This window comes from Rutilus rutilus, assembly GCF_951802725.1.
Source record: "Rutilus rutilus genome assembly, chromosome: 11".
In the NCBI taxonomy this organism is placed as follows: Eukaryota; Metazoa; Chordata; class Actinopteri; order Cypriniformes; family Leuciscidae; genus Rutilus; species Rutilus rutilus.
In genome coordinates, this window is record NC_140216.1 from 40,681,168 (window position 1) to 40,903,530 (window position 222,363).

At 38.9% G+C, this 222,363-nt stretch overlaps 6 protein-coding genes and 3 long non-coding RNA genes across 19 annotated transcripts in view; 2 read left to right on the top strand and 7 right to left on the bottom strand.

Annotated features, from left to right (window-relative positions):
* Window positions 1-2,011: 2,011 nt before the first annotated feature.
* Window positions 2,012-173,040, bottom strand: LOC311300339 (uncharacterized protein). Of its 5 annotated transcripts, none has more exons than XM_084424585.1 (4): window positions 4,786-4,884; window positions 4,335-4,676; window positions 2,702-2,746; window positions 2,012-2,586 (listed from the first exon to the last, which is right to left on the bottom strand). In XM_084424585.1, exons 1-4 carry the CDS (start codon window positions 4,844-4,846, stop codon window positions 2,429-2,431), a joined length of 606 nt encoding a protein of 201 aa, XP_084280711.1. In that variant the 5' UTR covers window positions 4,847-4,884; the 3' UTR covers window positions 2,012-2,428. The 5 variants fall into 5 exon arrangements, with proteins under 5 accessions (XP_084280711.1, XP_084280713.1, XP_084280709.1 ...); XM_084424587.1 differs by lacking the exons at window positions 2,702-2,746; window positions 4,335-4,676; window positions 4,786-4,884 and adding exons at window positions 40,504-40,539; window positions 40,891-41,235; window positions 41,342-41,427 and having other exon boundaries at window positions 2,155-2,586; XM_084424583.1 differs by lacking the exons at window positions 2,012-2,586; window positions 2,702-2,746; window positions 4,335-4,676; window positions 4,786-4,884 and adding exons at window positions 40,084-40,378; window positions 172,116-172,187; window positions 172,472-172,822; window positions 172,929-173,026.
* On the top strand, window positions 10,992-13,471 carry LOC311300303 (uncharacterized protein). The gene is made up of 2 exons (XM_084424532.1): window positions 10,992-13,212; window positions 13,396-13,471. The coding sequence occupies exon 1, from the start codon at window positions 11,186-11,188 to the stop codon at window positions 12,782-12,784; it is 1,599 nt and encodes a 532-aa protein (XP_084280658.1). The 5' UTR covers window positions 10,992-11,185; the 3' UTR covers window positions 12,785-13,212; window positions 13,396-13,471.
* On the bottom strand, window positions 17,454-18,717 carry LOC311300379. The gene is made up of 3 exons (XR_014629282.1): window positions 18,554-18,717; window positions 17,881-18,280; window positions 17,454-17,765 (listed from the first exon to the last, which is right to left on the bottom strand). It is a non-coding gene; the product is annotated as an uncharacterized lncRNA (long non-coding RNA).
* LOC311300316 (uncharacterized protein) lies at window positions 51,019-62,936 on the bottom strand. Its single transcript, XM_084424552.1, has 9 exons — window positions 62,881-62,936; window positions 56,399-56,471; window positions 55,616-55,665; window positions 54,226-54,525; window positions 53,827-54,081; window positions 53,657-53,710; window positions 53,423-53,461; window positions 53,020-53,272; window positions 51,019-52,083 (listed from the first exon to the last, which is right to left on the bottom strand). Coding segments are annotated over exons 2-8 (891 nt in total). The 5' UTR covers window positions 56,401-56,471; window positions 62,881-62,936; the 3' UTR covers window positions 51,019-52,083; window positions 53,020-53,081.
* LOC311300374 lies at window positions 75,601-79,576 on the bottom strand. The gene is made up of 4 exons (XR_014629277.1): window positions 79,547-79,576; window positions 77,247-77,309; window positions 77,049-77,129; window positions 75,601-75,723 (listed from the first exon to the last, which is right to left on the bottom strand). It is a non-coding gene; the product is annotated as an uncharacterized lncRNA (long non-coding RNA).
* LOC311300285 (NLR family CARD domain-containing protein 3-like) lies at window positions 111,490-137,857 on the bottom strand. Of its 6 annotated transcripts, none has more exons than XM_084424488.1 (14): window positions 137,645-137,857; window positions 136,360-136,431; window positions 135,897-136,013; window positions 134,029-134,145; window positions 132,387-132,503; window positions 131,375-131,491; window positions 129,151-129,267; window positions 125,138-125,197; window positions 123,257-125,053; window positions 116,557-116,730; window positions 115,715-115,888; window positions 113,496-113,669; window positions 112,663-112,836; window positions 111,490-112,205 (listed from the first exon to the last, which is right to left on the bottom strand). In XM_084424488.1, the coding sequence occupies exons 2-14, from the start codon at window positions 136,425-136,427 to the stop codon at window positions 112,199-112,201; spliced, it is 3,213 nt and encodes a 1,070-aa protein (XP_084280614.1). In that variant the 5' UTR covers window positions 136,428-136,431; window positions 137,645-137,857; the 3' UTR covers window positions 111,490-112,198. The 6 variants fall into 6 exon arrangements, with proteins under 6 accessions (XP_084280614.1, XP_084280613.1, XP_084280615.1 ...); XM_084424487.1 differs by having other exon boundaries at window positions 136,360-136,434; XM_084424489.1 differs by lacking the exon at window positions 113,496-113,669 and having other exon boundaries at window positions 136,360-136,434.
* Window positions 173,041-184,759: 11,719 nt separating the features above from the next.
* Window positions 184,760-188,724, bottom strand: LOC311300358 (uncharacterized protein). Its single transcript, XM_084424616.1, has 5 exons — window positions 188,639-188,724; window positions 187,344-187,387; window positions 186,999-187,259; window positions 186,755-186,787; window positions 184,760-185,634 (listed from the first exon to the last, which is right to left on the bottom strand). The coding sequence occupies exons 1-5, from the start codon at window positions 188,674-188,676 to the stop codon at window positions 185,558-185,560; spliced, it is 453 nt and encodes a 150-aa protein (XP_084280742.1). The 5' UTR covers window positions 188,677-188,724; the 3' UTR covers window positions 184,760-185,557.
* Window positions 188,689-202,905, top strand: LOC311300366. 2 transcript variants are annotated; one of them, XR_014629267.1, is made up of 7 exons: window positions 188,689-188,728; window positions 188,834-188,878; window positions 190,563-190,760; window positions 198,393-198,458; window positions 199,313-199,346; window positions 199,458-199,554; window positions 202,211-202,905. It is a non-coding gene; the product is annotated as an uncharacterized lncRNA (long non-coding RNA). The 2 variants fall into 2 exon arrangements; XR_014629268.1 differs by having other exon boundaries at window positions 188,693-188,878; window positions 202,211-202,904.
* Window positions 202,906-209,708: 6,803 nt separating this feature from the next.
* The window catches only part of LOC311300364 (NLR family CARD domain-containing protein 3-like), a 14,245-nt gene continuing 1,590 nt past the window's right edge, over window positions 209,709-222,363 (bottom strand). The window contains exons 2-9 of the mRNA XM_084424624.1: window positions 220,990-221,103; window positions 216,300-218,066; window positions 215,205-215,378; window positions 213,454-213,627; window positions 211,885-212,058; window positions 211,092-211,265; window positions 210,308-210,481; window positions 209,709-209,848 (exon numbers count right to left, since the gene is read on the bottom strand). Coding sequence (XP_084280750.1) covers window positions 209,842-209,848; window positions 210,308-210,481; window positions 211,092-211,265; window positions 211,885-212,058; window positions 213,454-213,627; window positions 215,205-215,378; window positions 216,300-218,066; window positions 220,990-221,103 — 2,758 coding nt within the window. The 3' untranslated portion in view covers window positions 209,709-209,841. The remainder of the gene's footprint in view (window positions 209,849-210,307; window positions 210,482-211,091; window positions 211,266-211,884; window positions 212,059-213,453; window positions 213,628-215,204; window positions 215,379-216,299; window positions 218,067-220,989; window positions 221,104-222,363) is intronic.

Sequence of the window (222,363 nt, forward strand, 5' to 3'; positions counted from 1 at the left end):
ATGGACACAAGCAGAAAGTGTTTGAAATTCAATGATCTGCAACCAAACAATTCTCTCGTCAGAGTAATTAGTGTAGAACAATCTAATAATTATATTAATAATCCCACTAAAAACCATCATCATTATCATAGCAATTGACACATTACAAGAAACACAACTATATACTATAATAATAACACAAAAACACAGGCTGAATTTATATTTAAAAATATGAAAACTTACATGGTAAAACTTACATGAGTCTTATGTTCAGTTGGCAAAAATAAACCAAATAATAAACACAGCATGTTAAGCATGTCCCACACAGGTGAACAGAGACACAGGTGGTGCTCACTGCAGAGTCAAATCAAACTGGAAGATCTTGGCCCAGTTTAGATCCACCTCTGCACTGTAAAAAATAATTGTTGGTTCAACTTAAAGTAAGTTACCTGGTTGCCTTAAAATATTTAGTTCATTGAAATAAAAAAATGTGAGTTAATACAAAGGAGATTGGTTTAATCAACAGAATCTCAAAATATTATTTTATCTGAACCACATTAAGTATCTAAGTTGATTTGACAATAAGAAAAAAAGTTGTGATAACAAATAATGAAAATGTTTTTGTTTTGTTTTTTTACAGTGTGTGGATCTAAGGGGTCATACAAAATGGCCTAGTATGCAAACTGGGATGCATGTCATTATTTTTCTTTACTGGTTATTCTTTTAAAGCAGATTGAGCTGTCAGAAGAATAATATAATACTGAATGATGTTCAGTGACTAACATGTACACTGTAAAAAAAATCCCGTAGTTTTTACGGAAAAAAAACTGGCAGCTGGGGTTACCAGAACAATTCCGTAAAATATACAACAAAACAGTAATTGCTTTTACCGAATAACATGTACATTTTACAGTTTAAACCAGCATATAACACACTGGAGTTCTGTTATATTTACTGGTTTAAACTGTAATATGTACGTGCTATTCTGAACAACATGTCAATTTTACAGTATAAACCAGTAAATATAACAGTAAATTTCAGTAATATGATATAATGTTAATTTACCGTCCTATTGAAGTATTAATATCTGTTTTGTACACTGATAACCACCAATCACAGCAGTGATGAGAGTCACATGATCAATCAAAGCTCAACAAAAGCAGTTCTTCCACAAGAAAGTTAATACTAATATATATAGAAGCTGCTCAGTGTCATTCACACAAACATTAAACACCATCATGGTAACACATGAAATTTTAAAAATGCAATAAACATTAATTTAACAACATTAAATGTAACATTAACCCCTAATGTACATAACTGATTAGAAAAAACGAAGAAAACTATGAAGAAACAAACATAGTTATTTCAACAAAAATACATCAAATGTGAAGTGTCACAGGGAATTGTGGGAATGTCAATGTACGGTTTTTCACTGTAAATTATACAATGAGTTGTTTTTTTCACTTTCAAAAACTGTAAATTTAACGGTATGTTACAGTAAAATTACATTAAATGTACCGTTAGATCTATCACATTTATTTACCATATATAGTACGGAAACTTTCTGTTAACTAATTAACAGTTTTTCACTGTAGCATTTTTACAGTCTTTTACCGTTAAAATTACGATCATTTTTTACAGTGTATGGAAAGCAGTGCGGGGCCGAGAGCCGTGGGAACGGAGCGAGGCCGGTGGCGTAAGTGTTCATGAGTGTTAATAACTTGTCTTGAGTCCCACGGAGGAGATCCGGAAGGATAAAGGGAAGAGTGACAACAGTGTAGTATGAGAGAGGACCAGGCCTGGGACATTTATGTTGTGTTTTATTGTGTTTATATGAGGCATTCATTTAGTTTTGTATAGTGTTTATTTATTACGATATTAATATTTTATGTGGATCGTTCGCCGGTTCCCGCCTCCCTCTTCCCTGAACTTTGAATATTGCTACATTGGTGCTGAAAGCAGGAAGGAGGAATGTGAAGCATCATGTGATTTAACAAAGCAGTGAATATTATGTAAATTTCTTGGTTTTACTGCTGTTTATTTGATCAGACAATATATTTAACATAGAAGACCTGATTACATTTTTATTAAATCAAGCTTTATGTGCCACAGAAGAGATTTACATTTATATTTTCTCTTGAAAACAGCTTATACATACATTTTAATGCTCCTCAATTGAATATATAACATCTAAAGATTTAGCCATACACAATGTTCATCTTTAACACGGGTCACCTCAATCATTTAAGACTGTTCAAGTTTCTCTGGTGCTAAGGACACCATTTACCACAACATCTCAGTTTCTCTGAAATGAAAGTAGATCAGACCAACAGGAAAAGCATCTGAGACACATTTGTGTATTTTTAATTTGTGGTAAACTTACAGCAATGCAATGCGCTGGGTTATATTGAGTTAGATTGTAAAATAAAGCACACAAATGTGTAATTTAGCTGATCAGAGCTTCTTGTTTTGCTGCTCTCCATCCTTTCTGCTGTCCACGATGGTAAATGATTCCTCCTGCGATGAATGTAGTCAGAAAAAACACAAACACAGCCAGTCCAACACCACCGAACATCAACACACGCTCCGTCACCGTCACCTCGTCTACAGAGACAGAAGAGTTACTCACATTCAAACAACCAGACAGTTTTAACTCATAGACAGATTTAGTGGTGGGTTTCCATTAATTAAACAATCAAGATAACAACCAATGTGTTACCTGGGATTTCAACTTCTGCTTTTGGCTCTTCTGTTAAAAAAAGACCTGTAAATATATGAACTGTTTAACAAACTGAAAAAACATTGTTTTAGTTCTTAGTTGTATATGGGAGAGTGGATTAAAATGAGTTTTTACTGTTTTTAAAGGGATGGTTCGGAGTAAAATCAACCTAGGGCCCTTTGCACCATGACCTCGAGCCAAACATCCCCCAGAAGCCTTTTCTCCCTCGGTCGAACATTATTAAAGTGAGAGCTTATTTAGAGACATCAGCCGGATGGCTTAGTGCAGGTGCTAATGGATCCAAGGCTGTATCTGGTAAATTACCCCACTAATAATGCCCAGAATGGACCAAACTTCTACAGTAGTACAAATAGGTTCTGTACTCATAAAACGAGGCATTAGAAAGTTTGTAAGTACATCAGAAGTTTTATTTAAATAACACTTTCCTGACGGCTCATGCTAACGCTAACCCAGACATCGACGTCACTACAGTGATTTGGGAAAAGCCTGTAAAAGTCTTGCGCGATCACCTGAAAAAGTTGCTGAAAAAGTTTTTTGGTATATCCACATTTTTTTATTCTTTTTCCCGAAGTGTTGACAACTTAGTGTTAACTAATAATTGTTACTGGTACTACCAAAAAAATATTAGTGCATTCCTGGACCTGGCCGTCGTTACACTACATCCTTATGCATCGCTTTCTGCCAGGACTTTTACGGGCTTTTCCCAAATCACAGAAGTAACGTCGATGTCCGGGTTAGCGGTAGCATGAGCCGTCAGGCAAGTGTTATTTAAATAAACTTCTGATGTACTTACAAACTTTCCAATGCCTTGTTTTATGAGTACAGAACCTATTTGTACTACTGTAGAAGTTTGGTACCATTCTGGGCATTATTAGTGCGGTAATTTACCAGATGGATCCATTAGCGCCTGCACTAAGCCATCCGGCTGATATCTCTAAATGAGCTCTAACTTTAATAACGTTCAATCAAGGGAGAAAAGGCTTCTGGGGGGTGTTTGGCTCGAGGTCATGGTGCAAAGGACCCTAGGTTGAAATTACTCCAAACCATCACTTTAAGTTGTGCTTTATGCAATATAAACAATGCATAATGACATTTTGTGTATCCAAACTTTTCGTCTACAGAGACAGAAGAGTTATTCATATTCATACAACCAGACAGTTTTAACTCATAACCAGATTTAGTGGTGGGTTTCCATTAATTAACAATAAAGATAACAACCAATATGTGTCCTGGGATTTCAACTTCTGCTTTTGGCTCTTCTGTTAAAAAAAGTCCTGTAAATATATGAACAGTTTAACACACACATAAAAAAAACATTGTTTAGTTGTTAGTTTTAAATGGGAGAGTGGATTAAAAATGAGCTTTTACTGTTTTTCAGTTGTGCTTTATGCAATATAAACAATGCATAATGACAGTTTGTGTGTCCAAACTTTTAATTGATAGTGTATGTTTGTGATCCGTAAATATAATCTGATATGCAAAAAAAAAAAAGACAAGTGTATAAAATCTATTTAGCAAACATCTACACTTTTCCCACCCATGCATTTCTCTCAAACAGCCAATACACTGATAAGTTTGTGAAGATATAATGAGAAAAACTGAAATCTGTTACCTTCAATCTCCAGTCTGATGGGTTTGTCGAAGTGCATCTCTGGAGCGTCAGACTTTATTCCACAGAAATAAAGTCCTGAATCTGATTCTGTTACTCCAGAAATAGTTAAAGAGACTCTGGTGACCCAACCGTCTGCTGTTATTTCCATGCGATTGCTGTTTGGATTGTAGTTGGTCAGGAGATTTCTCCCGGTTTTGTCCTTCTCAGCAGAAATCAGCAGAACGAGCTCATCAGATCTGAGATGATACCAGGCGACTTCATATCTGTTTCTCATAATGCAGTTCAGAGTGATGTTTTCTCCCATCCGAACTCTCACATCAGAAGATCCTCCTGCCGACAAATCTGGAGAGACATTGATAAACACACAGATCCTTTTAGACTATGTTAATAGCTATTGTATTTGAGATTGATATGTTAAATTTCTTGAATGCTTGAAATATAATATATTTACCACTGGATGTGATTTGCATAATCCAACAAGAAAATACACAGAAGAAAATGACTTTCTCCATTGTATCTGTTGCTCATAAAAGGTGTTGATCAAACTAAGGTTTCAGATCAATGCAGAGACACTTAAACCACAAAGTGTTTCCACTTCCTTTCAAGAGCAAACTAAAGCTTTGAATAATAGTCTCTATATCAGATCAAGTGTTGCATCCTCACATCAAACCTAGACTGAAAAATCTTTGATTTCTCAATGGAATTTTTATTACTGAATGTGGTTTATTAGCTTGCATAGACGCTTAGCTTACAAAATCATACATTTTCCAGGTGTCATTCAGTGAAGCTTTATGAACAGCTTACATACTTTTTATTACTTAAAGCTACACTAAAGATAATTTTTTCCCTTAAAATATGTTTCCAAAATCGTTTCAGTGATTCATGAAGTTCGAATGAGACATAAGAAACTACAAATTCGACTTGCTTTACAATAGTCATTATTTAGATTTTCTTCGTTTCTGATGTCGCAATGTACACAATACTTTCATAAAATCATACTACTCTACCTTGTCTGTGGACATCGTTCATTCCAAAGCCGGTGCTGGATAAACAACGAGTGTGTGTGTGACGGTAGGCTGCGGGCGGCGAAATCATTTACGACAGCGGTAATGGACAATTCCGATTCCAACCTGTAGGGGGACCGAAGAGGAAAAATTCTTTAGTGTTGCTTTAATAATTTTGATCATATTACATTAAAATCTATTAAAAAAAAACAAAACAAAAAAACAAATACAAATCATGTCTCTTCCTGATTTATATAATGTAACATGAGTGTATAACTTTATACAGGCACCAGTGTCATGTTAACATGTAATGTGTAAGCGTTATGGTTAAAGAAACACTCCACCGTTTTTTGAAATGGCTTATTCACCGTCTTTCCTACATTTAGATAGGTTGTAACTGCCTGTCGCCAGTTTATTTCTGTATTAGCACTTTTACTATTTTGTTTCTTCTGAATTTAATGTTAAGAGTAAGACGGAACTAATTATTGGTTCCGCCCAGAGGTTTCCGGCCGGGCGCTTTTGAGCGACGCACGGAGAAAAACTTTACGGCGAAAGAGACTGATTATTCCGCTGTTGTCGTGTTTAAGTGCATACATTTACAAGAAAATAGACAGAAGAAGATACGGGAGATCTGAAAGGATGTTTAGCACCTCTTTGTGATAAGCAGCAATGAGGTTTGTTAACTGTTTATTTTGCTATAAGGGTGTTTGTGTTGACATATGTTTTTCATGTGCCATTTTTTCTGATGTATAACATATAAAGTGTCTAGCTGTATATGGGCTGGATTATAACACAATATGTTGAGACATGCATTAGTATTTATTTATTTTCTTTAAACCAGTTCTCACGGGTTGACCAACATTAAAGCCCTGTAAACCAAGACCTCTTGCCTCATGCCTGTCACTGGGGGAGCTACAGTGAGAACTCATCTGCTCTGCATGAGTAGACGAGGAAGACAGTACCAAAGAGCCGTGATCCATGGGCAAGAAGGGACATCTCTACATCCAAGAGTGTGCATCTGCCCCTGACATTTACACATCTGCAGCATCCACAGAATAATCCAGGTGCCTTACCACAAATCCAGCTGAAGCCAAGAAGCTTAAATATTTTCCACAAGAGACTGTGACATATTTTTGCCTTTATATTCATACGGTATAGTTGCTTGCATGTTTAAGTGTTAACTAAGCTGCAACTAAAAGACTTGAAATGAAAATGTTCTGCATAATAGACTGAATTTTGCATTTCACAGATATTGATTTGTGTGAAGTAGATGTGAATATTTTCTAAAAACTAATACTAGTAGTTGAAAGTTTATAAATGTGAATAGCTATTGAGAAGTGAATCACTTAGCTTCTTGCCAAATTACATTTAACCCAAAATTAAGTACACCAAGTAACAATGTCAGAGCCTAGTCATACATCTAGCAGAAAGCAGGTTAGTGCAGGGAAAAATATAGAGCAGCAGTGCATAGACATGCAACCACAGGCCACTAAAGGCACAAGAGCTGATGACCACACTTCCTCACAAGAACCACGAAGGAGCCAAAGAGTCCGAAAATTAACGGAAAAGGGCCAAGAACTGTACAGTGAGCAAATAAGAAGATTTGCTCACCGTTTCACTGTGAGCTATGAGGAGTGGAAGGCTATCGCTAAGGACGCCAAGCAAGCCCTAAGTGGACAATGCTCTAACAACCTGCTACATGAATACATCAGCAAAGTAAGCGTAGCCTCAAAAAATCTGAACATTGCTTATGAAGAGTTGAGGCACATAGACAACCCTGATCAGGACACACGTCGCAGAATTGACACCTGTGATGCAGTAACCAGGAAGATCATCCAAAGTGCAAAAGATCGTTTGGAGACAGCAGATAACGGTGGAGGAAATGAAGAACAAGGCCACAGGGCGACATCGTCTATATTCAGGTCTGTAGCCTCAGACAAGAAAAGTGTCAAATCCCAATTCACTAAGTCCTCTCATGCTCAAGGCAGCTCCAGACATTCAAGTCGGATTTCTGCTAGCAGACATGATGCCGCTGCTGAAGTTGCTGCCAATGAAGCTACTCTAGAAGTACTACTAGAACAAGAGTGTTGCATTGAGGAATTGGAAAAGCTTGAAGCTGAAGCTGCAGAGAGACAAAAGGTGCTAGATGCAAAGCGCAGACAACTGGAGCGACTAGAGACAGTTAAAAGGTTAAAAGCTGCTAAGGCACGTCAGCGAGTGTATGATCAGAGTGAGTGCTCAGATGAAGAAATAAGCAGTCTACTCCATCAAAGTGTCTGTATTAAGGAAAGGGAAGAAGCGAAACATGAAAATAATCTGTTGCAGCACCATTCCTCACCACAAGACTGGGCACACTCAAAGCAAGATGACAGCACAGCAGCTCTTGTTAGAGCACTTGCAGAGTCCATAAGTGCAGGTCGTCTTCCGATACCTGAACCAACAATATTCAGTGGCGACCCACTCAGATTCAATGACTGGAAGGTTTCGTTTCAGACACTCATTGATCGGAAAAACATTCCAACTGAAGAAAAGATATATTACTTGCGAAAGTATGTGGGTGGACCTGCTAAAAAGGCTATAGAGAGCTACTTCCTGCTTGGTTCAGAGTCAGCCTATCATGCAGCATGGAGGATCCTCGAGGAAAGATATGGGAATCCATTCCTCATAGCCAAAGCCTTCAGAGACAAGCTCGAGGGATGGCCCAAGATAAGCTCCAAAAGCAGTATCGAACTTCAAGAATTTGCTGATTTCCTTCGGAGCTGTGAGGCTGCTATGACTCAGATCAGAGGCCTCAATGTACTTAATGACTGCAATGAGAACCAGAAGTTACTTGCAAAACTTCCAGACTGGCTGACCTCGAGATGGAACAGAAAGGTAATAGAAGTCGAGGAAGAAAGTCACACATTCCCAAGCTTCCAGCAGTTTGTAGAGTTTCTCTCACGTGAAGCTAAGATTGCAAATAACCCAATAACATCTTTCCATGCTCTGAAACCTGTTGAAGATAAGCAGATCAAGGTTTTAAAGAACAGAGCTGTAGGAGCTAAAGTACTAGCAACTAACTCAGATGAAAAGGCTTCCTCCACAAGCTGTTTCTTTTGTGAGAAGTCAGGTCACAGTCTACACAAGTGTTGGAAATTTATGGATAAGACCATCTCTGAGCGAATCAAGTTTGTTCAAGGGATGAAGTTGTGCTTTGGCTGTCTGAAGCCTGGCCATCGCTCAAAAGAGTGTGAAAATAGGAAGATCTGCGATACTTGTGAGAAAGGACATCCAACCTGCCTACACGATAATCGCAGCAAAGAAAGAGGAATGTCAACAAGGACTGGTAGGGAAATGGAGCGTGACAAGTCAAGAGAAGGAACAACAGATCGTTCACAAGAAAAGATGACAAGAACACCACGCGAGGTAACATCTAACAGAGTTATCCAGAACGTTAAAAGCACCCATACATCCTCAGTCATTCCTGTGTGGTTGTCAACTGCAAGTAAGCCAAATCATGAAGTTCTTGTGTACGCTCTCCTCGATACACAGAGTGACACGACCTTCATCCTTGAAGAGACAGCAAAGGTGCTTCACACTAAAGATGAACCAGTCCAGTTAAAGCTCTCCACGATGACTTCAAGAAATACAGTGGTGCCTAGCAGAAAGCTGACTGATCTACAAATAAGAGGATTCTACTCGGATAAGATAATCTCTCTGCCAGTAACTTACTCAAGAGAATTCATCCCTGCAAACAGAGATCATATTCCCACACCAGAGACTGCCAAGTCATGGTCTCACCTTGAGCACATTGCAGATGAAATTGCTCCTCTACAGAGCTGTGATGTCGGTCTACTAATTGGCTACAACTGTCCTCAAGCTCTTGTACCAAGACAAGTGGTTGCTGGAGAAGAAAGTGAGCCCTTTGCTCAGAGAACAGACCTGGGTTGGAGTATAGTTGGTTATGGCAACCCATGTCTTGACTTTGGAGATGCTTTTGGAACAAGTCACCATGTCATTGTGAAGCAAGTGATATCAGTTCTTCCAAATCTCCCAAGCGAAGTGCACTATGTCTGTAGAGCGCAGATCAAGGAACTAATCCTTCCAACAGACGTCATCAAGGTGTTGGAATCTGATTTTGTAGAAAGGGCTTCGGAAGATGAACACCTTTCTCAAGAGGATCTTCAGTTCATGTCAATTATGGAAAGTGGCATCAGACTCAAGGAAGACGGTCACTATGAAATGCCACTTCCCTTCAAGAAAGGAAGACCAAACTTACCAGATAACAAGATATGTGGCATCCACCGTCTCAGATGTCTGGAGAAAAAGTTAAAGGGAAATGAGCAGTACTACAAAGACTATAAGGCCTTCATGGATGAGACAATAGCTCGTGGAGATGCCGAGCTTGTCCCTGAAGAGGATGTCAGCAAGACTCCAGCGTGGTACATTCCCCACCATGGGGTGTATCATCCCCAAAAGCCTGGTAAGATCCGTGTCGTTTTCGACTGCTCCGTAAGGTTTCAAGGGACATCCCTGAATGACCATCTCCTGACTGGCCCAGAGTTAACGAACACCTTGGTGGGAGTTTTGTGTCGGTTCAGAAAGGGTCGTGTGGCAATTATGTGTGACATAGAACGTATGTTCCACCAGTTCCATGTTAAGAAAGAGGACCAAGATTATCTCAGATTCTTGTGGTGGAAGGATGGAGATCTTAAAGCCCAGCCCTCCATTTATCGAATGAAAGTCCACTTGTTCGGTGCAGCTTCATCACCTGGATGTGCTAACTATGGCCTGAAGCATCTTGCTGCTCAAGGACAAGAACGCTTTAGAGAAGAGACCATCAGGTTCATCCAGAAGAACTTCTACGTCGATGATGGATTGACAAGCGTAGAATCTGAAGACCAAGCAATCCAATTAGTGAAGGAAGCAAGAGAGCTTTGTCGCACAGGCAAACTTCGATTGCACAAGTTTATCTCCAACAGCAAAGAAGTCTTAGCCACAATTCCTGAGGAAGAGTGTGCTAAAGCTGTCAAGGATTTGACCATGATGTTGGGAGAACCACTGATAGAAAGAGCACTGGGGGTACAGTGGTGTGTGACTTCTGATGAGCTGCAGTTCAGAGTGGTTGTCAAAGAAAATCCACTTACACGCAGAGGGGTCCTGTCCACAGTTGCCTCTGTGTATGACCCACTTGGATTTGTGGCACCCTTCATCCTGGTAGGAAAGCAGATCCTGCAGCAGATGTGTCGTGATAAGCTCAGTTGGGATGATCCTTTGTCTGATGACCTTCGACCCCTGTGGGAGTCTTGGGTGCAAGATCTAAAAAACTTGGCTGAGGTGAGAGTCCAAAGATGCTATCTGCCATCAGGCTTCAAGGTCCAGCATTATGAGCTCCACCACTTCTCTGATGCTAGCGTGTCAGGCTATGGAGAGTGCTCGTATCTAAGAGCAGTCAGTACATCAGGCGAGGTCCACTGCTCCTTAGTCATGGGAAAGTCCAGAGTTGCTCCTACTAAAGTCATGACTATACCAAGACTCGAGCTGTCAGCAGCAGTGGTAGCAGTCCGGACCAGTGACATGCTTAAGAAAGAACTAGAAATAGACTGCCAACAAGAATGTTTCTGGACTGATTAAAAGGTTGTACTTGGGTACATCAGTAATGAAGCCAGAAGATTTCATGTTTTTGTAGCAAATAGAGTTGAGCGCATCAAACTAAGTACAGAGGCCGGACAATGGAGATATGTAGCTTCAGAAGACAACCCAGCTGACCACGCCTCAAGGGGTGTCACGGCAAAACAACTCACAGCTTCTAACTGGTTCACAGGTCCAGACTTTCTTTGGCAGAAAGAGTTACCAACTGGAGTTGTCATGGTGGGAGAGATCGAGAGCAGTGACCCAGAGGTCAAGAAAGCTCAGGTTCATGACACTCAGGCAAAAGAAGCAAAAACACTTCTAGAGCGTCTGCACAAGTTCTCAGACTGGGCAAGATTGGTGAAAGCTGTTGCCAGACTCAAGCGCCGTGCTAAGGAAATCAAAGGTCTCAAGCCAAAGTCCTGTGAGGCCTCGAGCTTGGAGGAAAGGAAAGAGGCGGAGCTGACCATAATCAAGATGGTGCAGGAAGCAACTTTCTCTCAAGAAATTCAACGCCTTAGACATCATAAGGAGACAAAGCTCAAAGACAAAGCCAACCAGCTGCACAAACTATGTCCGTTCCTAGATGATCAAGGTGTAATCAGAGTAGGAGGCCGCTTAGCTCATGCTGCCCTACATCCACACGTGAGGCATCCAGCAATCCTTCCTAGAGACAGTCATGTTTCTGCATTGCTCGTCAAGCACTATCATGAAAGAGTGTACCATCAAGGTCGAGGAATGACTATTAATGAACTCCGAGCCAATGGCATATGGATCTTGGGTTGCAGCAAGCTTGTTTCATCCCATATTCACAAGTGCACAAGTTGCAGAAAGTTTAGAAGATGCACAGAGCAACAAAGGATGGCAGACCTTCCAGAAGAGCGGATGGAAACAACTGCTCCATTCACTTACTGTGGAATGGACTGCTTCGGACCGTTTCACATTAAGGAAGGAAGAAAGGAGCTAAAGCGTTATGGGCTGTTGCTCACCTGCATGTGTTCCAGAGGAGTTCACATTGAAGCACTTGATGACTTGACCTCAGATGCCTTTATCAATGCTCTGCGTTCATTCATCGCCATTCGTGGATCAGTAAGGCAGATAAGGTGTGATCAAGGGACAAACTTTGTTGGAGCAAGGCGTGAGTTCATTGAAGCATTGAAACAGATGGATCAAGAGGAGCTCAAAGATTTGGGGTGCGAGTTCGTCATGAACACCCCGGCCTCAAGTCATATGGGTGGGGTCTGGGAAAGACAGATCCGCACTATCAGAAGTGTCCTGGCGTCCATTCTACAACAGTCATCCAGACAACTTGACTCCTCTTCCCTAAGAACATTTCTTTATGAGGCCATGGCGGTTGTGAATAGCAGACCTCTAACCACTGATAATCTGAACGATTCTACTAGTCCAGAGCCCTTGACACCAAACCACATCTTGACCATGAAATCCACAATCATTCTCCCTCCTCCTGGAAAGTTTGTCAAGGAGGATCTCTACCTCCGCAGAAGATGGCGCAGAGTTCAACTCTTAACCAACAACTTTTGGGTACGATGGAGAAAGGAGTACCTCTTAAATCTCCAACACAGACAGAAGTGGACCAAAAATCGCAGAAATGCAAAGGTCGGTGACATTGTTCTGTTACAAGATGCTGCTACACCACGAAACCAATGGAAGCTAGCAAGAGTCATCGAGGTGTATCCTGGAAGCGATGAAAGAGTGAGGAGACTCAAGTTACTCATCAGTGACTCCTCCCTGGATGGAAGAGGAAAGCGTACATCCAAACCTGTTTACCTGGAGAGACCCATTCAGAAAACAGTTACATTGGTAGAAGCAGACTGATGGTTCTATCATACACTCAAACACAGTTTATTAGTTGTTTATTAGGATAGAGCTTAGTTTAGTTTATTAGGATAGAATTCATTTTAATTTATTCATGCAATATGTTTGTCTCCAAGTTTAAGAAATCACTTGTGATTTGGTGGGAGTGTAACTGCCTGTCGCCAGTTTATTTCTGTATTAGCACTTTTACTATTTTGTTTCTTCTGAATTTAATGTTAAGAGTAAGACGGAACTAATTATTGGTTCCGCCCAGAGGTTTCCGGCCGGGCGCTTTTGAGCGACGCACGGAGAAAAACTTTACGGCGAAAGAGACTGATTATTCCGCTGTTGTCGTGTTTAAGTGCATACATTTACAAGAAAATAGACAGAAGAAGATACGGGAGATCTGAAAGGATGTTTAGCACCTCTTTGTGATAAGCAGCAATGAGGTTTGTTAACTGTTTATTTTGCTATAAGGGTGTTTGTGTTGACATATGTTTTTCATGTGCCATTTTTTCTGATGTATAACATATAAAGTGTCTAGCTGTATATGGGCTGGATTATAACACAATATGTTGAGACATGCATTAGCATTATTTTGTTAATTTATTTATTTATTTTCTTTAAACCAGTTCTCACGGGTTGACCAACATTAAAGCCCTGTAAACCAAGACCTCTTGCCTCATGCCTGTCACTGGGGGAGCTACATAGGTGGCCAAACGCATTTTTGTCACAGTGCATGCATTGTTTTAGTTTGGAAGCGCCACCGCTAGCTTAGCTTAGCATAATGAATGGAATCCTTTGTTGCCAGCTAGCATGTCATGAGTAAAAGTGATCAAAAAAAAAAGATATATCACACTCACCACCAGTTCATGTTGGCTCTCATCTAGTGGTGTAGTCTATTTTTTTTTTTTTTTTTTAGTGAGTATACTGTAATTAGATAGATTTTATTATTATTATTATTATTATTATTATTTTAAAATACATTTTACTGTGCAATAAGTAAAATGCAGGTCCGGATTGGCTAATCGGGAGCACCGGGAGAATTCCTGGGGGAATTCCGGTCTGTTTTATTGGCCAGGGGGGCCGGTGCTGCAGTCACAGCTCAGTCCCACTATTTTTTTATTATTATTTTCTCAGCTAAAGTAAACAGCTGTTTTACGATAGAAGTTTTAAACGACCGACAGAAATTATCCGTTTGCAAAGACTGTATCAATCAAAGCTCAGCTTTGTGAAGGGGAGATTTACAGGTCAAGATAGAGAGACTGAGAGAAGAAGAAAGATAGAAGGTGATAGAGATGAGAGGGGAGAGCAGGTATAGCCTATTGCATACTGTGCCCAGATTAAAATAACTTTATTACAATGGATTCCTATTTAACACAGATATATTGTTCTTTGCCAATGCCAGTGGAAACTATAAGCTCAATTTAATGTTTAATTAATATGCCCCCAAACCCCCCTAGCAAGATCACTTTTTGGACCTCGGTATTTATAAAACCCTGCGTATAGCTATTGCACTGAATATAAAAAGATATTTTTGAAAAATACAATGAATTACAAGCCTGTAGAGAACAGTGCACTATTGCAGACTCATATACTGAGGTTTTAATTACACTATTTTAAAATAGTCAGTCGTGAACTAAAGTGGGCCGGTCTAAGGCATGAAACTCCAGGGCTGAAAATGAGTCCCACTCCGGTAGCCTGGGAAAACCCTGACGAACTTCTGGCAAATTTGATATTTGTTCTGGAAATCTGGCCAAGAGCCCATTCAAGCCCATTTCCAATTTTTCCTAATCGAGGCACCAATCACAAACATTGAGGCGGGCTTTACACAATGACGATCGCTCTGATTGGTTTTTGGTCTATCCAATTGTGCCCAGAGGCATTTGGTGACGCCCCTTTGGAAATGGACTGTGAATGAAGCTTCCCCAAACCCACTCTCAGTTACGATAAAGAAGAGTCTGGTGTCAACCAGGCTACCACTCCGGCCATGATTCAGACATATACTAAGTGCACTCACGCCGTGCGCTTTGGATCATGCTCTTAGATCCTTAACAATATGGCCCCTTAAGCTTCTCCCATCTTAAATCTTTCAAACCAGATATATTGTTTTTTTTAAAGAAATACATTTAAGACTTGGATAATCACAATAGCCGTCAGTCTGACGCATGCATTTTTGGCTTGCTCCTCTCAATACTGGGCATTGGTTTTTAAAACTCTCAGTGAAGCCCTTGAGGTGACACTGAAATCATGTTCTTCAAAAGCTGTTTTCAGACCTCCCGGTGACACTATAACCATTACGCAACCCAGAGGGACATTCCTTTAGTTGAGTTGGAAATCCCCTACCCCTGGAAGATGTGCTGTTCTTTTTAAATTAGAAAAGATCAAATGTACACCAAGGGGATCTGTGGACAGATTTGACTTAAAGTGGGAACCCATTTTATCATTTGTCAACAATCAATTAGAATAATTCTACCTGACATGAAAATTACAAACAAATATTCTACAACCCATTATAATTGACTGGGAAAACAGAAGAGTTATCATGACAGATAATCACACTTCACATTAACAGGGATAATATGTTTTGCTGAGTGTCAAAATAATAACTGGCCACAATACAGGCGTCTCCCAAACTTTCAATTTCAATTCTATTTATAGATTCAAGACACGGATCTATCATGATAAGAATTTAAATAAGAAACATCAAACTCTAAACTGAATCTTTGATGATTTATATGGAATAAATTATTCTATTGTAATCCTCAGAAAGTGTTTAGCTGCTACAAACCAATCCTCTCATCAAAGTAACCTTTGTGTTGGAAAAATCAGATAATTAGTCTAATAAGTCCAATGAATTGTTTTTTGAACCAGTTCATTGAAACGAACTGTCCGAAAGAACAGGTTCGTGGAAATAAATTTGACTTTACGTCACTATTACAAACTGTGGCTGTGTTAGTAAAGCGCACTACGAAGAACTCAAACAAGGATAGTCTTTAATCCAATAATCCACAACAGCATGCACAGGAGATCACAGCGAACAACGCAACTACATAAATCAAAAACCCACACAGAACAATGAATGGACAGGTAAATACACAGGTAATCAAAGTAAGAACAGATGAACTGAATCAGTAACTACAGAAACTAATAAGGGCATAAAAACACAGGCAGACCAGAACAAAAAAACAGTGGAATGAAACCAAAACAGAACCCGTTACATTAACATTTTGAAATTAATGCAGTACAAATCGACTGTCCTGTACACACACTTATAAAGCTGATGCACGTGTCTGAGCTCTCTGATGTTGTAGATATACTGTGTATGCTTTGTGACTTTGTATTCTTATGTTACTCAGTCACTCACTGAGCGGCTTTGTCCCGGAGCACGCACTGTTTTCTTTCTAGTCACGTGATTGCTTCAAGTCCGTGTCCATTTAGTCTACTAACATTTGTCCGTTTACTAAAAATTTTTGTTTGTTTTTTTGTTTCAAGTAAGCCTATAGCCTTTACATTATCATATATTCTGCCATATAAACTATATAAAAACATAAAATAATTAGGCCATCATTTGGCTCCAATTCTGTTGGTATTAATTAGAAGAATTATTAACATTATTGTTTTTGTTACATTTAATTTATTGCCACACTTTAATATGAACATTTTTATCATCAGAAAACGAAATACATTCAGCGCTGTCAGGCTTTTATTTGTGCTTAATGGATAAAACAACAGAGTTTATGGCTGCTGTAAATTGGACCTGCCACAAGATGGCGCTGTTTTAGACTCTCTTGATGCTTCAAGTCTTAGTTTCCTCCAAACAATCAGAGAAAAGCTTTAAAGATTTAAGAGGCTTCATTTCTCCATCCCTTGTGTAAAGTAAAGTGAGCAAAACCCAAACTGAACGTAACCCGCAAATGAAGCACTTCCTGAAATTGACATTTATATCAAAGATCAATCATTCATCTAATATATCAAGTATCATTTTCAACAGCCATAAACCAGTTAATTCATTTCAGTGTCAAGTTTTTTTTTTTTTAATAACACATTTGTATAGTAAAAACAAAGCTTTTGAATTGCATATATGAGCCATAAAAGCCTGATGTATAAATACTCAAAAAATACAAGTTTGCATGTTTTTTGTAAACACACACACACACACACACACACACACACACACACAGGATACTGGAAGCATTGTCATACACTGGAATGATGGTCTCATGGTTAATTCTCATATATAAATATATTGATAGGGATTTCTGTTGTGCTGTTCACAGCGATGGAACTGAACTTTTTCATTAAGTGCGATATTTGCCAACTACATTTAAAGGGACAGACACAATTATTATTTTATTTTTTTGCTCACTCTCAAAAAGTGACAACTTTAACATGCTATATAAAAATATCTGTGAGGTATTTTGAGCTAAAACTTCACACACACACTCTGGGGACATCAGAGACTTATTTTACATCTTGTGAAAAGGGCATTATACCACCGCTTTACTTCTTGTTCATTGAACTACTTTATAAAATCAGATTCACATTTACAATCATGCTGATATTCAGGAAGAACATGTGATGTTGCTTAACTATCATATTTGATATAAATATATGAGACGAAAATTCACAGAGGAGCATTTGTGCCTCATATATTGAATTCAGGGTCAATCTTTTGCAAAGTGAGTGTCATACTTTTGCATATCATTAAAACAACAATTACTATATTATCTTAGATTATATACTATATCACAGACCTCTAGCTGCAAAAGTATGTTGACAGAATCCTCTGTAGATCTGTTGATCTGAAGGCAGATTACAACTAACCAGTGTTGTCACCAGATGTTCTGGATTACTGTACAATATTGGGACATCCTGGTAGTCATCATCATGATCAGTGTTTCTGTGCTGATGTTGGTATTTCTTGTAGACAGCAAATATAATCCCAGCCAGAGCCAGCAGAGCTCCACACACTGACACAATAGTCCAATAGTCAAAGGCTCTACAGGTGAAAGGAGGAAGGAGGGAAGAGAACACAGTTTATTTTTTACATTCTTTTTTAAACTTTCTGCTTAAAGATTTTGTAAAGCTCTCAATGTCTCTCCTGTTTTACTTACTATTTTGTTCAGTATTATTCATTTTGTGATCAACATCTGTCATCTTTGAGTCTGATCTTGTACCAGATTCTGTAGATGATTTCAAAGGTTACTCACACTGTTCAAATCATGATGAATAAACTCAGCTGTAAAATCAGCTCAAATATTTCTCCTCCTCCACTGATGTTCTCTCGCCTGTGACTGAGACTGTGATCAAGGTTTCATTATTAGAGTCCAGAACTATGTATGTTCCAGTGTCACTGACTGTAAAATTACTAATGGTCAGGTTCATCTCTCCACAATCACTCGATCATCCAGCACCTTATCGTCTATCGTCCACTGGAGTTTCTCTCCACTCGCTCAGCATTGATCAACAGAGAATCAAAATGTAGCTCCTCGCCTGTTTTCACAGAGATCTCATCTGAGGGGAAACAGAACGACATTAATCATTATAATAATGGAGTCAATCAATCAAGACACATTAAGGATTAAGATGGGAAAGAAGCTTAAATCATAAAAGAAATTATATATATATATATATATACGGTGTATATATATATATATATATATATATATATATATATATATATATATACATATATATATATATATATATATATATATATATATATATATATACATATATATATATATATATATATCACATTCCTTTTTTAATCAGTTTGGACTTTACCATGAACGTGAAGATGGAACTTCAGCTCTTCTGAAAAATGGAGCATTTCAAATCTTAATAAGTATTTTCCAGGGTCACTGAAGTTAAGATCCTTCAGGATGATGTCACATGCTCCTGTTTTACATACTCGGACACTTTCATGCTTATATTCCTCATTCACACAAGCAGGGATGTCAGAAAAGTGTGTCGATTTTCCCCGTCTGACATAACGTCTTCGGCCTGATATTTACAATGCAGGGTGTTGCTTCCTCCCTTTATTCCTTCCACATGTTTAAGGGGGGTTTCTATAGGGGGGTTTCTATATGTCTGCAAACATAGATTAATTCAATATAAATCCCCAATATGAAAATTAAATGTGGTGTTTCTGAGTATTATAATTTATGTTAATAAAATAAATTAATTAATTATGTAAATAAAAAATGATGATTTATAAATAAAAATGATACTGACCGCTATAACTGATAAAGAAAAAACAGAAGCAGCAGCTTCAACCTGTCGAGAGAGAACAGAAGGGCTGTTGTGTGACAGATTCTTAGAAATTTATCTTGAGAAAAATATGAACACAGATAACTCAAAATTTTCCATTTCATTTTTTATTTAAAGATTTTGCATGAATATTTAACACATGTAGATCGTACATGATAAAAAAATATAAATAGTCTACATAATTATACATACATGTCACAACAACTACATTAAAAGCTTTGAACGTTCTAAAATCCTGACTAATGTAAAACATCATCTTAATCACCGTCGCTATAAATCACACGGATAACAATAGTCATAAAGACGTTGATTTATTTCCTTAGCATTGCTAGCGGGTTTAGTTTTCCACATTCAGAAAATAAAACTATTAGTATAATTAAGAATACAAAAACACACATTTTAAAACGTGAAAACTTACATGGTAAAAGTTCTGCACAGTTCTGAGTCAAAGCTTCATTAATCACTGAAGGTTTAGCGATAGTTAAAGGTAGTTAAAGGTAAATGTGAAAGTTTACAGTTGCGTGCTTTATTTTAAATATAGCCAAAATAGCTCCTTGTCGCAAAACATAAAAAAAAGTTGCAGTAACAATAAGAAAGTCGCTAAATTTAGCGACAAAATCCCATTGGCAACACTGCGCAACACACAGGCTGCAGTAACGCGTAATGACCACCAGGTGGACGTCATGTTATTGTATTTTTTCCTGAAGAAAATCAGGAAATTATTTAATTTAGCCTAATTCTCTTAATAATTAGTTGCATCATCATAATACAGTCAATCAGTAAACATGATTGTTCATTGCACGACATTTATGTGAAACCATTTTTGTTGTTCTTAAAACATTAAGGACATCATTGAAAATAGTTGTGATAAAGGTTTAGCATTGGTAATGATCAGGTTTCTTGCCAGAAAATGCACAAACATGTAATATTTCTTAGTTTTAATGCTGTCTATTTGATCAGAACTGTCAACAACACATTTAACATAGAAGACATTTAATTTAATTAAGGTTTATTTGTGACATTTAAAGTTTATCCTAAACTCCGCTTATATTATGTACATCATGTACAGTTCAAAATGATGTTTTAACCCATCTGAACTCTTAACAGATCGTAACAGATCCTCCTACACTGAAAAAAAAAGATTAATTGAATTTACTAAAAAAAAATTATCGTAAATGGTTCCACACAATTGATTTTAGCTACATTTAAACAAATGCATTAAGTTGAACTTAATAAATGTTAGTTCAACTTAATGCATTTGTTTAAATGTAGCTAAAATCAATTGTGTGGAACCACTTATGATAAAAAATTTTTGTAAATTCAATGAATAATTTTTTTGAGATTGATATGTTCATTTCATTAATGCTTGAAATAGAATATATTTACCACTGGGTGTGATTTGCATAATCCAACAAGAAAATACACAGTAGAAGAAGATGACTTTCTCCATTGTGTCTGTTGTTCATAAAGGTGTCGATGCAGAGACACTTAAACCACAGTTTCACTTCCGTCAGAGGAATATAAAGCATTGAAACAAAGTCTCCTTATTAGATCAAGTGTTTTATTCTCACATCAAACAGCCATGTGCTGAAACTCTTGTGATTTTTTATGTAGTTTTTACTCTGTGTCTACATTTGCTTAGACACTATACAAAACTTGCCTTTAAGTGTGTGTAGATTTGTGAGTTCATGATCAAAAATATTACGTTGCTACAAAGCTTGTAAATAATTACGTTGCTACAAAACAAGGTTTTGTTAAATATCCAAAATATACTAAAGCATGATATCGCTTTCAAAAGATACTAGGCATTACACTGCAATGAAGACGTTTCATTCACATATACTATTTAAAGGGTTTACTGTACTATCAGTCATATTCAACAACTAAGCACAATAATAACAATATTACTGTAACATTTCACAACTTGAGTCACAATAATCAACATTTCACAGCTTGATCTGCAAAAACACAATATCTGTCCCCAGAAGACAAGGCTGCTTACATTTGGACATATTACATGATCAGAAACAATGAGGTAATGAAGACACCAGAAAAAACACGATATTAATCAGTTTGGTTTAGACAATAAGAGTTTAAAGGTCATCCAACATTGTGATTCTCCTGGCTTTTACATACGGCTCTACATAACGTGAGGCAAATTCAAAGAGTGAAACAGGAGGTTTGACAGGAATGACAAATGACAGGAAAATCAGAGATCCGGTTGCTCTGTTAGTAGGAATCATTTTGCTGCCATGGTTTGAGTCCCAATAATATCATAATTGTTTTATCGATGTGGAATCTGACATTATTGAGTCACTTTGCAAAAACAGGCCTTGATAGTGCACACTTTCACTGTGTTTCACAGGTTTTAAGCCTGGGAATCACTGCACGATTTTCGACTGTCCCAGACAAAATATTGCCATTGTGAAACAACTGTGGTGATTTCTGTGGTTGTGGCTCCGAATCATCGTATAGTGAGAGAGGTTCACCAAAGATAGCCTGTGATAATCTTCTGACAGTGTCATAAATACAGCATGATCATCTCGTGTGTTTGCTGCTACGACCTACGTCTACCGACCAGCCAATAAAAGTGCGACATGAAATCAGCGTGACATGGCGCCAAAACTTAATCTAGCTCTATTCACTTCCTCTTTTGCCACTTTTTTTTTCAGCAAACATAAAATCTACAACTGCCAAAGTGTGCTTCATGCTGGGCTTTTTGTTTACCACTCGCGCATGCTGATTTCTTCTAGAAACTTGCATCGTAGCCTACAAGTCAATAGGTGTCATCATCGTACAGTCTGCATGTCCTACCCAAATTTATAAGATCCATGTCGCACAGTGTGATTTGTAATGATCTTATAGACAAGTTTCCCAGCACTTCCGGTTTACTTCCTGTTTCTGCCAAGAACTTCCGGCGCAGGCTGAGTAGTGGTGTAAAAATGGCTTTGGAATGGCAACATTCAACCGAAAATCTTGTTAAAAATGGTGTTTTGACCATTCAGCATCCAAGTAAGGTAACATCATGGGCGGACAACATGTCGATATGGCCCAGCATCACAACATCCAAGATCTTTTCTTATTTTATTGATTCCATGGCGGTGGATGGGAATGCAATTAATAACCTGAAAAGCTCAGAGGCGTTTCAGTACCTCCATTCCGACAAAGTGGGCTGTGTACTTTTACACGATATGGGCAGTTTAATTTACCTAAAGGCCGTTGTTCAACCAAGCCAGTCCGTTAACAATTCAGCGCATAACGCCTGGGTTTTGGTTACCAAGACGGGAGATGTGGAGACTGCAGGCTGTACCTGTATCGCCGGACCCGGACGTTCCTGTAGCCATGCAGCCGCCGTGCTTTGGAAGGTACGTTAGCCCATCTTATGCTTGTATTAAGATGTTTGTATGTATCCGTGTGTTAATCTATAACAGAACACGAAGAGTAATACAAATAAAAAGTAATCCCCTCTAGCCTGCCTGCCTAGCATTTTAAATGCTCGTTGATCGGGACTGATAGGAAGAGAGACACTTTGCATACATTGCGAGTTACTTTTACTTTTAGAATTACTTTTAAGACAACAGCAAGGTGTTTACAGTGAGCGCAGAATGTGGGGGTGTTTGACAGTGCTTTAATTAATTCGGTGCTAGGTGACAAAAGAGTTTATTGATAGCAATGTTAATGGTATCAAGGAGGATGGCTGATAAACCAGATTGCTGTACAAGTGATCAGTCGCAGGATGATGAAAACCCTGGTTCATTTAGCGACAAAAAACAAACTTGGATGCAGTTTATTGTACAAACGTGTAACCATATACTCTCATTTACTTGATCTGACGTTTGGCATGAGGCTGTGGTTTGTTGTTAATATTTAGCATGTAAACAAGCACAGGCATCACTAGACTTTTTTTTACTGATGCATGTTCCCCAGTATAAATAGTGTGATCTCTCTCTGTTTTATTGGTTGTTTTGTTTATTGTCTAAGGGGGCTTTCCTTTTAACCATATCCTTGCCATAAGCAGCTCTTCGCCCATCCACACCTTTATTAAACATTGATGTTGATGGCTGCAGGCCCAGCTCATTAATTGTTTTGAAAAGTAACAAAAATGCTCTACCTTCATCATACCCTTGTTATTTTGATTTACAAAATGTTGTCTCTAAAAGAAGTCAATTGTGCTGTGATGCTCAAACCATTATTTAAAAAGTGTGTGATTTTGTTTCTATCTGTCTGCAGGTAGAAAATGCTGTGAGGCAAGGGAAGACAGGGCTTGCCTGCACTGATGTGCAGAATTGCTGGAATGCCGGGACAAAAAGCAATACTGGGCAGCAAAAAATCAGAGATGTGTCTTTCCGAAGACAACCGGAACAACTGTGGCATGGCATGCGACGGGTACGGATAACAGCAAGCACAGCCAAGAATGTGCCAGTTCGGGCTACCACAGCACCAGACAAATTCTTGTCTGAACACCTCCATCCTACCTTTCACGGTAACGCGGCAACCCGGCAAGGAGCAGAGGGTGAAGAGCACGCCAATACCTGCAAGACCAAGGTCATGACATCGATGTGAAAGGTTTGGTGGTTTGCCCGAGTGAGCCATGGCTTCCTGCGAGTCCGGATGATGTCATGAACAGAGACACACTACTGGAGATCAAGTGCCCTGTCTTAGTCAAAAACCAGTCCCTTACTGAAGCACTTGCTGCTAAAAGCAGTGAGATCAAACGCATGCCCACAGGGGACTTCCATCTGTCCTTCAATGGGCCAAAGGGATATTACATGCAGGTGCAACTGGGCATGCACTGCACAGGGCTACGGCAAGCCTTGTTGGTGATTTGGAGTAACACTGAATGTCTGCAGCTCAACGTGCTCTACGACCAAACCTTTGTTGAGGGACATATCTCAAGGCTACACTCCTTCTATTTCACCCACATGTTGCCAAAAGTTGTCGATGACTTCGATGATGGAAGGCTGGAGTTGTGCTCCAGATACATGAATGTTGTAAAATCAGCATGACCTGCTTATGTGTACTGGGGTGATTAGTCATTCCTTTTTTAACCCCTTGTCCCCTGTTGTCACAAATTTGTGACAAATCCTTTCTAGCTTTTATTTATTTTTATCAAACTGATTTATTTGATTTATTTTCTTTTACTTACTCTTATTTATTTTTATATCAGTCACTTATCATTTATCTTTATTTATTTATTTTATTTATTTAATATTTTATTTTATTCCAGTCTTTTTCTTTTTGTAATATTTTGAGATTTTTTCCTGTATTTACTTTGTTTTTATTTAATTATAAAAAAAATTCAGCCATTAAGGAGTTAATGAAATTGACCCTTTGTTATGGAATAGGATCAATAAAAATTCATTCATTTCTTCTCAAAAATCAAATTGTTTATTGTCATGTGTCAATATTTACAATACAAGAAAAAGAATAGCACTCACACAAGTTTTTCTTAGTTAAAACTCTGTTTTATCAATAATCACAACACCAGAAAGGGAACAATAACAATAAATTAACACACACATATATATATATATATATATATATATATATATATATATATATATATATATATATATATATATATATATATATATATATATATATATATATAAAGGAATATGTACAATTTAAAAAAACAAAAAACAACTGCAGGTAACCCAGGTTTTACTTTTCATAGGGACTTACACCTCATGTGGCAGTCGGATGAGTCTGGACCTCATGTTTGCTAAAGCAGCACATATGATAAGAATCTTGTCCAACCTCGGGGTCATGGAGATGGGGACAGTTTGGGACAGAATTTTGAAGACTTTAAGTCTTCGGATTGCCCTCTCCACATGTATACGGACATTGACCACTCGTCTAGTGCGCATTACCTCCTCATTGGTCAATTGACCACGCTTGTGGGTAAAGGCAGGAATATTCAATTTCACCGTCCTTTCATGTAGTGCATCTCGAATCGTGAAACCCCTGTCAGCCATTACCTCATCACCAGGCCTTAGGGCCTCCAGAAACCCACTGTTTATAGTGATGAACTTATCACTGCTTTTACCAGCATAGGCCTCTGATATAAACATTATCAGCCCATGAAGTGACACAGCAACAAGATATTTGGCAGTATTGGTTCCCTTGTAATGACTGAAAGTGGCACTCCTACAGTTAAGGTTTGTAGCTCTCTGAATAGCCGTTTCAGCACAATCGATGATGCAAGTAGTCTGGGGGTGGTTCTTTTTAAAGGATGGTGGCATGTTAGCACGAATAATGTATCAATCCAGTGAGCAATCACCTTACTTACTTCACCTTCAGACACTTTAAAGCGCTTTGCCACATCCCCTAACACAAGGTTCAGTTTCAGTTTCATGAGGGTCATCAGTATTTGGTCAACAACAGGAATACTACATGATGGTTTACTAAATGGCAACATCGTTTTCACCAAAGTAAAAAAATATACCAGACGCAGTCCTGTGTACAGCAGCGAGGTATCATCATCCAGGAGCATATCATCAGCCACAGTCTGACCCCCAGTCTGCGTCGATTTGTTCACGTGGTCCAACTTTGCCGCGTAGCTGTGGTCAGTTTTTGTTAGGTCCTCCCATTGTGTTGCAGCATCTTTAAACTTCGGCTCGATGCACACTTCTAAAAGACAAACAGCATCAACTATAAATGTATATACCCTACTAACACAGGACAGAGACACATATATCAACAGTCGAACTTATGCTGCAAACTTTAGCTAACCAGAAAAATATCAAGATACACTTACCATCCGATTGCGTGTCACTTGTGTTTCTGTCGGGTTTAGGTCTCTTTTGCTGGGGAGGTCGCTCGTATCCCAACCAAAGTTCCGGGAAAGGGTTTTCCTCTGTGGGCTTTTTATCAATTAAGTGATAAGAACAAACAAACAGTCTTTTGGGCGGATTCTTCAACTTCAAAGCCGCTAGCCACTTCCGAGATTCAACATCTGTTTTTGGTTTCTCATACAATCTCCTTCCGACCAAACATTCAGCAATCGCCACGAGTTGTTGCAACCGCGAACAGCACAATATGTCTCGGAGCCGTGTCGGCGTGTAACACCATCCATAGTTTACTTTTTCTGTCGTTGGCAGAGTGAAAGGCTAATGGCGGCCCGCCTATTACACTTAGGAAACTTGTCTATGGACCTTATGTAGCCCCCGCTGCGCTCCTTGTCTTTACTTCCGGTCTGTATTTTCACAGCGATTTCCCCTGCATACTGACCTGGCGGCTGCAAGAAACACTGGTATTTCCTGATAATAAAAAACAGTCTACAGCTTAAAGGAGGAAAGTGGGAAGAAAACACAGTTTTAAAAATGTTTTTTCTTAATTAACTCACTGTTTAAAGATTTTGTAAGTCTCTCAATAACTCCTCTTCTACTTACTATGTTGTTCAGTGTCATCCTTGCTTTCCACTGGTGAGTCTGTACTAGATTCTGTAGAGGAGATTAAAAAGTTACTGTTAATTTACTGTTCAAATCCTGATTAAAAATCAGCTCAAATAGTTCTCCTCATCCACTGATCTTCTCTCACCTGTGACTGAGACTGTGATCAAAGTTTCATTATTAGAGTCCAGAACTCTGTATGCTCCAGTGTCAGTGACTGTAAACTCATTAATGGTCAGAGTCTCGTCACTGACGGTCAGTCGATCACTGTTGACCCCGTGACCTCTCATCCACACCTCTATCCAGCCTTCACTAAAGTTTCCCTCCACTTTATCAGCGTTGATCAACAGAACATCCAACTTCAGATCCTCTCCTTTCTTCACAGAGATCTCATCTGAGGAGAAACACAGACAATATTCATTATTATAATGGTGTCAATCATTATTGTCAATCAATCAAGGCCATAATAACATATTTAGGATTAAAGGAACCAAATTTAATCATTAAAATCAGCCACTAAAAAGCCTATATTCTGGCGCGGATTAATGCACAGGCTTGCGTAGGCTGCAGCCACGTGTGCAGGGGGCCTCGGATTGGCCAGACATTATTTATTTTTTTTACATATATATTTACTTAAGCGCGAACCAGGCACGGCACGGCGACAGGATTCTAGTTTGGATGGGTCAGACCAATTGTGAACGTTAAATTAAAAACGTTATCCAATCACTGTTTAACCTAATAAAAATTACTGACTAATATACTGTTCATTTATCTGTGAGTATACATAATATAGATTTTAATAGCTTGATGCTCTTTAAATATTTTGTTGCATTGTAAAAAAAGTTTCGGTGCATAGGACGGACCTATCCGCGATCGCTCTCCATGGTTCTGACCAAAGAAGAGCGCTTTGGAATCTCCATTACGCATCATACCTGGGCTGCGTTTCCTGATAATGTTGTCTCTTAGCGCGCTACGAAGACTCTTAAGGTATAACTTAACTAAAGGTATACTACCACTAAAGGTATACCAATGCTAGGCGTCTTCAGGGCTATCATCCACTCGCGAGGCTGAGGCGCTGAGAGGCAGAGGCGCTGGCGCCCTCCTAGCAACGGCGCTGGTCGAAGATGTCCTAGGTGATGTGGATCTCAGCTCTCTTCATCTCCTGGTTGCAGCGATGACTCCGAGACTGTACGTGCGCGTTTAAGGTACCTAAACAACGACTGTTGGAACAGGGCCGAGGGCTGGGTTGGAAAATATGTGACGTCATTATGTTTTTTAATTTAATCAATGTTGATTATGAAAGTGAGAATGCAGCATGAGAAAGATATGATACATCATGAGATGCGCAATATGTCTGGAGACATGTAAAACATTTTGACCACTTCATTAAGTTTTGTTTTGTAGTCTCTTTTTTAAAAGATTTTCGTATAAATTGTATCTTGATTTTGATCAATGTTTTATCAACCAATTGCCCGTATGTAATAAATAAGAAGCAAATATATAGCAGATAATGTAATAAAAGGCGCCGACACGATCACTTGCAGTGCACGTGAACTGTCTACTTTTAAACGAAAATATTCAAAACCAAAAGAAATAGGCTACTCTCTGAATATGTAATCCATATGAAATGTGCATTTATCTCTGGCGTTCATGGCGAGACCGCATCGTCAACTTCATCTTTGCAGCAACACAGAAAACACCAGTTTATTAATAAATAATTAAATGTCTCCTTGCTAATTTAGACACATTCATAATCATTACTTTTACCGGTTCTTTGTGGCAAGCTTTATGCGTGCGGTCGTGCAGCTATAAACGCTCATTATTCTGTATATAGCCTAAGTAATTAAATGAATATAAAGGGGCGATTTGTCCACGAATGGCTTAAATGAACAACTACTAGTCGACTAGAATTTTTCACACAAAGAGCAGCCTAGGGGCCCCTGACCACCTTAATCCGCCCCTGCCTATATTGGTTTGTTTTGCTGATCACAGGCCTTGCATGCAATAGTAATATTATTACATTGTTAACATTATCAGGAAATCCAGAAAGCACATGATGATGGTTTGATCAGTTTTGACTTTACCATGAATATGAAGATGATACTCCAGGGTCTCTCGCTTCACTTCTGCCTGATCATTACTGTAATAAACATGTATAAAGTATTTCCCAGCGTCACTGTAGATCAGATCCTTGATGACAACGTCACATGATCCTTCTTTAAACACTCGTCTACTGCAGTTTTTCTTCTCACATGTGTGTGTGTGTGTGTGTGTGTGTGTGTGTGTTAACCTGCTTGTGAACTCCGAACCTCTGTTCATTTAATTTAAGACTTCTGAGCAACGTTGATGAACTGTACTTTTACCAGCTTTTGGTCGTGGTTGTCCCAGGTCTGTCTGTTACTCAGATTTGTCATGTTCTGTGTTAAAAAATAATAGTATTAGCATTAGCACATGTGAACTGTGTAACCGCACCATTTTAGCTCTGCGTTCTTCACTTTCTGTATTTCATGTATGTAAAAAATGTAAAATGATGGTTACTTAAGTTCATAGTTTCTCTGTATTAGTGTGAATTGATGAGAAATGAGAACAGAGTCAGTGTTTATATTTGATTTCTTTAATGAATGCTTTATTTTGAGTTGTATTCCACTGTTCACGATCACCTTGTAAAAATGTATATTCAGCAGTCTCAGATCTCTCGCTGCTGACTCCTGAGCAACGTTGATGAACTGTTCTCTAACCAGCGTTTGCTCGTGTTCATCCCAGTACAGTGCAATCTTGAGTGACTGTCCACTTGCTCTGAGATTACATCCACACAAACACAGTCACAAATGTTCCCCAAAAGCCTGCTGTCATATTTGACATTCACATGAACATGAACAAATGTAAAAAATAATTTAAAAAATTTAACATTAAAAATGGTGTATGAATAATTACAGTAAGTGAACCCGAGTTGCTTCAGTTCAGTAAATGCTATCTTACACATTTACTTTATAAAAATCTTTAAAGATTTCAGAGCTAAGAAAAAAGACTTTTCTTGATAAAGTATGAACTATCAGTCAGAGGACAGAAGGCATGGAGTAGATTGTGTACAGCAGGTTTTTCAGCAAAGTTTTGGTCGTATTGATTATTTATAGCCGAGCTACATTATAGGAGCGACAGATACTGGGAGATACAAACATTTACTGGCAGATTATGAAAAATATAAAAATGAAATTCATAAAATATGAACATAAACATAATAAGCTAACAACTATTTAAACATGTAAGTCCCCTCCAAATATAGTAAATATGTGAGATATATAAACTTTTATTCTAATCAATCTTGTTTTCTTGAGATATTCTGATAAAGCTGTGGTCACTGTTGAATTATTGTTCAGTAATATTCCTTTATTCCTACAGCCTTAACCTCTTCTATGAGCTGAGAAGTTTCTTCATTAAAACACATTTAAGAAGAACATGTTTGACTGTCTCTGGTAATAAATACACATTTGATGCACAATTATGTATTATAAACCTCTCTCAAATGTCCTACTTTATTTATTTCATAAAAATGTTTTCCCTTTCCTTCCTTTGTCCACAAATCTTTCCATCTATTCTTAATTATCTTTTTAATGAACCCCTATTCTCGTCTATAAAATGGCAATTGTGTGTGTGATATGTGCATACATGTGTGTGTGTGTGTGTGTGTGTGTGTGTAAAGGAAAGAGGCCGTCGATTTGTACTGCATTAGATCCTTAAAGACACAATGGATCGCAAGTATGGTATCAAATCAATCATTTATTTAATTTGCGGACGTGTGTGTGCGTGTGTGCGTGCGCGTGCGTGCGTGCGTGCGTGTGTGTGTGTGTGTGTGTGTGTGAAAGCTGGAAATAGTCATGTGGCTTTACTGCTTGCGTAATATAGCCTACACAATATAACAATATTTATTAGTGCAACGGAGAGCTGTGTGTGTACATGGCAGGATTTCAGCTGGAAAATAGCTGTGTCATCGTGAGAGGTAGGGTATCACCAAAGTGTGTGTTGCTTCACAAATCCAGTCCAGGCAGAGATCAAGTCACTGGTTTCTTTTTAATAATCAACTCAAAACTCCAAAACATTTTAACCAAAACACTCTTCCAGCTTCTCTGAATGCTCTCTAACAAAAAACAGTCTCTCGATCTGTTCTCACATCATTATCAGCTTTTCTCCTTCACTCGTGACCGCTGTGTGTCCCCACCCTCACCGCATATTTTGTGGTTTTCTGTGTATCATCATTAAGTCAGTCAGGAAATCATTATTGTGCTTTGCACGACTCTGATGTGAAACCTTTTCTCTTCTCTAGATTGTCATGACAGATCTGACATGACTGAATATATACAGTTGTGTTTGAACAGGTTTAGCTTTGGTAGGCTAATGATCAGGTTTTTCTGCCAGAAAATGCACACAAAAACAAATAATTATTATTATGCTGTTTATTTGATCAGATCTCAATCATGAATTATGTGCCATAAAATAGTTTGCATTTATATTTTCTCTTGAAAACAGATTTAAAGCTCACAGATAAATATGTAATGTCTAAAGATATACAACATAATGATATTTAAGTATGTTTGCTGTTCTTTTTGAGCTCACTCTTTACATGTAAAAACGTACTCGGTTACTTAACGTAACCTCGGTTCTCTCTAGAAGAGGGAACGAGTATTGCATAAGTTGCTTACGCTATGGGTAAAGTCATCTTTTCTCGAGATCTGAAGCCAAAAAATTATCCTTAATTTTCTATTCATTGTCAGCGCAGTGCGGCAGACAGCAGACTATGGCAGGCTGTATAAGCGTGCTCATTGGCTGACTTGCGGCAACTGCTGCAGCCTATCGGTGAGCCCTGCGTGACGTCACGCCCAATGAAGGCGCTTTGGGCCCTCTAGGCGTCACAGCTCACCAGAATGGGTGTGGCTTAGCGTATATAAGGAAGGGCTCAGCAGGCTGTACTCTGGTTTTTCATTGAATATAGCGAATAAACTCGTGGCGCGAGCACGGCAGGTTACGCAATACTCGTTCCCTCTTCTAGAGAGAACCGAGGTTATGTTAGGTAACCGAGTACGTTCTCTTACGAGAGGTTCTCTCGTATTGCGTAAGTTGCTTACGCTGCGGGAACACCCTTGTCAACGCCGTACGTGCCGAGCATCACAGCATGAGTCCCAGGGAAGCCCGGGGGACACAGCATGCGGAAACAGGCGGCCAGCAACGTGGGCCAGCACATGTCATAAGCACTTCATAGGGATACAGAGCGGCTCTGCCGGTCTATGTATAAACGTGTGTGAAACAAAGGCGGCCAGCAAAGCGGGCCAGCGCAAGTACATAAGCACATCACAGGGCAAAAATAAAGCGGCTCCACCGGTCTATTGTATAGAGAACATTACCCTTCTGTGCGTCAGTGTGGAGAATAGGCGGCCAGCAGCGCGGGCCAGCACAAATACACAAGCACACCATAGGGGAACACAGAGCGGCTCTGCTGGTCTATGTATATATAGAGTCTCACCCATTTGTGCGGCTCAACCAGAAGAGCTCATAGTGACACGAGAGTGGCCTGCACACGAATGTCTGGGCAGAACAACACATCTCTTAGACTGATAAAATTTTAGCCTGCAGGGCGGGAACTTCCAAGTTATAAAAACTCACGAATGTAGACGGGGAGGCCCAGCCTGCCGCCATACAAATGTCGTGAATAGATATCCCGCTGGACCAAGCCCACGACGAAGCCATGCCTCTAGTTGAGTGGGCCCTGATGCCCATAGGGCACTGCAGGTGTTTGGACGCATAAGCTGCCACGATAGCGTCCACTATCCATCTGGACAGGCTATGTTTCGAGGCGGCGAGACCCTTGGTGCGCCCACCAGATGAAACAAAGAGCTGCTCAGAACGCCTGAAGGCGGTGGAGCGGGTGATGTAAGCTCTCAGCGCCCTGACGGGGCATAGGAGGTTATCACTGACCTCGCTATCGGATGCTGGCAGAGCTGATAGGGAGATGATTTGCGCTCTAAAGGGAGTGCCAATCGCCTTGGGGATGTAGCCATGTCTCAGTTTAAGGATGACTTTTGAGTCATTTGGTCCGAACTCGAGACATGTGGGGCTAACAGATAGCACGTGTAGATCCCCCACTCGTTTTACTGAAGACAAAGCTATCAGAAAAATGGTTTTGAGCGAGAGGTATTTTAGATCCACAGAATCTAACGGTTCAAAGGGAAAAGCTTTCAGGGCCTCCAGGACCAAAGAAAGATTCCAAATAGGAACCGAAGGGGGCCGCGGGGGGTTCATCCTCCTGGCTCCCCCAAGGAAGCGGATGATGAGCTCATTTCTTCCTATCGCCCGGCTGCACATCGGCTCAGCGAACGCCGCAATAGCCGCAACGTAAACTTTGAGCGTGGAAGGGGACCTGCCCTTGTCCAACAGCTCTTTAAGGAAGGAAAGCACCTACGGGACCCCACACGTGCGTGGGTCCAGGCTCTTAGTAGCGCACCATTTGGAAAACACTGACCATTTAGATGCGTAGAGCCTTCTCGTAGAAGGAGCTCTGGCCTGCGTGATCGTGTTCACGACCCCTTCTGGCAAAGCAACGGGTATCTGTTGATTATCCACGCATGCAGAGACCAGCGCTCTGGATGAGGATGCCAAATCGATCCACCGGCCTGGGAGAGAAGGTCTCTCCTCACCGGGATCAGCCACGGGGCTATGTGCGACAGCCTCACCAGCTCTGGGTACCAGGTTTGGTTCTCCCACCGCGGGGCTATGAGGAGCACTGAATGGCGCTTTTCCCTGATTCTCTTGATTACCTGTGGCAATAGTGAGATCGGAGGGAAGGCGTATAGCGGGCGGCTGGGCCAGGTTCTCTCTTGAGAAACGGTGCCTTAACGCGGGTAGAGAGTTTGTGTACGTCTGAGAAGCTGATTGCTATACCGTCGAGAGCCTAGTGCTCTCAGAAGGGTCACCCAAGGCGGGAAGACTTCAGTGGAGACGTCAGACAAAACCCGTTTCGAAAGGTCCCCACATGACCTTTTCAAATAAATTGTGTTCCAAGAAAGCAACGGGAAACTACATGGATTATTCCTCCCTTGAAAACTTCAATGATGACAAGCAAAATCAACAAAGGCCCTGAGTATCGGCGTCCCTTAAATTGGACAGGGGTGCTAAGAATCTCTGAGCTTGCGTCAATGAACCCTTTCAAAGTAGCAACTTGGAATGTTAGAAGCTTACTTCAAGCAAGAAAACTAGCCAATGTCATACAAGAAATGGATCGACTTAAAATCAACATAATCGGTCTAAGTGAAACTAAATGGCCTGGAACAAAAAAGATTATATCGAGCGAACACCACATCTTCTGCTCCGGAGGAGAAGAAAACATCAAACAAACATATGGGGCCCTATTTTTAACGATCTGAGTGTCAAAGCGCAAAGCGCAAGTAACTTTGTGGGCGGGTCTTGGCGCTGTTGCTATTTTCCCGGCGGGATAAATGACTCTTGCGCCTGGCGCAAATCTAAAAGGGGTTGGTCTGAAGTAGCTTCATTATTCATAGGTGTGGTTTGGGCGTAACGTGAAATAAACCAATCAGAGCGACATCTCACATTCCCTTTAAGAGCAGGCGCGCTTGTTCAAAGCGGATTCCTATTATAACGGCGGATTTGCCAGGCGCACGCGAGGAGCGCTTCACAGCCGAGGAGACCGATGTTCCCGTCAGGGACGTTGGGGATGGAGAAACACACCCAAATTAACTTCGGTTAAACAGGCGTATGATAATTTGGGTAAATGTGTAAGCTAGATGTATGCTTTTATAATAAAGTGTCTATCTATCTATCTATCTATCTATCTATCTATCATCTATCTATCTATCTATCTATCTATCTATCTTTCGTAATAATGTATGATTTGCAAAAATGATAACTGCTGCATCTGTGTGTAGATGAGAGAATCAAAGTGTATGCGCGTTGTGCACACGCTCCATTGATTAAGGCCAAGCATGCGCCCTTAAAATAGCATATGAATAACATGCGCAACGCGCCACTGACTTTAAACTGTTTTTTTTTTCGGTTAGTGGCGCAATTGTATTCTAAACCTGTAAAATAGCATGAGGGAACGTTTGCGCCGGAACACGCTTCCTCTTTGCGCTGAACCGCCCCGGGGAGCGCAAGTGTATTTCTTAGTTAACCGACGTGCTTCTGTGGAGGGAAAAGTCTGCTTTGCGCGGGTGCAAAATAGGAATGATACATGCGTCCGTGTACAAAGTCAATTGCGCTGGGTGCAAGATAGGGCCCATGGTGTCGCCTTTATAGTACACAAGAAATTAGCAAATAAAGTCACCAACTTTACCCCAGTATCAGAACGAATAGCACTACTACAATTAGCAGGCAACACAGTCAACGTGAACATTCTACAGGTTTATGCTCCAACAGCAGACAAACAAGATCATGAAATCGAATCGTTCTATGAGCAACTAACCAACACGCTGAAGCCGCTGAAGAAACAAGACATCACCATAATCCTCGCCGACTTCAACGCCAAGGTCGGCCACGGTTGAATGCAGAACATTGTCGGAGAACACGGACTATAGCGCTTTTCACAGATTGCATCAAAGCAGCTTCACAGTATTAAATTAAAATAATACATCAATGTTTGTTTCTAGTGGAAAACGTCCATGTTTGTTAATGCTGATCAATAGTATTGTTGATTGATTAATTAAATTAAATATCCCCAAATATCCCCAACTGAGCAAGCAACAGTGGCAAGGAACCGAAAAACTCCATCAAGTGACCTAATGGAGAAAAAAAAACCTTGGGAGAAACCAGGCTCAGTTGGGGGCCAGTTCTCCTCTGGCGTTTATGAACTAGAGGTTGGATTTAACTGTAAGATTAAAAGTATTATATGAATGCCTGGCTGAATAGATGCGTCTTTAATCTAGTTTTAAACTGGGAGAGCGAGTCTGAGCAATGAACAGTATCAGGAAGACTATTCCAGAGTTTCAGTATTGCTAACACGTGGTTCCAATTACCACCTCGACGACTGTACACGTGGACCTCGCCGCAAGACTCCGACAACAACATCGTCAGGAACCAAATCGATTATATCCTAATTAACATCAGGTTTAAGTCCAGTGTGCTTACAGCAAAAACCTACCCTGGAGCCGATATATCGTCAGATCACAACCCAGTAACAGCTACAATAAGACTCAAATTGCGATCAATACAATGTACAAAGACGAGACGAGCAGACCTGGAGAAACTGAAGAACAGCTCCGATAAAAGACAAGTACAGCAACATCTCAACGATAGCATCCGCTCAATAACAACAGAAACAGCAGATGTTCAGGAGTACTGGTGCTCGTTCAAACAATGCATCACAGAAACAACAGAAGTCATGCTGGGACACCAGTCACGGAAAAAGAAACAATGATGGATGACACAATACATTCTCGATCTAATGAGCAAACGAAGAATGTACAAAAATAACAACTTGGAGATGTACAAACAAATCAGAAACAGCAACAGAAGATCATAGAAGCAATCCGACAGGCAAAAGAAAAGTGGATGGAAGCACAATGTGCCGAGATTGAAGAACTAATTAAAAAACATGACAATTTTAATCTGCACAAGAAGCTCAAAGAAGCTGGTAACATATACAGACCAGCCCCAACAACAACCTTGTATGCGGACAACAACCAACCAATCCTAAACAAACAAGAAAAAATGGACACCTGGACAAACTATATACACAAGCTCTTTGGCGGCGCGAGAACACCTGCAGAAAAAGACCAACAGACGTCGAAAAACGCTCTACACATTCTAACATCAGAAGTAGAACATGCAATCGTGCAACATGCAAAAGTCAGGCAAAGCGTGCGGGCCCGACACAATCCATATTGAATTGCTCAAACAATTAGACAGCAACAACATGCGACAACTGACTAATTGGTACAATCAAATATACAACGGCAACAAAATTCCATCCGACTGGCTACAATCCATTATTGTGGCCATTCCAAAGAAAGCAACAAGCCGGAAATGCGAAGACTACAGACTGAGAAGCTTGATGAGCCACGTGCTGAAAGTCTTTCTGAAGGTGATCCAACAGCGCATATGCTCCACATGCGAAAATGCATTGAAGAACACACAGTTTGGCTTCTGCAAAGGACTAGGCACAAGAGAAGCAATCTTCTGTCTACAGATACTACTACAGCGATGCTACGAACATCAGAAAGAAGTGTACATCTGCTTCATAGATTACGAGAAAGCCTTTGACTCAGTAGACCACGACCGACTAGCAGCTCTATTAAAACAACTGGGATTAGATAAAAACGACACCAACTTCATCATTGCTCTTTACTGGAAGCAAACAGCCCAACTCCGATATGACAACGAACTGACAGACCCAATACCAATACAAAAATGTGTACGACAAGGCTGCCCACTGTCACCGATCCTTTTCAACATCTACTCAGAGCAGATTTTTGATTAAACACTAGCAGACAAAAAAACTGGTATTAAAGTCAATGGACAATACATCAACAACATCAGATATGCTGACGACACTGCACTGCTGGCCGATTCGGAACAAGACCTACAACAAATCTTGGACGAAGTTGCCGCAGAGAGTCAAATATGGGGCTTACGAATTAACAAAAAGAAAACAAAGGTTATGAAGGTCAGCCGAACTACAAGCGAAAACAACAATCAAGCTGGGTAGCGAAAAATTGGAACAAGTACACCAATTTAAATACCTTGGTATAATCATTGACGATCAGCTGAACCATGAAGTCGAAATCAAGAGCAGAATTGAACAAGCAAGGCAAGCATTTATTAAATGGAAAACACTCCTCGCAGACCGCAACTTGAGTACATCACTGAAACTGCGCACACTGAAATGCTACATCTGGTCAATTTTGCTGTACGGAGTAGAGACGTGGACACTGACAACAACAGCAACAAAAATGCTCGAAGCTTTCGAAATGTGGCTGTATCGAAGAATGCTGAAAATCCCATGGACAGCCAAAACCACCAACACACAAGTTCGGCAAGACATGGGCACTGACAGGCAACTGCTGAAGACCATCATTAGCAGGAAGTGTCACTACTTAGGCCACATTGCCCGAAACAACCACAAATACCAGCTACTAAAGCAAATCCTGCAAGGAAAAATCAAAGGGAAAAAACGACCAGGACGGCCAAAAACGACATGGCTCAGTAACATCAAAACATGGCTTAACAGCACAGCAACAATTAACAACAGCACAAACTCTACACGCCGTGCTAGACCGAGACCAATATCATCATGAAGTCGCACACGCCGTTAGGCAGCACTAAAGAAGAAGAAGAAGGGCCAGGTTTGGGCCAGCGCGTCCTCGCTTTTCGAGAGAAATCTCGAGCAGTGAGCGTTGTCTTTCGACGCAAAGAGGTCGACTTCCGCTTTGCCGAAGAGGCGCCACAGTAACTGGACTGTTTGAGGGTGCAGGGACCATTCTCCCGGGGGAATGTTGTCCCTGGACAACCTGTCTGGGCCGACATTCCTGAGGCCCGGTACATGCGAGGCTCTCAGCGAGCGCAGTGAGTGATGGGCCCACACGAGAAGGCGTTCTGTCAGTTTGCAGAGGTTCCTGGATCTGACACCGCCCTGGCGATTCACATAGGACACCACAGACATATTGTCCGAGCGGACTAGAACATGGTGGCCCCGTATGTGAGGGAGGAAGCGCTTCAGCGCGTTCTCGACCGCTATCATCTCCAGACAGTTTATATGAAGGCTTTTCTCCTGGTCTGACCACAGGCCAAAAACCGGTCTGCCTTCGAAAAGAGCGCCCCAACCCAAGTTGGAGGCGTCTGTCGAGATAACTTTTCAGTGCGAGGCGGCTCCCATTGTCACTCCCCGCTGGTACCAGTCGGCCGCTAACCAGAGTCTCAGTGCTGAAACACAGCTGTGAGTCACTCTGATCCATATGCAGCCGGACGCCCATAGCAACGGGGACTGACAGAGCGGAAAGCTTTGACGGTGGTCCGGCCGCGGCGGGACTTAACCGTCTTTTCCTCCTTTGAGTTGCTAGGAGGACTTCGCGGGCTCGGGTTTCAGCGTGATCTTAGGCCGGGGTCCCCGCGGGGGAGGCGGCCTGTTGCGGCTGGCCGAGCGCGATCTAGGGCGGCCGCCCTGTCGTCGCTGCGAAGACGGAGGCTGAGCTGGACACTGGGTGGAGCTTCAAACAGGCTGGTCCCGAGGGCGGCGTGCGGCTGAGCTCGAGCGTCGAGGCAGGAACAGATTCATAGCCTGCGTGGTCTTTTGTACCTCCGAGAAGCGGTCTATGATCCCGTTAACCGCTGGGCCGAAGAGGCCGGTAGGGGAGAGCGGGGCGTTGAGAAAAACGGCCCGCTCAGACTCCCTCATGTCAGCGAGCATCAACCAGAGGTGCCTTTCTGTGACGGTCAGCGAGGACATGCACCTTCCAAGAGCCTGGGCAGCGGATTTAGTAGCGCGAAGGGAGAGATCCGTCACGCTGCGCAAATCTGTGATGGAGGCAGGATCCAGGCCTTTCTCATCTGCGCGTCCGGGAGGGGGGGCGGAGAAGGAGAGAAAGAGGCTCGAGGGAAGGGTTCTGGCGAGCTCTTAAGTGCCACATCAGACTCCGGTGGCCTCTGGGAGCGACGCTTCTTTCTGCGTGGCCCAGCAAAGACAGGCAGAGTGACAGCTTCGTCAGGAAAAGCTTCAAGTCGAGCCCGCAGGGTCGACATTGAAAGCTCCTCGCACTCAGGGCAGCCGCCCGTAGAGAGCGCGATAGCAGCTTGCTCGCGGCCCAGGCAGAGAGCGCAGATGAGATGGCGGTCTCCGGTGCTGAGCGGGGCGCGGCACGAGCCACAGGAAGAGCGAGGCATTTTTACTAAAACGCCTCGCGCTCTTTTAGATTGAAAATGTGTGTCGCAGCGGCGAACACACACAGCAAATTAAGGATACTGTCGCCGGATAGCTCAGCAGGCACGGATGGCTGAAGGCGGCCGGCTTCCTCAGACACTTCGTAAGCTTGCTGGTCACTCGATTCAACAGCTGCGGCTTCTCAAGATCCAGCGATGCAAAGAGCTTTGTTGAAGAGATGAAAAATCAGAGTACAGCCTGCTGAGCCCTTCCTTATATACGCTAAGCCACACCCATTCTGGTGAGCTGTGACGCGTAGAGGGCGCGACGTCACGCAGGGCTCACCGATAGGCTGCAGCAGTTGCCGCAAGTCAGCCAATGAGCACGCTTATACAGCCTGCCATAGTCTGCTGGCTGCCACACTGCGTTGACAATGAATACAAAATTAAGGATAATTTTTTGGCTTCAGATCTCGAGAAAAGATGACTTTACCCGTAGCGTAAGCAACTTGTGCAATACGAGAGAACCTCTCGTAAGAGAACTGCAGTTATGTAAATCATACCACTTGAACTCTAAACTTTGAATATTGTTTAAATATGCTGTACTAATAAACATTGGCATTAAAGAAGTAATTTGATATTTAACTGAATATTATTGTCAAGCACAAATAAACCGCAGAAACCTGAATTATCACCACACCATTAATGACTGGTTTGCTGTTTATAAAACTAGGTTTACCACATCATCTCAGTTTCTCTGAAGTGGAAGTGAAATCAGGCCAACAGGAAAAGACATCTGAGGCACAATTTGATATTTTAATATGTGACAACTATAGCAGTGCTGATATAACTGGCAATGCGAAGCTCAGGGACAGGCCTATATTGAGTTAGATTGTAAAATAAAGCAGAAATAGATGTCATTCAGCTGATTTGTGGCTCATCATAGATGCACGTTTCGCTGCTTTCCATCCTTTCTGCTGTCCACGATGGTAAATTATTCCTCCTGCGACGATTGTAGTCAGAAAAAACACAAACACAGCCAGTCCAACACCACCGAACATCAACACACGCTCTGTCGGGGTCACCTCGTCTACAGAGACACAAGAGTTACTCACATTCATACAACCAGACAGTTTTAACTCATAACTTAGATTTAGTGCTGGATCTCCAGTCACTATGAAAAATGAACATCCAAGATAATGATCAACATGTTACCTGTGATGTCTTTTGGCTCTTCTGTTACAAAAAGACCTGTAAAAATGATCAGTTTATCAAAACTTTTTTAGTTGTTAGTTGGTTGGTATGGTTATAGCTTAGGTTATAACCATATGACTATAACCTATGACTATAGGTTATAGTCCCATAGTGTCGGCCCAGATCCGGCCCACATCCGGTACGTGTGGAATCCATGTGTACCAGATCTGGGACGACACTATGATGCTGTCTGGAGTAGTTTTTAACTTTAAGTTGTCCTTTGTGTAATATAAATGGTGCATAATGACATATCAGGGCCTTAAGATATACATACTTAAAAAATGTAACCTAAAAAGGTAAGATCTTAATTACCCATAAATATGATGAGGAAAAACTGAAATCTGTTACCTTCGATCTCCAGTCTGATGGGTTTGTCGAAGAACATCTCTGGAGCGTCAGACTTTGTTCCACAGAAATAAAGTCCTGAATCTGATTCTGTTACTCCAGAAATAGTTAAAGAGACTCTGGTGATCGAACTTTCTGCTGTTATTTTCATACGAGTTCGGTTCTGATTGTAGCTGATCTGGAGTTTTCTCCCGGTTTTGTCCTTCTCTGCAGAAATCAGCATATTGACTTGTTGAGAATTGAGGTGAAACCAGGCAATTTCATATCGGTCTATCATGCTGCAGTTCAGAATGATGTTTTCTCCCATCTGAACCCTTAACACATCAGAAGATCCTCCAGCTGACAAATCTGGAGAGACATTGATAAACACACATCTTTTTAGACTATGTTAATGGGTATTGTATTTGAGGTTGATATGTTAATTTCATGAATGTTTGAAAAAGAATATATTTACCACTGGATGTGATTTGCATAATCCAACAAGAAAATACACAGAAGAAGAAAATTACTTGCTCCATTGTGTCTGTCGTTCGTAAACTGGGTGGATCAAACTAAGTTCAGCTCAATGCAGAGTCACTGAAACCACAGTTTCCTCTTCCTTTACAGAGAAATATAATGCATTGAATAATATAGTCTCAACTCAGAGAGTGTTTTTTCCTTACTTTTATTTATTTATTGCATTAAACCTCTATATAATGTAAATCCCCATGATAACCTGATGTAGTTTATACTCTATTAGCTTAGATACACAGCCAACAAAACTTGGCTAAGTGTGTGTGTGTGTTGATTTGTAAGTCCAAACATAAATGTTCCAGGTTCCTTACAATGCTAGCTCTATGAACAGCTTTAAAGACATGCTTTTGTTTTTGAAATAATCAATTTCAACCATATTAAAAGAGAATTTTAAAAATATTTACAAATACAAATCATTTCTCTTCCTGTTTTTCATGTCATAACATGAGTTTGAATGTACTGTAACTTTACACAGATCACTTTATCATACCAGTCTTGTGTTAACATGTATTTTGTTAAGTGTTCTATAGTTAAACTTTCAGAACATTGCGCATATTTTTGATTGTTTTTTTCTGTAAACTGAGAGAGAAAGTCCATCTCTTTCAAGGTAATGACAATCAGGAAGCTTATGTGGTGGGACGTACAGAATTTCATTTTTAATTAATTTAATGCTTGTCGGTAATGTAGTGTCCAATTATATTCCACGAGGGAGTGTATAAAAAGGGATTCGAATGCACCGTTTGTGTGTGTGGTCACCGCCTGTGCGTCATTGCCGGGGACCACACCCATTCCGGTTAGTTTCAACAAACAAACGAAGGACAGTGAGGTGAACATACACCCAGCTTTGGTGCCAATCCTGAACCTCATCATTGTAGTATTGTTTCACGATTTTCTGGTTTATTAATTTAAATGTTTATTATTTGTTTTTTTGTAATTGTTAAGTGTCAACAATTGTTAATTGTTATTCGCTATAACAACCGCCTCGCTCTACATTATCACGCTTATTACATGGCTACCTACAAAATAAATAAATAATTTGACACAAATTATTGATTTAAAAACGATTGTATTGCTTCCGCTAAAGAAAATAGTCCGTTCCGCGTCCATAGCAACGCTCTGTTTTTCATGGCAACGGTGTGTTATACTTCGCAGCGGTCTGTTATCAAGAAATAACACACCGCAACATTGGAATTCAACCAAGCCATGTAATAAATTTATTTAATATGTCAAATGTTTGTAAAGTCATTTAGCCTATAGCCCAGGCGCGTAGCCAGTAATGGGCCAGGGCGGCACTGGCCCACCCACATAACTCACTGGCCCGCCCAGGCAAGTTTGATCAAAATACATTTTTAGTTTATTTTTATTATTCAAATGTATTTAAGAAAATATATTAATATAAACCTGATTTATTGTTGACTGGTGTGTGTGTTTAATTCTGTTTCCGAATAAAATGCGTGAAAGCCTCCCTCTGGAACGTAATTGGTTGCTATGGTTGCTAGGGGTTCCGAGTCCGACAGGCAGACTCTCTAGGCGGCGGGCTCTGGCGGCCTTTAGTTCTTTGAAAAATAACTCTGTGACTCTTTGGACTATGATGAGATCATTTCTGTTTTTAATACTAAACCCAGGCACTTGCATCTTGTTTTGTAGAATGAAAACAACAAAGGTAGGCCAGTTGTTTAACTAATTTCCTTAATTTTTGCCCGTGAAGTGATTTAAGGCGAGACACGGCAAAAACATCGGGTTTTTTTTTCACTGGTCAATTTTAAGATTTTGGGCTATTTGTCTTCTTCAATGCCTTATTTCAGACTTGTGGTGGAAAAAAAATCCAAAATACACATTTAGGTCTTTATTTTACTACATTTTGTCTATTTGCGTCTGTATATTACTCCTAAATTCAACAAAAGTTGGCGTTGTTAATCAATATGCTGCACCGCGATCGCTGTCTGCACCTGTCATAACACAAACACCGTTGAAAAGCTCTCTACTTTCTCCTGTACACAATGCTGTCGGATCCAAATATGGTAATTTGCTTTAATCAGCAACCAATCGTGAAAGTACAATGGGGCATTTAACTCTAAAAGCGAAATCTCATTGGCTGATGTCAATTTCTGACAATGTGATTCGTTCAGATGCATCACGTGACGTGCTCTGACATTTTGATGTGTGTTTTTGACTGTTTTTGACTGGGGTTCTGTTCAGTTGTTGGCCATAAATGCTGTGTTATAAGTTTTGATGTGTTTTAGGTGGTTTGTATTGTTGTTGCTGATGATTTGATAAGATATTGTGTCTGTAAATAGTTGTTTCTGCTAAAAAGTATGATTTTTTACATTACAAATCTTTAAATGCTGTTTTCTCAAAATTAGTTGTTTGTCATTCTCCAGAATAACTGAGGAAGTTTTATGGTAATATCTATTATTTTAAAATGTTACCCTATTCACCTGTCTCGCCTTAAGTTACTGGTGTGTTGTGTACTGTACTGTATAGCTGAATGCCTTATAGGCTAGCCTACTGTAAATTGTTTAGTTTAAATTAGTTGCATTTTTTTTGGCACAAAAGCTTAAATTCCACCAGGCTGCATTGTATATGGTTGATTTAACAGAAATTGGGGAGTGTGTTGTTATTCATTTCAAACCGTGCTTATTAATATATTATTATTATTTACTTATTAATTATTATTTAAGTAATTTTTTTTCTAGGAAAAACTATTGGCCCACTCACTTTTTCACTGGCCCGCCCAAAATACAATTTCTGCCTACGCCACTGCTATAGCCATGAACCTTTTGGGGTGGTTTCCCGAACAGAGATTAAGCCTAATCCTAGACTAAAATTGCCCTTTAAACAGAATTAACAGAAATCTGCTTTCTCGGTCAAGGCTTTAAATAGTCCTAGATTTAGTTTAGTCCAGAGTTTAATAAATTAATTTCCTGGAGGAAGACTAGAGTTACTCCAGGACTAAATCAAGGCTTAAATTAAACCTACCAGGAGGCAGGTTTAACTTCAGATTAACATTGTGTTTCAAAGTGGACACGTGTATTACTTGGACACACACACACACATATATATATATACAAACAGACTTTCAGCATTTCTTTTCTTTTATTCCATAGCTGGTATGTGCAGATTATTTAGCTTGCTTAAAAATAATTTGCTCTTGTTTAGTAAAAATTTTTTGATTGCAGTCTTTTTCTGATTCCATTGTTTTCCTTTGATTTGCTTCTCAGTCCCATGCAATTTTAAGCTTTTCTTGGTGCATTCCATGTTTTATAGGCAACCTCTATCATGCTAATTCAGATTAGCACAGTTGGTTTTAAATTAATCTGGTTTATTTTAGTTCAGGACTCCATAGTCCAGGTGTAACTAATCCGTACTTAATCTGTGTTTCAGAAAGACATTTTTTAAGACACGACTAACTATTCTAGATTAAGGCCTACTCCTGTCTTAATTTAAAGGAGTCATAACCTAGTATTACATTGGATACCTACTGCTGTATTATAGTCTTTCAGGCCCTTCTAAAAAAGAAAAGTGGAAAAAAAATAAACACAGACCTACTTTTACCCTTATTTCTGAAGGCATTATTGTCTTGCGAGATCAATGCGATGTTTTGGCTGTCGTGGACGCTCTATATGGCTCTGCACGCCAGTTGAAAGGGTTGTTGGGACAGCGTCATTAAAAATGAATTTCATCCACTGGTCCCTGATAGTTTCGTCCGATTTTGGGAGATAAAACACATTTACATGTTTTTTATGGCAATCAACCACAGAGCAAGTCCGGTGTGCACTCGGTTTCTCCATCTTTCTCGACTGAACTGAATATGAGGGGGAGAGGGGAAGGGGGGCTTCCTGCTGCGGTGTCCATATATGGTATATCCTACTACCTCATGACGTCAAGAGGGAGCTGAAATCAAAATCTCGTATTTGAGTGGGCGTGTACGCGCGCTGGTTTATTTACCCTGAGGTAAACAAACGCTTTACTTTTAAATATCGGCTTCCCGGCCAGTGTATAATCGTTAGTCGATCATAACATACATTGATTCTCGTGGAAAAGTGAAAATTGCAGGTTATGACTCCTTTAAACCCTGTCCGGGAAACCGCCCCTTAATGTTTAACAATTTAACTGATTGAATGATGGTTTTATTGTTCAATTTTAGTTGCTGCCACGGTCTTTTTTTTTTTTTTTTGCCTGTGGGATACCATGAAAAGGAGTTGCCGTTCTGCCAGTTTTCACCTCTGATAATATAACAGTGATTGAGAATTATACTTGCGTTTAGACTCAGAAGTATGAGGCCGTCTTTTTGTCGAGTTCTGTTGCCATGGTGAATCATAATTTCGGAGCATATTGTGCACAAGTTTTATTAACTAACTCACATACATAACTAACACTAAACAAACATACATAAACATACATTCATACATACATACAGTACATACTGTACATGCATAGGTAAAGGGGGTGAGTGATATGGAACCGGAAGCAGGAAATAGAACTATGGAAAAGATCTATTTAACATTGAAAAAGAACCATCAGATTATTTTCAGAGCACCTCATTAAATTATACTTGCATGGCATGTGCAGGGAATATTTCTTGAAGTGGTTGAAAAATTGAGTTCGTCGATGGGTCTGTGGGATTGAAGAAGAGCATGGTGGCTTCGAGCACATGGCTGTTGTGAGTCGAAGCCTGCTGCCCTGGCCTGCTGAGTCCCAAAGTGCTGAGAAGACCAGGAGTTGATCGTGGCGTCAGTGATGGTAAAGTTGCAGTTTTTCTGGATTGAAGGAGAGCATGGCAGGCAGTGTTCAGGCCTGCTGGGCCCAGGGCCCCAGTGAGGGGGAAGGGGTTTTTCAGTATCAGCAGAAGCAGTGTGGTAGCTGGATGAGACTAGCTAAGAGAGGGAAGGGTGAGCGAAGAGGCCTTTTAAAGCCTGGCAAAGGTATAGGTCTGGCACAACCAATGAGAAGGGTGGAATTTCTGGCGGGAGTTTCCTCTGTGGGAAAGATTTATGACGCTATCTCAAGTGTGGTTAGACATCTGCCTTACCTCTTTTCTGTTCATTAATACTCAGATAGATATAACAAATCCACACTGCATTCTAAGAGAAGGTGATTTACTTCAAAGTGTGAGCCATCAAATGAGGATTAATTAGATAGGAGATACAGGTAAGGTTACATTTACCGTTGGTTGTATAATAAAATACATACACTCTAAAAACTCATGGGTCAAAAATAACCCATAATGGGTTATTTTTGACCCAACTCCTGGGTTAAAAAGGGACCAACTAATTTATGGGTTATTTCAACTCAGAAAATTGGGTTATGCTTTTTGACCCAAATTCTGGGTTAAATACCTGACCCAAATGTTGGGTTTAAAAAACCAACATCTGGGTAGAAATAACCCAAAAATGAGTTGATCCTTTTTTAACCCAGGAGTTGGGTCAAAAATAACCTAACTTAACCTCACTATCCCAGTATGCCTTATTTCAGAAAATAAAACTTTGTTTTACATTATATTACACACTTCAAGCACTTTTACATTTTTATTGCATTAAATTAAAATCTATATGAAAAAACACACACTTGGACATGTTTATTTTCCTATTTATTTTAGGTCACACTGTAATAACAATATTAGAAATAAAAAATAGAAAAATAAACAACAATTCTCAGAAGAGCCTCAGGAATTTAAGCCTTGGGCCAACTTTGGGGACAAGATATTTGATAGTGTCCTCATCAAAGAGAAGAAATGCCTCCTCATCTATGTCTTCATCTGAAAGACAGAAAACAAGACAACATGAGTATTGTTAATAAGTTGAGACAATTGTGAACCACTCACCAGACACTCTTTCATTATCAAGCTAACAAATAATCACTTTTAAGGGAATGCAGTGGCTTTTTTTTTTTTTTTTACGTGGCCCAAATTGCTAGTTAACTAATGTGGTTCTTTTGCAGCATTAACGTTACCCATTTTGTGTGAATGACATCTTTTCTTTCATTAAAAAGTGTAATGACATTAATGCAAAGGTGAATATCTTGCCCATTCTTATGCATAACAGCTTAAAGACAAGGCACAATAATCTTTTAGCGTTGTGTATACCCCACTGGCGAAGAATTTGTGACTTTCACAAAATCTTGCACTGACTCATTTAAGTCTTATTAAAAAAAAAATGTAGGTATAGAGAGATGATATAAGGGCAATAAGAGTAAAATGCTCACCTCTAAAATTATCTGTCAGCTCAGACATCTGCCACTCAGTTAGCTTATCAGCGACAAAACTGTCCATTCAAGATCATGACCTGGAGAAAACATAGCAATATAGAGGTTAGCAACAATTTGAAGACTTGACCCGCTTCTTTAACTCTCACTACTTCAGCCAGTAGAGCACTGTATAATATGATAAGCACGGCGCAGCTGGAAAACATAACTCAACTATTGTGTTGCCTCGTCGCTCTGTAGCCGCGGCTATGGGGTTTGCACACCGGACGAGAAGTGCCGCGTCGCGTCTAGGACAACTCGAGGTATCGCTCAACGGACGTGCAGTCTAAGGGGCTCACACACCGGACTCGAAGCGCAGTGTAGCCGCGGTTAAAGCCGTCTTTAAAATTCGAACACATTATTCTCTATGAGTGTGTACACACACCGGCGGCGCCATCCGGCATCTGTCCGCGACACCCATATATATATAGTGTATATATCTATGCGCGACACCCAGCAACGGCTCAGGACCGTGTTCAAAATCGCGTCCGGTGTGTGATAACGTTACCTCGAGTTGTCCTACAGTAGATGTTGTCGTGATAGCCGCGGCTACATGCCAACCACAGAATTACCACGGCTAACGCTAGTCTCAACGTATTTTTTTTAGCAAATGGTGATAAACTAGGAACAGGGACATGGACACAGAAAAGTTTACATTACATCAACACTGAAAATACTCTCTTACCTTGAATATAGATGAAGTTGCACCGATGAAGCACAGGCCAAAACGGATCGAGCGCGAAAGCGACGGTTATTTCAAACGACTGTTGTGAGAAAATTCCAGAACAACTGCGGGCGAGAGAGAGAGAGAAAGCCAACCCTATAACCCAGAACATGGGTTACTCTTTGAAAAATAACCCAGAAACCCAAACAACCCATGAATTGGGTCAAAATATTAGCCCTATAACCCAGAAAATAGTTACTCTCTGAAAAAATAACCCATAATTTTAACCCAACACAAATAACCCAGAAAATGGGTTGAAGAAATAACCCAGGAGTTTTTAGAGTGTACCATAGTGTATACATACACTCTAAAAAATGCTGGGTTGTTTCTGTAAACAAATTGTTGGGTTGATTGTGCTGGGTCAAAAAGTTGGGTTGTTTGGGGTACTGTAAACACATTATTGGGTTGCTCATGCTGGGTCAAATGAGTTGTAAGGGGGTCAATTCACAAATAAACGCTGGTTGGGTTATTTTGACCCAGCAACTGGTTACTTTTTTCATTCTTTGCGGAACTTTCTGGATTCTTCACTTCTGACTTGAGGAGCACGCCACTCTGAGCAGGCAGTGTTTTATGGTAAGTTATTAATGTTTACCTATATTTTTAATAAGTTGTGGTGGTAGCAGCAAGCTAATTTCACTGTTCAACATACAGTCCTTGATATGGAAGTGTGAGGGGTAACGTATTTATTCCGTGAAACATTAATTAGCCACAGCTAGCCGGTTAGAATTTTTGACAAAATGCCGCATGTTAAATCCTTTGTTGAAATTAAACCAGATATATCAGCAGCCTTTTTGAAAATTTTAATTCTAAATTCATCATGTAATTATCGTAGGCCTATTCATTGTGGACGTTGCGTATTTAAAAGTGAGAAAAGCTTTTGTATGAAATCCATACGCGCAGTTTCCCTCACAGGGCTCGCACGTAAAATCAGCGGGAAATGAGTCTCTAATGTACGTTAGGCTAGCTAGTGAGTTGTGAGTGAAAAGTCTGCTGGTGTCGTTTTAGAAATACTCGTCTGAAGAAGTGACTGAGGTAAGTTCCAGCACAGTCTGCGTGTGTCTTGTCTGTAAAGTCTCGAACCATCGTTTCTGCCAAAAAAAAAAAAAAAAAAAAAGGCTTTCAAGAGCCTTGATATAGCCTTTTTTAGTAAATGTATGACTTGCAATCTTTATAAACATCGACCGAGGAAAGGAGAAATAGCGCCAGTTTTGAGAATAAAAGTATACCCGTTTAGTTGAACGAATGATCGTCAATATTTAAAACTTAAAAAATTTAAACTTACATGATAGCCTACCCTGTCATCTTTCATTTTATTGTGTGCAAGTTAACATCTAAACGGGCGATCATCAGCGCTGCCAGTCAGGAGATTAACGAGCAGCTTTGTGGGTTTGTGAATTTTAATGTTAAAGACACTTTATCAACATTACAGTAATATTTTACTTTTAATAAAATAATGTTTTATTTTAATGCCTTAATGTTGATAATATTTGTCAAAATTACTCTTTTATTACTATAATTCAGTTTGCAATACTGAATGCACATTTTGTTTGTTTTTCACATTTGGTCATTTGGTAATGTTTGCAATAATTTGAATTGCATATTCAGTAATAAATTGATACTTCCACAAAAAAAGCTTAACTTGCATGTCAGTTTTATTGCAACACTCTAAGTGATTGTCCGGGAAGCAGACACACTCTGTCAGTTTAAATTTAAACTTAAACGCATCTCTTTTACCTGGAATTCATATAGAACATTATACATTTCTATTATTCAAATCAGTTAAATGATTATTAGGCTGCATAGGTCAGCCGGAACCGGGGACACTTTCCTATAACACCTGATGTACTCATTATTTAATAAGAAGAATGGCATCTATGCTAATGTATGTCTTTCTGTTCATTCTTAAGTTTACTGAAGTCAGCCGGATCCGGGCCGTATCCAGATCAGAAGGTGGACCTGCGCCTGGACCCATCCATGACGCATCCCTTAAGTGCCAGCCTCATCAGCCCTGTGAAGGCCTCATAGACACGACTGATCCTCAACAAACTCGTCTCCATACTGGTGTGATGACTCCGACTTCCAACCAGATGGAACTGGATAAATATTCTGAATGTTCTTATTCAATCTGACCTCTGACCTGTAATGCTGCCTGGATCATAATCATACACTGTTCGCTCGATGACCAGAGGAGAACTGAATGCCTGAGCCTTCTCTCAAGGTTTTTTTCTCCATTCTGTCACTGATGAGTTTTGGTTCCTTGCCACTGTTGCCTTGGCTTTTGGCTTGCTTAGTTGGGGACATTTAATATTCAACAATATTATTGATTTGCCTTAAGGTGGACGATGACGCAATTTTCTTCTAGAAACAAACTTTGTTGTATTATATTCATGTTACAGTATCACTGAAGCTGCTTTGATACAATCTGTATTGTAAAAAGCGCTATATAAATAAAGATGACTTGACTAACAGGTGAGGACCAACATGGTTGAATATTTACAAAATGAGATGACTGGTGAATTGCTGCACATTCTGTCCCTCAGGGATGAAATGAGGGGGACATGTCAGACCTTTGACATTGATTAACATTTGTATTTGATAAAGTAAAGTATTAAAGAAATGTATAAAATAAAATAAAAAATGAGATTGAAATCATACAGTGGCCTCTCTTGTTTATTGTATTACAGAGATAATAATTATTTTACATTCATAATATAACAAACATTTGTTTCTAATTTTATTAAGGCAATGAGACAAGAAATAACCCAGCACATGAGTAAGACTTAACCCAGCAAAAGGGTTAATTTCACCCACTGGTTGGGTCAAATGAATGACCCAGAAATATGGTCAAATGGCAAAAACCCAGCACTTGGGTCAAACCAACCCAGCGCGTGTTCTGTCCAATAGTGACCCAGCAGTGTGGTTAAGGTTGGGTTATTTTTTAACCCAGCAGTTTTTAGAGTGTAATATGACACTGAAGAATATCAAATTTAAGAATATGTTTTAGATCTGCTGATCTTACTTCCTTACATAACATCACATGAAAAACTAAGGTGAACTACACTGTATTGGGCCTTCAAGGTGAACATGATGGCATCAATTTACTGATTAGAAGTCAGCTGTAAGTCAGCTGTCTGAACATTGTAATAGTCAGGGGTTTTGTTCTTTGATCTTCCTACTGAGAGTTGAACTATGTGTTAATGTTCTTAGTTCTCGTGACCATGTGTTGTTTAAACAATTTGGGGGGTACCATTATCTCAGTTGGGGGTAACTGCCTCTATTGTCTTTAGATGATTAGATTTAGTGGTTACCTCTAAGGCTGTGTGTAAGGTCAGCACCTTTAAGGACAGCCCACTGATATGCCTATAAGATAACTTGTAAAGTTACATTAGTTAGACTGTTTTGGAAGAACTGCAGCAACGTCAACGCGAAATCCTTAATAAAGAATAACTTCTTGAACGTGATCCCAAAGTCTCCTGGTCTCTGCTTCGAAAGAGAAATAAAAGTTTCCAACAACACAAAACATCACAATCATTCACACAGTTTCTGGGATTCACGTTCATTTCTAGCTCAGTTCATCTCTGATTAATGCAGCAAAGTCTGTATTAAGGATATATCCTGCCATTGTCTTTCTCTCTTCCGAGCACTTGGTCACATTCCTTCACACCCATGAAACCACCCCATCTGATCGTTGCCGTGATGACTAAGATCTTCTTGACCTGTTTTGGGGGAAGATGGGATTCCAGAGAGGAGTGTGAAGATTTTTATAGTACATATGCCAAATAAATATGTCTGATTTGGTCTCAGTTGTTACAATACACACACACACACACACACACACACACACACACACACACACACACATATATATTCAAATTTACATACATGTGTATGCATACTGTATATATACTCATATACATACATATATAAATACATACATACACACATATACACATTTTTTTCTTTTTTTTTTCTTTCTGTTAAGTAATTACAAATGTTTGTTTGTTGCTTGTGTTGTTTCAATTTATGCACAACAATTATACATAAACTTATCTTAGACAATTTTTCTTAAGCATCCATATATTTGTCAGAAATTAGACTGTTTTTTAAAATAATGAATGGAATTGCTCCTCTTAAGATCATCGGTGAGACCATTCCACAAGTCGACCCCTTTTACTGAAATGGTGTTCATTTTAAAGTTTGTTCTGACCATTTGTTTTTTAAACATGTTCTCTCCTCTTAGGTTATATTTCTGTTCCCTGTTTTCAAACAAACAAATACTGCTGTATCAAAAGTTGTTTCTTTTTAAAAAAAAATATAAATAATTTGTTATAGTGTTTTTCTCAATACAATTAAACAATATTATTTTAATGCAGCTTTACAAAGAATAGAAACATACAAAAATCCCCTATTAAGTCGTCAAAAGCAAAAAAAAAAAAAAAAAAAAAAACAAACTCTTATGTTGTTTAATATGGGAATGCACGACAGACTCAGTGTAAAGTTAAATCATCATAAAAACTATTATTTGAACTATAAATTCAAATAACTAGTGTAAAGTGTAAAAGACATCTGAATTGATAAAATCACGTACTTCCCTCTCACATCTTGTTAAAACAACAATTAAAATATGATGGTAGATGATACGTGTCACACACCTATAGCTGCAGAAATATGCTGAACGAATCCTCTGCAGATCTGATGGATCTAACCAGTGTCGCTAGTTGTCCTCCTGGGCCTGGTGTCCAGTTTGACTCATTTCATGTGTTCCAGTTCCTTCGTCTGTATTGTCTCCCGTCTGCCTCCGTCGACATGTCTTGATATCAAATTTAGATAAAACTAGAGCCACCAGAGCCACCAGAGCCACCAGAGCCCCCACCCCGAAACACAATCCAACTATCAAAGGTGTCTCTACAGGTGGAAGGAGGACAAGTGGGAAGAGAACACAGTTATTATTTTTAAAGTGTTTTTTTTCATTTTTAAACTCACTGTTTAAATATTTTGTAAGCCTCTCAATGCCCCCTGTTGTACTTTGTTGTTCAGTGTCACTAGTTGTGTTACCTGTCCTGTTCAGATCTCCCTGTGGTTCTGTGGATGGTTCTGTAAAGATATTGAAAGGTCAGTGCTTGGTTTGAGCAGTAACAGAATCCACACCACCAGAAGAACACAAACAGTCCCACTGCACCAGTCAAACCTCAAAGCTCTACTGCAGGACGACAGCACTTTTTATTTTCTAAATGTTTAAAAATCACTTAAAGTTTCTGTAAAGCTCTTAATGCCTCATGGTTTACTTACTCGGTTGTTCGATGTCCCTCAGTCTTCCCTCTGAGTCTGAGTCTGGACTAGATTCTGTAGAGAATATTAAAAGGTTAATCATACAGTTTAGCATTTTTGCTGTTCAAATCATGATTAATAAACCTCAGCTGTTCAAATGCAGTAAAATATTTCTAAACATCTTCTCTGACCTGTGACTGAGACTGTGACTGTGATCCAGATTTCTCCTTTAGAGTCCAGAACTCTGTAGGTTCCAGCGTCATTGGCTATAAATGCTTTAATGATCAGAGTCGCATCACTGTCATTCAATCGATCACTGCTGTTGACCCCGTGACCTCTCGTCCACACCTCCTTCCACTCTCCACTAGAGTTTCTCTCCACTTTATCAGCACTGATCAACAGAACATCCAACTTCAGATCCTCTCCTTTCTGCACAGAGATCTCATCTGAGGAGGAACAGAAATACTTTATGTGTTATTTTATTTGTTGGTATCATGCAATCAAGGCTATAAAAGCACAATTTAGGATCGGGGAACTAAATGTCACAATCTACAAAAGCACTTCTGATGCTCTGATCAGTTTTACTTTACCTTGAATATGAAGATGGTATTCACTAGATTTTGAGTCCTGCACGTAGTGATCAACATCGTAATAGACTGTCAGAAAGTATGTCCCAGCATCACTGAAGCTCAGATTCCTGATGATCACGTCACATGCTCCTTTTATAAATACTCGGCTAGTGCAGTTTTCAGTCTTACAAACATCAATTGGATTCCTTTTATTAAATTTAATGTCCGAAATCGTATTGCCCTTAAATTCACATGTTAGAGTGGCGTTGCCTCCCTTTTTTTCTGTCACATGTATAGGGGTGTTTCCCACAGGGAGGATTCCTGCAAATACATACAGTATAATATTCATTCATACAAACTATTAATACTGGAAAATACATTTGGGGTTTCTGTCTATTCTCTGTAACTGAGGTCATTATAAAATATTCTAGTAGAGTTATTTTAGTATTTCTTTTGCTATTTCATCACACAATATCTGTGAACTGATGATGGAGTTTCTCCAATATTCATATGCCTGCACTGTAAAAAGTGGTAATGTGCAATTATTCCCTTTAAGAGCTACATTTCCACCTGATGTAGGGCCAGATTTACTAACAGCTTGCACCAGCACAAACCCTCTCTTGGTGTTAAAAACTACTGTCAGGATTTACTAAAGACACGCAGTGAAAAAAATGTGCTGAAAAGAACTTATTGTAAATGCATTTGTAGGAGTTTTTATGGGAGAAGAGTATTTAAATGGATTGAAGGTGATTTATTAAGGTTTCCGCTCGTCAATTTACTGGGATTTGCGTCATTATTTACAGCCCCAAAAAAGGCAGTAAATAATGGTCTTAAACCGGTTGCTAATTTGCGCTGCTCATGGTAGATTGCTTTGGTCATTATGGAAATGAAGATCACGAGCTGAACTTTACACTTTTTACACGCTTTTATGGGATTGCGCTCTCACATTAATTTGCCCTGTTTAGTTAATCTGGCTCATCTGAAGTAAATCTGGCTCATTGTCATGGCTGTAGCATTGTTTTTCAAGAATATGAACTTAGCATGTTTGCTAAATGCCTACAAACATAATATGGTATTTTATGCTTTAGTACAGACAAAAGAATTACAAACGGCACCTTTAATATTTCACATTCTTATGACAATAATGTAAATCTGTAGCTGATGTGTCAGTGCACTTACAGTGAATTCCTGAACAGTGTTTATTAAAAAATTAAACTAGAATGAACTGCAGAGATGAGTCAGTGATGTCATGGTGTGTGTGATGATGTAATATGGAGAGAAATGTACATGATCAATCCACAAATGTCCACTAAAGTCTCTTGGCTGAGTGACACAACAGAGAAACGGTAAGAATAACTCCACATGGAACTGAAAATCGAACAGTTAAATTTTTTTAAAATAATTTACTGACCGATATGATAGACGAAGCAAAACACCAGCAGCAGAAAACTCCATCTGAACCTGAAGAGAAAACAACAGAAGAGTTGGCTATACATCACAAACACATTTATTAGTGGTAAAACAATATAACTGACCGTCATACAGCCAACTCTACATTTTCACTGTTATTGTTATACTTAAAGATTTACCATGTGAATATTGAACTTGATAAAACTGTCCATGTAAGATCAGCATGAAAGAAACATCAAACTAAAGCAAAATTAGCTCAAAATCAAGCAAATTAGCTCTAAAGAAATATTAATAATCATAACTTGTTATAATTGGATCAGTTAATAGAATTAACTTAATGTAGTCAAATTAATATTACAATCAATTAACCTGTTTGTGCCAGTTTTAATTGTTTATTAACTCTAAGAAATGTACATTTCCGGGGAAGGGAAATGTCTTTCTTACTTTACAGTACTACTGAGAGCAAGTAATCAAGATCTGTGATTAGAGACTCCAGTTATGAGCTCGAGACACAGACAACTTTACGTGTGACATGAACAAGACCTTATTAACTACTAAACACTTAAACTACTCTCACATACATACACACACATACATGCATACAGTTTACCAAGGAAAAGAGAGAGCTGAAGCAGAATACAGGAGAGCAAGAAGTTACAGCATTGTCTGAAATTCAGCAGATCAAGAGCCTTGAGCAAACCATCAGTTTAGTTCTAACACGCCCTTCTTTAAAGGGGTAAGGATACTTAATCTATCAAATAATGAGACTAAGTTTGATACTTGCATGTCTCGCCCATTTGAATTAAACTGTCCTGATGTAATTTGTTGAGGCTCCAGTTGATCTTTGCTGATGTGGTCTTGATGAGAGAGAACCAGTGGGAGAAAACTTAGAAAGTCCTTAGAAAACTTCTAGTTCAGCATCATCTGCACATCAGGATTTCTCAGAAAAGGACTAAGAGACTAAGAGGCGTAATCTTGTGATCAGTGTTTTTTAAAGATGTGGTGTGTGAGGTGGAGGTGGATGTGTGTGAGTGTTTTCCTTAGGAGGGAAATTTTTACGACCCTCTAGCGGGGCATTTGAATATGTAATTTAGGTGTTTAAGGAAAGAATCTTCAAGATTCTTATATTATTATTAATACTTATACTTAATACTTATATTATGCCTCAAAATGTTAGCAAAATGTAATGTGAATTAACAAATGGGGATTGGAGTTTATAGAGACTAAACCTGCTACACTTATGATTTTGGTTAACCATAATATGCAAGTCTGAAACATTAATCCAAAAGAGTTTAAAATAGAAAATTAATACATAGGCCAAAGAAATAATAGTATCAAAGACACTACACAAGACAGTAAATCATTCACACTCTCCTGGTGTCACATGTCTGTCTTGTCTTGTTCTGCACTTGGGTGTTTGTTATGTTGTGCCATGTGCTGGTGTCATTGTTAGCCCCGCCCTACTTGTTATCTGATTATTGTTTGAGTTCTCCCACCTGTTCCCCCTGATTAGTTTCCCTTTATTAGTTCCCTCTTGTTTGCAGTCTGTGTGGATCGTTGTCTCTGTTTTCCCCTGTGTTATGTTTTGAGTATTTGCCTGCCTTGTTTTTCCCCCATGAGGGAGTTTTGGTTTTTGGTCTGTTTTGTTGTTTATTCATTAAAATTCCTTTCTGCACTTGAATCCTCGCCTCACCTTTTGACTTCCCGTGACAGAACGATCCACCTAGAATGAGGATTCAGCAAAGGGATTCCTGCCCTCACCTGGAGCGAATCATGAAACTCAGCGGGTTGGTTTCCCTCCGACAGCAGGGGACCAGGGTGAAGGATTTCGCCCGGAAATTCAGCGCGGCTGCAGAGGGACTCGGGCTTGGGGATATAGTCCTCAAAGATGTATTTAATATTTGTTTGGATGTTCCCTTGCCTCAGTGGGAGATGAAGGGGCTGGAAATTTTAGACTTCCCGGGTTTCGCTAAGTATCTCCACCATCGTGCTCGGTGGGATACATCGGACCCGCCTGCATCCCCGCTGCCCAGCCCAGAGAACGCATCGCCGCTGCCCAGCCCAGAGAACGCATCGCCGCTGCCCAGCCCAGAGAACGCATCGCCGCTGCCCAGCCCAGAGAACGCATCGCCGCTGCCCAGCCCAGAGAACGCATCGCCGCTGCCCAGCCCAGAGAACGCATCGCCGCTGCCCAGCCCAGAGAACGCATCGCCGCTGCCCAGCCCAGAGAACGCATCGCCGCTGCCCAGCCCAGAGAACGCATCGCCGCTGCCCAGCCCAGAGAACGCATCGCCGCTGCCCAGCCCAGAGAACGCATCGCCGCTGCCCAGCCCAGAGAACGCATCGCCGCTGCCCAGCCCAGAGAACGCATCGCCGCTGCCCAGCCCAGAGAACGCATCGCCGCTGCCCAGCCCAGAGAACGCATCGCCGCTGCCCAGCCCAGAGAACGCATCGCCGCTGCCCAGCCCAGAGAACGCATCGCCGCTGCCCAGCCCAGAGAACGCATCGCCGCTGCCCAGCCCAGAGAACGCATCGCCGCTGCCCAGCCCAGAGAACGCATCGCCGCTGCCCAGCCCAGAGAACGCATCGCCGCTGCCCAGCCCAGAGAACGCATCGCCGCTGCCCAGCCCAGAGAACGCATCGCCGCTGCCCAGCCCAGAGAACGCATCGCCGCTGCCCAGCCCAGAGAACGCATCGCCGCTGCCCAGCCCAGAGAACGCATCGCCGCTGCCCAGCCCAGAGAACGCATCGCCGCTGCCCAGCCCAGAGAACGCATCGCCGCTGCCCAGCCCAGAGAACGCATCGCCGCTGCCCAGCCCAGAGAACGCATCGCCGCTGCCCAGCCCAGAGAACGCATCGCCGCTGCCCAGCCCAGAGAACGCATCGCCGCTGCCCAGCCCAGAGAACGCATCGCCGCTGCCCAGCCCAGAGAACGCATCGCCGCTGCCCAGCCCAGAGAACGCATCGCCGCTGCCCAGCCCAGAGAACGCATCGCCGCTGCCCAGCCCAGAGAACGCATCGCCGCTGCCCAGCCCAGAGAACGCATCGCCGCTGCCCAGCCCAGAGAACGCATCGCCGCTGCCCAGCCCAGAGAACGCATCGCCGCTGCCCAGCCCAGAGAACGCATCGCCGCTGCCCAGCCCAGAGAACGCATCGCCGCTGCCCAGCCCAGAGAACGCATCGCCGCTGCCCAGCCCAGAGAACGCATCGCCGCTGCCCAGCCCAGAGAACGCATCGCCGCTGCCCAGCCCAGAGAACGCATCGCCGCTGCCCAGCCCAGAGAACGCATCGCCGCTGCCCAGCCCAGAGAACGCATCGCCGCTGCCCAGCCCAGAGAACGCATCGCCGCTGCCCAGCCCAGAGAACGCATCGCCGCTGCCCAGCCCAGAGAACGCATCGCCGCTGCCCAGCCCAGAGAACGCATCGCCGCTGCCCAGCCCAGAGAACGCATCGCCGCTGCCCAGCCCAGAGAACGCATCGCCGCTGCCCAGCCCAGAGAACGCATCGCCGCTGCCCAGCCCAGAGCTCCATCCACCATTAACTCCGTCCAGACCTGAACCTGCACCTCACCATCGAAGACGGCGGAGGAAGAGGAAGACCTCCGGCCTCCCCAATATCCCGGAGGATTCCGTTGCGGAGGAGCCAGAGACGGTTCACGTCACGTCTGCCCAGCCAGAGACTGTTCATGTCAAGTCTGCCGAGCCGGTGTCTTCGGACAGGATGGCCGCCGCCGAGGGTGTTCCCGTCACATCTGCTGAGCCTGTGTCTTCGGACAAGATGGCCACCGCTGAACCTGTTCACGTTTCGCCTGTCGAGCCTGTGTCTTCGGACAAGATGGTCGCCGCCGAGAGTGTTCCCGTCACGTCTGCTGAGCCTGTGTCTTCGGACAAGATGGCCACCACTGAACCTGTTCACGTTACGCCTGTAGAGCCTGTGTCTTCGGACAAGAAGGTCACTACCAAGACTGGGTCTTCGGACAAGATGGCCGCCGTCGAGCCTGTGTCTGGGCCGGTGGTGTCTGTTCCTGAGCCTGAGCCCTCAGTGACCGCGACACTGGCCATTATGGCCACAGCCATGTGGTGTGTGTGGGCTACACACACACTTGAGCCGGTGGTGTCTGTTCCTGAGCCGGTGGTGTCTGTTCCTGAGCCGGTGGTGTCTGTTCCTGAGCCGGTGGTGTCTGTTCCTGAGCCGGTGATGTCTGTTCCTGTTCCTGAGCCGGAGCCAGTGTCCGTCCCTGAGCCGGAGCACGCGTCCGTCCCTGAGCCGGAGCACGCGTCCGTCCCTGAGCCGGAGCCCGCGTCCGTCCCTGAGCCGGAGCCCGCGTCCGTCCCTGAGCCGGAGCCCGCGTCCGTCCCTGAGCCGGAGCCCGCGTCCGTCCCTGAGCCGGAGCCCGCGTCCGTCCCTGAGCCGGAGCCCGCGTCCGTCCCTGAGCCGGAGCCCGCGTCCGTCCCTGAGCCGGAGCCCGCGTCCGTCCCTGAGCCGGAGCCCGCGTCCGTCCCTGAGCCGGAGCCCGCGTCCGTCCCTGAGCCGGAGCCCGCGTCCGTCCCTGAGCCGGAGCCCGCGTCCGTCCCTGAGCCGGAGCCCGCGTCCGTCCCTGAGCCGGAGCCCGCGTCTGTCCCTGAGCCGGAGCCCGCGTCTGTCCCTGAGCCGGAGCCCGCGTCTGTCCCTGAGCCGGAGCCCGCGTCTGTCCCTGAGCCGGAGCCCGCGTCTGTCCCTGAGCCGGAGCCCGCGTCTGTCCCTGAGCCGGAGCCCGCGTCTGTCCCTGAGCCGGAGCCCGCGTCTGTCCCTGAGCCGGAGCCCGCGTCTGTCCCTGAGCCGGAGCCCGCGTCTGTCCCTGAGCCGGAGCCAGTGTCTGTCCCTGAGCCGGAGCCAGTGTCTGTTCCTGAGCCGGAGCCAGTGTCTGTTCCTGAGCCGGAGCCAGTGTCTGTTCCTGAGCCGGAGCCAGTGTCTGTTCCTGAGCCGGAGCCAGTGTCTGTTCCTGAGCCGGAGCCAGTGTCTGTTCCTGAGCCGGAGCCAGTGTCTGTTCCTGAGCCGGAGCCAGTGTCTGTTCCTGAGCCGGAGCCAGTGTCTGTTCCTGAGCCGGAGCCAGTGTCTGTTCCTGAGCCGGAGCCAGTGTCTGTTCCTGAGCCGGAGCCAGTGTCTGTTCCTGAGCCGGAGCCAGTGTCTGTTCCTGAGCCGGAGCCAGTGTCTGTTCCTGAGCCGGAGCCAGTGTCTGTTCCTGAGCCGGAGCCAGTGTCTGTTCCTGAGCCGGAGCCAGTGTCTGTTCCTGAGCCGGAGCCAGTGTCTGTTCCTGAGCCGGAGCCAGTGTCTGTTCCTGAGCCGGAGCCAGTGTCTGTTCCTGAGCCGGAGCCAGTGTCTGTTCCTGAGCCGGAGCCAGTGTCTGTTCCTGAGCCGGAGCCAGTGTCTGTTCCTGAGCCGGAGCCCGTGTCTGTTCCTGAGCCGGAGCCCGTGTCTGTTCCTGAGCCGGAGCCCGTGTCTGTTCCTGAGCCGGAGCCCGTGTCTGTTCCTGAGCCGGAGCCCGTGTCTGTTCCTGTGCCTGTTCTGGTGCCTGTTCTTGTGTCTATGTCCGTTCCTGGGCCGGTGGTGTCTGAGTCGGAGCCGGTGGGACTAGTTCCAGTGCCTGAGCCGGTGATGCCAATTCCAGGGCCTGAGTCGGTGGTGCCAGTTCCAGGGCCTGAGCCGGTGGTGCCAGTCCCAGTGCCTGAGCCGGTGGGGTTTGTTCCAGTTCCACCGCCGTGGTCGCCCGAGGGGTCTTCTCCGCCCTGGCCGCCCGAGGGGTCTTCTCCGCCCTGGCCGCCCGAGGGGTCTTCACCGCCCTGGCCGCCCGAGGGGTCTTCACCGCCGTGGCCGCCCGAGGGGTCTTCACCACCGTGGCCGCCCGAGGGGTCTTCTCCGCCCTGGCCGCCCGAGGGAAAGTCTCCGCACTGGCCACCCGAAGGAGAGTCTCCGATCTGGCCGTCCGAGGGAAAGTCTCCGCCCTGGCCGCCCGAGGGAAAGTCTCCGCCCTGGCCGCCCGAGGGAAAGTCTCCGCCCTGGCCACCCGAGGGAAAGTCTCCGCCCTGGCCGCCCGATGGACAATCTGCTCCACCCTGGCCGCCTGATGGACTGTTTGTCTCTTCCGTCCCGCCCTGTTCTGTCCCTCCCGTCCCGCCCTGGTCTGTTCCTCCCGTCCCGCCCTGGTTGGTTCCTCCAGTCCCGCCCTGTTCTGTCCCTCCCGTCCCGCCCTGGCCTGTCCCTCCGTCCCGCCCTGGTCTGTCCCCCCCGTTCTAGTGGAGTGTCTGGAAGCCACTCCTTATGGAGGGGGTTATGTCACATGTCTGTCTTGTCTTGTTCTGCACTTGGGTGTTTGTTATGTTGTGCCATGTGCTGGTGTCATTGTTAGCCCCGCCCTACTTGTTATCTGATTATTGTTTGAGTTCTCCCACCTGTTCCCCCTGATTAGTTTCCCTTTATTAGTTCCCTCTTGTTTGCAGTCTGTGTGGATCGTTGTCTCTGTTTTCCCCTGTGTTATGTTTTGAGTATTTGCCTGCCTTGTTTTTCCCCCACGAGGGAGTTTTGGTTTTTGGTCTGTTTTGTTGTTTATTCATTAAAATTCCTTTCTGCACTTGAATCCTCGCCTCACCTTTTGACTTCCCGTGACACCTGGGATGCATGTTCATTTATAGATCAGTTCGTCTAAAAAATGAATGCAGGAAAGTCTGTTTTAAGGTCTGTTTCTGTCTTTCCTATGACCTTGACCTCATGAATACATCTTTCACAGCAATACAGCATCTTATCTGATCGCCGCCCGACGACTGAAACCTTTCCTGCTCTCTTGTGTCTTTTAGAAGGATGTTTCATTTTTAGAGTGGGCTTTAAAGCTTATTTGTTAAATGTAACATATTAATGTGTCTGATAGTCTCAGTCATTACACTATCATCTGAATCTTCGGTTTTATAAATGACTCCACTGTAATCCTTGAAACTCAAAATGATCCGTCAAACCCAAAGTCAATGGACAAACAGAAAGTTTATAAAATAATTTTTCCTGCTATCCTCTCATCGGATTAATCAATTCAGAATAATCTAATAATTATATTAATAACCCTACAAATAAGAAAACAGTTGTAATCATCATAATCACACAACTGGAAACATTCACTACACGGCGATGATTCATTTACTTGTTATAGCAGGTTTAGTTTTCCACAAACAGACAAAACTATTGGTTTAATAACACAAACTTGCACAGGCTGGGTTTATATTTAAAAACATGAAAACTTACATGGTAAAAGTTTTGATTGAGGCTTTTGTTCTGGTGTCCAAATGTGTAAAACCACAGCAAAATGAAAACTGAAAGTTTATTCCACACATGAGAGTGTTTTAGGAGTACATGTCACTTCCCACTAAAGGTGGAGTCTAACGGGTTATTACTGTCCTCTACTGGTTATTCTTTCAGAGCAGATTGAGCTGTTGGAAGATTTACATTATATTGCATGGTGTTCAGTGACTGAAAAGATTTTATGATTTTTTTAATTTAATCTATTGCATATGTATGGAAGCTGGTTTCCGCCACAGAATAAAACATTTTAAAAGATAATTGCAACAGTTTATCTCACAATTGCGAGTTTACATCTCACAATTCTGAATTTTTATCTCAGAATTACGTGATATAAAGTCGCAATTGCAGGTTATAAAGTCAGAATTTCACAATTGCGACTATATAACCTGCAATTGCGACTTTATATCACGTAATTCTGAGATAAAAATTCAGAATTGTGAGATGTAAACTCGCAATTGTGAGATAAAATGTCGCAATTATCTTTTATAAATAAATAATGGACAAATGGAGTCTTTAAACGCCTCAGATGTAAAGTTATTGGCTGTCAAAGTGACGCCAAAATGAATGGGAGTCAATGGAATGCTAACAGCAGGTGGGGGTCCGCTAGCCAATGGCGGCGCCTGGGGAAGCTTCAATATTTTATGAGACCCTGCCCCCTTGTTTAAACTGTATCATTACACCAGAGACACTTTAAACCGTCCACCTTCCCAGAGCAAATTAAAGCATTGAATGATAGTCTCTATATCAGTTCAGTTGTTCATCTCCACTCAGATTTATTGAATCAAACCACTCTGTGCGATGATGTTGTTATGTGGGAAGTGTTAGCTGTGTTGTGTTGCCTGTCGCTCACCTGTCACCTGAGGAAGCCATTTTAACACTGTCATCTCTACAGTCCCCTTTCCTTTTATAATTTAATAAACTTTACTTTTGATTGGCAGACATTGGTCTTTGTATCCTTCATGTTGCTTCCCTATAGAGCCAGAGTTGTAAAAAAATAGTCATGGGTCTTGTAATTTTCATTTAAATTTAAAATATTGTGAGTATTTTATTAAGAAAATTGTGGTTCAGTGTTGTATAGAAAATAATGAGAACATTTCACTAATAAAACCAAGAGATATATTTTCCTAAAAAAAATTCAGGACAAATACACCGTTTTGAGGCTTGAATTGAGGAACTGATAAACCTGTTAAAATTAGGGGAAAAGGGCTACCTATTTATTTTAAGAGAATTAGCTCTCATGTGGTTTTATTTAGAGACACCATTGTTTGTTCCCAGCATTATTGAAGTTTCACATGCTTTTTTATTATATGCAACAAAGAAGAAAACAATGAAGAAGAATGAATAACAGAACTGTAGTGATACACTAGATGGCAATACAACATTGACACCTATTGGCAAATTACTATATAACAACACTCCCACTTAAAGAGATCATATAATGCCATTTTTGTACAAGCTAATATGATTCTTTAGGGTATAAAATAAAAGTTTGTAATATACTTTAATTAAAAATTCTCATTAGTATTGTAAGAAAACACTCATTTTATCTGGTCAAAAACAGCTCTGTTTTCAGCACGCCGTTTCAGTGCATGTGTCTTTAAATGATAATGAGCTTTGCTCACCCCGCCCCTCTGTTCTGTGCGTACACCGTTTCTAACACAATAACCATAACGCGGTGTTCATTATAAACGTGGGATTATGAATTATATTGAGAACGTTGTACATAGAAAACATGCCGTAATGCACCCTGAGTGTAAACCGCATTCATCGTGACGTGTGCAGCAAGCGATTTGCAAAGATTAATATAAATATTAATATAAAGGTTAATAAAACGTTAGGCCTACACTCACTTCAGTTCTTCTGGAGGTGCAGCAGGAACACGAATAGTTGGTACCGATCCTTTTTTCAGGAGCAGCTTCTTAGCAAAACCAGCTTTACTGACCCTCCTTTGTAGAACTGTCTGGTGTGAAATGATTAGCAAACATGAAAGCATTGACATTGATCGTGGGAAATCCCCGCGAGGGAATCCCCGCGTCATTGCTTTGGGAATATTCCATCAAAACATCAAAATGACTGCTGTGTTCCTTATTACACCCAAGAACAGAACACCACAATCGCTTAGACGCCATTCTTCTCCAGTATATCAATGCACTATGATGACAGACAGCTCGCTCACGAGCGAGGGCGGGTCTGTGTTGAAACGCTGCTGTCAATCACAATCGTGGGAGGGGCGTCCGACTGTGTGACGTCACAAAATCGAACGGCTTGATTTCAGAGAGGGTCAAACATACATACAACCGGCACATCCGGGAACTTAACTGTCAATTTCGTAACCGCCCCTTTTTAGGGGAAAACAAACCAGACTTCCCATAGACTTAAATACAAAATAGCGGCACAAAACAACGTCCATACACAGCCGGCAGACGTGTATAACTTTAGAAATCACTTAGATAAAATATGTCGAGTAATTATGTCCACCCTGCCTTCCATAGAGTGTGAACGATACATTTATAAACCTAATTTGGGCAACTTAAAAACATGTCCCTTCATTCTACCAGCGTCAAATTGGTCTAACAACCCCACCCAGTGGCCAGAGGTGTCTTACCCGGACATTTACTCGTTCCTCATCGAGTCACCAGGTAGCCAGTGAATGATTTTCTTAAAATGTATATATTATGTATTTATATTTAGAACTGAGTGCACTTTTCTGTCCAGCCATACAACTAGCCTGATTTAGCTTTCGATAGCATCATCCGTAATTCATGATATTTCCATAACAGCAAGATATGGATGATGATGGCAGGCAGAGATGGGCATAAATACATGGAAATGTATTTAAAATAAAAATACAAAATGCTGTGTGGGAAAATGTATTTAAATACAAATACATAATAGGGGTAGCCTACTGTGTGAAAAATGTTTAAATACAAATTACATTTGTTTTTTCCAAAGGGTTTAAAATACAAAATACAAAGTAGTATTTTGTATTTAAATACATATTTTACATACATGTTTCTGAAATACTGCCCATCCTTGACAGGTAGCCTGGGCTAGATGATAACAGACATACACTAAAGACAGCCCAGCAGTTATCTAATATAACACGATGATCAAGATATATTGTAAAATATTGGAATTGTGGGAAGCTTACATAATTTAAACTGTATGCTTAAGGCTGCTATTGTCCTGCTTTCTTTCTAATCAAGCTTATGTCAATACATTTTTATTGAGATAATATTGTTCAATAATGTTTAGCCTGTCTGTGCAGTGAAGAGTATCAAACTTTTTTTAATGATGGTGTTGTTTCTTTTATAGGAATTTACACGGCAAGCAAAATGAAAAACTTCAAATCATTAGAAGCGCACAAATTTTTTACAGATGGATGGGTGCAGACAATCCATCATTTTAAACCTGAAGAATCTGACAATACCATTTTTAAGACCCAAGTTAAGCCATCCTATAGGGTCACAGAGAAGCCTCACAACACATGGGTTGCTGTCAAAAGTGATGGAAATATCCTGGCAGCCCATTGTGACTGCATGGCAGGGTAAGACCGAACTTATAGAAACAAAACAAATGTATGCTCCTTGTAACACTGCCATTCTTCTGCTCTGTCTCATTTGTGTGAACAAGCACCAAACTAAATATGTGTGAATCATGTACTTGGCCAGTAAACTGCAATTATGTTGTTGTTTTTTCAGACTTGGTGAAAGCTGTTCACATGTTGGGGCAGTACTGTTTAAGCTGGAAGTCTGTGTCTGCCTGGGTTACAACAAAGTCGCATGCAGAGAGACAGTGGGTATTGTGGGTATCTAATCAGAGAGACAGTGGGTATTGTGCATATATATATTTAATATAATAAATAATACATTACAAATAACGTTTTATAATAATATTACCAATATCGCCTGTGCCTGGAATGGTGTTTCAACCAAAACCATTGAGCCAGCAATGATTAAAGACATTGAGTTCTATAGTAAGCATGCCAAAAAAAGAAGTGTCAGGAACCAGAGACCCGTTCCAAAAGCTTCGGTCTCACAGCAAAATCAGCTACTGCAAATGCTCTCTAACACTAAGGAGCTTCCCATTAAGAGCCATGCTAATGTTTTCACCCCCAAACCCTGGTACAAGAACTTAGAAGGCTTTACAGAAGAGCAGTGCTTCCAAGTGGAAGAGGAAACTAAAGGCCAAGCTGCCTGCAAGGCTTGGCATCAACATCGGGTGCGGCGGATCACAGGCTCTACTGCACACAGAGTCCTGCACACATCTCTGGAAACACCATCACAAACATTAATTAACGAAATCTGTAGTCACTCATCGGTCACACTGAGAGTGCCGCCTTTGCAGTGGGGCAAGGACCACGAGGTGGATGCCATAGACACCTATAATTATGCTCTCTGCCTGTGCAGCGCTACATCCAACACCTCAGCTTCCGTAATGGTGACCGAGGACATTTTCAAGACACACATCAACCTAAAAGTGGCTATAGCAGGCTTTAGAATTTCTAAAGAGAGGCCATACATTGGAGTGTCTTGTGATGGGTATGTTTCATGCACATGCTGTGGTAAAGGAGTACTTGAAGCCAAGTGTCCCTTTAAATGGGCACACGATCCCACCATCAACTGGACAGAAGATGGTACAGGACATCTGGACACTTTATTCTTCTTGAAGAAGAACCAGTCATACTACACACAGGTACATTATGATTACATATATATATATATATATATATATATATATATATATATATATATATATATATATATATATATATATTAGGGGTGTAACGATTCGTTTTAACAACGATTTTATTCGTATCGCGATTCGTGGTTGTCGATACGATTCAAGGACGATATTGGTTCATTTAGAACGATACGATCCGATACGATTCAGTGACTTTTTAGCCAAAAATTCTTGAAAGAGAATCAGGTATCAATTAATTATGCGCGTATAATTAAAGAGTGCACGCTACGAGCACAGTATAACGATGACAGGACATGAGATTTGTGTGTGTGTGGGGGCCCACATTACCTGTTGTTTAATTTGCTCATTGATTTACACAGAGTGTATTTTGCATTTTGATTTTGAGATTGTATTACTGATTTCTTGCTGATACAAAATTGAATATTGATATTTGAGTATTATATTGGAGTTTTGATTTAAGAGGAGCCAAAGGTGACTTTGTGTGAAAGACAATACACAAAAGACATTTAAGAATTTCATTTAATTCTTTTATTTTTTTAATTACAATATTTCATTCTTTCATCTGTTTTTACTTTAAATAAAATCACTTGTTAATTGATAAGAACTTACCTTTTTGTGATTCTATATAACAGTTTCTCAGAAGTATAATCAACTAACATCTTCATAGAGTGATTGGGGGGACAGAAGAGGGCAGGGGCGCTACATTAGCACTTATTTCAATAGTGGCTAACTAATCTATTGTTACTAGCAAGCAAGTTTATTTATAGCCTATAGCACATTTCATACACAATGGTAATTCAAAGTGCTTTACATAAAAAAATATGTAACAATCACAACAGATGCATAACAATAACAATAAAAGCACAGAGAAATAAATGATTAAACATGTATATAGAATGTATTAAGAAATAAAAGAGAAGGAAAGGGGGACTCACCGTGCCCTCGGTATTTCTGTGATCCTGTGTGTCTGTGTCCCGCTGATGATACGTGACTAACTTTGTGTGTCAATGATGTCAGGCTTTTTATAAGGTGCTTGGCAAACGATCCACACATGCTGCCAGTCACATGCCCCTGACTCCTCCCACTTTCATTCTCATTTGTGTGTGGGGGAATACCATAATACACTATCACAGACATTCCTCTAACCAGTTACACCCTTGATGACACATAATAAACCAACACACTTTCACCCACACAGACACATCCGTCCACCTGCCTTCGGTCACGTGACACGCCATTTATGGCAACAGGAAGTTAGAATGCAGGAAACGGAGAAAGGAAAGGACAGCTCAGACTGAAAACCCAGAGCCGTTAAATATGATTGTTCCTTTTTTGTGCTTGGCCCTGATAATTGCTGCTTGTAGCTATTAAAAAATTATATATGAAAAAATCATAAACCTTGGCATATCACCAGACAATGAGTGATTTTTTCCCTCAACACTACATTTTCTGTCTTGTCAGTTCATAGTTTTCAGAGTGGGGGTTCAGTCTTCAGGCTGCTGGCAGGAGCCGCCACTAGCATGTCACGTGACCTGTCAGTGGCTGGCTAGTTGTCTGGAAGTCTGCCTTTGGCAAGTTTCAGAAAACATTGATTTTTGGCAGTTTTTGTGTTGTGTGTTCCTCCCTCTATAGCTCATTAATTATGCATCTGTTGATATGATTATGTTCTTATATATGATTGGCGTTTTAGAGAATTTTATCCCAATTAAACCAGTCAGATGGCCGTGATCAGACTGGCAGCTTACTGACGCTTTGCTGGACGTGGCTGACTGGATTGAGCGTCATTACATGCTGGAGTTTTCACGTGATGTCACGTCATTATAGGAACGCCCACCTGGAGGGCAAACAAGGCTTTCCTCCACTGCCCATCAGTCATTTTTACCAGGTTTGTAGTGAGTACTTATGTAGTTAGACAGTGATATCAAAAGACCAAATTCAATACAGGCTATGTACACCTTATTGATGATGCACACTTTGTACAGGCAAGCAGATGAACAGAATCGCAACACAAGGTTTCCGTTAAGCATTTTTTTTTTTTTTTTTCGAAAACCATTAAGGTGTAAACTGAATTTAATCTTTGAATATTAGTGTTTTAGTACATTAAAGCGCTTTAAGTGTGGGTTGAACTTGCACCAATAATGACTATTGTCAGAGAGAGGGTTTCTGGTGGTCAATAAAAAAAGGAAATGGAATATTTAGATTACATGCTGATTAATTAGCCAATTAAAGAAAATCATAGGTTTTAAACTATATGGAAGTAAAATAATGCCAAATGTTTTTGAAATAAAAAAGCCTGTTGAATTGCACTACTTGAAACAAATAGGCATTGCATTAACCATGCTTGCATTTTTAGGGCTTGCATTTTTATGGGCTGAAATTCAACATGGTTGAATATTTAACCCTCTGATGGTCTTCGTTTAGCAGTCACACTGGGGGCCTTCCCGGTCATAAATGACCGGACACCTAAAAATGAAACTTCCTCCATCCCAGTAAAAACCAATGCAATTTATTTTTGTTCTATAATATTTATTCTTTTTAATTTAGAATTTTGAGACAATTTGATTGAACTTATTAATATTTATGCAATATTTATAGTCCATTTTTTGCCATTGAAAATAATGATTTTTTTTTTTTTTTTTTTTTTAATTCTATGCAGTATTTTCGGGTAAAATAGAGACTAGGCTTTCAGAAAAAAAAAAAAAAAAAAAAAATTAATCAATTTATTAAACATAAAATTAAATAAAACATGTTATTGCATGGGTTTACCACTAGATGCCTGTATAGCTCTAAATGGAGATGAATTCTAGTTGTTTTTAGACCAAATTACTTACTTTTAAGATGTGGATTGAATGTATTTTTTTAGAAATTCTCAAATAATACTTTTTGCCAAGGTTTATAACACTTTATTAATTATTATTTTAATAATTTTAATAATTATTATATTAATTATATATACATATATTAATTATAATTATTAATTATGTTATGTTTTTCACTCTTGATGTTTTAGAGCTTCACCCCTTCATTGCTGAGCACTTTTTTTCTGCATCGTGGCTGATTTGTAGAGAATTTTTGTGTTTTTGTCAATTTCCCATTCATTTCCTATGGGGGTAATTTTGACCGAAGACCAAAATCATGACTAATTTTTTTACGACCACTTAGCATGCTCGGATCATGAACTCAATTTTTTTGTATGTTCACATACCTAATGCCAGAAAAGTCACCAAGTTTCGTAATATTCCGATGAAGCCGTGATTTTTAAAAATTCAAAACAGATTTTTGTAGTCTGAATTTATTGGTGTGTATGTGTATAAAAGTGTGTTTGTATGTGTGTGTGTGTGGGTGGGTGTGAATTTTTTGCACTCTTGATGTTGTAGAGTGTCACCCCTTTACTGCGGTGTACTTTTTTTTAGAATCGTGGCCGATTTGTAGATTGTACAGTCAAAAGTTCAGAGAATTTTTGCGTTTTTGTAAATTTCCCATTCATTTCCTATGGGTCGGTCATTTTTGACCGAAGACCACAAAAGGGACTATTTTTTTTACGGCCACTTAGCATGCTCGGATCATGACCTCAATTTTTTTTTGTATTCACATACCTAATCCCAGAAAAGTCACCAAGTATCATAACCTTCCGATGAAGCTGTGATTTTTAAAAATTCAAAACAGAAAATTATTCGGTCAGAAGTGACCGAAGACCATCAGAGGGTTAAGCTGTGAATATTTCAATTCAAAACATTTCAAACACATTTTCATTAATACAAATTCAATAATCCATATTCACCTTTCATATTTCACTTCCAAAATATTCAAACTGTTTAAAAATACAACCTATAATATTCAACAGGCAATTTTCGGTCCATTTTATTTCGCTTCGCAAATTCTCTTCCACAAATTCAGTGGCTCAAATTCGACAGTAAATTCAACATTGACGTCCAGGAACTGCAGGAAAAGCAGTAGATTACCGAGCAAACTCTTCATCTGCTGTTAGTCAACCTCACCAGCAGGGGGTGCAAGCATGTGTTTCATAAAACTGATTTATAGAAATGTAAGTGTATTTGTGATTATTATGAGGGCGGTTTTTATGTTTAATTCAGTGTCTTCATGGTCCCTGTGTAGCCTACAAATCAGTTTTATGAATGAATGGCTTGTTCTTAACTGTTGCTGGTCTTCAACAACACGCGCTTTTGCACCCCCTGCTGGTGAGGAGACTAACAGCAGATGGAGAGTATGCTCGGCAATCTACTGCTTTTCCTGCAGTTCCTGGACGTCAATGTTGAATTTATTGTCGAATTTGAGCCACTGAATTTGCGAAGCGAAATAAAATGGACCGAAAATTGCCTGTTGAATATTATAGGTTGTATTTTTAAACAGTTTGAATATTTTGGAAGTGAAATATGAAAGGTGAATATGGATTATTGAATTTGTAATAATGAAAATGTTTTGAATTGAAATATTCACAGCTTAAATATACAACCATGTTGAATTTCAGCCCATAAAAATGCAAGCATGGTTAATGCAATGCATGTTTTTTTCAAGTAGTGCAATTCAACAGGCTTTTTTATTTCAAAAACATTTGGCATTATTTTACTTCCATATTAATCACAGGTTAGAATTGTAATACCCAATGTGTTATTCTGTGTTTAAAATTAAGTGGTGCAACACAACTTGATTTAAAATAAAACCCCGGTCAACAAATTATCGTTAAACTGCTTAATTGAGTCCTTATTGGTGCAACCCACCCTAAGGGCCCTATCTTGCACCCAGCGCCCATTGGGCTCTATGCACACGTACTTCCGCGTTTGATGCAAGGCTGCTCTCCCGTTTCCGACTGGAGAGGTTTAAAGCAGAGGAAAATGCGATTACAGCAGAGTCGTCGAATTTTACTCGGTGTTTGCTAGCCTGGCTAACGTCAGACCACTTTCTCTTTGAGACATGGTCTGGATACTACATGTTCATTTTCTCGTATTTGAGGCGTGGTTTACGAATGCCCAGAGCCGTTTATTGGGCGCTACAAATGTCTATCAAATGCGCCTTTTACGTAGCTTATAGCCAATCGTTTCAAATTATACCAGATGACGTAAGTAGAGCGACAGATATTCAACGAAGAAGACGACGATGGGTCAGAGATTTATGTGTACACCAGAGAGTCCTGCACGGGTCCGATTTTGTAAATCCGCACCCGAGCCGTTTTCCAACAGCAGCACTAATAAAAATCTGCACCGACCCGCTTAAAATAGAACCGACACCCAACCCGCACCCGAAATAAAATCAGTTTAGACTATCACATTATAGACACTTACAAAAATGTTTATTGCTAGGTCATACAGAAGTTATTACACGACAATTAACACAAGGACAACTTCAGCCGAAGCTGTCAAAAGGCCGATACATGAAGAATATTTTTTTACGTCTGTCATGTTGGATCCATAGATAAACAAACTGCTTCGGTGTGTCGCATATACTTCGTCATCGTCTTGCTGCTCCCTCCCCGTTCTGTGATTGGTTCCCTATTTCAGGGGAAAAATTAGCCCATGGTAGCCAGACTACCTTGCAGCGTGAATAAAATCGCGCTGCTCAAGGCAGTATGGGGAAACCCAGGCTAGGTGTTTGCTGGAGTTGCCCAAATTTACAATAAATGATGTGCGAAGAATTGTAAGGATGTGCAGTACAACGCCACAGAGCAAACCTGAGAAAGGTTTCAAGTTTTATGTGTCTTCTTATCTCTGCAATTATGAAGGTAAATTCAGCTGAACCGCCTGAACTGAACTGCTATTATTTTTTACGATCCGTCCAGCAGCAAGCTAATCACGTTAGTATAAATGTTTGACATTCAATGTGTTTGTAATTTTGTCTGAAAGTGTCAGGTAAAAGCAGGGCCACAAATGAGATCTCAGTGAAAGCTCACTGCTACCGCTCTACGAGGAAAGCAGAGACTCCACACCAACTGAGAGTCGGAGTAGTAGTTCTGTTGGACATGTTCAGTCCAGTTCAGTTTTTACTTTTCTAACGTTACCACTGTTCAGCTTGGATAACCACAGCTGTTATCTTAGCTAGTATGGATGATCATTGTACAAAATTAATAAGAATAAAAAAAATTATGCAGTTCTATCAACGACTGCATTATCACTGTAGCCTGGTTAAAACCAGACTATAACTCAGTTACTACTGAGAATGGTCTGGTTTTAACCAGGCTACAGTGATAATAAAGCTTCTTTAATAACTCATTTCCAAAGGGGCGTCACCAACGGACGTCGCTCAAATGCCTCTGGGCGCAATTGGATAGACCTAAAACCCTAAAACCAATCAGAGCGATCGTCATCTTGTAAAGCCCGCCTCAACGATTCAGATTGGTGCCGTGCATAATCTAATTACAGATGTGCTAATTTGCATAAATACTACAACAGATCTAAACATTGGGTATAGCCAGGTGAAAATGTCTTGTTGAATCTTGTTGACATATAACAGTAAAAGACTAAATGTTAAGGTCTGAATGGAACCCATTTAGGCTACCCATGAGCATTAATACATAGAGGCAGGAAGTACTTTAGAAACCAGCCTTTATTCATTTTTAAGAGATTGGGTTTGGGGCTGGGTCCGTGGGACTGTTTTTTTAAAGTGAAAAACAGTGATTTTGTACTTCCAGAATCAGCATCTCCTCATATGGTGTCAACAGGGTGAACTGGTGTCTGAAAACATCTAACCTGTTGACTTCAGCCGCTGGTGGAAATTACTATTTAGTCGGATCTCTAATACTTCAATCAGTGTGCTCCTTTGCTCCGCCTGAATTTCAGTCCGTTTACTATCCTGGGCTGCGTTTCCCGAAACCTTCTTAACGCTATGTCGTTCTTAAGTTATAGCCTACCTTAAGCTGTACCTTATCGTTAATACGTGTTTACTGAAGTACACCTTCTTGGTCTGGACCACTCTTATCTTATCACTGTTGACCGTCTATACGAATATAATTCTGAAGTTAATTCACCCAGTGCAACAGGCTAATTCAAGTGTTTTCATGCAAAGAATAACATTGTCATTACACTGATTGTTGTTTCCTTTTTAAATATATTATCCAAATGTACATCAGCTGGCAAACAAGAAGACATTCAAAATCCACAGTTTTGAAATCCTTTTTGATCACTGCTGAGCACCGTACGTACAATGTACACTTTTATTACTGAACGCTGGAAAGTATTTACAAGAACAATATTTCATCACAGCTCCACCTCAGCGAACAAAAATGGGAAAGAGAAGAAAGCAAGGCTGTTATTGTGGCAGCAATATATCATACAATTTTAAAATATGTAGGGTAGGCTTATTACTAGGCTAATACTCAGAGCGAGACAGAAACCTCTTTCAAATGGAAACATGCTAACAATGGGTATTTGCATTTATCACGGCCTCCAGAGTTTAGACCTCTTGAGGACAGGGTGACGTTTGCCTGGAAGACCCATCCTCTGTTAGCAAGATATCAAAAACTTCATTACCTTTTGGTTTTACTTCTTTGAGGATGAGTCTCAGTCACTGTACAAATGTTGGCTAGTAGAAGCTGATTTAGCCGGTTGATTACAGACCCACTACAGAGCGTCCAGTGAGAGACTTTTACCAGATATGATCAGGTATTGGGGAATAACCCATTTATTGTCACCATAACTCAGTACACTGAATACATTTGACTTTGCAAGTGTGTGTGGTTTTCTATAAATAAAGATATAAGAAAAATAGATAAGTACAAATAACAATAACAAATAACAGTAGTCACAATAAACATAGTAACAGTAATCTCCACAATGAATATTAAATTACAATGATTAATACAGTACAATAGGAACAAATTTGCCATTATATGGAAAACTGCACTAGTGCGCATGCGCCCAAAGAGTGCTTTAGCTCTAGAAGTGAGCGATATATATATTAAATAGACCATATAATGACTAAAAGGCACATAGATTATGTCTTCTAAATATAACAATGAAATACGTGAGGAAAGTGTAAATATACATATGTATATATGTTTTCATGCAGTCATGGTGTTTTCCTTGTGTTTTCCTCTCAGGGTTGTGTTTGCAGTGGGAAATCAGGATGTGACTGTCAAGGACAAAAGGTAACAGAACCTGTAAACATACATACAATCATATCCACACAACAGATGACAATGTAATATTATGTCACAAAACATATTGCTAAGTGATTGCCATTATTTTTATAGTGTGTTCAAAACATCAGCAGAGCTAGTGAGAAATTATCTGGAGTTCATAAATCAGAAGTGTTCAGAAAATTCAACTGAAAATAAATACTGGTTTAGAAAATATTACGATTTCCAAAATGTTGTGCAATGCCACGTGCTCTAATATAGATGTTATTACATTTTTGTATTTTGCATGGATTAGACAACATAGTTCTGTTCCAATAAATAAAAAAATCACAGAGAGAGAGAGAGAGAGAGAGAGCACTTCTGTTGAATGCTCTTGATTGCTGATCGTTCACTCAGCACGTGTTATTTGGATTAAACCTAAATCGTATATGTAAGTATACATGAACTGTTACCTTATTTATGTTTAACGAGTGGTTGCCTACATTATTACAGGACATTTGCAGGTCAAGAAGTTACATGAACTTCAAACATCCAAAGCGCGCGCCCCGAAAACCATCGCCTCAGACAGCGCGCGACCCTGAAGTCTCTCACGTCTTGCGCGTGTACGGATGAATTCACTTTCCACTCTTGGCGAGTATCCCAGTAAACAAAGTCTGTTATATCTCAAGTGAACGTAGACAGAATAATTCAAATGCGGTCCGTGCGTTCGGTCTTAAAGGTGCAGCAGTTTAATTAATCTCCTGCTGTGTTTTAATGTTAATCAATCAAACAAAGGACAAATAAATTACTCACTGCTCTTGACTAAATAGGCTACCTTTTTCAACTTTACAAAAATATCCATCTATATTTAATTTATACAGTAATGAATATGCAGTGCATTAAATATATATTTGATGAACAAATTATGTTTAAAATTAATAAACAACTAATATGATTTATATTCTTTTGGTTTCTCTACCAATACATTTAAAAATTACAAATGCATGAATTAAAAAATTAATTGAAAATTAAAAATACAGGTATCGGTTACGGTATCGGCAAGTACCAAAAATGAAAGTATCGGATTCGGATTCAGTCTGGAAAAAGTGGTATCGGTGCATCCCTATTATTTAGTAATTTAACATTATTTTATTTACTTTACTTTTTACATTACTTTATTTTCAACACAAAAATGAAGTGTTCTGCTCTGCCTCAGCTGTATTCTGTGGTTTTTGTGCTGGCTGCCGAATAGTCTGATAAACTCATCCATGTCCAGGGACTTGGCTCTCCGTGACTCTACACTGAGCTCTCCCAGGCCGCTCATCAGACATGTACATACCGTAAACACCGACGACCGTAATCCCAGCCACCAGAACCAGCAGAGCTCCACACACACACACAATAACCCAGATCTCTACAGCTGAAGGAGGAAGGAGGGAAGAGAACAGTTTTTCTTCTTAAATGTATTTATTTTTATTCTATTAAACTCACTGCTTAAAGATTGTGTAAATCTCTCAATGCCTCCTGTTTTACTTACTATGTTGTTCATCAGTTTTGTCATCATCTGTATCCAGTGTTTCCGTTGTGTCAGTACCAGATTCTGTAGAGGAAAATCAGCATCAATTTTCTGTTCAAATCCTGATTTAAAAAAATAAGCTCAAAGGGGCGAAAAATTTTCGGTAAATTTCCATGGGAAGTTAAGCTGGGGAATTTTGGAAATATTCATAACCACGGCAACCGCTTGCACGTCCACTCTAAAAGTAACTGTACACATAAGAGATGGATAGATACATTATTTAAGGTTATTTTCTATTCGTTAGAATATTGATATATGAACTTGTTGTCAAGTTAGCCCCGTTGCGAGCAAGAGCAAAGGCTTTCTAAGCTTTCAGTGTGCTGCACTGCTCTAGTTGACTTCTGCGCCTTCCCCCCGAAAATATCACGTTCATTTTGAAAACGCAATTCCTTTTGTGGATCCTCTTGGTCTTTCTTCATGTTTCTTTGACAAATATCAGTGTCTCAGTATCACGCACGCTGCACGTGAGTTAACCACGCCTACTTATTTACATGTTGCGGTATACACGGAATAAAAAAATCTGTTACGGTTGACATTTTCTTCCGCAGTAAAGATATATACCGTCATAGCGCCCAGCCCTACTTATGTGGTAAATAAAGTTATGCTAGCTTATTTAGCATCTAACTTATCAGCTTGCTATCTACTAGATGAATACATTTGTATGTGATATTTGCAATTTAAACATTTAATAAATATATTTCCCCATAATATCATCAAAACTTACTTCACTTTGTTTAGTCCACAGGCTCAAATGTGTGCCTTCAATAGTCTTGTGCTTTGGGCTTCTGTACGTGTGATGGAGGCATGCACAGTGCCAGTAGGGGGTGTGGTCTCAGTAGTGCACACACAGTGCCAGTAGGGGGTGTGGTCTCAGTAGTGCACAGTGCCAGTAGGGGGTGTGGTCTCAATAGTGCACAGTGCCAGTAGGGGGTGTGGTCTCAGTAGTGCACAGTGCCAGTAGGGGGTGTGGTCTCAGTAGTGCACAGTGCCAGTAGGGGGTGTGGTCTCAATAGTGCACAGTGCCAGTAGGGGGTGTGGTCTCAGTAGTGCACAGTGCCAGTAGGGGGTGTGGTCTCAGTAGTGCACAGTGCCAGTAGGGGGTGTGGTCTCAGTAGTGCACAGTGCCAGTAGGGGGTGTGGTCTCAGTAGTGCACAGTGCCAGTAGGGGGTGTGGTCTCAGTAGTGCACAGTGCCAGTAGGGGGTGTGGTCTCAATAGTGCACAGTGCCAGTAGGGGGTGTGGTCTCAGTAGTGCACAGTGCCAGTAGGGGGTGTGGTCTCAGTAGTGCACAGTGCCAGTAGGGGGTGTGGTCTCAGTAGTGCACAGTGCCAGTAGGGGGTGTGGTCTCAATAGCCATGCAGTAAGCAGTGTGCTATGTGCATGTGATTGAGGAATGGCATGGATATTCAAGTGTATTTTAATGGCATCTGTTTGTTTTAGTCAAGATTATGCTAAAATATACTTTCCTCAACTATATTTAAAGGAGAACTCCGGTCAATTTTAACATTGAGCTCATTTTTTTGTTCATTTGTAGTGCTGTCAATACAGAGAACAACGACAAAAATCGGTGTTGTGTCATTACAAGTGCACAGGTCATGTGAGTGATTCCTTCAGAGTGAACACGAGTGAATCTGACTGCAGTAGATGTGAAAGATATGAATAAAATGATGTTATTTAAGCCAGCGCAAATACCTGTGTTTACATCCTGTTTTCGGTTGAAGTCCAAAGTAGTCGATTGCCGAGTTCACGCGCGTGATCATAGGTACTAAACCTATGCGCGTGAACTCGGCAATCTATAACATCACTTTTATTCATATCTTTCACATCGACTGCAGTCAGATTCACTCGTGTTCACTCTGAAGGAATCACTCACATGACCTGTGCACTTGTAATGACACATCAAGGATGTTAAGAGGCTAAAAGCAGGTTTAAACATTGCCCCATTGAAGTCGACAGGGTGCAAATTTTAAAAAGAGGATAACACGGTGTTGGCAACACCGATTTTTGTCGTTGTTCTCTGTACTGACAGCACTCCAAATGTACAAAAAAATTAGCTCAATGTTAAAATTGACCGGAGTTCTCCTTTAAGTTCCCTATGAAGAGCCAACCTTCAAATTAAAAAATTCCCAGTTTTTTCCCTTTTATTCCCATAAATTCCTGTTAATTCCCTTAAATTCACATTAATTCCCATGGAAAGTTTCCATCTTTGAAAATTCCCAGAATTTTGCAACCCTACTCCTCATCCACTGATCTTCTCTCACCTGGGACTGAGACTGAGACTGTGATCAAGGTTTCTCCTTCATGATCCAGAACGCTGTATGTTCCCGTGTAAGTGGCTTTAAACTCTTTAATGATAAGAGTCATGTCTCTGTCGATCAGTGGATCAGCCAAGCGAGCTTTCCTCCACACCTCTGTCCAGCCTGAGCTTCTTCTGTTCTGATACTCCACTTTACCAGCGATGGTCAACTGAACACCCAACTTCACATCCTCTCCTTCCTCCACAGAGATCTCATCTGAGGAGGAACACAGACATTATTGATTATTATAATGTGTCAATCAGTCAAGGCCATAATAACACATTTAGGATTAAAGGAACCAAATGTAATAATTTAAAAACCAGCCACTGAAAATCCTACAATGGAATCATCTAATCTGAATATTGGATAATTGTTCATTTGTTACATTTAATGGTTTTGCTGATCACAGGGCAAACACAACAGTAATTTTACTAAACTGTTAACATTATCAGGAAATCATGAAAGCACACGCTGATGGTTTGATCAGTTTTGACTTTACCATGAATATGAAGATAATATTCCCTGGTCTGTGGCTCCAGCTCTGTCTGATTATCACTGTAATAGACTATTAAAGTGTATTTCCCAGCGTCCCTGAATCTCAGATCCTCGATGACGATGTCACATGATCCTTCTTTAAACACTCGTTTATCTACACTCACACATTCTTCATTCTCACAAGCAAAGATGTTTTCTGACCATTTGTTGAATAAAACAAGAGAAATGTCTCTGTCCTCAGATTCACACGACAGGGTGACGTTTCCTCCTTTTTTCTCCGTCACAGATATATGATTGTTTCCTTCAGCTGGGGATTCTGCAAACACAGATAGAATAAAATTAATTCAGTACAAAGAATCAATACTGAAAAACACATTTACTCTTTCTCTATATTCTCCGCAATCAATTGTATAGAGAAGTAGTCATGGTGTGTGATGATGTAATATAGCCTACTGAATTTATGAACAAAAATGATACTGACCACTATATATGATAAAGCAAAACAGCAGGAGATTCAACCATCTGAACCTGAAGAGAAACAGAAGAGCTGGTTTATGGCACAGATTCAGGCTAATAAATCACAAAAACATACAGGGATAAGAATAAGAAACATCAAACTATAATCTGAATCTTTATGTAATAGTTCTCAAAGAAACAACCGGCTTTAGAAATTTGGTGATAATCTAATAATGGTATTAATAACCCCAATAATAAAAACCATCATCATAATTGTTATGTCTGCATCAATATGCTATAATAACATATGCTACATAAACATAAACGGGTGGAACCGGAGACATGACTGCACTGTTTTTGACTGCTTTATTCGGCACAACAGCAACAGCAACACCGCGGGCTGCCCTCTAGTGGCGTGTCTGGAGATCACGGGTGTGGCCAATCAGTGCCAGAGTTTAATTGCCAAAAATAAAAAAAAAATCATAGCCAAAATCATGGCCAAAATAGCTCCTTGTCGCAAAAATCGCAAAAATTTACGACAAAATCCCATTGGCAACACTGCGTGACACACAGGCTGCAGTAACGCGCCATAATGGACATGTCATGATTTCTATTCTTTGCTGAAGAAAATCAGGAACTGATTTAATTCAGCTTAATTCTCGCTATAACTAGGCATATCATCATGATGCAGTCAATCAGGAAACATGTGAAACCATGTTTTGTTGTTCTAAACGCATGAAGGACATCACTGAACATAGTTATGAAAGAGTTTTAGCATTGGTAATGATCAGGTTTCCTGCCAGAAAATGCACAAACATGTATTATTATTATTATTTCTTAGTTTTAATGCTGTTTATTTGATCAGAACTCTCAACAATACATTTAACTTTGAAGACATGTTATTTAATCAAGGTGTATGTGCTATTATGACATTTAAATTGTATCCTAAACTCAGCTTATATTATGCACTGCAGTTCAGAATGATGTTCTCTCCAATCTGAACTCTTAACCGATCAGAAGATCCTCGTACTGACAAATCTGGAGAGACATTGATAAAAAACCCATCCTTTTTAACTTGATAGCTATTTGAGGTTGATATGTTAATTTCATGAATGTTTGAAATATAATTGATATACCTGTGATTTGCATAATCCAAAAAGAAAACACACAGAAGAAGAAAATGACTTTCTCCATTGTGTCTGTCGTTCGTAAAGGTGTCCATCAAACTAAGGTTTTAGTCCCCATAGATCTGAACACACTTAATTAAGGTATATTATATCTAACCAGAGGTCACGACCATTACAATAGAAATTAAATGACAAACTTAACTTCTTCTAATGGTAACTTTGCATAATCATGATGTGGTTTCCCACATACACTTAGTTAGAATAAAACAATAATTAGAGGTTGATGCTCATTGATCTAACAACACTCTGTTAAGACGGAAAACCCATTATTATCCTCTACAGCCTCACACTGTTGAACAAGTCCTGTTCCTTAATAAAAATCTTTAATTTCTTAAATTACCAACAAAATAAAATCTCAACTCCCCAGTTCACAAGCACTTCACCATTCCACAATCATTTTATTTTATTTTGATTATATATGCCTACATGAGCCTTGCCTATGAACTCATAGAATTTGGACTGAGGCTAAAGTTTATGTGAATGAGGCTGCATTTGTTGATCAAAGCAGATTAAATTAATAAATTCATTCATACAGTTGTTTGTTCATACATTGTATAAGAACTAAGATACATCAACACTAGCACGTGAATTATAAGGATTAATTTGATTGCTTTGTGGTTTACAGAGCACAAAGTGATTTATTACTTGAAGAAAAATGGATGGGGTCTTCTGGGACAGAAAGGCAGCTTTTCCACCTTTTGACCACAAGATGTCCTTATAGTGTGAAACGTGTTGACAAGCTTCGAGTAATGAACCATTGTGCGATACAGTCGAGCGGGAAAGCCCATTTCACCATCACTACACACATCAGCTCCGACTGTCTGTCTCTATATATGCTCTCAGGGCCCGAACGTGTGAACAGCAGAAAGTTAAATTACTTGTGTTTGCATTTTTTGTATATTTTGGTATTAAATTTGTACCCAGAAGTGACTAAACCCTGACAAAATCTCCAAAAACCTCCCTTTAGGGACGTCCTCATTTGTAAACCTATTAAAAGAGTTATTAAAGGTGTTTTTGTGTGTGTGTGTGAGTGGCTGAATTGTTGCCAATGGTACAGATGGACTATGTTTAATTGAATGTTTAACTATTTCCAAATCTGTCGCTGCTTGTTCAACTGTCCATCCAGAGCTTTTCTCCAGCCGGTCTTCCAGTGTTTTCTGTGTTGATGATCCTGATCCTGATTCTGGTCCTGTAAATGAACTCAATATCTCAGCGATCGCTGTGTGTTCTTCTCAATGCTAGTGCATTTCTCACACTTTTACAGATCTCTCTATGACAGAAATAGTAGGAGTAACATCATGCTAGTGTGCGCTTCTGTAGAACTGAGCTGGGCGATTTAGAGGCTATATTTATTAATTAACTAAATTAATAACTTTTTTTTACAACAGAAATCAATCAACACTGAACTTACTTAAGATGGACTAGACATTCTTTTCTTCTAGAAACAAACTTTGTTGCATTATTTTCCTGTTATCTCTGTAAATCTGCTTTAAAGGGTAACTATGCAGTTTTTTTAGCTTAACTCAACAGCTTCGGAGTCACTGGAATAGTTATATGACTTATTTCGGGTTGAATGGTGGCCGTCTCGAGAATCTGAACCGGACAAGAGTCCCACTCGGTCAGACTTTCACTGTTAAAGTTGATTCCAGCGATTATCATGAGAAAAGTTGTCAATATCTCACATAATTATCAGGACATAAATAAACCTACACGTTGTAAATGGTGTAAACGAACACAATTTCCAAACTATTCTGATAAATTGCAATAATCATGTCTAACGACTTCATAACGGACAATGTTATGAAATAATGTGACGTACATGTAACTTTATTGATGTTATCTGGCATTTTGTAATGTTTACATTACACTCAAAAACACAAATGAAATCATACAGTATGCTAGGCTATAGGCTATTTGTGATTTAGCTGCAATCATGTACAAACGTTATAAGCCATCAAACGCTGTAGGCTACTGTATTATTATAAAGTAATAAAGTGGTATTTGGGTTAGGGTTAGTGGTATTTACGACAGTAACGTTAAAGGGGAACTCTGCAACTTTTTCAACTTAATAAATCCGTTTAGTAATCATATAATCTGTTCTGGTGAGAATGGTGACTTTCCCCGCTCCCCCCAGCGTTCCCAAGCGTTCCCAAGCGGAAGACCAACCTTGCAACATAACGTCCCGGTAAGTTGGAAATAGGAAGTCTTGTGAGAAGCGAGAAAGAGCGAGAAACATGAACTGATTTACGGCAATTCGACATAAACACACACGCCCCCCTCAATACTAAAAATACAAGCGACGATGGATCATTCTTCACATGTTCCCAAGACAAAAGAGACGGTTCTCGCGGAGGAGGTGAGGGAGAAGAGGAAAGCTGTTGGCCGAGCGAGGGACCGCTCAAGAATAAACACTGGTCGTGTGTTCACGCAATGGCGAGAGCTAAAGGAAGGTGAATCATGCAAAACAGATGCTGACCTGGCGTTTCTGCTAATGCAATTGTAAGTACGTCTTTGTTTTATGTTTATTTCTTATTCTTGTTAGTGTTAATAAATGTGTTCAAACCATGACTGTCGGCGGTAACGTTAGCTGCCTGGCTAGCGATCAAACGCGTTTGTTTTGAGTAACGTTACGGTACATTGCTATCTGTTGCATTGGGTTGCTGCTAGCGCCATCTATGTGGCAAACTTGCCAGGCAACTATAGTCATATTTGCATTTTACGTTGGGCTACATAATAACCTAGGCTAATAACTCTGATCCTAGATGTGTCTCTGCATTCGTGTTTTATAGGTCAAAACAAAGTGTCTGCTAACTAAAGATTTTGTGGCTGCGATAATGTCCAATTGTGGTTTATTTCTTTGCTCTTGGCTGACATGTGACATTGCTACAGTATGCAGAGGAGTAAAGTCCAGGTTCAGAAAGTAAAAGTCCTCCTCAGTATTTTGTTCCAATCACCTGGATTAGCTCATTCTGACAGGAGAGAGAACTAATTAGTGAAATCAGCTGACTGAGTTTATGGGTGGAATAAACATATGGCAGGACTTTTACTCTTTGACCCCTGGATTACCCACCTCTGCTAATACTCTTTAGGTACAAAAGTGTACCTTTTGAAAAGGTACCGCCACAGCGACAGCTTTTGTACCTTTTTTTCTGAGAGTGATATTGTTTCTTCAACTTATTAAAATATCTGACTTTACTGCCACTGTCTGTCTCTGCTTCTCTATCATATTTATAGTGTGTGATTTGCAAAATACCGATCATAGCCTACATCACATATCATAGGGTGACCAGACGCCCCGGTTTCAGGGAACAGTCCCCGTTTTTGGTTGCCTGTGCCTGGCTAAATACAGGAGAAAACTTCCTCTGTCCCCGTTTTGTTTTTGAAGACACAACATTAGGTTTTTCAATCAGATTGATAGTCAAACTGGAATTTTTTTTCCCCCTTTTCGGGGATTATGTTCCCAGTTTTTATCTCGGACGTCTGGTCACATTATAATATATATCAGAATATTGTATTACTGTTAAGCCCACTATGAATATTAAAATACACGAACAATGTGTAACCCAGGTCACTAAACAATCCTGTTGATGTAAGAAAAGAAAAAAAAAAGACTAACACTCATGAATATATAAAACAGTTATTTTATTAATATCTGCGAAGAGAAAATAAGAAAATGCATAAATTAAAACCATAAAACTAATTTAGAAAAGTTATTCAATTGAATAAGATGAAGATTGGTCCAATTAGACGAGTGGGGGAGGAGCCAGTACACAGATGACGCAACACCCCTCGCGAGTCGCGAGAGAGAGAAGCTGTGCGATCCTAAACAGAGGAGAAGAAATAACAGGATTAGACCGAACAAACTAACAGTTTTATAAGAGAAACAACAGAAAGACTTTTAAATAAAAGTGTAGATTGAATTTCATCAGTCAATGATTACGGGTGATTGTGTGCTTGATTACACGAATACTAGTACAGAGAAAACACAGGCCAAAAGTTGGGAGTTTTGCCTTTCTGAAAACTTCATAATTGAAAAACTGAGTTCTCTTGGTAAGTGGAATTATTAAATTCTCTATTACTGAGGTTTTTTGTTGTTGTTGTATAAATGTTTGATAAATGGTGTTCAAATATTAAATGCTGATGTTATGCAGTGGTATGTAAAAGACGCGTAAGAGTTAATCTTCTGTTTTATAATGGTAAGAATATTGCGTGAATGTGTTGAATAACTAATGTTTCAGAGTTAAAAGTTACTTCGAGCAGTTAACAGTTGTTATTTTAATAGTTGTCGTCGTGTATTCGAGCTGAGAGTTAATGGCGGATCATGACGCAGATGACGAGGCCTAAAGCGCGCCATTTGAGAAACGGCTCTTCGGACATCTGTGTAAACTCACTGTGCTAAAGTTAGACGAACATGAAGTCAAAAATGTTGAATGTTGTTTATATGCAGACTAACTGCTGTAATGATGTATATTTTTGAAAGAATGTCTAATTGTATTTTTGGCCTTGTCTTTTGCAAGGTTGGGTCTTTTCTTTCTTTTCTTTTCCCCCCTTTTTTTCCTTCTCTATTTTTCATCATTTTCTGGTCAGATGCTGCATATTTCCTGGACACTGGACGATTCCTGAACACTGGAGGATTCCTGAAGAAGATTTTGTACCTGTATTGTACCTGCTTCACATCGGGAAAAAAACTATTGCGAGCAGGAACTGGCGAGACATCCCCATATAAGGACCGAGCTTTGTGACTCAAGGAATGAACGTAGGTAGGTAGGATTGTGCACATGTTTTTTTTTTTTTTGATAATTTAATTTGGTTTAATTTTCATTTTCTATTTATTTATTTCTAGAGAATGTAAAAAGGGTATTTTTAAAGGGTTATCATTTGGAAGAATTGTAGGCCTATTCGAATTTAAAATTTATTCTTTACATTAAATAAGCCAATTAGAAACAATTTGAATAAAGGCTCTTTCACACTGGACGCGATTTTGACGCACGAATAATTCACGTGATGGTTTTATTTTTTGATCAGCTGTTTGTGTAATGAGCGCTTCCACACCGAACGCGAATGTGCTGCGGCGGAAAACGACTTTAATTTTTTTCGCTTCGATGTCGATTTTATTTTATTTTTTTACTTTTGCGGCGACAGAAAAGGCTTCAGCCAATCACAAACTACAAGGACAACGATTTGAAAGACAATGTGTGGTGTAGCATTGCCAATCAACTCTGTTATCACGACTGTGAGTATGTTGTGTGATAGTTTTAGTTGTTGTATAGTCCTGTGCTGTGTAGGCTAGCAGGCTAAACTACATTTGGGATAGAAAGCTAGCACTATTATCGTAAAAGATAGAGACAGAGACCGTGTTTACTTTGAACATGTAACAAAATGTATTGAGACTATTTAGGGCTGCTTTTAGTACACTATACATTCTTTGTGTGATATCTACAGTTTCTAGTCGAATGATTTTAACTTGTTACTTCGTGTGTTACATGTAATGTGTAGTGACATTACAAAACACACTGTGTTTAGTTGAAGACGCAATTTTTTTTTTGCACATTAGCATATTCTCCTTCAGACTCTCTGTTCTGTAAGATCGGGTGCACCCAAAACCTTCTTTTCTGTCTTTTAAAGAATGAAAAGCTCGTCTTCACTGTATGATGATGATGATGATGATGATGAAGATGAAATGTCCATGTTTTCTCAGCTGTCGGCGCGAAAGTTTTGGAATATTGAAGCTCTGAACGTCACAGACGTCGCAAATTCGCGTTGCGGCTGATGTGAATGGTTTTGACGCGAACTATTCGCTTTTTCGCATCCGGTGTGAAAGGGCCTTAAAAAGGTAAAAATAAATTGTATACATATATTAATAGAGTAAGGGTCAATTTAATGTATTAGCTTGAATCTAAACGGATCACAAAAAAGAGAGAAACAATTAATAATAGTGATAAACTAAATAGGAAATATAAATCTATATAAATAAGGGTTATAAGAAGGTTACATTTAATTTGTTTGGAGCAAACCTTTAGTGTCATCCTGGTCATATCTATATATGTTTTCTTGTGTTATGTGGTGATGTTTTGAATTTCACTGCTTTATCTTTTTATTTATTTATCATTTCCCTTAAATGCATCATACCTGTTTCTAACGCAGCCACCATTTTCTTTTCCCCTTGTTGTTGACAGTCTCTTGAGCGAGTCTAATCTTCTGGTCACTGGTCCAAATCTTGAAGCGGTGCTCTCCCTTCACTGCCATCTGCATATTCCACTGTTTGAGAGTGAGGGTTTCATACAGTTTCAGACGTCTCGTGAGTTCAGCGTTTTAACCATTCATTAAAATGGTTCAAAGGAGTCATTAGTTGGCTAATTGGACGTGTCATACGCGTGTGTGATTATCCCAGCAGTCAGGACATGGACATCCCACATGGTCCGACAAGGTTTGTGTCAACACAGAAAACATTACAGCACTGGAAAGGTTTTTTTGTTTATTTAAAGTGTTGTTTTATGTCAGCTGAATGTGCGGAACGTTTTTTTTTTTTTTCACTTACATTAACCGATCGCATTTTACTGATGCAAAAGACGCGCGCGTGCACACGCACTGAGAGGGAGCGCGGTGGTCGGTGTTCACCGAGCTATGTAAAATAATGACGCAGTTACAGTGGGTCTCATTCATGAAACACGAGCAGAACGAATTTTTGTGTAAATCGTGTGTAAAGTGGTTCTGGCGTAAATTTTCGGATTCATTAAAATGTTCGTATTTTCCAAATGTTAGTTGGTACGAAAGAAATCTACACCTGCTCCCAGCCACGCGTAAATAGTGCGTTTAACATCCAAACGTTTTGCTCATTAATAAGGCTGCATTTTAATTCACCTTAATCGGGTACATATTTACACAGCATTTTGAAAAAAATATTATATATAGTTATTACATACTTTTTTTTTTTTTTACTTTTATTATGAGAGCCAGTAATAGCATCTGCCAACGGAACACAAGTCCGCAAGTCACAAGTGTTGCAGTCAAGCTTCATGTCGAACCATTTTCTTTTCACTTCTGGGACTGTTTGATTAACAGATGAAACTCTAAAGGTGCAGTGTGTGATTTTTAGCGGCATCTAGTGGTGAGATTTGCGAATTGCAAACAGTCAGTCACTCAAGGCCAATCCTTCAAATTGCAAACTCGAATGAGAAGCTACGGTGGCCGACGTAGGATCGGAAGATGTCGTTGTCTGAGTCAGCAGAGAGTAGCAAGTCAAGCAATGAGGTTTCTTAATATTATATTTTATAATTAAATTATATTTACTTAATTATTCAGTAAAACCACACGTTATTGCGATTTATTTTTACTTGTTCATCATTGTGTTAGTCTTTTATTCACTGACTTTACCATAGCCGGTTTCCATGCTAGTTAGTATAAGATAAGAGCTATGGATAAGAGCATCAAAGCAGCTAGGTAAGGGGAAATAGCTAACGTTACGATGTCGAGGTGTCGTTCAGACAGCATGTTTTTCTCCACGTTTGCAGAGTCAGGGACAACCTGAGTATTCTGCTGCGTCTTTTTCTGCTGCTTCTCATTCAAGTTAGTGACAATGCGCTCTGTAGCGCTGCATTTCTGCATCTGAGAAATTTCTCATTTTCATTCGCTTTTGAGAAGACCTGTTGAAATCCTTCGTTTGGTGTCATAATATGATGCCCATATATAGTTGTCAGTCGGATTTAATGGGCGGGATTTATGGTAATTGAGAGTGAGCGTGCACGCGCGTCCCATTTACGACTGATTGGAATTCATTAACACACACATTTCACTATCAAATCTGACGTTTACGAAGTATTTGTGAATCAGGAGAAGAATTTTCGGGAATGTCTCTTTACGCGCAAATCACTCACATATTTACTCGTATATTTACAAATGTTTCATGAATGAGACCCATTGTGTGTATTAATTACTCTACTTAGTCAACACTAACAGTAGCTGCTGTTCGGTTTTCATACTGCTGTTCTCCTAGTCACTTATGAACTTGACGCTTCTGAACCTCTTGATTAAAGCTTTAGGTGACGGGTTGCCAGATATCACAAAAAGAGCAAAACCCGTCCTGTCCAGCTATGATCCGCTTGCGGCATGCTGAAAAGTTTAGATGTTTTCATCTCACCACGGCATAGGAGCGCCTGGACAAACTAGCGCGCTGCATCGCATGCGTGTCGCAACCGCGGCGCTTCTTTTATGAGCACACGTCCAAACCTCAGCCGGATGGTCGCTGAATAAAACTCCCACAATATCACGGAACATGTCGGCATTAATTAATCCTATGACCAGTGTTTGTAACAGCTGCCGTATGCATATGGATAGCCTCAAACTTAGCTATTTGCAGCTCCCTAAATACAATGACAAGCAGTTTTATAGATGAGGCATTCGCGTTTTCCATTTGGACCCACAAACTTGCTTAGCTATAGTTGCACGCACATTGCAGAGCAACGTGTTTCCACTTTCAAAGTGTATTGCAGCTAAGTCAAACAGTTAAAAAGATGCTTTGAAATGTTAAAAATAACGGTTGTCTTGAAGAGGCTTCCAGCACTGCTAGCGTGGGAGAGGCAGTGCATGGGCTGCATGTGAGTCTCCAGCAACACAGAGCTGCCTGCGGACGCCTGTCTGGAATTAATGACGGGGAAAAAAAACTATCGGCGAACGCAGCAGCCGTGTATCGCATCGGTCAAACCCGCAAATATCGGCCCGATTTATCGGTCGATCACTAAACATGAGATTGAAAAAATATTAAGCAACTCTTTATTTAAAGTTTAATTGCACCTATGAGTTGTATTTAATATCAATCAGTTGGGGGCAGTTCATCTAAAAGTTGATGAGTGTTTTGTTTGCTATATTTAACTATTAAAAATAATTTACCAGAGAAATAATTTACCAAATAAAAGAAAATTCAAACGTGAAGTAAAACAAGAGCCTACTTTTCATTTCTAAAGTATTTGGGATTATTTATTATAAGCCCTTTTTGTCAATTTTTTGAGAATAACTACATATATAAATAACTGTATCGTGAAATACATCGTTGCCGTGAAATAAAATTAGTCATACCGTGAAACAGAATATTGGTCATACCGCCCACCCCTACAATGCAGGAAAAACCCTGTTATTGCAAACGGCATAATTTGTCTCGTTTAGTAAAATAAAGCCAAGCTTTAGATCGTCTCTCCCTCTCCATATTTTTTTTTTTTTTTTGCATAGGCACTTTGCACTAGTAATATTTAATAATAAAATAATGCAATTATATTAAAAGATGAAATTTTAGTCTTCACACGGGTGCGAGGGCCCTTTCATCACTGCTTGCGTTTGCCTCAGTAGCGAAGCTGGAATGGGTCGTGTTCTTTTTTTTACTGCGGCTTTATCCAAACAGAGAAACCCGAGCACTGTTCTGATGTGGATGCAGCTGTCTGAGCCGGAGTTTTCAAGATTAAACCACTGATCTGAAGTCCGATCTGGACTCTTGAGACGATGGGACGCAGGAATGGACAGACTTCCCAAAACCTGAACATGGTCATTATCCTTCACCTGTACACTAATGTTCTGTTTGCTTGGGGCACTGATTAAGAAAGTGAACGCGTCCTGCCACTTAGGCTTCACGGTATTCCAGCAAATCTGGCTGTCACGAGTAACATCCTGCACTGAGATTTGACCAGTCGGGTTGGGAATCCCCATTACCTTCTCTTATAGGAAGTGCCTCAGCCTGGTCCAAATACACTGCCAAGATGGCTTTGCTGTTTTACTCCCCACACTTGTATTTCTCTTCCCTTTGTTGGCTTCTAGTCTCAGCCACTCCAGTCTGAGGTGAACCCGTCCTGTAGGGTTGTCCTTCAAAGTGAACCACTCATCAACTATTTTAGATTCCTTCACAATCCCCAAGTTTAGTACGGTCCTGCCCAGGGAATGATCTCGATCAGAATCTGTATCACACACTTCCACCTCTAGGTTCTGATCAGCCGCCTCATGAATGATGGCCTCATACATTTCATGCCATTTGGGATTGAGTGCATTGTCCAGATGCTGGGATTTGAAGGTTTGTTCCTGGACTCTGAGCTGTGCGTATGTTGCAGACACACCAGACACAATGGTGTCCTTCGCAGCCAGATTGTCGGCCTCCACTAAGTGAATACGCACAACTCCCTTGGGTAAGGGTTTCCGCAACTCTCCCACATTCAGGTCTGGTACTAGAGGAAAACTTTGACGATTAGGATAAACCAGGAGCTGGGCAATCTTATCCATGATCTTTTTTTTTGGTGTAACTAGTGAACAGTTTGGTCCAAAAGGGCCCGGATAAGGTCAGTTCTGGTCTTTTGAGGAATATGGTCACATTACCCACGAATGGGAAATCCTCCATCAGTGATGTGCATCATTCCTTTAAACTGTACATCAAATTTAGTAATTATATGGACATGCTCCACGCAGCTGATGTAAACACCAAGCCGAATTTGATCTTTTTCAGCCTTTGCTCCAACCACCTTAACCGACTTGATACCGAAGTCTATCTTAGACAAGCAGGAGGTAAAGTTTTCCGTAAGCAGCCTCTTAAAATACGAAGAAATATGTAGCCAGACCTGCTGGATAACCTTCACACGGGTGCGAGGGCCCTTTCATCGCTGCTTGCATTTGCCTCAGTAGTGAAGCTGGAATGGGTCGTGATCTTCTGTGGATGCGAGGCAGAGCTCTTTGAGAGAGGGCCACTTTTTTTCATTCTTTTTTTACTGCGGCTTTATCCAAACAGAGAAACCTGAGCACTGTTCTGATGTGGATGCAGCTGTTTGAGCCGGAGTTTTCAAGATTAAACCACTGATCTGAAGTCCGATCTGGACTCTTGAGACGATGGGACGCAGGAATGGACCGACTTCCCAAAACCTGAACATGGTCATTATCCTTCACCTGTACACTAATGTTCTGTTTGCTTGGGGCACTGATGAAGAAAGTGAACGTGTTCTGCCACTTGGGCTTCACGGTATTCCAGCAAATCTGGCTGTCATGAGTAACATCCTGCACTGAGATTTGACCAGTCGGGTCGGGAATGCCCATTACCTTCTCTTATAGGAAGTGCCTCAGCCTGGTCCAAATACACTGCCAAGATGGCTTTGCTGTTTTACTCCCCACACTTGTATTTCTCTTCTCTTTGTTGGCTTCTAGTGTCAGCCACTCCAGTCTGAGGTGAACCCGTCCTGTAGGGTTGTCCTTCAAAGTGAACCACTCATCAGCTATTTTAGATTCCTTCACAATCCCCAAGTTTAGTACGGTCCTGCCCAGGGAATGATCTCGATCAGAATCTGTATCACACACTTCCACCTCTAGGGTTCTGACCAGCCGCCTCATGAATGATGGCCTCATACATTTCATGCCATTTGGGATTGAGTGCATTGTCCAGATGCTGGGATTTGAAGGTTTGTTCCTGGACTCTGAGCTGTGCGTATGTTGCAGACACACCAGACACAATGGTGTCCTTCGCAGCCAGACTGTCGGCCTCCACTAAGTGAATACGCACAACTCCCTTGGGTAAGGGTTTCCGCAACTCTCCCACATTCAGGTCTGGTACTAGAGGAAAACTTCGACGATTAGGATAAACCAGGAGCTGGGCAATCTTTTCCATGATCCTTTTTTGTTGGTGTAACTAGTGAACAGTTTGGTCCAAAAGGGCCCGGATAAGGTCAGTTCTGGTCTTTTGAGGAATATGGTCACATTACCCACGAATGGGAAATCCTCCATCAGTGGCTCCAAAATTATGTGCATCATTCCTTTAAACTGTACATCAAATTTAGTCATTTTATGGACATGCTCCACGCAGCTGATGTAAACACCAAGCCGAATTTGATCTTTTTCAGCCTTTGCTCCAACCACCTTAACCGACTTGATACCGAAGTCTATCTTAGACAAGCAGGAGGTAAGGTTTTCCGTAAGCAGTCTCTTAAAATACGAAGAAATATGTAGCCAGACCTGCTGGATAACCTTCACACGGGTGCGAGGGCCCTTTCATCGCTGTTTGCGTTTGCCTCAGTAGTGAAGCTGGAATGGGTCGTGATCTTCTGTGGACGTGAGGCAGAGCTCTTTGAAAGAGGGCCACTTTTTTTCATTCTTTTTTTACTGCAGCTTAATCCAAACAGAGAAACCTGAGCACTGTTCTGATGTGGATGCAGCTGTTTGAGCCGGAGTTTTCAAGATTAAACCACTGATCTGAAGTCCGATCTGGACTCTTGAGAAGATGGGACACAGGAATGGACAGACTTCCCAAAACCTGAACATGGTCATTATCCTTCACCTGTACACTAATGTTCTGTTTGCTTGGGGCACTGATGAAGAAAGTGAACGTGTTCTGCCACTTGGGCTTCACGGTATTCCAGCAAATCTGGCTGTCATGAATAACATCCTGCACTGAGATTTGACCAGTCGGGTTGGGAATCCCCATTACCTTCTCTTATAGGAAGTGCCTCAGCCTGGTCCAAATACACTGCCAAGATGTCTTTGCTGTTTTACTCCCCACACTTGTATTTCTCTTCCCTTTGTTGGCTTCTAGTGTCAGCCACTCCAGTCTGAGGTGAACCCGTCCTGTAGGGTTGTCCTTCAAAGTGAACCACTCATCAACTATTTTAGATTCCTTCACAATCCCCAAGTTTAGTACGGTCCTGCCCAGGGAATGATCTCGATCAGAATCTGTATCACACACTTCAACCTCTAGGTTCTGATCAGCCGCCTCATGAACGATGGCCTCATACATTTCATGCCATTTGGGATTGAGTGCATTGTCCAGATGCTGGGATTTGAAGGTTTGTTCCCCGACTCTGAGCTGTGCGTATGTTGCAGACACACCAGACACAATGGTGTCCTTCGCAGCCAGACTGTCGGCCTCCACTAAGTGAATACGCACAACTCCCTTGGGTAAGGGTTTCCGCAACTCTCCCACATTCAGGTCTGGTACTAGTGGAAAACTTTGATTAGGATAAACCAGGAGCTGGGCAATCTTGTCCATGATCTTTTTTTTTTTTTTTGGTGTAACTAGTGAACAGTTTAGTCCAAAAGGGCCCGGATAAGGTCAGTTCTGGTCTTTTGAGGAATATAGTCACATTACCCACGAATGGGAAATCATCCATCAGTGGCTCCAAAATGATGTGCATCATTCCTTTAAACTGTACATCAAATTTAGTAATTATATGGACATGCTCCACGCAGCTGATGTAAACACCAAGCCGAATTTGATCTTTTTCAGCCTTTGCTCCAACCACCTTAATTGACTTGATACTGAAGTCTATCTTAGACAAGCAGGAGGTCAAGTTTTCCGTAAGCAGCCTCTTAAAATACAAAGATAAATATAGCCAGACCTGCTGGATAACCTCGCTTGGCCATTCATCCTCCACATCTGGGAGGTTGACCTTTAAAGATGTATGAGATTCCCTCCAGTTATCAACCAAAGAAAATCTTTGCATGAACATGTTTAAGTAGGAATTAGAATTATTAGATTTTGGGGGCCATCTATCAATATTATTGTCCATAATCACATGGAAATCTCCTATGAAAACCAAATAAGAGCTGATGTCTCTTATGCTGTGATGCTGTTTGTTTAATTATTGTTTTTGCCACAACAATTGGTGTCAGAAGTCGGGATCTCGTGGAAGTCTCTTCTGGTCCTGAGACAGCGGATTTGATGAACTGATCATCCTAGAAGCACCAGCTTTGATCTTACCTCGAATATTGAGAGAGAAGAGCCAAACTGCTTTCAGGGCCAGAGACTGAGGGACTCGACTGAGATCAGAGAGAACCCGGTGGCAGTAAAAGCATCTCGGGTAAGAGACAGTAAAATGATTTTATTTTGTGTGGTGTAATTTGACATGACTGTGAGTGAACCAGAGAAGGTTTTCTAGGGGGAGATTGTAACCTGAGTCAATTTTATGCCGAAAAGCTTGTAAAAGTGGACGGAAGAGCCACACCTGATTAATTAGGGGAAACCATTCATTAGGATTGCAGATGAAAGAGAGCAGATGCAGAAGGAACTGGCATGTTGGGAAAGAGAGAATTCATGGAAGTATTTATAAACGCCTGTTAAGGCAAATTAAGGCGAAATGTTATGAAAAGTAGAAATCAAGCAGAATGGGGAAAATTCTATATTTTAGAGATAAAATAATGATTGAAATGCCGACGTGAATATATTTTATTTTATTAATGTTATGAAAAGGGTATTTAAGAATAGATTGCCATATTTTTGTAACAAGAGTTGAAGGTGCGAGCGGCTAGGAAAGCTGTGTAATTTAGGGACTGAGATATGAGTAATATAATCTTGTGGTTTCTGTGAAACAGTAGAGATAAGTGGGACTGAGGAATAATTATAATATTAAGTTGAATCTGCAGACTAATCATTTGATAGAAGAATAAGCTTTCAAACCAGTGTTGATGAAATTGATGACACGTAAAAGTTTTATACTGTATGAAGAGTAACTGAACAGTCCTGATACACACAGTGAGATAAAAGAGAGCAAATGCTTTAAGCAGCTCTGAAGAGGTTTGCAGATGATGTTTTGTAAAAGCTTGATTGTCATTAGAAAGATAAACAATAACTTTGAATTATTCGAACCAAAAAAAAAAGCCAAAAGGATACAGATTTGAAGAAAATTCTGTGTTAATATGGGCTAGAAAGTAGATCAACGTTAATATGATGAAATTAAAAGATTTCATTTAAGAAAAACAGGTAATAAAAATAGGGTCATAAGATTGAAGACTTAAGAAATTATTTTTAAAGAAAAGAATTATAAAAGTACCGGTTAATGTAAAATTACAGATAAGACTAAATGAGTTGCAAAATATTTTAATAGTGCCGGTAACTAAAAGGATGATTGTGTTTTGAATGAAACGCTTTAAGGTTTTAGATGATATAGAGAGACATCTAACGAGTGATTTATAATGATAAGCAGAGAGTGCAGCCTCAGTTAGTGTGAATCACAGAAGCAGATTGATAAACTCTCAGAGAAAACATTAAAGTCAGGTATTAAATGATGGTAATTGAGAACCTGACAACTAAAATTGAGATGAAATTTGAAACGTTATTAAGAACTAGAATTAGAGATGCACCGATTGATCGGCTGGTGACCGGAATTGGCCGATTTTCACGTGATCGGCCATGACCGGCGACCGGCCGGTCAGTCTGACATATGCCGATTTTATGCCGGTCAAATGCACTCGGGCGCCGCATGATTAACCTTTTGAGAGGTACGGTCTCATATATGGGATTTTTATCTCTGTGCCCCTGAGAGTACGGTGCCACATTTATAATGTTCAGTGACGTCGCATAACTGCCAGATTCAAACTGTGCTTTCGCGCGTTGGCTGGCGCTGAGCCAGAGTCGGACGCGTTCAGCGCTGTCATATATCACAACTAAGCAGTGTTTACTCTATTCTTCTCAGTTCACCGGCCACTTTCTTGCATTTATTTCGGGAGAAACTGACAAATTTGCGTGCTGTAAATCCGACTGACAGGACAACATTGCAGCACCCATCTCATGTTATAGATCAAGATTATTTATAAAGGTTTTTAAACGACCAAACACACTCACTTACACGTATTTGAGAATCGGAATATCAGATAGGCTAGTTGATGACATGGTAAGCAAGTTTGTTATATTATAATATTTTGAATAAAAAAGGAAAAGCGAAATAAAAGCGACACATCTATCATACAATATTATTGTGGCTGCGGTGTATCGCGTGACGCGTCCCCATGGAAACATTAAAGGGAACGGTCACCTTGAAAAAACTCACTCTGGGAGTGGGGGTGTCAGTTAGAATATTTTAAAGAAAAGATAGAAAATAAATATTTGTGTGTGCTGTAAAGTGGTTAGAAAAAAAATTAATCGGAATCGGCTAAAATCGGTATCGGCAGGTCAAACTCAATGAAAAATCGGAAATCGGAATCGGCCTAGAAAATTGTAATCGGTGCATCTCTAACTAGAATAATTATTATTCTTTCTTTAAGATGAAATAAGCAGAAGCAGTGTTACAGGATTAACAGTTGTTAAATGTAAAATATATGAGAAAGGCATCTGATTAAACCGAAAGCTTGTTGACTATGAAAAGAACTAAGAGCTGATGTTTTGGGTTCAGAAGACAAGCTTGTGATTGGCTGAAACAGGTTTGCTAATCTGAATCTGGTGTGTGCTCGGCTGAACTGCCCGTGCGACAGAGACTTAATCTGAGTATGGGCAAAAGACAACAATAAAAAAAATTATGTTTGTATTGAAAACCGTATGTAATTTATGGCAAAAATGCCTTAAGTTGGGCTGGAATTAAAAGTTTTCTGTTTTTGAAGATGCAAAGTCCTGAATGCCTCTGAACAGTCTGTCTCTCTCATCTAATGTCAGCTAGGAGCTGTAATCCGAGTCATAAGTGACAATAAGCCATTTATAGTAAAGCACAGTGTTTCAGTTGAAAACCATAGAAATGATAAAATAAATCCTGCTACAGGCAGTTCAGGTCTGACACATTTAGAGGGCAATGTGAAAACTGAATGATTTTAAAGAAGTGTGTTATTAACCTGTCTCCCTGTGAACACTATTAGGTCTGAATGGCTCTGCGCGACTCTTGAATGTGCCTTTCCTATAAGCTCCAGAGAACAACAGATTCTGTTAAAGAAAAAAAAAGTCAAAGATTGGGTGTAGGGAAAGAGCGGTAACCGGTGTTGCACGAGGTGGCTACTCAACGACGGGTAAGATCCTCTTTGGCCAAGCTGAGGGCAACCTAAGGCAGGGGGTCACCGCCGCCACTGGGCATCTCCTGATGGGGGGTGTTTTAGGTGAGATGGGCATGAGTTGAACAGATGCCTGTGTATGGCCAGCGGCATCCAGATGTCATTGAGGGGGGATGAAGCTGTTACGGCAGTCTGCCCCAGAAATGTAAGTTCCTCTATACCACTCACCAGAAACCGCGCTGATTGTATGGCTTGTTTTTCATCATGACAAGCGTCTACAACTATGCCAGGGGACAACACCCTGAAGAGAAGAAGATTACAGCTTAAGAGCTGATCCGAATGGGCTTTCAAGAGCCAGCAGAGACCATGAACTAATCTAATTATCTGTTGTGGAGACAGTAACAAAAACTTGTAATGTTAGTTGCCTGATGGGCAAGGAAAACGCAGAGATTGTGTTGATGTTGAACTAATGTGTCAGTTCTGACTCCTGTAGGTCATTAGACATGACAAAAGACAAATGAAAGTCTGGATAACAAAGGAAAGGTCAAAGGTTAGTATAATGAATTATATTCTGTCTAAATTACAGTCTTAGGAGGCTGTTGAAGAATCTGATTTGTTTGCAGAGAGAGAGACTGTTTGGGACAAATGGTATTGTGTCTGTCTTTCTGCGATCTGTAAGCTGAAGTAATGAATAATGAACCAAAACAACCCAGCTAAAGTCAAATGAATAATGAACAAACATGCTTTGAAACAGGTTAAGAAAAATTAGATAAAGATAAAGATAAAGGCTGTAAAATTAGATAAAGGCTACAGGAAAATGTGAAGTTTAAAATCTTATTATAAACATTAATCTTTTTAGAGAAAATATGTGAATATGAAAATATGAGGGATTTATAGTCGTGTGTGTGTGTGTTTGAGGGTGAATGGACTTTAGGTCTTGGTAAGTGTTAGGTCAGGGGAGCTGTTCTGTCTGAATAGTGTCTGTGTGTGTGTCATTAACATCTGGAGTGAGTGTTTCAGCATTATAGATGGGTTAAGGTAGGCCTGTCGCGATAGTCAATAAATCAATTAATCGCACGATAAAAAAAAATGAACTCTAATTTTTCCGGCCGCGATAATTCCATTTGCATGCTTGTTTGTTTTCCTCGTCTCTCTCTCTCTCTCACTCTCGGTTCCTTCGCGTAGGCTATATGAGGAGTGAACTCCCTTGTCAGTTGCATGGTCTCTGCGTGGGGAGGCGGCGCTTGTCAGTCACATGGTCTTTGTATGGGAAAGCGCCGGCGGGACTGCTTGCGGCGACTGCCGGGAGAGAGAGAAGACGCTATTTGTGAGTTGGAGAAAAAAAAAAAAAAAAAGATGGAATTGGTTTCAAAGCCAAACGCGACAGCGAGCCCGATCTCATGAAAATGCGTATACCACGAATGTTATTTCTCGTGCCATTTATACGCCAAAAATAATACGCACGCACTCCTCACCCCTAATCCTAACCAAGTATTTTCTGTAGCATATACACGCAATAAAGTGCGTCTCCGTCTTCCCGACAGTACACAATCACTCGGGCGTTTAGTCGACAAAGTAACAGGAGGACAGTGCAAAATGGTGTGATATGGCCTGTTGAGGCTTTTTTGAGTTGTCTACAAAGGTCCTAACTGGCAGTTTTGCCTGTTATGGAATGTATCACTATTTATGTCTGAGCCTAATGTTTAATATTTTTTGAAGTGCAATTTTGTTTACATCCATTTATTGTTTTTGGTATTTATTCAAGTGAATTTTTTTGTTAACAGACACTGAGAGTCCATTGCTTTTATTGTTAATGGTTGTTTTGTTCATTTTTTGTGGGTATTTAAAATGTTTTCCGTTGTCAATGTTTAATATTCTTTAGAAATAAAAGTTTATAGATCTTTGAAAAGGTGTACCTGCATTATTATGCCATTATCATTATATTAGATGAAAATGGTCTCGAACGACAATATTATCGCTTATCGCAATGATTTCTTGGACAATTTATCGTCCAGAAAAATTTGTTATCGTGACAGGCCTAGGTTAAGGCAAATGACAAATGTGAAAGTAAGCTGAGGATTGTGAGTCAGGGATCCCGTAGTGTCAGAGTCCAGCGGCGTGTGTATCCTTCGAGATGAGAAACGTTGTTCATGCTCAGATGAAATCGCCTCAGTCTTCTTCACTTGTGTCTCCGTTACACCGAGCTTACCTTTAACGTCATTAACCTCAGCACATGCAAACTCAACGGCTGTCTTCACGTCGGCGATCTGTGTTTTCGTTAACGGCCTCTTTCATGCTCGCGATCGCTCGTTCTTTGAGTTGTGAGAGGACATTAGCTGTATCAGTGCTTTCTATCTTCCGCTGTTTTATAACTGGAGACTTGCATGTCGTTTCAGGGAGAGGAGGGAAAACTACTTCAGCATAATATCTGCACAGTCCATCTCTGACTCGAGGTAATCATGTAAATTGTCACTCAAAAGTTAGTTTGAGACTCGCTGTTCTGTCGATGTAGCTTTAGCAGGATTAGCTTTGGCTTGACATACATTCTTGTTCTTTCTTTTTTCAGATTTTCCCATTTTCAGTCACTATAATCATAGTAAAAGCCTCGTATGCACCAAAAGAAAGATAAACAGTCTTTCTTACTGCACTACAAATCGACAGAGCCGGACAGTAACGGAGTACAGTACTTAAGTACAATTTTGAGGGATCTGTACTTTACTCGAGTATCATTTTTGGGGAGTACTCATGACTTTACTCAAGTACATTTGAGAGGCAAATATTGTACTCTTTACATTTCTATCCATAACTGAGTATCCGTTACTACTTAAAAAAAAAAAAAAAAAAAGAAACATCTCGGAAACCCTCAATTTGTTGTTTCCCTCTGAAATGTGATTGGATTGTGCAGGCGCCACTGATTGGGACAGCCTATCAGCAATCACCTTCAGCTTTCCGCCAAAGTCAACTCCATGGTCAGATTTAGATAAGAGACGAAACCATGGACGAAACAATGGATGAAGAGGCAGCAGGTCCATACCGGGAGTATTTTTTTTCCCAGGATGGTAGGGGAAGACTCATGAATATTCATTAGGGAAGTCATCCCTGATTGGTCTTAACCCCAGTGACGGGTAGGTTTAGGGGCGGGGTTAGGGAGGTCATAAGACCCCCAGTGACGGGTAGGTTTAGGGGTGGGTTGGTCATAAGACCCCCAGTGACGGTTAGGGTTAGGGGTAGGTCATCAGACCAATCAGGGAAGACTTCCCTAATGAATATTCATGAGTCTTCCCCTACCATCCTGGGGAAAAAATATCGCATCCCGAAACCGTGGCCCCACCTCGCCAGACTATTTCAATTTTCTGAACAAGTTAATGATAGTTTTCGCTTCAAGTGTTTGCTGTGTTTACCAATGTAAGCACTGTGGCAGTAGTAATGCAATTTTTAGAAAATGTACTCTTGTACTCTTGATACTCAAGTACTTTTAAAAACAAGTACTTCAGTACTTTTACTTAAGTAGACATCTGACTGTAGTACTTTTACTTGTACTTGAGTAAAATTTAGCAAGGGGTATCTGTACTTTTTCTCAAGTGATGAAGCTGTGTACTCTGTCCGCCTCTGCAAATCGAATTATTAGTTTGAATTTGTGGAGCTCTTCAAAGCACATACAGTCAGAGCGCCATCTTATATTTTAGCATATATATATATATATATATATATATATATGGTTCTTTATTGGCATCAGTGGTTCCATGAAGAGCCATAAAAAGAGAAGTTCATTAAGACTAAAGAATATTATAGTTTCAATATTATTATAGCAGCAAACCTCTCCTCAACAACACATGATTTGATGAATAACTCGTGTCTGGAGCTCAAAGATGAAGATAAAGGTTCTTCATGATCCATGAATCACAAAACTGTTCACATTGTGTGCATGTGCGTGTGAATGTGTTACATATAGACTGTGTTTGTTTGTTTGTTTGTTTGTTTGTTTGTTTGTTTGTTTGTTTGTTTGTTTGTTTGTTTGTTAGATAAGGAATGGATGGAGAGTGAATGTCCTTTCCAAGGATCGCCACCTTGACGTGGTGGAAAGGCTTGTGTGTGCCAGTGATCCCAAGAGTGAGTAATTCTGGAGCTTTTTACTCCAGTTTGACTGACTTAAGGCTGAGGTTCCAGACTAAGTGCGATCCAAATGGGCATTAACTAAATAAAAATAATTTTTGAAGCATAATTACTTGATTTTGTCTTTCTTGATCCACACGCACATTCAGACATGCTCACTAACACACACACAAGCAGGGTTTTTCCTGGGTCAAAATTGGTCTTCGGTGGTGGCTGACCGACATGGTCATCCACACACAGCAAAGAGTACCCTAGTACCCACATGATCCGCAAGCCCAATATTGACAAATGTTAAATTTAAAATAAATACAAAGAAACAGTTTGTGATTTTATTTTTTTTATTTATTTTTTTTAGGTAATTTACTACACATTGTCATAGGCCTATACATACTGTGGATTATTAAGGCTAAATTTTACTAAACACTCTTGCTAAATGAGGTGAGCACACTTACTTTCTCATTTCAGATTTGGGGTGGGAATCTCTAGGCACCTCACGATTCGATTCGATTCGATTACGAATGCTTCGAATTTTTTTTTTTTTACTTACTTGGTACTTTTAAAGCAAAGTATTTATGATGAGCCATAACAAACTTACTTCCATCTTCCTATATTAATTTTATTAAAGGAGTCATAATGTAGAAATTTCACTTTTCCACGAGAATCAATGTATGTTATGATTGCATAATGATTGTACACTGGCCGGGAAGCCGATATTTAAAAGTGAAGCGTTTGTTTACCTCAGGGTTTGTAAAATAGGCCACGTGCACGCGCACGAAAAAACGAGATTTTGATTTCTTCCCCTTCTTGACGTCAAGACGGGGGAGGATATACCAAATATGGACACCGCAAACCTATGCCGCGGGAAGCCCGCCCCTCTCCCCCTCAGATTCAGTTTAGTCGACTCGAGAAAGATGGAGAAACCGAGTGTAGCCTACACTTGAGATGCTCTGTGGGTGACTGCCACAAACAACATGCAAATGTGTTTTATCTACCAAAAACGGACGAAACTATCAGGGAACAGTGGATGAAATTCATTTTTAATGACGCTGTCCCAACAACTCTTTCAAGTGGCGTATCGTTAGGTGTGTGCGCTAAACATTTTACACCGGAATCATTTACAAATTTGGGGCAGTATCAGGCGAACTTGGCCTCGAAGCTCCGTTTGGGAAAAGGTGCCATCCCAACCATCAGGGACTTGCCAGAAATTGAAAAGGTAAGACTGTGTTTTTATTGCTCTACTGTGGTTAACAAATAGCAGCTAACGTTAACTGCTAATGCGGCTATTGTATGTAACGTTACCTTCGAGGTAAACACGGGGAATGGACTCTACGTATGCTAGCCACATCTTTCCACTTTGTTTTACACTAGCAGCTACAGTAGTGACGGTACAGGAGTCCATGCTCAGTGGCTAAAACTGTTTAAATGCAAGTATAACATCACGTTGCATGTCTAAAGAAGAAACATATTGAATGTCTAAATAACCACAACGTGAAACAAGGCAAAAACACCACATGATAGTAAAAATCTCAAAACCACTGTAAGCTGATAAAAAAAAAAAAAAAACTACATCTCCGTTAATGTAATCTACATTAAATAAAAGGTACATTTATGTGGGAGAAAATAGCAACACACGTTTTTGCTCGAACTGATGTTAATGTATGTCTCAGTCAAAATGATTGTCTTTACCATTCAGAGACATCTTGATGTAGACGTGCATCCAACAACTCTACATCTTCCCTTTCCAGCTCTGGTTCAGAGTCCGGCTCAAACATGTACGGTTGAATCCCATATGTCGCGGCCGGGTCGGGTTCTGACAACTTGCGCCATGTCAGTTTGTAATGATGCTGAAAGTTACCTGCGGTGTCAACCCCCCTCCTTCCTGCAACCAATCAACGCGCCCCTCATTTGCATTATTATAATGACCGTCCACGACAGCCAAAACATCGCATCAGATCTCGCGAGACAATAATGCCTTTAGAAATAAGGGTCTGAGGGGCTCTGTGTTGATTTTTTTTCCACTTTTCTTTTTTAGAAGTGCCTGAAAGACTATAATAGAGCATTGGGTACCAAAGTTAAAACAACATTATGACTCCTTTAATAAAACAAATGGAAGTGATTTGAACATTGCAAAGAACCAACAGGAAAATAAATGTGTGCCTGTACTAGCAGCGTACTTGTAGTAAATTATTACAAACTTCAGCATATTCTGAATCTAGCATTTAATAATAGACTTCTAACCAACATCCTCCTGTTATTTCCAATAAGCAATATAATCCTTCAGACAAAAAAAAAACATTTTGCTGTAGCAAAATCACATACAGTTTTTGTTCAAAAATATAGAATGATGTACCAGCAGCTCTCATATAATGCTTGTGGACTTGCATATTCTGCATAATTAGTAACATACAAAGCCTCTCTTATTCACAACTAAATAATAAAGAGTTATGACTTGAAATGTTTGCTGTATACCACAATCAAAAACAGCTTATACAAAAAAAGTGAATGAACATCTGCAGAGAGCACAGTCAAAATGTAACTTTTTGTGACTGGCATTGCACATATTGCAGGGCAGTACAACGGACGTATAACAGATCGGCTTACAGTATATTGATGTGAAAACTAAATAGGCTACTGAAAGCAGCTTTCATACAAAAAATACTAAATAGGTAACAATGAAATTGCCAATTTTCCATACGCTAGCTTTTAACGAAGAGGGTGCCGTTCGAATTTGGCGCTCAGCCATCATGCGTCTGTTATGTGCGCGCACTACACCCGCTAGAGTTCCGCCTTTTGTGTTCCGTCAATATTAAGTTTTTTTAGAGATTTGATTTTTTGACATTTGTGAATCGATTCAGAATCGTCCACGTCCGCATCGCGATGCATGTAAGAATCGATTTTTTTTCTCCCACCCATATTTCAGATGTGTGTTCTTTTCAGTAATGATTTGTTATACACGGATTCAGACACTGACGGGCAGACCAATTGCTTTAACTATTCATTATAATGAATCGGCTCAAAGGAGTCATTAGGTCGCGAATCGGACTTTAGCGGACGTGTTGTGTGGGAATCCTGGCTGTTAGGACATCACGACCTGGCATGTTAGGCATCTTTTTTTTTTATTTTTTTTTTATTTAAAGTTATGTCAGCTGCATGTGCGGAATGCTTGTCACAAGTTGTAAAAGAAGATAAGCAACTTTTTTTTGACTGCAATTCACACACAGAGCTAATTCAGCAAAAATATTCTCCGAATGCACCACGTGAAACATGGATTTGGTCTTCCGACCTTTAGGATCAGTTGATTTTGATGCGAGGGAGAGAGCAAAGACAGAACTGAAGACGGAGAGTGCCCGCGCGGGGGTGGGGCACTGTGATCGTTCTCTCCGTCACTCCGTCAGTATAGCCTGCTTCACTCACAAAACCCAATTACAGATCAAATAAGGCTTTGGCGGGACAAAAAATCGTTATGGCGGCCGCCAAAATTTTTTCAATATAGGAAAAACCCTGCACAAGTTTAAATGAAGTAGTAATTAGTAATTTCATCTCTATACGTTGTTCTGATGCAGAGAATATAGGTCTTGTAAAACGGTTGCTAGGGTACTCTAGTTTGGTTGCTATGGAGTTGCTGGGAGCTTTAAATTTAGGAAGATTAAAGTAGTTTAAAGGGATTTAGCACTTAACTAATCACTTTGTATCGTTGTAGTGATCTCTATATCTGCAGCGACTCTCAGACGACTTCTGTTGAGATTGTGCGTAACAAGAAGTTTTCTTCCGGCTGTATTGCTGGTTTCTGCAGATATTAGTGGGTTAGTTGTGGAGAATACTGATGAAACCAGGCGATCTCATATCTGTGGGTCATGTTGCAGTTCAGACTGATCCTGTCCTTCAGCTCGACTCTGAACAGAGTTTCTTCATCTTCAGGAACATCTGGAGGAACATCCTGATCTACATTCTGTGAGTGAGATCCCCCTATGGGCGGGTTGAAGACATGCGGGACAGCTCCTCCTACTGGCTGGAGTCTCTCGTCTCAGGGGGATATTAGGGAGAGAAGCACAGAAATGTGAAAATACTACAGGTTTTCTACTGATACAAAACTTAATGCTAAATGCTGAAGTATCCCTTTAAGTCGACATGTGCAATAAACATCTGGATGTACTTTTGCCACGGTTAAATAAATGTTCAGTGATATCTTACAAAGATTTGTACAACGGCTTCGAACGCGGCTCAACCAATCAGAATCAAGGACTGGAACTACCCGTTTTATATAATAAGACATGAAAATCCATCAAGCGTTGTTCTTCTGTTTAGATCCTCATACGGCTCCGCATGATGTAAACTATTCACCAGGGTGGGAATTATACCGTGGCCATGGCCGCCGTTGCCCTACACTTTGGCCTTCATGCCCCGTGAAAAAAAAATCATCGTACGGCCACAGTGGCCTGTTTGCCCTGGCCCTGTCCAAGTTCCACCCAAGTAGTCTCTGAACTTAAATTAGTTTGTGGATTCGCGCAGGTGCAGTGTCATAATCACATCGATGATCTCACGCATCAAAACAGCAGTGCAAGAAGCATGTAACGTCAGCACCAACAGAAGAACGACACTCTGTTGTCGAAACTGGGGCATAGATATATACACTAGATTTCGCCTTGGCTACGGCATTCGTTCATGAACTGCCGTAGCCAAGGCGAAATCTATATGTCTATCTATGCACCAGTCTACGCACACGTCACACAGCAGGAAGCGCGGGCGCCCTCAGATCACTTGGACGTCGCTGTGACAAGAGGTAAAAACGATATAAATACTGTTCGTTTTCTCACACAAACCGCTTGTTTCGTGTCTTAGGCCGTCAATGTGTACTTACGATGGGGAATTGTTTAATTTGGACGATGGGGAATTGTTTTAATTTGGACTCTGTGGATGGCTGCTCTTTGAGACCGTGACCATAGACCTGCATTATATGACTGACAGACAAGAACGGTTTGACCTAAAAATATCAAAATCTATTTGCTAGTAGATAAGTGCCCTTTTCAGAAAAGGGCCCTATGCAAGGTTCCAGAGGTAACGGCGTCGGCGCACTGAAGCGTTTTTTTTTTTTTTTATAGTTCAGTTACTATAAGATTTAATGTTATTACCTTGACAAACTATAACTTACATCATTAAAAAGATATAAGACTCACGTTTCAGTATTTGACCACTATTGTATTCTGAGAAATTTATATTGACAGTTATGTCTTAATTTGTGTCAGGAGTTATGAAATGCAAAAATGAGTCGATACCTTTAATATGAATTATGAGCGTCAGACGCTCCCATTCATAAAAAACTCCCGTGCTGTCGTCATGAAAGCGATTCACAAAACAACGTCCCTCACGTCTTTTAGCTCAAAAGTGTGCAGATTTGGAGAAATATTGATATATTCTCAGTTTACATCAGATTTCTATTGACAGGAATAATATTTTATTGAATTTATAGCCAAATGCGTCGATGTAATCATTATGAGCGCTGTATACTGATGTGCTGTGTTTTCAATTCATACCAGCAGCCTGAGGGCGCTCTACTGAACATTATAGTCCATATTTGAAACACATGAAGAAGAGCGTTCGACAATGCAGGAAATTATTAATTTATTTGGCATTTGTGTTGTTTCTGAATGCTTTTATTGGCATTTGTGTTGTTTCTGAATGCTTTATTGGCATTTGTGTTGTTTCTATTGTTGTGTGAGGGTGTATACCTTCTGGATGTAATGGTGCTCTCTCTCTCTCATTAAAAAATGTTTTTTTTTTTATATTAAAAAAGTCATAATCCATGTCTTATTCCAAATTAGGATGTTATGGTATCAATCTGAATGGGAAAACCATCGAATTGTACGATGGCCTTTGTGCCCTGTCATATGGCCTTGGTGCCCCTAAAAAAAAGAAAAGGTGGAGGCCAAATGGCCTTGCCCCTAAAATTACATAATTCCCACCCTGCTATTCACACATCCTCTTCATGTTTCATTGTATATTTTACTAAACAAAACAAAAATTTCTAAACAGCAAAATATTAAAATATATATTTTCATACAAAAATACATACCAGCAAAAGTGTTTCTTACTAAAGTTTAATTTTGGTTTTTCACAACACATACTTGCAGATTCACAAAGAACAGCGCAGACAACCTATTAAACACACAAAAGCAACATATACATATATATTTTACATAGAAAACTGTGCAAAATATACATATGCACACACACACACACACACACACACACACACACACACACACACTGTTTGTCTTACACAGTTTGACACACACTCATTCTCAATCTTCAGCTGACGGATTAAATAGAAACAATAATTCCTACATCATGTATGAGATATTTAAGGCTGCTTTACATTAATAGTAAGTGCAGATTCAGTGTCACACAGACTCCTGAGGTATGGACTGCAGCACTAATGTTCATACGCACTGAAAACTAAATATATATTGCAGAAATATGTTGACAGGTTCCTCTGAAGGAAACGGTGTTGTTTTGAAGGAGAAAAAAGCATATATTGCTGGACTCGTCGAGAACAACCAACATGACCAATGACCGAGTCCAACACGAGTCCTGAGACGATAGAGAAGCGTCTAGAACTGGAGAACTACAGCAGTTTAATGATGATCCACAGATCCTCAGCAGAAATCACCGTCATTGACCCTCAACACTTCTGGATCCCTGAACTCAGTTTTTTTTCCCCTTCAATTAATCTCTGTGGAGACGTCTGAATATCACAAAATCAGTCCGAACCATCAGAACCATAATCACAAACACTCCAACCGGCAGCATCAGCATCCAGTGATCTACAGGTTAAGGAGAAAGTGGGAAGAGAGTTTTTCTAAATGTTGAATTCCCAGTGTAAGAACTCCTGTAAAACTCTCATGCCTCATGTTTTACTCACTTCGATGTTCAGTGTCGTCAGTGTTGTCTTCATCTGTGTCGATCAGATTTCCCTTCCAGTCTAGAACAGATTCTGTTCAGAATATTGAAAGGTTAGTCGTGCAGTTTAGGATTAATTTACTGATTAAACATAATATCTCTCCTCTTCCACTGATCTTCTCTCACCTGTGACTGAGACTGTGATCAAGGTTTCTCCTTCATAATCCAGAACTCTGTATGTTCCAGTGTCGGTGACTAAACTAAATTTGACTGGTTTGTGTGAGATTGTTTTCCACTACTCATTCAGTGTTTTGATGTTGCATTCCTTAGTCTCCCTCGATGTAAGAGGTTTGTAACAGTTGGTTTAGTCAATCTTTAGAGTAAACTCAACTTAAATATTTAAGGTTAATTTTAGTAATTCAGTTTGAATTCGGGTAACAAAGCTAACTTAGTCTTAAACAACTATATCATTGCTTAAATGGTTTAAGTTAATAAAACTCAGAGTAATAAAGTTACATAAGACTAAGCAAAACCTATTGGCACAAAATAATGACAGAACAGGAGGGTATTCTTAAGTATCTATCGAAATACAACATTCACTTCACAAAATGTTCAACTTAAAGCATAAAACTAAATCAGAATAGTTGACGTGTGTTTCAGACGCGATCACGCGGAGGCGTTCCCAAAGCATCATCCACACAACGCGAGTTTCCTCGAAAGGGAACACATTATAGTGAGACGAAGAGATCGCTCAAACCTCCTCACATCGCTATAATTGCATAATTTCGTGGAAAATGAATAGAAATGCTCTGAAATGTGACGTAAACATGATATTTTGTCAATTTTTCTTCATTCCATGATATATACACAATGCCAATCTCCATGCATGCTTCGACTCCCAGACCCCGTGACACATCAATACTTGTAAACATCACCAACTAGTGTGAGATCACCCAAATATTTCTCACGCAATCTACCCAATTCACTACGACAAGACTGTGGTCGCGACTGAACTGACTTTGAACTGATTTTTTTGTGCACAGACTGTGCACTGATTGATCTTTGGATTACAGGTTCCTTATATTCATTACACCCACATTATCTATATTCCCATATTATCAGTTTGTGTTTCTGTGTGGACATTTTATGGACTGAGTTGATAGTGAAGGGACTCTTTGGAGCTGTTGTTTGGTGATTGTGGCGTAGACCTATTGTTGATTTCTGGTGTGAAAAAAAAAAAAGCAAAAAAAATTGGTATGCATTTGTTCTGAACTGTTGTTTGGCAAATATACTTGGATGTCGTTCCCCTTATTTTTTGTGTTTCATTTTGTCTTTCATTTGAAGTGTTACAACGGAAAGCTGGAAATTTCCATCAATGGCGGGGAAAAAGTTAATAGAGTCATGAACAAAATATTACAATAATAGATTACCACAAATTAAAGAGTTAAAAGTACTGTGAGTTGCTATAAGTTATAGAATAGAACAGAGATAATAGAATTGAGACAAGCATTAATATAGTTAATTTGACAGATAAACCTCACATAGAAAGATCTAGTTAGTTCTTTCAGTCTCTCCATCCAGACATTAATGCTGTACCTCAGATTAGCTGATTTCACTGGTTTGTCCAGACCGGTCACTCTTCATGGACACACAGCTGGACTCTGAGTTTCATCTCTGACTGCTGAATCAACTTATAATAGAATACAGTAAATCATTCATATACAAGATTTAATGTGGAGTTGGCAATAGATTAAAGACAGCATATGGAATGTATATTCTGCAATTCTAAATGAAAACATGATTAACCATTTTATTACTGAAAGGTCTCCATAGATTATGAATTCAAATTTAAAAAATAGATTTTCATTAAACATTTAAAAGTGGCGATTCATCATTGCTTTAAAAAAAAAAAAAAAAAAAATGCAATAGATGATTTAATTGTGAATGTTACTATAATCAAAGGCATTTGAATATGTTTGGTGGGCTGAATTACTCTGACTGAATTAAGTCATTAAATAAATATTATATATGGAGATGTTTGCAGTATAAATGTCACTACTGTAGAAACAAAAGTCGAGTCACCTTTATTTATATAGCGCTTTTTACAATACAGATGTTTTCAAAGCAGCTTTTCAGTGATAACAGGAAAATAATGCAACAAAGTTTGTTTCTGCTGTACAACAGATCTAGAAGAAAATAGTGTCATAGTCCAGAGCTTAAGTAAGTTCAGTGTTTATTAATTTCTGTTGTAAAAAATAATATTAATTTAGTTCATTTATCTATACAGCCGCTCTGGAGAAAACTGTGATGTCATCGTCCAGCTCAGTTCAGTTCTCATATAATGGTGTCAATGCAGATCAATAATATTGTTGAATATTAAGTGTGTCCAACTAAGCAAGCCAGAGGCGACAGTGGCAGGAACTCAAACACCATCAGTGACAGAATGGAGAAGAAAACCTTGGCAGAAACCAGACTCAGTCGCTCAGTTCTCCTCTGACCAACAAACAAACAGTGTATGAATATGATTCAGGCATTACAGGTCAGAGGTCAGATTGGATCTGAACATTCAGAATATTTATCCAGTTCATCTGGTTGAAGGTTTCCTGGTTTGACTTTGGATGAAGGATTGGATCATTCTGTAAAGTTACACAAACACATGTGTGTGTGATGATCACTGTGGGTTTGTGTCTGTTGATTCTGTTGAATGTGATTGTGTCTGTAGAGGCTCTTTATTCTCCATCAGCTGATCCAGAGAAGGTCAGACTAACATCTAGAACCTGTAAGTTAAACACAGACAGTCAAATGTGTGCGACATTATTGCATTATCCACTTTAGAACAACTAAAAGAAACTACTTAGATGATTAAATGAGAGATTATAATATAATACTGAGATACACGATTGTTATAGCTTATCTGTAATCCTGTATTACTGTCCTCTTTCTGTGTCACTGGGTCAGTTTTATTTATGATAAAGAATCTAGTGATAAATATTTACCATTATCTTTTATTGCAATTGACATTGACAATGATAAAAGCAAAATATTGAATTGTTTGAAATAAAAAGAAACTTGAAGATATTTGATTGTGGCTATAAACTTTAATGAAAAAATAAATGAAGTAAACTCTTATTAAACATGTTTTTACTCAGTAATTCACCATCACAATGAAAGTAAACTAAGAAACTAAATTAACTTTCAATTAAAATATGAACAGTTTTAATCATCACTACTCACAGAAGCGTCTCCAGTTTATAATGTGGATCCTCCTTCAGATCAGAGAGCAGCTTCACACCTGAGTCTCTTAGATTATTTCCATGCAGAGTCAGTTCTCTCAGGTGTGAGGGGTTTGATCTCAGAGCTGAAGTCAGAGCAGCACAACCTTCATCTGTAACACCACAATTACTCAACCTGTAGAGAACAATGACACTCTTCAGTCTCTCAGTTCAGGATCTACAGCTCAGATAAGCAGAACTTCACAATCAGAGACTTAATCCACGGCACCATTAACAGGTCCAGTCTAAGGTTCAGACCCGCTTCTACAAACTGCTTGAGCGGGTTAGTCTCCATTTGATAAAAATTGCAAGAATATTCGATAACACTTTATTTAACAGTGTCCTTGTTACATATGTTACATGAACTTACCAAAGTAATAACAGTAAATTATGCATAATTACACGTAACCCTCAACCAAATCCTAATCCTACCCTTACCCTATAGTAAGTACATGTAGTTGCTTAATATTACTCAGTACTTAAATATATAATTACACTGTACCAATGACACCTTAAAATAAAGTGTAACCGAATATTATTTTTTATGCAAATACCCAAAAATCATCAATATATCTGTATATGAACACGGCTGTCACATCTTTACATCATCCAGTCATGTTTAATCTATCATTAATATTGTAAAATGATATCAGACACATTAGAAAGAATCTAACAAAACTAAAATCAACATTCCCATTAGTAATTTAACAGTAGATTTTTATTTATTTTTTGTATGGCAATCATTATTTACCATTAAAATAGAGGACTATGTTGGGACATTTTATACAATCTTACCACAGTTTCTCTAGTTTACAGTGAGGATCCTGCAGTAGATCAGAAAGCTGCTTGACTCCAGAATCTCCTACTTTATTATATGACAGACTCAGTTCTCTCAGGTGTGAGGGGTTTGATCTCAGAACTGAAGTCAGAGCAGCACAACCTTCATCTGTAACACCACAATCCCACAACCTGTGGAGAACAATGACACTCTTCAGTCTCTCAGTTCAGGATCTACAGCTCAGATAAGCAGAACTTCACAATAAGAGACTTAATCCACGGCACTATTAACAGGTCCAGTCTAAGGTTCAGACCCGCTTCTACAAACTGCTTGAGCGGGTTAGTTTACATTTGATAAAAATTGCAATAATATTCGATAACACTTTATTTAACAGTTTCCTTGTTACATATGTTACATGAACTTACCAGAGTAATAACAGTGCGTACCGACAACTGGGGGGGGGGGGGGGGGTATTGTATGGGTGGTTTGGACGACGACACACATGCATTATATAATTTCATTGCATATAATGCGTGCTGGTCAACTAGTCTAAAATTAAGAAACCCCTAGAAAACAGTAAAAAAAAGATATAAAAAAAACCATAAAACCATAGGAACAGTGTGTACAATAAAGCTAAGTAATTAATTTTCCAATATCCAAATATGATACTAAATGCCACAGGGAAAAGGGTTTCTATTTGTGCCGTGCTGCCTTTGCATTTGAACATTACACATTTTTAAACAGGACACGCATTAGCTGAATAAATGTTAGCCAATACAAACATATTTATAGAAAACAGTTGCCAATGAATAGACAGGAGTCCAATAATAGCATAACGAATCACTTATTCTAAAAATAATATAAAGTATAAGTTCCGAATCCGACATATAATGAGGGCTGTGTTAACAGTAATTTAACGTCATTACTGCGTTAAATAATTAACTGCGTCCGTCATTTAACGAATTTTAAAAAACAGGGATGGATAATACAAAATGCTTTTTGACAGAAAAAAAAACAAGCAAGAACAAAATTTAAACTTAGCCCGTCAATTTTCATTTTACAATGATCTTCTCTCTGTGTGAGAGAGCTCGCGCAGCACTGATACAACGGTACTTTTTAATCCATAAGTAATTAACGCGCTAGTTTTCATACAAAATAAATATGTAACATAATAAGGTACTTTAGTTATAATTAACACAATAACGTAACACATACGTTTCTCAACACTGAGAATGAATGAATAAATGCCTGTTTCTCCAGACTCACACTTATTAGTCTAATCCACAAATCACAGCACTTTCATAATCACTAAGCCATAGCGATTTCAAGATTTATAGTTCAGCATTACTTGAGCATTTTATTATTTGCATGACTGAATGATGTCTTCCTCTTTCCTGAGTGACCATGAATAACTTAACGGAGTACTTGAAGATAATCCATGCGATCTGTGTGATCATCGAATCCATAAGATTAAGTTAACTCAACAATCAACTTTCCACATCGAGCCCAGGCCGTTTACCTTCAGGAGTCAGAAGTACCGTACTGTACTGTCCTCGCTTAAGACATCAGTCAGACGGCGGCCGCGGGAGTGAAGGGGGATCGAGCGGGAATCTTTATTGGTGTCGATTTTCAGTCTCTTTTTAATGATAGGCCTTACGCATCTGTCAATCATCCCTGCTTGCTATTTGGGGAATGAACCCAGCGCTATGATTGGTCGAACTCTTCTTCTTTTGCTGTAGCTTGATTTGAGGACAGTGCGTGCACAGAGGCGTCACCAGGTTTTTGCGTAGTTAGAGTGACAAATCGTACCAGCGTACTTTGAAGTTAAAATGCGTATCCTCTACGCAAAACGCGTACAGGTTGGCAGGTCTGCCTTACCCTATAGTAAGTACATGTAGTTGCTTAATATTACTCAGTACTTAAATATATAATTACACTGTACTAATGACACCTTAAAATCAAGTGTAACCAAATATTATTTTTTTATGCAAATACCCAAAAATCATCAACATATCTGTATATGAACACGGCTGTCACATCTTTACATCATCCAGTCATGTTTAATCTATCATTAATATTGTAAAATGATATCAGACACATTGGAAAGAATCTAATGAAACTAAAATAAACATTCCCATTAGTAATTTAACAGTAGATTTTTATTTTATTTTTGTATGGTAATCATTATTTACCATTAAAATAGAGGACTATGTTGGGACATTTTATACAATCTTACCACAGTATCTCCAGTTTACAGTGAGGATCCTGCAGTAGATCAGAAAGCTGCTTGACTCCAGAATCTCCTACTTTATTATATGACAGACCCAATTCTCTCAGGTGTGAGGGGTTTGATCTCAGAGCTGAAGTCAGAGCAGCACAACCTTCATCTGTAACACCACAACCCCTCAACCTGTGGAGAACAATGACACTCTTCAGTCTCTCAGTTCAGGATCTACAGCTCAGATAAGCAGAACTTCACAATCAGAGACTTAATCCACAGCACTATTAACAGGTCCAGTCTAAGGTTCAGACCCGCTTCTACAAACTGCTTGAGCGGGTTAGTCTCCATTTGATAAAAAATTACCAGAATATTCAATAACACTTTATTTAACAGCGTCCTTGTTACATATGTTACATGACCTTACCATAGTAATAACAGTAAATTATGCATAATTACACATAACCCTCAACCAAATCCTAATCCTACCCTTACCCTATAATGAGTACATGTAGTTGCTTAATATTACTCAGTACTTAAATATATAATTACACTGTACCAATGACACCTTAAAATAAACTGTAACCAAATATTATTTTTTTATGCAAATACCCAAAAATCATCAACATGTCTGTATATGAACACAGCTGTCACATCTTTACATCATCCAGTCATGTTTAATCTATCATTAATATTGTAAAATGATGTCGGACACATTGGAAAGAATCTAACGAAACTAAAATCAACATTTCCATTAGTAATTTAACAGTAGATTTTTTTTTATTTTATTGTTTTTGTATGGCAATCATTATTTACCATTAAAATAGAGGACTATGTTGGGACATTTTATACAATCTTACCACAGTTTCTCCAGTTTACAGTGAGGATCCTGCAGTAGATCAGAGAGCTGCTTAACTCCAGAATCTCCTACTTTATTCCCTGTCAGATTCAGTTCTCTCAGGTGTGAGGGGTATGATCTCAGAGCTGAAGTCAGAGCAGCACAACCTTCATCTGTAACACCACAATCATACAACCTGTACAGAACAATGACACTCTTCAGTCTCTCAGTTCAGGAAACACTGATATAAATAATAAGATATATATGAATTTCTCCACAACAGATTTGTATATGAAAGCATTTGTCACCTCTTCACATCATCCAATCATGCTTATAACTATTGTTGTGGAAAATATGCAGTTGTCCTTTTACAAGTATGCCTTTTTGTAAACTAGTTAAGCTGTATATAATAAACCTATATTTAATTGAAACCAAGAAGCTCGTCTGCCAAAAGTCTTTGATTTCTAAAATACTGAACTGAACAGATCATGAATAAGTCTTCTGACCTATAGATTGTGAGAATGAAAATTCAGATGCTTATGATTTAGGACAGTTAACCTGTTAACCGTTGCCAGTGCGCCCGCGCACTGAAGCGTTATTTATTTATTTAATTCAAAATTACTATCAGATTTAATGTTATACCTTGACAAACTATACATAATTAAAAAGATATAATACTCAAGTTTCAGTATTTGACCACTATTGTATTCTGAGAAACTCATAGTGACAGTTATGTCTTAATTTGTGTCAGGAGTTATGAAATGAAAAAATGAGTCGATACCTTTAATATGAATTATGCGCGTCAGCCGCTTTCATTCATAAAAAACTCCGTGCTGTCGTCATGACAGCGATACACAAAACAACGTCCCTCAGGGCTTTAGCTCAAAAATGTGCAGATTTGGAGAAATATTGATAAGATTCTCATAGATTTACATCATATTTCTATAGACAGGAATAATATTTATTGAATTTATACCCAAATGCGTCGATGTAATCTTTATGAGCATTTGGTATTCCGATACTGTGTTTTTTAATTCATACCAATAGCCTGAGGGCGCTACATGCACAATAATAGTCCATATATGGAACATGAAGAAGAGCCATGACCATGTGACATTCCAGGACGTCACTGATACACACAAAGCTAACAAGAGATCGCGCTGTAACATGCAGATACAGATGTTTTGAAGACAATAAACATGATTGCACTGATATTTGAGTTACCTGTGTTTTTCAAGCCATGCCAGGTATTTTCATAATAATAGATTATATTTATAATGTAATGCTAATCTATATAGACTATCATTGTGCAGAACACTATCCAATAGTATATTTTCTGTCTGATTTTTTTTATCTGAAGCCAAATTAGATCACAGAAGATTATTTAAAATACTCAACGTGCGTTAAAAAGTAAGTTTAGAGCACAAACATGGTTTTAATCTCATAAATTGTCGTGTATTGATGGTGTGCTAAGCTAACATGCTAGCTAGCCCTAGGTGCACCTGCTACCTAGAAGTTATACTTTTATTATTTTTTGAATGCTACCTGAAATGTGTCTTTATTCAAGAAATGCATTTGATACAGTTTAAAATGTGGGGTAAACTTTGAGAAAAGAAATAAGTGACTGAAACCCTATGAATAGCCTGTGAATAGCCAGTCGTTAGCAGCTATAATGCAGACAAAAGAATGCATATTTCGAGCCATAACCAGGCTGGAGAGGTGTGAATGTGTGCAGGGGGAGACTGAGACTGAATGGGGATCGTCTGCACCACAAAACAATAGAGACAATATACTGGATAGATGGTTAGAAGATGACAATAAACATCAGTAGCATTTTAGCGTCAAATCAAAATAAAGTCATTTGACATGGTCTTGAAAAACATTTAACTAAATACAGAGTTTTGGACTTATTATCTTCAGATTTTAAACATAGAATGTTTAGACATATGGCTTTAGCTGTAGTGCATTTCTAGATTGCTCCAGTGCCAACTTCAATTTTATTTTCATGAGGATGTTTCATAAAAATTCATTTCTAATAATTTTACAAAACTTTGAAGCTATTTATAACAATTTTTGTCATTATGACAATAATTAATTCTACATTTACAATAAACTGCCAGGTGTCAGCTTTCAAATGAGATCATACTTGTGCTTTTAATGCAAAGGGTTCATGAACTGTATCTGTTTCAGTTTGGGTATGTCATTTCTGGGGATTTTTCAAAAGTGGGGTTGCAGCTTAACAGGTTAAAGGTGTCTAGAAATACGCACCATAAAACACTATCAAAAGTAAAATGAGCTCAGATGCTTTGGAAATAATCTAATGAAGATTAACCATCCTTTTCAGTTACTTGATGGTAAACTTTTTTTTGTATATATCAGTGTTTCCCATAGGTTGAGAATTTAATTGTGGTGGGCAGGGCGAAGTGGAGCTTATTGAGTGGGTTCAGAATAAACTAGTCAAACAAAGGTTTATGAACTCTATTTATTACACAAAATACTCAATACCCTTAACAAATAACTTAGAAATAATGTAGAAATTCATATTATGAATATGTTTGGGTGGTTATTAATAATAATCATTTTTATTTGTATAGCGCCTTTCCAACACCCAAGGTCGCTTTACAAAGATAGGTGAGGTGACAGAAGGGGGTACGCGAACAAAATGCTGAATTTTGCTATTGATTTAATTCTGCCCCACCTTAAAATAACAATAAAACTGAGTATGTATTTCTATCAAGTAAAATGCCGTAAATGCATGACCTCCGATCAAATTACCTCATCTTTTGCAGTCAAAACTGACTGCATTCACACAAGCAGCGTGGATGACCAACTTTGTGAGTTTAGATTATGTTGCCTTGGCAAATCGCGCTATACTGCCGTTCTCGACCATGTACCTTTGTAAAAGTGGGGATTTAGCACTTACTAGCATGAAGAATAAATAAAGAGACAGACTGTGCATAGAGATCGATTTAAGATTCAAACTCTCTTCGATCAAAAACCCTGTGAGTTCCTATGTTTCATGTTAATCACATTATACGAATATCCACATGATTGTAAATGTGACATTGATTTTATACAACAGTTCAACAAACGAAAGGTATTAATATTAAGTGATGTTCATTTTCAACACAGTTTTGTCAGTATTTTTTTTTTACAACAAAATAATAGCTCCAACGAAAGCCACAGCAGAACAGCAGCATTCATTCATAAATACAGCTATTTGCTTCGTTACTGTATGAATGAATGACTCGATGACTCACTCATAAAGACAGTGACTTACTGCCACCTACTGGCGGTATTAATTTAATATTTAAAAGTGTCACTTCGTTTTAACAATCATTGCATATTTCTCTATTGAACTTTTTTTTTATTAAAAGCATTATTTATTTTATAAAGGAATTTCTAAAAGTAAAAAATGCACTGGAAAAATCGATTAAAGGGGGCAAATATTGTCCCTTACTGAAAAAGGTGTGACTGAAGAGAAGGATGTAGCCTAAGTAGAAGGATGTTAAAAGCAATACACATACCAAGGGCAGAAAGAAATATACAGAGGTCACTTGCAAAGTTAGTTTAAAGATACAAACAAAGAGGGATTCAAGCAAATGGCAGCAATAACAAAGTATAATTTACAGACTGTGAGCTGAAATGTAATAGTCAGAAAAAAGTTTTTAAGAGGTTTTTGAAGGAGAGAAGGGTGGATGCTTGACGGATGTCTTGAGGAAGAGCATGCCACAACGTTAAAAGGCCCGATGGCTCCCATGGTTACCAAACTATTGAAACTGACTGACATTTAACGGCGTACACATACACGCGAAATCACTCTGACATTTAACTGCGTAGACATACACGCGGAAGATGACGGTTAGTTTCGGCGTGAACATACACGCGGATAGCTCAAAATGCGTATAGATAACACGCCACTTTACTTGAAAGTGGCGTGTATGTTTACGCAAAGTCATGATGTCATGTTGTCCTTCTAGTTAATTTATACCATCAAAAAAACATGAATGAACATAAGAAGGAATGTTGTTTTAACCGCGGAAAGACGTCAGGACACGCCGTTATTCAAGTTCAAATCCTCCAACGTAACTCTCCTGACCAATTTGTAAGACAAAAATGGCGGATGGCGGATTATGATTGGTCAGATCGCCTGTCAATCAAATTCCCTACGAAAGGTCAATTCCCCAAGGAAGAGAAAACGACTTTCACTACATCTTTTTATGAGTAACAATTAATCTTTGTTTGGTGTTTATTTTTCATGGACTCTCAGGATTCATTGAAATAAAAACAGGATAACTTGCCTGAATTAGGTCCTGAATTAAACAGCCGTTTAGCATGCAGCTGATGATGTCCAGTTTGCCGCTTTGTTCACGGTCATCTCTCTCTCTCTCTCAAAACAAAATGTTTTACGAAATTTACACGGATTTTACGGATTTACGCAGTTTACACGGGTCATCCAACTGAATTGTAATTCGAATTGTATTTTCCTGAGCGGGCCGCCCATGTAAACCTTATGTATGGGAAACCCTGTATATTATTTTTGTAGAGAAACAAGCAACGTTGAGACTTAAATAATTAAATGAGTATTAAATCATGTTTAATTCAAATTCAGAGTACTTATTTATTCTTACGGAGCCTGGTTGATTTAGTTTACCCCTATGTTAATTAATGTATTAATAATCAAACATGTACTAACAGTTAAGGCTTCTGTTATTCACGTGTGAATCCGTATGACTCTCTATCACTCTCTACGCTCTACATTGGTTTTACCTTATGTATGGGAAACTCTGTATATTATTTTTGTATATCATTCATTATTCACCACAGGAGAGAAACAGACAACGTTGAGACGTAAAGAATTATTTAATTAATTGAGTATTAAATCATGTTGATTAAGTTTATTTGTTAATTTATGAACTTTTTATAAAACATGTACTAACATGTTAAGGCTTCTGTTATTCATGTGTGAATCCTTACGACTCTCTATTACTCTTTATAGCTCTACATTGGTTCATTATTAGTTCATATCTTCGCTAATCATGAGTTCATGTTGAATTAACTATTGATTCAGGTATTAGGATATGATTATTAGGGGTTCAAGCACGAAGTGCTGAAACCCTATTGTAATTGTCCTGATTTTTATTATTATTATTCTTCTGCCGTAAAACGCATCGTGCAGCCCAAACCGTAAGTGCCGGAGACTTGAAACTTTGCCAGATGGTAGTACAAAAATCGAGGAAAGGTTCAGAGATTATGACCCCTATTGGCCCATAGGTGGCGCAATAGCAACCAAAAGCGCGAAACTGCTCATAACTCCTAGACCGTATGTCGTAGACTCAAATGTCTTATATCACTGGAAAGCTGGACACCTGACGAACAAAATCGTACCTGATTTCCGGTATGCAAATTTTTCCGCCATTTTGAATTTAGTCAAAAACCTACTTTTGCTAATTTCTCCTAGGTTTTTTGACCGATCGGAACCAAACCAGTGCAGAAATGTTCTCTGGAGTCTGATTATCAATAATCATCGAAAAAAGGTTGAAATTTCAATTCACGGTCGCAAGGGAGCGCAAAATGAACGTTGTGGGAGGAGCCTATTTTACTAAAACGGCTATAACTCCAGAAGTATGTTTATTTCTGTGTGTGTGTGTGTGTGTGTGTGTAAGCATGCATTATTGAGTTAACATGGAAAAACTGGTTTGCTTTAGTGCAGAAAACTGGTGAAAATCATGAAGTTTAAAGTGAAAGTGAGCCAATAAGTGGTCTTCTACTGCCCTCTGCTGGCCATTCTACTTATTAATGAAGTCTTTTCACATGTGCTCACATTCATATTTAGACTCTAAAAAATCACTTATATAACAATAACTATTATAACACAATCAGATTTTGTCAGTGTTTATCACCTCATTTGCAGTGACACTTCACATAATTGCTAGTAATGTGGTAAATCACGGTAAATCACACTAGAAACATGGTAAATCATAGTAAATAATACTATAATGTGGTGTATCAGGGTAAACCATGCTAGAATCCTGGCAAATCATTCTAGAACGTGGTAAATCATGGTAAACTATGCTAGAACAGGGTAAATCATGGTAAACCATGATAAACTATGGTAAATCATGTTAGAGTGTGGTATATCATGGTAAATCATGCTAGAACAGGGTAAATCATGGTAAACTATGATAAATCATGATAAACTATGGTAAACCATGCTAGAATCACAGTAAACAATGGTAAATCATACTAGAATGTAGTATATCATGGTAAATCATGCTAGAATGTGGTAAATCAAGGTAAACTAAGATAAAATCATGGTAAACTATGTAAATCATGCTAGAATCATAGTAAATAATACTAGAATGTGGTAAATTATTGTGGGAGGAGCCTATTTTACTAAAATGGCTATAACTCAAGAAGTAAATGAGATATCTTCACCAAACTCAGTACGCATGTGTATGGGTTCAATTTGAGGTCACAGTAAACAATTTTATGGAGATCGGTCCATAGGTGGCACTATAACTGCTATAAAAAGCTTTAAAATCATATATTTCCTATGGTACATTGCCTGTATTGGCTGTAAATTGTCTTTTCCATCTATTATGTCAGTGGTTACATGCTTGCTAGATAAAACTTAATAACTTTTGATGCTTTTGTGCTTAAAGGCCTTAATTGCATGATCATGTTTTATCAGTGTAATGATTGTTGTCTGAGTGACTTACTGAACTGATCTGGATTCTTTAACCACAGGCAGAAGCTTCTGAAGAACTTCATCTGCTGTATTTTGGGCTCCAATAAATTGTTTTAGATCAAAAACATCCATCTTCTGCTCTGATGTCAGCAACACATAAACCAGAGCTGACCACTGTGAAGAGGAGAGTTTGGTTCTTCCTATTCCTCCAGATTTCAGATAATCTTGGATCTCCTGCATCAGTGAATCATCACCCAGTTCATTCAGACAGTGGAACAGATTGATGGATCTCTCTGGAGACCGATTCTCCCTGATCTTCTGTTTGATGTTCTGAACTGTTTCCTCTTTGTTGTAGGAGCAGCATCCAGTCTGTGTCAGTAGTTTTCGTAAGAGATTCTGATTGGACTCCAATGAGAGACCCAGAAGGAAACGCAGGAAAAGGTCCAGATGTCCATTCTTACTCTTGAAGGCCTTGTTTACAGCTCTCTGATGCAGACCAGATAATGAATGATATTTCTTCTGATTTAAGATTTTAGAAAAGAAACTTTGTTTGGTTTTGTCAAACACATTTCTGTTCTTATATATAAAGTGAATGTGTGCATATAGAGCTGCTAGATGTTCCTGGATGCTCAGATGAACAAAGCAGAAGACTTTCCCCTGATACAAGCCCAACTCCTCTCTGAAGATCTGAGTGCACAATCCCGAGTACACTGATGCTTCTGTCACATCAATACCACACTCTCTCAGGTCTTCCTCATAGAAGATCAGGTTGCCTTTCACAAGCTGCTGGAAAGCCAGTTTCCCCAGTTTAAGAATCATGTCTTCTTCATCTTTCACTCTCTTCTCATAGTCCTTCTCATGTTTGATGTTGGTCTGAATGATCAGGAAGTGTGTGTACATCTGAGTGAGAGTCTTGGGAATCTCTCCTCTCTCTGCTTCTCTCAACATCTCCTCTAGAACAGTGGCTGAGATCCAGCAGAACACTGGGATGTGGCACATGATGTGGAGGCTCCTCTTGGACTTCAGGTGTGTGATGATTGTATTGGCCAGACTCTGATCACTGATTCTCTTCCTGAAGTATTCCTCCTTCTGTGGCTCATTGAAGCCTCGTACCTCTGTCACTCGATGGACACACTCAGAGGGGACGAGATCCGCTGCTGCTGGTCTGGAGGTGATCCAGATGAGAGACGAGGGAAGCAGATTCCCCTTAATGAGGTTCATCAGCAGCTCGTCCACTGAGGCTGATTCAGATATATTACACAGTTTCACTTTGCTCTTAAAGTTCAGAGACAGACGACACTCATCCAGACCATCAAAGATGAACAACACTTTATATTCACCACAGGATATTTCCATTTCTTTTGTTTCAGGAAAAAAGTCATGAAGAAGATCTGAAAGACTGAGTGTTTTGTCCTTCATCAAGTTGATCTCTCTGAAAGGAAGTGGAAATATGAGCTGGACGTCCTGATTCTCTTTCCCTTCAGCCCAGTCCACAATGAACTTCTGCACAGAGACTGTTTTCCCAATGCCAGCAACTCCCTTTGTCAGCACAGTTCTGATGGGTTTGTCTTGTCCAGTTAAAGGTCTAAAGATGTCATTGCATTTGATCGGTGTGTCCTCTGTTGCTGCTCTCCTGGATTGTGTCTCAATCTGTCTCACCTCATGCTCATTATTGATCTCTCCACTTTCACTCTCTGTGATGTAGAGCTCTGTGTAGATCTCATTCAGGAGTGTTGGGTTTCCCTGCTTTGCTGTTCCTTCATACAGACACTGAAACCTCTTCAGCAGATTTGATTTAAATGTGCTTTGGGCCAGTTGAGAATCACGACTGAAAGAATAAATGGTTAGATTACAACATAAATTAAAGAAGTAAAAGTGATAGTAAAATATCTTTATGACAGAAATGTTGTACCTCAGATTAGATGACATGTGTCTTCCCCTAAATGTTCCTCGAGTGTCCATAGACTGTTCACTAGTTGTGGACAAACACGGACAGAACAGAGACAATACAACAGAGTCGAGAAAACAGAGACAAGAATTCATATAGTGTTCATATAGAGCCAGATAGAGGGTGCCAATGAGCGCCTCAACGCTCCTGTTAACACTTTAACATAACACTGTATTTTAGCACAAGTATATTTTGCAGCTGAATATTAGTATAAAAACTTAATCATTTTTAATATGGACAATGATCAGAAACATTTAAGTTGAGTGTTTAAGTTGTATGGGGAAATTAATAAAATGATCAGAAATGGCCCTGTCAGTATTTAATGTTTTAATCATTTAATTGAAGTGTTCGTCTGTTGTCTGTGTGAAGTAGGGGTTGCACGACTACTGATTTCTGCTAGTCGATTTCTTATCAAAACAATACTCGAGTTAATCGACTACTCGTGGTTCATGCTACTGTAAATGAAAAGACTAGCTAGATCTCATCAATAAACATTTATTAATTCATAGATTACATAAGTAAACTTTTAAAACATTATAATTATGACATTTAATTTTTAAATTTTCATGTAACAGTCTAAAGCCAAATAAATAGCCGTTCTTGCCTTTCATTTCAGACGTTTGCTTCAAGGGCCCATCACATATCGCGTCTTTTTCGCGCTCAAGTTCGTTATTTCAAATGTAGGCGCGCGGTGAGCGCGCTCATAATGGAAGCAACGTGGTGCGCTAGTTTTTCCAGGCGCGCCGATGCCACGGCGAGATGAAAACATCTAAAAATTTTAGGGCTGGACCCGAATATTCAAATATTCGTTAGGTGGGTTGGTATTCGATTTGAAAATTTGACATTCGAATATTCGTGTTTTTTTTTTTTTTTCACACCTGGGATCCCCTGCAAACCGGTTCTCATTAGGGATGTCCCGATCCGATCACGTGATCGGAAATCGGGCCCGATCACGTGTTTTCAGACTCGATCGGAATCGGATGTTACCTCCCGATCAGGATTCGGATATATATGTATATATATTCTCATTATTTTTTTTAACACATCTATAGTTATGCGGTGGCACAGAGTTACGCCGGTTTCACACTGCACGCGCGTAAGCAGCACAGGAGCAGTGCGTATGGTGAGCAGTGTTCGTCACACGCGGCTGAACCGCGGGTTGTGTACAGACAGAGTACTCTATAATGGTTAAGTTGGCATTGCTTTTTTCCGTTTTCAAATACATTTAAGAGAAAAGACTTGTCAAGAAGCTTATTTTATTAATAATTTCATTTATATAACTTTTGGTTCATCTTTGTTTTTATTGTTATGGCAACAAGTTTGTTTTTGGACATTTTTATTTTTTTTACATTGCTGTTGGTCATTTGATTGACTGTTTAAAACACAATAGATATCATCAATGCACTTTTTGAATAAAACTGCTGTGTATTTTGGCCATGATCAATGTATTGTCACTTTAATTCAGCAAAAGCGGCGCAGCAAAATTAGACTCGGCGCCGAAATGATCGCGGCACTCCTGCTCTGCTCTGCTATACGCACTGCCGCGCCACCTCTGCGCGCGGTGTGAATGCTGTAAAGACTAGTTTAATCTGTTAACATGGGTGGCGAAAAAAATACGCGCTGCACGCTTTGCTAACAGTGCAGTGCGAAACCGGCGTAAGAGTTAGGAGTGCAGTTCCTAAAAGCACATTACTGGCTTTGCAAACACTGTGGCACTTTTATTTGTTTACATGCCTACCGGGTATTTTAAGTTGAGGTGCTATTTGTTTATATATTAGACTTTTTTATATTTACTGTTGCACTTAAGTCCAAAAGTGAAGAATTTATTTATTACTTGATTGTTCAAGCTACCTCACAGAAGTGCTCTGTTTGTTAACAGAGTTGTTGAATGTTAAAATAAGGTGAATTAAATAAAAAATAAGGAACATCCTGGATCTGTTTTTTCGCTCTTCTTTATTCTTTTTTTATGTATTATAGAAGTATCGGATCGGGACTCGGTATCGGCAGATACTCAAAATCAAATGACTCGGACTCGGACTCGAGGGCAAATAAACCTGATCGGGACATCCCTAGTTCTCATTAGCGCTTCAATAAGCCCAGCGACACACTGACTGCGTGGCGTGTCCGTTATTTCGGCTCCCATGTTAACAGTTCGGAGTTTGCACACTGCCTGCGTGAGACACGTCTCATGCGCGGCTCGAGCCATGCGGAAAACGCGTGCATGCTAGAAATAGAACCGATGCCTGTGTTCCAGCAATGGGAGTGTTCTCTGGCTAGAGCAGAACAGCAGAGTGTGTATGGACCGAAGTGCCTGAGCTTGTGTTTTGGGTTAAGCTATGTTGCTTTGACATTGTGGAAAATAGAATAATAGAAACAAAATGTATTAGCCTTTTTACCCGTTATTATCAATCTAAATTAATCTCGTTTTTAACTTAACTTAATTTTGTTTTTCTTTTTTTAAATTTCGATTTTTATTTATTTAAATTTCGTTTTTTTCTTTATTTAAATTTTGTTTTTCTTTATTTATTTTATTTGTTTTCGTTACAGTATGTTTAAGCTCTACATCATCATACATGTATTGTCGATTTGTTGTTTGTAATGTATGATGATGTAGAGCTTAAACATACTGTACCGGAAACAAATTCCACCGGCATTGTCATGTGGCTAAATAAACAATCTTTAAATTTCGTTTTTCTTTATTTAAATCTACCCTTTACTGTGTCAGTAATTAGTTAGACAGAAAAATATTAGACTACCTTAAAAGTATTGCTTAATTTAACAAACCTGTGTGTGTGCATTTTATATCACTTGTGCAGTGGGTTCTCGGAGAATATAAGCCCTGCCCGCGTGAAGTGCGCCGCTCCCCGCTCGCGCTGTTCTGAAATTTTCCAAAAATTTATTAATTCTGAATGTGTCGCTTCTCGCGTGTCCATCAATATTGCACCAAATGCGACACTGCACTCCCTTGTGAAGTCGACTGGATGAACGGTTCTTGAAATAATCAAAATGCAAATGGACAAACAGACACATAGAGATTCCTGCCTTTATTAGAGAGAAGAATATTTTCAGCCCCCTCTCTCCGAAGCTTCGAATATTCGATGTTCATTACTACCGAAGCTTCGAAGCTCAAAAAATGGTATTCGGACCAGCCCTATAAATTTCCAGAATGCCTCAAGCGCACCGCAGGTCATGTGACAAAAACCAATCAGCTTCGGCCTTTCGATAACATCATCGAAAGCTCGGCCGAACAGCTGATAGTAGCTGTACAGGGTGGGTTTTTCCTTCTCATCTCCAGAAATATATCTAGTAGTAAAGCTAATGCAAATACTTCTTTGTCGTCATCATGGAGAGCGCAGTTCATGGTTGCATAGCAATGACAGACGCCATGGGAGCGCAAGCGCTTGTAGGAGACAGCGGCACAGCCACGCTTTCCACACGTTTTTAGACGCAATATGTGAACGGCCTCTTGCAGAGTTGGAAAAACTAATGAAATGAATACTCTTGCTAGTCAACTGGAGATGTTTCGTGTGTATTAGGTACATCCGTGCTGCGAGATGTTTAAAAAAGTGGTGGGGACAATATCGACCTGGGAAAAGAGTGGTGGGCACATGTCCCACATGTCCCATAACTCGCAAATTACGCTTATCTTTGTTGCATCATATGCCAAACAGTGACTGTTTAAAATTGGGACTCTGAAGCAGAAACTGTCATGTGTATTTTTCCAAAGTTTCCATGTCTGTAACTCAAGAAGTTCTAAAGATATCCTTTTAGATTTCCGTTCTTAGCAAAATTGTCTTTTGATATCTTTTTTGATATTTTTCAGGGCCTATGTGGTTCAGTTCAATAAATGTATCTTGTTTTCCTCTATTAAAATAAACGCATAGAACAAACCTGTCTGAAAGCCACAAAAATGGTCTTTTTCCAGAGTGTGCATGCATGTAACTCGAGAAGATCTATCTATCTATGAAATGTTGTACATCAGATCAGTCGATGTGTGTTTTCCCTCAAATCTCATTGGCTCTCCCATAGACTGGTCACTCTTCATGGACACACAGCTGGGCTCCGGTGAGATTGATTTCTCTCTGTGGTTTTGACTTCAATAGAATAGAAACAAAAGAACAGAGACAAGAATTCTTAATTATATTACAGTACATGTAGAGAAACCTCACATAGAGAATCAATCCATCCATCGTTTACAATTGCTTTTTAATCTGTTGTTGTGTTTGTGTTTCCCAATAAGTGACAGTGTTTTCCCTTGACATTTTTCCAGCAGCGGTGCGGTTACGTTTTGTTACGAGGGCATGCACCTCTGGAAGATATTTTTTTTTTAAATAACCCCTTAAACCATGAGTTCTGGCAAGTTTTGTGGATAGAAATGAACATTTTGAGACATACAAATATACCATCAGCAGATTCAAGGCATGATTATTGCAGCACACCTTGAACTGGTCACAAACAGAAACCTTCATTTTATAATTTTAGACCGGATTATTCATGTTTTTCTTTTGTGTTAATTTTCAGCTATAAGGTAGAAATTGATAGGGAAAAATGAAACGGCACAACCCAGAAAAAGATTATTTACAATTTATTGAAAATTTTATCTTAATAGCAAAGGCAACACCCAATCTGTGAGCACAATTTTTCTGGGCTTTTCATAGAAGATCTCTAAGGCTCTTTGGTAACTGAATGCTATTGTGGGGGGGGGGGGGCATTAATGCTGACACGCATACACGTGGCCAGATGCTGTCCTTGTAGCCTATTCCTCAGGTCTGTCTTCACCTAGAAATGACTTAAAGGTGAATATTTTTTTTTTTCACTGCAAATTTTTTATATTCTGTAAAAACCCACGGTTCTCTGTACCAATTTTGCAGTTCGTACCGCTTTCTCCTTTCCACAAGCGCTTGCTCTCCCGCCACGTCTGTCGTTGCTATGCAACCATGAACAGAGGCGCGCCTGGAAAAACGAGCGAGCGCTTCTGTTAGGCCGTGTGTCCACCAAAGCGTTTTTAGCCAGCTGGAAACGCTAGGCGCTCTGCTGAAAACGCCTAGCTGTGGGCGTTTTAGAGCGTTTTGGCAGCGTTGCGTTTTTTTCAGTTGAGACACGTTGCTCGTTATGATACGGAATATCCGCGAAAGTGTTACTAGTATCTCATTTCACACATATTTTGTTTCTGTGTTGATTCTACATAACAATGTCGATACAATATAATGTATTTTCTCTGGCTCTTGTTTTAAATGATTTTGTTCCGTTATTATGCTTGTTGTTGTCATCTGTTGATGTTGTACAAGCAGAATGTGGCGGTTGGTCAGTGTGGTATTAGTCCCGCCTCTCCTCCACTGTGATTGGATGGTTGGGTAAAAAGTGACAGTGATGAGCGCTGCGTTTTACCCAAAGTTGAACATTCTTCAACTCTCGGCGACCTGTAAAAACTGCCGAGCGCTCGGCGCTTCAGCATGAAAAAAACGCTCAGCGCCTCGCTGCGCTCATGGCGTTTTAAAAACGCGGCACTCCCATTGAAAACAATTGAAGACACGCCAGCCGCGAATAAAAATGCTTTGGTGGACACACGGCCTTATGAGCGCGCTTGCCGCATCTACATTCTAAATTACGAATTTGTACGCGCAAAAACGCGCTATATGAACGGCCTCTTATGGGCAATGTGACATTAGCCTAATCGAAAATATTTCCATATGTGTATGTGGCTCTTTCCTCCTTTCTTGTCAACAAGTGGATTCAGAGCCACCACATTAGCAGCGCCGCCGGTTGTCATATCTCAGTGTTTTTAGGTGTGTAAGTGAATGAAGTTAATGTCGTGATATTACTGATCATGTGAAGATTTTGCAGCGGCGCTGCTGAATACATTGTAGGGGAAACACTGAGTGATGTAGTTGTGTTTAGTTTGGTTGAGTTGGTCAGTATTGTTCTGGTCCAGATTATCAGTGTTTTGTGGGTCAGTAGATGTTAGTGAAACATCAGGACTGAAGCTCTGGATCAGCTGTGAGAGGAGACCTGATCCTGTGCTCGACTCCTGCTATTGCAGAGCTTTATAATAGTGTGAGTCACTGAGTTATACATGCTTACACAATATCATCACCTATTTCTGTATTTTGATAATAAGTGGATATTTGCCAACTTATGCAATACATGCATTATTTGTGTGTGTCTGTGGTCTCTCTGTCTGTCTAAACAAAGATGTTGTACCTTAGATCAGTTGATGTGTGTTTTCCCTCAAATCTCAATGGCTCTGCCATAGACTGGTTACTCTTCATGGACACACAGCTGGGCTCCGGAGAGATTGATCTTTCACCCTCACATTGACTTTAATACAACAACAGAATAGAAATAATAGAGTTATTCTCTACCAGAACCAATATGGTTGATTTTACATGAAAATAAATTCCACATGAGAACGTTGTCTTTTAACTCTTTCCCCGCCAGCCTTTTCTGATTAAAGTTACCAGCCACCGCCAGCGTTTTAGAGCATTTTCACAACATTTTCATGGTCCCCAGAATATTTTTTTGAATGAATATCTGAACATTCAATATATCAAAAGAAAGAACAGACCCTCTCCCTTAAAAAAAAAAAAAAAAAGTTTTATTTACATACTAGTTTTGATTTATATGCTGTTTAATGTTGATGATCGTGTTATTTTACATAAGCATATGATTACATATGAGATCGCTTGTTTTTTCCAGCACCAGAATGAAATTAACACAAACTAATGAAATGAATTCTCTTGCTAGTCAACTGGAGATGTTTCGTGTGTATTAGGGACATCCGTGCTGCGAGATGTTTCAAAAAGTGGTGGGGACAATATCGACCTGGGAAAAGAGTGGTGGGCACATGTCCCACATGTCCCACAACTCGCAAATTACGCTTATGTTTGTTGCATCATATGCCAAACGGTGACAGTTTAAAATTGGGACTCTGAAGCAGAAACCGTCATGTGTATTTTTCCAAAGTTTGCATGTCTGTAACTCAAGAAGTTCTAAAGATATCCTTTTAGATTTCCGTTCTTAGCAAAATTGTCTTTTGATATCTTTTTTGATATTTTTCAGGGCCTATGTGGTTCAGTTCAATAAATGTATTTTGTTTTCCTCTATTAAAATAAATGGATAGAACAAACCTGTCTGAAAGCCACAAAAATGGTCTTTTTCCAGAGTGTGCATGCATGTAACTCGAGAAGATCTATCTATCTATGAAATGTTGTACATCAGATCAGTCGATGTGTGTTTTCCCTCAAATCTCATTGGCTCTCCCATAGACTGGTCACTCTTCATGGACACACAGCTGGGCTCCGGTGAGACTGATTTCTCCCTGTGGTTTTGACTTCAATAGAATAGAAACAAAAGAACTAAGACAAGAATTCTTAATTATATTACAGTACATGTAGAGAAACCTCACATAGAGAATCAATCCATCCATCTTTTACAATTGCTTTTTAATCTGTTGTTGTGTTTGTGTTTCCCAATAAGTGACAGTGTTTTCCCTTGACATTTTTCCAGCAGCGGTGCTGTTACGTTTTGTTACGAGGGCATGCACCTCTGGAAGATATTTTTTTTAAATAACCCCTTAAACCATGAGTTCTGGCAAGTTTTGTGGATAGAAATGAACATTTTGAGACATACAAATATACCATCAGCAGATTCAAGGCATGATTATTGCAGCACACCTTGAACTGGTCACAAACAGAAACCTTCATTTTATAATTTTAGACCGGATTATTCATGTTTATCTTTTGTGTTAATTTTCAGCTATAAGGTTGAAATTGATAGGGAAAAATGAAACGGCACAACCCAGAAAAAGATTATTTACAATTTATTGAAAATTTTATCTTAATAGCAAAGGCAACACCCAATCTGTGAGCACAATTTTTCTGGGCTTTTCATAGAAGATCTCTAAGGCTCTTTGGTAACTTAATGCTATTGTGGGGGGGGGGGGGGGGGGGGGGGCATTAATGCTGACACGCATACACGTGGCCAGATGCTGTCCTTGTAGCCTATTCCTCAGGTCTGTCTTCACCTAGAAATGACTTAAAGGTGAATATTTTTTTTTTCACAGCAAATTTTTAATATTCTGTAAAAATCCACGGTTCTCGGTACCAATTTTGCAGTTCGTACTGCTTTCTCCTTTCCACAAGCGCTTGCTCTCCCGCCACGTCTGTCGTTGCTATGCAACCATGAACAGAGGCGCGCCTGGAAAAACGAGTGAGCCACGTCGCTTCTGTTATGAGCGCGCTTGCCGCATCTACATTTTAAATTACGAATTTGCACGCGCAAAAAATGCGCTATATGAACGGCCTCTTATGGCAATGTGACATTAGCCTAATCGAAAATATTTCCATATGTGGATGTGGCTCTTTCCTCCTTTCTTGTCAACAAGTGGATTCAGAGCCACCACATTAGCAGCGCCGCCGGTTGTCATATCTCAGTGTTTTTAGGTGTGTAAGTGAATGAAGTTAATGTCGTGATATTACTGATCATGTGAAGATTTTGCAGCGCCGCTGCTGAATACATTGTAGGGGAAACACTGAGTGATGTAGTTGTGTTAGTTTGGTTGAGTTTGTCAGTATTGTTCTGGTCCAGATTATCAGTGTTTTGTGTGTCAGTAGATGTTAGTGAAACATCAGGACTGATGCTCTGGATGAGCTGTGAGAGGAGACCTGATCCTGTGCTCGACTCCTGCTATTGCAGCGCTTTATAATAGTGTGAGTCTCTGAGTTATACATGCTTACACAATATCATCACCTATTTCTGTATTTTGATAATAAGTGGATATTTGCCAAATTATGCCATACATGCATTATTTGTGTGTGTCTGTGGTCTCTCTGTCTGTCTAAACAAAGATGTTGTACCTTAGATCAGTTGATGTGTGTTTTCCCTCAAATCTCAATGGCTCTGCCATAGAGGCGTCACTCTTCATGGACACACAGCTGGGCTCCAGAGAGATTGATCTTTCACTCTCACATTGACTTTAATACAACAACAGAATAGAAATAATAGAGTTATTCTCTACCAGAACCAATATGGTTGATTTTACATGAAAATAAATTCCACATGAGAACGGTGTCTTTTAACTCTTTCCCCGCCAGCCTTTTTTGTTTAAAGTTACCAGCCACCGCCAGTGTTTTAGAGCATTTTCACAACATTTTCATGGTCCCCAGAATATTTTTTTGAATGAATATCTGAACATTCAATATATCAAAAGAAAGAACAGACCCTCTCCCTTAAAAAAAAAAAAAAGTTTTATTTACATACTAGTTTTGATTTATATGCTGTTTAATCTTGATGATCGTGTTATTTTACATAAGCATATGATTACATATGAGATCGCTCGTTTTTTCACATTCGTGGCTGTGCTTTGATCAGGAGATAATACTCTTTCAGGAGATGTGTAATAGCGCCCCCTACCGTATAACAGTGAAAACACGGAAAGCCGGAAAATTCCATCAATGGCGGCTAAAGAGTTAAAGGGGACTTATAATGCAAAACTCACCTTTACATGGTGTTTGAACATAAATGTGTGTCGGCAGTGTGTGTACACACAGAGGAGTCATAATAACGTACATGAAAATGTAGAAAGACTGGACAGCTGTGCATCAGCAAGCATCATAACAGAGAGAGGAACCTCAAGGATTATCCAAGTAAATGTGTGCAATTGCTGGGTTTCAGTCACGGCGGTTTTAGACGGAGGACAGGAAGTAAACATGGAGAATACGTCTATGGAGGAAACCGTTGCGGAGAGTCCGTATTGTACGGATTTAGATCCAGTTCAAGACATATACAAGGAGTTAATTAACAGATATGTTGGACGTGACCCGTTCCTCATGAAGATGAGTGAGTTTTCGGTAGAACTTCAGGATTTGCCGACAGTGAAGGCTGTTGACATCACCAACTATCTGGTCCTGCAATGTAGCCTCTGCACATTCAGACCGTGGTTGTTGGTCCTCCTTGAGCTTCATCAGGGTTTTTCCTGGCTCAAAATGAGGCGGAGGTGGTAAAATTCTAATAATGCATTTTAATAATAAGGTAATTAAATTAGTATTTTTCGTTGATCATCATATAGCCTAATGTGTTTCCCACATTATTTTTGTGGGTGGAGCCTGGTACCCCTAGGTCCACAACCACCCTATAATGGTACAAATCCATCCACTCCTCTTTTTTGAATCTCCATAAATCATAATCTGTGTCTCAGAAAAGGCCATTTGCAGATGCTACTTTTTGTGACGTTACAAAATGCATAGGCCCCGCCCACTAATGCTGATAGACCCCGCCCTCAGTGATCCGAACACAGTAATTTTCCACGTGCTGGAGCAGCTGTAGTGATGAGGAAAATGCCCCAGTTCCCTACTAAGAAAGCCAGGTGTGTTGTTGGATGTAAGAGTGAGCATCAGACTCTTCATTTACTCCCGGCAACTGAGCCACTGAAGACACAGTGGATTCATTTTTATTATGATGGGAAAGTGCCGGTCAAGTTACCTAAAATCCTTCATGTCTGTTCTACTCATATTACACCAGACTGCTTTGTGAACAAGGGTTAATACAAAGCATTTTTTTCTTAATTTTTCAGGGCCTATGTGATTCAGTTCAATAAATGTATCTTGTTTTCCTCTATTAAAATAAATGGATAGAACAAACCTGTCTGAGAGACAAAAAATAGTCTTTTTCCAAAGTCTGCATGCATGTAACTCGAGAAGATCTATCTATCTATGAAATGTTGTACCTCAGATCAGTCGATGTGAGTTTTCCCTTAAAGTAGATTGGATTCCCCATAGACTGGTCACTCTTCATAGACACACAGCTGGACTCCGGTGAGATTGATCTGTCACCCTTAAACTGACTTTAATAGAACAGAGATAACAGAAATAGAGACAAGAATCAACTTGGCTGATAACATGAAAATAAATCCCACATGAGAAGGTTGTCTATTAAGACAGTGTGTTGAAGAGTGATGAGACTGTCCAAGGATAATGTCATGACATATATCATCTAGCTGTCTACTGTATCTGTGTGTTTTTGGACAGTGTTTAAAGACCCTGAGTGTCTCCAACTACTGTATATCCCGGCACCAGAATATGATAGAGACAACAGATCACTATACCAACCCTGGCAAACACACACAACACCCTGTTATGTGCAGAAAATGAGTCTTCTATAACATAAAGATCATATGAAGATTGAAGTACCTGAATCCTGGAGAAGAATCTCCATGTCTGAATGTGTGTGTGTCGTCCATGATTCGTTCAGTCTTCATGGATCTGCTAAGAGATCAGAAACACTCATTCACAATCACACACACTCAAATACAATACATTTCATTTGACATTTTCTTCAGTGTGTTTATGAAGACCAAACAAATCAGATTTATGATTTCTAATCATTAATTATTGGACATTATCAACATTTCATTACTGGTTTAATGTGATATTCAATCATGTTAATGAATGTTCAGAACTGGTATCATCTGAATCAGCAGATTCTCTTCTTCAGTTAGATCTGTCACGTTTGCTCCAGTAATTCATCTGTGTGTTTAAAACAGAAATGTCTCGGCTGAACAGACTGGGAAGTTTGTAACACTAGAGTTTAATGTTCTTCCACTGAAGCCTCAAATATTGTACAAATGGGACAGTTTACTGTAAGCCCACATTTAATGCATCTGTGAAACTGACTAACATACACAGATATTTGTTTAAGATCTTTTCCAACTATTTTTAAATAAAATGTTTCCTATTGGTTTTTATGTACACCAATAAATGTATTTATTGGTATTAAATGTTCAATAAAAATGACATTACATTAAGGGAGATTGTAACAACAGCACTCTTTGTAATTGACATTCATTTACACAGAAAATTATATCAAAGTTTAAGAAACACAGCACAAAAAAAAGGTTAAAACAAACACTACAGATGTTAAAGAGAAAAGTGTTACAACACTGCGGTTTCTAGAAACTTTGTTTTTTAGTAATGAAAACTAAAATTAGACCTACATAAAAAGTGTAAAAGTGTATTCTAACATATAGGGTGTAGGCTACATGTCTATGTCCAATAATTGATATGTAAAAAAAAAAAAATGCATTAAGAATTTCGTGTTCAATGTAACGTTACTTTATTTCATGGTTACTTACATGCGCCACACCGAACTCTTGCTCTGAATAAAGTTATTAAACACCTCGAGGCTCGAGTTTTCCATCAACAACACGTTAAATCAAACTTACATTATACAAACATCACTTTATACTTGGATGATCCGTTGTTCTTATTTAAAGTCCCTGTAAAGGCAATTCTACAAAAAAATTCTAAACACATTATAAGTGCTAGAAATGTATTGCTAAAACATGTTACAAAGACTGAGAACTGTGAAGTACTAAATTGAACTCAGAACACATACTTAATTTTGACTTTACAGAGACTTTAAAGATTCTTAAACCCGGGTGTAAAATGGCGCTTGTAACCAACTAACTTAACTCACCTCAGTAAAGTTGGCAATAAATTCACAGATCCGAACTTTCCGGGTCAATAACTCGTGAGCTAAACGTCGTTAATACACAAATAACACATATGTTTTAATCGTAGTAACGTAGACAAGCAGCTACAACATAATTTTCCTCGAAAAGAGCTTTTATTCGCAGTAGACAAAATATTGGCCTCTATGCGCAGGCTGAGAGACAGAGCTGAAGGGAGCGTCTGCAAAGTTCAAAACCTGAAAAGCGTTACTACGAAAAGAGTCAATAACTTCAATGTCACGCACTATAGTGTCGAGTAGTATGAAGCTGCAGACTCGGAGCCTGCTGCATCTACAGTCCCGCACCCAGAGTCCCGCATTCTCAGACCCCTCGTTTTTCGAGACAGCGCCTCCCATCAAATTAGATCGGATAAACATGTGAAGAACGTGAGTATCGTCAATTTTATTTAGCGAATCATACCTCATTCGGTTTCTTTTTTAATCAAACTACTTTATTATCTCATCGATACACCAACATATGAATAGTCCATTTAATATTTGTAAAGATAGTTTGTAACAAAATTTGAGCCGTTAATGTAGCCTATGTTTTTTCGCCTCTTTTACTTTAGTTCTTATAAAACGTAAGTATTAAAATGAATCAATATTAATTTAACTGATATGAAGTTGTTGCCAGCCATTTCCTCCGTGGCCCGACTTATCACCCTAGATATGCTTGTAATTTGCATTTGCAAAAAAATATTATCTATTATTACACAATATTTTTGACAATGGCATTCATCTTTTATTTTAGTGAAGTCTAGGAATTTGACAGAGTGATTGCAAAAAGGATTAAAAAAGAAGGAAACATTCGCCTACCAGAAATTATTTTACCTTTTGCATTTACATTAGCCTACATTTTACATTTATTCATTTAGCAGACGCTTTTATCCAAAGCGACTTATAAATGAGGAGTTTTTTTTTTAATGCAATTGAAGAAGAAAAGTAAAGTCACTAACACAATTCTTTCCTTTTTTCTTTGCTTTGTCCTGTTTACAGCAAGATGATGTTTAGGTGATCGTTAAATAAAGTATAGAATTGTTTATTATTTGGTGTTTTGTCTATTCTTATTTGAGTTTTGCTTCGCATTCAAAATATCAAAAAACAGGTTTTGTAATGTTAGCATGGTATAATGTTAATTACACCATTATAGGTTGAACTGAAAGAAAAATTGGAATTTGAAAAAAAAACGTAGCAATATAATAGGCTATCACATAATATTTTTCAGAAGATAGTTCAATCTGCAATTGCTACTTTATTTCTCAGAATTACGACTTCATATCTCGCAATTGTGACTTTATTTCTCGCAATTCTGACATCATATCTCGCAATTCTGAGAAAAAAGTCAAAAACTCTGACTTGATATATCGCAATTGTGAGGAAAAAAAAAAGTCAGAAGTGTGAGATAAAAAGTCGCAATTATTATTATTTATTTATTATTCAGTGGCGGAAACAAGCTTCCATAGTAGGCTATAATTGTATCCCTTCCATCAGTAATTTTCTTTCAATTACACCCACACTCAAAAACTACTGGGTAATTTGTTAGTCAGAGAACACAATAAGTTTTTTTGGCACATGCATTAAGCAGGGAACGCAAATATTTATTTGGATAACTTTAAAAACGAGACTGTAATATTGCATCCTATTGTTTTCAATGGCATTTGGATAAGGGTGTTATACGATCTTCTGAACAGCAGGAGGCGCTGTCTCGAAAAACGAGGGGTCTGAGAATGCGGGACTCTGGGTGCGGGACTGTAGATGCAGGCTCCGAGTCTGCAGCTTCATAATATTGATAGTGTCACCAAATTCAGTTTACACACCACTGCTGTCCTGCTGGCTATACTACAACACTTTTTTTTGGAAAAAAGAAAATGTATGAAATATTGAAATATATTGAAATATAAATATTATGAAAAATATTCAATAACTTCACTGTAATTCACTGTATTGTTGCCAAATTCAGTTCGCACATCACTGCTGTCCTGTTGGTTATACAACAACACTTTTTTGGGGGGGGTGGGGGTATTTTAAATTGTATATACAATTGTAAATGTATAATTTCTATGATTTTTATGAAAAATATTCAATAACTTGACAGTGAAGTTATTGACTCTTTTCGTAGTAACGCTTTTCGGGTTTTGAACTTTGCAGACGCTCCCTTCAGCTCTGTCTCTCAGCCTGCGCATAGAGGCCAATGTATTTTGTCTACTGCGAATAAAAGCTCGTTTCGAGGAAAAATATGTTGAAGCTGCTTGTCTACGTTACTACGATTAAAAAGAGGTGTTATTTGTGTATTAAGGACGTTTAGCTCACGAGTTATTGACCCGGGAAGTTCGGATCACTCATGTACTTAATTCCCTTTCATTTTCGCAATACAATATGTTCGATCAACTTTACAAAACAGACGTTTGGCATTTGTATAATTCTTCAAAGAAAAAAACCCTGTATGTCAGTAGATATTTATAGTCGAAACGCATTTGTTTATACTTTTTGTTATTTCTTTTTTGTTATTATTATTAATGCTTAAAACAATACAGAAGTAATAACAGATAACAACAGAATACAAAAGAAAAACAAAAGAAAAAAACAATGGGGGAAATAATATAAATTAAACATTAACAAATTATGAGAATTAGTATGACACTGAAAAAAGGAAAAGAGTTACAAACAGATAATGTTTTTAAGGCTTTTTTGTTCTCAGACAACTTAATTGAGAAGAAGTTTCAAGTTCTTTCACAAATATAAGAAAGAGAGGTTTAGTAAGATATTTAGATTTATGAATATGGAATTTTGCAAGTGACAAGATCAGATTAATCACATAAAAATGGCATTTTTTAGATTGGTCAAAATCAACAAAGCCTAGGACCACATTCTTCCAACACAACACACATTCATTATAGATTTCAGACCTAATAAATCCTAAAACATCTTGCCAAAACATTTTCGCAAATGGACAATGCCAAAAAAGATGAACTACAGTTTCGTCAGAGATGTCACAGAAAGAGCAACTGGAGGAAATATCCTTTTTGAACTTTTTCATGTATTGATTTGCATAATATGTGTTACATCAGTGTTTCAGGATTGAGAATTAGCGTTACCTGCAGCTTTACCTGCTTAACATATTTTAGGTTACGTTACCTTGGTTAAAGATCATGTTGCTGATGTTTTGATTTTTTGTTTGTTTCAATCTTTATTTTTTTCCGATCAGGAGAATGATGTGAAATGTGAAAGTGACATGAAGGCCGAGCATGGTAACCCATACTCAGAGTTTGTCCTCATTTATCCCATCCAGGTTAGTGCACACTATAGAGGCGGGCGATTCTGAAACACTGCATCATGAAGCTTCGAAACCTTTACCAACCTTTTGTTTCGAGTCAGTGATTCGGATCGTATGTCAAACTGCCAGAGTCATAACTGTTTTTAAACGTTTCTTAATTTGCGTTTTAGCTGATCTCTCATCAGATTTATACGATTTTAATTAGACTTTACTATAATTAAAATGAATAATAGTGGTTAATAGTCTCTTATTTACCATGGAATAAACAAAACAAGCCCTTGGTTGATAATTTGAGCCCTTGATTTGAAATTGCTAAAAGATCACATATTATACAGACACTTGATGAATCTTACTGTGATAGCTGTAACACTATAGTATTTACGGTAGTCCTGTTTGGTAGTCTGCTCCAGCGTCGAAACATTAGGCTTGTTTGAGATGAGCAAAATCTGTGCAGAACTGATCACCGGTTATGTGTCCGACTTGCTCTGGGGGGTATTCCAGAAAGCTTGGTTAACTTACCATTTGGTAAATCATAACCTCTGGGTTGATTCACCCCAAACCCGCATACCATGAGTATGTCGGTTCCAAAACACCTGAGAAGAGGTAGCAGTGTTGCCAGATTAGAAATGTCGAAGTATCGTACCAAAACCTCAAAATTATCGTTTTTTGAGAAAAATTATCGTACACAAACCAAACACATACAATATAGCTATTTTCCAACAATTTTATTTTCCAAATAATTTTACAGCCAATTTAAACAAGCTGTGTAATACGCTCACACTAACTGGAGGAAGTCTGGCTATTTTTTTTTTTTTTTTTGCCAAAGTGCAAAAGAAATGCCGAAAGACATTTTGAACTAGACCATAATTAAACTTTGATCAACTTAAAAAAAAAATATATATATATATATCTATATATCTATATATATATATATATATATATATATATATATATATATATATATATATATATATATATATATATAATAACAATTAAACTATGATACAGAGAGAAAAAAAGTTTACAATTAACATTAGAAAGATTCGAATTCTATCTCTAAGTCGCTGTCAGAGAGAAAAAAAATGTTTTGGCTACGTATTATTATTATTTTTTTGCCAAAGTGCAAAAGATATGCCGAAATAAATTTTGAACTAGACCATAATTTAACTATGATCAACTTAAAAAAATATATATATATAAAAAAAAATAGTAATAATTAAGCTATGATACAGAGAGAAAAAAAGTTTACAATTAACATTAGAAAGATTCGAATTCTATCTCTAAGTCGCTGTCAACTTCGGATGCCACATCCACTTGTGCTGTGTTGGCAGATGTTGTTGGTTGGGGAATCCTTTTATGGTACAGATTGGATGCCGTCATGGAGCGCAGCATAGTGTTCGTCGGTTTGAAGGCGTGACACCCACCAGCATTCTTCACACACTCCGATGTGTGCAGGAGTCCATTCAGAGTGTCTGTAATGAGTCGGTTTCGTGGTTTTGTTTTGATTAGATTTACTTTTGAAAAGACTCGTTCGCATGACGCATTTGAGTGGGGAAACACAAGCACATCCAGAGCAAACTTTCCCAGTTCGCTGAACACAGCTTTCCCCTGGAAATCCTTCAACGTAGAAATATGATGCCAAAATTCATCGACATCCATTTCTTTCGTGTCTTCACTCAAGGTCATGAGAGGCAATCGCCTCCACTGGTCATGTCTGTCTGTGTCTGACATGCCAATTAGCCGTGGCACTTGTTCCATGAGGGGGAGCAGAGACGGATGCTCAACTCGTGCGTTTGCATCTGTTGCAGTGGCAGGAGAAAGGCATACAAGGCGGGTCAAGAGAGCATCATCAAAATCAAATCGTTTTTTGATTTCCCCGCAGGCAACCTGTAGAAAGTTCTGACAGCGCACATAAAAATCTGTCAGATTTGCTGGCGAAATGTTTGCCTGCTGCACATGCTGCATCACCTTTATGCCCAAGTATATTGAGCTCAGTGTGACTTTTGGGCCATTATTGATGTCAATGTCTTTCAGTGGAGTGCGCATGACATGGTCCCTATCCATGAACGTCAGAAGCAGATCTTTGTAAGTCTCGCAGACCTTGCTTCTCAATGAAGTGATCACCACCTTTTCGCTCTGAAAATACTGATTAAGATCTGTGAATTTCGGTAGGACCCATTCAAGGAAATAATAGAAGAGGCGTAGAGACTGGTCATTGAGTGAGTGAAAAATATTCTCCGCAGCAGTAAGTCTGGCCTCAAGCCACTGATCTGTGAAAAAAAGACGGAGAGCATCCCATTGCGCAGACACACGTTTTACAACGTCGTTCAGTGACAGCCATCTAGTCTGTGACGGTTTGAGCATTTTGTGGGGCTCAACATGGCAAAAATCTTGAAATTCTCGGAGTTGCGCAATACGTTTTGAGCTGTTTTTGAAGTACCCATAAATGTCTCTGGCTAAATCCTCACACCTGCGAGGGAGTTGTCTGCATGCCTCGCTTGCGCAAAGGTGCAGTGAATGGCACACGCAGCGCTGCACTGTGATGCCTGGAAGATCACTCCTGAGGCGGCTGGAGACAGAGTTGTGTTTCCCCATCATTGTGTTGCAGCCATCTGACCCGAACCCCACAATATTTTCGAGTGGTACACCTGCATCAGTGAATGACTTCATCATCTCGGCGTAAAGTCGTTCCGCAGTGGCTCCCTCTCTAGCATGTCTGTGGTCGTCTGTGTTCGAGAAGAGTTGTACCAGTTTCCAAAACCTGGTCTGAATCTTCCTTGGTCCCTCGTCAAAAAAACGAACAACTACACTCAGCGTTTTTACATTGCCTCAGTTGATTCGTCAATCAAAACACTGAATTTCTTTCTTTTAAGAATTTCTGTTAGACTTTCAGAATAACAATCCCCAATGACATGCTTGGTTATAGCAGCCGTCTTTGTGCGCCCGAGGGTCATATTTTGGGCTATTTGTGAATCGTGGAAAATATCTTTTAAGACCAAGACCAAATGGTCTGAGATTCTCAGAGGTACGTTGTGCTCTGCCATGAACCCTGTTAACTTGATTTCAGCATTCTTCACAGATTCATCTAACTTTTGTTTTTCAGACGGTTTCTGTAGGCATTGTGCTATGGACCTTTGTGATGGGGCTAGATTTTTCTTTTTATCTGTATGTTTCTTGGACTTTCCATGATTTTTTAAAACCGTGATCTCTGCCACCATCTGGACGTTGCAACAACGACAGACTGCTTTAGCATCGTTTCCTGGGACAGGTTTTAGCCATCCTGCAAAAGTGGGGTCTTTTTCCCACTCTGTCCTATATGTTTGTGGCCTATGCTTACTTTTCCGCTGCTCTTCAGACTCTGCCTTCCTCTTTGCCCCTCCACTGTCCTCACCTTCCCTTTCTGAACTCTTTTTTTTTTTTTTTTTAGCACTTGACTTTACTGCTTTGTTGATATAAACCATAGAGTGATCTAAACTGAACTGTCTTCTTCGGCAAAACTGTGTAGTGTTGACGTGCGGGCGTGTGTGCGTGCGTGTGTGTGTGTGTGTGTGTATACGTGCTTGTGTGCAGGCAGGCGAGCCTGCGAAATTATTCGGGCCGGGGTCAGAGAGAGAAGCGGTGTGTGTGTGTTTGGACGAACGACTGAAAACTCTGAAATTATCGTACATTATGGGATTTTTTTCATTATTGATCGTACATCGTACAGAGGTCAAAATGATCGTACAAATACGATAATTATCGTACATCTGGCAACACTGAGAGTTAGTTTAATCAACCTCCTATTGGTAACCCAGAGTTAATGCGCGCACACGGCGAGTACATAAACATTTTCAATGGATCACCGATTTCAGGAGTCACCATGGAAACCCAGGGAGAAAAAAAGCGAGCTACATATTTCGGTGAAACTGAGTTGGAGGTTTTAATGCTTGCTTATGAAGACTATAAGCCCATTATAACAAAAAAATACTGCTGCATCAGCAAAAGAAAGAGAGTTGGCTTGGCAAAAAATAACGGACTGAGTAAATGCATGAGTTTATAAAATTATAAATGGGCTATTTTCCCCTTTTAATTGTGACGCAACAATTCTTTGGGGCATATAGTAAAAATAGACAAGTATTTACTTGTTGGCCTCCATACATTTCTTAATATTACAGTAGTAATGCACATAATTGGCTAGTATGTTGGCTTCTTGTTTTAGTCAAATAAGTCAAAATGAAACACAAAAACATTCAATGTAATTTAGTATTTAATGTAGCCTAATTTAGTTTTCTATACATAGCCAATAGAAAGAAGGCTGAGGCCCGTAAAACAGGTGGGGGTCCACCTCCACCTTCCCTCACCCCAGCTGAGGAGCTGGCACTGTCCCTTAATAAAGGGCGACCTGTGGTCGATGGGATTCCAGGGGCAGTTCATCGGACTCAGCAACCAACACAAGTGGCTTAGTAAAATGTAGGTGTACCATATTAATACTTATGATTTATTGATGTTTTCACTGTTTTTGTCAGTGTTTTAATAAAGAAAATCATCAACACTGTCACCATTTTAAAAAGGCATTTTGAATGCATTTTACAGTCATTGATTCACTTGTGCAGTATGCATGCTGCTTTGACTGCATATGCTGTATACTGTAATCGTATTACTAGTACTCTTAGATGTTCCTAATGTCCTTCTTTATTAGTTGTATTTGTTTAAGAATATACATTGAGTATTGAATATGCATGATTATATTATTGGTTTAATTATCTTGCAGTTGCTGATGGCCACATTGTATTATTGGATCCTCCTGCAACACCACACACTGTCACAGTTGTAAGTGATTATTGTCTTTAGGTTTCTGTTTGCTAGACCAAGCATTCCTTATTTTCACTGAAGGCTGACGATGAAGAGACCACTTCTGCTGTGACAGAAACAGAAAATGTGGGGACGCCCATAGAGGTATGATGCATAGAATGAATTCCCCCTTTTTTGCATAAGAGAATAAATAAATTGTCATTGTCATTTTACAGAATATGGCAGGAGATTTTAATACAGATGAGGGTCCATCTACCTCCTATCTCCTACCTCCGATGATAATACATCTATCTTAGCAGTGTAAGAAATGTTCCGCAGTTCTCCTTCCTCATTTAAATATTTGGTCTGTGTTTGTATTACATACTTTCAGTCATGTTTAATTATTCTGTCTTTCTAGTTGCCTGCCAAAGAGCTGTATAAGGTCCACCTTCAAAAGCAAATCAGAAAAAGTGACATGGAGATGGACCTTATACAGCTTCAAATGGATGAGAAAAGGCTTAACCTAAAAAAGGTCAGACTTGAATTGCTGGAGCACCAGCTTAAGGTGGGAAACAGTATGTGAACATTAATCTGTCATTTGTTGTTGAATGAAATCTAAAGCAATAAATACAAATGTATTTTGTTACAGGAAATAAAGAAACAATGAACAGCACTTGACTGTTAACTGGTTTTAATTAAAGTGATTTTGGCAAATCATGTCTCGTACCACCCTGCCATCTCTTTGGTCTACTGGGTTCACTGGGGGTTCCTCTTGGCCATCTTCAAGAGAAGGGGGGGCCCTCTCACCTCTCAGTGTGGCAATGTTGTGAAGAACAACACAAGCAGCTGTGATGTCACATGACCTTTCTGGGCTGACCCTGAGCCCACGCAGGCACTGAAACCTTGCCTCCAGGATGCCTATGGTCATTTCCACCTTGACCCGTGTTCTGCTGTGGGCCAGGTTGAATTGTGCCTGTGGTCCAGGCTCAGGTTCAGAGTAGGGTGTCATCATATAGGGCAGACAAGGGTACCCTCTGTCCCCCAGCAAGTAACCATTGAAGTGTCATATAAAGGTAGTTAAAGTGTGTAATTGCATTAAAAAAAAAAAAAAAAAAAAAAAAAACATTGTGTAAGGCAAAACATACCCTCTTGAAATTTGTGGCACAATGATGACTCCCTAAACATTCTGGCATCATGTACAGACCCTGGCCATTTGGCTTCAACATTAGGGGTTGCATCACATATTACCTAGTTAGTGGGGACCAGTAATGAGGGTGATTTAATGGTTTAAACACCCAAACAATCTATTGTCACCTGCACATTGATGCTATGGATTGACTTCCTATTAACATAGTCTCCTTCATTGACTGAAGGAGTTTTAATGGGAATGTGGGTTCCATCAATGCACCCAATCACATTTGGGAACCCTGAAATTGAAAGTTATATAATTAGAAACATTTAAAATTATTGTGACTGTATACAGTATGAATAGATTAAGTAGTGCTATGTAACTAAAATGGTCTTTCATAGAATATCATAGAATGGACAAACCCGCCACTCGGTGGAATTCCTCTTTAATGACCCTCAGTGTTTTATGGTCAGGGAACTGCACAAAAGTGTGTAGGAACCGTTTGAGTGCAATGCATACTGTACGAACAGCCCTACACACAGTTGCCTTTCCCACATGCTCTGCATCGCCTATTGTATACAAAAAACTCCCCGTCGCAAAAAAGTTAAATAAATGGAGTTAAATATTAAACTCCATTATCTTCGTTTAATAAATTAACGATTCTTTTGAAAAACGATACATATTCATTTGGATACGAAAACACATCGATACGTGGTCGTATCACCCTCATGGAGGAAAAGATTTCGTATTATCTGTGCTTCCACATCCACAGGATCGTCTTCAAAAGGGCACGCCATGCTCCGTCACCTCTCTGAAACAAACTAACCCTGGAACATAACCTGCTACCGAGCAGGTTATCTTCAGAGAGTAAGTTCCTATGGTTACATACATACCCAGAAAGTTACCTCCGTTTTTGGAACCGAAAGTTGAGGTTATCCACTAACTTACCCTTAAACTTACCCGGGTATGTCACATAACCTGCTTTCTGGAATACCCCCCTGATGTCATGCTGATGTGTGTCTAAACTCTGGCGACGGCGAGGCGGTCATGTCGGATTCTGCAGTGTTTTCACTCCTCTCACTGCATCGCCTACTCTCACATACATTTCAGGAGAGGCGCATCTCAAACAAGCCTAAAGTTGGACTGTCACAGCTCACTCAGGGCGGGTCTACACTAAAACTGCAGTGTCTGAGAGCAGCTCGTTCTTAGACACTGCTTATGATTTATGGGGATTAAAAAAAACACTAGGTGGATTTTTATCATTATAGGGTGGTTGTGTACACACACACTGCCAACACACATTTATGTTCAAACACCCTTTAAATTGTATTAATTTAAATTAGATGTTTAGTTTGCACTAAATCTATATGTGATGGCACCGTAAGGATAGCTCCAATTTCGCTATACTTTAGAATAGTGACAATAAAGAATTATTATGTTGAAGCGTTAAAGATTAGTGTAATAATTGCTGTCTGTTTCACAAGTCACTAATAAATAAATAAAATATTTGCTGAAAGCTGCTAAACAATCTCTGACATCATTAACCAGGATAGATAATTACATGACTATAACTACATTTGCATATATTTAATAATCAATAACCTCACATCCACAGTGAGGTCATTAGGAGGAATATCCCTGATCCTGATGATTTCAGTCTGATCTCAACAGTTTGAGCAGAAGATTTCAGATCTGATTGTGTCTGAATCTGAGATGCAGTTTCATAGAGAAGCGGTTTAGTTTGTAAATGCAGCAAGACATAAACTACATAATAAATAGTAAAAATATTAAATTCAAACAAAATACAAACCTACATAAAAACATTTATAAGTGTAAATCCACTATTAAGCAGACAAAAACAATAGTGAAAAACTCAAGTAGATGATGAAGACACTTTAGGAGAAGCCGAGATTCTTCCACTTGCCATTATAAATATAAACATTATTTAAAAATGCATATTTAAAATGAACATTAGAAGAAAATATGTACATGCACACTTTCTTTCAAAGTTTGGTATGACATGCCTGATAGACATTTTTAAAGAATCATGCAAGGACTTGGATGAAATGACTGATGCTGTTTGTTCATATGTGGCCTTTTGTACACTGTAAAAAATTATCGTAATTTTAACGGTAAAAGACTGTAAAAATGCTACAGTAAAAAAATGTTAATTGGTTAACAGAAAGTTTCCGTACTATATACGGTAAATAACTGTGATAGATCTAACGGTACATTTAATGTAATTTTGCTGTAAAATACCGTTAAATTTACAGTTTATGAAAGTGAAAAAGAACAACTCATTGTATAATTTACAGTGAAAAACCGTAAATTGGCATTCCCACAATTCCCTGTGTGACACTTCACATTTGATGTATTTTTGTTGAAATAACTGTTTCTTCATAGTTTTTTTTTTTTCATTTTTTCTAATCAGTTATGTACATTAGGGTTTTATGTTACATTTAATATTGGTAAATTAATGTTTATTGCATTTTTTAAATTTCATGTGTTATGATGGTGTTTAATGTTTGTGTGAATGACACTATGCAGCTTTTATAAATTAGTATTAACTTTCTTGTGGAAGAGCTGCTTGTGATGAGCTTTGATTGATCATGTGACTCTCATCACTGCTGTGATTGGTGGTTATGAGTGTATTACAATGGTACAAAACAGATATTAATAGTTCAATAGGATGGTAAATTCACATTATATCAGATAATAAAATACTTTAATTAAATTTTAAGTTAAGTCTGTAAAACCAATAACGTTGCTACCGTATTTTTGACGGTAAAAGTTCTGGCAACCACAGCTGCCGTTTTTTTACCGAAAAAATCACGGTTTAATTTTTTACAGTGTAGATATATCATTATACCTAGCAAACAAGTAAAAATATACCCTAATAATAAACCATGGGTGAATAGGTCTATAAAAGATAGTATACAAAATAAAAGACATGCTCATAAGCAGGGAAATGTCTCTGATCTACATGTAGCAACCAAAGAGCTTAAAAGTGAGATATATAAAGCAAAACTGAGATATAAGTCTAAACTTGAAAAAAATCTGGCTGAAAATAACCTTGGCTCTGCATGGTCCTGTATGAAAACGATAGCAGTTACCCAGAAGCACAGTAATAGTAGCCATGTCTTTCCAGAGGGTTTTGGATCAGATGTGGAGCTTGCCAATGCTTTTAATTCTTTTTATACATGTTTTGATAAGTTTGATTTTAGCCAGGAGGTCCAAGGACTCCAACACAAACTCAAGGATAATAATCAACATTTCAATATCATATGAAGATGTGGAAAATGTGTTCGGTAGGACAAAGATCAATAAGAGTCAAGGACCTGATGATCAAAATATGTACAAGAGAGCTGAGTCACATATTCCAATTTATTTTTAATAAATCCCTGCAGACGCAACATGTACCAAAAATTTGGAAGGATGCTGTGGTCCCAGTTCCAAAATTAGTTCTCCAAAAAGTATCCAAAAGTAGTTCTAAAACACTCAATGAATTTAGACCTGTCGCTCTCACTTCAATTTTAATGAAAAAATTGGAAAAATTGATAAAGCAACATATTTTAAGGATAACTGAACATGCATTGGATCCCATGCAATTTGCCTACAGGCCACGCAGGGGTGTAGAAGATGCCACTCTCACTCTGCTTCATTTGCTCCTCAAACATCTTGAGGGAAGTGGGTCCCATGCACAAATTCTCTTTATTGATTTTTCATCTGCTTTTAACACAATTCAACCATATATTTTAGCCAACCGTCTTATTGAGCAATTTGATCTTTGTCCTAGTCTTGTTGGCTGGATTTTGGATTTTTTAACAAAAAGAACACAGAGAGTAAAGGTGAATGGAGCTCTGTCTGGTCAGCTTTGCTCTTCTACATGTTCACCACAAGGGTGTGTACTTTCACCCCTTTTGTTAATTTTATATACCAACATGTGTCAGAGCAAATTAAATATGCCGACGACACCGTCATAGTGAGTCTGCTCCATAAAAATGATAGAGGCCATGGTTCAATAATTGAAGACTTTGTCCAATGGTGTGAGGAGTCGCACCTTCAACTGAACATATCCAAAACAAAGGATATGTACATTGATTTTGGAATAAACCCAGGATATGAGGGAATAACTATAAATGGTCAACTAGTGGATCAAGTACAATCCTATAGATACCTAGGGACAATTATTGACTCTAAATTAAATTTCCGGGAGAATTGTGAGGCTGTCTGTAAAACAGGGCAACAGCGCTCTACTGTTTGAGAAAATTGCACCATTTTAATATAGACAAGACAATGATGATATTATTTTATCAGTCTTTTATTGAAACCATCATATCATTCTCCCTGGTGGCATGGTTCAGTTGTGTCTCAGTCAAGCACAAGAATCGCCTAAACCAAATTGTTAAATGGTCGAGTAAGCTGACTGGGGAGCTCCAGTTGCACCCCACAACTCTGTATGTAAACCAACTACAGAGGCTAGCTATGGCCATCAACAAAGATAGTCTGCATCCTCTGAGTAGGGAATTCCAGTATCTCCCCTCTGGACGGAGGCTAAAAGTTCCTGGTTGCAGAACCACAAGATTTAAAAACAGTTTTGTACCAGCAGCAATCACTCTGTTAAACAAACTGTAAAATTATTTGCACAAAACGCACAAGCACTTTGGTCATGTACTGTTGTTCCTTGTTTTTTTTTGTTTTTTTATTATAAAATTTTTATCACCTGTTTTTTATATGTTTTAATGTTTTGTGTGTTGCATGTTATGTCTTAAGGATGTCCTGCCTCTTAGACTGTAAAACTAGTTTACCTACGGGTACCAATAAAGTAACCTGAACCTGAACCTGAACCTGATCATTGTTTATACGGTTAAAGGTGCATTAAGCAACTTTTCATGTTAAAAATACCCATTTTTTAACACCCATACATGCTTAAACAATTGCCTGATGGGCTGAATGAGCCCTTCTATGATCACTGCGATTGCCTCTATAATCCTGTACAGTAAAATAAATAAGAGGGATTCGGGACGGAATCGACTGGGCGTGACATTTACATTTACATTTACATTTATTCATTTAGCTGACGCTTTTATCCAAAGCGACTTACAATTGCTATACATGTCAGAGGTCGCACGCCTCTGGAGCAACTAGGGGTTAAGTGTCTTGCTCAGGGACACATTGGTGTCTCACAGTGGATTCGAACCCGGGTCTCTCACACCAAAGGCAAGTGTCTTATCCATTGCGCCACACCACCCCTTTTTACACCTGATAAAGACATCATGCGCGTTCACGCTCACCTGGTTATGTCTGGCAGGTTTGTGTATTCACCGCCATTATCCGCATCAGCGAAGACAACTCAAGTGACTTTTGCAAAAGTAGAAGATGGATTCAAAGAGACCGGCTTCTAGTTCATCCCAAACCCCAACGCAAACTCCTCGTAACCGCGTGCACAACTCTGGTTGCAGTTTCGCGTGTCGCCAGAAGGGGGCATAGTTCTGCAAAAACTCTGAGACTTGCGCAATGCACCTTTAATGTTTCCTCTTCTTTTTTTTAAACAAAAGTTTATTTTTGGATTCCATTGAAACAATAATTTCAGTCGCATATGAATTAGGATTGGTCATGTTTCATATACAGAGGCCAGTTGTATAAACACAGCAATAAGACCAGCTACCATTTAGCCAAAAAGGGAATCAGACCACCCTTTAATGTAAGGTTGACCAATCTACCTTTTAATTATCCTGGGAAAACCCTGACGAACGTCCGGCAAATTAGAGATTTGCTCTGCAAGTCCGTCTGGCCAAGAGCCCATTCAAGCCCATTTCCAGTTTTTCCTAATCGAGGCACCAATCAGAAACGTTGAGGCGGGCTTTACACAATGACGATCGCTCTGATTGGTTTTAGGTCTATCCAGTTGCGCCCAGAGGCATCTGAGTAACGTCCGTTGGTGACGCCCCTTTGGAAATGGGCTGTGAATGAACCTTCCCCAAACCCACTCTCAGTTACGACTGAGAAGAGTCTGTGTCAGCCAGGCTACCTTTTAATGTAACAGACTTAAAAAACTTTACAACCTGTTTTAAAGAGAGAAAAAAAATTAAGGCCAACTTGTAAGATTTGTCAGAATCAGAATGTTGGTGTAGGCAGGGGCGGCCTTAAGCATCTGGGGGCTCGTTTCAATAACTAATATGGAGCCCTACCCACATAAAATATAAACATAATAGAGCAGAGAAAGCAAGGATTCCTGTTGGTATGCATCAATGGTATATTATGGGGGCGGCAGTGGCTCAGTGGTTCATGTAGGTTGTCTACAAACTGAAAGGTTCAATCCCCGGTTCCACATAACCAAGTGTCAAGGTGTCCATGTGCAAGACACCTAACCCCAGGTGCTCCCGACGAGCTGGATGGCACCTTGCATGGCTGACACCGCCGTCGGTGTGTGAATGGGTGAATGTGAGGCTATGTAAAGCGCTTTGGTGGCCATAGGTCTGTGAAAGCGCTATATAAATGCAGTCCATTTACCATTATTTTATTACGTGCACTTTCAGCTTCATGAACAGGCAGCTCAACATAGAAACAATCCAACCTTATTTGATTAAAACTATATACAATTATATAGCGTTTTACATTGGAATAAGCCTCGGCCTTTCACGCAGGGCAACTTCACTGCTTAATTGATTTGCGCAGTATATTTTCAGCTGTCTGGGCTGACTTAAAAAAAAAAAACAGCTCAAACATCCCCTCAACTTGAAGTATTACGGAGCCCGGGAAGTCACCTGTGTGAGTAAAAAAAAAAAAAAACAATGCGTGGCGACGGTTTTGCAATCCGCCCGTCTAGTTTATAAACTGTACTCACGAATTCTCAAACTGTTCCCTCGGTTTAACACATCGTGCCCACGGATTAATAAACCGTACCCACGAGTTTCTAATCCACGCTCTCAGATTTGTAAACCGTGCCTTCAGTTTTTGCAATCTGTACCCAACAAATTCATAAACCGTGCCCACGCTTTCGCAGTCCGTTCCCACGGGTTTGTAAACTGTACTCACGGATTTGTGGCTGACCCTCATTTTCGAAGAACACCAGGAGACCGTTGTTAACGAATCTTATAGTATATTGTTTTATTGTGTATTAAGTGGAATACATCAAATTGTCTTTACTGCGTCTGCATGTTTAAAGTGATTCTCAGTTGTAGCGGGTATGGGTGAATATACTTTAATATGAATATACTTTAATATGAATGGCGTGCATCAAAATCTTTTGTTTATTTGTGATAATCTTAGCACTTTAGTATTATTGCCTAACCTGTATTATGACTGATATTTGACGAATTGCTTTGTACCTTTTTTGTAAGTTTTGTACAAAAGCGTCTTGCGTTCTGTGTTTGAGTGCTGAAAATGCCCAGATAAGTTCATCTTTGTCCAGCGATTTTGTCACCTCGTGCTCAATTGAAATTTGAGCTGACAGCCGCTCCTGGAGCATTGTGGACCTCAGGTGTGTTTTTATTAGCTTCAAGCGAGAGAAACTCCTCTCTCCGCTCGCTACAGTCACAGGCACTGTCATCATGAGTCGGAGAGCAATGCTGAGGTTTGGATACAGTTCAACTAAATTGTTGCTGTAAATGTAGCTCAGAATCTGCAGGCCAGTGGTTTCTTTTGCAGGCACGGCAGTAACAGCAGCCGAGATCTCGCGCACAAGGTCCTCAGCGTCCACATCGCCGAGGGTTTTTTCTATATTTGCGCAGCTTTCTTTGAGGGTGTAACTTTCCACGGCCCTTTTCATTTCCTCTCTACTATAAATGAAACCAAACAGACCATGAAATGCCTCCATCAACTTGAAGCGCTCACTAGTGCCTGTAATGGCAGAGTCCACTAGTGGGAGGAAAACATCTCTCCTGAACTTTTCCTCGGGTGTCACTGTCAAGGAAGGATCCGGATTTTGGGGCTCGTACGGAAACTGGCGTTTGGGTTTTCGGCCTCGTGTAGTAGGGAAGACCATTGGCATCTCCATCTCTTCCGCGATGTCTCTAGCATCTGTCAGGGCGGATGAAAGGCCGTTCTCTCTGTATTCCTTTAGGAATTTAAGAACATATCCCACCTCGTGCTGTAGCACATCAATCCCAACTTGTGGGCTCTGGAGCAGCTTGCTGACACGATTAACCTCATGTAGAATGTTGTACCAGATGATGACAGTAAGCAGGAATTTCCAGCTGTTCAAGACCTCTGGCAGCAGACGCCGTCTCACTGTCACCTGATAATAACAATAATGTTGTTTTCTTAACAACAATTTATAATGACGCTTCACAATGCCATGCGCCGCTGGCATTGTACTGAAACAGCTTAATATAATCCTGGCACCGGGTGGTTTAAGTTTTTAAATAGGTTAAAAACACCCTAATAAGTAGCCTAATACACTAAAATCATAGACTGTCTATCACAAAAAATAAATAACACAATACACACTCGACTCGTACATACCTTTTTTTGTTGCATGATCGACCAGTGAGAGAAGAGCTTCGCCGACAGCAGGAAGCTGATAGCGCAGCACTTTCACACTTTCCACGCGGCATTCCCACCGCGTGTTGGATAAGGCCTTTAGGGTCATCTGTGGCACGTTTGTCTTGAAAATCTCCCATCTCTGTGTGGAGGAGCTGAAAATGGTATAGATGTTCCAGCACCCCAAAGAAGCTCACAGACTCCACTGTTGACTTCGCAGCATCTACAATGACGAGGTTTAGACTGTGGCTGGCGCATGGCATGAACAGTGCTTTTTTGTTGATATCAAGCACCCTTTTCTGCACACCGCTATTTTTCCCCCGCATGTTGCTACCGTTATCATACGCCTGTCCCCTGCATTTTTCGACATCCAGGCCTAACTTCTCCAAATGCTTCAAGTGGACATCTGTTAGCCCTGTTCCTGATGTGTCTAGCACTGGTAGGAAACCGACAAAATGCTCTCCAACAGTAGCCCTGGCACCGATTTGGCACTTGACAAAGCGCAGTGTCACAGAGAGCTGCTCTATGTGTGCAGCGTCCGGGGTGCAGTCCATTATCACAGAGTAGTAATGGGATTGTTTTACTCTTTGTATTATTGCTTCCACTGTCTTGTCTCCAATAAGAGTGATCAGCTCATTTTGTATCGTTTTCCCCAGATAATGGTCAGCAATCTCTTTTGTCTTCGCTCGTCTGACATGCTCGCTCATCTAGGCCTGTCGCGATAGTCAATAAATCAATTAATCGCACGATAAAAAAATCGTCTTTGTATGGGAAAGCAGGACTGCTTGCGGCGACTGCCGGGAGAGAGGAGCCCGATCCCATGAAAATGCGTATCTATACCACGAATGTTATTTCTCGTGACATTTATACGCCAAAAATAGTTTTTGCGTGCATATGATACGCACTTTATGGCGTGTAATACGCACGCACTCCTCACCCCTAATCCTAACCAAGTATTTTCAGTGCGTATACACGCAATAAAGTGCGTCTCCGTCTTCCCGACAGTACACAATCACCCGGGCGTTTAGTCGACAAAGTAACAGGAGGACAGTGCAAAATGGTGTGATATGGCCTGTTGAGGCTTTTTTATTTGTTTACAAAGGTCCTAACTGGCAGTTTTGCCTGTTATGGAATGTATCACTATTTATGTCTGAGCCTAATGTTTAATATTTTTTGAAGTGCAATTTTGTTTACATCCATTTATTGTTTTTGGTATTTATATATTTTTGTTAACAGACACTGAGAGTCCATTGCTTTTATTGTTTTTGGTTGTTTTGTTCATTTTTTGTGGATATTTAAAATGTTTTACGTTTTCAATGTTTAATATTCTTTAGAAATAAAAGTTTATAGATCTTTGAAAAGGTGTACCTGCATTATTATGCCATTATCATTATATTAGATGAAAATGGACTCAGAACGACAATATTATCGTTTATCGCAATAATTTCTTGGACAATTTATCGTCAAAATTTGTTATCATGACAGGCCTACGCTCATCACTGGGTCAAACTCTGCAGCTCCACCACACCTAGAAAGTTTCCATTGTTTGTTTCATGTAGGTTGGAATTATGGCCACGGAAAGCAAGGTTTCGTTCTGCAAGGTGACAGACTATGGCAATTAACCTTTTCATGACGTCGTTCCACTGTCTTTTTTTCAACATTTGCATTTCTTGATAGGTATTGTCAATGGTACTGTGCGTTTTTACGCGCTTCTCCAACTCGCGCCAGCTGTCCATATTGGCACGGTGTGTATTCGATTTTTCTTGATCCTGGAGTGTAAAGCCTGGTTTATACTCGACGTGTCCGCATGAGCGCGAAGGTGCGCGCGGCAAAAATGACGTCATCGCGGTGTGGGCGGTCGTGCGCGTTGGGTGCGCAAGGGCCCATTTCGCCTGCCGGTGTGCACGGCAGATTTTGTAACAACGCACGCGGCGCCGCATCCGAAGATGAACGACTTCGAGCCGAATCTGGCCGAGCTTGAACTTCTCATCACACCGGCACCCAGTTTGCACGTCTAAATGAGTTGCTTACATTTAAAAAATATACAGTAGCATAAAAAGTATTTTTAATCAACATAAAGGTCCATGTTTAATAAAAATGTTCACGAAACTTAATGAAATGTTTAGTGAAATTAGAAAATATGTAAGAGATGAGCGTTAATTTAGTTATGTTGTATACACATTGTCATATCCATATATTTTGTTTTATTGTCACGAGTAATCTCAGGGTTTACTGGGTTTTACATGATTCTTTTTGTAGTGTGGTATTGGTGGTGGTGTACTAAAATAAACATTGTCACGTGTGTATAGCTTTCTTCTTCTCACTGCTGATTCCTGATGGTTTAGAGCAGTGTTTCTCAACCTTTTTGGAGTATTGGACCCCCATAATATCTGAAACCAGCCCCATGGACCCCCTACCCCTGTTCTCACCTGCCATCCACTGTTTTCTTTCCAATCACAATGATTTTCACAGTTAAATGCTATGAATGCAATATCAGTGAATGCAAGTTAAGTAATTAATATTTTTTTAATGACTGGCAAATAGAATTGCATGGCCATTTAATTTGATTGCATTAAATGGAACAACACATTACACAATCAATCACAACAACATTGTCAATTTCAGAACAATATTCTACTGCATTCTGTAAAACATCACATGTCCATTAATGTCCAATTTGAGATTAATATTTTAACAACGTCCATTTGAATGTTACTTTCTTTTGTAAAATTTACACTTTTGTAATACTAAAATTTAATTCTACTGCATTAAAATTACACAACACATGCTTCATATACAACCAATTCTTTGGAACAACATTCTCTTTCAACACATGGAACAGTTTCAACACTGCATCTAATTTGGCTTTAACTTTTTAACATGTCCATCTGAATGTTATTTTACTTAAATCTTTTGTTTAATGTGAAATTTGCACATGTTTATCACAAACAAGCTTTTGCATCCTGGGGTGAAGTGTAGCAACAGCAGCAATCAGGTTCCTCTCCAAGCTTAGTCTGTTTCTCTGTGTTGTCTTTATGTGTGCCATGGCTGAAAATGTGACCTCACACAAATAAGTTGATCCAAAAGGCAGCAGTTCATACAGAGCATGTTTCCCAACATCAGGGTACTCCTTTTCAACATTGCACCAAAACTGTGTCAGTGATGTTTCTGAAAACATTATTTTCAAACCCCTATCTGAGGACAAATCAATAAGTCTTTGCTGGAGAGTAACAGGAACGGTCTGGGTGCAGGTAGCCACAAAAGGGTTCCTTATCCAGTCAAGTGCAGAATTATGAACCTCAAAGTCAGGAAAATATGATCTGAACTCAGAGGAAAGTTTGTCCAAGTGCGCCTGTACTGTCTGCAGAATGCTCAATTTTTCAGCTGTAACATTAGCAAGGCACATGTCCAGCTGAGGGAAACTACTGACATTTCTGACACCAGAGCTCAATTTTCTTCATGAACCCTGAAACTCGATCATACAGGTGTAGGACATTTGTGTCTTTACCTTACAATTCCAAGTTCAAAAGTCATTCAGCCTACTGAAAACATCTGCCAGGTAAGCTAAATATGCCAGCCAGCTGTTGTTCTTCAGCAGTGGTGCAAGTGAATGCAAGTGCTCAGAGAGAAAGTCACTGACTTGATCCCGTACCTCAAACAGTCTCTGGAGTGTTTTTCCCCTTGAGAGCCAGCGTATATCAGTGTGAAGCAACAATTGCTGGTGTTCAGAATTTGCTCCATCACATAGTTTTTCAAACAGTCTGTCATTTACAGGTCGGGATTTAATGAAGTTTATGATTTTAACAGCATCATTAAGGACTTCGTGTAATTTGGGGCACATACGTTTTGAAGCTAAAGCTTCCCTGTGAATTATGCAGTGAACTGTCTTAACGCCAGGGTTTACCTGTTTTACGCGTGCGAGGAATCCACGGGTGCGCCCCGTCATTGATGCTGCACCGTCCGTGCAGATATGTGAGCAGCGCTGCCAGTTCAACGAGTACTCCGTGAAAAAAGAATCCACAACATTAAAAACATCCTCGCCGGTGGTTCTGGCCAGCATTGGCTTGCAGAAAAGAATATGTTCGGTGAAATTATCTGTACAATATGTAACAATATCAATTCGTTGGTCATCGGCAATATGCTCTGGCCAGCACCCCGGGTCTGTCTCTGTAAACGGGGCTTTCTCCCTGGCATCTCCCTCACCTGTCTCAGCGGTAGAAACTTCATCGTCATGTTCTTGTTCTAACAATGTTTGGTCATCATTATTGCTAGCAGTATGAGCTGAAGACGGATAATCTGTATTTTGGCTAGCATCCTGTGACGGGGGTTCGGCCGCTGCTGTCGCCGGTAGGGTTAACGTTACAGATGCTGGACCAAAGAAAGAGGTCACTTTTGGTAGACTGAATAAAGCTTTTCTTTTGGTGTCTGATATCTTTCTTTTTTTTCAGCACCACTGACATATGTACGTTTTATTTCCTATTCAAACTAGATGTACCGCATGGCGGTACAAAATATGACCGCCGCTCAGGCCTGCACTGGCTTTCCACAAAAATAAATGACGTGGAGCAATTTGGCTGTATTGCGTGTTTATGTATATACCTAAAAAAAGTAGTAGTATGTGCATGTCTGTCTGTGTGTGTGTGTATGTGTGTGTGTTTGTGTGTGCGCATGTGTGTTTGTGTGTGTGTGTCTGTGCATGTGGATTCGTATGTGTGTGTATGGGTGTGTGTCTGTGCGTGTGGATGTCAGTGTGTGTGCATGCTTGCGTTTGTTTGTATTCCTGCATGTGTGTGTGTGACAGTATCATCCTAAACCAGCAACCCTTCGCTCAACAGCACCATCTACAGGCCGATGAGTGTACAGTCACTAAATGTGCACATAAATGAATTTATTTTATACCCCAACATGGATGAAATTCTACGAAACTTAGCATACCCCCAGAGGATGTCAAGTTAATCATACACATGAAATATGGTGCAGTTCTGAACATCTCAACTGAAGATAGGGGCGATTAAAGCAGAATAATTTTGCATTTTCATTTTTTATGGGAGGGGCGCAAATCACAAATGAGTGATTATGGGCTAGGTTGATGTGGTCCCTTAAGACCAACATACCATAAAAATTTCTCCATCCTCGTTGCCACGGTTCAGGTAGTTATTTAGGAAAAACTGCATTTTTTGGGTTTGGGGGGGGGGCCCAGCGCGGGGGGGGGAGTGGCCCCCGGGGACCAAACGAAATTTTTCCGTAAAAGTCTAGTGGGGCTACATGCTCACCAAATTTCATGTTCCCCGGTGTTTTGGTGTCCCTGGTATCGTTGACGGAAAATTCAGTAGATTGACGGGAAAAAAAAACTAAAAAACTTTGACAATCGATTATGGGCTAGGTTGATGTGGGCCCTTAAGACCAACATACTTTGCAAATTTCTTCATCCTCGGTGCCACGGTTCAGTTAGTTATTTAGGTAAAACTGCATTTTTTGGGTTTGGGGGGGCCCAGCGCGGGGGGGGAGTGGCCCCCGGGGACCAAACGAAATTTTTCCGTAAAAGTCTAGTGGGGCTACATGCCCACCAAATTTCATGTTCCCCGGTGTTTCGGTGTCCCTGGTATCGTTGACGGAAAATTCAGTAGATTGACGAAAAAAAAAAACCTAGTTGGGAACATGAGAAGAGAGAGTGTAATAGTTTTGGATGGAGTGTGGGGAAATTAGTTAGAGATATGAGATTGGAGGAGGCTGGATATGCTCCAATAATTCCTTTATCTCCAGTACCATTATGGGTTATGCCCCAACCAGAAGTACATTAGAAAAAAGACAAAAGGAAGGTTCATATGAAACTGAAGTATATAATGTGAGGGAGTATATTGGGTCAAGATTTTAAATAATATTATTTAAAATAATATTTAAATACTTAAATAATATTATTAAAAATAATACTAGACAGGCTACTTATCCACATTACTTTATTGATAATGATAAAAATATCAATAATATGGAGGAAGTGGTGAATGAGTTCAATACATTTTTTGTAAATGTGGGACCTAACTTAGCAGAGCAAATTCCAATTCCACAAATATTAGAAAGGAATTATAATAATTTAGTAGAAAGAAATCCCAGTTCAATATTTTTGACAGCAGTTGATGAAAAAGAAATAAAAGATATTGTTAAAGGATGCAAAAACAAACCATCCACTGATCATGATGGAATAGACGAAAAATTATACAAAAAGTAATAGAGGGGATTGCCAAACCCCTAACGAACATCTGCAATTTATCATTTTTAACCGGCAAATTTCCAACAAAAATGAAAATAGCAAAAGTCACCCCTCTATACAAAACTGGAAATATACACCATTTCACAAATTACAGGCCTGTCTCTCTATTATCACAATTTTCAAAATTTTTAGAAAAACTATTTAACAACAGATTAGAAAAATTCATAGATAAAAATAACCTACTCTCTGACAGTCAATATGGATTTAGAAAAAAAAACTTGACATCATTAGCACTAACAGAACTCATTGAAGAAATCACAAATGCCACAGACAAAAATAACTATGCAGTTGGAGTATTCATTGATCTAAAAAAAGCATTTGATACAATAAATCATGAAATATTAATCAGTAAATTGGAACGAATTGGGATTAGGGGGGTAGTTTTAAACTGGGTAAGTAGTTATCTGAGAGACAGACAACAATTTGTGAAGATAGGAGAGTATTCATCTGAATGTTTGAGCATGGTTTGTGGTGTTCCACAGGGGTCAGTGTTGGGACCAAAGTTATTTTTATTATACATTAATGATATTTGTAAAGTATCTGAAGTATTGAATTTTGTATTATTTGCAGATGATACAAACATATTTGGTTCAGGGGACAGCTTACAGCAACTCTTGGAACTAATCACTTCAGAATTTAAGAAAATAAAACAATGGTTGGACATTAATAGGTTATCACTAAATTTGAGTAAAACTACATTTATGGTATTTGGAAATTGTAAGTCAAATCATCAAGCACAGATACAGATAGAGGGTGTTAACTTAGAAAGAGTACATGAAAATAAATTTCTTGGAGTGATCATAGATGAAAAGATCTGCTGGAAGCCTCACATAAAATACATCAAAAACAAACTGTCCCGAAGCATTGCAATTCTAGCAAGAGCTAAGCATATATTGGATCTTAAATCTCTTCGTATCTTGTACTGCTCATTATTGTTACCTTATTTGAATTACTGTGTAGAGGTTTGGGGAAGCACTTACCAACATTCACTACAGCCGCTAGTTATAATGCAAAAAAGAGCAATGAGAATTATTCATAATGTCGGATTTCGGGAACACACAAATTCATTATTTTTGCAGTCTAGATTAATAAAATACCATGATCAAATTGAATATCAAATTGCAGTATTCATGTTTAAAGTAAGAAATAGGTTATTGCCAGGGAATATACAAAAGATGTTCTCAGAGAGGGAGGGAGGGTACAACTTAAGGGGAAGGGGACATTTTAAGATTAATAGATTTAGAACAACAAGGAAAAGATTATGTTTATCAATTTGCGGAGTTAAATTGTGGAATCAACTAGATGAAAACTTAAAGCAATGCCCTAACATATTCCTCTTATATACAAAAAAAATGTATAAAGAAAAGATTTTCAAGAAGTATCAAGAAGCACTGTAGTGAAAGTAGGAGTGCTCCTTTGTTATGATTTAAATACTTGTTAGTGGTCACTTTGATGCATGTATGTAGGTATGTAAATATGTAGGTATGTATGTATAGGTATATGTATATACATGAATGTATATGTATGCGTACATGTATGTATATGTATGTGTATATGTATGTGTGTATAAGTGTGTATGTGATATCAGATAACAAAAAAATAATAATAACATAAAAAAATTGTTATTTAAAGGAATGTAAGAATTAAAGGGGTAGGAGTACATAAGTTTAGCTTCTTCCTACTCCTTTTCGCACATGAGATAGAAGTATGTTCACACAGGAAAAAAAAAAAAATTGTAATTTGTTACGGCTTATCTGGTGTTATTTTTTCTCTTTTTTTTCTTTTATTTTTTAAAAAAAATGCTTTAAACATTTTTGTATTTTATTTTACATATTCTTCTCTCATGTTCGAAATAAATAAATAAATAAATAAAAGATATGGGGAATATATGCGCATTTTTACAGATGCATCAAAAGATCCAAAAACTGATCATGTGGGTTCGGCATTCATTATTCCAAAGGTTAATGTGTATGAGAATAAAAAGATATCAGATTGTTTATCAGTATATACTGGAGAGATGTTTGCAATAATTATGGCAATAAGGTGGATTAGGGAAGTTAAAATATCCAAGGCAGTAATATGTTCAGATTGTAGTTCAGCTCTAATAAGTTTGAAGGAGATGAAGTCAGAAACAAGACAGGATATGGTAATAGAGATAATTCAAGAATTATATTCAATCAAACAAGCTAGTTTAGATGTACAGTTTTTGTGGGTTCCAGCTCATATTGGGCTGAGAGGTAATGAGGAGGCTGATGCATTAGCAAAAAAGGCATTAGAACGAGAAATAGTAGATATACAGATTTTATTTAGTAGGTCAGAAATTAAGTCAATTATTAAAAAGAATATTCTGAAAATATGGCAGCAGTATTGGGATGATGAAATAAAAGGTAGACATATGCATCAAATACAGTCAATAGTGGGTAAAGGAAGAATATCAGGTGTAGGTATGAAGATAATATGATTACAAGATTAAGATTGGGGCATACAAGATTGAACAGTACATTGCATTTAATAGGTAAGCATCCAACAGGTTTATGTGAGGCATGTGAAGTTAGTGAAACAGTTGAGCATGTAGTAATACACTGTAGGAGATATATTGTTGAAAGGAAAGAGTTGAAGGAGGAATTAAATAATATAGGAGTTAAGTTTACAATTCAAAATGTATTAAAGTCAGATAGGAGTATAATAAATTTAATGGTAGAATATTTGGGAAATAATGTGTTAAATAAGCGTATTTAATAAAAAAAATATTTTTTTTTTCTGTCATGGGGGCTGAGAGTGGACGGAGGAGCTGAACACGCAGCGCCGGATGAAACCCTATGAAGCCTCTGTGCGGGTAATAAGGGGAATTTATGTTGGTTGAGAGGTTATAGTATAGGAAGTGTCAATGGTCCATTTCCAAGATAGGTGGCGGTAATGCACATATTTGTCTGCGATCCGCCGTAAAAAGCAAGAAGAAGAAGAAGAAGAAGAAGAAGAAAGAGAGGAGGACTTGCTTGGTGGTGGTAGATTGGCTGCCATTGTGTTCAATGCACACTCCTGCTCTGTAAATGCAGCCCAGGTTCCCAGGCCTCTCTGCTTGAACACCGGTGTAATGCAGTTGGATTTTCTCAACGCTTGCTATTGTTGCCTGAAGGGCTGTAACTATATTTTACTACCACACGGTGTGAATGCATGTTCTTCTGCTATCTGTGGTGTCGGTGTTCATTGTGGTTGCTTGCTTCTAGCCTCAGCAATACCCATGCTGTAGTTCTGACGTCTGGCGTTGTCCTGAAGACTGTGTGGCTATCCTCGAACCTCCCTCAACGCTTGCTGCTTGCTGTCTGGAGTACCGTAACTTTTTCCTGTGGGTCTGACGACTACCGTGATCCTCTGGACGTGTCCGTTCGACTGCTTTGAGGGAGGACAGCTGGAGCAAACTACTGAGAAGCCACCCAGTCACTGAATCTTAACCTCTCTCTAAAGGGTTTTAGAGACTTGATTTTAGTGAACTCTTTCCCCTACATATCAGTGTTTCCTATTTAGTGCTTGCTGGTCCATTAATAAAGTGTATTTCTTTGTATGCAACCTTGACTGTCTGTGGCTGGGACCTGAGTCTATTATTTAACGTTGGTCACTAGAGCCCCTTTCACACAGAGATTCCGGAAAATACACGGATAAAGTGACCTGGGATTTGACCCGGGTTCATTTGATTTTGGTTCATTCACACTGCCAGTGATTTTCCGGAATCAGAAAGCGCGTTCACACACAACCCGTGTATGTCCCGGAAAGACATGTGACATCGATGTGACTTGTAATGTCTCAGCAGCGTCTTCAGTTTGCTTATGAGCTGCGAAACCACGCTTGTGCATTTATTTCTCTGATTCGATCATAAAATTGCGCATTTCGTACCGTTTCACAGCTGGCAAACGATCCCGGCTTCAGCGTCATCACTACGACACGGCATTATTACGGCTTTTGTTCACACAGCGCGCGTCCCGGGACTGAACACGGCAATGTTACTAGGTCCCCAACCCGGCATCGATCCCGGCATTAAACCCGGGTCGTGTTTGCGTTCACACAGAAGGCGTTCCGGCAATTTGCCGGCAATTTCCCGGGTTCAATGCGCTGTGTGAAAGGGGCTTTAAGTGACAACTCCCCTAAAAAGAGCCTGGGAAGGTTAGTAGAGGTCCTAGTAGAGCGAGCTTTAATGCCCAGAGGTGAAGGAAGCTTACGCACCTCATAAGCCAAAGAATTGTGTCTCACCCAGTGAGAGATCCTGTGGTGAGGTGGTGAGCCCTCGGCGGCCAGCCCCAAAGCATACAAACAACTGAGGGTTATCATTTGCCGTTGATGTCTTCAGCTTTTGAGAGGTTGCAGGGAGCATCAATCTTCACAAAATTGGATTTACGTAATGCATATCATAAGGTTCGCATCAGTAAGGGGGATAAATGGAAAACCGCGTTCATCACCCCCAGGGGGTACTTTGAATACTTGGTCATGCCTTTCGGTCTTTCCAGCTCCCCAACTCCTGCAGCAGCGCAACAAAATTAATTATTAATCCAGGACTAAATGTAGGCTAATTGTTAAATAACAATTTAACAGTGATAATAATATAGCTATCAATTATATTATTTTTCTAATTGAATAAAAAAAAAAACTGTATTTTTTTTATATATATATATATATATTTAATATCCTGATCAATATTGTCCTACAAATTTTTTTTCATATTGAAGGTTATAAAAACAAACATAGTGTAACCTTGCTGTCTATCTACAGTCTATCCAAAAAAGGGGTCAAATCACATTACATTCTAACATTGCAACATTACAATCTAAAAACAAAATAATGCTTTTTAAAGAAGTAGTTAAATTTACTAAACTTAAAATAAAAATAAATAAAAATAAAAACAAAGCTAATATCATATCATAAATATATACACATGTAGGTTTGAAATTCTCTAGCACATTTATGTTCACCACCAACAACAAATATTCAGCAACAAATATGTTAGCTAAATATATTTATAATTTAGTGCTAATGTATATTTTAGTCAGAATAATTGAGCTCCTATTTTATTGCGCTCCATCTGTTCGGCGCGCATGCACGCGGCGGCGCTCGTTCACGGAAGTTTAGCTTGCAGAAAGCTTGTTCACTCATGACAGCAAACTGGCAAAATATTGACTTTCTAACATTTACAGATGAAGAATATGTCCGTGAAATGTAAGTATGCACTGAGGAAATTATTGGATGTCACTTCAGCTTATGCTAAATATTATTAGAGGTATATTTGTTTCCACCAATCGCTGCACAAGTGAAGTTTACGTATGATGACGAAAGCACGTCAGTGCGAGCCCTCCCGGAACCAATAGAGAATTTCTGGGGTTCACCAACTTCTACCGGCGTTTTATTCGCAATGTCAGCCAACTAGTCGCGCCTATGACTGCCTTGACCTTCCCCAGGGTAGGAGCAGTGCTATCGCAGCGTTCTTCAACAGATGACAAGACGCATCCCCGCGCGTTTTTGTCCCATCGTTTATCCCCTGCCGAATGTAACTATGACATCGGTAACAGGGATTTGTTGGCAGTCAAGTTAACGTTGGAGGAATGGCGTCATTGGTTAGAAGGGTCGGGGGTACCTTTTATCGCCTGGACCGATCACAAGAACCTGGAATATCTCAGAACCGCCAAAAGATAGAAATCCAGGCAGGCATGGTGGGCACTTTTTTTCGGTCGTTTTGATTCTCTCGTACCGCCCGGGTTCCAAAAACATCAAACCTGATGCTTTATCGCGCATTTTTGACCGTTCCGAACGCCTGTCTACTCCCGAGTGCATTTTACCCGAGACCCTATTTGTCTCCACACTCACATGGGAGGTCGAATCGAAGGTCAAGACGGCCTTAGAAGGGGTAACGCCTCCGCCCGGTTGCCCACCGAACCGTTTATTTGTGCCGGAGGGATTACGGTCTGACGTCATTCAGTGGGGGCATTGTTCCAACGTAGCTTGTCATCCAGGAGTTAATCGCACTAGTTTTTTGGTCAAGCAATGATTCTGGTGGCCACTTATGACTCGTGACATTCACAGTTTTGTTTTGGCTTGCTCGGTTTCTGCCACTGGTAAGAGTTCCAATCGACCCCCAGATGGGTTACTCCAACCGCTGCCTGTCCCACATAGCGCTAGATTTTATTACTGCCCTCCCGCCCTCTCAGGGCAATACGGTCGTTTTGACCGTAGTGGACCGGTTCTCGAAGGCGGCTCATTTCATCCCCTTGCCCAAATTACCCTCAGCCAAGGAGACAGCGTTGATCGTTGTGGACCACGTCTTTCGCTTACATGGCCTCCCGATGGACGTGGTTTCCGACAGAGGACCCCAGTTTGTGTCCAAATTTTGGTGAGAGTTTTGTAAACTACTGGGAGCAACTGTCAGTCTGTCCTCAGGGTTTCATTCCCAGAGCAATGGCCAAACTGAGAGAGCCAACCAAGATTTGGAAAGGGTGTTGCGATGTTTGGTCTCCAAGAATCCTTCCTCATGGAGCCAACAACTGTCAATGGTGGAGTACACCCACAATGCGTTGCCAGTGTCATCGACGGGCCTATACCCTTTTGAGTGTATCTGCTCCGTGTGGGGGCGCGCACCAAGGGTAAAGCCGATCGCCACCGGTCTAAGCCTCCCGTATACGTCGCAGGTCAAAAAGTGTGGCTTTCTACCAAAAACATTCCGCTCCGCTCCGTTTCTAATAAACTTGCTCCCAAATTCATTGGCTCGTTCACTGTCACCAAAATCATTAGTCCGGTGGCAGTCCGCCTCAACCTTCCTCCGGCGTACAAGAGAATCCATCCTGTCTTTCATGTATCAAAAATAAAGCCCGTGTTTTGTTCACATATTAATCCGCCTTATTCACTTGCATATTTGTTTCCTCCTCATTTAATATGACACATCTGACCATTGCTATCTTTCCTGTGGATTTTTCTGATAAACTGTTATTTTCTGCATCCACTATTGAATCCTCCTTATTTCACATGAGTGTCAGCGATAGTCGGTTTATGGGCCCATATTTTGTGATTTTCTAGCTTCATCATTATGCAGTGAGTCAGGAATTAATTATTTTGCATTACAAGACACTGATGTGAAACCATTATTTCTCTGAGGGTGTATTCACACCTGCCTTGTTTGGTTCGATTTAATCAAACTCTAGTTTGTTTCCCCCCTTGGTGCGGACCTTTTGGGCAGGTGTGAATACAGCTATCGAACTCGGGTGCGGACCAAACAATCGAACCGAGACCCAGCTGAAGAGGTGGTTTCGGTACGGTTCCAAACGAACTCTGGTACGGTTAGTTTACGGTGTGAACATGAACCGACCCAATTGCAGAAAACTGCGCCTTTTTATTTGACTGCTCTTATGAGGATACTTAACAAAACGGACATTTTGGCATAATGGTGCCTTATTGTTCGTTCAAGCGTGAAAGAGAAAGAGAATTCCGGCGCGCTGTCTGTGCACACGATACTGTTGCGCATCTTTCTGCGCGTCGTGTGTGCATCAGGACATTCACAGACAGAGCGTTCTCTTTTGTCTTATCGCACTTAAATGGTTTAAAAGCTTGTTCTCTCCGCCGGAACCGTCTTGCAGCACATCGTCTTCTCTAAATCCTAATTAGCCTACAACATTGTATAGATGACATTGTATCATATGATGCTCATTAGTTTCTTCATATTGCGTTTGTAGAGAATAACACCAAATCAGTAAAATAACAAATATTACATAACGAAATATCTCCATGCTGAGCCTGTTTGTGCACTTCCTGCTTTTCCCTGCTTGAGAATTCATGTCCAATGAATGGACGACCTTAGCACACGTGTGGTTTTGTTTACACATTTTGGTTCACTTGCAAAAAGAGCAGTGTGAAAGTGAACCGTACCAAACAAAAAAAATCAACATTGTATTTGGTCCGGACCAAAGCAAGTGAACTATCGGACTTTCCTGGTGTGAATACACCCTGAAAGTGTGAGAACAGATCTGACGCCACTGAATTTAAACATGTTTAAAGAGGTTTGTTAATAATCTATGGTAATGATCATGTACATAGAAACATAATTTCAGTTTTTCTGCAGTTTATTTGATCAGAATGCTCAACAACACATCTAACATTGAAGACATCGGTTGACATTTTTATTTAATCAACCTTTATGTGACATAGAAGAGATTTAATTTTCTCTTGAAAACAGCTTATATGTACATATTAATGCTCCTCTAGAAAAATATATTAAGTCTAAAGATATGATCAGACACAATGTTCATTTTTATCACAAGTCTTGCTGGTCTAATGATATTAAAGCATATGTGTGCTTGTATTAGCTGTGACAGAAGCTGTTTGTTACAGAGACATTGGCTCGTTCTCTACATGTAAAAAATTGCAATTGCTCTAACTCTTGTTTATTGATATTGAATCAGTAAAGCAGTGGCAATAGCAGGGATTTGATAATTAACTGAATATTGATTGAACCACCCAAACCTGAATAATCACCACAACCATTAAAGACTGTTTAGGTTTCACTGGTGCTAAAAAAACAACATTTGCCCAAACATCTCGGTTTCTCTTAAGTGAAATCAGGCCAACAGGAAATGCATGGTGTCTATAACCTACAACTATGTTGATTTCACTGGCAGTGCGAAGCTCAAACTGTAAAATTAAGCACATAAATGTGTCATTTAGCTTATTTGTAGCTCATTATAGATGCACGTTTCGCTGCTCTCCATCCTTTCTGCTGTCCACGATGGTAAATGATTCCTCCTGCGACGACTGTAGTCAGAAAAAACACAAACACAGCCAGTCCAACACCACCGAACATCAACACACGCTCCATCACCGTCACCTCGTCTACAGAGACAGAAGAAAATCATAATCAAACAACAGCATTTCACAGAATGATAAAACAGAAAGTCCAGACACTAAAGGAACAATCACATTAGCGATATTTCAGCGATATTTTGTGGGCAGAAACGGTCCAGTGTTTCTTGTCAATAGCATTGTCATGTATGACGTGGCTCACACAAAAGTCACTTTCAGACCGAGCAACTTTCTGTTGGTCAGTGGTGGATTCAAGTCACCAACTTGAAAATCTGCAAGGGAAATTTTTCTCCCTCACTTGAAACTCCAGTCAGACTGGAAGAGCTGTTTTTCTTCCACGAAATAACACAGAGGCAGAGCTATGGTAAATTTGACCGAACTTTAAAATGTGTAAAGATGCTTGACAAATCAGCAGAGTTGTGAGAAAATGAGACGTCACCTTCATTTATACAGCGCTTTTAACAAGATTGTTTCGAAGCTGCTTTACAGAGATAACAGGAAATTACAGTAACAGAGATTGTTTTGGCTTTACAGCAGCTCTAGAATAAAGTTATTGTCCAGATAAAGTTAGTTTTTTGGATAGTTCAGCCCAAAATGAAAATTAGCCCATGATCACCCTGAAGTCCTAGGTGTATATGATGTTCTTCTTTCAGACGAATACAATCAGAGTTATATAAAAAATATATTGTTTTTTTTATACATTTTTATAATATTTAAAAAAATTACATTTTTGTAATATAACTCTGATTCGTCTGAAAGAAGAATGTCATATACACCTAGGACTTCAGGGCTAATTTTCATTTTTGGGTGAACTATCCCTATAACTTAGGGGCAACTTACACAACACTGTTTTAACTGAAATCTTTTTAGTCCATTCTGGCTGTTCATTTGCACGACAACAGTGTTTGTTGGCTCGAGAATACAAACTTTGAAACAGGTTTTGAAAAATTTTGAAAACGTTATTATCTCCATTTGAACTTCAAAATCATGAATCTGTGGAAACACTGGCGGCGTGCACATGCATATTACATGTTTAGTCTATAGGTATGCGAATTTGAATATACTGTATATGTGTGCAGCGAATTGCGCGTTATCGCCAAATTACTTGTCAGGCCTGCATAACACAGAATTTTTTTGTCGTTTGCGAACTGGAATCATTTTGATAACGTTTTATCTGTAGAGAGGTAAAGGTGACACTTAAGGATTGCGTTGTCATCGCATCCAGGCGCAGGTCCTTCATCAGATCTGGATACGGCCTCCTTCCCGGACAATGGTAGGAAGACTGTTCCAAAGTTTTGGTGCTAAATAGGAGAAGGATCTACCGCCAGCAGTCGATTTAGATATTCTTGGTTTTATTAACCGGACGGAATTTTGAGATTGCAATAGACGTGAAGGACTATAATGCGTTAAGAGCTCCCTCAAGTACTGCGGAGCTAAACCATTTAGTGCTTTGCAAGTAATCAGCAATATTTAAAAATGTATACAATGTTTAATAGGGAGCCAGTGCAGTGTTGACAGAACGGGCTAATATGGTCATACTTCCTGGTTCTGGTAAGAACTCGAGCTGCTGCGTTTTGAACCAGCTGTAGTTTGTTTATTAAGCGTGCAGGGCAACCACCCAGTAGAGCATTACAATAATCTAGCCTTGAGGTCATGAACACACAAGAATAACATCCGCTCTTACCTGTGATCTCAACTTCACACTTTGGCGGTTCAGTGACAGAATTATCTTTGTCCTCTCTGTCTGTCAGCTTGTCTGAAATTATATTAATGTATGATCACTTTATCAAAAACAAAGAGAAGGTCATCAAAATTAATTTCAATATTATTATAGTTCCAATGTTATTATAACAGCACACCTCTCCTTATCTAGACAGATTTTCACACTCAACTTTAATGGTTAGTGCTAGAGGTTTGATCAGACTATCAGCATTAACACTTTAGTGATGATTGAAATAAAATGAGCAATGGTAAAATAATTTAAAGAATATCTCAGCATTAGGAAGATTTGAGTGAAATTGAAAAGTCGCCAGCACTAACCCTTCATCTCCAGTCTGATGGGTTTCTCGAAGTGCATCTCTGAAGTCACAGATCTTGTTCCACAGAAATAAAGTCCTGAATCTGACTCTGTTACTCCAGTGATAACTAGCGTGACTGTAGTGATCTCTACATCTGCACCAACTTTCTGACGACTTCTGTTGAGATTGTACGGAACTAGAAGTTTTCTTCCTGCTGCATTGCTCGTCTTTGCAATCATCAGTAATGTTAGTCGTCCTGAATCAGGATTCTGCTTATACCAGGCGATTTCATATCTGTCGGTCATGTTGCAGTTCAGACTGATGTCTTCGTTCAGCTCGACACTGAACAGAGTCACTTCATCTTCTGAAACATCTGAGGGAAAAAAACATCAACTGAGCCTTTCACATTATTTAGATTAAATCATCTGTTATATTTGAGGTTTAAATGATGTGAAAGCTTAAAGCAGAATAAAGGTTACCTCTGGAAGTGATCTGCATAATCCTGCTCAAACACACACACAAGAAAATGATTTTCTCCATTGTGTCTCTCGTTCGTAATGGTGCCGATCAATCTACAGGTTTGAGCACAATGCAGAGTAACTAAACCACAAAGTGTTTCACTTCCTTTCCAGACCATCAAGCTTTGAATAACAGCTTCCATGTAACTTTAAGTGCTGTATTACAGCTTTATCAATCTTTAACCTGCAATGACATAATATATTTAATACAAAATATGTACATTTTTGCATATTGTGGCAAGGGTGGCGTGGTAAGCGGAGTCTGCAGTGGGGGAATGTAATAAGTGTGCGGTGATAAGGAGGTCAAGTGCATGATAACTAACACTTATCTCTGATTCTAGTGATTGGTGGAGGGACTGGATATTAGCACCCGCCAGTGATGCGCGGGTTGATCCGAAATGCGGTCACCCGCGGTTACCCGCGGTTACGAGTCGTCCAAAAATATGTTTTATGATATTCGGGTCGCGGTCGGTCGGGTCGTTTGAAATAAAGATGACAATTAAACCTCTGTCATTTATATAGTACTAGACACAATTAATTTTCTATGAAATAGCCTACATAGGCCTACACTTTATTGGCTGAATAACTGGCGCGAAGATGACGCACAACCTAGTCTGCAGGTAGAGATGGAGGCGGCAAGAGAAAAGGTGAAGACTGGGGCGTGGAAGCTCCGCAAATAGGCCTACACAAAAAGAGCAAAGTGTGGGAGACATTTGCCGAAATAATGAAAGTAAGTAATAATGCATCCACGGCGAAATAGCCTAAGCCTACTAATAGCCTACAAGTGGGAAATCCTTATTTAGCCTACCTTTTGAATGTTGAGCGTTATTAACTTTTGAATACTGCTGACGCGGGACAAAATGCCCGATTTCCCAACACGTTGAACTGAGCAATGCAATTGTACCATTTTAATAGGCTACTTTTAAACGCATATCTCAGTAATGTCAGTTTTATGTATTTTCTGAGAGGGGGCGGGATATTTTTTGGTAGAGTCGGGGGAGAAACGCACACTTCAATTAGACTGGATAAACACATGAAGCATCTTAATTGTTAAGAAAATGAAACGAAATGAATGAATAAATCAAGCCTTTATTACATAACACTAGCCTAGTTCCTATGTATTTACTACTTTTAAAAAACTCGGGTCAGGAAGCGGGTCGGGTAATATTATTATTATTATTATTTTTTTATTTTTTTTGCGGTCCGAGTTGCGGGCGGGTTAGTTGAAAACGTCGGTCGGGTGCGGGTTGTTTATACATTGACCCGCGCATCACTGGCACCCGCAGATCTGGGACAGGGGAGAGAGAGACTTATGCTGCGCTGATTGTGATTGCACAGTTTATGTTGTGATTGTAGGCTACAAGGCAGTGTGCCGACAGAGTTTATTTTCTATTTTTGATTTTTGGGAGGTAATATAGACAGTTCGCACAGTTACGCCAGTCTGACTTCTTCATCATTTATAACTGTGAATATTTTACACCGTAGTTTGTGTGTGTGAAGTAATATGGAAACATAGAAATCAGGCCATTATTTAATGTACATTGCACGTTTTAATGCTTTTATCGCTTTTAAAAGGACTATGTTCCCATAAGAACCAAAAGGGCCAATTATCTACGTATTATGACTGAAGTCCGGTTGTGCATGTGTGCAATGGCGACATCATTAACAACAGCAGAACTACTGTTTATATTGTTATACATTAGCCTATTTATGTTATTTGAATTACTATGATAAATTGATTGTTACATCCCTGCAAACATTTACGCCATAAAATTAATTCTAAATGTTAATTAGATTGTTCATTATTTGTTTAGCGATATATGTTTATGCTGAAATATAATTAAATAACGGTTAGTTTTTTTTTAAACATCTGTCACGTGTCATGGTGTTTCAGTTGGCTCACACGATTTATGTTTCTCATAAGCTAACGAAAACCAGGAGTTAAAGTTGAAGTTCATTCGGTTGACAAGAGTCATATGATGATTCAGCCTCAAACTAACTTAAAAGACAGAAACACTTATTCTTATAGTCATATGGATAATCAGTTGGTAATTTCTTCTTCAGGTTCTGATAGGTTACCAATACAGATAACTTTAGCAACATCCAAACATGGTATTCTGTTATTTGTGCAAATTAGGTCATTTAAAGACAATGGCTATGTCCAAAATCACTCCCTATACCCTTGATCACTATTCCCTATGTTATTTGGAAACAGCTATCATCTTTGACACTCTATGTCATATAGTTAAAGGGATACTCCATTTTTTTGGAAATAGGCTCATTTTACAACTCCCCCAGAGTTAAACAGTTGAGTTTTACCGTTTTCGAATCCATTCAGCCGATCTCCGGGTCTGGCGGTACCACTTTTAGCATAGCTTAGCATAGATCATTGAATCGGACAGGACCATTAGCATCTCTCTCAAAAAAATGACCAAAGAGTTTCAATATTTTTCCTATTTAAAACTTGACTCTTCTTTAGTTACATCATGTAATGATATGACGCAGCGCCTGAATATAGGTCTAATAGTTTAGACAAACTTAGTCCCGGTCACGTTGGAAGTTGGGGACTATTTTCTGGGGCTATTTTCTGGGGCTAATAGTAGGCTGGGGACTATTTTCAGGCGCTGCGTCATATCATTACGCCTGCTACACTCATGGTACGGCAGTAAAGTTTCTTGATTATTACGCAGGAATGAGAGTATAGTTCCTAGCCATATCAGCCTAGAAAATCGCAACTTTTCATTTTTCGTCGGTCTTAGTACACGATGTACCTACAGAAGAGTCAAGTTTTAAATAGGAAAAATATTTAAACTCTTTGGTCATTTTTTGAGAGAGATGCTAATGATCTTGTCCGATTCAATGATCTATGCTAAGCTATGCTAAAAGTGGTGCAGTCAGACCCGGAGATCGGCTGAATGGAATCGAAAACGGTAAAACTCAACTGTCTAACTCTGGGGGAGTTGTAAAATGAGCCTATTTCCAAAAAAAGAGGAGTATCCCTTTAAGTAACTTTGGTAAGGGTCACAGGTGATTCATAACTTCTGGAAAGACTCTGTCACTGTCATAGTTTAACTTAGTATGAAATTATAGAGCTATAAATCATTTACACATGCTAAGTATGCATATGTGTTAGTCGATACATGTAATGCATTGTTGACCTTCATGACCTTAGACACAGTTACGCGTCTCATGCAACTATCATGAGAAGAGCAGAATATAGTTCAAAGTGACAATTGTCAGGATAATAAACAGGGGATTAAAGTGCAAGTAAAATATACATTTATTGGAGAACGGGTCAAATGCAGGGAGAGTGATGAAGGGAAGTAGTCTGTATGATGGCACTTGGCAGCATAGGGACGCTGAGGACAAACCCGGTCTCTCCGGTGATGATTAAGATGAAGGTGAAGACGATGATGACTCGTCTTGTCTTCAATGACTCGTCTTGTCTTCAACGAGCCCAAGAGGGCTCACATCACTCCTCTGTTCATCTCTCTGCACTGGCTACCTCTCGCCGCTCGCATCAAGTTCAAGGCATTTACGCTTGCTTACAGATCTATCACAGGCTCAGCTCCCTCCTACTTTCACTCGCTCCTACGAGTCTACATCCCTACCAGAAGCCTCACTCTCACACACACACACACACACTCCTACGAGTCTACATCCCTACCAAAAGCCTCACTCTCACACACACACACACTCCTACGAGTCTACATCCCTACCAGAAGCCTACGATCGGTCAACGAGCAACGTCTCGTGGTTCCATCACAGAGAGCCACAAAATCACTTTCCAGAACATTCTCATTCACAGTTCCATGCTGGTGATGCTCTCCCCACCATCATCCGGGATGCAGAATCCCTGACAACATTCAGAAGAAAGCTGAAAACCCATCTCTTCCGTGAGCACTTAACCACATAAAAAATAAAATAAATTATCTTTCCTTTAAACCCTCGCTTATAGGGCTTATACTACTCTGAATAATGCCTGAACTTCTTATTTTGAGCACTTCTTGCATTGTTTTTTGGCTCTTTACGATGACTCGCTTAATTTAGTCCTAATTTGTAAGTCGCTTTGGACAGAAGCGTCTGCTAAATGTAAATGTAAATGTAAATTACGATAGCAGTCCGGGGAATACGGAGATGGATCAGAAACCGGAGATCAGGAAGTAGACTGAGTGAATGACAGGAATGCAAGAAACTAAACACACACGGACACAGGAACTGGAGACAAGCAGGAACATCCACAACGCTCTGACAAAGACTAGGTGACAACAGAGAGACTAAATAGGGATCGCTAATCATCTGCAGCTGGCTGCTGATCAGTGGCAGTGATCATCGACCCCGCCCACACGCGCACAAACACAAGACGAAAAAAGGAGACAGCAAATTCATAAACCGTGACAATTCCCTTTCTACAAAATATAGCTATAATTTCCAATTTATTATATAATACAAGAAGAGGGATTGTAAACCCACCCCCTTAAACAGTGAACATTGATGCTGGCTGGCCATCATGTTGCATTGTGGGACTTTTTTACAGAGCGAACGTTTCAGTGCACTGGAAGGATGTTGTGATTGAGACAGCTCTTAAAATGGCCGATGTATCGTTCTTGGGCAGTCACTCAAAATAGTGTCTTACCAAGAAATAATCAAGAGCACACACGTTTGCGTCTAACTTCAGTCTTTACTGGATATCAACTGCCCCTCATACAGAGAGCTAACAACCAACCAACATTCAGTATGCAAATCATCACACGTGGATCGATAACATTACAGTGACTCCCTGATTAGTGCCCTGACTTCTGAACTAAAGGGAGCTGATTGACATGCACACATAGTCTTGATAGTCTGTCAATGACAAACCAATTTATAATGCAAGTAATTTTCCAGCAAAAGTGTTGCATTGTAACTGTATAATTGACAGCCTTTTCTGCATTTTAATTTTGTAAAAAAAAAAAAAATTAAAGTAAAGAAACATTTAAATATTTAAACATTTAATACAGTAATACTACAGACATACAACACTTTTCACATTATTGTTTCACATCAATGGAATGCAATTTTGACATGCCAAAAAAAATCATATAAAGTGGCAGTGTAATTTTATAAAGGTCAAACTGACTATGCAGGGAAAGACATGCGCTATAAATAGAAAATTTGGGTTACACTTTATTTTACGGTGTCCGTGTAACAAGTGTACAGTGTAGTAACAAGTACTAATTGTAGTGTACTTACTATAGGCTTAGGGTTTGTTTTAGTTGTATGTAATTATGCATAATACATAGTTATTACTACAGTAACTACATGTAACTTGTGTAACAGGGGCACTGTAAAATAAAGTATTACCAAAATGTCATATAAAAACATGTATTTTATAGCAAAATGGTCTAGCAATAACAATTGTCCCTTTTGGTCATAAAGATCTTCTGGTCTGAGAAAGTCCATTGTCTTGCAGTGTTGTGTTGATTTGAGGTCCACAATGATTGTTTCAGGTGTTGTAATGCTGTATGTGTATCATGATAAGAAAATACAAGAAAAGAAGAATATAAAGTGACAGAGCAGTTTTTGCAGGGACAAATGAGTAAGAGAATGCAGGGAAAGACATACAAGTAGGACATTCACCCCCAGTTTCACAGACAAGGTTCCTCAGACTACAAGGCATGTTTGAGCTGTTTTAACTAAAAAACTAACTTGCTTATCTTAAAATATATCAGTGCCATTGTTTTGTCTCAAGATTCCCACCAGTAGTGCTTTTCTCGAAGGCATGTTTATAAAGGTTACTTAAATGTCCTAATTCAACTGAGGCCTAATCCAGGCTTAATCTAAACCCTGTCTGTGAAACCAACCCTTGATATAAAAACAGTTTATAGCAGCCTGTTTTAGCCAGAATAATGGTCTAATACACTTTTGCAGGGTGCTGTGATGCTTTATGCACATCAAGACATGTCCCTCGCTGGCATTAATGTGGAACTACACCTGATATTTTGCACTGGAGTTGCTGCCGTGTCTTCTCCCAATACATCTTGATCCTTTAAGGTAGAGGAAGATGCAAAGGCAAAGGAAAAGGCAAACCGGCAGCAGGATCAGGAGTCTGTTGGAGCGATTCCTATCTGCATCGCCTGGATTAAAAGAAAAGCAGATTGAAAGAACATCTTTGTATGAGTTTCAACACCAAGTTCCTGCTCATTTATGACAGCTCAAAAGTCACTTTTTTAAATTAATAAAAAAAATGATGGGGTGTTTAAGAATCAAGTTTATTTAGGTTTTACTTACTTCGTAAGTAAGGGTCTGAAATGCCCTCCGAAACACAGTCTGTGGAAAATTTGATTAGGTGAGCAAATCAATCACTTGTCCAGAATGAATACAGACGTGCATTTTTTAAATGAAATCTTAATGTGACCCTGGACCACAAAACCAGTCACATCATGGGTAAATTTTGGAGAAATTGAGATGTATACATCTTTGGCTGAGATACAACTATCTGAAAATCTGGAATCTGAGGGTGCAGAAAAATCTAAACATTGAGAGAATCTCCTTTAAAGTTGTGCATTTATGTTGGCGATTGTGCAGCATTCACTCACTAAAATACATGTTTTATATATTTACAGAGGTTTAGGTTATGTGGGAAAAACCTCACGTCAATTGAAACAAAGAATTAGTGAACATAAGAGTTCTATCAGAAGAAAAGATATGAATTATCCAGTTGCGGCACATTTTTTTAACTTTGAAACACGATGTTACCTCTTTACGCTTTTGTGGGATTGAAAAAGTAAGTTTGCCTCCTAGAGGGGGTGACATTGAATTGCTTCTATAGAGACGCAAACTTTTTTGGATTTACACCCTTAAAACTTTATCACCTTGGACCTAGGGGTATGAACGATGAAGCATTATTTAATGTAATGTTATAGTGATATTTTGTAACTGTTTTGAATGATGTGTTTTTTCTACTATGTATTCATAATGAGTTTGAGTGGCTATGGAGCCTTGTTGATTGTTGTAACTGTTTAGAATTACAATTTGATACTGTTTGTTGACGACGTGTTGATCATGTGTTCTCGATGATCTTGTTAACCTACAGGGGGATCTTTGCTGATTGTTGTAACTATCACATTTTGTAACTGTTTATGACGTGGTGTTAATTATGTACTCTCAATGAGCTTAATTGTTTACAAATGGAGCTCTGTTGATTGGTCATGTGTTTATCTTAAAAGAGATGAATTTGAACATTTGTATATTCCTGATGAAGGTCGTGTGACCGAAACGTTGTTAATAAATATTCATTTTAATTGCAAGTTACAATAGTGTGCAGGAATTCCTATCTGCTGTAACGACCTACCTTATTGGTCTTGTTATCCTACGCACCTATCAACTGCAGGTGTGCGATGGAGTTTGTTCACTAATATATTTACAGAGGAAAATTTACAAATATCTTCATGGAACATGATCTTTACTTAATATCCTAATGATTTTTGGCATAAAAGAAAAAATTCTAATTTTGACCCAATGTATTGTTGGATATTGCCACAGATATACCCATGCGACTCGAGACTGGAGACGTGATCCAGGGTCACAAATGAAAATTTAAATGAAAAAAAAAAAATATATATATAAATATATATATAAACATGTATATATATATATATATATATATTATTCACCCACCTTTATGTTGCACAGAAAATATTACTGCATTGGGACAGAATGAGGATGAGTACATTTCATTTTTGCGTGAACTAATTCTTTTAAACATTACAAAGTTGGATGATTTATGACCTTACCAGGCTTTAAACCGTTTTTCTCATAGATTGGGTAAGATACTTTCTTATCAGCATATATGTTTAATGTGAGCAGTTTGTCTTTGTCGCTGTTTGAACAATTCGTCCAAACCACAGAACAGTGGTTTCCTTTCAATAAACTGGAGATACGGTTTTCATGAATAACATCAACTGATTGATGTTGTACCACAACAATAACCTTCTGATGATCCTTCAGCTCAAGAGCTTCATCACAAGATAAAGCACACTCAATACACAGCTTCTGTTGAAGAGCATAACCTGAGGATATAAACAATGGAGCATTAATATGTTTTCTTTAAATAAATAAAAAGGTGACATTAAAAACATTGCAGAAATACAATACTCACTTGCAAAAGCAACAGTAATCAACAGCAGTAAGATCAACCATTTCAGCCTGAGGAGAATACAGAGAGGCTGATTATGTGATATATCTGTACATGATCATATTTCGGATCTTTACTTAAAGCTACAACTTTCCGAAGAGTATAACACTTGGTCTGAGTGAAGATGAATGACCATTAACTCCAAACATAACACTTAGTTCCTGAATGCTTGACCCTGCACCTACCTCTTGACTGCTTTGTCAGGAGCGGTTCACAGCCGAGAACAGCACCCGACGCACAATGACTTTTCCCTCCACAGACGCACGTCAGTAAATTAGGGAATGAACTTGCGCTCCCGGGGGCGGTTCAGTGAAAAGAGGAGGCGTGTTCCTGCGCAAACGTTCCCTGGTGCTATTTTGCAGTTTCAGAAAACGATTCCTCCACTGACCAGGAGAAACCGAGTCTAAAGTCAGTGGCGCGTTGCTCATGTTATTCAGATGCTATTTTAAGGGCGTATGCTTGGCCATAATGTAGCGTGAGCACAACGTACACACACTTTGCTTCTCTCATCTACACAGAAGCAGCAGTTTTCATTTTTGCAAATCATACATTATTACAAGGAACAATATTACCACACGAGGGAAATCATTGTTGTGTCCATGAAGATGTGAAAAAATAGGCATAAATCTAGCTTACACATCTACCCAAATTATCATACGCCTGTTTAACCGAAGCTAATTTGGGTGGGTTTCTCCATCCCCAATGTCACTTCTCTGTGTTTTATGGCCCTGACGAGAACGTCTGTCTCCTCGGCTGTGAAACACTCCTGGTGTTGTTTTTTGACATTTTGTTTCTAAATATAGACAAAGGTTTTGCCTAAATAAGAGACAAACATACAACTTAGCTGAGGGCTATATTTAAATAATAGGCCTACTTACAATTTAAAAGCAGATGTTTGCACGAATGATTAAGAAAGTTGTGCTGTAGTTTTTGATGTACACAACTATGATGTTTCTGACATAAAACACATGAATTTGGTTTAATTAAATAAATAAATAAATATATATATATATATATATATATATATATATATATATATATATATATATATATTTATACAGTATATACTGTATATATGTGTATATATATGTATATATATATATATATATATATATATATATATAGCCTATAAAATATTATTTTTATATAACATTTATTTGATAAACAATAAAAAACAGTAAAATTGTGAAATATTATGACAATTTAAAAGGACTGTTTTCTATTTTATTATATTTTAAACTGTAATTTATTCCTGTGATCAAAGCTGAATGTTCAGCATCATTACTCCAGTCGTCAGTGTCACATGATCCTTCACAAATCACTCTAATATGACGATTTGATGATCAAGAAACATTTATGATTATTATCAATGTTGAAAACAGTTGAAATATTTACATTTTATTTTTTATAATTATTTCAGGATGCTATGATGAATATAAAGTTCAAAAGAACAGCATTTATCTGAAATCTAAAGCTTTTGTAACATTAAACACTACCGTTCAAAAGTTTGGGGTCAGTAAGAATTTTAATTTTATTTTGGGGGGGAAAGAAATAAAATAAATCAATACTTTTATTCTTCAAGGATGAGTAAAACTGATCAAAAGTTACAGTAAAGACATTTATAATGTTAGAAAATATTCTATTTAAATTAAATGCTGTTCTTTTGAACTTTCTATTCATCAAAGAATTTTAAAAATAATTTGTACATAATGATAACAAATAATTTGTAACTGTTTTCAACACTGATAATAATCATAAATGTTTCTTGATCATCAAATCATCATATTAGAATGATTTGTGAAGGATCATGTGACACTGAAGACGGGAGTAATGATGCTGAAAATTCAGCTTTGATCACAGGAATAAATTACACTTTACTATTTATTAAAATAGAAAACTCTAATTTTAAATTGCTATAATATTTCACAATATTACTGTTTTTTTTTTTTTTTTTTTTTTTTATCAAATAAATGCAGCCTTGGTGTGGTGAGCAGAAGATACTTCTTTTAAAAACATTAAAAAAAATCTTACTGACCCCAAACTTTTGAACGGTAGTGTATATCAATTTTTAGCCTTTAGTTATCGTCATCAGGACAATCGCACGAATGGACACAGCAGCATAAAGACGTTGACTCATTTCCTTGTCTTCACTGCATGTTTAGTTTTCCCCAAACAAACAAAATAATTTGTTGTATTATAATAACACAAAAACACACTGGATGGATTTATATTTTAGACATAACTTAGGTATGATTCGGGTGGAGTCGATGCGTCATGTTCGGAGCGTCAAAGCTTTGTAAATTAGGCTACTAAATGTGTAATGTGTGGTCACAAAAGTTAGGCTAATACTTAAAATCGAAAGTATGATTCTGAGTCTGATTTGGTAATGATTTTCCTTTAGGTAGCCCTATGTCCTCTAGTGGTTATTTAGTGTACGTGTCTTGTGGATTGTATATTAGGCCTATAGCGAATGTAATTTGGACCTAATGGGTCAAGGGTGCAAGTTGTGGAGCAAGAATATAATCCTACCCACAACTCTATCCCTCCACCCCATTAAACGTCCAGAGAGGATGAGCTGGACGTCATTTGACTCTGCAGTGAGTGAGAACCACTTGGAGAAATCTCAGTCAGATTAGCCGAGCTACACGAGCCCAGACCAGCCCTGTATCGTACGTCAATGGCGCCGCCATGTTGGTCCGGGCAACTTGCCGTGACTCTCCTATGTAGACTGAAGAACAGATGCCTTACTATTTTGAGGTTTTACAAAACGTCCAAACCAGACATCGGGTAATTAACAAGCACCAATGCTACTTTTTTCAATTTGTCATAATCATTTTTTAACAAACAAGTATTCATTACTTCAATGAGCTCATTTTTTTTTCTGCATCAAATTATTACATTGTTTAAATTAGGCTAATACATTTTTCGTTAACTGTGATTTTGTATATCTTTCTGAAATACATAACATTAGACAGTTTCCTCTGATAACAGATCATTCTAATGTAGTGGACTCATGCATTTTCTGTAAAGCTGCTTTGAAACGATGTGTATTGTGAAAGGCGCTATACAAATAAATGTGAATTTAATTTAATTACCTTTTACATGTAAGTTTGAACATTTGTTGCGTTATTTGGTCATTATAACATTGTTAATTTGACAACTAGTTGGCTACCAAAGGCAGACTATTAATAGATAGCGAAAACTGAGACTTTATAAGAAATAATATAAAGTTTACATGATTCGTATGAAGTCTGAGGTTATATTATAGTTTATTAACTATTCTAAATCAAAAGTGTGTCTTCTATGCAATGCAGTGAGCCATAGGACTGACAGGACAGCTGTTTACCAGCCATGAAACTGTATGTGCATTATTTCATTAAAAAACAGGCAGTAATCTCATCTAATTGCAATCATTATGATGTGTATTAAAATTAATAATCAACTATTACAAGAACAATAATTAAAAAAATAAACAATCATCACAATATTTTTTAACAGTAAACCCATTTATAATGCAAATCATTTAATTAACAATGTTGCATTGTGTCTCTATAATTTACAGCTTCTTCTGCATTATTAGTAAAGAAAAAGCAAGAAATAGCAAACAACATATTTTGTAAATAAAATATTTTAATATATAAATATCTCATCCAGCATTTTTCACATTAATAGAATTTTCACAGATTTTCAACACAGATCAACTAGTTTTTACAATTAAAAAACAAGAAAATTGCATATAGTGTAAATTGGTAAGGGTTCAATTCAATATAAAAGAAAAGACAATTTTAATAGATAAAAGATAAAAATGTAGTTTAGCAGAATGGTCCAGCTAGAATAATTATCCATTTAATGCACTATTTGGTATATATAGACACGATATTGGTAAAAAACTGTAGACTTTTATGTCTACAGTTTTTTGGAAGTTGTGTTGATTTGAGGTCTAAAATGCTCGTTTCAGGTTATGTAATGCTGTGTGTGTATAAGACAAGAAAAGTAAAGCAGCATATAAAGCAGCAGTGTGATTTCTGTAGGGACAAAAGGGTAAGAGAATGCAGAGAAAGGCATAAAAATAGGAGATTTGATATAAATGTCGTTTATAGCAGACATGTCCTTCAGTGTCGTGGACAGTAGAGTTACTACTGAAAATAGCATTTCTTTGGCACTAGTAGCTGTGGTTTTCTAAAGCTGCGTCCCAATTCAGGTTGTGAACCCCGTTTTGTTTTTAGGCTGTTGAATATAAAAGGTCCAGTACAAACACTTCACTGCTGCTCGTCAAGGGAAAGATGTCCCAGATGCTGGAAGACGAGCAGTCATCCGTAGACTACACTGTCCCGTTTAACAACGCTCAGTCCGACCTTCGAAGGCACGGCCTCTGAACTGGGACACAGCTGATATGTGCCATTATCTCAGTCCCTCAAAGGTGGAAGATCATCCACAGGCAACATGTCAGCAAGATCAGGAGTTTGAAGGAGCAACTTGTATCAGCATCATCTGGATAAAGAAAACATAATTTGCATGAATTCCTGCACTAAATTCCTGCTCATTCAACATTAACATTGATTACATTTAGATGGGAACCAGTAATGTGATTATTTAATTATATGACGAGAGCAAACCTCTTCTCTTCCTTTTAAATGCAGTTTTTTTTATTCACTAAGATTTGTGGTTATTTTTACCACCTTTATTCACATACCACAATGCAAAGCACAAATGATGAGCTCATATACAGTAGGTGTGTTACTTTGATTTGTTCACTGGTTCTTTGGTATCCGGCCTCAGTACTTTATTCATGTTTCCGATGATCAATATACCGCATTATATTCATGTCACGCAACATTTTCAAATTGATTTTTTTTTCAGCAATTGAAACCGGCATACACCACATGTTTTACTGTGATTTTACTACAGAAAAATGTAATAACAATATTGATCGAATCTCATTATAAATCACATTAGGATGCATGTAAATCAGGGGTGTAGCGATGGCCTCGTGTCACGATTCGATACCACCACACTGAACTAGTGATACGATATTATTGCGATACTCCAAGACATGTGGTAAAAGATTAACAAAAAATGTTCTGTAATTCAAATGCTGAAATTAGTTTTACATTGTGTGTGTAAATGAAGAGACTTGGACTTGTGCTGAAACCCAAAGCACAGGACAATAGAGACGCCAGAATAACAATATTCATGATTCTCAAGATGAAAATACAGAATTATTTCAGACGAATATGCATGATCTCTGTCACTGACTAGATATATTCATGATATGATGACTTTTTAGGACCCACAAATATTCACCCAGTGCATTATTATATTCAGCATTATATATAGTAGTTTAATGTAGTTCTGACACTAAAACTTTTCACACAGTAATTTTTTATTTTGGGTGAATTATACACAATATATATTGTCACTTCCACGATACATATTGTTGCATTTTTGTATTGCGATATACTTTGTGACACGATATATTGTTGCACCCCTGATCTAAATGTAGTCATTGTTGTGAATCGAAAAAAAGAAATAACTTGAGTTTTAAATGCAAGCAGAAAACTTTATTTTAATTATAACAAAATTAAAGGGTGTTTAGTTCATGTTTACTTACTGCTCCTGTCAGATTTGCCCTCTGGACCACAGACTGTGGAAAACATGCAATAATTCAGTATGTAAATAGAATTACATTTTTAATATAACTTAAAGGAATAGTTCACTCAAATGAAACATCAATCATCATGTTTCACAGAAGAAAGAAAACATTAAAACACAATGAGGATGAGTAAACACAGAAATTATTCAGTTTTGGGTGAACTAATCCTTTAAAACATTGGTTGAATCATTTATGATCTTACCCGGCTGTACAATAGCTGTGTAGAGCAGCTCAGTTTGCGTCCCATTATCATGAGCATATATTTGTAGTAAGTGCATTGCGTCCCTCTGGAAACAGCCTGGCACTGAACAGCATCCTCCATCACACAAACTGGAGAATGTTTGATCCAGAACTAAGTCTGATAGATATTCTACACTAACAATAACGCTCTTGTGTTGCTTCAGCTGCTCCATTGCTCCATCACAAGGCAGAGAACACCGGATACACGTCTGTGGAGCACAACCTGAGGACAAGGAAATATTGATTGATATATGTTTTCTTAAAATAAATAGTGATATTAAAAACACTGCAGAAATGTAATACTCACTTGCACAGTAAATTATGCATGACAGTAAAACCAGTGCTTTGGCCCTGAGGAGAAGAGAAAAGGGCTGATTATGTGCTAGATCTGTATACTGAAGATGCCTAAATTTCAGCATGTGTAACTAATATATATCATCATCCTCCCCCCAGTTGATTTTTTGTTTTTTTAAGGTTTACTTTTTGGCGGTTTTGTCTTTTATTGGATAGGACAGTAGCTAGACAGGAAGTTTTTTACTCGTGAGTTAACTTTCATTTTTGGGTGAACTTTCCCTTCAAGTGTTGTTTAAATATGGCATATTTATTTAAATATCGCAAATGAGGCATTGTATTATTAAATATGCAGAACAAAAATCTAAAATCTTATTTGTTTCACTCCATAAATCAGAAAATACTGTCCACAGAAAGAGAAAAACACACTTTTACATTTTACAAGTCAATGTTAATGATATATGAACAAACCCCTCAGTAAAAACCTTTAGAATATGCATAGGAATAAAACTGTACATTTTGGTGTATGTAAGTGCTGCTACTGAAGTGGAGAAAAATCTCTTTACAAATATGTATTGAAATCTACAGACACAAATAGATAAAGTGCAATTGAATAAACACTTAAATGTGTATTTTTGATGTTTTCTTCCCACTAGTCTGAAAGAATGATAAAATGTCATGTTATGGAAGCAAAACCAAACAAAATCTTACAAATTAACCAACAAAACAAAAACAATAAAACAGTGTTTTGCCTGTAGTGTCTTGCTTTGAAGCGTATGACTAAATAAACATATTTATTTAGTATTGTCCTTTTTTTTCCCACAATGCAAAAAAAAAAAGAAGCTAAAACACAAAATGATGCTTTTTAGTTTTTTGTCCTACTCATCACATGAATTTTATCAAGCGTTACTTAATTAACCTGTTAATCACCCAAAATCAAAACAAAGACTCGACCTTTTTATTTTTTATGCAAATAAGCACAAAGTTAATTAGATTTGCTTTGAATTTCTATAGAGGAACTTAAACTTGCAGAAAAACTCTAGTTGTGATCTTTGGGGTTCTAAAGAAAAATACACGTACTGTCAAGATGAGAACCAAACATACACCCTAAAACATACTACCCGGTTCGTTTTAAAACGTGTCATCATTCCAGAAATGCGGAAGTTCTCTAATTCAAGCTAAAGAATGGTTTTTAATTCAAGGAAACTGCTGAAAATTGCCGGAGCTCAGTGTGAACGCAAACTGAAGCCAGACTGCCCGAAAATGTTTTCCCTCTATATCCAGATCTAGTGACTTTACCGGGATCAATACCTCAACATGTGCGCGTGAGACTGCCGGTGTCGCGCCATCTTGGATCACGTGGCTGGTCACGTGACTGAACACAACAACAGCAGCAGAAATGTCAGGTTCTTCATTACGCTTTTGTGTTCAGAGTCAGACTGAGAGTATAAAACATGTCGATGTTTAAAGTTAATTTAATTTTTTCTGTGCTGTTTGTGGTGTTAGGAGCTGCATTTGGATTCATGGGAAACGGATATAAATTTACGAAAGGTAAGAATAAATTACTGAGATCAACCGAAAACAATGCAACAAACTTCATACCGGTGCAACAACAAATAGCCTTTAAAAAGATGCAAACACCTACACACCTTTTTAGAAAAATTATGAATTGTAATCTTTTTTTAATCCAGTCTTTGAACGTGGTGTTTATTACAGTCATGTGTCAAGTTTTATTGATAATTATTCAGTGTCCTGTATATTTAGGCTCATTTCTCACAAAACAAGTGGTCATCATGTTCCTCTGTTTGTGTTTTTTAAAGGTTGGATCAGAACTAGAAAGTATTTCAGTATAATAAGTGGCATGAAACTGTATTATATAAATGAGTTATGATTTATGTGTCCTGTTTCATACATAAATCTTTGAAAGCCATAATCTGCTGTTGGGATGCTCAAGATTAGCTGTACAAGTGATTTAGTGTAATGTGAATATAATACTGCATTACTGTAAATGATAAATAATTATGACAAATCATTCATTTGAACTGGTTCTTTTCAGTGATTCAGTCAAACTATTGTACAAAGCATTTACAGTCACAGCATTAGAGACATTTGGCAATAATTATAAATATATAATATAGTGATATATATATATATATATATATATATATATATATATATATATATATATATATATATATACACATATATATATATATCACTTAAGTTTAATAAATAAGTATAATTGACAAGTGATAAACATTATTTAACTAGATCAGAGCTGAAATATATGGTTTTACTTATGGTTGTAGTTCAGATTGCTCTTCCAACATTTTCACTTTTCCCACTAAAACCCATAAATATGTCATACATGTATTTACATTTTTTTATTTGCCATGAATACATTTATTCAACTATATTGTAACTCTGTGTAACTATGACAACTGTAAATTTTGCAGGAAAATATTAGCATATAGAGCAAAACATTACTGATCTATCTCATACCTCCAAGACTATCACAAGTCTGTTTTTGCGATTCAATAAAATGTCATCTATGTTAGTCAGTTTACCTTTACCTTGCGGATATACAGTCAAACCAAAATATATTCAGATATTCTCTCACATTATCACAGTTTATTAACTATAGTTTAGAAAATGGTAATAAAATATGAGCAGAACTCATTGATATTTGACTGGTTTTGTCCGTCCTTCTGTTAGACTGTCTCACACATGAATTATGTTGAATATCTGTCAGCTGTTAAATTTAACTACACAATTAGATAATACCAGTTTAGCTCAACCAATCACCAAGCAATGCTTCATTGTGTTCAGTCTGTGTGTAAAAAGAGCATTAGCAATTAAAGAAAACACACTTCAGCAAAACATGATCAGCTCAAAGTGTCCGAAAACTTTTTGGTCCCAATTTTTTTTATAAATGTCACTGGTAGTCACTGTATGAAGAGTTGTTGGGTATAATATGTCACAGTTTACTTCATTTTGCTCTCCTCACTTACAGAAATGAACTATAGTGTCCTGATCACACTAGTGAAGAAATATCAAAAATGATATCTGGTGTCTGAATAATTTTTGGTTTGACTGTAAATCATCTGAATTCACATCAATGATATTCAACACACACTCTGGAATGAATCTGACTCTCTACAGTTGTGGTATAATTGCGGTGTGTGATCAGTGTAATGATACTGGTGTGATGAACACACTTCTCTGATGTCCTCAGGTGTGTGTAGAGCTGAACTGGTGTAAGAACTCTTAATAATGATGGAGGCCAGGCTCACACGGAGGACAGCTCCAACTATACGGAGAGGATATTCGCCTGCAACGCAGAGACTTCCAAGTTCTAGAATCTGGCGAGGACCGGTCGGCCGCTGCACATATATCTGGGATAGATCCTCCACTGGACCAGGAGAAGGAGAAGGTAATGCCTCTGGTGGAGAGAGGGGATTGCAGGCCTAGAGAAGCGTAGGCTAGAGCAGTGGTTCCCAAAGTGGGTGCCGTGACAACTGGCTAGGGGTGCCGCAGAATCTCAGCTTTATTTTCCAATTTAAACAGCCTAAAATAACTATCGTACCATATAATAACCTTTTACAGCCAAGGTTATAATCGTTAACGAAAACGAACGAAAAAACGGAAACTAGATGGGAAAAAACGCTATTTAAAACACAAAGCGTATTCGTTCAGCTGCATTTCCTTTCCCTGCTCTCTCTGTCACTCATGCGTCTCTCACATGCGCACACACACACACACACACACACACACACACACACACACACACACACACACACACACACACAGAGAGCCAGCCCCTCCCCTCCATGCACACCGCGTCTCCATGAGAACGAGTGTTCGTTCGACGTTGAAAGCAAGTTCGCGAAAGGTTGGTCTCTCTATCTCGTGAACACCTTCACAATCACAATCACACATTAAAAAGTGGTATAAAAATATTTTAAATTCTGAATATAATTTTGTCAGTGTGTTATTGTCGACCCGAGAAGCGATTGCGCCTTCTTTAGAAAGTTAACTAGTCGCAAGTTTGAGGAAAAATGCCCTTTTTGGTTGTGGTTGTCGATGTCAAAACACTATATAAGCTGTGATTCAAATATTAAAGGAGTCATAATGTTGTGTTACCTTGGATACCCAAATGCTCTATTATAGTATTTTAGGCACTTCTAAAAAAGAAAAGTGGAAAAAAAATCAACACAGAGCCCCTCAGACCCTTATTTCTAAAGGCATTATTGTCTCGCGAGATCTGATGCGATGTTTTGGCTGTCGTGGACGGTCATTATAATAATGCAAATGAGGGGCGCATTGATTGGTTGCCAATACACCATTGCCAGATACATTCTTACAGAAGCCCCACTAACTGAAAGCTATTTTCAAACTGCATGTTTTGCATGAGTTTGGCTAATAATGTTTAGTGGTATATTGTTTTCATACTTGCATTTAAACAGTTTTAGCCACTGAGCATGGACTCCTGTACCGTCACTACTGTAGCTGCTAGTGTAAAACAAAGTGGAAAGATGTGGCTAGCATTCGTAGAGTCCATTCCCCGTGTTTACCTCGAAGGTAACGTTACATACAATAGCCGCATTAGCAGTTAGCTGCTATTTGTTAACCACAGTAGAGCAATAAAAACACAGTCTTACCTTTTCAATTTCTGGCAAGTCCCTGATGGTTGGGATGGCACCTTTTCCCAAACGGAGCTTCGAGGCCAAGTTCGCCTGATATTGCCCCAAATTTGTAAATGATTCCGGTGTAAAATGTTTAGCACACACACCTAACGATACGCCACTTGAAAGAGTTGTTGGGACAGCGTCATTAAAAATGAATTTCATCCACTGTTCCCTGATAGTTTCGTCTGTTTTTGGTAGATAAAACACATTTGCATGTTGTTTGTGGCAGTCAACCACAGAGCATCTCAGGTGTGCACTCGATTTCTCCATCTTTCTCGAGTCAACTAAACTGAATCTGAGGGGGAGAGGGGGAGAGGGGCGGGCTTCCCGCGGCATAGGTTTGCGGTGTCCATATTTGGTATATCCTCCCCCGTCTTGACGTCAAGAAGGGGAAGAAATCAAAATCTCGTTTTTCCGTGCGCGTGCACGTGGCCTATTTTACAAACCCCGAGGTAAACAAACGCTTCACTTTTAAATATCGGCTTCCCGGCCAGTGTACAATCATTATGCAATCATAACATACATTGATTCTCGTGGAAAAGTGAAATTTCTACATTATGACTCCTTTAAATAATGTTATGTCATTATGTCTTTTTGAATCTTGCGGCTTGCCCCTGACAAATAACCCAAATTACAAAAAAAAGACTAAAACTAACACTAAAACTAATCAAAACTAAACGAAAACTAAGCATTTTCAAAAAATAAAAACTAAACTAAACTAGCAAACCCACTTTAAAAAGTAATTAAAACTAAACTGAATTTGAAAACAAAAAGTCAAAACGAAATAAAAATAAAAACTAATGAAAAATGCAAAACTATAATAGGCTAACCCTGTTTACAGCATATTTTAAAATCATATCAAAACACCAACATATGCAAAAATATTTGGAGTTGTTTATTATTATTTAAAGAGTTAAGTATATTTAAATCTGTTTTATTCCAATGATTCTCACATACAGTAGCCTTATTGGTTAAAATCAGTCTGTTGACGTGTGTCCAGTTATTAATGGACTGATGATTCATCTGAAGGGGTTGTTTCGCCTCATATTATGTCTGTTGTAATGCATTCATAATAAATTCATGCTGCTGTTTATGCTTCATTGGTTGTTTGCTCATCTGGAAATAATTGTATATATGTATGTACATATGTTCGTTTAGTTTAATTGGGTTAGGGTGCCGTGGAAAAAAAAACACTACAAAGGGGTGCCATGCTTTCAAAAAGTTTGGGAACCACTGGGCTAGAGCGATAGCGTCCACCAGCCAACGGGATAATCTCTGCTTCGTGACCTTAAGCCCTTTGGTGCGGCCACTGAAGCTCACAGAGAGTGTGTCTTTATGTCCTCTACTGGTTATTATTATACTGCAGATCGAGCTTTATTTCCCTCTACTGGTTATTATTATACTGCAGATCAAGCTTTATTTCCCTCTACTGGTTATTATTTTACTGCAGATCGAGCTTTATTTCCCTCTACTGGTTATTATTATACTGCAATTTCCCTCTACTGGTTATTATTATACTGCAGATTGAGCTTTATTTCCCTCTACTGGTTATTATTATACTGCAGATTGAGCTTTATTTCCCTCTACTGGTTATTATTATACTGCAGATCGAGCTTTATTTCCCTCTACTGGTTATTATTATACTGCAGATTGAGCTTTATTTCCCTCTACTGGTTATTATTATACTGCAGATTGAGCTTTATTTCCCTCTACTGGTTATTATTATACTGCAGATCGAGCTTTATTTCCCTCTACTGGTTATTATTATACTGCAGATCGAGCTTTATTTCCCTCTACTGGTTATTATTTTACTGCAGATTGAGCTTTATTTCCCTCTACTGGTTATTATTATACTGCAGATTGAGCTTTATTTCCCTCTACTGGTTATTATTATACTGCAGATCGAGCTTTATTTCCCTCTACTGGTTATTATTATACTGCAGATCGAGCTTTATTTCCCTCTACTGGTTATTATTATACTGCAGATCGAGCTTTATTTCCCTCTACTGGTTATTATTATACTGCAGATTGAGCTTTATTTCCCTCTACTGGTTATTATTTTACTGCAGATTGAGCTTTATTTCCCTCTACTGGTTATTATTATACTGCAGATCGAGCTTTATTTCCCTCTACTGGTTATTATTATACTGCAGATTGAGCTTTATTTCCCTCTACTGGTTATTATTTTACTGCAGATTGAGCTTTATTTCCCTCTACTGGTTATTATTTTACTGCAGATTGAGCTTTATTTCCCTCTACTGGTTATTATTTTACTGCAGATTGAGCTTTATTTCCCTCTACTGGTTATTATTTTACTGCAGATTGAGCTTTATTTCCCTCTACTGGTTATTATTATACTGCAGATCGAGCTTTATTTCCCTCTACTGGTTATTATTATACTGCAGATCGAGCTTTATTTCCCTCTACTGGTTATTATTTTACTGCAGATTGAGCTTTATTTCCCTCTACTGGTTATTATTATACTGCAGATTGAGCTTTATTTCCCTCTACTGGTTATTATTATACTGCAGATCGAGCTTTATTTCCCTCTACTGGTTATTATTATACTGCAGATCGAGCTTTATTTCCCTCTACTGGTTATTATTATACTGCAGATCGAGCTTTATTTCCCTCTACTGGTTATTATTATACTGCAGATTGAGCTTTATTTCCCTCTACTGGTTATTATTTTACTGCAGATTGAGCTTTATTTCCCTCTACTGGTTATTATTTTACTGCAGATTGAGCTTTATTTCCCTCTACTGGTTATTATTATACTGCAGATTGAGCTTTATTTCCCTCTACTGGTTATTATTTTACTGCAGATTGAGCTTTATTTCCCTCTACTGGTTATTATTTTACTGCAGATTGAGCTTTATTTCCCTCTACTGGTTATTATTTTACTGCAGATTGAGCTTTATTTCCCTCTACTGGTTATTATTTTACTGCAGATTGAGCTTTATTTCCCTCTACTGGTTATTATTTTACTGCAGATTGAGCTTTATTTCCCTCTACTGGTTATTATTTTACTGCAGATCGAGCTTTATTTCCCTCTACTGGTTATTATTTTACTGCAGATTGAGCTTTATTTCCCTCTACTGGTTATTATTTTACTGCAGATCGAGCTTTATTTCCCTCTACTGGTTATTATTATACTGCAGATCGAGCTTTATTTCCCTCTACTGGTTATTATTTTACTGCAGATTGAGCTTTATTTCCCTCTACTGGTTATTATTTTACTGCAGATCGACATTGCCGGGTGTGCAAAACGGTCTCTTCATAAGCCGAGGAAGACGCACCCGGCAATGTCGGGACGTCATCCTGTACAGTAGATGGCGGTAATACTCCCAAGGAGTGAGCAGTCAGTAACAAGTAGTAGTAGAAGAAGAACGCCGTAAGCTCAGTTCTCGCGCATGCGTCCTGGCGCTCCCGTGAACTCTCGTCAGAGGCCCACATTGAGGAACACTAATAGTTGGATAAAGTCGTTATTTTTGTTGTTTTTCCGCACAAAAAGTATTGTCGTCGCATGATAAATGTAATGTAGTGCCACTGTAGTTACTTGGACTATTTTAACGATGTTTTAATAACTATTCTGGGCCGGTGAGTTTCGGTCACACTGGAAGCCTATGGAGGAGTCAAAATTCTGTCAGATTTCATCAAAAATATCTTAATTTGTGTTCCGAAGATGAACGAAAGACTTACATGGTTGAAACAACATGAGGGTGAGTAATTACTGACAGAATTTTAATTTTTGGGTGAACTAACCCTTTAACTGCAGACACTGAAATGACGTACACTGTGTGATACAGTACAAATATTTTGAGTGTCCCTCATTTTCCTATAAATAACCACGATTGTCCCGCATTTCCCTTTTCTGAAGTTGGCAACCCTAACTGTCACACACACACATGCAGGAATACAAACAAACGCAAGCATGCACACACACTGACATCCACACGCACAGACACACACCCATACACACATAAAAATCCACATGCACAAACACACACGCGCACACACATGTACGCACGCATACATACACGCACATACACACACATACACAAACACATACACACACACACACAGACAGACATGCACATACTACTACTTTTTTTAGGTATATACATAAACACGCGATACAGCCAAATTGCTCCACGTCATTTATTTTTGTGGAAAGCCAGTGCAGGCCTGAGCGGCGGTCATATTTTGTACCGCCATGCGGTACATCTAGTTATTGGACATTATCGACATTTCATTCCTGGTTTAATGTGATATTCAATCATGTTAATGAATGTTCAGAACTGGTATCATCTGAATCAGCAGATTCTCTTCTTCAGTCAGATCTGTAACGTTTGCACCAGTATTTCATCTGTGTGTTTAATACAGAAATATATCGGCTGAACAGACTGGGAAGTTTGTAACACTAGAGTTTAATGTTCTTCCACTGAAGCCTCAAATATTGTACAAATGGGACAGTTTACTGTAAGCCCACATTTAATACATCTGTGAAACTGACTAACATACACAGATATTTGTTCAAGATCTTTTCCAACTATTTTTAAATAAAATGTTTCCTATTGGTTTTTATGTACACCAATAAATGTATTTATTGGTATTAAATGTTCAATAAAAATGACATTACATTAAGGGAGATTGTAACAACAGCACTCTTTGTAATTGACATTCATTTACACAGAAAATTATATCAAAGTTTAAGAAACAGCACAAAAAAACTTTGGCTTTTAGTAATGAAAACGAAAATTAGACCTACATAAAAAGTGTAAAAGTGTATTTTAACATGGCTAGGCTGTATGTCTATGTCCAATAATATTGATAAGTAAAAAAATGCATTAAGAATTTCATGTGTAATGTACTTTAATATTTCATGTTACTTATGTTAGTGAGGAAGTAAGTTAATTTCCATTCGCCACACCGGAACTCTTGCTCTGAATATAAAGTTATTAAAAACCTCGAGGCTCGAGTTTTCCATCAAAATCAAACTTGCATACAAACACCACTTGATACTTGGATGATGCGTTGTTATTATTTAAAGATTCTTAAACCCGGGTGTAAAATGGCACTTGTAAATAAACAACTCTTGAACCTCAGTAAAGTTGGCAATAAATTCACAGATCCGAACTTTCCGGGTCAATAACTCTTGAGCTAAACGTCGTTCATACACAAATAATACCTCTTTTTAATTGTAGTACCGTAGACAAGCAGCTTCAACATATTTTTCCTCGAAACGAGCTTTTATTCGCAGTAGACAAAATACATTGGCCTCTCTATGCGCAGGCTGAGAGACAGAGCTGAAGGGAGCGTCTGCAAAGTTCAAAACCCGAAAAGCGTTACTACGAAAAGAGTCAATAACTTCAATGTCACGCACTATAGTGTCACCAAATTTTTAATTAAATATTTTAATTAAATAGGGTATTTTTAATTGTATATACAATTGTAAATGTAAAATTTCTATGATTTTTATGAAAAATATTCAATAACTTCACTGTAATGCACAGTATGTGTGAACTGAATTTGGCAACAGTACAGTATATTACAGTGAAGTTATTGAATATTTGTCATAAAAATCTTAGAAATTATACATTTACAATTGTATATACAATTAAAAATATATATTTTTCCAAAATAAGTGTTGTAGTATAGCCAACAGGACAGCAGTGGTGTGTAAACTGAATTTGGTGACAGTGAAGTTACTGACTCTTTTCGTAGTAACGCTTTTCAGGTTTTGCACTTTGTAGATGCTCCCTTCAGCTCTTCATGTCTTCATAAAATTTAGACTAAACCATTACATTCATATGGATTAGTTTTACAATCACTTTAACTTTTTAAAGCGTTAAAGAGGTAGTTGCTTAGCTGTCTATGGGGGGTCAGAAAGCTCTCAGATTTCATTATTAAGATCTTCATTTGTGTTCCTAAGATTAACGAAAGTCTTACAGGTTTGGAACTACATGAGGGTGAGTAATTAATGACAGAATTTCCATTTTTGGGTGAACTATCACTTTATTTACTTAATTTAAATTCTTAAAGTATCAAAAATATTGTCCATGTGACTTCTTCATCTTATTTTTAGTGAACATCTTGCCTTTCATCATACAGTAGCCCTAGCTCTACTTTGCACATTCAAGAGTGCATGACAAATTAAAGTAATTTGTCATCAAATGAATGACAAAAACACAGTTTCTCAAATGTGGGAACAAGCTTCTATCATAAAAGTGCACAGAATGGAGAAGATTTGCGCTGTAAAATAGGGCTGCAGCTAACATTGAACTTTTCTGTGTACTTTATATGAAGCTTTAAGTGAATCATTTAAAACTGCTGTGCTTTTTTGTGAAACTGTTGTTTTCTTATCTGCATTTCAGTCATTCCAGAAAATGGACCGAGTGCATGCTGTGGTCGAATTAAGGTGTTTCCAGGATTCCTTAAAGGTATAGTTCAGCTAAAAATTGTAAAAAAAAATTCTGTCATCAATTACTCACTCTCATGTCGTTCCAAACCCGTAAGACCTTTGTTTATCTTCAGAACACAAATGAAGATATTTTTAATGAACTCCAAGAGCTTTCTGTTCCTCCATTGGTAGCCTACGCAACTAATACATTCAAGCCCCAGAAAGGTAGTAAAGACACCATTGAGGTAATCCATGTGACTCCAGTGGTTTTACCTCAATTTAATGAATCGATGCAAGTGCTTTGTTTTGTGCAAAAAAACCCCAGCATAATTTACCTCTATATTTACAAAATAATATTATCTAAAGCACATTCACGGAACAACTTCCGGTCTTGAGTCAACACACTTCGCATATGTCGCAGTGCTCCTCATACTGGATTGCAGGTCAGTATTATTTATTTTTTTGCAAAAACAAGCAAAGCACCGGCATGGCTTCATAAAATCGGTTAAACACTGGAGTCACATGGATTACTTCAATGATGTCTTTCCTATCGTTCTGGGCCTTGAATGTGTTAGTTGCATTGCTCCCAATGGAGAGACAGAAAGCCCTCAGAATTTCATTAAAAATATCTTCATTTGTGTTCCTAAGATGAACGAAGCTGAACCGAAGTGGGAGAGGGAGTGCGCTGTGATTGGCTGCTGTGAGAACCTGGCAGATCTATAACCAATTCAAATTGAATTTGAATCTAAAATCTTGTTCCGTATTGTTAAAATATTTTGACATCCACACAGAATTGTCTATCCATGCACAGGTCTTAAGCATTACATTTAATGACATTGGTCAATTTGTGACTGTCAAAAATGTCATTTCTATTTATCATCTTCTTCAATACAGACGAGAGAGTGTGAAACCATCAGCTGTTTGCCAGGTAAATAGTGAAGTCATAGTGAATACCATTAATAAACATATAATGATTATATGGTATGTACTGTATATCTACATTTTTTGTCTTTTTCATTTTTTTTTTTTTTGTCCCCAGTTTGCCAAAAAATCCTGTCCAATCTATACCAACATGAAGAAAAGAATTCTTGGACTGGAAGAAAGCGAGTTCTATTGGCAATTCGAGTGTATTAGTGGTAAGTACATTTACAAACCAATTAATTGTTGTCTAACAAATGTCAGTATAACAAAATATGATAACCATTAAAGGGATAAGTAACTTACCAAAAAATATTTTATATCTGTCGTCATCTACTCTGTGGAACACAAAACATGAACTTTGAAAGTAGGGGTGTGCGATATGACGATGTTCTGGCGCCTCTGTCCCATCATACTGAACAACGCGACGTATATTCACATAAAATGTTAGCGCAGCGGAACGGGACACTGCAGTTCACAAAAGTTCATAATTTGCATGTGCTTTAATGCCTTGTCGGTTAAACATTTAATCCGCGTGTTGATGCGCTGTTCTAATGTGTGTGTTTCTCAGCACCTACATGTGAAGCTCACATGCACTAAAAGCCTGTCTACCAGCGCCTGGATACTGGACTAAGTTATCTTTCAAGTCTTATTGTGCTAATACTGGTTTACATAAACAAAGTCGGTTATGTCTAAACTGAACGCAAACTAATAAAACAACAAAATGCAAAGAAAAAATCACTCACTGCTAGGGCTGGGACGGTTACCAAATTACCGCAATACCGCAGTCACGTGACGCCTACCGCGGGTCTGAGCTTGTCACCGTCATCACCGCAAATTTGTTTTTTGTTTTAAATAAAAAAAATAAACACTGGCCTTCACATGTGTTCACGTTGTCTAATGACATGGATTCATTGATTCTAATGACATGGATCGTGTCTAATAACATTGTGTCTTGCATGGATTCAAGGTTTTCTAAACAAAACTTATCATCAATAGATGGAGCAAATCCGACCTTTCGCAAGTACGCAAGTTGTTCCATGACACATAATAACATTCCATTCGTAGGCTATTGACTATAACCCCTTATTACTCTGTGGCGTGTTACGGCTGCGACGCGGCTACCGGAGCTGATCGCGCCCACTCTAGTCAATGCTTGTGTGTTTACAACAGCCACGACGCGGCGCGTTTCAGAAGCGTCTCTCCGCGCCGCTTCGATAAAGATAGGCGCCTAGTCTATTTTCGACGGACGCCGCGTCCAAGCCGCACCGTAAATAAAAAAAAAAGTAAAAGGACCTCAGTTGCACGTGCTTATTTAACACAATTCTCTCACGTGAAGAACGCATTTGTCAACCCTTGCGAGTCGCGGCAAGTTTACACTCACAGCACCAGAGAGTAATCTTGACGGCACTTGCAAGAAAATGGATAAGTAGACTACATAATCAAATTCACAAATATTACACCATTTAAACATTATTAAAAATACATAGGCTACTGAGTTACTAAAACAATATTTGTCAAAGAATATTATACACTTGTATGTTCACAGTTTGAACGTTCTTGTTTCCATTTGTTTAATATCAAGATCTGAGGTGAATTATCCATTGTTGCTTTTACAGCTACAAAGCTGGAGCACTAAACAATATTCAAAGTCACATTGCATGCTTTTAACATTAAATAAAGCACATAAACAGTACCTGAGATCATCATGGCCACACTTTGTTTGTTGTTACAGCCGCGACATCGCAGAAAAAAAAACTGGGGGAGGGTGGGAAGGGGGGTTGAGGTTTAAAGCGGTTTACCGCAATACCGCGGGAATTTCTTGCTTTTCAACCGCGGTAAGAAAAAATCCATACTGTCCCAGCCCTACTTGACTGATAACTTTTAATAGTAGCTTTAATAAGTATAAATGTATAATTTATACAGTGAAGTCTATGTTTTGTTTTATTTTCATATTTGTTCATTTAATTACTTTCTTCAATGCTACTGTAAAATACACCTACTGTAGCTGAAAACATAAAGCAGTGTTTATTTAATTTGTATATTAAGTTGTTGTGTATGTGTAATGTGTATCTTTGATCTTAATATTTAATAACAAAGAAAATAATGACAATTTTTTTTATCTTCGCCCCTGTCTGCCATTCTTTTTTATTTTATATTTTGTTACCTAAGGCTTTGTTTTTAAAATATGGACATTAGTTTACTTTGGCTGTAATGCTCAGTCACAAAATAGTAGAACCAACTTAAAAAAGAATCGTGATAAAATCGTGAATAGTGATTTTCCTGAAAAAAAAATCGTGATATGATATTTTTGGCATATCGCCCACCCCTATGAGAATGTTCTGATTTGTTCTTTCCATGTAGTGAAATTTAACAGATATTTTTTTAAACTGTAAAAGGAATGAAAAATCACCATATAATAGGTCCACGTGACTCATGCACTGTTTTCCAGGTTGAAACAATACAATAGCTTTGGGTGAGAGAAAACCTTTCTTGATTATCTGTTATCATGCATTACGATTGAATTGAGTGTCTAGAGCTCTATCCCTTTGTTGGTTACAGATGTCTCTACTCAAACCAATACTTTCTCCATCTCATTTTCTCTTTCGTGAAATGATGTATATATGAGACTTGTACTTTTTGTTCTGTTTAACCTTTCAAGAGTATAAGTAAAAGAAAATACACTCAGCTGATCATATAATGTACATTCTTTCTGCTTGGCTTTTGGAGCCCTAATACTTTATGGGTTATTTATGAAAACACTGGCTGAATGGACATTATTGCACTTGGACATTATTACTCGGCTACTCAATAGTACAGTTGAGTATTCCGGCAAGCCGTGTGTTAATGTGGTGTGTATTCTTCTCATTTGAGCTCCTGTGTCCATTTGGGCTGAAGGTCAAGACAGAACCAAACCAAAGCTGGACTGTAACCTGCTGGCCTTTATGACAGACTTCATACTGACAACTACTGGCATGGATGCTGCATCACATGTTATTGAACAAAAACTTCTTCACCTAGAGTTTTCATCCCCCTTGAGGAGACTCCATGTCTTCATCTCTTGTTCATCCCCCATGAGGAGACTCCATGTCTTCATCCCTTGTGAGTGGATATCATTTTAAACATTCTTCAAAGAACTGCTAATTTCTTCTGAATTTGTTTAGTAGTATATGTAAGAATTTTCCATTAAACTTTAAGTAATGTTTAAGTAATGAAGTAATTAAGTAATGTTGTTGTCATCTTGTTAATGTATGTACAGTATAAATTGCAAACATGCTTGTGTTGAACACGTGTTTACATGTTATAGACATTTTTAGAGGAGGTAGATGCTGTGTATTTAAAGGTGCTCTAAGTCATGTTTATTTGTGTTATATTTGTATATAAATCATTATTACAGTGGAACAAATTGCTATTTTTTTATTTGTAAATTAGCAACTGAATTTAACCATTGCACTTTATCACCAATAATTATGTATAACTTTGTAGTTTATTGTTTTATGTCACATGTGAGAACAAATGCAAGTCTATATGTTTTAATTTCTGTAATAAAGTCTGTATCATAGAATGGTAACTTCTTTCTGTTGTTATTTTGTAGATGTTTGTTGTAAGTAAATGGCTTAAATGTAATTCAAGAATTTTGTAAAACCATGGCTACACTGTGGTAATACTACAGTAAAACCATAACCATGACTGTAGTAACCATGGTTTTTGGAGAAAACTACAGTCATGGTTACTATGGTTTAACTTAGGGATGCAACGATACCACTTTTTCAAAACCGATCCGATCCGATCCCAAAATTCTGGGTATCGGCCGATACCGATACCAATCCGATATCAGTGTTTTTTTGTTGTTGTTTTTTTTTTACCTTCAAAACTAAAGAATGTATACAATTCACTTGGTCATTAAGATTTATTTATATTAGGTAAAGAAAGTTATACCAAATCTGACTGCACATTACTTGTGCACTAAACAAAAAATGTATGGCTGACAACTTTATTAAGAAAACTGAATGATGCAGTAGCAAAATTAGCAGTAATTTCAACACTTACTAGTTGTATCACAAACAATCTTAACAAAATTTACTGCAATTATCAAATTAAATTATTTTCTGACGAAAATCCAAAAAATAATATTCTAAATCTAGTGAATAATCTCTTAAATCAGAACCGTAGCCAGCTTAAGAACATAAGCCTGCTTCAGGATTCACTTGATCATCATCATATATTAGCATTTCTGCTCTCTCTGCTTTTAGTCGGTTCCTTCTTTCATCTAGAATGTTGGAGGCAGTGCTAAACAGTCTTTCACTCTCAACACTTGTACAGGGGGCAGAAAGAAAGGCTGATGCTGTAGCAGCAAGGGCAGGGAAACGAAGCTTGTTCACTGCCCAGTAATGGAATGGGTTTTCAGACCGAGGGATAATTTGCTCTGTCATATACGTTTGTATTTGAAGAAGAGCACTCGTGATTACTCCTCCAGGTTCTTCTCGCTTCTTGAGAACTTCATCGAACATCATCATGAAGGTGCTCTTGCTTGTGTGTCCGCTTGACTCGCTTGCTTCTGCATGAGAAACCTTCTCTGCTGGATCTGCTGTAGCAGCTAAGGCAGTAGTTGTCCTCCTCTTCAGTGCATCTTCCATCTTCTCGACCTCTTGTATCAGGGCATTTTTTGCATGCCTGGCAGTGTCTGCATTTGAAAAGCATCTGAGACAAAACATGCAGAATAAATAATCTATTTTATACAAACGTTGCATGGTCATTTATACAGGTATATCAAAGTTGCCAGTTGTCATCTTGTAATGAGAATAAGATAACCCATCTATCATATCATTTTTTTATTTTTGGAATTGTTTCTTAAACTAATTAAAAATGAATGCATTTAATTTGTTTTGCAATGAAAGTGCAGCTGTCAATGAAATAATTTACAGATGCATTCTGATAAAATTCCAAGCAGCAATGTATTTTACTTTTCTTTTTTTTTGGTTGCTGAAAAAAAAAAGGTTTTTTGAATAAAATAATTTTTTTCTGAATAAATAAAGCCTTATTTAATGTCTCAAAACCACAGACAATTTTCATATATTGGTCAGACATAACGAATAGAAATTACAAACATGCAACTAAAATAAATAATTTATATAAAGGCCAAATTTTATCATATATAATACAATTATAAGTGGTCGTCCATTCACTTTAAAAAAAATCTTCAGAATTAAAAAACTAATTATATATAATGTGATTGTTCTAATGAGACTGATTTGTGACTAATGTTTAATGCTTTGGACGGCTTCACATTAAAATGAACATAAAACTGCAGAATATGGAAAGCATTTCTAGCCGTTATTTTAGCATAAAAAGTTAATGATAGAGTTAATGACTAAAACTTTACAATTAATTAAACGAAACTTGAAAATATGTTTTTTTTAACAATAGTAGGCCTAATAATAGCCTAATTATATGAATCTTATTTACAATAAAACAAGAACGTTGTCATCGTCAAAGTTGTATAATGAAAAATATATTTTATCGTGCAAGTGACATTTTGTGTGCGTAGACTTTTAGCTTACCTGTCTTTGTACCGTGGGTCAAGTAAAGTGGCAACGGAGTAAAGTGGTTCATCCTCGATGTAACCAAATCGTGTGTTTACTGCTTGTAGTAGTGTACTTTTCATTGTTTTAATCCCCGTGTCTGTGTCTCTCTCCTGAGACAGCAAACGTTTCAGAACTGAAACTGTTGGAATGACATCTGCTGTGGTTGAACTGGATGAGCTTATGGTTCGCGTCAGTTCTTCAAATGGTGACAGTACGATCATTGTTTTTTCCAGTAATGCCCAGTGGTTTACAGTCAGCGTTGCAGGCAGTTCATGGTCGGCAGCAAAGGCGCATAAGGTTCGCTTCTGTTCGAGGATGCTCTGAATCATATAATATGTACTGTTCCATCTGGTTTTGACGTCTTGCTGAAGACGTTTCAGGGGCATTTGAAATTCACGCTGAATGTCTCCCAACCGCGAATATGCTAATGGGGAATGTTTGAAGTGCCCCACAATTTTTCTAGCACATGCAATTGCGTCAATCAAGCTTCGTTGGGACAAAAGTCCCTCGTTAACAGCGAGCTGTAATGAGTGCGCAAAACAGCCCAAACTAGGGACTCCCAAATCACCCATAGCTTTCTTCATATTGCTGGCATTGTCCCTCAAAATTACATGCACTTTGGATATAGGGATTTTCCACCTATCAAGCATTTCTTTGATTGAATCTGAAATCGCCTTGCTGGTGTGTGACCCTCTAATTTCCTTAACGTGTAGCACAGCGCTCTGCAAATCATAACTATCATTCAACCAATGTGCCGTTAAACTTAGAAGGGACATGGGGCACACGTCGGAGCTCCAAATATCTGTAGTGAAGCTGAAGGACTGCACATCTTTTAATTGGTCTGCAACGTGTGAGGAAACTCTGGAATACGTACAGCTCAGGCAAAGCGGTCTCAGAAATGTATGTTCTAGATGGCAAACTATATCGTGGTTCCAGATGTTCCATGAGGCGACGGAAACCAGTGTTTTCGACAACAGAGATTGGCTGATCATCCAGAACAATGAATTCAAGTACCTTTTCTGTTATTTTTACAGCTTTAGGATTCTGATTTGGAAGGTTCTCTTGCCTCTGAAACGCATCTGTCAAGGTCAGCTGCTTTGCCTTTGACTCATCCTTTTTCAGTTTGATTTGCGCAAACTCCTCGTGTTCTTTTGCGTGATGCTTCTGAAGATGCTTGATTAAATTTGTCGTATTGTAATTCGAAACACTACTTCCACCTCTTGAAACGTTGGCTTTGCAAATATTACAATTCGCAGTGCTACTCGCTGATGTGTCAAGGGTAAAATATTTCCAAATCAGGGACATGTTTAACGCGCTGAGGTACTTCGAATGTAAAAGGTTCCCGCTCAACTTGCCTGTCACACTCACGTGATTGCGCAAGCAGCGCAACATATTTTAAATGTATTTAATTTTTTAAGGCAATGTTTAAAAAGAAATAATTGAGTTCTTATAAGAATTATTATAGTTTTTACAGTAGTAGGCCATCGTTTATTGCTAATCATTCATCAACCACTGGTAACACGGTATCGAATTTGGATCGGTCACGCATCATCGATATCCGATCCATTCAAAAAGCTTGGATCGGCGTCGATACCGATCCAGAGTATCGGATCGATGCATCCCTAGTTTAACTGTAGCATTACTGCAATATAACTGTAGTAAAACCATGTTTTTTAAAAACCATGGTTTCCGCCAAAATACCACGGTTACTACGGTTGTAGTTAATAACCGTTTTACTATAGTATTACTACAATATAACTGTAGTAAAACCATGGTATCAAAACCATGGTTTTTAAAAACCATGGTTTCCGCCAAAATACCACAGCTACTACGGTTGTAGTTAACTACAGTTTTACTATAGTAAAACCATGGTTAATTTTCGTAAGGGATGGAGCCAGAATTGGCTATTGTCATTTTTATGTTTTATATTTTACTGGAGGACATGGTGTGCCCCGGGCCCCGGCGCTGCCGGATCATGTATTTTCGGTTTAACCCTGTTTGAATACAAAACCCAATTGAATATAAAAAGTCCAGTATTTCTCGCTCTCGTCATCTGCAGCTGTCACGGTTGCCAGGCGACAAGAACAATCCTTCATAGGCTAGACCGGTCCGAACGCTTCAGATGCGCCCTTTGATATGGGACGCTGCTGTAGTTAGCAACAATTTGTTAATATTGTGACAATAAGCCTACATTTTGTTGCTTTAATTTTCGGAACTGCATATTTCGTTAAGTATTCACTTACAAATGTGAAGTAACCTACTGAAGTACTTTTTTCCCTCACATCACAATATGATTACATTAAACTACACAAAAGTATATAATGTAACAACCAGATATTACTGTATATTGAAAATATACGGAAGTAAAATGCAACATAGCCTACGCAGTAATGCAGGAGTAGCCTAATATAAATGCAGTAGTTATTAAAAGTACTTTTTTCAGAAAGCCGTCGATTGAATCAGCCCTGCAAACCTGTTGGTAGACAACTTAGTGGATAGTGGAAATATGCACTTAAACACTCTGGAGACCATCCCAGATGATGTCCCACCAGCAGGAGGCCTTACCAGGGGCAGCCCATCCCGGTCCAGCAGCTCAGCTCAACAGAGTCTACATAAATTTTTTCTTATTTTATGTATTGTAAAATTAAATGTTTATGTTGATTTTGATGTTTAACGTATTTTGTAAATAGTTGGAAAAAGTACTTTAATGTAGCCTAAAGAACAAATGATTTTCATTTACCAATTTTATTTGAAAAAATAAAAAGGTATAGAATTAGTTTCATGCAGAAAGTATTACTGTCATTACAAAAATAAACAATGTCCGGCACAATTCATTGTCTTTTATTTACACAATTAAAGTTGCATAAAAATAAATGTACATCATTTTTCTTTTAAAAAATAAAAGTGAAAAAAGTTAAACAAGAATATGTAGAAAATGTATATATTTTTCAATCATTCTCTCAAGAAGAGAAAACAGCCTGTCCATCCTCTTCCTTCTTTCCTGTGCACTCCTCGCCTCTGCCTCTCTCTGTAGTTGCATTTCTTCTCTGATCAAGTCCAAAAACTCGTCCTGTCTCGCCGCCTTCGTGCTGGTGCTCCTGCTGGTGCTACTGGTGGTGCTGGTGCTGCTGCCCCTGGCTCCTCCTCACCGTGGGCACCCACTGCTGAACTCGGCCCTGGTGTGTCCTCAGGGATTGAGGCGATGAGGACAGGGGGGTTGGTGCAATGCCTCTATCCCAACATCTCATCCATGAGGACAAACCAGGGCCAAGTTTCAGCAGTGGGTTTCCCACTCACACCCTCACCTGTCCCAGGACACTTGCAATCCTAAAGGCAGAGCAAATGAATGGCTTGTTAACAACAACAGGACAATACATTTTTAGCAAAGATATGTGTGTATTACTTTTCTTTATATATATATATATATATATATATATATATATATATATATATATATGTAAGGGATAATGTATAGAGAGGCGGTCGTTATAGCGAATAACAAGCCCGACAGCCTGAAGGGCTTGTTATTCGCTATAACGACCGCCTCTCTATACATTATCCCGCTTATTACATGGCTACCTACAAAATAAATAATTTGACACTAATTATTGATCTAAAAAGGAGTTTATTGTTTTAAAAACGATTGTATTGCTTCCGCCAAAGAAAATAGTCCGTTCCGCGTCCATAGCAACGCGCTGTTTTGCATGGCAACTGTCTGTTATCAAGAAATAACAGACCGCATTCTACATTGGAATTCAGCCAAGCCATGTAATAAATATATATAGGCTATATAAACCCATTTTTTCCTGAATTGTTCTAAAAAAGCAGAAAAGGGTAACTTACTTAACAGAGGAGCAATCTTAAGTGCATTGTTAACACTGCAAAATATGACACATCAAGACATGCATACAAAATACTTAAGAAATCATATTTCTGTATACTAAAATTTGGTTAAAACCACATAGCTTGCATGACAGCACTACAAAAACACATACAAGTGAAACCCCATTGCCTTATCTACTGCTTTTCTTATTGTTTTGGGCTTTATTGGGTGAGTGATATTTCTTATAATACACAAGTGCAAATATTACAAATAGGTCGTTAAACTAATAACGTTATTACCACAAGTTTTGCCTAAAACTACCTGATAAATGAAGCCACGCAATGGTGACGAAGGAGTTAAGAAGAAGTTTATAAGAAACTTTAACTCTGGTTTCGCTAGCTATTTGAGTAAATGAAAACATAATACTTACATTTAAATGTGAATTTGCTGTCCACCTCCGATCTCTAGTCTCGGCCGCCTTTAAAAATAAATAAGTAAATGCTGTCGTCAACGGCGCAATGACTTATGGGGTAGAATAGGCCGCTAAGTGTCCATTTATGTATCCTTCTTTTCACGGGGAAACGAAGGGTGCATTTGGCGTCGCTTTTGAATCAGGGAAGCCTTCGTCGCGGCGCGATGATGCAACTGGCCTTCGAATACAGCCTTCGAAGGATGGAGAATTGAATTGGGACAGCCTTCATCGAGCCGCGGTGACGCAATCGGCCTTCAAATGCGACCTTCCAAGGATGCAGCCTTTGAATTGGGACGTCCTTCGTCGCGCCGCGGTGACGCAATCGGCCTTCAAATACGGCCTTCGAAGGACGCAGCCTTCACTTTGGGACACAGCGTATGATTCAGGCATTACAGGTCAGAGGTCAGATTGGATCTGAACATTCAGAATAGTTATCCAGTTCATCTGGTTGAAGGTTTCCTTGTTTGACTTTGGATGTAGGATTGGATCATTCTGTAAGTTACACAAATACACGTGTGTGTGATGATCACTGTGGGTTTGTGTCTGTTGACTCTGTTGAATGTGATTGTGTCTGTAGAGGCTCTTTATTCTCCATCAGCTGATCCAGAGAAGGTCAGACTAACATCTAAAACCTGTAAGTAAAACACAGACAGTCAAATGTGTGCGACATTATTACATTATCAACTTTAGAACAACTAAAAGAAACTACTTAGATGATTAAGTGAGAGATTATAATATAATACTGAGATACACGATTGTTAAAGCTTATCTATAATCCTGTATGACTGTCCTCTTTCTGTCACTGGGTCAGTTTTATTTATGATAAATAATCTAGTTATAAATATTTACCATTATCTTTTATTGCAATTGACATTGACAATGATATTGAAAGCAAAATATTGAATTGTTTGAAATAAAAAGAAACTTGAAGATATTTGATTGTTGCTATAAACAATAATGAAAAAAATAAATGAATTAAACTCTTATTAAACATGTTTATAGTGAGTAATACACCATCACAATGAAAGTAAACTAAGAAACTAAATTAACTTTCAATTAAAATATGAACAGTTTTAATCATCACTACTCACAGAAGCGTCTCCAGTTTATAATGTGGATCCTCCTTCAGATCAGAAAGCTGCTCGACTCCAGAATCTCCTACTTTATTCTCAGACAGATTCAGTTCTCTCAGGTGTGAGGGGTTTGATCTCAGAGCTGAAGTCAGAGCAGCACAACCTTCATCTGTAACACCACAATCCCTCAACCTGTAGAGAACAATGACACTCTTCAGTCTCTCAGTTCAGGAAACACTGATATAAATAATAAGATATATATGAACTTCTCCTCAAAAGATTTGTATATGAAAGCAGTTGTCACCTCTTCACGACATCCAATCATGCTTATAACTATTGTTGTGGAAAATATGCAATTGTCCTGTTACAAGTATGCCTTTTTGTAAACTCGTTAACCTGTAAATAATAAAACTATTTAATTTAATCTAAGAAGCTCGCCTGCCAAAAGTCTTTGATTTCTAAAATACTGAACTGAACAGATCATGAAGAATTCTTCTGACCTATAGATTGTGAGAATGAAAATTCAGATGTTTATGATTCAGGACAGATTTCACGTACTTTACCTAACCTGAGAATAATCAAAATAAGTTTAAAGGTGTCTAGAAATATGCACCATAAAACACTATCAAAAATTATCAAAAGTAAAATGACTCCAGAAGCTTTGGAAATAATCTAATGAAGATTAAACATCCTTTTCAGTTACTTGATGGTAAACTTTTTTTGTATATATTATTTTTGTATATCATTCATTATTCACCACAGGAGAGAAACAGACAACATTGAGACTTTTATAAAATCTTACTTGAGTATCTCCAGTTTACAGTGAGGATCCTGCAGTAGATCAGAAAGCTGCTTGACTCCTGAGTCTCCTACTTTATTCTCAGACAGACTCAGTTTTCTCAGGTGTGAGGGGTTTAATCTCAGAGCTGAAGTCAGAGCAGCACAACCTTCATCTGTAACACCACAACCACTCAACCTGTAGAGAACAATGACACTCTTCAGTCTCTCAGTTCAGGAAACATTGATATAAATGATAAGATATATATGAATTTCTCCTTTCTCCTCAACAGATTTGTATATGAAAGCAGTTGTCACCTCTTCACATCATCCAATCATGCTTATAACTATTGTTGTGGAAAATATGCAATTGTCCTGTTACAAGTATGCCTTTTTGTAAACTAGTTAACCTGTAAATAATAAAACTATATTTAATTGAATCTAAGAAGCTCGCCTGCCAAAAGTCTTTGATTTCTAAAAAACTGAACTGAACAGATCATGAAGAAGTCTTCTGACCTATAGATTGTGAGAATGAAAATTCAGATGTTTATGATTCAGGACAGATTTCACGTACTTTACCTAACCTGAGAATAATCAAAATAAGTTTAAAGGTGTCTAGAAATACACACCATAAAACACTATCAAAAACTATCAAAAGTAAAATGACTCCAGAAGCTTTGGAAATAATCTAATGAGGATTAAACATCCTTTTCAGTTACTTGATGGTAAACTTTTTTTGTATATATTATTTTTGTATATCATTCATTATTCACCACAGGAGAGAAACAGACAACATTGAGACTTTTATACAATCTTACTCAAGTATCTCCAGTTTACAGTGAGGATCCTGCAGTAGATCTGAAAGCTGCTCGACTCCAGAATCTCCTACTTTATTCCATGACAGACCCAGTTCTCTCAGGTGTGAGGGGTTTGATCTCAGAGCTGATGTCAGAGCAGCACAGCCTTCATCTGTAACACCACAATCCCACAACCTGTAGAGAACAATGACACTCTTCAGTCTCTCAGTTCAGGAAACACTGATATAAATGATAAGATATATATGAATTTCTCCTTTCTCCTCAACAGATTTGTATATGAAAGCAGTTGTCACCTCTTCACGTCATCCAATCATGCTTATAACTATTGTTGTGGAAAATATGCAATTGTCCTGTTACAAGTATGCCTTTTTGTAAACTAGTTAACCTGTAAATAATAAAACTATATTTAATTGAATCTAAGAAGCTCGCCTGCCAAAAGTCTTTGATTTCTAAAATACTGAACTGAACAGATCATGAAGAAGTCTTCTGACCTATAGATTGTGAGAATGAAAATTCAGATGTTTATGATTCAGGACAGATTTCACATACTTTACCTAACCTGAGAATAATCAAAATAAGTTTAAAGGTGTCTAGAAATACGCACCATAAAACACTATCAAAAACTATCAAAAGTAAAATGACTCCAGAAGCTTTGGAGAGAATCTAATGAAGATTAAACATCCTTTTCAGTTACTTGATGGTAAACTTTTTTTGTATATATTATTTTTGTATATCATTCATTATTCACCACAGGAGAGAAACAGACAACATTGAGACTTTTATACAATCTTACCACAGTTTCTCCAGTTTACAGTGAGGATCCTGCAGTAGATCAGAGAGCAGCTCGACTCCAGAATCTCCTACTTTATTCTCAGACAGACTCAGTTGTCTCAGGTGTGAGGGGTTTGATCTCAGAGCTGAAGTCAGAGCAGCACAGCCTTTATATGTTACACCACAATACCCCAACCTGTAGAGAACAATGACACTATTCTGTCTCTCAGTTCAGGAAACATTGATATAAATGTTAAGATATATATGAACTTCTCCTCAACAGATTTGTATATGAAAGCAGTTGTCACCTCTTCATATCATCCAATCATGCTTATAACTATTGTTGTGGAAAATATGCAATTGTCCTGTTACAAGTATGCCTTTTTGTAAACTAGTTAACCTGTAAATAATAAAACTATATTTAATTGAATCTAAGAAGCTCGCCTGCCAAAAGTCTTTGATTTCTAAAATACTGAACTGAACAGACCATGAAGAAGTCTTCTGACCTATAGATTGTGAGTATGAAAATTCAGATGTTTATGATTCAGGACAGATTTCACGTACTTTACCTAACCTGAGAATAATAAAAATAAGGTTAAAGGTGTCTAGAAATACACACCATAAAACACTATCAAAAGTAAAATGACTCCAGAAGCTTTGGAAATAATCTAATGAAGATTAAACATCCTTTTCAGTTACTTGATGGTAAACTTTTTTTGTATATATTATTTTTGTATATCATTCATTATTCACCACAGGAGAGAAACAGACAACATTGAGACTTTTATACAATCTTACCTCAGTATCTCCAGATTACAGTGAGGATCCTGCAGTAGATCAGAGAGCAGCTTGACTCCAGAATCTCCTACTTTATTCAATGACAGATCCAGTTTTCTCAGGTGTGAGGGGTTTGATCTCAGAGCTGAAGTCAGAGCAGCACAACCTTCATCTGTAACACCACACTTACTCAACCTGTAGAGAACAATGACACTCTTCAGTCTCTCAGTTCAGGATCTACAGCTCAGATAAGCAGAACTTCACAATCAGACACTTAATCCATGGCACCATTAACAGGTCCAGTCTAAGGTTCAGACCCGCTTCTACAAACTGCTTGAGCGGGTTAGTCTCCATATCATAAAAATTACAAGAATATTCAATAACACTTTATTTAACAGTGTCCTTGTTACATATGTTAAATGAACTTACCATAGTAATAACAGTAAATTATGCATAATTACATGCAACTAACCCTCAACCAAATCCTAATCCTACCCTTACCCTATAGTAAGTACATGTAGGTGCTTAATATTACTCAGTACATAAATATGTAACAATCCGCCCTCAAATATTCTTTTTAAACAGCAGTGTTACTATAAACGCACAAGGAGATTCTTTGGAATGAATACAATAATGGCGAATATCACCAAAGCTTCAATACTGTCACCTACATCAATGCTTTCTCTAACATATAAATTAGCACAAGCAGATGTATGATAGTGAATAAGTCACACAGCATAAAAGATAACAATAATATTCAGACGGCGCTGAACACCATAAACATAAAACACACAAAACAGCTCAATTGAATGATGCGCTGAGCAATTATCCCGTGCACTCACCACCTTCAAGCACCCCGTACAGGAAAAATAAGTAAAAAAAATGTCCGGGTTGCCTCATGAGCTCGCTACCGTCTTTCCAACCGGGAAACGTTTAGTCCATTAGTCCATGGGAATGATCCTCGATCGGAACGAGACAAAAAAGTAATCCACACACACACCAAAAAAGGAAAAAATTAGTCCGTGAGAATAATCCGTTTGCCAGAGATGTGTACACGAGTGAAAAATCCAGGTGGTTGAATAATTTTCCGTCCTCTCTCCACCATTAAAGCAGTCTCTTAAAGTAACGTTTGAAAATGCTATCAAACCATAAGGAACAAGCTTTAAATATTATAGCTGCAGCAAACATTGCTGGCGCCATGAATTCAAACACACCTCCTCCCCTTCCTGATTCACCCTCCATTCATAAGCTTAGGCACGCCTTCATAGTAAGTGCGGGCGGCCGAGCCTTAAAGAGACATCCCCTCTTACCAACATACACAGTGGAAGCTAAGCATATCACACAGGAATACACAGGAGTATCATTCATCATACATAAACATTATGTGAACCAATATAATACCTCCTGAGCAATCATAAGCATTTCTGTTTTCAAAGGAACACTTAAATTAATGTGACAGTGTCACAAATATATAATTACACTGTAACAATGACACCTTAAAATAAAGTGTAACCGAATATAATTTTTTTATGCAAATACCCAGAAATCATCAACATATCTGTATATGAACACGGTTGTTACATCTTTACATCATCCAGTCATGTTTAATCTATCATTAATATTGTAAAATGATGTCAGACACATTGGAAAAAATCTAATGAAAATAAAATCAACATTTCCATTAGTAATTTCACAGTAGATTTTTTTTGTATGGCAATCATTATTTACCATTAAAATAGAGGACTATGTTGGGACATTTTATAAAATCTTACCCCAGTTTCTCCAGTTTACAGTGAGGATCCTGCAGTAGATCAGGAAGCTGCTTGACTCCAGAATCTCCTACTTTATTCTCAGTCAGATTCAGTTCTCTCAGGTGTGAAGGGTTTGATCTCAGAGCTGAAGTCAGAGCAGCACAACCTTCATTTGTAACACCACAATCACTCAACCTGTGGAGAACAATGGCACTCTTCAGTCTCTCAGCTCAGGAAACACTGATATAAATGATAAGATATATATGAATTTCTCCTTTCTCCTCAACAGATTTGTATATGAAAGCAGTTGTCACCTCTTCACATCATCCAATCATGCTTATAACTATTGTTGTGGAAAATATGCAATTGTCCTGTTAGAAGTATGCCTTTTTGTAAACTAGTTAACCTGTAAATAATAAAACTATATTTAATTGAATCTAAGAAGCTCGCCTGCCAAAAGTCTTTGATTTCTAAAATACTGAACTGAACAGATCATGAAGAAGTCTTCTGACCTATAGAGAATGAAAATTCAGATGCTTATGATTTAGGACAGATTTGACGTACTTTACCTAACCTGAGAATAATCAAAATAAGGTTAAAGGTGTCTAGAAATACGCACCATAAAACACTATCAAAAACTATCAAAAGTAAAATGAGCTCAGATGCTTTGGAAAGAATCTAATGAAGATTAAACATCCTTTTCAGTTACCTGATGGTAAACTTTTTTTGTATATATTATTTTTGTATATCATTATTATTCACCACAGAAGAGAAACACACAACGTTGAGAGTATTAAATCATGTTTGATTCAAATTCAGAGTAGTTATTTATTCTCATGAAGCCTGGCTGATTTAGTTTAGGTCTAGTCATAGTTAAGGATAGCTCTACATTGGTTCATGATTAGTTCATATCTTCGCTAATCATGAGTTCATGTTGAATTAACTATTGATTCAGGTATTAGGATATGATTATTCATGTACTGTTATTGTAAAGGGTTACTTAAGATATATATGAGTTTCTCCTATTACAGTATTGCTTTGGTACGAAAGCACATGCTAAACTCATAAATATGATCATGTTTTATCAGTGTAATGATTGTTATCAGAGTGACTTACTGAACTGATCTGGACTCTTTAACCACAGGCAGCAGCTTCTGAAGAACTTTATCTGCTGTATTTTGTGCTCCAATAAACTGTTTTAGCTCAAAAACATCCATCTTCTGCTCTGATGTCAGCAACACATAAACCAGAGCTGACCACTGTGAAGAGGAGAGTTTGGTTCTTCTTATTCCTCCAGATTTCAGATAATGTTGGATCTCCTGCATCAGTGAATCATCACCCAGTTCATTCAGACAGTGGAACAGATTGATGGATCTCTCTGGAGAGCGATTCTCCCTGATCTTCTGTTTGATGATCTGAACTGTTTCCTCTTTGTTGTAGGAGCAGCTTCCAGTCTGTGTCAGTAGTTCTCGTAAGAGAGTCTGATTGGACTTCAATGAGAGACCCAGAAGGAAACGCAGGAAAAGGTCCAGATGTCCATTCTTACTCTGTAAAGCCTCATCCACAGCTCTCTGATGCAGCTTAGATAATGAGTGATATTTATTCTGGTTTAAGATTTTAAAAAAGAAACCTTGTTTGGTTTGGCCAAACACATTTCTGTTCTCATTTGTTAAGTGAATGTGTGCATATAGAGCTGCTAGATGTTCCTGGATGCTCAGATGAACAAAGCAGAAGACTTTCCCCTGATACAAGCCCAACTCCTCTCTGAAGATCTGAGTGCACAATCCTGAGTACACTGATGCTTCTGTCACATCAATGCCACACTCTCTCAGGTCATCCTCATAGAAGATCAGGTTGCCTTTCACAAGCTGCTGGAAAGCCAGTTTCCCCAGTTTGAGAATCATGTCTTCATCTTTCACTCTCTTCTCATAGTCCTTCTCATGCTTGATGTTGGTCTGAATGATCAGGAAGTGTGTGTACATCTGAGTGAGAGTCTTGGGAATCTCTCCTCTCTCTGCTTCACTCAACATCTCCTCTATAACAGTGGCTGAGATCCAGCAGAACACTGGGATGTGGCACATGATGTGGAGGCTCCTCGAGGACTTCAGATGTGTGATGATTGTATTGGCCAGACTCTGATCACTGATTCTCTTCCTGAAGTATTCCTCCTTCTGTGGCTCATTGAAGCCTCGTACCTCTGTCACTCGATGGACACACTCAGAGGGGACGAGATCCGCTGCTGCTGGTCTGGAGGTGATCCAGATGAGAGCAGAGGGAAGCAGATTCCCCTCAATGAGGTTCATCAGCAGCTCGTCCACTGAGGCTGATTCAGATATATCACACAGTTTCACTTTGCTCTTAAAGTTCAGAGACAGACGACACTCATCCAGACCATCAAAGATGAACAACACTTTATATTCATCACTGGATATTTCCATTTCTGTTGTTTCAGGGAAAAAGACATGAAGAAGATCTGAAAGACTGAGTGTTTTGGCCTTCATCAAGTTGAGCTCTCTGAAGGGAAGTGGAAATATGAGCTGGACGTCCTGATTCTCTGTCCCTTCAGCCCAGTCCACAATGAACTTCTGCACAGAGACTGTTTTCCCAATGCCAGCGACTCCCTTTGTCAGCACAGTTCTGATGGGTTTGTCTTGTCCAGGTAAAGGTCTAAAGATGTCATTGCATTTGATCGGTGTGTCCTCTGTTGCTGCTCTCCTGGATTGTGTCTCAATCTGTCTCACCTCATGCTCATTATTGATCTCTCCACTTTCACTCTCTGTGATGTAGAGCTCTGTGTAGATCTCATTCAGGAGTGTTGGGTTTCCCTGCTTTGCTGTTCCTTCATACAGACACTGAAACTTCTTCAGCAGATTTGTTTTGAATCTGCTTTGGACCAGTGAAAGATTGACAGATTACAACATAAAGAGAAAAGTTTTAGTAAAATAACAACACTGTCTAATTAAATAATTAGACAATATCACACAGGCAACAGTGCTGTTGGTCTATATATCATTAAAACTGTTATTTGGCCGTTTGCACAAGCCTCTAGGAATTGACCTTTCGCCGGCCCCTCCCCCAAAACGGCCATTGTCCAATCACACATCATAGCAACCGTTACTATGTGAGCAGGTCCGACAAACATTAGCAAGATGGTGAAGCGTGCGCCCATGGCGTTTGTAAATCGGACACTATACCCCGAGAGATTGTCTGGAGGAGTTGTGTTCTTTCCATTCCCAAAGCCGAAAACACAACGTGAGCGATGCCTACAATGGATAAAACAGTGTGGATGGCCCCACTCCCAGTTAAATGTGTCGAACATTACGAAGCATAAATACGTCTGCTGGCTGTGGTGTCGATGGCTAACGTTACTTAAAGTTTTTTTTGTTTTGTTTTTCTGATCTGAAAAACTATCCTATCTGTTACTCAAAAAACATAATATTGTCTGAACCGCGAGTTTTATGATCCGTTGCCACACTAATAAATATAATGGTCTCAACCGCGAGTTTTGTGATCTGTAATTGTCCCCCTAATAAATATTATGGTAAGTGCATTATGAAAGACAAGCAATGAAAGTTATTTAGATGCAAATTAAGGCTATGTCTGGTTAAACAGTTATTGTGTGATTTCGTTTATTGTGCGTTAACAACTTGAAGCATGAATTTGAGAAAGAAAATCATTTTTGGAAGAAAATGCACCACGTACTTTTGTCAATTATATAAGTTATAGCTAAAAGATTGTAAAAGCTTTCAGTTCACCCTGCCTAATTGTAGTTGAAAAGTCCAATTAAGCTTGATTAATGATATACTGTGACTGATCAGATAAACTACAGCATCGAGAATATAACTCCCATGTGTTTTGCAGAATTTAAAATTTTAGTCATAGTGTGTTATGTGAAAAAACACACATAAGAAATTATTGCTGACAGCACTTTTATTTTCAGAGAGTTTTTTCTTTCACACAAAAACACAACAGTGAGTGTCTTTCAATGCTTTTAAACACTTGTTTTCTTGTTCTTTGTCATATCACAAATTATGTGTATGAATAATGAACACCGGTAAGCATTAGCCTCGATAGAGACGTAGATAGTAGTTGTGTCTCCTTCATTGTGTATTTTTATATTTTGAATATATCCCTCCACTGCATACTGTAACCCCTTTTGCCTCGATCTGGAGGATCGCGGAGGTATTGCTCCAAAAAAGTTAACTGACACGCACGGGTATACCTCTTCCCGTCATGGCAATCTGTCGCGCTGGTCGTGTTTGACCATTTGTTTGTCGGACGTAGCAACAGTAACTAAGGGGGGCGGGGCTCGGCGAAAGGTCAATTGGATATTGATATAAATTTCATTATTTGATTTTTTTCTCAATTCCTCAAATTTTTTTCTCAATTTCTCAAATATTTGAGATACATGTACATTTTGTAGGGAAAAACCTCTCATCTAATGCAGTAAACTATACAGTGCTGCTTCACTTGGATCATTACTATAATATTAAAGGTAAGAATTAGCAACAATGTCCAAATTATTGAATTCAACTGAATTCAGACAGAATAAATCAACATTCAATTTAATCTGAAAATCTGAAGGCCGGTTTAATGAACTTCCATAACCTGCAGCTCCTGAACTTCCTGAAAGAGTTGATAGGCTCTGAAAGTCTTTGAAATACTGATGGTAACAATAATCAACTCTTTTTAATAGAAAAAGAAATGTGACCTGATTCATAATTTTCACACTTTGATGCAAACACATTTTAGTTTGAGTTTCAAATTTGCAATTATTTGCAATTATTTTATTATATTGCTATATTTTTAATTAAGTATATAACTGAAACAGATTTAAACATACATTAAATAATGAATACATCCCTAAAAGGTTAAGAACATAACTCTCTAGTGTTCTTTCTAGCTTATTAATGAACTACTGTATTACCATTGTGTAACTTTTCTGAGTTAAATGTAATGTTACTTGGTCCACAAGCTGTTTTATCTCTCCATGGTTGAAACACATTTCAGTAAATTGTACCGTATATTTCAACATATATTCATTCATGTTTTTTTCATGCTATAACTAGCAATAAATATATGATTTGCGTATGATAAAGAATCTGTCATGCCACATTAAAGAGCAGCAAAACGTATTAGTCACAATTATGTTTGGTCTTGTCTCCATCTGTTCTTGTTAGTCCCTGATTAGTTAACCTTCATCCACCTGTGTCTAGTTACAGTAGTTCCCTCGTTTACCCTGTGTATATATTCTCCCGTTCAGTTTTGTCCTTGATCGGTTATTGTTCGTGTCTATGTTAAAACACGCGGTTGCTTGTGTACATTATCTTTGTTATCGTAAGGAATCGACCTTCGTCTGTCTGCTTCATCAACCAGCGTGACAGTATTTGTAATTTGTGATTAAATTAAACGGATTTGAAAGCGTACACCCTGTTTTATAAAAAGTAACAAAAGTAACGTACTGCGATTACTGAACTTTTAGTAAAGTTTTATTCTCTAATCAACTCAAAATAAAATAAAGAATAGATGAAAAGATAAATCTTTGTAATTAATCTTCAGATTATTCAAATGAAGAATGCAATGCATCAGAAAATCTATATTTATGTCCACCGCTAAAAATCATGCTGATATTCAGACCAACAGCAAGACTGCATGAGTGTTATAGCACTTGTAACAATACTTAAATAAACAAGAAGTTAACTGTTAAAGTGTTGCTAGTTATTTACTTTATCTGTTATATATAATGGATAGTCTGGGTACAGTGAGTTACTATCAGGATGAGTCTGTGTAGACAGAAATGTTGTACCTCATTTGAGTTGATGTTTGTCTCCTCTTAAATGTCATGTTGTCCATAGACCGGTCGCTCCTCATGGACACACAGCTGGACTCTGGAGCCTGTGATCTCTGCTGGGGGAATCCACTTCAATAGAATACAGACAAGAATATATATAGTTCATTTTACATGGATAGATTGGATCTCTATCTGAGGTTTATCTACATTTATCCATCCATCTGTCTATTCAGGTCTTGCAGTCTCTACTAATGAGCTGATGAGCTGAAACAGGTGTTTTATATGAGGGAGACATAAGAAAATGTGTCGTGGTTGTGTTAGGGGCTCCAGAGAAGATCAGGGAAGAACTGATCTAGTCTCTCTAGACAAAAATGTTGTACCTCAGATACTATACTATCTATCTATCAAATGTTTTACCTCAGACCAGTTGATGTGCGTTTTCCTTTAAATGTTATTGGCTGCCCCATAGACACTTCACTCCTCATGGACACACAGCTGGACTCCGGTGGGTTTGATTTCTGTCTGCAGCTTTGGCTTCAATAGAACAGACGATTTAAAAATAACAGATATGACATAATAGACAAGAATTCATATTGCTGTAAAAAATTATTGTGATTTTAACAGTAAAAGGCCGTAAAAATGCTACAGTGAAAAACTATTAATTGGTTAACAGAAAGTTTCCGGACTATATACAGTAAATAACTGTGATGGATCTAACCATATATTTTACAGTAACATACAGTTAAATTTACAGTTTTTGGAAGTGAAAAAGATCAAGTCATTGTATAATAGGCCTATGTCACACTTCCTGCTTCCAGAACGCGGAGTAGGGATTCAGAACTTCCGGTCAACAGTATTTCTCCATAAGGATTTAGATTATCAGCCATAATGTCTAAACCATCCGAGGTAGACTGACCACGAGCTATGAGGTTGTGAAACGAAGTTTTTTTTGCTCCTGTAGAAACTATAAGTTTGTATGAAATTAACCTTGTTTTAAGAAAAAACATGTTTTATCCGCGATCTTATGGAAAAAAAACTACACTACCCACAATCCTAAGCGTAGCAGCAACGTCTGCTGATTGGTCCAACTCGCTGTTACCATAGAAACGTTTACCTTACTGGCGAACGGCTAGAGCTATAACAACAATGGCAGGCTACACCCGCAGCTGTTGTTGTAGTGTACCCTTTCCTCAGTTTTGACGTTTCCACTTTAGAGTTTTCATTTACCATCCGAACCACATCGTCATATGTGACTTCAGGCAGGTTGCGGAGAGATTTTGTCCAGCGGTATCTATCGGACTCTGCCATTGTAAAAAGCTAACCGGAAGAGCCGTATCCCTACTAAAAGACGTACTTCCGGTCTTCAATTTTTTCGTGAAATAGGCCTAT

Coding starts and splice junctions, on each gene's coding strand:
- LOC311300303 (XM_084424532.1), top strand. CDS start 11,186: ATGGTGGGAGAGATCGAGAGCAGTGACCCAGAGGTCAAGAAAGCTCAG.
- LOC311300316 (XM_084424552.1), bottom strand. Junction 54,526..55,615: donor TTGCTTCGTCTATCATATCG/GTCAGTAAATTA, acceptor ATGTATTTGCAG/GAATCCTCCCTGTGGGAAAC. Junction 53,273..53,422: donor GGGAGATCTGAACAGGACAG/GTAACACAACTA, acceptor TTCCACCTGTAG/AGACACCTTTGATAGTTGGA.
- LOC311300285 (XM_084424488.1), bottom strand. CDS start 136,427: ATGAAGACTGAACGAATCATGGACGACACACACACATTCAGACATGGA. Junction 129,268..131,374: donor CACACATCAACTGATCTAAG/GTACAACATCTT, acceptor ATTCTATTGAAG/TCAAAACCACAGAGAGAAAT. Junction 115,889..116,556: donor TGTAAACTGGAGAAACTGTG/GTAAGATTGTAT, acceptor TGTTCTCCACAG/GTTGAGGGGTTGTGGTGTTA.
- LOC311300339 (XM_084424583.1), bottom strand. CDS start 172,989: ATGGAGAAAATCATTTTCTTGTGTGTGTGTTTGAGCAGGATTATGCAG. Junction 172,823..172,928: donor TATGCAGATCACTTCCAGAG/GTAACCTTTATT, acceptor TTTTTCCCTCAG/ATGTTTCAGAAGATGAAGTG. Junction 172,188..172,471: donor CATCAGACTGGAGATGAAGG/GTTAGTGCTGGC, acceptor ATATAATTTCAG/ACAAGCTGACAGACAGAGAG.
- LOC311300358 (XM_084424616.1), bottom strand. CDS start 188,676: ATGGCGCGACACCGGCAGTCTCACGCGCACATGTTGAG. Junction 187,388..188,638: donor TCTCACGCGCACATGTTGAG/GTATTGATCCCG, acceptor TCTTCTCCTCAG/GGCCAAAGCACTGGTTTTAC. Junction 187,260..187,343: donor ATGCATAATTTACTGTGCAA/GTGAGTATTACA, acceptor CCTTGTCCTCAG/GTTGTGCTCCACAGACGTGT.